The following is a 220,701-nucleotide window of genomic DNA, read 5'->3' on the forward strand; positions in this document are numbered from 1 at the left end:
TTCCCGCCCCGTCCCGTACATATATATACATATAATGTAGGAGCCAGTTATTGTAGGAACTAGGAAGTTATATTTTGATCTGGCAATTTTTTATAAAGTGGATGATATGAGGGATATTGTTTTGTGACTGGAAGATGTTAGTTAAGGTAAAATCATTAGAACTGAGATTGAGGGATTTGGGGAGATTTATTCTGTTTTTGTTTTTTTTTTTTGTTGCAAATTTAGGCCTATTACAAGGTATGAGACAATGTGCAACCGTATCATATGTAGGCCTACGACAGAAGTCACAGAGGCCATCAGGATGTTTTCCAATTTTATGTTGAAAGCTATAGAGGTTAATTAATACAAGATCCCAGTCTTAAGCTATGGATAATAATTGTTGCCACCTTGGGAGATTCCAGGACTGTATTCTAAGTAATGCAATAGGTTGGATAGTTTTAAGTTCTGAATTCTTAGTATCATTCCCGGTTGTTGCCAGTTGTATTTAAGATGATTGACAAGGTCATGTTTTACTTCAGTGTCAGTTAAAGGCAATTTGACATCGATGTTCTCTTTCTGGCTAGCTTTTTTGGCGATTTGATCCACTCTTTCATTTCCCTTAATCCCACAGAGACCAAGGATCCACTCAAATGTGACATGATTGGCTTGATTTTGAATACTGATTAATTTATGATGAATATCTCAAATGATTTTATTTGTAGGGACAGGCTGAGAAAAGAATTAAATGCTGCCAGAACCCGTACATTTATCAAAAATTAGTACCAAAACCCTAAGAAAGCAACACCAGCAAATAAAGGATGTCGGGACCGTAAGGCTTTTGATTTTTTTTCTCCTCAAGATCATGTTAAATGAGCTCGAAGCCACATTTGCTTTTAAATTTGCCCCCCCACACACAAAGCAGAATATACCACTGAAGAGTACCCTGTTTCCCACCAGAAACGTATAAAACAAAAAAATACTAACAAAAGAGAAAAGAAATTGGAGTCTGCAGCTATGCCATCCAGTCCCATTAACCCCCCCATGTTGAGAATGCTAGCTATGTCATGGGTGGGTCAGCAAGGCAATTAATGCCAGTCTAGGGTCGTGACAAAGGGGCCTGCCTAGTGTGATGGTGGATAGGAAATTGGATAATAGCACAAAGTGTGTAAGTGGTGAGGTGAAAAATTAGACTCTGGCTCTGTTTTCTTCAAAGTTTTTCCCCCAAGCCCAAAGTATATAATCGTACTGAACAAAATGTACAGGGCGACCTTTTCCATAATAAACTGGCAATCAGCACAACCATTACAGACTGACTTCAAGAATAACTGTTTCTACTTTTACATATCAAATATTTATTCAAAATAAACATGGAGGTTACCGTACATTTCAGTCTGTGCAGATTTGACTGGTTGACTTCCACATAATGGGCTAATGTAAGAGACTAAGTATGGATGAAATGTGCTCAAGTTCCATGCAATCAATCAAAATCCTTCCACCTGTAGCTCTTACATATAACCTGATTTACAGTGTGTTGCAGGTTTCCAAAAGTACTGGAGGATGACCAATGGGTTATGCCTGTACATTTGTTGAGGCGAAAAGTACATACTGTAAATCCTAGCTGTCATGGTTTCCTGGGAAATTTTGTATTAAGCACTTTATATATATATACTGCAAGTTGCAATAAAAAACACTGCTTTTTAATTTTCAAATTACATCATGCAGTACTTCTCTTTAACCTTTTTACATAAACAACTTTTTGCTATCACATAGAACTTAAAGAATACGTAATTACTACAAGCAATTGCGACCTGTTATTAGTTTCTCCAAGTGGAGGCAGGGCACGAAGCAAGTGTAGTGGCTGCAATGCCAACCCCTAACATACATTAAATTAATATTACCTGTCAGCAAAGTCAGCACCATCTAGTGTCACAGGGGTTCTATGATTGTTGTTTTCCTGACTATGCAGCTTCTGTTCACAATCTACCCCCCCCCCAAAAAAAACCAATTTAAGAAACATTTTCTAAGTACAGTGTGCCTGTATTGCATTTTCACATATTTTACAATCACACTGCAGGAGAAGGTATTATTGACCTTAACATGAAGAATATGGAGAATTGAGGGGAGTCAATTCATACTCTCAGGAAGATGAGACACAAACAAACGGAAGACGTGGCCACACTTTAAAAACTGATTCTGCATGTACATGTTTGTGTGTCTTTGTTTGTATGCATGCACTACATATACTTCTAACTGATGTCAACCAATTCCAATGATAGCTATAAGAATACCACTGGAAAAACTTACAAATTCAATAAGCCAGAAAATACTTCAGACATGTAGGTTACATGATAGTTACAGCTATAGACTTGTAAATCCTATATCAATAGTTCATCTAATGTCATATCGAAATGGAAAGACCCTGGAAACATAGAACACTAAACTTTAGCCAAATTAAATCAGTTCAGTTAACACCTTCAAAGGTTTCTTCTCTTACTTTATAATCAAAAAGTGTGCAAGTACAACCCACACAGGCTGGCACAATTCAGTCACTTGTGTACATCCTGTCCATGCCCACTTGGGCCTGTGAGTGACCAAAAGAGGGTCCTATTTTTCTCAGGCTGAAGGCCAAGGGAAATAGGACCCTCTTCTAGTCACTTACAGTCCATCAGGGTGCAAGGACTCGTACAAGCGACCTCACTGTGGGTCCATATGTGTATAATATTATGTGAAGAGTTACCGTAAGTATGCCTACCCCAAAATCTCACACAGCATAGCTGGTAACGAAAAGGCTACAAATATTGTATCCACTAACACTCTCTACTTACAATAAAACAACTTTTAAAAACATCAGTAATTAAAGCTTTCCCTCTACTTCAAAAGCTCAGAATTTGCGAATGAGATCGATTTCTTTTATTTGCTCTTTATTTTCTCCACAAACTGTAACCATGTCATGAGCACTCCAACTTCACATGCACTGGCAGGGGCTCTATGGGGCCGACGATCTGATCAAGTCCAACTTGATCAAGAAAGTTCCCTGGCTGGACTTCAGTGTGGACCTCGAGGCATCCAAAATGGTTCCCTGCTTGGTATTCAGTGTGGACCTTTGGGTGTCCCAGATGGTTCCCTGACTGACCTTCAGTGTGGACCTCCAACTGACGTAGTAAGTCTTGAACATGGGAAAATGAAATTTATATTTCAATATCACTCGAGTGAAAGCAGCAGAATGACATAAATGAATCCTCTAGGCCAAAAGCACAAACACAAGGACAGTCGAACATGCTTCATCAGAAATGCTGTTTTAAACTGATATGGTTTCAGCAACAAAAGGAGATTTCTTTGTACACGTAGATATGATATTTTATACAAACGTATACCATGATTTGTAAATTATTTAAATCGTTCTAGTAAAGTTCTGCACATCTGTAAGAGCTAAGGTACATGTACATTTTTTCAGTTGCTAAGGCAGAAATAAAGTGTAAATGGGTAAAAATAAACAATGAAGCAAAGGCTTTTATGTTTCCTTTGATAAAAGAAGAATTGAAATAATTTGGCAGAAAGTAATTGAAAACTTCCATACTCATTGTGAGAACAAATTCATTAGACGTTACCATGCTGTGAGGACTCCCTGGTGGTTTCTTCACAGGGCTCCAACCTCACAAGAACTGGTAGAGATTCTACTGGGTTGACACTCTGATCAAGTCCAACACGTCCAAGATGGTTCGTTGGTTGGTCTTCAGCGTCGACCTCCTTGTGTCCAAGATGCTTTCCTGGCTGGTCTTCTGTGTGGACTTCCAGGTATCTCAGATGGCTCCCTGGCTGATCTTCAGTTTTAACTTCCAGCTGATGCAGTAAGTCTTGTATAAGTGAAACAACAAAATTTTATTTTCAAACCGCTTCCTGCCGGGGAGCCCAGTTTCAGACAAAAGAGCTGGTCTGTGTAACAAAAGACTGTACTTGGAACAAAGGACCTCCTGCTAGGAAATGCCATCATTTTTTGACTTCCATTTTTCGAAGGTAATCCGGCACTGTTTTGAAACAGTAAACCACTGTTTTGGCAGGGTTCCCCTTAGTAGTCGCCCGCTAGCCAAATGCGAGTGAAAACAGTCACAGGCGAGTCAAAACACTTCCCGCAGTCGTCCCGCGGGCGAGTTAAACATTCCTTGTTTTTCTGATGTGATTAAAGAAAATAAAACAAAGTTTTGATTTCAAAGCTTAACCTTTTGTCTGTCATGAATGTAACTTTATTTTATTGGAATCAAATAAACCCAAACATCGCTTCTGATACGCACCTGGGATTACGTGTACATTGTACCTAGTGCCAATCATCAACGCATCAACAATAGTTTCTCCAGTAGTCAGTGACCTCTATACATGACCAATATAATTAACATACAATTCGTACTGCGAACCAGATACCAAAAACCGATACTGCGTCCATAGACTGGTGCAATCCGGTTCATAAGTGACTTCGTTGTACCACTGATCGCAAGCCCCTCATTGGACAATCATGCAGGGTGAGTGAGTAAGGAATGGGAACCAGTCTACCCACGAACTGCTATCAACCTACGTGATAGCGGTTGATAGAAACGCCTTGGTAGACCAACCTTCTTAAGTCAAAAACCTGCTTTAATTGTTATGTTTTTTTCCACACATTTCATGGGCTAGTAAAAATCTCTGTGAGCTAGTAAAAATCACAATTTACTAGTCCGGCCGGCTACTGTCAGAAAAAATAAGGGCAAGCCTTGGTTTTGGGCATAGTGTGCCGCGGATAAGCACCACGGACAAAAGTGCCTAAGCTGCTCGCTAATCCAGCCACGTACGAAAAGATGCTACTGGCATTAACTGGAACAAAGGAGATTATGCAACACCTCAAAATTCTGGGCTCTCTTTTACAGGGCTGCAGGCCTGGGCTGAATACTTGGGCGTCAATGAAGGTGGCTGACAGATTTAAGTCGCTAGCAGAGAGTCATTTATGTGGGTGTAAATGTTCGGTAAATGAACACATAAATTTTTGAAGAATTTTGAAAGGGAAAATCTTGAAAAGGTCCTGCAATCACATCCCACTCAAGAGAAATCCACCCGTTAGGTAGTGGTTAATATCACTTGAAGTGGATGAATTCCTTTCTGAACCCAGTACATAAGCAGCGAAATGACATGAATGAATCCTCTGGGCCAAAATATCACCAACTCTAGGATTCTCAAACAAGCCTTTTCATTTATTTGTTTTGTTTCCATAACCAACAGCGAAGAAATCGCCATTTACAGGTTAGGTATTAAAAATAAATATAAATACAAAAGACAATAACTAACCCTAATTGCGATAAAAAATAAAAATGTTCAATACTTACAGGTTTCATAAAAAAGTTAAAAATTAAAAGTGAAAAAATTAAAAAGTACAAATCGTAAACCATATGCTGAGGGAAAAAAAAAAGAGTCCGTCTTTTTCAGTAATGTATGCTGAATTTTTATTCTTACAGAAGCAACATAAAGCAAAAATACAAGTTAGGCATAAAAGTGAAACTTTTGAACCAAACACCACTGCAAAGAGTTTCGTTCACACAAAATTCACAAATTTGAGTTACCATGTTGTGAGGACTCCCTGTTAGCCTCTTCGCAGGTTTCCACCTTCACAAGCACCGGCACGGGATCTACAGGGTCGACAATCTGCTCACGTCCAACTTGTCCCAGATGGTTCACTGGCTGGTCTTTGTTGTGGACCTCCAGGTGACGCAGGAAAGCATGTACATGGGAAAATGATTCACTGCAAATGCTGCAGGAATACGTGTAGGTTTTCACTTTCTTGGACGAGGGCTTCTGCTTTTGTTGTGATTTGCTCCGCACTGGATCATGACTTTGTTCGGGGACAGCTTCAATCTTACAGGTTCCAATTGCTTTTCCTGCATGTTGAAGACTTTGGTGACGTTGAAAACTACTTCTATGTGCAAACGTTTTATGGCACATGCCGCACTGTGTGTAAGATTTGAGCAGAGAGTGGACCTTTAGGTGACGCTGTAGGTTCCCCTTCTGGGTGAAAGCCCTACCACAAGTGCCACACGTGAAGGGCTTCTCGTTAGCGTGGATCATCTGATGTCTGATGAAATTTGATTTTTGAGAGAAAGCCAAACTGCAAATTTCACAGACAAACGGCTTCTCTCCAGTGTGGGTGAGCAAGTGTTGCTGAAGGTTCCCTCTTTGTGTAAAGGCTCTGTCACAAATTTCACAGACGAATGGCTTCTTGGTTGTATGCACAAATTGATGAGCCCTCAGCTTGTCACGTGTGGTGAATCCCCTGTTACAAGTGTTGCAGCAAAAAAGTTTCTTTCTTGTATGCGTCCTGCAATGAACCTCCAGTTTACTAGGGTAAGAAAATTCCCGTTCACAAAATTCACACTTCAACTGATTTTTTCCAGGCCCGCCGCGACTGATTCCCCATTTTCTGTCGGCTTTGTCTGATTTTAACCCTTTACCTTGAGAACGCTGCTGCAGATGAGTTTTAAGGTTGTCATCTTGTTTGACAGTCTTGCTGCGGAGGTCACGGGTAAATGGCTTCTCTACAGTGTGGGTCAACCGATGATGTTTTAGGGTGCTGCTGGTGCGAAACATTTGGCCACAGATGTCACACACCTGTGGCTTCTTTTCCCGGTGGGAATTTTGATGCGCTCTAAGAAGACTGTTGTCGGCAAATGATCTGTTGCACAAGTTGCAGACAATGTGCTTCTCTTGGTGGCGCCGTTTTTGATGGACCACAAGATTACTCCTTTGGATAAAAGCTCTGCCACAACAATCACAGGCAAAGGGTCTCTCTCCTGTATGAGTTTTCTGGTGAGCTGTTAAGACGCTTTTCTGAGTGAAGGCTTTCTTACAAATATTGCAAGCAAAAGGCCTCTCTCCAGTGTGGATTCTTAGGTGTCTTTTGAGGAAATGCCCTGACTTGAAGCCTTTGCAGCAAATGCTGCAAACAAACGGCTTTGGAAAGTTCCAACTGAGCCCAGGGTGTTTCCTGCGACAGTGCAACTTGAGGCTTCTTTCCCTCAAGAACGATCTGTCACAAACCTCACACAAGAATCGTCCAGTATGGTGATACTGATGAGTTGTCAGGTGACCCCTCTGGGAGAAGGTCTTGCCACAAACTTCACACATGAAAAGCTTCTCTGTTTGCAGTTTATAAACGTTTCTTGATCTCAGTTGTTTACAAGGAAGGTTGCACACAGATTTCTTTTTCCTTGTGCGCACTTTCAGATGCTTGTCTCCATCAACTTCCTTGCAGGACATCTCACAAGTTTCACAAGGATGTGATTTTTCAGCAGTGGGTGCAAACTCAAAGTCTTTCTTGACTGGCAAGGGATTTTCACAAGTGAGATTACTTCTCAAAGACTGCTTAGTGGCAGACATGTCACAGACAGATGCCGTTACTGCTGCATGGACGTTAAGGTGTTCGTCTAAATCAACTTTCAGACGGAACATCATGCCACAAGTTTCACAAAGGAGTGATTCCTCCTCGACACACGGTACCTGGCACTGCTCAAACTCCTCCTTGACTGACCAGACATTTTCACAAATGAGATGACATCCTGATGATAGCTGATTATCGGAAATGTCACAAACAAATGCCGACTCTTCTGTATGGACATTTCGTTGTTGGTATAGATCAACTTGCGGATGAAACACCTGTCCTTGAGCTTCAGGAGGAAATGCCTCCTTAACACAAGGTGGCTGGCACTGCTCGAACTCCTCCTTGATTGGAAAGGCATTTCCCCAAATCACATGAGATGATGGACAGCCATCAGATACCACTAGCGATGACATGGTGTGCTGTATTTCTCTGCGACAAGTGATGACGACATGTCCCAGCAAAGTTCCTCTTCTTGTCACAGGACAGGATTTCTGATTGCAAGAGAGAGAAAGAAACCAAAAAGGTAGTAGCCATTTCACACTCTCAATCAATATTTATAAACAGTTTCAACAAGTATTCTACTTCTTGATTGGAATGCTGCCAACTCAAACAGATGTTTGATGTTGTTAACTGTGCACATACCAGCTACAAACTTGTGCAACTACACATGTTTGCCAAGTACAAATACCCAGCTTGTGCTTGATAGGCCTATGCAAGCTTTTATTTCTCTGTGCCTTACCCTCTGCCTGCAACGAGCCAGTCAAGGACAGGTTTGCCATCCGACCGACTCAGATTTCCCTAAACGTGCTTACTGGAATTTGACTTGTAAAAAGAATAGGTCTATCAGGTGCAGAAATGATCCCAGAAAGAGTTCCATATAGGCCTTAGGACAACACTAATTTTCCCTTAAAAATGTCATAACAACCGACAGAAAGTGATAACTTGTCATGAAAAGTGAAATTCAGCCGAAAAAATTCCGAAACACTTACTTTGAAAACACTTAGGTTTTTCAGGCAAGTCTCGTAGGTTTGTGCACAGGCCGGGATTTGCAAACTTTGGGACCCCCCTTGTTTTTAGTTACTTTTATTAAAAAAGGTCGGCCCAGAAAAAGTGTGTTTCTAAGGCAATGTCTCTTGATTGTGATGACCCTATTTGTGTTACATTTGGAAGATTAAATCAGGAGAAAAATGCGACTTTCTTACCTATGTCTGTCAACGTATAAATGTAAGATCAACTGGATACACATGCACATGGCCGATTGGGTGACCTTTGGCAATGTGTGGCTGTTCTTTCCAATACTCATTACTCTCTAATCTGCCTTTCCCATGTTTCCAACCAATCAGAGATCCACTTCTAAGCAGACTTTCCAGTAACCAATCAGTGACATTCTCCAAGCTGGGTTTACAATATCACTGTGGATACATGTGTGCACGGTCTGGCAGTTATTTTCAATACTCTCACTCCCCAATTGGCTCATCGCAACCAATCAGAGATTGGCTTTCTAATTAAACTTTTCTATTACCAAAGAGAATCTACCAAGCACGTTTTGACGTTGTCGCCATTTTTTAAAAAGTGGATGTGTCCGTGCACAGTCTGTGTCGATGTCATCATTTTTACCCCATAATTTCCCCCAAAAAATCAAATCCTGCCCTCTTTCTAGAAAATTAACCCTGGAGTTTGATGAAATATCATTGGCATCTGGTAAGCCTGACAACTTAGGCTTAAATCTAATTCTTCCTTGGGTCAGCGCGGACATCCAAGAGTTTCACAAAATTGTGGGGAGCAACCACAGCGCGCCGATGAAAACAACTGCAACGAGCGCGCACAGACATGTATATGTACTGATCAAAGAAATGACTGTGTAACCCGATCCTCGGACTAGCTGGTGTGTGCGTATGTTGCCATGGTCACTGTTTTTACGAGCACAATGCCATTTTGTAAGAATGCCGGATGACTGCGCTGCCCCCTATGGGCCATAGGAAGGTTTACAAATGCCCACGGGCTAGGGGCATCATAGACCCGTAAACAGGTCCAAACGCAGTCCTCTATCATATACATGTATGACCGAGAATTATATGTCAGGCCCTAACTCAGTAAGGCACTAAGCCTTTGGAACAGCAACAAGTGTTGTCCGAAATATGGAACTTTCCACAATCCCTCTTAAGTTTCAACTCATTACTATTAGGATTTTGTTTAACAAGCAGGTCTAGCTAGGCCTAAGAGCCTTGCATACGCATTTGTAGTATGTACAGGTACAGGTATGTGACATCTGCCGCTCTGCTTAAAAGTCAGAGCGGATTTCACAAACTGCATCCGAGTTCTATCTCGTGAAGGTCACGTACCCCGGCCCGACTCCCTGAAAACCCCTGGAAAAATGCTTTTGCAGCATGGTTGCAGCTCCATGGTTGCAGGCACGGAAACAACTTCAAAAAACGAGGCTGAGAAATTTGCAAGCTTTTCTCAAACACTTCAGTTCAGATCACATTCATTCCAGTTTGAAATAAACTTCAGAAATAAACTGATATTCAGTAGTATTACTTTTACCTACCTTTGAACAACAGTAAGGTGCCGACTTTATATTTACGTTGCTACTGAGCACTCGTTACCCGCGAGTGCTTGGATTCCTATATGGTACCCATTTCTTAGTTGGGCTTATTTACGCTTGGGTTGGTAACCTAACAAACTACGTCGTCTGCCATATCATTTTGCCAAACCTTAAAAAAGTACCGGGGCTGGGAAAAATTGACATAAAGCTGTTTTGTATTCCGAATAAAAACGAATAATATAAAACGAATAAGCATTAAGTATGGATAGGGTAGTGGCATGGTAATTGGTGACATGGCTCATTTTCCAAATAGGTAGATGTTGCATCCAAAAATACAAGGCTGCTGTGAAAGGGATTTTTCAGCATTTTTCTGTACTTTACTGAAAGGCATTACAGCACTTTTTCAAATTTTTCATCTAACTAATTTCTTGGTGCCAAACACACACAAAATAATTAAATCCAATCTCCGGATTGATTTTAAAAAGCAAGTTTTGCTTTTTTTTGTATAGTGGTGCATGTAAATGGATCAGCAGCATCAGAAGTCCTTGTCATAAAGTTTGTGAACTGGAAGAATGGGGACTTTCTTCCTGAAACAGGCACCAAGAAAAAAATCAATGTTAAATCAGTTTTGAAGGTGGGTGAAAAGCTGTCTCAAGAGATTATAGGGGCATGAAGTATTTAAAAAATTACCCAAAAAATGAGACACACAACTGAAAAAAAGCAGATTTCATACCTGACTTGCTTTTTTCTGGCAACCATTCTGTTTCCCCACCCCTTTTCTGTTGTTGGTTTTAATTATGCAGCATATTTTGACTGTTACTAAGCATCAGATGTATGTGGTAAACACCAAAAGGTTCAACAAAGAAAAAGGCCTTAAAAAATTACTGCCTCCTCTCCATGAAATAAAAATCCAATCAAAATGTTTCACTCAGCCCAAAAGGGTTTATTTGAGGAAAGTACCCAAATCAGTTGGTCAGATAAATTAAACAGAAAAAAATGTCAGATTGCATATAACCATTACGTTGAAAAAACAAACAAACAAAAGACTGGTCGTGGTTAACTTTAAAGACGGGTATAGAATATGCTCTTCTTATGTTTATGGTTCACCTACATTTAGACCCCTCACCTCTTGTCAATAGTGGTCCAATTAATGATAAGGCACCTTAGTTAAGGTAGATTTGGTTTCAGACCTACAGAGTACATTTAGTACAGATGGATAGTTTCGCTCGTTGCCCAGCGAACAAACAGGGTAATGGAAAGGGCTGATGGCTTTGCACTGTGATTGGCTACTACGTGCACGACTTCCAACTGCGAGGTTATCACTTCCTGTTGCCAAGCATTATTTGAAGTTGTTGGTTAGCCAATGGCAATGCCTTAGCACAGGTCAAAGTGTCGGCTTACATCATAAAATAATTACCCACATTGCCCTGCGTGTCGTTAGCTGTGACCCCACATGATGTATTTCCTTCACGAAAATATGTGCTAGGTAATCGGCCCTTCCCAGCGCCCTGTTCAGGCACTGGGCGATAAGCAAAATAGATCATATCTGAGACAAATGAATACAAAAACGTCTGCAAAAAATTGATTAAAAGTTCTCAAACCAGAGACAACATGGCATCACCAATGTTCATTTTCTTTCACTCTGTTTGATACAGTTCTATAGGACTTGTTTTGAACAGTCTTGCTTGAACAGGAAAGTCATTGCAATCATATGTACAAGATAATTACAATAACAACAACTGAGTACAAACATAAGGGTTTCTTCAAGTGAAGATAGGGGTGTCAAATAAGGATTTCCCCTAGAAGATTAAACATGTTGACCAACATGCAAAGATCAGAAAATTGCATTGGGCCTGGCTTGCCCATCTACTGTTTGTCATCGTTCAAAGGGATCGCGCAGTTACATTCATCTACAACCTGTTTCATGTAGTCCTCCAGCCACCTGATTTATACCAAACGCTGTTGTGATGACAATCGGTAAAAGAAGCATGATTTCACATAATGCACTCATATCATCCTGTGTCAGTGTCACTTCTCTTTTTTCCCTGCATAAGTTGAGACTTTTTACACACCTCCTGCATCAACCTGTTTCACATCTTATGGCTGTAAAATTTAATTGAACCCAAATTGTGGTTTATGTACGTGTGGTTTGCACTTTATTCCATCCTCGGAAGCCTATGGCACCTCATCCACACACTGGAAGAGTAGGTTTTTCTGGCAATGGATGCTGGCACTGAACTGAGTTGTTGAGAAGTTGGACTGCTTCATTTGCCATGTGAAAAAACAATAATAAACCTTATTACAGGCCTTCCCAAAGAATCTGCTGTGCTATAAATGTACGTTTTAAAAAGACAGTGTCATAGATATGAGTTACATCAGCTCAATTGTTACTAAAAGGCAAAGGTGTCATATCATTTACATTGTAATATACATGTATGCATGTGTTAAACTGCTCTTAAAAGTATCACCAGTGATAACTTTCCCTCTGATACAAACACTACATTTTGTTGACTTGTGAAAAGTATTCCCCAAAATGATTTTAATAATAAATGAAAGCTTCTCTTAAAACATGCACAAAAAAATTTAGCTGTAACAATTTCTCCACAAAAATCAATGAAAAATGTCAATTCTTACAACAAAAAGTCCAGGTGCAGTATAAAGTTTCTGCATGTTATAAAAAAAAAACCACTGAACAAAAGCTTAGTTATCAAAGCAAAGCAACATTTATCTACATGTATACATTAGAGAACAGTGAGAAATAAAACTTTGTAATTGATTGCACTGATTGATTCAATAATTGTTAAAACTGGTTGAAACTATCGTCCATCGGTACTTTTAGCTTTAAAAAGGAAAATCAGAGAACAACTCTGTAAAAAAGGAAATTTAAATTGGGAAACCTCTGTAACCAATTAACTGCAGATTCAATAAGCATGAGAAGTTTTAATCCATTCTCTGGGCAAGTTTTCCTCTTTTTTTTCAATATGGCAGATCCAACATGCCTCCAGAACATTGTTTTAGGCTATTCGGAACTTAACATTCAAACTTTTCTGAAATTCACTACACCGTAAATAAACGTAATTAGGTACTTACTTCAAGAGGTTCACAGCCAATATGTTTATACATGACTGTATTTGTAAGAAAGTTAATATGAAGCAAAGTGAAGCAAACCTGTCGGTCAAAAACTACTTCAATAAATCGAATGAAAATGACATTTAACCACTTCCTACTGGGAACTCCGAAATCAGAGATGTATGGTTTATATGCATGGCCGGGGTATCCGAACTCGGACAAAGGAAACAGGGCCCTGTGACAAAAGACCGTACTTTGAACAAAAGACCAGGCTGCTGGGCATTACCAACATTTTTCACTGGCAAAAGTGGTGATAATCCAGCCTTCTTTTGAAACCGTATACCAGGGTTTGGGGCATTGAGAGCGAGCGGATTACCACCGGGGACAAAAGTGCCCCACCACCGCAGCGATGAGCCACACAGCACCGCTGCATGCTAATCTGGCCCCTATTGAAAAGAGGTCAGCAGTGCACTGAGCCAGGTTCGTGAACAAAAGACAGTTATACAACACCGCACAATCTGGGCTCTGTTTACAAGGCTGCTGGCGTGGCTGAAATACTCGGGCATCAATGAAGGTCACCTGTCAACTTAGAGTAGTGCCTAAAGATTACTTTGTGTGGCTATAAACGACCGTTAAATGAAATGATGAATTTTTGAAGGATTTTGAAAATGGAAAAAATGAGTCATGCCGGCCCAGCATCATCAACATTGAAAAATGCCCCGGAATGAAGTGGTTAAAGTTTGTTGGGAAATAACTTGACACTTTTGTATATTGGGGGGTGGAGAAGAGAACTACAAGATGCTACATGGAAACAAATTCAAATATCCTTGATATACTGTGTTATCTCCAAGCTGGTCTCTTCCCAGGGCTCCAACTTCACAGGCACTGGAAGAGACCTTACAGCATCTCTATTCTGATCAAGTCCAACTTGTCCAAGATGGTTCACTGGCTGGTCTTCAGTGTGGACCTCCTGGTGACACAGCAACTCGTACGCTTGGGAAAACAAACAGTAATTTGGAATGGATTGAATCCTCACTGAACCTAGCACTCATCAGTAAAATGATATAAATAAATCCTCTGGGCCCAAATCCCAAAACACCAGGACTGTCAAACATGCTGCATCAGAAATACTGGCTCCAACTGGTTTGCATTCTGCAACAGATGGAGATTTCACTTGTAAAAATGACATTATAAGTACTGGACGTAAATTATAAGATCTGGATGTGCAAAATATGGTCTGGTAATTCTAAACACCCGAATATTGCACATGTACACTCTTTCTGTGGCAGAGGCAGAAGGAATACAAAAAAGAAAGAAAGGTTAGGAAAACCACGGAAACTCTTTTAGGCTTTATGTAGTTCATATAGAATTACAATAATTTGGCTGAAAACTTCCAGAACCTTTCATATTTACTATGAAAATAAATTCATGTAACATTACCATGCTGTGAGGACTCGCTGGTGGTTTCTTCACAGGGCTCCAACCTCACAAGAACTGGTAGAGATTGTACTGGGTTGACACTCTGATCAAGTCCAACTTGTCCAAGATGGTTCGTTGGTTGGTCTTCAGTGTGGACCTCCAGGTGACTAACTGAGATGAGTACGTGGAAAAGCAAGCATTTATATTTGAATAACACTCGAAGTGGATCGGATCCTTACAGAAGTGGTTTGGTACCTTCCACAACTCTGCATGAAAGCAGCCAAATGACGTAACTGATTCCCTCTAGGCAAAATCATCAACTATGAGACTGCTAAACATACTTCATCAAAAATGCTCGCTTCAACTGGCTTTGGCTCAGATATCAATTTCAGAATGCACATGTATTTACATCATGTATACGGAGTGGTGAAGTGCTGAATACTTGTAAAATGCGTGTATTTTCATTGCAGTGGCAAAATAAACTCAAAAGCATTAAGGCATTGAGATAAGCCTTTCAAATCAAACATCCCTGCAAATCCCTGCAATGAATTTGGATCAAGCAGATTTTAAAAAGTTTCTAAGAAAACAACGGTTACCATGTCGTGTGGCCTCAGTGTTGGTCTCTTCGTAAGGCTCCAACTTCACTAGCACTGGCAGGGATTCTACAGGGTCGACACTCTGACCAAGTCCAAATTGTCCAAGATGGTTCACAGGCTGATGTTCGTTGTGGAACTCCAGGTGACGCAGGAAGGCGTGTACATGGGAAAATGATTCACTGCAAGTGCTACAGGAATAGGTTTTGACTCCAATGGGGAAGTTGCCTTGATCATGATGATCACGTTCGTGATTCCTGAGATGGGCTTCTTCCGAAAAGGTAATGCTACAGATGCCGCAAACGAATTTCTCTTTTGCCGCATGGCGAAGCCGATGAGGTCTTAGTTTGTCAGAGCAAACAAACCTTTTGCCGCAAATATCGCAGGAAAACCGCTTCTTTCTTTTTTCTCTAGGGACAACTCTCTTGACCTTTTTCTGGCTCTTGCTAGGGGAGGGTACTTTCTGTCTGCGCGAGCTCAACTTAGCAGACTTTGCCACCTTTTTGATGCGATGCACCCTTTGGTGAGTCACTGATAGACTATCTTTACATTTACGTGTGTGAGTTTTACCGTAGGCGCTGCAAGTGAATGGTTTCCCCTGTGGCCTCACAACTTCTCCATTCTTCTCAGTGTGCTGAGCCCTGTAGTGAAAAAGAAGACTACATTTTCGATTGAAGGTTTTAGCACAAATGCCACATGCATAAGGTGGAAAGTGGACTTTTTTGAGGTGCTTCTGAATTTGGTGAGTTGACAGACTACCAATCTGCATGAAGGTTTTGCCGCAGACGCTGCAGGTCAATGGTTCCCCCTGTTGCCTCGCTACATCTCCGTTCCTCCCAGTGTGCTGAGCCCTGTGGTGACAACGAAGACTACATTTCCGCTTGAAGGATTCGGCACAAATGCCGCACGTGTAGGGCATGGGTGAAGAGTGGACACCATCATGTTGAGGACTGCACTTCATAAGCTCCGATGAACCTCTCCTGAGTGATGGTGCTTGGCTGCTACCACAGGAAGATTTGTCTTCACCGACGTGCACCTTCAAGTGCTTTTTGAGAACGCTCTTCTGCCTGAAGCCTTTGCGGCAAATGTCACACACATATGGTCTCTCCTTACTATGGACCAGCAGGTGGGCCTGAAGTTTTGCTTTTTGTGTGAAAGTTTTGTTACAAATTTTGCACCCAAATGGCTTGGTTTTGGCATGTACAAATTGGTGGGTTGCCAGCATTCCCTTTGTGGAGAACCCCTTGTCACAAATAGTGCACACAAATGGTCTCTCCCCCGTGTGGGACCGGCGGTGAACCTCCAGCTGGCTGCGGTAGCGAAACTCTCGTACACAAAAGTCACATTTGAGTTGCTCTGCAGTGGGCCTCTCTTGACAGACTTTCTTTGCTGTGCCTGTGGTATCCGATGCAACTTTTTCACCTATGGGATACTGCTGGTGGGCTTGAAGGTTGCCTGTTTGTTCGATTGCCTTAACGCAGAGGTCATAGGTAAGTGGTTTCTCTCCAGTGTGGACCAACAGATGCTTTTTAAGGTGCCCTTTTTGTGTGAAAGTTTTGTTACAAAATTCGCACCCAAATGGCTTGGTTTTGGCATGTACAAATTGGTGGGTTGCCAGCATTCCCTTTGTGGAGAACGCCTTGTCACAAATAATGCACACAAATGGTCTCTCCCCCGTGTGGGACCGGCGGTGAACCTCCAGCTGGCTGCGGTAGCGAAACTCTCGTACACAAAAGTCACATTTGAGTTGCTCTGCAGTGGGCCTCTCTTGACAGACTTTCTTTGCTGCGTCTGTGGTATTCAATGCAACTTCTTCACCCATGGGATGCTGCTGGTGGGCTTGAAGGTTGCCTGTTTGTTCATTTGCCTTGCCGCAGAGGTCATAGGTATGTGGTTTCTCTGCAGTGTGGACCAACAGATGCTTTTTAAGGTTCCCTTTTTGTGTGAAAGTTTTGTTACAAATTTTGCACCCGAACGGCTTGGTTTCAGCATGTAAAAATTGGTGGGTTGTCAGCATTCCCTTGGTAGAGAACCCCTTGTCGCAAATGCTGCACACAAACGGCCTCTCCCCTGTGTGGGACCGGCGGTGGATTTCCAGCTGGCTTCGGTAGCAAAACCCTCGCCCGCAAAAGTCACATTTGAGTTGCTCCAAAGACGGTTTCTCTTGACCGACTACCTTTGTTGCGCCTGCTCTCTCAGATGTGATTTTTTTACCTTTAGAGTGCCGAAGTAGATGGGATTTAAGATTGCCTTTTTGTCTGAAAGCCTTGCCACAGAGGTCACAGGCATACGGCTTCTCTCCAGTGTGGCCAAATCGATGATGTTTCATGGCTACACTAGTGAAGAACTTCCGGCCACAAAAATCACAGGCATAAGACTTCTCTCCTGTGTGGATTTTCTGGTGCCCTCTCAGAGAGCTGCCGTCTGCAAAGAGTTTGCCGCAAGTGCCACATGCTATGCGCTTCTCTTCATGCTGCCGCCTATGATGGACCTTGAGGGCGCTTCTTTCAAAAAATGCTTTGCCACAGACACCACAGTTGAAGAACTTCTCACCTCGGTGGATCTTAAGGTGTGCCGTTAGAGAGCCTTTTTGCTTGAAGGCTTTCTTGCAGATATCGCAAGAGAAAGGTCTCTCGCCGGTGTGGACTCTCTGGTGCACGTCTAGACAGGCCCTGGACAAGAAGCCCTTGCTGCAAATGCTACAGATAAAAGGCTTTTCCATGACATGTCTTCTGCAGTGAGCTCTGAGCCTGCTCTCTGTTGTGAAGGACATGGGGCAGAGCTCACAGCCAAACTGTTTCAGATTGCGCCCCGGGTGCTGCATCTGACGGTGCAGTGTGAGGCTGCTCTCCTGGAGGAACAATTTGTCGCAAATGTCGCAGGCAAAGTTTCCGGGGTGTTCATACTGGTGCATTGTCAGCTGGCCCCTCTGTGAGAAAGTCTTGCCGCAAATTTCACACATGAACAACTTCTCCCCACTATGGAACCTCAAGTGGGCTCTCAGTGTGCATTTCGAACTCAGTTTCTTGCCGCAGATGTCGCACATGAATGGCCTCACTCCTGCGTGGCACTTCAGGTGTCTGCGTAGATCGGCCATCAGACGAAACCTTTTGCCACATATTTCACACAGGCGTGATTTCTCATCAGTGCCTGTGACTTGGCATTGTTCAAATTTCTCTGCGTGTGGAAAAGCATCTTTACCAATAACATGAACTAAAGGGCAGTCAGCAAATGCCTCTAGCGATGACATAGTGGGCTACTTTTTACTACTGTCTGGTGGGTAACTTCACTGAAAGGCTCACAGTCCAATTGGACTTAAGATCAGCTGTCATCAGTAGCATCAGTAGTGGGCAGAGCAAGGTCTCACTCCTGGTCACTGGACAGGAATTCTAATCTAAAGATACACAGAAAATAGGCTTTGGTAGTCAAAAACTCCAGAAACTTTCTTTCAAGTTTCAAGCCTTTGCGTATAAGAGCACGAGATCTACGTACATGTATGGTGCATAACTATGCCTTCGCCTGATAAGATATGACACAAAGCAGTATAAATGTGTAAAGAGGGCAAGTGGATTATAGTCAGGTTAGCTTGGGGTTAATTTCACTGAGCGTCCAAGCTCGGCGAATTTGCTTAGCAAAGAACATTGTTGCCACAGAAATTGTTCTATGTACATTTCTTGTGACTGGCACTCGGCCTGCTTACAATGTAGGCAACTGGACCTGAGCAGCTCCATGCAACTGACTATTTCAGTACAGGTATTTTCCCATTGGTTGCATGCATTTTGGCTAACACTCTAACAAGAGGTGGCACAGCCAGGATTCTCACTGAAGGGGGCAAGTGGGGGAGATGGATGTTACAGTTGGGGAGGGGCGGGGGCTCAAGTCCCAGTATGTTCTTGATAATACCATTATTTTCTGTAACAGTTTCCAGTTGGGGGATTTTTTTGAGGCAGTATGCACCCCCAAAGCACACCCCCAGCAATGCCATTGTCCAACACTTGTTGGACAATGAAATTAAGAGAAAGCGTTCACTTTGAACACACAAAAAAACTATTTCAATTTTGATATCATCAGTCTTGTGTACAATGTAATTTTTGTTCCACTCCATTTTTTACAGTAAACAGACGTGTATCAAAACTGATTGAAAATAGTTTCACTCCAGTTGTCGCCTGCATGTTGATTCCCACATACTCTGCACATGCCGGCTGTGACCAATCAATTTGCACAATCGCTCCTGCACTGCACCATCAACCATTCTTACAGAAAATATCAGATTTTTCCAACTCCTTTTCAAAACAGCCTTCCCCAAAGGTGAACAAGATAGCGTATCGGATCAGAAACTTGTGGTTCTAGTTTGAGCCGAAATTTGTTTTGATGATCAGTAATATGGATCCTGGTGTAAATAAATTGGGAACACTGCACTTTTTTGGAAAAAAATATTTCCACAAGAATTGTCAACATCAAGTTAGTCAACTGTACAGGTAATTATTTATAATTACTAATGATATCTTTTTAAAAGACCTCCACAATTATATGTGAACATATTTCAAGTGAGGGCGCTCTTTGTGTCAGTACACACAGTTTACAATTCAGGGTAGAATTCGAATAGGCAACTCATATGGAAGTCTTTTCCTTACATGACAGCCTCTGTGATACACTCACACTTCAGTAGGCCTCGACTCCGGGAGAAAACTTCCTTAGCTTATCAAAAATAAAAGCCATAATACCTCACACGCTCAGCTCCTATTTAGTCAAATACATGACACATGCACAGACCATAATTTTCCCACCACATTTTGCAATTGCTCTTAGGAGTAGAGTGTCAGTACAGTGTTGTATGTTACCTCCTCAACTCCACCTTGGTCACAACGGAATCTTCAGCTTCAACAAATAAAGAAGTAGTTGGCTGGTGTACTTCTGCCAAAAGATGCTCTGTTTATGAAGATAAACAAGAAAGATTAAGCTATCAGCTAGGAACTGCAACTCAGTGTTGACAGTGATGAAGTCTCAAAGTTGGACACATAATATGCTAAGCTTGCACAATTTTAAAATACAAATCAAATCAGGCATCCATCATCACCTATCATCTTAGTAACAGTACAAGGTCTACATGTATATGGGCACGGAGCATCCAATAACACAAAACAAAGCACAGATTATACCATGGTTTGTGTCCTTCCTCCATGATTATACATCATAATGTACGTCCTTTCCCCCAAGGTTACATTGTAGCCCTTTATGGACAGCAATCAGCCATAACTTTACTGCTAATTGCTGATCCGACATAGGGCTACAGTACTGTACACAGGTACAGTAAACTTCAGGGAAAGAGTTCCATATGCGGACAACACTAATTTTCCCTTAAATGTTGTAACGACTGTCAGAATGTAATAACATAGCCTATGTCCTAAAAAGTAAAATTTAGCTAAAAAAATTCCGAACCATTTACTTAGAAAATTCATCCACAATACTCATCAATAGGCATGATAGGTCTAACGTTAGTTTTTTTTCAGTTTTAGTTTGCTTTTTTTTTTTTGTTACAAAAGATGTGAAAAAAACTGTATCAAATTTCTCAGAATGCCAAATTAAACTGCCTTGGGTACTTACGCATTTGCCATGGGTTTGCTAGCCACAACTATGACTGGAAGAGGCCTCGGGCGTTAAAATGAATACTAGACAGTGCCAGAGCAGGGACGTAAACACGTAGCCGCGTTTTTATCTAAGACGTTGTTTTCATTTACATGTACATGTACAGTGTACATATGTACACGACGCGTCGTGCACTGTTCATGTATACTGAGCTAGGTACTAGGTAGACAACAGCTGCTTGAAATTATACTTTTGAAAAGCGCCCTCTACACATACAGCAGCCGCTTCCGCCGAATACGCGTCGTAGTACATACAGTGAGTAGAGTTAGCGCGCCGTTTGCCAGCCGGCCGAACCATGCAGGAAAGAGTGGTGGCCCAACCCACCCAAGTACCATGATGTGTTTACAGTATATTATAGAGTGGCCCTAGTATGGGGATATTGACAGACTCCCACTTCAAAAAATCTGTAAAAATACAAATTGAAGCTCATTTCCTCATTTTTAATTTTTCTTTTCAGTTTTAGTGAGCTAACCAATGAATATTGAAGATCGAAGTGGCTACTGTTAGTGTTACTGCAATCCTGCACATTTATAGTTGTAAACTATCAGCTTTCCATTTCCACCTATCGTTTTGCTTGTGGGGTTCAAATAAATTAGCTGATTGTGGAGTGGAAGAAAAAAAACTGTGAAGGAGATAAAAATTGGGGCGGAACTACTTTTTTAAAATGAAATTAATAGGTTGAGAAAGCCAGTTTAATTGGGTTTGAGGAACAAAATACCAATGTCCAATGTAAATTTAGCAAGCAAAAGAGAGGGGAAAAACATTGTTTTCTACAAATTAACTTAATGTTAAGTTTTTACTTCATTCACTGTTTCTGCAATTTTTTTTCTCTAAAAATGACAGTCCAAGTTTTTCATCCCTGAAAATTACCCACTGCCTACCCTCCCCTCCCAGGAAAGTACCATTTCAAAAGTTTTAGCATTTTCAATTCTTTCAAAAAAGTTCTGTGTGATCTAACAGACTACCCAGCCTTGGATCTCGGGTGTATCTACTTGAATTCAGCCAGCACAAAATTCAGAAGCTCTGTCATAAAATATGCAACGGAACAGAGTCATTGTTCCACGCCATCCACCTACATCATCTTCAGGTATTTCCATGTTAGAAATCTTCCCTACTTCCCTCTTTTTCAGTCTTAAAAAACACATCGACCCAAAGTCAATGGAAATCATCGTCACATTTTATGTCAGAGAAGCATTTCAATTTGACAACTGGCAAGACCACAACTGGCAGTGATCATTTTAATCATAAAAGAATGGGCGGCACCGTATCAATTTAGAAATAAGTGAATTATAGAAACCCAGTAATTTCTACATCATGTACTCATAAAACGCAACATTCAAGGTCAATTTAAAGCTAACAATAGGTACATGTATACAATATAAAAAAATCTTGTTTTGGAAGTTATCTGCTAATTTTGGAATAAACCAATGAATAAATTGCTGAAAACATTCTCATTTCTACTGACTTTGTCCACCTCCACATAACTCTTGCATGTATGCAATTACTCCAGCAAAACAGCAGGTGGGATACGGAACTTTTCCACAACTGTGGCTGGGATTTTTTTTAATGAGCAATAAACTGGTACAGAGATTTATTCAGGGGTTGCAGGAAAAATGTTTAATGTTTTTGCAAAGAAAAGAAATCTCCAGTCCATTCCAACTGCCACTGTCACCAATAATTTTATTTGGTAACAGATGGAATGTTCCATTCCACTTGTTCCTTCTTGGAATGGAACATTCTTCTGTCACACATGAAATTACTCTCGCCACTAGAAGTGATGCACTCGTAAACATCCATAATTTGTATGCTACCAACACAAGACTGACGTTTAAGTTTATGTTTTAAACATTTTTCAGAACGTTTGGTATTTTTCATTTTCTCTCTTTCTTGTTAACCAGATTCTCATTTCACGGGAAAGATTGACAATAAGACAAATGAAATTCATTACACCTTCTAAACCACTTGAAATCTAAAGACGATGGAAGAAAGAAATACACCAAATATGTATGCTGACCTGAGATAAATTCTCTTGGTTACATTCCAAATGAACTCAGAGTTGAAGGTACGAGTCTGAGAGGCAAATTACCTTGGCTTTTGAACACTAACCCCCTTTGGGTTTTCTCAAGGTACCGGTATCCTGTTGAACTCGACAGTATCCAGTGACATGTGAAGCCTGCCGAGTCTGACAGAATCCAACAGCTAGCATAAAATGCCTTTCGATAACTGCTCACCTCACCTGTGTTTCCCTCATCATGGAGTATTTCATACTTAATGCCCCTTCCAATGGGCGACTTCTGAGATGCTTGGTGGTGGTAAAAACGTACATGTGTACTGGTACCCGGGAGGCAAGTGGCCAGTCTACTATTATTTAAAACATCATCTTGAGCGTGTACACAAGTAGTAGCCACCCTAACTGTGGGCGATTCACTATGGTGCCCCTCCAAGAGTTTGCAACGCATTGGCCAATCACAGCGCACAAAATGTGTCGACCCAATGCGTGTTTGGAAAGGGTGGACAGATTTTGCGCGTTGTGATTGGACAACAAGCTGCAAACTCTTGGAGGCACACTACTGTGAATTGCCCGTATTGCCTCAAAAGTCTCCCAAGTCCTCTGCATGCTGAAAAGTGTGGCATATTCCACATGTTTCACTTCCTGTAAAGTGAAAACCGGAGGTGCAAGCTAAAACAGCGATGAAACTGTCTAATTCCTTGTCAACTGATATCTATCACAGCATTCTCTTGGTCAATTTCACAAGCACTTAAGTATTCCACGGTAAAACGAAGTTTCATTGCACGTCAATGACATAGTTGGACCTTAGTGCATGTATTTTTTCCAACATTCTTCCTTAGTGGCCCTCATTCTGCAGCATGGAGCCTCTGATGCCTCTTCAGAGTACCTCCCTGAGAGAAAGCTTGTCCACACGTAGGGCAAACAAATGGTCTCTCTCCGGTGTGAGTCCTCTTATGACTTTGCAGGTTCCCCTTCTGGGCAAAGGTTCGCCTACAGACATCACAGGCGAATGGCTTTTCCACCGTATGGGTTGCCTGGTGGCTGATCAGAGTTTCTTCAAGGGCAAACGATTTGCTGCACACGTCACAGACAAACGGCTTCTCCTGGGTGTGGAGCCTCTCGTGAGAGCGCAGATTGCAACTGTGGGCAAAGGTCCTGCCGCACATTTGACAAGCAAACGGTTTCTCACCGGTGTGGGTGCGCTGGTGACTGTACAGCCCTCCTCTGTCAGCAAAAGCTTTGCCGCAGATGCCGCACAGGAATCGCTTCTCTCCAGTGTGGACCACCTGGTGCCTCTGCAAGCAGTGCTTGTCGGTAAAGGCTTTGCTGCAGACGTCGCAAATGAACGACTTGATCACTGGCCTGTGGACACTCTGGTGTCTGTCCAGCCCACCCTTTTGGGCAAAGCCCTTGCCGCACGTTTCACAAATAAATGGTTTCTGTCCAGTATGGACCCTCAAATGGCAACTCAGAGACGTTTTTGATGGGAAAGCTTTTCCACACAGATCACATGGCAAGGCTTTGGCACTTGTATGCATCGTCCTCCAAAGATTGAACTTAAATCTTTGTCAATTTGTCAAGAAAGTGTCTAAGATTTATCTTATGTGTGAGTGTTTCAGTTGTAAACTGGTGATGAAGAATTCAGCACGTCAGTAGGATGGAATCTCCAGAGTCAAACATGAAAGACTTGAGTCACCTTTCACATTAAACAGAGACTCTGTATTGGAAAAAGAGTATATAAATCAACATCACAATACACATGTACTTTTGTCTTATGAGATTTGAAGTCTTCCGTGGTGAAAGTGACAAGCAAAGCTAATAATTATAGTTCAACAATGCACATGGTCCAACCATCTGTTCCTTGATCCAACCAATGTAAAAATGAAGACTGATGTTGGGGCATTTGAAACTTTCAAATGGCTCTTGTAACATTTTAACAGAAAAATCAGAGTTGTCCGTATACCGAATTCTTTTCACCATGAGAAAGTGATAACATGTTCTAAAAAGTCAATTGGAATGAGTTCCATATACACTGTAGGCCTAAGGACAACACTAATTTTCCCTTGAAATGCTATAGGCCCCTAGCAGCCATCAGAAAGTGATAACATGCCCTAAAAAGTGAACTTAAGCCTTTGAAGAGAAAATTCCGAAGCGTTTACTTAGTCTTAGAACTTTGTCTTAGGTTTTTTGAGACACTAGGTTTGTGCACAGGGGCATCAAGTGTAGTACTGATGTACTGATGCATAGTTATTCCCAACCTGTTAGCCACCAGAAAGCAAAAACATATCCCGAAAAGTTCCATTTAAGAAGGAAGAAACCAAGTCGATTACTTAGAAAACACTGATTTTTTTTCAGACCAGTCCCGTAGGTTTGTGCACAGGGAGTCAAGTGGCATAAAATATTGAAGTGTTTACTTAGAAAATACTTGCAACAATTAGAACTGACTTAGTATTTTTCAGACCACAAAAAGAGTAAGTTAGACCACATGGTTAGACCATGGAGCCATTAATTTAATACATGTGGCTCCATGGTTACATTTATGTCCTGGTGGATATCTTTCCACACAACAAATTTACACCATTCATACTTACGTGTAAACCGCACAATTAGGTGATGTATTTTTGTAGCTCGACTGGTCAGAGGTTCAAGATCAATGTTAAAACATGACATGCGTGGTAGAACGCAGGCAATCGACATATTAAGTCATAACGACGGACATTACGGCCGTAGTAGAAGTTATCAACAACTTGAACGTTCGAGCATGGGACAGACCAGCAGCGCACTAATGCACTGTGCATACATATACATGTACATGTATATCTACATATTGTCAGGTCAACTCGCCCCCTGACCAACTCGCCCCTTACCGAGTTGACCTACGTACATAGTACATGTACATGTACAATCGAATCACGTAGCGCAGCGTGACAAGGCCTAGTGATTTTATGTCGTCAACCTTGTCCCTCGACATTCGACCTCTAGAGATTCAAAATGGATTGTTGTCATGCTGCTCTACGAGCACTCAATGCAGAGTCTAGTCGGGGTCGAAGTTAAAAAAGGCGAGGAAAAAATTAAATCACTGTCAACATGGACTTTTAAGGGGGTGGGGTTATCCATTTCCTGGGAGAGGGACATGGATTCACTGATAACCATTTACAGTCAAACCTCGTTAATAAGAGGTCCTTCGGACTTGGCAAATTACCTTGTTATAACAGTAACCTTATATTATCAGGAATGAAAATAATGAAAAAAGAAAGGATTGGGACCTACAATTTTTCTTGTTATAAGCAGAGTCTTGTTAACGAGGTTCGACTGTAGACGGTTTTCAAGTTTTCTCTTCAATGAGACTTCTTAGCAAGGGACACAAAGTAGGGGGTGTGCTAATGCGCAGCACTATACATGTACGTTCTTTGGCCTTATAGTCCTCAAATGTGCCACTAAATGTTAACAAATGCACTGATTGCAGTATATTTTTCTTTAAAAGGACGTCTGCAAGAGACGTCAGCAAGAGATGAAACAAGATGGAACGGGATTGGACAAGATGATGCAAGGGGAGCAAGTGATGAAACAAGATGGAACGGGATTAGACAAGATGATGCAAGGGGAGCAAGATGAAACAAGATGGAACGGGACTGGACAAGATGATGCAAGGGGAGCAAGAGATCAAACAAGATGAGGATGCACGTGGATTAAGTTGGTACAAGATGGAATGGGATTGGACAACAGGAAGTGAGGGGAGCAAGATGAAACAAGATGGAACAGGACTGGACAAGATGATGCAAGGGGAGCAAGAGATCAAACAAGATGAGGATGCACGTGGATTAAGTTGGTACAAGATGGAATGGGATTGGACAACAGGACGTGAGGGGAGCAAGATGAAACAAGATGGAATGGGATTGGACGAAATGATGCAAGGGGAGCAAGAGATGAAACAAGATGGAACAGGATTGGACAAGATGATGCAAGGGGAGCAAGATGAAACAAGATGGAATGGGATTGGACGAAATGATGCAAGGGGAGCAAGAGATGAAACAAGATGGAACAGGATTGTTAGACAAGATACCAGGACAATGAATGAGACAAGATAAGATGGATTGGGTGATGTGGCAATGTATGGGGAAAACTCTCAGGCCAAAACACAGCTCACATTGACAGTGATACAAATGATTATTTATTGTTTCAAAGTGTATGCACCTTATACATGGAGAAAAAGGTTAAACCTGTACAAGAGTATGGCATTAAATTCTGTACAGAAATCTAAATTGTGACTCCGTTATTATACACTGGTTTTGGTAAACACTGTGACCTACGCTTTGCATTCAGGCCAGCAGGTACAAAAATAGACAATTTAAATGCAATGATCTTAAATTTTAAATGCAAGTAAACTAATAATGCCATTTACCTGCTAGTAAAAATGAAGGATGAATATTTGACAATTATATCAGAAATCAGATCTAGAATCTTCAATGTCCACATTCCGTTCTCAGCACCAAAGATGGTGGCTCATAAATAAGAAAGACAGAACTGCTTACGCACATCCTTTTTGTCAAAAAAAAAAAAACCTGAATATTTAGACAGCTGTGAGTGTGAAATTTTACTTTCAGCAAAACTAGCATATATTCGCTTAACAATTACTTATGAAATCCCTAGTCTTTCAATAACACCTTATACTCTTGAAAAAGTTATTGTTTTAACTACCAGACTCATAAATGTTTGTATTCAAAATTTTGCACATTTTGTTATAAACATAAAACTCGCATGGCTGTTGGTAGCTGTATATTAAAACAGATGTAAGAAAAATACTGATTTTGCATCAATGCCATTATTAAAGCAGCAGGAAGTCTAAAAGTGAGAGAAAATACCAATATTTACAAACATATTTAAGAAAATCAAAGATAAAACCAATTTATTAAAAAAGATTGCATGTTGAATTAAAAAAGGACTTAGATTAATAATGTCAGCAGCTCTGAGTAATAACATTTTTTGCAAAGTGGAAGAACTTTTTCCATAACCAATATCCAAAACAATGCTCATCCCTTATGTTTGAATGTTAATTTCTGTGTATGGTGCAGTACATGTTTTCTAACTTTTATCAAAGGGTACAAGTTGGCATGGATGTGAAATCGAGAAGCAAAGTTGCTTTCAGGTTGTGCCGTCACAGGTTTTAGAACTTCAACTTCATATTTTTCTTTGGCCAGAGTTACAAAAAAACAAAAGAAAAATCAAGGTCACGACCTCAGAAAGAATCCTCTACTGTGTAAATTAATATGAATCCTCGACATTTTTTCACCAACATAATGTCATTTCTCATCAGGATGACAAACTGAGTGATACATCAAAACTCAGAGCTCAGTTTTGCTCTTTCTAGTGCAAACTAAAATGCAACTACCTCATTATATGGTTTCAAGACTCATTTGTGGCATCTGGCCATATATCTACTGGACTTAAAACATCTGTACAACAAAAGGCAAAATTACTCTGCACCATTAAGAAGCACATATATTTATTAATTTATTAAATGGAACAGTGACTGGAGTTCAGATGAACACAATGTACATGTAGTTCACATCACAGTCTGGTGGGTAAACAAAGAACATATTCGAATCTTGTCCAATAAAAATACCCCTAATCTTTCCACCACTCCAGTCACATGAAAACCACAGTCGATCCATAAACCCAGTCACAAAGTAACAGTAGGTGGAGAGCTGTATCAAAGCTTTTTTGAATGGCTTTTGGATCGAATTGGAAAGGGAGGGTTTGTGATATGAATGGCAAGGAGTAAATGTGACCATGGAGCTAGTAAACACAAGGAGTTAGATCGAAGTCCCCACAGACTGTAATCTGATTAACCGCTCTGGTCAGCGCCATAGACAAAGTGCTGTCACTGACTGCAGTGTTGATGACCCTAGACATTCTTTGGACAAAGTGATTGCCACCGCTGGGTAGCTGGTAACCCACAGACTCACTGTGTTTCGCTGCGGCATACTGGAGTAAGTAAATGGTGTAAAAGATACACAAAGAAGACGCGCAGTTCTCTACAGTAGTCCTAAAGAGTCAGCAAAAGATCCCTACAGATGCGCATGAAAATTCCGATTCCACGGTGGTTATTTGGTAAAAATCCGACGGTTATAAAGTCAGTTATGACGTTCAATGGCTCTGATGGAAGAGAACATATACTACAAATATGAACTGCGATATTTCTATAAACAGAAGGCTCAAGCATGCCGCAAGAATGCAAAGGAAAGCTGACAACGTGGCGAGGTTTCCTGCCCAAACAGTTGTGGACAATGACAGAAAGGACAACAAGTCTTCCCATGTTTTTGTGTCTTTTTTTTCATTTTCCTCTTGACTACCAACATTCTTTCAGTTTCCTTGAGTATTTTTGGAGAAATTGTTTTGTTAGTAATTCTATTTACAGTTAAGAGAGATGTTTTTTGGATGTAAAGATGTATCAGGCTTTCATTATCATTGGGATATCAAACAATCACTAAAATTATCGAAATTTAAGTCTCCGATGACTGTGGTTTCTGTCTCGATGGCGGGCATGTTGAATGTGCAGAAGTTTACGGACACACGTGTGCGGTACCCACAATCCTTTGCAAATTCAACTCCCAGCATTCCTTGTAGCCTGCAGGCGGCGTATAATTTGATTTGTCCTGGCAGTGCTGGCGGTGGCCATCACTGAACCTTTTTGATCTATGCTTACTCCTTGTGTTTAATAGCTCCATGATGTGATGGATGCAACTGCATCCCATCTCAGCTTTAAGTCACACACAAATTGTACCAGGTAATATTTCGGTGCATAGTTTACGTGCTTACCAATTCATGGAACTGGGCCATGCAGTAAAAAAAAAATGTACATATAGATGTCAACCAATAAGTCATAGGTGTGCTTGAGCCAAAAGAGCTGCGCGAATTTTAGGCAGTTCAGGTTTCATAGACTGCTGTGGATCAATTGACAAGTACCTGTTCTCCCATGGGAACACTCATTGTGATCTCACTGAAACCACATTTTCAAAGAAACCAAAAACATTTTAATAAAAATTACATCCTGCGCAATGCAATTAAACATTCAACTCGTTAACAAGACAGCTATCTGCACATCTTTAAGACAAGATAGCAATGAAATCAGACAAAATTAATACATGTAATGAAAACTGCTTCAGATTAATGTGAGAAGCAGTCACTGCGACGGCCCCACACCCAAATGAACTTCCCAAGAATTCTTAATCTTCAGGCACACATGCTGTTTGGCAAATTTAAAGCATGCTGTCATTTCATGAGGCATCCAACACGTGTACCTTTCGCTCAGAGTGGTACTTGCACGGGGACAGCTCCTAATCCCTCTTGCCAGACCCGTAAGTAAGCTGATCTGAATTAAGTATTCTGTAGACCCTACTCGGTCATAGGCCGCAACATTGATGCCCCAGTGCAAAGGAGAGCTGAAGCCTCACCATTTCATATTGATGCCATGAAAGCTGTACTGAGGAGCTGTGCACAAGCTAGTTTGAAGTTTTTGCTAAACACTGACAGGTCAAAGAGAGAAGCACACTGCGGTATCTTCAAAGGCCCTTAAACTTTTCCTAGGCTCCTGAATTTCAGAGCTACAGTACCTAGTGTACAATCTAACTCTGTAAGTATTCCATACCAAGAGAGGGTCAACTGCAGGAGAAACAAGGTATCATAGACAGAAGTTTTCATAGAAGCGTGCATATTCACAAATCACAGACATTACACATCCCTTTCCCGTATCTGATTGCAAGTGTCCAGCACTTCCTTGCTCTCAGACAAAACTGCATTAGTTCACCTCTTCCTCTCATTTTTGTGCATTTTCTGCACCAAGCATTTTTTTAAACAATCTTTCTCTTATTGAAGGTTTTTTGAGTTTCAAATGCTGTCCTTGTTTGGAAAATATCAACTGTGCCTGCAATATGAGCATACAGCATGCAGCACTGATGGCTCAGCCTGCCAGAAGCATGCAGAGCTTCATGAAGGAAAAACAAACACAGTGCACAATATCTACCAGCAATGTTTCCTGCCTATAACGCTGCTGTGTTAATGTTACTTACTTGGTTAGGAGTGACTGTCATGCACTGTGAATTCTCTGACTCCAAGTCATGAGGGACTAGTTATCTGGCATTATCATTCTGCTAGTGGGTGTTACTCTAGTCTCCTTAACCCTGACCATCCTCAATCCTTCAAAATCCCGTGGGTGGTTTTGGAGGACTGAGGCTGCACAGCAAAATTGCACTGCTGATTGCAAAGGATGCACTGTCTCAAGGTAGTGGGTTAGACCCTGTGTTGTGAATGTTCAGTCATGCATAAAGTCATGCCCACATTACGTGTGAAAGCTCCAATACTGCTCCAGGATGACATTCACACTAGCTCAACATAATGAGAGGAACTGCCGGAGGATTATGACGGATCGAGGCAGTGGGCACCCCTCCACACTGAGAACTTATTCAAGAAACATCAGAGGATTTTGGAGGACTGAGGCTGTATCCAATTTTTTTCCAAGTTGGAAGATTTGTAGGATTGAGGGTGAATCCTAGTCAAAAGGGCCTAGGCAGTTAGGGTTAAAGGATAAGATAACTGATAAGCTAGGGACAAATTTTCTCTGTAAGTGTTGAAGAAGTGTCTGGCAAGCATATGAATGAGGCCATTAGATTCAAGGTTAAAGTGGGACGTTTTGCTACAAGTTTTATGAATTTGATCACTCAACTTTTTGTTTTTACTGATAAGACCTTCGACATCTGTTGATTCCTCAAAAGAAAATACTGCTTAATTCAAGTCAAGGGATTTTAACTGCTTTTGGCTGTTTTGTTTTGGATGTCTTTTCAGTAGGAGACACACCTCTACAATATTTGCGATTCTTAAAAAATGCCTGATAAAACTAATTGTCAAAGAGGAAAGTTCTACATATCTCAAAATCTCAAACAGGAAGGTAAGGTTTGATGCTTGATGTTGAATCCACTGAAGATAACTTTCATTCCTATCCTAGAGTCTCTATTTGTTGGACAAATTGCCTGCAGACTCTCCCATATTTGATGTTTGAATCACAACGTTGGTCAAATCACTGAGAGTTATACACTTTTGTATAACCAGCTAATTCACAAAGTTGCCCACGTCACTCCCGAGCAAAGCAGTAGGATTGGCTGTGCTAGGACATGGCTATGCAGCGTGCTTATCTACAGGTCTACGGCAGCCACAAGGAGGCTGGTAGGACGGCCAACATAACCCTGATTATATATTCCCAGAGGTAACAAACTACATGTTCCATATCCGGCATTGATTCTCGGTGAAGAGAACAGAGCTTCCTCCAAAAACAATGAACAGGAAACATGAGTATTTTTTTTTAACTTGCAAAAAACAACTTACAAATGTCATTAGGAACCACAACTGCCAAGAGAACCCTGGGCTGGACTTAAAGTTGACGCATCAAAGCATCCACACAAATAAATCTGCTCACATTATGTGAAAGACTTACCTAAGTATCAATATTTTGTAATAACACATGGTTACCTTCATTTTCATGCATAGCACTTTACAAAAACAAACTTTTTTTGGAAGACTAACTCCAGAACAGTATGTGGTGAAGAAATTGTTTCTTCTGTTCTTTGTAAAGAGGAGAACATTTGATGACTGGAGCTATGCAGAACAGGGAAAAGTAGCCCTCGAGCAACACCTCAACTCACTGTACAAAATCAGTGCTCTCTTGATCTTGCAACTGCGTCAGCAGCTGCATCAAGTCGGCAAAGGACGGCCTTTTCTCTGGTTTCTGCAATCAGGCATTGGGAACGACAAAGTTAAACCAGTCAGCTTCTAAACTGTAAAGACCTTTTTTTTTGGAGAGAGACACAGGTAATGTTGAGGAAATTTAGACAGTCTGGGTTATCTTTTCTAAAACCTAACCTGGGTAGTGTGAACAAAGATGGAGGTGCATGAAAACTGACTAGAAACTCGTAAGGCAAGTGTTTAATGCCTCTCTGTCCAAACTGTGAAGAAAGTGACACCCACAGGTACCTGGTGACAAGACCAACCACCCACAGTATGTGTTACCTGTGAGTACCGATGTACATCGGCTCTAGGTGGGGATGAATGATTCGAAGCTCCATAGGAAAGCATACATGCAAATAAAGCGGGGCACCAGTACAGAGGTCTCTTAGGAATGTATCCAAAAAAGACAAAAGGCAGTTTTTGGAGGAGGGGGCGATTTTGTTTCAGCTTGCAAATTGTGCCTGTCATTTGAATCTTTCAGTTTGGCACCCTGACGCCATAATTTCAGGGTCCCTTTTGATCTAAACTGAGCAAGATTCTTTGAACAGCTTTCAACTCAGAAGTGACTCTGCAACACATTTTGTTGGGCTTTGTCACTGTGATGAGGCAGTGTAGTTACAGCCCGTTGGAATTGAGTACCCAAAGCTACCTCATGTGGACTAGACCACAGAGGTGACTTCATGCTTCAATATCATGAACTTCACTTTCTTTACATGAAGCTGTCCATGGCAGTTTCAAAGAAACTTAAAAAAAAAGCTTCGTTGAGTATTTGAATTTTGTTTTCAATAGCGACCATTTCAAATGATTCTGGAGCCTAACATAGGGTTAAAAGCAGACACAAAGCGGAGAGTTTAGAAACTACAAAAGCAGTCTGGTCCCCCTCCCATTAGAATTACTCCCTGTGAGCCTCGAGCTAGACAAAGAGAAGGCACAATTTTCACAGGCTCCTTTGGTAAGAACTGCACTTCACTGGGTCACAAATAACTATGAAATGCACACATTACGGATGCATTGCGACCAACAAAGTGAGAACTCCTGACCAACATGGCTCTTTCAGCCAATGAGGGGGTGATTCTGCTCTCTCAGATGATGTCACTTCCTCCAGACTGCCAAGTGCAGATCTGCAGCTTGGACTTCAAATTTTCGTGATGTGCATCGGCTGTGTCATATTCCAAAGATATTCGATCATTATGCATGCGTGTATAGAACATTTGCACCCTGCGCAAATGCACACCTGATGGTGTTGAATACGCGGTTGTAATTTTCCAGTGAATATGGCATCCAGTGAGAGAGATCTATCATAATGAGTTGCTGTTACTTACCTCATGCCAACAGTAGTACATGACGCTGTACATTGACGATGGGCACATTGCTGGCTGCTCCATGCGATACTGCTGTCTGGTGACTTGATCTACTACCTCAACGTTGTTCATCTGAGGGTAGGGAGTTTTGCCTCCGGAAAAGATTTCCCACAGCAAGATTCCTGGAACAAATAAAAAAAACAACAGGAATTAAAAAGTACCCATCTTACACCATAGCAAAGTCTATAAAACTCGGTCCAACGCAACAAAACTGTTGAGTGTCAAAAAAGAGGCCACACCTCACAGGAGCTCGCAGCATTCAGTCAAAATTCCTTCCCGTCTCAAATCATGTATACTAAAGTGAAAAGAAACAAAAATCACTAAATGTACAGAAAAGAAAATGCCTTTTGCGTTGCCAACACTTATCTATAGATCTAAAACACTGCGACGTCATACTTTGTCTACATGTACACTTTCATTACGAGGGCTCCATGGCTTGTGTCTGACAAAAGGATGCCAGGACACTTTATTTTTCCCCAATTTTCCACGACTTTCCAGGACAAATGTTTTCTAGGGTTGTTCATGTCTATCAGACCGTGGGAACGTTAAGTCCAGGTTTATGTATGTTTCCAATGAAGCACATACAATATGCATAAGCTGCATAAAGTTGCTCACCAAATAGTCCTCTACAGCAATGGCATATCCAGAAAATAGGAAACTGCCATTTAAAATGTTCTTTTTTTTAACCTCTCCATGTTTACCCCTCCCCCAACCTTGAAACTTGAAAACTAGATACACCACGATTCAAAAAGGGATGTCTTGAAACACAGTCATGAAAACTTAACAGCTAAGGTCGATCTACTTGCTATTTGTTGTTATTGATAAGCAACAACACACGAAAAACAGTATTGCTTTAAAACCTGTAGCATAAGGTCCAGAGTTCTCTGCTTAGTGGAAAATCTGTAGAAATCACGGAATTCGGGGTAGAATGCGGAAAACGCTGGTTTGTGGGGAAAAATAAAAATAAGAATAAAAACAAAAAAATGACAATAATCCCTTAGAATAAATACAAAAACAGCTTGTATTTGCCTGGGACAAGTAATTTCTTCTTTCGGGCAAGTATAAGTGTGTTTTGCTTACGTGAAAACGTTGCTATTTCCAGATTTGGGTTACCGTCCACTGACTTACACAACTTTACCTCCGCTGCTTAATCCAAACTCTCATTGACTTTGGCAAATCTAAATATGCCCACATGCAGCAGGAATAACAATCAGTCTCCGTGACTTACCATAGGCCCACACGTCTGACTTGCTACTGAACTTAGTGAAGTGTAGGACTTCTGGTGGTGCCCACTTGATAGGGAACTTGGTACCAGTGCTGGTGTACTCATCGTCCAAGACGTACCTTCAACAGGGAGGATGTGGCAAAAGGGTTAATCTTTTTTTTCCATTGTTCTAAGCATCTCCCTGGAAACTTTTTCAAACAGAAAGAAAAACACTCCTTACAAAAACATTTCAGTAACTGTCCATGTCAAATCTTGCATTTTCATTCCGCCATTTCCTGCTCCCTACTTTCACATTTAAAATACAGTTGACTCTCTTGGTAATACGACCTTGGGTAAGAAGAATTGTGCACATTCTTATGAGGGAAAAATGTGTAATACAAGCTCAGATGTTACAAGAGTTCAGTTAAGACGAGCATTTTTTGCGCAACGGCTGAGTGCAAATCTATTGTTATCTGCCTATTTAGCACAAGCTTTTTTTGAAGGCAACTTGTCAATCAGCCAGTTAATTCAATTTTGAAAGGTGCTTCCGTAATTTATGCTTATACAGTAGAATAGCGCTGCGGTTTTCCCTCACCGGATCAAGCCATTTGTGTCCGGTGCTGCAAGACAGACGAGCAATGGGCATTTGGGGTTCCTGTACCCAACACAGAAATTCTTTATGGCTTTTCCTGTAGCGCCTGAATACAAGCGAGTGCCGCCAAAAGTGCTAGGATATTTTGGACAGTGGTGAGCAAAAGAAATCGTTCTTTTGATTCCCCGCCCCCCAAAATTTCCCAAGACCAAAGTCCCCAGGAAACTAACAAAACTTGTGTTCCACAACCAAACACCCGACCCAAAAAACTGCCCACCCCCCTTCAAAAAATCGTCATCTGCTCCCCACCTTAACATGAAAATATCACCCCTTCCAATTTTGACATTTCTATAAATTCTCGAGTTGAGAAAATCATGACTAAACCATGGTTTTCAGTCCAAAAATGTTGAAGAAAATAACATCCACAAGTTTTGAAGAAAAAAGTGCATCCCTTGCTAATAATTTTTCACCAAACCCACACGCCTTTCCAAAGTAAAATCCGATATAATCACCCTCTGCTGTCCACATCCCCAACAGCTGGTTTCCTCCCAGTTTTATGCCCAACAAGCGCAGCTCTGGTGTTGGTTAATACCAACTGAAATGTTAATGTAATTACGTTAGATGCGGGGTCAGGGACGTGTGATACAGCATCGCTCTGAATCGACATGACTGGTGGAAATTATGTGCCCTCTGTTCTCACATTTTATAATCATTCTTTATTACAAGTCTTTATTCATTAAACTGCATCTCACTCTTATAAACAAACTTGTTAAAATCAAATTCGAATAACAAAATGTACATGCCTTTAAACAAAATGTTATGTATACTTGTACACATGTACGCTTTACCTAAGGTCGATTAATGATACATGTACATACGTTGAGCAGAAGGGTAGCTTTTACATAAGACGAGGTGCGGATAATACAAACTAATTTAGTACGTCCCAAGGCCCTCGTATTAACCAGAGTCGACTATAGCTCTATACAAAGAGGGACTTTCTCTACCAACATAAAAACCATCCTGTTACTACTTATGATAAACAACATTGGATTGTGCGTGGAAAATGATTCTGTCCTGGCCAGATATTTTTTGTGGGTAAGACGCCTCTCGAATGTTCTTCCCTTACCATGCATCCACTTTAATGTCAGACTATTTTGGGGGTTAAATGTTCATATTCGGTGCAGTCCTAGCAGTAAGAAAGCTCATTATCTACCTTGTAAGTCCGAAGTCTGCAACTTTCACTGTGTTTCTTTCTCCTACCAAGCAATTTCGTGCTGCCTGCAATGAAAACAATGGCAATTGCTGGGTTTATTACATCTACACGGAAGTCAGTATTCTGGACAAATGCTGAAAACTGTATTCTTTATACGCATGGCCAGGGTCTCCGAAATCGGACAGAGGGAACTGGGCCTTGTAACAAAAGACGGCCCTCATAACAAAAGACCAGGCTGCTGGGCATTACCAACATTTTTTCACTCTCAATCGTGGAGATAATCCAGCCTTGTTTTGAAACAGTATACAAAGGCTCGGGGCATTCAGTGGGAGCGGATTACCACCAGGGACAAAAGCACTCCATCAGTGCAGCGATGAGCCACACAGTACCGCTGCACGCTAATCTGGCCCGCTAATCTGGCCCCTATTGAAAAGAGGTCAGCAGAGCACTGTCCCAGGCTCGTGAACGAAAGAAAATTATATAAAACCGCACAATCTGGGCTCTTTTTACAAGGCACCAGGCCTGGCTGAAATACTCCACATCAATAGATGTTGTCTGTCAGATTAGAGTAGAAACCAGGCAGTCCTTTGTGTGGGTGTAAAGGTCCAGTAAATGAAGATGTGAATTGTTAAAGAATTTTTGAAAACAGAAAAAAAAGAAAATTATCCCATTCCAACATCATCAATGCCCCCTGCGCAAAGTGGTTAAAGCAACAGTTGAAACAACCAGACTTTAGATCTGGCTTTTTGGCTGCACATTTGTAAAGTCTCAAAGAGGACAAATGGTGATTTCTGAGGTAGTTTTTCTTACCAGGTCTCGGTGAATGAATTTCTTCCTTTCTAGATAGGCAAGGGCTGAACATATTTGTATGGCCATGTCCAAGAGGATATGGGGTTCATGGAGTAACTCCTGATGTCTCCGTATATGGAACAGCAGACAGCCTGCAAAAAAAGACACCGTTCAAAATGATGTAGGATGACTTAAATTTACCCCCCCAATGCTACTTTTTAAATGTACTTCTGATGCCAATTTAAAGTCACACAAAATTGATTTATTTTCAATTTCAAATGGGGGGGGGACGGAAGAGGGGGCGATGCCCTCTTGCAGCTTCCTTGTCCCTGAATTGAGTTAAAGCATCATTCATGCTTTAGTGAGAATGCAACCACAAAATGAAAATTTGATGACATAAAGCATTCCGCACAACATTTGCTAAGGTTGCAATGTCCCCAACTGTCATGAATTTGCGATGTACAAAATATGCAGTGAAACCACAAATTTGCACTGAAATTAATCTGATTTAGTGCCGAGTTCGAGCAGGTCCTTGAGAGGAGATCTGCCAATGATGACTCACCTTTTGACATGTACTCCGTTATGATACAGAGGGGATTCTTGCACACACCATACAGCTGCACTAGATTCTCATGCTGGAGTTGCCTATTGGGCAAAGCGGAAGAAATAGAATGACAAAATTTACCGGCACATGTAAAGATTGTTCATTTGTACAACAGCATCGCATTAGAAAAGACAAACTATAATGCAAATGTGACTCCATGGTGCACAAAATGAGATAACAATTTTACATGATTAGAGGAAAACACCTGCTTCTTGATTGTTTATCATTATTATTTCAATTTTATGAACATGTGCACATCGTTTTACACCTCCTTCTCATACACTTCAGTTGTCTACACAGTCGATGGAAATTTCCACATTGCAGATAATTGGACTTCAGGTTACTTACAGCAGTGAGGAAAGACTTTTGGATTTAACCCTGACCCACTGGTTAAGTAGAAATTACACCTTGTTAGATTTGGAACTGTTCTGGGTTTAACAAAACACACCACAGTGGGTTTAACTATTTGAATGAAAATCATTAGCATTACAACTGACGACGACACTGTAGCGGTGCCACATGCAAACTGAACAGTTGTCTTACGTCATGACTTTGGCCTCGTCGATGAAGTCTTCTTCGGACATGGCGTTCTCTCGCATGATCTTGACGGCCACAAAGCGGTTTTGCTTTTTGGTCTTGCCCAATTTAACCACACCAAACTGCCCGCTGCCAATCTCACGGAGAATGGTCAGATCCTTCCAGCTGACCTCCTGGGTGCCCGATCCCAGACCGGCCGTAGTTGGGGGAATGTGGCCCGGCGGGTTTCTAAGTCTGGTTACCAAACCTTTTAAAAAGAGTACAATATATCATTTAGACAGAGGCTGGACTGTTTATATTTCACGTTTACTAACAACAGGTGGCAATGGGTGTTTAGAAAACATCTGCAATACTGAGAACACACCATCTTCCAGTGTTTCTTTTCAACGGCACCTAATCCATACAGTTACTTAAGAGCATTTTCAAAACAAGTGGATTTGGCTCAGACTTTGGTTTCACAGGTTCCAGCCATTTTGAAGCAGCGTTTGAAACCACATGGTCAAGCTGTGACTGGAACCAGCAAATATGAAGTCTAGGCTGAATCCACTTGTTTCAAAAATGCTCGCTATATACAGTACATGTAGTATTTGAGTGTTACAAGCAAAGTAGTATGGTGAAAACCCTGGTGAATCCAAAAACCATTGCTGGCAGGACTACTGAACATGACGTGAGCACACATGGAGTGCGCTGTAACATTCGTGGAACGTGTGTGCCACGTGTTGCCTTAGGAATCTTCTCAGGTTGTAGTTTTCACTCTCTGTGTTTGTCAGCAGTTGACTGACATGAACATGTTTAGCACAAGACAGTTGTGCTACAGATCAAGCTTTCAGCAAGACATGGGATGGGTTCCCAAGAGTGCATGGGTTGTACGTGCCATATTTTCATGATCAGAAAAGTTCGAACTATTTTCTCAACAGTTGCTGGAACAAAAAATATTTTGAGCCCTTTGTTGCTGGGAGCTCACTAGGAACAGTCCAGCCCTACAGTTTCAGGATAAACGTAAAGCTAGATTTTGAAAGTGGGTTGACGCATCTACTCCTCAATTTGCAGGAATCAATCACCGTGAGGGAAAGAGGTGCAATAGAACCTTACTCACCCCCACTGTTGTGCTGGTGGTACTCAATGAGCTCGGGTATTGAGTTAAAGCAGTGCTTCTCAGAGACGTAGTACTGGTTTTCTGCGGTCTGTTTGATGTGATAGTGGCTGACAGAGTCATCACGTCCGTGCCTGAATGGACAAGGGAAGAGGCACCAATTGCACAGGAGTGTTTGTGGCGACCGAGTTGCAGGAAGTTAGAATTAAGGGTTTTGAAACTTGATCGCAATGTCACCTACAATATCTGTAGTTCAAAGGAGTTTACAAAAGGGAAATAATAAATACTACCAATAGCTTTTAATTCCAATTTTATTTTTTAAAAAGCTTGCCTTTGTTCATCCATTACAAATTACAGTGAAAATGGTAACAGTGTGACCAATTTCCACTTTTGTGTGGAATTGCCCTTAATCTTACAGATGCCACAATCAACTTTTTAAAATGACTTGAGAACAGCAGGTCGACTGTGTTTTTCTAGTTATTGCCCTAAAATGCTCATCTTGGATAACTTACTTCAATGTACACAGGGCATCAAGCACTCACCCTTGAGCTTAGAACAGAGATCAAGATTGTCGCCTTGAAACATCTCCTGACAGCTGGGATTGGGATTTTCACAGATTCCAGTCAGGCTCTCTTTTAGAGCCCGAAAGTAAAACAAGAGAACCAACCTTAAATGGGTCTATTTAAGGCCCGAAACTAGCTCAGTATTTTGAACAAAACAACCCGAAATCAGCCTTTTGCCTCAAAGACGGAATCCTTGCCTTTGATATGAAGCGACTGTGCACATGTACCAGGGTCATTCCATGGGGTTGGGGCACGATTTGTGACGGTGTCCTTGTTATATGTTCGTTGGCAACTTTTACCACCTGTCATGACTTGTACAGTACATCATTTACTCCGTAAAAATAACACACACCTCTGTGTTCAGCCTTGCAAGACGTATAACAATGTCAATTTGGAATCCACATGCAGGGAAATAGCTGTTCATTTTTATGGAACCCATGTAACGATTGACACTCTCACAAATTGTGCCCCAACCTCATGGAATGACCCACCGACGAAATACACAAAAGTGCACCTGTATTACCTTTACACCTTCATTACCACTAACCCCCATCCTGACAACCTTGCAGTGTCTGACAAGACTTACATCATGGCTTTGGTGAGGACAGAGAGCGTATACAGTCCCTTGGTGCTGGAGTTTCGAACCATGAAGCAGCCTTCCTTGCCTTCAGCCTTCAGCTCCTGCTCAGTGCGTTGTCGATTCCACTTACCGCTGTACCACCTGAGAACAAATAGTTCAGTGGAAAAAAAAACACCTCATTTTGGGTTTCTTTTCTGTTGAGTATTTTACATTTTGGTCCAGTCTGCCAGGTCTGCACAGAACTTTTGTACATCTCTAGAAAGCACCGATGTTTTTGCTCAGCAAACTTTGTTTCTACTAAGATACACAGTACGATGTCAACTGCACCAATCTGTCAATATTTAACTACTTGCAAAAGGCATTACTTTTGGCTGCAGAGTACGAGTGTGAAGAAAGACTTTCAGGAATCATCTGTACAATATTTGCAAGACGTGTATTCTTCACTGAAACTTTCTCTCCTGCAGCACTCAGAGGCCCTGAGTGATTGTTGCTACAGCAACAATGTACAAGACAAGGGCTTGCCAGACATTATACACGTACATGTATGAAAACACACATGCACGTGCACATACTTGTTGTTGGGCTGTGGGGACTACATGTACTGAAATGTATATATTATGGGGACAAAAATGTCATGGGAACAATAACGTGGTTTTGACTTTCTGAACAAAACCAAATTTATCCACTAAATACAGGAAAGGCCTACCACATGGAAACAAACCACTGAAGTGTGAGGCTTGTAAACACAACCACTGCAACAGACTTAGATTAAGCTTGACCATTTATACCATCAACTGCCCCTAGGAATATACAATGCCAGAACATGTGACAATGCCCTCCCATGCTACATAATTAATGATATTCAACACAGAATAAGATGTGATCTGACATATAAACCACTATACATTTGTAAGTAACAAAAAGTGTCAGTGATACTCACTCAAATTTTTCTAAGCCTGATGCGAATTTGCTCTTCTCCTCGACATAGTTGCTGGGAATATACCCCACATTTCTATCAATGAAACAAACATCGGCATAAATACAAACTTAAACAAAAACAGCAACAAAACAGAGCTACATAAAAATACTAGACTACAAATCCCACTGCAAGTAATAAGCAAGAATTTCTTCCGGCAAATACTTCACTCCTGGCAAACTGGCCAGAAATTGTGAATCTTCCCCTGTGCAGCAGGAAACACGCGACAATTTTTGTACTTGATCTTTGCCGAGGGTTGGGACTGTACGCAATCATCCGGTGTGCGGCTCTGTCCAACCAACAAATTGGAGTGCTAGCCTCCCTGGAAGAGGCTTGGATTTACATGTGTCTCTAACTTTAACGACCTTGAAAGTGTTACTTTTGTCCTCCATTCCAAAGGACAGTTTCCATTTGTCAACCAAACAAATGCTGAGATGAAAAGAAGAAAGAACAATGGAATGAACAGACCGGCTCAGGAAACACGTGACAGACTAAGAACATCTTACCCGTATTTGTTTCTGGCCTTCCACCAGTATTCCCTGCTGTTATCAATGATGGTGTATTCATCTCCTCGGACCAGTGGGATATCCACCTCCTCCATGGGCTCATAGTCAAACTTGGCAATGACGATCAAATCTTCTTTCTACATGTACAAGCAAGAATGTATGCAGTCACTTGCTGTCACAGCAATTTTGTACATCCCATCAAAAAATGGTTCGGTTCCCGCGACAGCTGTCGGAGACCAATGAAATACGTTTTACTTTTCCCGCTCTGTGATCACACTATGCGTAATATTCCTTGCCGGGTGTTTCACGGTGATTGCGAGACGCTCTGTCAGTTGCTAAGGTACTTATGTAATTTAATGGCCATGGGTTTTTGTTCAACATGTTGCTGTCATTGCTTGCTGGCGTTTGGTACATCTGTTTAGTTGTGCTGATTTACAAATTAAAGAGGTAGATACCTCGGCTAAGAGTGTTTCAGCAAAAAGTCAGAAAGATACTGAACGTCACTAAGGAACATTCAAGTTCAAAAGCGGAATTGTATGTGTGTGTTAAGTACTGAGATACCAGTACCAACTTTGCCTGAGATCCCCTGGAACAGCAGGTGGTGATCGCAACCAGAACGTGAGAAATCAGTCACGGTTCAATCGGGCCAAGATTTGTAAAGCACTGAAGATGACAAGGGTTTACTTTATTCAGTTAAGTATTACTTTCATGTCAGTGTTTGTTTAAAGGAAAAGAAACTCTGCCACTCTCCAAGCCTAAGCTTTAGGAACTTGTATTAAATTTTACTCAGAATTATCTGGGTAAGAGGTAATAACATTGTTGACTATAGTGATATCTAATTTCATTGTAAATACCTGTAAATACAGAGTAACATCGCAAGTTGTAAATATAGTATTAATATAAAAAAAAAGGAATTTAAGATTCTTGACTCCATTATTTCGTCAGCTAGTTTGGCTGAAAGAACCTGGGAGTCACCACTAAAGCTGATGAACGGTGACACTTGCCAGTGACATTGGAAGTTTCTTTCTGTATTTACAACAAGAAAACATTTGTACAAAGAGAAATGTCTTTGGTCAATGACAATTAAATCCTTTTTTGACCAGAAATGTTTCTCATGCTTCACAACCAGATCAACTACACATGCAGTTGATCTCTCTCTATATATATATATATCTCAGTATATGTGGGCGTCGGCTTGAATGTTACTTTCAATAGGTCCATTTCCGGTACTCTTGTTACTTGTGTTTTGGTTTGGTTTGATTTCATGAAAGTGAATTCACTTTGACGATGGCCATGCATACAGTGCATGTGTCACAACCTGCAGAAGATGACGGATAGTTCCACATTTAAAACTAAAATCAAATCAGTAAGTCTATCCCTCTGATTGATTAAATGCAGCCTGAGTTTTGTTGCCATGGCATATGCCTATTCTACAAAATTCCTTTTCAGCCCCCCCCCAAAAGGAGCTTGTCTCAGAATAAGCTCTGAGAATTACAGTGAGAGTACCAAGAGGACTGGCGGGAGAGCTGGCAATTCAATGAGACACAAAATTCAAATCATACATGTATCACCCTGGAACATTTTCAAAGGGTCCTTGGGACTTTACAAAGTACCTTGTTATAGCAGGTACCTTGCATTATCAATGACAGAATGTACCGATAAGCAAAAACTTGGGACCCACACGTACTTGTAAAAGGTCTCTTTTTTAGGATGTTGTGTCAAACAGTGCTCTCCTTATCAGAGTTGGACTGTGAATGTAACTGGGCCAATTACTTATTCCACATGTACAATATTATTATACTTGGGTGACGGAAAAGAGTGACTGAAAAGTTCACTGTCATCACATGGTGTGCATGTATTTGCAGTCCTTTTAACACCCTTTTTGTGAAAATCTTACGCAGTGCCCATTTTTCCAAGAAACGTCAGCCAAAGATCATTTCTCACTGCCGTGCTCACTGAAAGCAGGCTGGCACGCGTGTGGCCTTCAACTTCAAATGACCACATCAACAAAACCATATACACGTACACGTATTAAGGGTGGGATGCTTACACATTTAAACAAAGTTCTAAATCCGTTTACAGATTTTCCCAAAGGTTTAAATGGCACTACCTCTTTTAGAGATTTGACGTTTTAATTGATGCAGTCTGGTGTTCATTTTTACTGTAAATGATGCCTGCAAAATACAATCTGATTTTCAGAACACTCTACTGTTCAGTCATATCAAAGGAAAACCATGAATTCATTGACGGAAATTTGTGTCAACTATTTACATTGTATACAATTTGTTATGCTTAAAGTTTACCATGACAATGTGGTAAGGGTGGTATGTTTACTCGTTTAAACCTTTCAATGGTATGGGAAAGTTTTCTAAACGTGTTTCAAATTAAACGTAAATTCACACCCTTAACATGTACATGTATGTCACACTGAGTAGAAACCTTGACTTTGTACTGATAAGAGTGTCTTTACATTCATGCCAGGTTTTACACACAAAATAAATCAGCAAGGGTGAGCCAAGTTCTTTGGGGGTGCTCTCCCCTCCCCCCTGGAAATTCCACTGGAGGATGACATCATCATAATACACGTACACATATTTTTGATTTCCTGTCAGACACAACTTGCCACCCGTAGATGCCCTCGATTTTTTATACCAAATGTTACAATCAGGTAAATATGAAACTATGAATTATTGATTTTATTAATCTGAAACCCGCGCAATATTTTCAGTATCATTCCCAATATGAAGTTTTGATAATTCAATACACATGTGATTGAAAATTTCACATGTACATGTACATACAACAGAACAGGACACAGCCGTCCAACCAACTTAAAAATAACACAGCTTTCCTAGCATGGACTGAAAAGAGGAAGTGTACAAATCCGATCTTTTGACCTCTAAGGTATTCTCATTTCCTCCTGGATGTTGGAGTAGGAGACACAAACTTGTGTTTACATGTAAATACTAGCTTTGCCTAAATATCTGTGCCACCATTTCATGATGCGAAGAGCCTTCCACAAACTGTGGTCTAAGAATAATACCTGCATGTACTCGTTTGTTTTCGTGTCATTTCGTTTCGATTAACCCTAACTGCCAAGCATATTGTTTGGCTTACACTACTCAGTACCACAAAATACTAAGAAGTAGCCTGAGCCTGAAAAACCTAGCGCTACAGATTACTACTTCTGGCTAGGTTACTTCCATTGTTACTCGTACAGAAAACAATAAAGCCATGCATTCATAGTGCCACAGCACTGTATGGTACATTGTCTTTTCTATTGTATTTTACGGCTTCAGAGAACAATGCCCTCTTACAAGCGGCAGCACTGATTACTACATTTTACCACAAGTAGTAATTTGTAGTATTATGTAGGGTTAGGGTTAATTAATTTGACACCAGCCATGACCACCCAAAACAGTTAGGTCATTAGACTGGCACCAATATTTTGTTTACTATTCAATATCTTTCTGCATGTCTGCCATTTTAATGTCCATTGAGCGCAACACTTCCATATTGTCAAATCTAGTTCATACTTTTCTTACACGTCATGACTGCAGTGACCATACTGTCTGTTCTCAACATGCCCAAGCATGGAAACAATTCCACTGTTCCACTGTTACATTTGAAAGAAAGATTTGTTCAGGGGCTTCAAATCTACCATGCACCACTGATCTGACCCTGATCAAAATCGAAAGAGCTTAGTGTTCAAAGACTAGGAAACACTCTAGCAGCACATGGCCAGAGATCTTGCACAAATGCAAGGTATGTTGGATGAGCAGACCTTGGACGAGTGTGGTGGTGCACATGACAAACAGTGTTAAAGTTGTCTGAGACCAGCAAGCACCAGCGGTGGGGGGTAAAAATGGTGTAGCATAATGATTCTACAATGAAAAAAAATGACATCAACATTCCTGAGTTTACTCTGTCGAGAAACCAAGGAGAACTACAGAATGTGTGTGTATATACATGTACGTTGCTTGTGGACAATTTTGGCATTGGGTTTCAGTCATCATCTATTTTAAAAATTGCAAAATAAAAAACTTGTGGACTCATATTCTTCTTCATATTTCTTCTGGACTCAGAAGAAAAATAGGGTTGATTAGGTGACTGGAACCAGTGGTAGCATTTCTTAATACCAACTCCAACGATGCTAATTTTGCTCATATTGAATCTTATTCAGAAGAGCTAAGTCTAATTACAGTGGCACATATCAATATCTCCCTTGCAATATTCCTTTTGGGTTGATACCAATTAGTACCCATTTCTCCTGCAAGTCCAGTCCGGTATTCCAAAAATGGACATGTCGTCACGACTCATTAGCATCTAATGTATATTGATTTCTGTGATGCATTACCAAGCAGAGGAAATACTACAGTGCATGTGCTCTAGGCATGCATAGCACGCATAGCTGCGAACGACAGCACAAACTTCAAGAATGCTTTCATTCTTCAGCAACTCGAAGAATTTCAATCCCCGTTCTTTCGCAGAATTTCTGGTACATCCACCAATGACGCACAATTTCAGCATTATTATACATCATAAAAGAAAGGAGCACAAACTCTGAATGGAAAAGAAATAATGCAGCACAGTAGGCCCAGCCCACAGATCGATCCCCGGTACATGCACATGTTGTTCCATGTTTATGCACATGTACGTTTGTAGCGGAACCAGTCGTACCACAGATATCAGTTTCTGGAATTATATCGTACAAATTTCTTTTCTCAACAGCGTCGCCAGAGGTCAGATTGTGGAAATTTTTCATAAAACTGGAAGACACTGTTCACTAAACACAATAATAGTTAATTTAAAAACTGTTAAAACCGTTGTACATGTAGTTGGTCTTCCATATCTGGCCTTACCTTTGGAACCACAGGAGGTGGTCTGGGAAGCGGGAGGTGAGATCTGTTCAGCTGATGGGGCTGCGTCAAAGCTGGGGAGGTTTGCAAAGACATGGAAGTGGCAGGGTTGGGAAGGTGGTTGTGGGTCACAGCGTTGGTGCTGTGGTAGCCTCTCTGCTTGGCCCCCAGCTGGCCGTTGGCAGGGCCCTGTTGCCGGAGGGTGTGAGTGGGAAGACTGCTGCTGTTATTGGGAGCCTGCAACATGGTGGACAAATCAAATACTATTTGAGAACTCAGACCCAGCATCTTTTTAATCTACAGCAAGAATGTTCAGTGAAGGCTGAACCTATTGAGACAATCAAGGTCAACTTCTATGAGCATTTATATACATCCTAAAAATTCAAATATACACGTGCGCCAACACAACTTCAGCTTCAAGTTATCACATGCTAATTACAATGTCCAAAAAATTGTCAATTTCAACAGTTGAAACTTGACAAATCTTTTCACTTACCTATGACTTTTGTTTGCCCTAAAAAATAACAATATATCTTGAACAGTATTTCTTTTATAGTGTTTTGCAGGGTTGTGGCAATTATTTTAATATTTGGACATTTGATCGAATACTGCATATTTAAATATTTGTTTTTGAAATTAAATATTTGGAGGTGAAAATCATTGAAACATTAATGGAAAAATTAAATCGTATGGTTACAAAATTGCAAACTACAAGCATATTTCAAGGGTGTTACAATAAAGCTTAAAGTGCAACTGCAATCAATTTTTCTGAGACACAATTTTTCCAAGAACTCTATACTCTTTGCCAAAGTATGAAAACTTTTTTGCATTCCTCTGTGGTTAAACGCATTGAAAAGTGCACTTTTTAAATAACTTAAATTATCCATGCTTTCCAGGACAACTGAGGCAGCTGTTGCTGTGAAGTCATTGAAGGAAGTCATAGTTCAGTGCTTGGCTCTTTCTGTCAAAATTGTGAACCCAGAATATCTACATTTCAAAGAAAGGGATTGATGCTTGTTTATTGCTATGCCCACAATCAACAATGAATCAGCATAGCTGAGAAAATTTAGCCCAGCAAAATCTACAAAACTGCAGGACTTTTTTGTGTATGGCTTTGCTCCCTGAAATGACATTGCAGTTTTGCTCATGAATGTGAAAATGACAGCATAAACCAAAAACGCAGTACAACACCATTTAAATAGTGAAACAAAGGTTGAAAACAAGGTTAATATGGTCGATTCACAACAGTGTGCCTCCAACAGTTTGAAACGTGTTGGCGAATCACAATGCACGAAATCTGTTGACCCAATGTGCGTTTGGAAAGGGTCGCACATTTCGTGCACCGTGATTGGTCAATGCGTTGCAAACTCCTTAAAGGCACCTGTAATGCAAACATGTATGCCCAACAACAAAAATTAGTTTTCCCTAATTTTTTTTCTTTTATTAACACGGCCGTTTCACAATAGTGCACCACCAAGAGTTTGTGGTGCATTGGCCAATCACGGTGCGCGAAATCTGTCAACCAAATGCACATTTGGAAAGGGTTGAGAGATATCGGGCGTTATGATTGGCCAACACATTGCACACTCTTGGAGGCGCACTATTGTGAATCTCCCGTATTTACTGTATAAAAAATGAATATTTCATTTCTGGTTTTGTTGGGTACAAACTGAAAATTCACATTTTCACACTGACTACTTTGGTCCTAGAAACTGCATTTTTACAACACAGTAATCATCTGAGGTCTTCTATGTAACCTGTAATTTCATCTTCGTAATCTATACTTGGTATCCCAAAAGTACTGACAACACTGTTTTGAGCTGAATATGGACTGGCCTTTGAGATACATGAATAATAGTACTGATGAAAGAGAGCTGAGGTTTTAGATTGCTAATTAACGAAGTGAACAGGGCCCAATTTCATGGCGCTGCTGAACAGTCAGCAGAAAACTCGTGCTTACCATAGCAAAATATTTTAACTGTAAGCATTATTTCATGGTGGTACTTGGCATGGCTGTGCTTACAGTTGTGCACGCACAGAGATTTCCATAATTTCGCTGTTGCGTTAAGCAAATTTTTCCTCCAAGGTAAGAGTAGCTTTTGCTGTGCTGACTGCTTATGGTTTCCCAGAAATATGCCAAGACTCTGTTCATGTAAAATCGTGTGCTTAGCAGTCCTGTGAAATTGGGCCCGGACTGCAGCATTTGTAGAGCTTACTATTCTTGGTGTTGGGGGTTGTGCAACTGGTTGGACTCTGTGTTTGAAGGAATCCTTACAGCCTGGAGCTCCCATGTGTTTCTGCTCACAGCACGTCCACCACTTTGTGTTGTGGACGCCCGAGTGAAATCGGTTCTGCAAGGTTACATTATTTTTGCAAGCTGCGTGGGGGAGACCAAAAACATGACTTTCAATGGTACATTCTTGCAATCAAACTGCGAAGATGAATCGATCAAGACAGAGACAAATATGATGCTAGCTGACATAAGGGTAATGAACAGTCAATCTGACATGTTGAAGCTGCAAGAAAAACGAATTGAGAATGCATGTCTCAAGTCCGTTAACATGCTTGTTGATAGTCTTATGACATTTGACAAAAGTGACGATAATCGGACTAGTGTTGACAATATTGAGGACATCAGGGTCTTTGCATGATCCAACACAGACAAATCAGCTGGCACTCACTAGAGCTAAGGTATCTTGGACAATTTCACAAACTCTTTAGCAAATCTTAGGCAAAAGAAATCAAACGCACATGTCAACAATTTCATTCAATGATACCTATCCTTGTCAGGCTGTCAAGCAAGGCCAGAAATCAACAGGAAAAAACTGAGAGTATATCCAAAAAGAACATGTACCGAATGGGAAAATGTACAGTACATGTAAGTGGCTGATTTCAATTGAGAAGCAATTGCCTACATGTGCCTTACTGACAACTAAATGTAAATACCGGTATAACTTACCTATTTGTAAATCACTTAACCATTCTTTCTGCTCTTGTTTAGTCGACGCAAAGAAGTATAATGTGTAATCATCATAAGATATCTGTGACCAAATAAACCAAATAAAATTACGCATTGCATAAAATATCTTCACGAGAAAATTTTCTTCGGCTCTGTATCGGCATGTCTGCTTTGATGTACCAAGATTTGCTGAAACGTCTCTTTTCTTGCAAGCATGCATAAACCTGCTGCACTCTTCTTACCCGTTACCCATGAGTGTCTGAAAGATTACAACTACAGGAGGATTCAGGACGGTTAAATATCGTAATACGTTCCTGAGGTTTGGCTAACTCCTAAGGCGAATGCAAAAGAGAACAAAATTTGATCCATGAAACGTTTCCAGTGAATTTCCCATGAGTTGACTGCCTTAAACTTCTGCGAATTAGCAGAATTGATTATACACCACAATACTGCCGACATGTAGGTACAGTACATGTTCAGTATTTGCTTTCGCTGCAAATACATGTACATACATGCACAGTCTTAATGCATGTCTAGTACTGTATGACATTACGCTTGATTCACACATACAAACTACACCGTGTCCTGTGCTATTCACACACGTACAGTTTTCATGTAGATTAAAAGGAAAGGAAATCAAATCTGTTTTCATAAAGGAACATCCTGGACAAGCATACAAAATTGTATACACTGTATTGTAATCATGCTTTATTTGGCCAACAAGCACAACTTCCGATAGTACATGTACATGTTATTATTCCAGCCACGAGCATGTTTGACACAACAGTCTTTCTGTTGACAAGTGAAGGGACACTACACATGCTGAACGCATTGAAACAATACATAGCAGTCCTGGGCTGTGGAGCTTTAGAAAAAACCTTAATGAGATAGTTCACACATGATACACATGTGTACATGTACATGCCGCTGTTCTGCCTATGATGATGAAATGCACAATCCTGTATGACTTGAACAAGTCATCAACAGTTGTCAATACAGCCAATAGTGGTGTAAACATACATGTACGCGCACCGCGGGGTACTTGAACCTGGAGAGAGACTGTGTACATGTACTTTGTACAGTTACAGTATATGTACATTTACGTGCATGTTTGTATTCATTTCATCTCTTTTTCATTACGAAACAAGTAAATTTCAAGAACTGAAACTGAAATAGGATGACTGGCTGTTACAAAAACAAAAAAAAACAAATTTGGCATGCATGTACACTGTACATGAGGGTGAAGTTCACATGTGTGTATACAGTATGTACAAATATATGTCAATTACGATGGAAACGATAACCATCGGCACAAATCAAATTTAATTAAGGAAGTAAAGCGCCTTGCAGCCAGTTTTCAAACCAAACAGACTTGCATCCAAATGTGTTACATGTACATGTATCAGTACTTCAACTTCACAGCTCACAATTTTTTTAATTTCTGGTGAAAATTTCTCTTTGGAGAGGAAATGTACAAGTAAGGTACAATATGTGAACTCAATTTATGCAGAACTGTATCTTTTGTGGCTTTTGTGATCTTTTGTGACTTTGTTCCTCCATTCAATGAAGCTGCACAGGTTCAGGGTATGAACATGTATAGTACAGTACAAGTGTACTGTCCTAAAATAGCTAAAACTTCACAAAACCTACTGTTGGAGTTTGAGGGATTTGAGGGTAGTAAGGACTACATGTATATGTATGAGACCTGTCGATGGTGTGTGAACTACATGTACATGTACTCTTTAGAACAAGCGGACGACATGTACATACATAGCATTTGTGCACTGGCTTGCTCGCCCCTATTTACATTACACACCCAGTGTGGACACTCCTTTGTTTTTATGCAGTTAAGAAAACTTGGTGAAACTCCTCATTTTGCTTGAATCGGGAACATGTTTTTCAGCTGGATTTTTGTAAAAGGTTTCCTTGACTGTTCCTCTTCCTCTCACGACAGACGACCCTAACCCCCAAATGTCTCTAAACTTCTTTTTCAGAGAAGGGGAAATGTCCTGGGGACATGGGTAGGTCCACAGAACGTCTTCCATTTCTGCATCATGTAGACATCTTTTGTTCCCAAGTCCACACCAGGTATAAGGTAGCAACATATCGTGATATGTACAAACCAACAGGGCTTGAGATGAACACACCAGAACTTTGCATGCCATGTCCTTTTCACACAGTGCATTTGCTCATCACACTAGATACGCATATTTTTAGAGGATAATAAGGTTATTTGGGCCCAATTTCAAGGCGCTATTAACCGCAAGCAAAAAACTGGCGCTTACCGTAGCAGAAAATTCTGTGCCAAGGGCGAACGTATTTCACGGGTAAGCGAGGAATTTGGGCTTGGGTGCATGCGTATATCCTGTCACTAAAGGATTCTGTGCTTAAAAGGTTGGCACAGAATTTTCTGCTAGCATAGTTAGTATAGAATGGAGATTGTAAGCGGGCAATTCTGGGGTAAGCAGCGCCATGACATTAGGCCCTGTACTCATAACCTCTAGACAGCCAACATGTACATGTACCTGAATACCATTGGGCTTCTCCAGGGCAGAATCATCAACCTCCTCCACAACCTTGATATTACTGAAGTTTATGCGGCCCTTCTCTTTGCCTTGTTTCTGAAGAGGGTAACAACAAAGAGATACCAGTAATCTGTTAACTGCAAGAGAAAACAGCATCAGTTGCATAGCTGCATATTTATGTTCTAGCACCATGTACATTTAGAGGAACATCCATGTAGCAGGCTCCTCACAAATGTACAAATTTAAACAATAAAATTTAAGCTAACAGACCAAACAGTATTAGGGTAATTCCAGAAATTAGGGGCCCAAAAGGGTGACATTTTGGTGTAATTTTTGTTATTTGACATGGAAATATCACCGGAATTGAATTCAAACTATTACTATTTGGCAGGTCATTTGCATTAATTCGTCACTCTTGGAAATTAGAAAATGTGTTCTGAGCTTAGAAAATCATATGTCACATGTGACAGGGACAGGAAAAAAAATGGACCCCTAATTTCTGGAATTACCCACAACCAACACGTTCATTGAGATGGAAAATGATGAGAGCATTTTGCATCTTGTTGTAAACTTCAACATACGCACAGATAAGTGACACCATAGAATGTGCATGTACCGGTAAGCCATTCAGATGAGTGCCACCATAGAATGTGCATGTACCAGTAAGCCATTCAGATGAGTGCCACCATAGAATGTGCATGTACCGGTAAGCCATTCAGATGAGTGACACCATAGAATGTGAATGTACCGGTAAGCCATTCAGATGAGTGACACCATAGAATGTGCATGTACCAGTAAGCCATTCAGATGAGTGCCACCATAGAATGTGCATGTACCGGTAAGCCATTCAGATGAGTGCCACCATAGAATGTGCATGTACCGGTAAGCCATTCAGATGAGTGCCACCATAGAATGTGCATGTACCGGTAAGCCATTCAGATGAGTGACACCATAGAATGTGCATGTACCGGTAAGCCATTCAGATGAGTGCCACCATAGAATGTGCATGTACCGGTAAGCCATTCAGATGAGTGCCACCATAGAATGTGCATGTACCAGTAAGCCATTCAGATGAGTGCCACCATAGAATGTGCATGTACCGGTAAGCCATTCAGATGAGTGACACCATAGAATGTGAATGTACCGGTAAGCCATTCAGATGAGTGACACCATAGAATGTGCATGTACCGGTAAGCCATTCAGATGAGTGACACCATAGAATGTGCATGTACCGGTAAGCCATTCAGATGAGTGACACCATAGAATGTGCATGTACCGGTAAGCCATTCAGATGAGTGACACCATAGAATGTGCATGTACCGGTAAGCCATTCAGATGAGTGACACCATAGAATGTGCATGTACCGGTAAGCCATTCTGACACTACAAGGATGACGCATCCAAATTTCACACCCAAAACTGATGTTACATATACGTCATCACCAACGTACATGTACAAGCTGGTTAAGTCATCAACACCTGACATGGAAAAACATAATGTTAGGGGAGGCCCTCCTTCGGCAAATTTGTAAGGATAATTCTCCACTTGTGAAACATCACATTCATGACAATAACCAGTAACAACTTAAGAGAAGTTGGCAAATATGTAAAATGCATTTTAACTCACCTCTTTTGTTCCTTCATAGTAAGAAATGTCGTTTCTCGTCAAAATAAATACCCTCTGTCTGAAGTTGACGGGAGCCAGTTTCCGCTTGTTCTGCGATCGTTTCAGCATCTCCGATATGCGACATATCTCTTGTATTTCGTTGGCCATGTTAATTCATCCAATTGTCCAAAAAGGCACACAACTGTAGTGTGGGTCACAGTGGTCACTTCCGTTCCTCAGAATTGTGCCGAAGATTCAAGAGCACATGCGTGAAATTTTAATGCACGTGTAACACTGTAAGATGCTAAATGCATGTGCATTCAAAACACATGGGCACGTATACATGTGGTTCACCGACAAGTACCGGGCAGGCAATATCACCGTGTAACTTGACTTTCATCAATGTTGAAGAGTAATCATTCCATTGTCAATTTAAGCTGGGTTCACATGTGACGGTATCACCTTCTTTGCCACACAATGGCTGAGCACAATTTGTGACCGCCACATGTTACACCTACTGTGTACAGTGACACATTTGTGCAAGATGGATGACCATGAATACCGTTTCCCATACAGGAGGACAGAGTACATGTGGTTCAACCAGGAAATATCCTCTGAGATATAAACGTACGTATATTTAGCCAAGATCATGGAGAACAGCATACATGCTAATCAATTTCTCTGAAATATTTTTGTGCATAACAGGACAGCCGATGCAGCTTCAGGAAGACGATTGCTTGGATACCGTAGAATTCTAACCTGATTCAAGACATACGTAACTGTGCGAACATTTCCTGTACAGAGTGACCTGCAAATTCAATGACAAAACAATCACACAGTAATGCAAGAATAGTAGTATTAATACCAGACAGATATTGAATCGATCTTCAACTTCCACGTGTATATCGTGTAATTTTGTGACTTTTAATGGAATATGCCTCAACAATATTTGTCAAAACATAATCACTTTATGTAAACTGTAAAAAGATCACAAAGGAAATTCACAAGGAACCGTCCACAAAAGAAATTTTGACTGACACCATGCAATCAAAAGCCCAAAACCCTCGTGAAAAGTTGCAGGCTTCCTAGAAACAGCACACCTGTCTGTGCACTGGAGCATTTACCGTTACATGGTTAAATATATATTTTACTTCCTTTTAAGTTGAAATACTGCATGATGCTAATGTCCACATGTAAAGGCAGTGCATGTGCGCATTTGTACTTACATGAATATTTCAAATTCTATTTTATTTGCATTCATTTATCCTAATTTTCCAAAGAAGATTTTGGCTGATAAAACCAAAAAGTTGGACAGGGGTAGTCTGACCAAAATGAAGTTTCTGCTTTACTTTATTTTCGACTTGAAGTTGAGTTAAGGAGGAGATTTCACAGTTAACCCATCGGGAATGGTTCATATGTACAAGCAGGTTCTAATCTGAGCTCTCAACATCAGAATGTATCGTACATGTGCGGGAGCGTAAATTTGAGGATTTCAGCCACTTGCTCCTGCTAATTTCAAGTCCTGAAGTGTCATATGGGGGTCTCTCTGGTCACGTCTGAAGTCTCAAGTCACTGAGGTGCTGGTGCGTCCTCTTTTAAGTCAAGTTTCAGGCCCTTGTGCATATGGTCCGGTGGAGAATCCTTGGAATTATCTGAAATGAGTCTCAAGTCTCGTGGGCTGTCTCGAGTATTCAAGTTTTCAAGTTCTTTACATCATCTCGGATATATATGTAGATTAAAGAGGTAGGGAAAGGAAAACCTTGTTTCCTCAACTGTAACCTTTAAACAAGACGTGACAAGACGATCTTCCAAAATTAACATGAAAAAATGGAATACTTTTCGCATTTATGATCAAAAAAATGGGCTGCCATGAGTCCCTTTTTCACTGATTTCAGAAACATTCAATATGTATGAACCACTTTGCACCGGGTTCAATTAAAAAGGCCGTGCACAAATACGAGTGTTTTTCATGATTTTCCATTTTCAAAGGGCAACATCTATTGACGTACGTTCAGCCAGGCCTGCTGCCTTGTAAAGAGCGCCCAGATTGAGCAGTGTTGCATAATTTTCTTTTGTTCTCAAAACTAGGGCAATGGGGCCAGATTAGCGTGCAGCGGCATTGTGTTGTTCAGCACTGCAATGCTGGAGAGCTTTTGTCCGTGGTTGCAATCCTTCATTTTGAATTCCACAAATAGGGGTATAGTGTTTCAAACCAGAACGGCAAAGCCACCATGGCTCGCTGCTTCTTATGAATTTGAATTTCTTTCCAGCAATAGCAGCTTGTTAAGAGACATCCAAGTTATATAAATGAAGTCCACCCTGTTCTGTAATGCACTATTCTGTCATCAGGGTAATTAAATTCTGTCTTCCAAGGGACAGCCTACCCAGATCATGGAGGAAGGACGCAGAAGGAGTTACAACTATGGCACATCAAAGTGCTCAATGATTATCGCCGCCTGGTCTGACGAACAATAGTAAACATTCCAAAAATGCCTGATTACTGCCTGCAGCTTAGCCGGACAAGTGGGGCCAGTAACGTCCTAGCAATATTTGTGGATTTTTTTTGCAATTAATTGCAACTTGTTGCAGTGACCGGGAAATAGAAAGAAGATATCTAGCATTAGATTTTCTTTTGCCGTTGTGAATAGATTTTTTAAAAAGATTTCGATTCACTTTCCCATTATTCATGCAATATTTGTAATTTTATTTTGTCACTCCGAAACATCAGTTTTCAAAGTCTTTCTACGTCTGTCCTGTGGTGGTCAACGACATGTTGACCACCACAGGACACTTAAATTCACGAAAAACAAAATGCACCATTTCATCAAAAGGAGTGATCATGAAATCTCATAAAATAAGTTTTTGGGTAAATTCAGGAATAAAAATGATTCAAATAAAACACAAGATTTTATAAACAAGTTGGTTATCTATTCCAAAAATAAGTCCAGAAGAAAGCGTTTGATATGGGCAGTAACTGCACATGAACACCTGAACACTTACGGCACATGGCCTAATACAAGCAACTGCGCAAGCATTAAATTAGATGTTGTTGTCAGATCATACCAAGCACCAACGATGGCATGAATATTCAACTTTCTATACTGCAGTACACAACTTTTTAAGGATGCACATTACCAGCGAAAAATTGCAGCGATGATCATGGGGTACAAAAGGGGCTTATGGTTGTGAAACAGGTGGTGTGTAGCAAGCATTCGCTGCGCTCTGGCTATGGACGTACCGGGCATAACAGAAAGCGGTAATTGGCCAGATGTTGTAGCCCGGGCAGTTCAAACTCCTCAGTCCTTCCTCCATGCCCAGATGACCACGGCAAAGGACAAAAAATGTCCTATTTTATTTCCCTTTCATACAGATTATGCAATTATATCCCGAAAAGTAAATCAACAAAGACCACCAACAAGGGAGATAAGCATACAAAGGCTTCATAGTTCTTTACAGGAAAGAGGAATGACTAAAGAATGTGGGTCCAGTACAGTCAGACTAGACCTGGACGACTAGATATATAAGCAGTGCACTTGTGAGTTTGATGGATGGTGCATAATTAAAATTCCCCCAAAGTACAGTTTTCCATTTTGCATCCATCCCCAGCATCCTATCCTCTACAATTCTACCCCCCATCATCCCATATCTACCATGTCTACTTTGACTCCACCCCTAATCCCATCTATCTCCAATCCTACATCCACCTTATCTTTCTATCCATATCCTACTCAACCCCATCATCTGTCCATCTCCTTTGTCCATCTCCTTTGTCCACCTCCTTTGTCCCACATTATCATCTGATTCATATCCTACTCCACCTCCATCTCATCATCCCATTCATCTCCTACTCTGTCCCTCCCCATCATCCTATCCATCTCCTACTCTGTCCCCTCCCCATCATCCTATCCATCTCCTACTCTGTCCCTCCCCATCATCCTATCCATCTCCTACTCTGTCCCCTCCCCATCATCCTATCCATTTCCTACTCTGTCCCTCCCCATCATCCTATCCATCTCCTACTCTGTCCCCTCCCCATCATCCTATCCATCTCCTACTCTGTCCCTCCCCATCATCCTATCCATCTCCTACTCTATCCCCTCCCCATCATCCTATCCATCTCCTACTCTGTCCCTCCCCATCATCCTATCCATCTCCTACTCTGTCCCTCCCCATCATCCTATCCATCTCCTACTCTGTCCCTCCCCATCATCCTATCCATCTCCTACTCTGTCCCTCCCCATCATCCTATCCATCTCCTACTCTGTCCCCTCCCCATCATCCTATCCATCTCCTACTCTGTCCCTCCCCATCATCCTATCCATCTCCTACTCTGTCCCTCCCCATCATCCTCTCCACCTCCTACTCTGTCCCCTCCCCATCATCCTATCCATCTCCTACTCTGTCCCCTCCCCATCATCCTATCCATCTCCTACTCTGTCCCCTCCCCATCATCCTATCCATCTCCTACTCAACCCCCTCCCCATCATCCTATCCATCTCCTACTCTGTCCCCTCCCCATCATCCTATCCATCTCCTACTCTGTCCCTCCCCATCATCCTATCCATCTCCTACTCTGTCCCTCCCCATCATCCTATCCATCTCCTACTCTGTCCCCTCCCCATCATCCTATCCATCTCCTACTCTGTCCCTCCCCATCATCCTATCCATCTCCTACTCTGTCCCTCCCCATCATCCTATCCATCTCCTACTCTGTCCCTCCCCATCATCCTATCCATCTCCTACTCTGTCCCTCCCCATCATCCTATCCATCTCCTACTCTGTCCCTCCCCATCATCCTATCCATCTCCTACTCTGTCCCCTCCCCATCATCCTATCCATCTCCTACTCCGTCCCCTCCCCATCATTCCCTTCACTTCTTACTCTGGCTGTCCCATCATCCCACTAATCCAGCCCCAACCATTACGCCAACCTTATCCAGCATTTCATCCACTTTCTACAGACATGTACCTTGTCCCCATGATCCTCCTCCTACAGGTACCCCTGTAGTCCCTCCCCATCCCTTACATTTTTCCCATATACAGTAAACACATGTTTGTACAATGTACAGTACATATGTGTCTTAACACTGTCTACACATGTACATTACAGGAGTGCTCAGTACATATGTATACATGTACATGTATGTACTACAGGGTACATGTAAGTACACAATACACTAAAAACATTAACATTTAACTTTTATAACTTTTCATTAAATTCATAAACTATGCAAAGCATTGATGCCATATGAGACTATTTTTAAATACTGATGGAATTCCAAGAGGAAGCAAACAAGCACTCAATGGCACATTTTAACACCAATGTGGCTACAAGGAAAACCTTTAACATTTGACGACGGCCGGAGAGACGGACGGACAGAAGACGGAAATTGGTATTACATAGGCTCCCATTTGCTTCACAGCTTGCCAAAAAAGTACTGATTACCTCCGCTACTGACCACTGAAAAAATGGGACCATCCTAGCTGCTGCTGTGACCTGGAAACACACATTGGGCGAGACGCGCGACATGTGCTGCACCATGTGTGATGTTATCCCCCACCACCGAAAATGGTCAAGCCAAGACGCGGAACATGCACAGTCAATGGTGGGCTCAACGCATGCGGAGTCTGATAAACACGAACAGCATAAATGGAGCGACAGCCAACCGGTGGAAACGAGGAATTGGTTTTCAAAAATACTCAGTCTTGTGCTCTGAAACTTTTGTTATCCCCTGTTTAGGAGGTACAGATTAGCCTAAGCAGGTATGCTGACAGGGTAAAATTTGATATAATAGCTTTCTTATGGCTGTGCATCATTTCATAACAAAAATTTGATTCCAAAACCCCATAGCTTGATAGCATTACGACGCCATGTAAACCTTGTCTCCTCTAAGTCACATGGAGAATCACAGAGTTAGTGACTTAAAGTTCTGGAAGTAGGGCCTAATTGAGAAGGGTCAATACTCAATATGGTCACCAAAATGCTACGCCTGACTTAGTCTGAGCATGGAGTATTTATGCAGGCCAGGGCATCCTGGGTTCATGCCCAAATATACATGTAATGGTAGTCAGTGTGACAATGTCCAAATATTTTTTTAAAAGGCAATTTATAGGGTCCCAGTTACTCAGACCATGGAGGAAGGATTGATAAAGACATACCGGCATCACGTCACATCCTCAGTCATTGGCAGTATTCAGGTATTTACTATTTTAGGCCTTATTTTTATAAGTTATGACGTTTAGTTGTTTACTGACCGTAAATAACATTGGCATAGCATTTTACTTACATGTAAGTACTTTCTTGAATGAGTGAATACTGACACCCTCTCAAAGTGTAAACGGCGATGATCTGATGATTCTTCAATGATACAAAGATGTAAAAATCAGTATATAACACCCGTTTCTCGTACCTGTGTGCACACCATCGAGTTTAAGCCGTGTCGGAACTTAGGTTTTGGCTAGGCTAGGCTGCGGCTGACAACATACAACACGAGCGCGCCTGAGCTGAGTACGCGTCGAGTGGCTGCGAAGACTTCCCACAGACATGCGTGTCCCTTACGGCAAGCTGAAGCCGCAGCCGAGACACTATTTTTGTTACAAGGCTGCAACCTGTAGCGCTGACCATGTACCAGGAAGTGCAATAGAATACCCTTTATCTTCCACAAAATTTGTAAGTAAAAAAAATACAAGCGATCATTTCTACATGTACAGTTAGCAAATACCATGTTTGGATATTTTTAAATAAGTACTCAATCATTTATTATTCAATAAACTTTAAATAAACGAGATAAAGGTTTCATTTGAAGTTGTAATCGTGCACGAAGCCAATGGATATTTTTCTAGGAATTTAAATGGACCAACCGAGCATCTATGTACATGGTGCAGGGTGCACTCGCATGCGCACAGGGCATGAAGGATTCATTGCAACGAGTGAGGGCAGTGTTTAATTTTCCTATACCCTATGGGTGCAGTGTCCCAATTCAAGGAAAATTCTCCGCCGGGCCGAGGCGCAGAAAAAGTACCCCCCAGAGATTGTTTCAAAAAGAGGGGTCTGTTTGGGCCAGGAAATGGTGGAATTGTGTCAGTATGGCCCAGGATCATCTCTGTAGATTCAGGGGCACCCATCTGGGGGCAAAGCAGACAAAAATGGGATTGAAAATTAGTCAGAAGAGCCCCAGGAAGGTGAGGGATGTCATTTGAAAAATGGCCGCTGGGAGGGCTTGGCAACATTCACTTTTTGGGGGGTGAGTTTGTTTTGGGCGGATAATTAAAAAATTCATTGGTTAACCTACTAAAAATTGAAAATCAAATGAAATCTGAAGGACCAAACAGCACATTGATTTTTGTTTGAGAGGCCTCAGGGACTTCAGTTGCCTGCCATGGGGCTCCAAACTTGGTTGATTTTACACTATTTTCAATGGAGCTTGAATTAGTTCAGTGCACCCCTATGTTATTTATGTTGATATATGCGAGCGCGAGCATGCAATGATTCATGCACTGATATGATGCAGTCTTCATTTTGGTAAGTTGAGCACCAGAAAAAAGGAAACAAAATTATGAAAGTGTACCATGGAGGAATATAAGTCCTCTTAGTTGTCATTTGATCAGAAGTTTGTCCACAGTCGATGTTTTTGTGTGTTTTGTAAGTAATAGTTCAGATAAGCCCCCGGATGCGCGGATAACACTAGCATTGACTAGGCCAGGGAGTAGGGGCCCTGTGCACATAAAGTTAATTATTAAGCATCACAGTCTTAAGAATTGTCCAACTCATCACTAAAATTTTGTTTATGTTGGGCTCGATTACTCGATCATTGAGTGATCATAGTAATTAGGCCTAGTTGATCTTATTGCATGATTCTGCCACTGTTTTTGAAGATTGTTTCTAAAAAGGGAAACTAAAGTTGGAGATTTCACACAGGATTGACCAGTAGTACTGTTTGGCCTGAAGTGACTGGGTGATTGTGTAGATTGGCTGATCTTGTCCAACATCAATTTACATGTACATGGTTTGGGTCCTTTTTAATGTATTGGTGTTTATGTGTGGTGCAGTCAGTAGACCTGCACAATCACTTGATTTTTGCTTAAAAAATCGTATCACACAATCTGCCGACAATTCCACCATCAGCCAGTTGCCTTTTCTTTTTCTACTTTACAGTTAAAGAAGATTTTTTTTTAAAGGGGAGCAAAATTGGCACTTTTAAACAGGACTGACTGATAGCACAATGTCATATGCAGCCAGAAATGAGACAGCCAAATCCGCACGGTCTTCCTTGTAGCACCACTACACTGCTGCAGAACTGAGCATGCGCATTAACAAGCAGAAGTTCACAGGTACGCTGTGAAAGCACATATATCCGCGTACGTGTAAAACAGAACAGAACACCTGCGAAACTTTATTGCACGCTTTCCTCTGACATGTCTGACTCACGTGTAGCACTGTGTAGCAGCGGGTTTGTGCACAAGTCAATGGTGTAGCACTTTTTGGCTACATGCCGCGGCCCCTTCCTTTTTCATTTTCCCGTGTAGCACTGTGTAGCACCTGGTTTGTGCACAAGTCTATTGTGTAGCACCTTTTTGCTACACGCCGCAGCCCCTTACTTTTCGTGGGTCTTCGTCTAGCACTGTGTTGCATTAGTGTGCACTTGAAGGTCTGGTTCTTAGACCATCCGATCGGCTGTGCCTATATCCTGTTGCGTATCACCTGACTAAACATTCCGTGTAGTATGTAGCACTGCTACACACACAGGTTCTGTCTTCTTCGGTCTCATTTCTGGCTTGGTATAATTTCTGAAGTATTGTTACCTAAAACTGGTTACCTTTTAGCGATAATCAAGCCTCTCTTTCCTTGCAGAATTTGCATGCACAGCCTGATCAAGTGACTGCTATGAAATGGCGGAATCCCAAAATGTGAGCTCTCTGCCCCTGCCGCCAATGCAGTATGTGAACAATTACACCGATGAGAGGGTGAAAAATGGCACAGCACCCAAACCGCCTACACCAGTGAGTGAAAACTACAACATGTTTGGGGCTGTCTTTACCCCTGACGATGTCATTATCAGGTCCTTGGAGTCGCAGAATCTGCGACGCCTCCACCCCAAGGTCTTTGACCATAGAAAGGAGCTGAAGAAGATCAACCATTCCATCCTCTTCAACTTCCTGGATATGCTGGACGTGCTGGTGGTGGCGCCTGGCAGCAAGAAGCGGGAGGAGAAAATCGAGGACATCAAACTGCTATTCATACACATGCACCACCTCATCAACGAGTTCCGCCCCCACCAGGCCCGAGAGACACTGCGCGTCATGATGGAGGTGCAGAAGCGGCAGCGGCTGGAGGCGGCCGAACGCTTCCAGAAGCACCTAGAGAAGGTGACAGAGATCCTGCAGAGCTGCTTCGGGTCGCTGCCGGACAACATGGGGCACATCGACAGTAAGATTGCTGCGAGGATGGAGCCCCAGGCAGAAGAGGTCAGCAAAGCAACCGAGGGAGATTCTGCCGAGAAGCAGGATGAAGCAAATGGTCAAAAGGAGCTGGAGGTCTCCTTTTACCACAAGGACAAGCTGATGTGTAATCTCGTGGACTCAATATGAGTGGATATAAAACAAACTGGAGTAGGAATCAAGACTTGCGTACACAGTGTACACACATGTACTTTAGTGAAAGATGGTCTTTTCAGAACATGTTGACCATAGATAGCAACAGATCTGTTAAAACTATAAAAATAATACTCAGGCCTTTCACCTGAAGGAGCAACATTCATGTATAGATTTGTATTACATAAATTAGAAACCAGGATGACTCTAGTTGCCAAGTGCATTTTTATACAGTATTATGTACATACATGTACAGTACATGACTTAGAACCTGGACTGACCCTGCAACATTCCCTTCAGAAGTGAGTTATACATGTATATCAAATATGGAAAGCTGCCATTACTTCATAGCTACTACTAACCAAGCAAGGGCGGTGTATAGGTTTCCCAGTGGTCCTTTTCACTGATAAATTCAATATAATACACGCATGTGCATAAATAGCCATTGCAGCAAAAAGCATGAGCGGCCCATTGATACATGACAGGGGCACAGACATTGTGGTCATTGACTCTCAGATTCTGACAGTGCTTTTCACTTCTGTATTCAGGAAGCCCTGTAATATTGCCAGTGCTACAGCTTTCTTGTTTATAAGGGTTTTATGAGGCACAAAATAAAGAATAAAAAACTTTGCCCTTGTGCTTAGCCTACGATGTCAAAAGAAAGTATAAGGGCTCCATTCTAAATACCAGTGTGTACAATAAACAGCCTTGAGATTCAGGGTACCATGCACCACTATAGTTAGCATTTTGCACATGTGTACAGGGACCAGCGTTATTTCTAAACTGCAGCCTTGTCGCTGTCGGAGGCTTTAATTCCTGACCTACAAATCACTTGTAGGCATATGGTGTTCAAAAATAAAGAAAATACTTTCCCAAAAGTTAAATTTTGTAGTAGCAAGTTGTCGCTCTTTTACTTGGCTAACAACTTCAAAGTGAAAAACCGTCAGAGTGACACATGGATTTAAAGTTGGAATTTGAAAACCCACAATTCAGACTGTGCGAAATTAGTACATTGTACCCTGACATATCTCACATCTCTTCTTTGAGCTCATGCAGAAAGGAGACCTATGGACTTACTGATTTCTGTTGACCTTTTGCACTTGCACTTGATACTTTTAACTCTTAATTTTGTGCTCCATGAATCCCTCTTAGACAGAATGCAACAGTTCTAATGATTTTAGAGAGTTTTCTCTAATAGAAAAAACCATGAAACTATCTGCAGGACCTTCAAGAAAATGGCAGTAGAATTTCTACCCCAGTACATGTTTAATGGGCTACTCACACTATTTGCCACCATGGCCATACAGGTGCAGTGTATATGCACACACGTGCATAATCATGAATTTATTAATAAAAATTCTGGGAGTCCTGCACAATATTATGCATATGCATTTGTGCACATCATGTAGAACTTTCATGAATTCATAGTTTTATTGAACTGGCAAATAACAAATTTCATTTTCTCTTCACACTAAAGTGAAAGCATGCTTGACCTATTCATGTGTTATCTCTAAATGAAATTGCACTTGATTCATTTGATAGTCTTAACAAATTGAACAAAGCATGCTTGGGTCAAGTTTGGAGTCAAGTTCAAATCCACCTTTCATTCTCTATTTTGAGCCTGTTTGTATCCTGTTTCAGCTAACAAGCTGAATTTCTACAGCAAAATTGTGTTTGAAATGTAAGTGTATATGCCTCGGCATGCACATGTACCTGTCATTCCTGCAATCATGGAATTATTCATCATTTTTTAATCCCCTTGGCCCATTTGGTGAAAGACTGTCTGAACATTAAACAGCAAGTGGCATGTTCCCCCAATTTTTTCTCCGTGTTTGTATTGTTCTTTTGGTTTTCTCTAATTCTTGTTTCAGGAACTGTATGTGTAGGGGGAAGTCAGAGAGACACATGACAAAATGATTTGGGTCATTTGTTAAGAGGGATATTCGAACTGCATATGTCACATCTGCCTAATAACTGCACTTGTATGCTGATTCGCACAACTCGTTAATGAATAATTGGCATGAATTACTTGCCTCTGTAAAATAAAGTTGTTAAATAATGTTCCCTAACCCTGGCAAATTACACACAAAATCAACATTCTGCTTTCAGAAGATGGCCAAGTAATTGGGGTTTTAGTGTTTGGAACTATGAGGGACTCGTAACTTAGAACATATAGAATTATCTCCAACGTAATGTATAACATATATTTACGATCAACTTTCATCAACGACGCCCTTTAAAACTCCTTGGTTTTGTAAACATTGTGATACCCGTTAATTAAGACGAGTACCTGTACTCTAACACGTATACTCCACAAAATGCAGTTGGAGGAGGTCTGTCTATAGCTTTTTCAAGATGGCAGCCTCCATCGTTTCGAAACGTGTGCCACACTTTCGCAAGTTTAATCATCCACCCAAGGCCTGAAAATGATAGAGGACCTTCTCCCTCCGTCACCAAATTGGTACTGCAGTCAGGCTTGTGACTGTAGTTATGATGGATTGTTTGCATATGCCACAAGAAATTCGATCTTTCTGCTCGATGTTCGAAACAACTCGCCGAGTTACGCGGGATGCTTAACGGGGCATTCGGAGCGGGTGACAGCGGTAAAATTTGGCAGAGAGACCCACGACAGACACCTCTGTGCTACAGCGGGCGACGATGGTTGTGTAAAAGTATGGGATACACGAAATAAGGCTGTTTTAAATGACCATCGGTATCATAACGAGGTAGGTCTGACATGTCTGACATCACTATCAAAATAATTACTACTACTAGGCCTAGTATAGGCCCATGTTTATTGGTGAACGTCTTTGGACAGCACTATCGATTATGTACACAGCCTCATTTTTGTTTTTTTTGCTGGTTCGATTTTAGTGCTTGAGTGCGGCTGTGTTGGTATTTCCCCATGTCTAAAAATAACTGAAATTACATAGAACCCCCTATTCTATGACTTTTCTAGTATTTACATGAAATACATGAGGTTTTGATGATGTAGTTACAAGTTGGCCATTTTATTTTTTCCAGGAAATATTTCCGAAAAACCAGTTGAAATTGACTCCTCTCATCCGGGTCAAGTATCGCATCAGAAAACTTGTCAAAACCTTTGATGATTTTTTTAAAGATGACTTTACACATTTTCTTTTCTGTGATTGTTTGATAGTTTTATTATTTTTTAGTCATTTGTGAAATTTGACATGATTTTATCGATCTGCACATTGTTTTTTTTGGCCTGCAGGATGTGTTCGATCTCAGTTTTATGCCTACTTGTTACAATTTTTGGAATGAATTTCACTGCAATTATGGCAATGAAACTGTCGTTTTGCTTCTGCTTAAATTTAATGGATTTTTCCAAAGTGTATAGATGTGTTGGGAAAAAGAAGCCGTATGTTAATTGTTAGTCATGTGACCTGAATATCGCTTTCTGTTTGGCTTAGAGTCTGTCGTCAGCTCTTCCCAGCTGACTTGTTCTTTGATTTCCAATAGACGAGGATTTTAAGGGAATTATAAAGCCATAATATTTATTTCTTTATTTATTTTTGTAAAGATTTTAAATACTTAGGTTAATCTTTTCTTTTTTTGCTATTTCTATCATGCTGTTTAAAACCTTAAAGAATTTTTGTTTCCATTCTGTATATTCCTATTGCCTGTACAAGACACAATTATGGCCCCAGCTCATGTCTCTTTTTTGCTTTAACTTTCTTATTTTTTGTCAGAGGGGGGTTGCCTGTTCCCTCAAAGTATCCCCCAACACCAGGGATAACATTATTGCAAATCAAAGGTTTTGGAGAAAACTGAGCCAAAAAGAAATTCATGTAATGTGCAGGAACCCCTTTCATCTCAGAATGCAACCTTTTCGTTCATTTGAAATTATACAGACTTACATGTACAACACTGAAGGTTGGACCAAAATGGTCCGCAATGGTTAAGGTTTAGTGCAGACTGAAAAATACCAAGAAAAGATTCTGCCGCTGATACATGTTGATTACATGGTTTGGAATGTTCCTTGCCACATAACAGAAAAAAGGGGCTTTCATTGTTTATACTAAGCTTTGCCGTATTCACACTGCATTCTCAGTGTGGTCAGAGAGTTCCCCCAAAATTACAAACTTGCTTGGGTGGGATTCTAGTGCAGAATTAGTTATATTCTTACTGCTTGGTTTGTCAATCTCATTGTGATTTCTGACAGAATAAAGTGACAGCAGTCCAGTGGTGTGCCTCAACAGTGCCAAACAGTCAAGTCATTTCAGGAGATGAGAAGGGCACCCTCGTCTGGTGGAATCATGCCAGTGGCGGGGGTAAGGAATTCACCCCTGAAAAACGGCACATCTACTGTCTTGCGAGCTGCCCACACAATGGGGAATTTGTTGCCATTGGGTAAGGTTTGTTGAATGTGTTTGACGATAATCCTGATTCTTTTGAAAACAGTCTTCCACTTTGTCTTTAATTTGTTTCGACTTACATTTTTGATTGGAGAAGTGTTGCTTATACGTAACAGCACAGGGGGATGGAGGAATGCCTGATGAGCTGCTGAAGTTCAACTTCTTGTTTCTTTTGCTTGATTTTTTTGGGGGGGCCTGGGAAAGTCTTGTGATTTGGCAAGATACTTGTCCATCAGGTGTCATCGATATTATGACCAAAACAGTCGCCAAGTTTAAAGGGTCATCATTTTTTTCAATCTTATTGCAAAACTGAAAGTCATACTACGTTTAGTTTTCATGGTTATGGCCCCACAAACAGCTACAAAACAGGTCTGGTGCTGATCGTGGACATCAGCGGCAAAGGGCAAATACTTCAGAGATTGAGAGGTCATGATGAGGAGGTCCACTCTGTCTGCTGGTCCCCAGGACTTGGGGAGGACATCCCTCTTCGCAAACCCAAACAAGACGGAGACAAAGCCGAATGCCAAGTTGTCCCTACTGGCTCGCCTCCTGATGATTTTCCCATGGCGACTGCATCAGCCTTTCCATCGACACTGAGAGAGCGAGGTTGCCTGCTTGTCTCGGGGAGCCGGGATCGCACCCTCAAAGTCTGGAACACCACCCAGGGGAAGGCAGTGCTGACCCTGGCCCTGCCCCCACGGGGAGGCGTGCACCGCACAAGGGATCGGAGCGATGACGGAGGAAAGGCAAAGGTGTGGGTGGGTCTGTGCTGGCCATCTGACAAGCCCAGGGAATTTCTTTCAAGTTCTTACGGGTGAGCAACAATTGAAAAAAATGTGCACATTGCAAAAATGTCCGCAATAAATGTTTGTTTGGTCTGGGTTGGAATGCATGTACGTGTATGACATTATTAGTTGGTATTGGTGTGCTTTTTTGCCATGGTCTTTACCAGTTTGCATCGTCTGATATTTACACTGTCACATTTCTCTACTTCTTGAATGCTTTAGTTTAAAGAGGCTTCAAGGAGAAATATTGAGTCACTGATACATGTGATAGATCCCTGATTTTCTTTTGCTTCCAGAGGAGATCTTATTTTGTGGGACTTGTGCAAACCTGGAAAGCAGAAGTGGGAATACATTGGCATGGACAATCATAATACTGCATCTCACAATAGGATCATATTCAACATATCAAGCATTCCACACTGTCCTGATATGTTCATCACCACATCGATGGACAGACAGGTAAGGCAGTGGTTTATCTGCATAACTTGCAAGTGGTAAACACCACACAAACAACATGATCATTGTATTGTTTGTATCATTCAGTTTATCAGGTGTTGATCAGGTTTGACCGCTAACCAGTCAACTGGTGGTGGATATGTGAGTACCAGTCAAATGTTACCTCAAAATATTATGGTACTGGTGCTTTGCTTTAAGTTAGATTTGCAAGGCAAACAATATGATCAACCTAAGGTTGCCTGTAATAGCCCTGCCATTGTCAACTTCAGTGCATTCAGTGATTTTCTATTTAACTTGTGTTAACATAACCATGGTTCATGATCAAACTTGAGTGGTATTGCACCTCTCAAAATTTGAACTAAATCAGTTTTTTAAAACATTTTACGCAAGTTTTGACGTGTTTGTTTTTCAGATCATATGCTGGAACAGAAAGACACTCAAGATGGTTTGGTTAATCCCCACCCTAGGGGGATTCGTCTACACTCTGTCAGCTTGTTCTGTAGATCCAGGTTGCCTGGCACTGGGAGTGGGGGACAACATGATCAGGGTGTGGAACTCTTCGTCCCCAGGGAGGGGGAAGACTATCAGCATCCTGTGGCAGGGAATCAAATCAAAGGTCACAGCGGTAGGTTTGAATGTCCGTCTGAAACGTTACATGGTTTAGCCTTAGGACAGGTTCAGACTTGATGCAGAGGTAAACTCCATCCTAAAACTGACTTCACATAAGCACTGGCAGTGAAATTTGCATTCAACATTCCATTCAACACTAGCGAATTCACACCACTGGCCTTTAAACTCAAGATAACTTTCAACTACTTCAGCGCCATTTAAAATCTACATAGGAGATCTGGTGATAGCATGTCCTCTGAGTACTTATCTGCATTGCATTGGGAATCCTGGATGTTAGATCTACAGGTGCGGTAGACATATCTAGGGCACGGGACTGCAATTGTTGATGGAATTAATGACCACCTGAAGCTTTATAAATGAGGTCTGCGCTTTAACCTGTCCTTGAATTATATTAATGAGTGTGGGATGCAACAGAAACTTTGCCTAAATGCTTAAAATGTGATTTTTCAGACAGTCAAGAACACAACATTCTCGTCCCATGGTATGCTACATGTAGGGTAGGGTTACACAGTTCCAAATGGCTACTTGCCTGGATAGAATCAATTCTTGGATAGTGTATGGCTTCTTTGACTGTCGCGGCTGCATGTATGCGTGCCTTTGATGAGGTATCGCGAATGAGATGTAGCTGAAAAGTCAAGTTGCTAAAACCCTGTCAAAACCTTAGATGGATAATCATTTGAGGGCATGTGAAAATTCTGTATCTGTGTTGTCCCCCCTGTAGCTGTCTTGGCACCCAGAGAGAGATAATTGTCTGGCATACGGAACTGATGATGGCCGCGTAGGCATCTACAGTACCTTCACGCAGGGGTAGGCCGGTAGCACTTGTTAACTGTTTTTTTCACAGTTGGTTTTGACTGCACTACGTAAATTATGCCTGATGGCTGTTTCATGGACACTCACTCAGTACTTCATGCCACTGTGATGAACCAACATTTCTTTCTCCAAGGCAATGGCATTGTGGTTCCTATTATCCCTATCCACTGTGATGATGCTGCCACGATATGCAGAATTTCAGTCCTCTCAGTTTTGTTCTGAAGTTGTTTGCAGTCAGCAGACTTGACATTGTTATCCCTTCTTTTGCTTTGAGCAGACTGCTTTAGTTTAGAAATGGGAAATGGAAGACACCTGTAGGAAATAGGTCTTGTCAAGCATGGCACCCCTTTTAAATGCAGTGTAATCAAGAATCTTTTGTGTTGTCACTTACCCCCACTTTTTGTTTGAATTCCAGTAAAGGGCCTGCTCTGTCAAGCACGTTCCACAAGAAGACAGTTTACTCCCTGAGCTGGGGTCCACACTGTCTAGCCAAAGGTATACAAGATCTGTTTAGTGTAACTTTTGAATGCTTATATCATCATCGGTAGTAAACACGCTGATAAAAATAAATTGATCAGTTTGGTATATTGTGCATATAAATTCAAATATGGTTAGACAGTTTACCTCTTCTCATGTTCATTCTATACTAAATGTAGTTACTGGCATACAAGTTTGTGTCATATTTGAGTGTCATATTTGTTGAATGACTTTACAAAGCAGTCCTGTTTATGTCTGGATACTCGTTTTTATTCCAGAGGGAGTATCCGGCTATTGCCTGTACAGCTGTGGTGGTGATGGCATGATATATCAACATGACCCAACCAAACTCGGGGAGGATGCCACAAACTTCAACAGCCTCATTCGCTCAGCCAATCAAATTTCGGTATGTCATTGCTTCATTATTTGAACAGTACATATACAATTCATGAACAGCATATATATACACACAATGTAGGCCTTGTTCAGGTTGGTACTTTTGTCAGAAGAAAAATTAATGCTATTTATAACAATGTCCCAGATGAAAAGTCCCTGAAATACTTTCAGTTTTAGACTAAAAGAAGTACTACAAGGAATATTTCTTGTTCATCGTTAGATCTGTTTCTTTGTGGGTTTTAACAGAACTTTCATCATAATGGGTTTGAATCATTTTTTCCATTTCTTGGTGTAGTACATGCTTCCCTTACGTACTGACGTGTCTTGGAGAGATGATGGAAGAGCAGTTGCCATAGGAAATGAGGATGGGTGCGTATTATACACAAGTACACTTTATAACCTCATTTGACAATTCTATTGCATGTTGGTCTGTTTATTGCTGAGAGATAAAAAGGCCACAACAGATAGCGCATGGCTGAGCGCGGTTTTGATTCTTTTGATTTTTGATTTTTTTGAAACATGCTAGAACAGCTTCAAGTTTGATGGTCCTCTACATAGTTACTGCTTGAGATTATGCCACTAACTGAATGCCATGTAGACAATGTTGATAGTCTTATTAAATAATGACCTGGACGAATGATAAAGAAAAATATGTATCATTGTTCATAGTTTCCAAAGAAGATGTGTGGAACATTTAGCAGCCAAGGTGTTTTAAGGGTTTAGACTCACAATCCTTCATCTGTCAAAGGATTGAGAATTGTTCAGGTTAAGATACTGTAGTATTGTGCTTGAGCTGTTTGGGCTTTGTTAGGTTTTTATTTTTCGTCTTTTTTTTTGGCACATCATCAAATTAGGCTAAGAGACAAACAGGATATGAATATGTGTATCTCTGCGTCCATATTTCAGGTCTATTGAGATCGTGGCCTGCCCAAGTCTGTTGCTGCTGTGCACCATCCGAGTCCACCACAAGCTCATCAACTGCCTGGAGTGGTACCCAACCCACAGCCAGTCAGAAGCCAGCGTACAGGTTCCTAGCCAATCCGCAGGCATATTGGAAGATGGTTCGAGTGGCACTGGCCAATCAGGGAAGAGGTGGTGGCTGGCTTCTGGCTCCAATGAGCCACAAGTCCAGGTTCATGATCTGATATCTGTGCTAGGTAAAGGCGGAAAACAACAGGCCATGTCTGAAATGGGCACCCAGAGCTATGGCTATTTGTACTGTCAGCATGTTGCCCACCTGTTTGCATAGTGAGGAAACCTACATGTAGACCTGTCCCGTAGACACAAGATTTGGATTTGGCCAGGCACTACCCAATATTTTAGAAAAAGCCTTTCGTCTGCATTAAGACTTGTTGAGGGTTGTTTGAGGTTAGTGACAGTTAGTGACATTCCGTCAGTTTTTATGCTGATGAATTTGTCCGGAGATTAGGAGTCACTGGAATACGCTGTGTTCTTGAAGAAATTCCTGTATCATTGATGTGCACAGCAAATGGCTTACATAAATTCATTCCAATATAGGTGGAACACATTGACCAGTCACAGTGCTTGAATCTGTCGACCCAGTGCGTGTTTGGAAAGGGTCGAGAGATTTCGGGCGTTGTGATTGGCCAACGTGTTGTAAACTCTTGCAGGCGCACTATTATGAATTGCACATATGAACTTAATTTTGATTTGGAAAATAACAGCATGGTCATTTTCTTGGCTTTGCTGTTTTAGGAGAAATTGAACCAGTCCAACTGAAAACGCCTGTGACTGGATCATTCCGCACTCTGAATGGCCATACCCTAAGAATCACAGCATTATCATGGAGTCCACATGGTGATGGGCGCCTTGTGTCTGCTTCTTACGATGGTACAGCTCAGGTCAGTGCGTGCATGGAGTGCTGAAGTGTGACGTCATTTTGAACCAGGAAGTATAGTGCAAACGAATAGAGTACCCGTGCATGTTGGTTCTTGCCCTAATGCCCTTTATATCCATTATTGTACCTGCTGTGTATTCACTTCGGTACTCTATAACATGGAGACAAAGCATAAATGACCTCACATTTCACCATGAATTAAAGAGACTTGGTATTTCTACACCATAGGGAAGATTGCACGAAAGATTTCGTGTGGAAATGTCAACATGGATGCACAATTCCAAGTTGTTTTCTCTTAATATGTACATGCAGTTGCCAGGTTTATTTCATTTCTGAAAATAACCTGACCTCACTGCAGCAATTAATAATGAACCTCTACTTTGTGGCATCACTATAAAGGCAATCGGATCATTTGAATGGATGTTTACTGTAGAAAAAGTTTATTGTTCTGCTTTGCTCTGAATAACACAGAAGTGTAATTTCGGCTTCAGATAAGGTTATCGCAAGCTAGTTCATATATCAACTTTCCCTGAGTGAGTGCTCGTAACACAAACATTTTGAAACATGTAATAAATTGATTCTCTTTGCAAAACTCTGCAACTTTTCAGCGGAATCCGCCTTTCATATTTTTTCTTATTTAATCTCCCAATAAGGTGTGGGACACACTGAAAGGAGAGCCTATTGCCAATTTCCGCGGCCATCTTGGCCGTCTTTTCTCAGTCTCCTGGAGTATCCTAGATCCCGATGTCATCTTCTCGGGTGGTGAGGACTTTTGTCTGTTGAAATGGAGAGTGTCCCAAGTACAGCATACCAGACCACCTGCCCGTAAGTGCTCCATTTTTTTTATGACGAGTGTTTCTTTCTTGCCAATGATGAATGTTTACAATTGGATTCATCATCAGTTCTGAATGAGCTGTTTTGTCTTTTGGGCATTGTTTAAATCTTTCAAAATTATGTATGTTGATTGTATGCCTTAAAAATTTCTAAAAAAAATCAACTACTTTTCCAGACAGCATTTGACCTCACAAAGTATCTCAAACACACATTAGAAGCACTCTGGCCAGATGTGTCTCAGGTACACACAACTCATGTTAACTTCAGAAGAAATCTACCAACGATGAATGGTTGTCTGAGAGGTACCTACATTTTCTTTCTGGTTTTTTGGGTGGGGGATAGTAATTATGGTTTTGAATGTTATTTTTACAGACAAAAGAAACACAGCAGCATTTATGCAACGCAGTGGGAAGAGTAAATCAGCTTCATCTGGTAAGAGCAAAAAGAAAGCAAAATCAGCCAAAGACACGTGCAGCGTGGGCAGCTCATCTCCGGGTTCCTGCACCCCAGAACCAACATCAACTAAGGATGCTCCACCCATCCCCGAGGGACTTCCCCCTGATGGATCCCTTCTGGACCCACCAGTTGATGTGTCAGATCTGCAGCGACTTCTCGAGGAAAAGAGACTTGAGATGCAGAAACTGACTTTGACCGAGGCCTCAGAAGCAGAGGCAAGGCGTCAGCAGACTGAGAATGTGATGAGCAGTGAGCCTACATTTATTGAAGAGAAAGAAGTTACAGAGCTGAAACCTGGAGAGGTTGATGAAGCTGGAGAAAAAGGAAGGGGAGGAGATACAGAAGTGGGTGTGGAATCTGTAGCCCAGACCACAGAGGGCTCAGATGTCACATATAAGAAAGGTAAATTCAATGCAATGTTATTGTTAAGGTTTAATGCTGTCAAGCTCAGGTACACAAAGGCAGTTTCCTTTCAGCTGTCTGTTTTAGAGAGAGAGAGGAAACATCAATCCTTTTAACGCCAAACCCAAGGAGATTCTGTGAGACTCTATATTTCAATGTATTGGGTCAATCTGAAAATATTCTCACAAACAAGTACCTTTTTTCTGTTTAAAACAGTATGTATCATCAGTTCAGAGTTTTGTTGGAATATGCTTGCTTGAAGATGACATTTGACCATTCAAATGGTGTTTTACATAATATGCAGATGGTCGTCGGAAGAAGAAACACAAATCCCTCTTTCCTCTGAGTCGGAGTCAGGACAACAGAGGCAAGCTGTATCATCTAGAGGACTGTGTTACACTGGCACACCATAAATACGGTAAGAACTAACGGCTATAAGAAAGAAAAATTTGTCCTCATTACCATAATGTGCTAAATTTTTACTCATTTGGGCACACGTAATACTACACAGCCATGTCTATTCCGTTTCTTATTTCATTAGCATTTCATTTCATGTGAATAGACCTTAATGATAATGGCATCCTTTTTTTTACACGTGCGTTTTCTTGTCGGGGCCTGATGAATGGTGTTCCACGTCACAGCCACATAAAAGGCACATGGAAATAAAGCGTGGCATTAAATAGGTCTGTTGGAATTTTAATTTTGCTGTAGGTACAGATGATGCAGGGAGACCGTTTACTACAGCCCATCCAGCAGTGGGAGAACAGGTACACTCAACAGATCCCAGCGAGGCTGTATCATCTGCTAGACTCCATCCGGGTGTGGGAGATGCCGTCCATCTTGGCCTGTTTGCTGATAGGAGGGCAGCATTTGCAATGTTCAGAGAGGAAGGTTGGTACTTCAGAGAGGCTTGCTCTGACCTGTGAACCCTGTTCTCAGAACTAAGCTGCCTGCCGCTTTTGTTTTTGTTTTCACAAATTGTTCCATTGCGCTTTTGAACATAATCTGGGAAAAGCAAAGTCAACAGGCATGCTTAATTTGTGATTTCCCTTACATAACTGTGATGATTGTACAAAAATGCCAGAGTTAGATTAAGTACCACTTCAACTGTGATTTAGTTTCACTTTGGTAAGTTGTCGATAGCAAACCCACAGACCGATTAAAGTGTACCCATCTGTACTGATTACTTTTACCTTTTCCAAATTTCTTTTCAAGGTATTTACCACAGTGAAGCTGGTAACCGAGACCAAAGACAGTGTCTGGACATGTGGAAGGGGAATTTAGCTGGCACCCTAGCTCATGCAAGAGAATGCAATCAGCTCAACAGTTTTCTTGTTGCCATGGCACCGTTAGGTAAAAGAAAAACCAAAACATGGCATTAGTTTGAAATAAAGCGATGAGGAAAAGGATTGGCACTGATTGGACTGACTGTCTACACACATACCCATAGCAAACCTATTACAGTTCAGAACAACCCATCTGTAAATTGCAAAACAACAACGTGTTTGTGGTTATGTTGTTGTTTTTGTCATTTTTTCAAGGAAATCTAGTTAACTCATTTTGCACGAGCACACATTCCTGGAAAGCTTGTCTTGTTGATGACCACTCAGAGTTAGATTGACCTGTACCTTCATACAGCATACCAAAACACTTGACGTCAAACTGAATGTTGACCGCGGTTATTAAATGCTTTGCCTGTTACATACATACTATTTTCCTTTTGATGTACATGTTCAAGGTGGTTATGATGTTTGGCTGGAGACAGTTGAGGCCTATGCCCAGCAACTGGAGAGATGTGAGGACTACAGTCAGGCTGCTACCTACTACCTCGCCTGCCACAAGATACATAAAGCTATAGCAGTGCTGCTAGATAACAAACTCTTTAGGTAGGCACAGAGCTATCCCTAGAGAGAGTTGCAACATGAGCGTCTCAATTGTTGACGCTGAAATGGTAGTTTATGCATCAGGGCACATGAAGAATTAACGCACAATAGCTGCTTGCTGCACTGCGCATATAATGAACAGCCAGTTTGGTTCAAGTCTGAAGTTGACATTACTCTACATATGTACAGCTCTGGGTGGGCATTAACCCTGTCTCTCCTGGGCTCCTGAGCTGTGTAGAGTCCTCTTGCATCCTCCAAAACCGTTCCTTTGCAGGAAACCAGTGATGCATTCTGTGTTCACACATTTTCAAGGAACATCAAGCCTTGTGATAAGGAAACAGTGACTGAGGTCTACCTTCCTCAATCCTGCACTTGGATTGCACTTGGCACTTTATAGACAGTTAAGATCAAGGCAATGTACGGATCAAGCAGGGCTGTCAATAATTGGTCTCTCTTTGGTTAAATGAATGATTGGAGTGCTACATCATCACATGTATATTTCAATTGCCACAGAAATCTAGGGCCTAGAAATAACTCCAACAATGTCAGATTATGACTGCTAAAACCTATACTGCTGATAATCATCTGGGCCAGATTTGGCCATCAAAGTTCAATAATGACTTTATAGCACAAGTCGGCCAGCCAAGGACAGGCTGTCTATAGGAAGGCAAATAAGCACTCACAAACCACAACACTTAATCATGTTTTATAACAGTGTCTAAAGCTTTGAATTTGAAATCGTGAGTCTGTTGGATGTCATAATGATTTTTACAGAGAAGCTGTGGCATTAGCGTCTGTGAGGCTTTCCCCATTTGATCCTGCTTTCACTGAGGTATACAGAGCCTGGGCAAGTCACCTGGATGCTGAGGGCAGCTACGGCCAAGCTGCAAAGTGGTAAGAGCCAGGCCAACATCAGAATATAGAGAACTGACGTTGAGCAGTGCAATCATAGTTATAAACCTGCATCAGTGTAAACTGACCGATATCCTAACATGAAGAGACCAAGGAAAACCACAGTGATAGACTTGTCAACGAACATTTTGACTTACAGCAGTGTTAGACACTTGTTGCCTGCAATACTTAGTCATTTTCAGCATTGGTATCTATCAAGTTTTTGTCTTGAGAATAAAATCCCTTCTACGTAGCGCAGCACATTACATTGTTTGACTTTTGATTGTCTTTATGTCCATCTGTTTCCCTTTGAAGTTACCTGACAATCAACCAACCTACTGATGCAGTGATGTTGCTCGCCAGAAAGAGTGACATCCTGTCTCTCTCTGCCGCTTTGCGTGTGGCTTGTATCACTCACCTAGGTGACCTGACTATCGGTTTGATGGTCAGATACTTGCATGAGTGTCTCATGGCTGGTGATTGGCTAGAAGCACAAACGGTGTTAGCCAATCATAAAAGTGTTTTAGTAAGTGACCTATTTCTTTGCATTTAAGGTTCTGTATATTTAAGTATGCTCAGTTTATGTTAACCAAATAGGTTTGAGTTTGTGTAACAGTTGGATTTGGTAGAGTTGGAATGAGAAGAATTTGACCGTGATCCATGATTTTATAGATTACTGTCATTGTTAAAAAGTCTTAGTGGCATAAAGTACCTAAGTGTGATGTCATGTTGAACCAGGAAGTATAGTGCAAACGAATGGAGGAATGTACTCATGTTGGTTGACATGCTGGTTCTCTCACTAATGCCTTTTACACACATAATCATGCACATGATGTTTTCACTTTGGTACTACGTACTCTGATGTTTGGGCTGGTCAGGCTTGTCATGTCTTTGAACATGTTAGTAAACGTCACATATGAATTTTCTTGAGAGGTGGGTTTGCAATTGATCAACCATAAATTCCTTTCGTCGGTCTTGTGTACACAATAATACCTGTTAACGAGGTTATCTCAAGCTGTAGTTATTTGGTACTGCTCTTCCCAGGCAGGGAGCTTAATTGCGGCTCTGCACGAAGTCATCGTCACAACACTAACACATCAAAAGCTCATACTACGGGATCTGTTTGAGGAACCAAAGACCAATCCCTGGATTCAGGGGATGTTCCGAGATGAGACAAACAGTGAGTAAAGGCTCAACAGTTCAAGAGCATGGAGAGTGGATAACACGTGGCAAACGCGAATGGTGCTTTTAAAGAAGGTCAGAAGATTAGAAAAAAGATTGTAGGATTTTTAAGTTTCTTGGCATATGTGCTTAATTTGATTTTAGACATGGATGACTTGTCGGGATGGACTGTTCCTCTTTTTGAAGGAGCTACACCCCTTCTTGCTGCTGTGCAGCATTGGTTCCTACAATGCCACATGGACCAAACAGATAAAGACCTTGTCCAACGTCTATATGATGAAGTTGTCAGCATCCGACAACAGAATACTCAACATTTGCCAACAAAGCAGGTATCAAAAAACTCTAAACATCATTACTGTGAGAAAGAAAAGGGGGCCGGACATTGTAACTGTCATTATGTGCAGTGAGTAACCGTGTATGTTTTAGCTGTCAACTGAGTTTGAAACTAGCCCACAGGCAGCTATATTTTAAAAAATCGTTTTAGCACATCTTGGCTGTTTAGTGACGTATGCATTATCACATCAAAATAGCTTTTTGCATGTATGAAGATTTATTGTGATACACATGTAATACCTGTTCCGTTTTCATAACTGATAAAGTGATAAGTAGGCAAATATGGGCCATTCATAATAGTGCGCCTCCAAGAGTTTGCAATGCGTTTTCCAATCACAATACCCGAAATCTGTCGACTGTTTCTAACGCGTATTGGGTTGACAGATTTCGTGCATTATGATTGGCCAGTGCATTGCAAAGTCTTGGAGGCACACTATCGTGAAACCCAGCATTCCCTTTGAACAGTTACTACTGGTATTTAAAACTACTGTGAATTTCATACGCAGCTTCTTATCGAGTTGGCATTTGAGCTTACCCTGGGTCAGCTGTCACTCTTGATGGCAGGGGAGTCTGAGACGGTCCCTCATTGGTTGCAGGCCGTGGTCATGTGTCATGATGCAGGGGATGTGGACATGGCTAGAGGAGTGCTATCTCTTGTTCTACCTGAAGGTAAAGATCGGGCCTTTGCTTGTCCCAACTGCCCGTTAGTGTTGGGATACACCAATCTTTTTTGACAAAACTTTTTGTGAAGGAAGTGCGGTAGTTACTTGCTGCCCTGTATCTATGCATGTACATTAAACATGCCTTGCAGATATGAGAGTGTTGACCCTTGTTATTATTTAGATGAAGTCCTTCCAGTGAGGCTACAAGGAACTACATCCTGCAGCCTGGAGAAATTAACCCATCTCCGCTGTAAGGGCTGTGGAGACAAGCAAACGTCAGGCCCATTTACTATTCTTCCCTCTGGCATTTGAAACCTTAAACATTACTTCTATTTAGACTTAAAAATAACTGTTTTCTCACAAGACTTCTGTATCTTATTGGACAAGCCATGAGAGCAATTCACCAAGGTATTTTTGGGTAGCTTTACTGTAGATAATTACATATTGATTGTATAATAAGAAAGGAAAATAAAATGGATGTTAACCTTATTCTGAAGTTTTCCCTGTTGGGTACCTTTGTGATTGCATAGGCATTTATTCCATCATGAAACTACACAACAGTGCCGCTGTCACGAGTCTGTATGCATACTACCTCTTCACTGTTCTGTACTCCCTGTGGTGGGAGGTTGGCTGTGAGACAACACCCTCCAAGAATCCTGAACTGCTGGTGAGTAAAGCTGGTGTGCCACGAGATACTCAAAGAGGAATAGAGACAAACAGCGACACTGCCAACATAATTGCAAGAAGAACAGAAGCAACAGAATCACACTTGGAGGGTACAAGTGGCACAGTGTCACGAGTGATGGCGACTGAAAGAGCTTCAGAATTGGTGGAAAATCCTGGCCAACCTATTGCAGACTTCACTGGGAGTGTCAGTGAGACGCAAGCACAAATCACATTTGACCAGCATGATCTTTTTACGACATTGACTGATTGTACAAACCAAAGTGTGGAGTCATATGCAGCCAGTGCCAGCATTGTCACTGCTCCTTCATGTTCCAACATGTCAAAAGATGTCAACCAAGGGCATGATGCGACTCGCAGCCAGTTCGAAGAAAGGCTGGTTCCAAAACTAGAGACTATCTCCAAGGCTTTGTTGTCGGAGCCTCACGCAAAAGTGAGAAGCCTGAAGGGCAGCATAAGATGCATCCAGAAGGCGGTGGAGAAATTGGTGACCCAGCATGCCACAAAAGGGCAGGAACAGGTCCCTGTTGACCATGACCAGGAGGGCTCTATTGACAAAGATAGGGCTCCTGACAGACCAGACCATGAGGCTGTTGATTGTGGCTTTTATGCCTCCAGAGAGAATGAATCAGCCGTCCCGACTGTCAAAGATGGTGGTGCTTTTGAGCTGAAGGAACGTGCCACATCTCCAGATGTGTGTGCTTTAAGCCAAATTGTTTCTGAGAGCACTGGCAGATTAGTAAACTCATGCTTACCAGAGTCTCTAAACCCCCTTGAGGTGGGTACCAACATTGCATCATCTCGCCAGGACGACGGGACACCAGTTGAAGTGGATATAGCCACTGAAAAACAGTTTGATTCAAACTCTAACGCTGCTGCTAAAGAAACTCATTCAGAGGTAGACAAATATTTGGAAGTCTGTCTACCTAGTAGCTGGGAGGCAGTGATGGCAGATGTCAGGTATATTGATCCAGCATTGACGTATACTGACTTGCTCCACGAGCAAAGCAGGCTCATGCAGGAATTGGAACAACTTGGCAAAAGGGTAATTGTGTGATTCAATAACTATTTTATTGGTAGGCAGGACTGATTGGATGGATGATAAACATTTTTATGACACAGATGTGCAGTACATTTGCAATTGCTTGCTTCAACTGATCAAGTGCCTGTGTTTGCCCACTTCATTGGGTGCACTGTAGAGAGGTTAACAAATGCCATACTTCTGTGAGTTTTCTAATCTAATTCTCCTTTTCCTTGATGAATATGCATATCAGTGTCCATTCCCAGACTCAGTCGAGTCTGCCATGGTGCTGGTACATGTCTGCCGTGCCGCACGCCTCAAGAGGAATCTCTCAAAAGCAGATCAGCAGGAGCTGAAGACACTTGAGAAGGAAGCCATCACATGGGGACTGGAGCACAGTTGGCTGACCTTCCAAAGGAAACTGTTCATTAAGCATCTTGCAAATTTAGTTTTAGAACAACCCAACAGTGCTTTGTAAGGAGCCGGAAGTATAGATCTTTATCGTGATGCCGCCTTTTTTGTGTTGCTCCTGAATGCCAAATGACAAAAGTAGTACATCTTTACATACCTATAAAAGGAACCAAATAAGTTTTTCTTCCAGCTTCAGTTTGGTCACAATACTTTCAATAGTAGAAAAACAAGATGGCTGCTCCCTGATAAAGTTCTACAAGGCTAGTTGCCGTATCGATAACACATATGCAGAGTGTATGCAAGTATAGTGCCTGTCTTGCGTTGAACTGTGGGAATAACCCTGTCATGGATACGTTTTAGTTTTCCATTTAATCAGTCTACTGCCAACTCATTTAGGCTTATGCAGTGTATGCACAGATGATCGGGGAAGTTGAGCCCAACTGAATATTATTAGGTTGTTGGAAGTATTTCCAAGTGAAAATGTTTTCTTTACTGTTTAGGCTTCATCCGTGACTTATTTGCGATGTGAAACCGAGGCTTTAAGGGACCATAACCTACTGTAATGCTGTAGCTCAAACACTTAGTATCGGTTATTAATGTGTGGGGGGGACTGGGAGCTTGAATCTTGCAGTTCAAACCCTTCCGAGGACAAAATCTGCTCACAAAATCATGTCAAAGTACAAAGAAATATGTCTCTCAGTTACATAGCAGACTTACTTAGTGCAGGCTTAAATCGCAAATTTTTATGGAAACTGCTTTTGCGCATTGACCAAAAGGAAGGTAAACTTCATTTGGAAACACTGCACAAATCACCGTGACAAGAATATGACACTTCTTGGCCACTGGTATTTTTCAAGCAGGAACACATTCAAGAACTGCACAGGACACAAAGTAATATGATCCAGAATGTAGCATAAGGCTTCTTTATAAATGAACAACAGTGAATATGGCTTTCATACAAAATAGTATACCTTAAAACGGGGCCTGTTCTCTTTGGTTTCCATCAAACTCATTCTCCATTTCTAATTGTTTCAAAAGCGAATTTAATGTTTGGGCCTCAAGAAGAAAATTTACACCAGCACTGGGAAATAAACCCAGGGTTCAAAGAAGGCTTACGTGCCAACTTTTTAAAAATCATCGCATAAGGTCTTACTGATGTGGACCACAAGTCCTCCAAATGATTAACCCTAACAGTCCTCAATCCTTCACCTGTTGGAGGACTGAGGACTGTTAGGGTTAACCTCTTCCCCCCATTACTTCTTTCTGAAGTTTAAGGCTCGTTATGAAGCAAATCATAAGGTAATGTATTTATTTTTGAACTCCATTTTTTATTTTAACTTTGGAAGTTGCTCTACTAGATCATCCAGAACACTTCAACAATGACACATGAATGATCGCTGTATTGGAGAGCAAAAATTAGAGTAAATATTGGTTGAGCCTTTTGTAATTGTTTCTAGGGTAAGTTCAGATCACACACTTCTGGCTGCCTGAAAGGATATGAGCACAGTGTGCCAATATGACAAAAAAGGTGTTAACAAAAGCTGTGAAATACTTAATACTTTCTAGAAGGCTAGGCTTGATATAAAAATTATACAAAATGTTTCTGGAAACTTCACATCTGATATGTTTTTGAAAGAAAAACCAGTAAGTAAAAGTTATTCTTCAGAATAGAAAAATCAAGGTTACAGAAGTACAGAGACAAGTCAGACCCTTTATTAAAATTTAATGCTGGTTAATTTTGCATTAGTAACACATTAGTAGCATTTTTTCTGATAATGACCTGCACTATCCACACATATTCACATGTGCAGGAAGGTTTTACAGAGTTATGAGTTCAGGTTCTTTCACAGCTGAAGTTTAATTGCATTCTGAGTAACTTTGAGGCTTGATTTTCTGTTGCATAAAAACAAACACTTTCGGTGGATACTCTCAGGAAAGGGTATCGGGAGAAAGCAGTGAGTTGTCCACATTTATTGAGAAATCACCGTTGATTTTTTATACACATAGTTTTTTCCTGTTTTGTCTACTTTCTAATGGTTATTACATCCCCCTTTTGAATGTTACAATTTCACATTCAGTTTGCCTCTCCCTGTTGCAACTTTGCTTTTTTTAGCTGTTCATTATTCATTCACATGTCATTGGAAATAAAACATGCTTTGCGCCAGCTTGGGTATAGTGTTTTCTTCAAGTAACATTTTTTGCTTGTACATGTCAGTTACGTCTCACTCTCTTGAGCCATGTTGGAGGTTTTAAGACTGTTCAGAGTACAAGGGGAAAGGAAAACCACATATGTACATCGGTGAGATAAAAATAAAGCTTTTTATTGTTTATAACACTGGATAAACAAAGTCAACATTTGTTGGCATTAAAATCAATACTTGCTGACCCTGGCTCGGTAGTGGGTGATGTGTCAAGTTTTCTCAACCAAAATTTCATGGGCATTTTGGAGAAAGCAGACCTCCCCCAGGGAATTTGATGCCCACAAACCACTTCACAGGAAACTTTCCACACATCCATACTGCATACGAGCACTTGCTCATCAACGGCCACTACACGAGTCAGGGCACTGCTAGGATTGTCTCAGATTCAGCACACTCGGCGAAGGGTCAGTCCAACATTGTAACAACTCCAATTTACAATCTTGGAGTTAAATCCTGGTGGTACAGAGTACCTAAGTGAATACGTCAGCGCAAGGCATCAGTGCAAGAACCAGCATGCAAACCAACACGCGTACTCCATTCGTGTGCACAGCAATTCCTGGTTTAAAATGACATCACGCTTCGGAACTCTGTAAGAGCAGCAGGGTTACATCAACTACGCGCAGCCTGGGTAAGAATTAGTTTGAGAAAGAGAAGATATTGGAGCACTGAAAACCATTTCCAGTAATTTCAGGTTCACTTCTTACGTCAATCAAGTTTCTGTTCACTCAACTTAATCACACTGATAACCCAATTATCATCGACTACATACATATGAATCGGTTGGTACCCTGTTCTCATCCAATCGCTTACCCCCACAACATCGACTACAGAAGTCAGTACAATCTTTACCTGTTGCTTATGGACAGAAGCTTGGAGATCTCTCCAGGAATTGATGTCATAAGTACTGGTCAACGAACTACAGACGGACAACAACAAAAAAAAAGGGAAAAAAAATTAAATTTCAAGGTAGACTTAAAACCAAACAATACTTGTTCTTTTCTTACATGGTATTTTGTCAACAAATGGAATAATTTGCACCTTCAGTGCTCTCAGTTAGCACCCACAGAGAAATTCCGAGTACCAACCGATTCTGTTCTGGAGTTTCAAATTTTGATTATCTGATAAACATACTGACCTCTCCCCCTGAATATCCATCCGAGGACAGTCCTCAGTAGTCTCTTGTTTTACTACTTACTACATTTTGCCCTTACCCATGAAATAGAAACTAACTCGGCAAAATATACATAACCTAAATGAAAATCACAACTACTGTACACGAATATCTTCGTCTGTCCCTAACGGATGGATTTTCTATGAATTAAAGCACTCTCAGGACTATACACTTTCAGATGTCAACATCGTTACGCCTCAGCATGTCTAACAAATAACTCCTCATGACTCAACTCTATATGCATGTAAATGCGGCTTTAAGTGAAATGTGTTTTGTGCGAATAGATGAGCCCCATAAGGAGAAAGTTCTGGCCAAGCGACCACATAGACAGCCAAGTTGCCGTGATCAGGGATCAAAGTTTGGACCTCCTCCGGAGTAGTTGCCTGTAATCTCTGCCCCACTGAAGTCAAAGCCTGGGTTCTGTTATTAGTAAAAATGGTATTTTTACATTAAACGCGTGATATTTTTTTTTTTTCAGCTTTAACACCTGAATTTTCTCCAAAGTGCTGACCACACCTTTTTTTATTCAGATGTTAAAATATTGTATCTTTGGCTCATTTGCCATTAAAAATAACTGCATCATCACGAACGATAGATTTTGGACATGAAATAAAAAAATTGTGTGCTGGCCAAATGTTTAAAAAGTGCATTCACCAAAGCTTTGGTCATCGGTTCTTTTTAATTTTCTTTTTTTTAAACAATTTTTACTTGAAGGGCTGAGGAGAAGAGAGATGGGTTGGGAAGGCGCAGGGGGGAATTTGATGACATCTTAGTCCAACCATACCTCATGCTGAAATCTTTGCAAGGTGAGTTTCTTTTCCATCTTGTCGTAGGTGAAAGGGTCAGCCACGTACTGGTCCTTCAACAAGCTCCGCCAACAGTTCTCCGCTGACCGCTTGGACTTGGTGAGGACAATCTGGACCAGTTTGTTGTCTTCTTAACATTTAGAAAAAAAAGTTCAAAACAAGAGTTGTATGTATTTAGTGAAAGAATTTGGCCTGTACGTTTCATTACCACAGCAACTACAAATTTACATGCACTTCCTTAATCTTTATTATTGGTCTTCTTAACGGGTTCTGGCCCCTGTAGTTCTAAAAAGAGTTTTATTCTGAAGGGGAATCCCATTCCATTTACAATGACCAAGTTTCCTGTTCCTTTGAGATTAAAGCTTATGTTTTTAGGCTTACCAAGTGTCCAGGTGCATTCATCAGATATTACTGCTTCATAAAGTTCACCCTGAAGGGGAAGGAATTGAAAATAAGATCACAACAATGTTATCAGTTTCAGCACAACGTTGTCATCTTTGAAGTCAACCACACTCACAATGGTACTGCCCATTAGAAACAGAGGGCTCCTTCAAAGAGCTTTCTGATTGGGCTAAGGTTACCGGTAGAAAGTTCAGAGGTTATACTTAATATTAGGAAAGAGTATATCTCACAATCAGAGAAAATCAGGGGTTTTGGGAAGGGGGGAGTTCTCGTGAAGGCAAACCATCGCACCAAATACCTTTCACTCTGACAAGGTTGAGTAAAAATTCTCAGAAACCTTTACTAAAACACTGAGCACTAAAGACATGTACATAACACACCTTAAAGACATTTTTGCCCTTAACCGTGCAGCTCAGGTGCTTGGGGTCAAAGTTCACCGTCACCATCTTGCCCTTTGTTCCCTCTTGCACATTCACCTCTACAAACACCTCCTCCATGGTCTGATACCACTGACCCCAGGGGGTCTGGCAAGGGACAATTCCACTCTTCTCATCAAAATGTGCCATGGTAATGCACCATTTTCAGAAGTCTGGGGAAAATGCTCTGTTCAAGTGGTGCTGCCCTCTACCAGGCTCTAGCTGAAAACAGGAAAGCACTGCAGACTTTCTTTGAATATCTACATGTAAAACTGAAAAAGATATATTGTTAATATACAGTGTTGTCTGATTTCAAGCAATCCTATTTGGCCTAATTTTAGGCCATTAGGCTCTACTTATGCTGTGCTGATTCTTAGTGTCTGATGGTTTGAAATTTCTGAAAAAAGAAAAATTTGTTCTCTTAGGCCTACAAGTAAATGCTTCCGTTTTTTCTATGCTAAATTTCACTTTTTCAGACATTATCACTTTCTGATGCCTGTACAACATTTTAATGGAAAATTAGTGTTTTTTGCATATGGTACTCTTTCTGAAGCGTGCTCCCAAAGTGGCCACCCTGCCCTCTTTGGAAATACTGAAATGTAGTGTGTACACAACTCAAATGCCCCAGTAAATTTGATTTCAGTGGCTCCCACTGACTAGGCCTACGCTGTTTCAATAATGCGCTATCTAGTGTATTCAAGATCCTCAGCTCAACCTAACCTCTTGCTTACTGCCACTGGCAGAGCAAAGAAATCATGATGCACCTTAAATCTAAGTTCATCAGAATCACCTACATGGCATCAACAAGTCACGAAAAAATTGAAATTTTAACAATCAACAAACTGCTTCAGCTTGTTCGAAATTACGAATGTACACTTTCCCAAGTTCCACGGTACAAAGTGCACGCACGTACATGTACATACTATGTGCATACATGTACAGTTCTAGTTGTACACTGTACATCTCAAATACGTACGCATACGCATTCAGCGAGCGAGAGCGCGCTTGGCAATATCGCGGGCAAATTGCAATGCGCCCTCAAGTGTCCAAACTCTTTTTTTTTCAGCGTATTTCTGTATAAAGCTGATTGGTTAACAAAATGACCTATTGTGGCCAAAAATTTAATAGTAAACATTTTTAAAGATTTATTTTGCTTTGAACGAAATAACAAATTTAAGATCTGACAATTTTTTAGATCGTTTTGGATTATGTTTCATTATAACTAAATCCTCTCTAATATTTATACTCAATCAAATGATTAATTAAATATCCAATCAGGTCACATGTACCATTGAGCACTACACATGTTACAGTGCTTTATATGAGTGGCTTTCGCTAGCGCTCTAGCTGTCTAAAGGACTGCTGCCTGGAAGTTACTTTGTGGCGTGGAAGGTGAAGTTCGCACAAAATAAACCACAAAGATGTCAGAACAAGTACCAAAACAGTCAACGGTATGGATTAATAATTATGTAAATTTTATGCTGTTAATTGAGTGTTTCTCTTCTTTATTTTACTCGCGTGCACGACACGAAAACACATGGCAAAACATGAATGACAGGCCTACGTGACTGATGGAGCTTGAGATGTGACGAGTCACGACGTCTTCAGTAGAATGCTGAATTATTGCCAATACTGACGTTATTTTTGCTCACCTAATAAAATCTATGCTACAGTCAACTATTGAAAGGGTGACAAAAGAGAAATTGGTGGCTTAGGAACATTTCCAACGTCAGCATTTCAGACATTCGTTTTCGGACATGTCAGACTAGTCTCATACATGTAGCATTTGTGCACAGGGTGTCAAGTGGCGTCTGAATATGACTCTTTCCTTTTGAAACCATTTCTTCTGTTTTATTTTTGAAGTAATCTTCATGTAAGTTTGAATTCCATCGGACTCTGCAAAGCAAAGAAAAATGGACTTAAACTTATAGCAGAGATATAGGCCTATATTAAGATGTTTTGGGATGTTTTCATACATGTGTAATGCAGAGCAAACTGATTTTCAAACAAAAAACGAGTGTGGCTTTTTTACTGAAATGCTTAAATTTTAACATGCATATTTCTATAAATCTTTGTTGTGATTTGTGCCATGTATAAATTCATTAAATGCTGGCTTCACTAGAAATTTCAAAAATTTAGAAATTGGAAATTAAATAGAGTGTGAAAAAAGATTAATTTTAATCATAATTAAGAAAATGAAGTTCCAACCGAACAGCGTCCTCACTAATTTATGCATGTCCCCAACCATGCCCCAATAATGGCAGTATGACAGTGTCTTGAATTTTGGGTGTGATTGGCCAATCTGCATGATGAGGATCACATGTACATTGTATGCTCTGCATGATTGGTCAATTCTGCGTAAAATCTACAACTTCACTTGCCCTTTTTGAAATGTCTCTCACAATCGTGAATTAGAAAGAAAAAGTGATTGGCTGATGGTGGAATTGTCACGTCACGTAAAGATTGAGTGATTGGACACACGTTGACCTACTGCACCCAACATCAACATGGCCATTATGCCCATTAAAAGTTGACAATTCAGCCAGTGAAACATTGACAAGTTACCATATGACTACTTTTAGGCATTAGACCTGTGTTCTTTCCACACTTTGCACTTTAACTAGCCTTTCACTTGTTTATATGTGGACCTGGGATGTGTTGCCCATAAATTGGGCCCAGGCATTGGACTTCCTGCATCATCTGTCCATATCCTAAGCTTCACTGTGCCAGTGTGCTCTGTCAGGTGCGATTTGGGGATATTCTATTTCAGTAAGAGTTACATATACTGTACGGACATTACTGATTATCCCTTGCAGTAGTTTCTTAGCCATCAGAAAGTGATAAAATGTTCTAAAAAGTCAAATTAAGCAGGAAAAATAGTAACATGATTGAAGCAGTTATTCAGAAAACAAAACATTATCAGACCGATCTCTCAGGGTTTGCACACAGGGTATCAAATGATAATCGGATATGGAGCTGTTTGTTATATTTCAGTTTGGAGGGTTCTGGATATTCCCTGCCTGGGGCATTTACTTACTAAACGAACTAACTGAAATGACTTAAATGTAGAGATCTGTTTGTAAATTCGTCATTGGAATAGAAGATTTCGTAGCTATTACACGGAAATAATAATTGCATTCTCATTATTTTAATGGTCCTCAGATTTGCAAGTGTATTTGGGATATTGGCATAGTACTGCATTTGTGCAATGTGTTGGTAACATAAATGTGTGCTGAACATTCCGCGCAACTTCACACTTTATTGGCACACTAGCACAGAACAAGTGCATCAAGGACTTTGTAGTTCATTCAAAGGCTAGCTTGTCTTTGAAGTGAGTAACATTTCAGTGAACATGAAGTTGTGGGAGTGGCTGATCATGACTGGAAATCTAAGCGTAAATGTTTTGGGGCGATGACACAACTTTCAATAAAGTATGCTGTCCCCTCTGTTTAATTAAATTTTTTATGTTCTCATTTCTTTTTCCTTTTTTGTTTTGTTTTGCCTGCAGGATGTCAAAAGTGACAAAAATGACCAGATTCTCGTCAAAGTGAGAGGACAGGTAATGCTGATTTCACAAGTGATAATTGCCCAAAAAAATCAGTTGGTTAAAAGACTACCACTCATTTTTTATTGTGAAATCCTTTATATAATGCTAGCAAAGAAGTCTTCAAGTATACACAACCATTTCATGCACATGTATTGCATTTTTGGCATTTGAAATTACCTGAAGCAGTTTTTTTCTGCAAAGGTTCCTGTTGGGAATGCTAAAACTATCCTCCCTCCTCTGGTATGTTTATTAACAAGATCTAAACCTTCCAAAACTTGTAGTTAGTCTGTTTTTATAGTTGCTCATTCAAATACTGGCATAAAGCCCAGTGGTGTCTGTTATTTCTACTACTGCTTAGCAAACCGATCACAGGAGATGTAGATTTCATGACACTTTGGTTAGTAATCAGCATTTTTGCTGAGCAAACATTGTCTGTGCTTTACAGTGTGCTTGTTTTGCATTTCTTTGAGACTCACCCCTGGTGCGCAGTGTTGACAAATAGTAATGTAATGCAAAATATTCTAATGTTCTTTTCCTAACCCTAACCTTCCCCAACCACACAGAATTAAACAGTAGTAAAGTGTTTAATTCTGTGGGGATAGGTCTGGTAGGCCCATAACAGCTGGCTTTTGCATTGGGTTTGGCATACCTCAGAAAAACAAAGTCCAACAGCCTCTGTGCACAACGTCCCATACGGGTGTTTAGCTTTGTGTGAATGGGGAAGGTTAGGGCCTGCAACCCTTGGGGGGTCAGGGTTAAATGAAATCCAATTTTTATCAGTGTTTGTAAGCCGAACGTTTCACCGTACACAAGTTGTTAACCACTGAGTCAATGTCTCCAATCTCCATACCAGCAACTTCTACCTGTTGTTCATTCCAGGACAATTCTATCATACAGTTTAAAATCAAGAAGGGAACACCCTTCAGGAAGCTGATGTGTGCATACTGCGAAAAGCAGGTAGGTGGAATAGCAGTTGATGCATGTCGAACTTGTAAAAGTCCACGTCCGAAATGAGTGATGTGGTCGCCATGTGACCCTCTGTCCTAGTACTCTTGAAGTTCTTCATCCATACTTTTTCTCCTCCCTGGCAGAAGATGATTTTGAAGATTGGAACAACAACAGTACTGTTACCTATCATCTTCGAACAGATAATCTGCCACTGGCAGTTAATATGGCTATGAATGATTGGCTGCTCACATGAATCCCACTACTTCGAAGCCCACATTTCAAACAGACTGAAGAGAGTTTGTGCCCTGGTCGATGTCATACTGGATCCTGAAGAAATAAAAGCCAGCACTATCAAATTCCTTTGTCGTGCAGCGTTCCTCACTGATACAAAGTGGCACGGGACCAAGTTAAGTTTGTTATATAGTGGGTCATTTCCTGAGTTGGGTATGAAGATCTTGTTGACGTAGATACACATCTAAGTTGTTCATTTGTCTTGTCACTGTACAGGGAGTGCAACTGGACAACATGAGGTTTAGATTTGACGGCGTCGCCATCGGACAAAATGACACCCCACGTTCGGTAGGCTGCATTATACGATGTAAACAAATTATAACATGAGCAAGTCCGCAATATAATATTGCGCATGGCATGAACCGTGCATAGCGGGAGCCCTTGAAGACATTCATGGATTTCCATATTTTTTCTTTGTATTGTTGGGTATCCAGATGGAAAATACCGACAAGAATTTTTTCGTTTGTGATGAGTCGTTAATTAACGCTGCACCTTTGTGTGAGGATTAGTGCATGCCACGCACACAGTCTGTTTACCACGCAGCTGCTGGTTCAATGGGGCCTCCTGCTGGACAGAGCTCTGCAGACTGGGCATACATCTCATATCTTGGACAAGAAGGGGTTCTTGTCATGGACTGAACCGTAAACATAAATTGTTACACATTGACCCTTTCATTTGTAGATGATTTTGGTCTTCCTAGCTGTGTATTTAATGGGTAGTTCTTCTGAAGTAAATTTCGCACAAATTTCCAATGTGCAGACATCATTATCTGTCCCTGCTTATTGGACTAGTAAATTATTCTTAACCATCTGCACTCCCTGGGAAGTGTACAGCTTAGTGGAGTCATTTCTGGTGTGATAGGGGCTATTCAACACCAGTACCACTGGTACCCATTTGTACCCCTGGCTGGAAAGAGGTAACAAGGTATAAAGTGACTTGCCCTAGTAGTACGGTCATAGCATGTAACCAGAGGCTGGATTCGGAGTCACATACTTTAACTACTAGGCCACACGCCCCCACCACATCAACACTTCACTTAAGGAACAACCAGCTCTGAGTTGAAAGTTGAAAACTCCAGAGATGTTCAAACGAGCTTACGTTTGGTATGTCCGAGACTGCACTGCCGAGGCAGTTTGTCGTACAGTCCACTTTCTCTGTTTAACATTATGTTCCTGTTTGTTTCTTTGCATCCTTAGATTGAACTCGAGGATGATGACACAATAGAGGCGTACATGCCACAAACGGGCGGGCATTGGTTGAGACACTGAAACACGGAGATTCAACCTCCCCAACATCATGGAGCATCAACCTTCCAACACTCCCCCCGAGCCCCCTCCGGAACTACACCACCATCTCTGAATCAGGATGATATTTCAAGACGTTTCTCCAGTCACGCAGAATGTAGATATTGCATTCAGTAATCAGACTTCACGACATTCGCTACACCTCCACTTTTAAAAAGTCATGTGATGGCTTCTGCTGAGTAAAGTTTTTTTTTGTCGGGGGGGGGTCAAATTTGACCATGGAAAGTTTACCATGTAAAAATTATTAGGATTGGAATGTTTGCATCTACACCTGTTGCCATCGAGTTTTGCTCTGCAAGAGGCACTAGAGAACCAACAGTGTCCGTGTGTATTGGTACTTGGATTGAAGCCATCTTTTTTTTTCTCTCTTTTTTTTTTCTTTTCTTTTTTTTTTTTTAAATCACCGGCCCATTTTGTTTCTTGATGGCCTTTTAATAAAGACATATTTCGGGTTGAGGGAAGAACCGAGCTGCCATTCCCTGCCATTTAGACTTCTTTTGGCCCTATTGCGTATAGAAACTGCTTGATCAACCTTCGTCACTTTAAAAAGTGCGGTTCACAGTGATTGAAGAAAAATGGAAATGACCATAAAGGTACTGTTAATCCAGCATTTTTGTATTGCCAAATTAAAAAAAAATATAAATTTGAACATTGTGCTAGTTACACCCATGATTCCCAGATTCGAAGCATTTTGAAGGGATGGGTTTTAAAGTGTTTGTCAAAACTCAAGCCAACGGGAAATGAGAATCTCTTTTTTTGTAGTTCTTGTTAAGTTATTACTTGATACTTCTGTTGAGAAAGATTAAGTAACAGGAACATAGTTGTTCATTTGTTTATTTTGAATAATTGACACATTGTCTGCAATTTCTTTGGTCTTGGGCAGAATAATCATGCCACCTCCAGTTTGTCTGGGGTTTGAATTCATCAGGGCTTGTATTTGAAACAAGTGTTCAACAATTAAATTAAGTCTCTGACCAAAACTAAAGTTGGAGGTGGTACATTTCTAAAACTAATTGTGTGTACATGTGTATATAGGTATAATGTTGTTTCCCATAAGTACCTAATGCACACAAAACAAGATATTTGGCATGCTTTTCAGGACTACTGAGGGTGCACTGTTGGATGTGAAAGATCCACTGTTTGAAATCACCAAAATTTCTGAAAGCATTTGGAAAGCTTGCTTTTCAGGATTACTAAGGGCACGTTGTTGGGTGTGAAAGATCCACTGTTTGAAATCACCAAAAATTCTGAGAAATTGGTAAACCACATTAATTGCTCTTTGTTGATGACTTCTGGGTTGACCCAATCAAAGAGAAAGTACAAAGCTGTATATGGCTATCGCATTCCATTTGATATAGTGGAACTGGAATGCACTTAGACAGTGAGGCAACACTTGGCTCGACACCTGCCCAATTTAAATGCAGCGGTTCCCGTTTCAAAGTCTCTTTGTGGTATTATGAACAAGTGTTTCCTCTCGTTAGCATTGTGTCTGGAGGGAGCATGGTATTTATCGGCAGCGAATTCACAATAACGTGCACATGTAAATCATCACATTGACGGCCATTTACTCGTGTATTTTAAACGCTGCATGTTTCATGTTATGTAATTTAACTTTTCGGTAGTTTTAAATGTATGTACATATTGTAGGACTCAAGCTATGCTTCATTGCTGTGTATTAATCAGAGCATTTACAAACCTCGAAAGCAGACAAGTCAGATAACTCAGCTGATAAGCTAAGGCCGTACGTGAATTGGTCATTGTGGCTAAGGCTGAACTGTTTTTTCTTTCTATTGGAGCAGATTGATGAACAGCTTAAGCACTGATTTGTTCTGGCTCCTGAAGGTTTGACCATGGTTTGACAGATTAACTCATTTTGTATAACAAAATAATGAACCAGCCTGTTGTCTCTCGCGTAGTCTCCAGTGGGTTCATGGTCTTAGCCGTATGAAAGAAAAATGAAGTAAATAGAATCTTAGTCTGGCAGTGATGCATCTGCCAGATAATTCTTGTAGCATTAGACTTTGAACCTTGAACTTTTTGGCCTACTGCGGATCAACCATTGAATATCAGTTGTAGTAAACGATACCTAAAAGCACCTGCAAGACCCAGTCATCCATTTTCTGCGTATAGGAGTTGTAGGACTCTACAATTGAGTTTATGTTTAATCATGAATTGTGACACACCTGTCAATTATTGCTTTTCTTCTTTTTTTAGTGAAGATGGTCACTGATTTTTTTCAGCCCCCAGATACTAAGATAGTATTCATAGACACCGAATGTTTCAGCAAAAGATACACTTTTGAAAATGAAAAAAGCCAAAAAGGGTTTGAAACTATGACTAAGTGTTGTATCCAAATTCTTCAATGAATGTTGTTGCATCATTGAAATGTTAAATTGAAGGTGTGTTGTGATAATTGTAGCAGGTTTTTCCTTCCGTCAGTTTTAATTATGTTGGTTTCATTTTGTTCTCAGTCTTGTTTGTACTGTAAATTAGCTTTCATACATGCTTGCATTTTAGCAAATTGATCCGTAAAATGGTGCGGTCATACCAGACAAGCGTATCTACTAGATTTAATAGAAATATTGTTAAACAGATTGTTAGACGTCGTCATAGAATTTTTTTGTTTCAGTGTTTGTTCTCGTGTATGTTTGGTTGTCAGTTTGTAATAATAAACCAAGTCCTGACCCGCAGTTCAAAGGTAAAGGAAAGATTCTTTCTGAACTTGTGTCGGTGTACGAAGATTGTTTCTGTGAAAGTGGGAGTGGGAGATATGATTTCATACTACTTGGGTTGATTTTTGTTTCTCATGTTTAATTTTTTTTCAGCCAGAGAAGTCGAGTCATTGTTCATTTCAAGGTGATAAAAATAAAATCCTGTTATCATAAAAGTACCTTATTTTTCTGATGCACTTTTGATTTCAGTTTGCGTGCGGCCGTTGAACTTCGTCACATATTTATTTTGAAACGCAATAATTTTTGCACTGTGAAATTTAGTATTAGTATTTGAACAGCGTTGGGGGCGCTATAAAAGACGAGCGATGGAGATCGCATATCGATAGCAGATACTACACTACAAACTGACGAGAGACTGGCCAGAGTTGGGGCCCAAGTTATGGTAAAGTTGAAGGGTGTAAAGTTTTGTAGTATTTTTGGTGGTTGTGCACACTTTAATGTGTTAAAATAGGTTCATTTTTATCTTCAGATATAAATGAATAATTAATGTTTGTAGGTTGTGTGATCTCGTGTGACTGTCCCCGCCTTCCTATTCTTTTCACTCGTGTTAAGACATGATCTGACAAATGCGACTCCTGCTGTTATGCGTTAATATTGTTCACTGCTGCTCGTCCCGCCCGCCCACTTGCATCGTTGCTAACAGCGCGCGCACCTTCATTGACCTACATGTAGCCTGTGATAAATTATCTTAAATTGACTGAACTCGTTTTCCAAATGGGAAAGAATGTTGCTCCCTGTATGACGGCCATGTCTGTTATCAAGGCTTGGGGACCAAACAATCTTGACAATAATAACTCCCCCAAAGTAGTTCACCTAATACTAGTTATAGTTACATTTTGGCCCAATTTCGTGGCATTTCTTGCTGTTAAGCAATTTTCTTGCTAACCATACAATGGAACAAAGAAATTTGTTTAAAAGTAAGCTTATTTCACAGCAAATCACGATTTCTGTGCTTAGCACGAATATGTACGGGTGCGCTTAGAGATTTCCATTGTTGCATCACTAAGTTAAGCAAGTTTTTCCTCTGAGGTTATCATATTGTGCCTTTTGCCATGCTTACTGCTTACAGTCTCCGTGAAATATGCGGAGCCTCTTTTGGCATATAAGATCATGTGCTTAGATCTGTTACTCGTACCCAGCTTTCCGGTTCGTTAGTGTGACGTCACTTCAGTTCAAGCCACGCCCACTGCACATGCACTGCACATAGAATTACATGCATTGATCGCCATTTACATGGAACCATGGAACAGGAAGTTACATGTAACATGCAACTTCAGTGATCTCCAATGGAACCCTACAAATCGTGGTGCGTCCGCTGTCTGTCCAAACTATAGTTGGGGCAATCCTAACTATAGTGCTGCAGTTGGGCTGGCCCAACCATTGTTGGCCAATCTTCACAGAAAATTTCTCAACCTTCTCCAAGTTTACACCTGACATAATTTTCTAAAATATGGCACTTCATCTATAAAACTCATCTCTACAAGCACAAGTTGTGGATGTAAACAAAATTACTTTGGCACATGCCATGGAATATGCACACACTGGACAGCTGTTCTGTGGACGGACCCAACTAAAGTTGGGATAAATGCTGTAGTTGGGACATAACAGCTGCGCCTTGACAATGGGACCTCCAAAAGGCAACCATCAATAATACTAGGACCTGTTTGTTCACCCAGATCTGGACCACGATCATTGGTCCTAACACTGGTTTGCTCCGTCCATTAGGCGGGTTCTGGTGTCAGTGAACCAACGATGTATTACTGAGCGAGATTCAGTTTCATGTGAAACAAACAGGCCCCTAGTTAGTATTTGCCACGTAAGCTGGAATTGCATCTATCTGTTCTCTCATCCTGTCTTCAAAAGTTGTGCTTTTAAATGTGTTGACATTAACTTTTTTGTGATAAAAATTTGTTGTGGTCAAAGTTGTGATGTGATCAGGTAATCAGTAACTCAAGTAAAAATGTTTCCTCTGTCTTCTTTTCCCAAGTCATTGGGTTTTCCAGAAGTTCAGTTAGCTCCAGTCTGGCACATGGACAATGGACGAAGGACACAGAGTATCACTAGCCTTCCATGATTTGACTGAGATACCACAAAATGCAGTCTCCAAGTTTGCTACCAAAGCCGAAGTCCTGGATCTGAGCCACAATCAAATCAGGTACGGTAGCTAAAGTGTAAGGCGAGAACCGGAATTAAAAGCCATTACTGCGGTGGCACAACGCTCGCGGATACGTAGTAGGGTGTCGTGATGTACCGAATCCGCACGCGCGTCAAGCTGAAGAATGTCTGAACATTCGGTCCAATTCAAGGTTGTCACGTCAGTAGAACTCCACACCCAAAACACCGCAGGGTCACATGCATGCCGCCCCAGCACACAACACTGCCACAGAGTGCGCGCTCAGCAAGCTAGCACATGCACAATACCGAACTCATTGACCTTTCGGGTCCGACATTTCCGTCCGAAAGGGTGGATCAAGCGCGAGTGGGAACGTGACTTGCGGTTTCGTTGTGGTAAGATAACGATCACACCAGAATGCTGGATCAATTTTGGTGGCCCCTAAAAATTGGTGGCCCCTAAATTGAGTTCTGGAACCTTCAAGATTCAATTGGGACCTTGACAGGTTCTTATTGAGTGCATTTAGGAATCATTGAGCCAAGGCTATCCAGGTTGTAAGTGTGATGTCACTTGAGTTTAAACCACGCCCAGTGCACACGCAGTGCACATAGAGTTACATGCATTGATTGCCATTTACATGGAACCATGGAACTGGAAGTTAATGCGTAATTTCAGCTGTCATCCTATGGGAGCCTGCTAATCGTTGCACATCCGCCTTTGTGACGAAGCCACTTACGAACCGGATACTTTCCCTTTTTTTTGTTTCTTCTTTTTTTTTTCATGCCACAGCGACCTGCGTTGCCTCGAGTCTTTCAGCAAGGTTCACACTCTGATCCTAGACAACAACAATATTAAATCCCATGTGAAATTCCCTTCGCTGCCCAGCGTCACGACACTCTGGGTCAACCGGAATCGCATCTCCAACTTGACTGTGTTTGTGGAGACGGTGTCCAGGGCCTTCCCAGACCTGCGTTACCTGAGTATGATGAACAACCCCGCCGCGCCGAGTTTCTTCAACGGTGGCAGCTATGAGCAGTATGTGGATTACAGGTTAGCACTGTGCCGTGTTGCTCCTGTCATGACACACCAGTTGCTTGTCTTTTGTTCTGGTTGGCTCATGAAACACAGCCTCATGGAGTTCACTACTGTAGGTGAAATATGCATCAGCGTGAATTGGATGCAGGTCCCAAGACATCCTGTGCCAGTAATTCCATATGTATGCTTGTTAATAGCAAAACAGTGACTGGAAATGATAGTGAATAGAAGGGTGAGAAATTAGCTTTTGAAAAATTGATTATGAATATGTATGAGGTGATGTAACAGTTCTTGAGGGATGATTGTATAGACGGATTGCACTTCATGTTTTTTTATTGGTTCCTTGCCAAGGTAAAAGGAACCGTTACTGAGTACCAACTGGAAGGGGTCTATTGGCCCAAATGCTGGTGTGTAGACACCGTGCACAAATTACTCCTTGCTAGTGATGAAGACAGAGAGGACTGGCATTTGAATGCCGTGGGTATCATGTACCACAGACATACGCAGAGACAAGTGCGTGTGGCATGTTGGCCCACATGGGACATCATTTCTCCGAGTTCTTCCAGTTGCCGCAGTGAAGATACTGTACAAATGCATGTCTTTATCTCCCCCGAGTGAAAAACCTTTTGGCATTGTTAGCGAAATCCATCACTCTAAAAGTAACTGTTTCCATTTTGTGTTCTATTTGAGCGCTAGTGACAACATAAGGTCATTCAGAATGAGGGACGTAAACTTAAGTAACCTTTGCAGCCATAAGTAGATCGAGCCATAATGTCCTTAATCTGTAGGCATTATGTGATCAGTCAGCTGCCTAAGTTAACCATGCTGGACGACAAGGAGATTCCTCTCTCCGAGCGACAAGAAGGCGAGAAGATATACAAGCACCTGCTGACCAGAAAATCGTCCAAGAGCAAACGGGTACGTTATTTGCTTTATGAGACCTTCCATCAAACGTCAGGGGATGTCTAATTTTTATCTCAGAGAAAATTTAGAGACAGTCTGCACTCTGGTATGTTCTTGCCTTCTGTGAATGAGCGAAACGTTACTACTCTAGCAAGGTTTGTCTCTTTCCCCCTTTTTTTGGACAGAGATCTCCTAAGAAGAGTCGACAGGCATCCAGTAGCAGCAGTCGTCGGTCTGTGAAGGGCGACGTTGACCTGCCTTCCCTTGAACAACTCAGCAGCGGCAGCCCCACCAGGTGATGGGCACGTAGAGCATTCCATCTGAAATTCAGCAACTGTCGGCTGTGGCTCCGTCTGGAAGCACTGGCTAAAGCTAGGGTAAGCTAGCAAGTGTGTCAGTGGAAGTCATTGGCTAGGTTCCTATAGCCATTCCCATAGGCTTGTGCATAGCTGCCAGCCACAGCCACAACTTCCAGACACAGCCTGAGCTTAGCTCAAGCTTCTCGACTAAACCCGATGGCTCAGCACTTTAATGGAAGGCACATTTCTCTCTTAATTTCAGGGAATGTATGCAGAATTATTAAAGGCTGAGGGAATAGCACTAACATTTGTTCCAAACTGATTCCAAAAATATTTTCTGATCGTTAGGAACCATTTTATTAACTTATATGTATTTCTTTTTCTTTTAACCCCTTCACTGCCGGATTATTTTGACCACGACCGCATGGTGAATAGACTGTATGTGTGGTATGCACTAATGCTCACACAAAGGTGCTGTAGTAGCAGTCATCCGTAGCGAAGGGGTTAAAGGTTAAGAGTGTACAGACTTGGATCATTTTGGGATTATTGTGGTTAACTTAAATATTTAACAGGCATGCATTTTGGTTTCCAGGATCAGCTTATTTACTGGGTTTTTTTTTCCTTCTTACTCATGCCATTTACAAATTCAAAACTCAGTGAACGAAATCTTGCTCAGCATGCTATTTCCTCTGTTACCTTCAACATCCCAGTTGTGTGATAATATGGGTGAGTCACAATACAGTGAGACACCCAAGAGGTTGACACTCAGAGATGACAGCTGCACAGGGGAACTTGAAATGGTCTCGATGTCCTTTGCTCGTTAAGGTAGATTTGTGAATGCACTTTCAATATCAGTTATAATGAAGATTCTGGGCTTTTTGTGTACGTAGGCAGAAATAAATAAATAAAAACCTTTACATAGGCCTCTCTAATCCATAGGTAAATGTCATATTTTGTTGACTCTGCACCAGCCTGTTGATTGTGCATTGTGGTTAGTGTGAGACGCTGGCATTGTTAACCATCTGCACAATGAAGGGATGTGGTATTATTGTTATATTTGAAGGCCAAGAGAGCTAACGATATGCCATTATTTGACAAGAGAAATGCCAAATATATGAAGTATAAGTTTATTAAAATATAGAAAAATATGTACACATGCAGGTAAATATATTCTAAGCATTTTAAATTCTTTATAACTATAAGCTTGAACTTTTGCATTTGGAGTTCTGCCGCACGGTTGATACTGTGCGACTGCATTCCGTGGACAGATTTTATCATTACTTAAACATTCCTGATGCATTTAATGATCAGTGAAATATGTACATGCTGCCTCCCTATGTCTGCATGAAATATTTATATCTGTCTTATGAAAATTGTGCATGATGACTGAAGAAATAATATATCAGCTATTTTGAATTAAAAGAAAAGCATCACTCCAGTTTGCACAAGTTTCACCTGTCATTTATTTACATTCCAAATGTCTACTTCTTTCTCCGGCTAAGCAAAGAGCACATATTAAAGACGATTTCAACACAGAAAAAGTACAATGAAGTGAGTAAACACAAAATGTCAACAGTCTTGGGCTCCATCCGAATCTGTTGTCTAGAGCTAGGTCTAGGTCTTCCCTCCATTGGAAATGTGCAGAGATGCATAGACATTAGACCTAGCCATAGCTCTGGAAGTCCATTTCGGACACGGCCTTAATCCCTTTAATACCAAAAAGTCTGGTTACAATTTTGAATGAGAAATGTTCGAGGATTCTTTCTTTGTGTGTCAAGAAAGTACATTGTGCATGTAGTGCAACTCTGTGATCTCTAACATTTGTAGTCACTGTACATACACAGGACACTGTTAACGGACTATGTTTGGGTCTGTATATGCCTTACGGTGTGCCTGCACATATTGGTTGTACGGATTACTGCAACGGCAATGAGTGCGCTCTGAAACTCGACGCATGTGTTTTGGTAAGTCACAACACCCTGTCACTCAAAGAGGTATTCAACACGTGCAGTTTTCACGCATGAGCGTGGCACCACTGCAGTTATGACTTGGATTAATAGACTATACCTGTGGCATGTGTTCACAGAACTCATCAGAATAGGCACATCTCTCTTTGCCAGCCTAGTGGCAAGGTGCTGCACATACTGGCCAATCAACTTGCAGTATCCTGCTAAGTTAGAGACAATGTGCACAGTTGTTGTTCTTGACCTACACCTGCTGGCTCTGGTGTTTACGAAGGAAAACGAGGCACACTACAGCTAAGAAAAGCGGTTGAATTTGGTTACATTTTGTTCAGCTGTAAAGCAAGCTTCAAGATGTTGCTTCGTGTCAGCTTTATCCTATAAACATGAACCGCAGACTCAATTGTTTCATCTGCATTGTGTGTTGGACATTCGTTCCCAACAAAATGCAGAGATTTTAGGCCCATAAGTACTGGGTACCGCCCCTTTATGATACAATATAACAAAGTTGAGCTCATTATAGCTTTTTTTGCGTGTAAGGGCCGTAAAACCAGATCTTCACTTGGAACAGGAATGTTCAAACGCCTAAAGTAAAAAAGGATGAATTATAAAGATGTGATCCTGACAGATGTTTGTGTAAAAAAATAACATGCACAATGCTGAAAGAATCAGTTTCATTGTGAAAAACAAAACTTAAAAAACCATCTGCAAACAATTTCCAGGAACTTCGGTGTGGTGATGTGGTTCCCGTACAGGATGTGACTCTTAGCGAGTGTTCAGACATGTACTATAAGGGGCAGTCGTAGATATGGATGGCTTTGTCATCCGACACCGATACTATTTTTGATCCATTCCCGTTGTACTTGGCTTGCCAGACCTACAAAGCAACAGAGAGTGCCAAATTGAACTCTTATGGTGTGACTTAAAGCAGCATAGGGACACACAAAATCAAACTGAAAACCCAAGGTTATTCCATAAAAGCATAGGTTTTTTCCCCCATATTTTTTACAATGTGACGTCTTCATTTTTATAATAATTTATCTATAATTTATTATAACCTGCCATTCCGTCTTGAAAAGGCATTCCAAAACCTATAAAAAATGTTTTGAGTGGAGAAAAAGCCAAATTCTCCAGAGGTATTTGGAATACGCTTCTTTAATGAAAGACTGCTCAAAGGCAATTAATAAATAGTCGCCAAGAAATGTGCAACAGCCGAGAAAGAACAGATGTTTAAGCATCCAAGATCAGTCAAATAGAGTATTGCTTTGTGTGTTTGGACCTGATTCACATCACGAATGCAAGTGACTGCTAGGAAAAAGGGAAATGGATATTTCAAGATGTAAACGTATTGAGCCTCCGTCCAGGCATTTAGTATGAATGACTGGGTGCCCTTGTGGCATTCCTTACCTGGTCATAGTGGTCATAGAATGTAGCTACACACTGCCTTGCTCCTGCATCCCAAACTTTCACGGTGCTGTCAGAAGAGCTACAAAGGGAAAAACAAGATAGTCGCATCTTTTCTTTTTTTTAATTGAATAATTTTATTATGACAAACATAAAATCTTGACACACAATTACGCATTTGCCACGTTGCCTCGGAGCGGCACAGTTTCCATTGTCATCTTTTTCTTACCTGGAAACAAAGTGCGTGTTGTCGGGGCAGAAGTGGACGCTGACCACCCAGGAACTGTGACCGGAGAGTGTACCGGCTAGGTTGGCATGTTGTCTGTAGGCAGACAGTGGGACAAGAAAAAAACAAAAGAATTGTTTACTTGGTCTTTTAACAATAATGGTATAACTGCCCTAATGAAAATTGGACAAATGGATCAGTGAGGCTAGAGGCAGCTGACTTGAATTCTAGGATTTGATCCTCTTTTTCTCTCAATCTAAGGTAGTACATAGCTCCAAGACTGACAGACTGTGACAGGAAAGAAACCCTTCATTTTTCTCAGTTGAGGAAGTGCTTGGTTTCAGTACGGGGCGTAAAATGCATTTCAAGATCACTGAACTTTGTTACTTGTGTTCCTTTGATTTTCTAAATGAAACTGCTAATTGTGTTTTGAATGTCCACGTGTCCAAGAACAGACAGTCACTGTAATTCATTTCAGCAATAACCTCCCTTTCCTTCATGTGATGTACAATACTTACACGTCATAAACTTTAAGATGGCCGTCGTCCGATGCAGTGGCCAGAAGCTGTGAATCAGGGGAGAAGCACAGCGATCTGATAGGCATAGCATGGCCTACAAGCAAAAACAAAACACAGGATATTGATTGAAAACAGGGTGTCTAAAGAACATGCTACATTTTGTCATTGGAAATATGATTCAGAGGTCCACAGAATTTCACATAGCGATACTGACAGTTAACAGCTCACTGCCTTCCAGTGATATAGCAAACTTTTCTTCATCTCAAGATCTCTACATGTGCATTCCCCATGGTAAGATGTCAAGGATTCCAACTGTCTCAAGCCACAAGGCACGTAAGATGTCCGAGATGGTGTTTTCCCCCACACTTGTTGCACGCTTCAAAGTGTCAGGCAAAGTGAGTCTCGACACTTGCCTTCTAATGTGTGCAGTAGTTTGCTGGTCTGAAGATCAAACAGATTGACGATGCCGTCAATGGCCCCACTGGCTATGTACTTGCCGTCTGGGCTCTGTATAGTAGAAAAAGAAAAATCCAATTTTGCATTGGTAAAACTGTCATCATAAATGTATATAGTTGCACATTTGTCTGTTTTTGAACAGTGAATCAGCTGAGAGCTAGAAAAGAACAATATACAATATGACGTGGAACTTTGTAATTTCTGATAATATTCTGTGACTGTACTGAGGATCAGGAGATGAAGAGAAATCCACAAAACGACCAGCAGAGAGGTTGTAATAATGACTGAGATAAAATACTGTAAATTATCAGGGCTTTGAACAGCTAACAAAACATCAGCTCTCTCTCAAATACCCAGAGGGTTACAACAGCCAATGTAAGTATCAAAACTTGACAGCTTAAACTTCTAAAATACCAGAATGTATCAGGTCAATATCTCCAGAAATCACATCCACGTTATACATGCAATGAGAGGTGCAAACAGGGTTCAATTTTAGTTGTGTCAGATCGAAGTGGGGCAAGGCCTGCCAGAACATCATTTGGTGGCTAATGTGATTGGTATCACGTCAATCCTGGTGAAAAGATGACATAAAAATCCAGACGTACAAAGGCGATACTGAGGATGAATTTGCCCCTGGTGTCTAACGACGCTTCCTTCTTCCCGCTCTCCACACCAAACAGGTTGACCTTCCCTGTGTGGCTCCCTGTGGCCAGAAACCGGCCGTCTGGCGAGAACATGATGGTCCAGGCATCCTCCGGCCCCGCATCCAGGCTACGCATCTGCTTACCCACCTCCAGGTCCCACAGACGGATGTTGCTGTCCAAGGAGCTGGAAGCAGCAACTAGTCGAGGGTCAAAGGTCAAGGAAAATCAAAGTCTCCGCGAGGTTAATAATTCCTGACAATTACTTTCCTCCTGGTGAAATGAGAGGAACTTTTCACGAAGCTCGATTTACAAACCAAGAGAGCTACTGCAGCTTTACAAGATATATGGTAGAACTGCAGGCATATTCTTCAACTGTGCATATAAAATGACAGCTGCATTGAAGTTGCACTTATTTCTCCAATGAGACTGAAATAAAAAAAATAAGTACGGATAAAAGGAAAGTGCTGATGAAAGGAAAAGTTGGGATAAAGCACAAATCTGCCACAGAGCCCTTTGCAAATTTATATACTAAGCACAAAATTAGCAGAGTGAAGCAAAATTTTAGCAGAGCACACCAGTCACAAGAAATCAAGTTTAGGTTGGTAAACTCTTTCTTTGAAAACCAAATATTTTGCTGAGCATATTTCCAAGCTTAGGAGCTCGGTGAAACTGGCCCCGTTGGTGTCAGAGATCTTGACAAGTGGCATGGCTAGGTCAGACACATGTCTACATTCAAGGATACTTGTTCCTGTTGGATTGATGTCAACTGACACTAAGCCCAGCTGGTGGCCTTCCAGTGTCCATTTCAGCTTCAGGTCATCGTTAGTCCTGGACAGGAAATAAAGGACTTGTCATTAACGTGGCACAGAACGGACCAGGCCGTTGGCACATTATTTTGCACAATTTACCTGAAATAACATATCCACTGAAGTTTATCTTTAAGATAGAACTTCTTGTCTGGTTTTTCGTTTTACAACATGGAATTTCAGTCTTGGTTTTCTTCCCTTCCCTACTGTTCTGTTTCACTAGAAAATGATGCCTGGATGTTCCGTCTACTCAATTTTCTGAGCTCTTGAAATTCTTGTACAAAAGTGATGTAACAGAGAGGTTGATGCTCGAGGCGCAGGTGGGGGGTTGGTTAAGTCCTTACCAATGCCAAACCTTGACCAGGTCATCTACAGAGCCAGTCACGATATTCTCTGTGCCATCTTTGTCGCTTTTCACCCATGCACAGCTCCAGATGCTGTCCGAGTGGGCCTGCTCCTGCTTGAACAGTATGCTGTACTGTGGGAGGAATACGATTTGGTCATGCTTCGACATCAGCAAGGAAGAGATGTCTCCTCTGAACAAGAACCAGCTTTGCTCACATTAACAATGACCAAAAGCTGTCTTTATGATTGTTGAATCATTCTAGCATGTCTGGAGTTCTGGCTTTTTTACTTACAAAGCAGTCAGTAAAAAATGCCAAACAAAGAAAGTCTCCCTGTATTTTTCACAGCATTTCCACAGCTATTATCAAAAATCACTCTAGCAACAGGCCTGAGGTCTGATGTGTCTATCAATTTGTCCTCTTTTTTCATTGTTGATACAACATGGTTGTCATATTTGACCACCCCCCAAAAAAACCAAGCTCCTATTCCTCTGCTTCCAGAGGAGTATTGCAAAACTTGCATAGAAAGATTTTGTATTGCTACCCCTAACCCCTCCCCATCAAATCCACGCCCACAAAGTGGACAAATCCAATTTAAAAATGTGGGACAGCCACAGGCAAAACCATGGAAACACTTGGCCTTATCTGTAAAACCTCGCTTAGTTTTCTCCCTCAATTCAGTTAAAAAACGCTATTCACTACATACGAAGCGGCATAGCAATCAGTTTCAAAGCTTACCATTATCAAAATTTACATCGAATGTTGGCAACAACGCCAATTTAAGCCCGCTAAAATTAGCAATGCATTCTCTTCGAAGGTTTCCATCAAAGATAGTATAGCGCCGCGCGCGGCGATGGTTTCCATCAAAGATTGTTTAGCGGTGCGAAACAATCTTTGGTTTCCATCACCTAATTTACGATGGTAACCATACACGGTCGGTTACGAGACGTCAGAATACGCCAAGTACCAGTAACTTTAAGAGACCACGCTGCTGTTTGGACCTTTGGGTTCAAATCCTTTGGAGCATGATTATAGGACTCTCTTAATGTCACATTGGCTTTCCCCGAAAATCAAACAATTTAAAAGAATGAAAATAACGATAATAAATTTACTGTCTTCATCAATTTTCTTCCTGAAAGTGGTATAAATCATGTGCTTCTGCTGCATTTACCTGCATCACTTGAGGGCGCTGTTTGCGAAAACTAGACCCCGGCCCCAAGCGCAAAAAGCCTCCGACGCGTGATTACCAACACCGTACCTAGTCGAGTCTTGCATGTTGTGTGTCGTGTAGATTTGCTGAGATGTCGCTTGAAATAGAATCTGCGGAGTAAGTGTCTTTTCTGTGAATGTTGTCTACCGCTTCTGAGGTTTATATTTGAGAAAAGGGCAATGTAAATCTGTCCAGTTTATGTTTAAATAAAGTCATTGAGCGACAGCATACCGTACCACTGACCATGTAGACCGCTAGATCTGCCCCGGGCCATTCAAAACTACAGGGGTTTTTCGTCGGCGCCCGACTAAACTCAAAACTTGGGCAAATTTACACTGCTGAAGAATTCCAGTCATAAAATTCTGTGAAGCCATTTTTTGGTTGTAAAAAAAATCCTCTATTTTTACTTAATCTGGCCCATAGGCACAGCATATGCATAGCCTGGGCATTCAAAACAATCATGACAAAAGTTGAATGTGGTTGCAACATTTAAAAGAAGAAAAAGGCCTAGGCTAGCAGTACTGAAGAGCAAAAACGTGAACGTATTTTGGGAGTACATGTCAACGAATACAGGCAGTGAAAGTGCGTTTTCGCGTAATGCGTACTGAACGTGCTGCCATCCATCATTTCTCCCATTGTTTGACCATACTTTTCAAAATCCCGCTTATACGCACAGGACTGGCAGTCCATGCATTTACCAGACCTGCCAACCGTTCCAATTTAATTGGAATTGTCCTGATTTTTCAGTTTACAGGCTGTAAAAACTTGGAACGTTCCAATTTCCAGTAAAATAGAAAAAAATAATAAAAAACGTAAAGAGTCATGGCAAAAGAGGGCGCCATTGGCTTTTTTTTCATCGGTCGCCATTTTGTGTAGTGACAGCTTATCGACGCATTGCTCACATCTTACATGTGACTTTTGAATTCGCTGTTCCTCCGTGGTATACACAAGCACCCTTGTGTTTTTAGTGTCACTGAGTACAAGTGACAGAAACAACCTCATGAGGGCGCACTGCAAATTGTCTGTGAGGAAACCTAAATTTTTGATCAAGTTTTCCATTTATGTCAGTCACATTTTCAGGTTTTGTTGCTTGTTTCATTCCTGTTTCCAGCGTGATCCGCCTCATCCAGCAGTACCTCAAAGAGAACAACCTCCATCGCGCCCTGGCGACGCTCCAAGAGGAGTCCACAGTTTCACTGAACACGGTGGACAGCATCGACCAGTTTGTGTCGGACATCAACAATGGGCACTGGGACACGGTGCTGCAAGCCATCCAGTCCCTCAAGCTGGCCGACAAGATGCTGATCGACCTCTACGAACAGGTAGAGGGCATCGGGTGACCTAACCTAACAGTTTAGAACGCAAGATCGGTCGAGCCATTTTTGAGCCAAAGGCCATTCAAAGAATCTGATCTGTGTACATCAGTAGAAGCCCCCAACAGTTTTTATCTCCACCGGGCCCAGTTTCAACTACATGTAGATGCCAAACTGAGCGTTACATCAAAGTAAAAGGGCTCAGTTTTCTAATGCAAACCAAAGCAGCATTAGCTTAATATACTCAATCCATTCACAAGGGGGAACTTTTTTCTGGGGGACCCAAAAATTTGGAAGGGGCTTTTTACAGGCTTTTTGATGGAAGAGAAATGAAATATATTTAAAAAAATTGTCTTACTCTCATTTGTCTCAAAAACACATATTTTGTTTCTTTTTTGGGAGGGGGGATTCCCCCATCAGTCTCCCCTGTCAATAAGCCTTTGATTTCATGGGACTTGGCCTCACTTTACACTGGAAGCTGGATCCAAATTCACAAAAACTTAGTTGCCATGTAACCGGCTCGGCAGATCAGTTACTTTGGTCAGGCCGGAGTAAATAGCAAGAAGTTATTGGCGTGTCAAATTAAATGTTTGCATGAGCAAGCATAGGGGAAGTAACCGTACTGCACAGAGGCACTGATGATGAATACGAACTGGTGCAGCTCATGGGTCACAGCACTCATTTGAGTGACTTTATCCACCCATCAGATTGTCTTGGAGTTGATTGAGCTGAGAGAGCTAGGAGCAGCCCGCTCCCTCCTACGCCAGACAGACCCCATGATCATGCTGAAGCAGCAACAACCTGATCGCTACATGCATCTGGAGAATCTGCTGGCACGATCCTACTTTGATCCCCGCGAGGTACGTAACTTTTTGGAAGCAGGAAACATTTATTGGACACCCAACGTTTTGTAAGTAGCGTCAAAACATGTACGTCCCCTCTCATTTCAAGACGCTGCTTGGCAAAAGATACTAATTGCCCAACATTTTCGTTAAAATTTATCTTGGGACTCATAGCAAGCAGTGCATATCCAATGACATTTTTGCCAGTTACCTGATCTTGGCTGGTGTATAAACTTTCTCTCTAATGTTGAGCTGGCATCTGAAAATCGCCGCCAAATCTTTTCTCTTTCAAAGGTCACATGGTCATTTTGATACTTGTGACTAATGTCAGAATTGTGGAAGCGTCATTTCAGAAACACCTTAACTGTTGTGGCATCTCACCTTAGGTGCAGGTTACTGTCGGACACAGCATAAAACTCTCTTTGACCAACGGGGTGTTTACAACTTGCTAGGACCGCCACCCCAAGTTCAGAATGCCACTGTCGTAATGGCTTCTCCCGACAGCAGACCACTGCAGCTTTTATTGTCAAATGTCAGTGACTTACCGAATACCGTGTGAACTATTTGAACAAATATGTGTCCCCTCACATCCCTCCCCCTTCAACCCTCAGGCCTACCCAGACGGCAGCAGCAAGGAGCGGCGGCGGGCGGCCATCGCCCAGGCTCTGTCTGGCGAGGTCAGCGTGGTCCCGCCTTCCCGTCTCTTGGCCCTCCTGGGCCAGGCCCTCAAGTGGCAGCAGCACCAGGGGCTCCTCCCGCCGGGCGTGACCATCGATCTGTTCCGGGGGAAGGCAGCCGTGAGGGACGAGGAAGAGGAGAAGTACCCCACCCAGCTCAGCAAGACCATCAAGGTCAGTACAGCATGTTCACTCTAAAACTGTCACGAAGCCACCTGAGTACTTCTGGAGACCTGTCTTGGCAAAACTTGCAGGATTGAAGGGCCTAACCTCTATTGTTTGACATGGGATTTTCCTTGCCTCTTTCAAGTTTGATAATGTGGTGTTCATGTCTTGTACTGTGAAAACATTTGGAGGATTCAGGAAGGTTCCAGATAGAATTGTCAGGGGAGTTAGGATTAATGAAATGTCACTATACTTTCTTTCTTGACTGCCTGGTTTCCTTTGTCCCATGAGTGGAATTTTATGGAGGATAGGGTTCTGTTTACGTTGTACTTGCCTGAATTTCCCTTCGAAATATTCCTGGTAATACTCCTATTCACAATTAAAGACTCAGTGCACAAATGATGGCTGGCCGCTTTGAGAAGGTATTTGCATGAACATTTCTTTTCTACTTCTTCAAAAGCAAATTACATGCCTGCATTGTCCGTACGTCATCACTGCTGAAACCTCAAATATGGCTGTGATTATCAACTTACGTTACAGAAACTCTACAAGTGCGTTGTGCATGGAATCCCATTTGGAGATATTTTTTCTGGGCTCGGCACTCACTGTGTCCACCAAAAACAGGCAACGTTGTGCAACGTCATCATTGAGTTGTGACGGACAGGGAAGGTTTCGGGTTAAGATCCCCTGTCATTCTGTTTACCATTACACGTGGCTCGGTTTCTCTTTGACAGTTTGGGCAGAAGTCCCACGTTGAGTGTGCAGCCTTTTCCCCCGATGGTCAGTACCTCACGACCGGCAGCGTGGATGGCTTCATCGAAGTCTGGAACTTCACCACAGGCAAAATCCGTAAGGATCTCAAATACCAAGCACAGGTATGATATTACTCTAGATATATGTCATGTAGTATCTTATATCACGTTACAAGTTAGGGACACTGAGTGATTTCATTCCAGAATTTTGGTTACCAACTCCGCTCTGCAATTTGTGTAGCGAAAAATTTATTTTGCCTAGCAGTGCATTAGTTTTAGCAAATTTAAAATATATAATTGACGGCTGTGTTCGAGGCTTTTAGGCTGCACTGCTCTAAATTCACACTAAATTAATAAACACCCTTATTCATTTAAAATTGACATCACTGTGAGTTAGAACTGCTTTTGCGTGGAAATCAAAGCTTTTTAAACAGCAGGCTAAATTAATAAAAATACTATAATAAGAAACTGACAAGTTAATAACAGATACAAGTACTGAAACATTTCACTGATTATTTCTGGGTGATGACCCAGTTTGATAGTTCAAAAAGCAAGGTCATTCTAGAGCTTAGCACTCGTGCGAGTCCACATGGGGCTGCACTGAGAAGGCAGACCTCATTCATGCGTCCAAGTGTCCTGGGAGGCACTTTGATTTGGGCATGCACTGTTGGAATACAGTACTCGCTCATTCAGCATGGCTAGCCCCATGTTAAGGATAAAGTAAATTTGTAATGTACAAGTACACGGACGTTGTGAAAAAGTTCTAAGAATCGTCCCAGTCCTCAGTTTCCCTGTGTAAGCAAATGAAGTCTCTGATTACTGGTAATTGTGCATTGCCATAAACCAACAGTGTCAGTAAAATGAAAAAAAGAGTTTTATTTTTAACGTGAAACGATGTCCAAAACCTGCCAAAATTGTATGTACAATTTATGTGAAGGGTTACTGTAAGTTATACATGGATGGAGTCCCATTAGTTAGTTCTAGAAGAGCAAAATATTTTGAGATTACTAAGTGTTGATTCGTTCCAGATGTATCCGCCTTGAGCAGAAGCACCCCCTCGTCGGTTGAAAAGAGCCATGTTGGTGGGGAGTGTTCATTTTGCTAGCAGCAACACGACTGTAACGTGTGTATTTCATAGTTGTGTGTAAACAAGTGAAGTGCAGTTCTGACCAAAGGAGCCTGCGTTGCTAGAAAAATTGTGCCCTCTCTTGGTCCAGCCTGGTGCTCATAAGGTCTTGCTACCTGAAAGATATCCTTTCAGGAAAGCCAGACAGATCCACCATAAGTTTTAGTCTTTTCAATTTCTGAGTTTGTCAATGGTTCTGGTTTCTGTTTAACCGCCGCAAGACTCCCTTTTTGTGCATTTTAACAGGACAGCTTCATGTTGATGGATGACGCCGTGCTGTGCATGTGCTTCAGCCGAGACAGTGAAATGTTGGCAACAGGGGGCCAAGACGGAAAGATCAAGGTATGCTTGAAGTCTTAGTTTGGTCTGGCACAGTTTGTTTGAACTTGAAGACATACATGAAATCTTTAGAGGAGATTGCACTGGTGAGGTCCAACGGTCAACGTGCACGGCCCTACATTGCGCAGATTGACCTCATTTGGGGCACTGTTGTGGATCTGACAGCAATGCAACATGCACATCTCTTGTCACACACATGAACTCTATCCGCCTATTGCTTTTCATGAGAATATCTAACTGTGCCATGGATCATGCTAGTATAATGCTGTAAGTGGACAGGCGTGTAAGTTACGGGTTGCACAGTATGAAACAGACAAAAGTTGTCCAACCTTTCTGACAGCAACGCCTGTTTGAGAGACTTACATTATTCTGATTTTTTTCTTAACATTCAATATATGTTTTTAAGAATTATAAATCACTGCAGTAATTTTGTAAAGCTTACAATTTCATCATTTTTCCCTAATTTGCCAGTCCTACAGCTAGCAGGTTTTCCATTGGTTATTAGGAGAGACGGCGGATTTTATTTATAAATGTTGTTAAATGTCTGTGTTGGTTTTATAGCTCTGTGGTACCACTGAATGAAGTAGCCTTTCTGAGTATGTTTGGATTTCCTTCTGTGAAGGTATGGAAGATCACCACTGGCCAGTGCCTGAGGCGTTTTGAGATGGCGCACGGCAAAGGTGTCACCTCCGTCAAGTTCTCCAAGGATGGCAGTCAGGTGCTCAGTGCATCTTTCGACCAAACACTCAGGTGGGTGTCAGGGTTTCTGACCACCCTTGATAATTTTCCCCGGACTTTCTTGAAGCAAAGTTAACAGACGTTGCAATGTTAACTGAGCTGCGATGAGAATCAGTGTAATATCCAGATGTGACAGGTTCTAATCCCACTCCATTCAGTTTCTTTGTTCATCTTTATAACCACTAAGTAAGCACCTAATAATTCTTTTGCGAGTTAAATTTGAATAAAATCGGGTACACTGAGTTATCTGATTGCACACAAATATAACAATTTCAATTCCTCAGACTAAAGACACTGTTTCTATACCTCATGACTCGGGGCAAGCTTTTGCGTAGCGACCTCCATCTCTGGCATGGACTGGTTCCTTTGTGCCATTTGTGTCCTATCCACTGGTGTAACTAAGCAAAAGCTTGCCCCAAACAAGGTGTTGGAACAGTGTCTTTAGTAAGGAGATTTCAAATTGTTATGTTCACATGGATTTAAAGAACTTGGTGTACAGTAGAACGCCACTATAACGACGGGGTCCGTGCTAAATGTTCGGTACAGCAGTCGCTCGGTATAGCGAAATCTACTGCCAAACGTTTCGTTGCCATGTTTAATAGTGCCCTCTCTTGTTTTGTCTTGTCTAACTGAAGTGCACCCTCTTGTGATACTATGGTTCACTGTTTTCGTGATGTCTTGCCGTTGCATTCACAATAAGGTTTCTGAAAAGGTATCTGTTAATTATTTTTGTTTTTTATTAAATGTTAAGTTTCAAAATTGATTTCAAGTTTATCCTAAAAATCGTGAAGCTACCGCTCAGGATCGATCTCTAATGCATGCTGTGGCAAATCTCGGTGGCTTGTGTATCAGCGGCGCCCTCTTTAGACTAATGTTAGTGCAATGCCACAGTGCGCGTGCGGTTTTCTTCCGCACCCGATCACGTGGAGTCGGAAAACCAGTGTCCATTCAATACCGTTGGCAGATTAACCGTGTCACCCTGGTCGTTACTAGAAGACATCTTTGAACAAGTTTGGACCAATGTACACAGTTTCTCAATTAACCCTTCAACAACTAGTGGCTTTCCCTTCTAATCCTTGGGGAAATAATGGCCACTTGTCACTTTCCAGCATAAAAAAACTGACCGTTTTATCAAGTTGACGTTCAGGAATTTCAAACAGCAACTGCATAGTGTTCGATAGGTTTTGTGCACAAAATATTGGGAGCCAAGGATAATGTTCGGTACAGCCAAATGTTCAGTATAGCCGTGTTTCACTGTTCTAGATTTTATTCGAATTTAACTCGCCAGAAGCTTATTGGTTTTTCTATCTGGTTTATTTGATTCCATTGTAATATGAATTAATGCTTACAGTTGCGAGTTTTAAGGTTCTTCGTATAAAAACCTTTCAACGGGGATCGTTTTGGGCTTTAAAACAAGGATTCACTCTCTTGTGTTTTTTAAAACAATGTTTTATATTTCTCATTGGACAATATGCACATAATTACACGCCCCCAGTTTATTTTTAACTTTTTATTTTTAATTTCTTGTGTGTATTACATTAAGAAAGGTGTTCCTCCTGTTGAAACTAAGTGTGCCCCAAATCACAAAGTCCTTTAATGTATATACATGTAGACCCATTTTGCCCCTCTTTCAAAAATCGGTCATAGTGTTTTCTCTATATTTTATGACTGCTTGACTTGCCCTGTCTATATTTGATGGTCACTTTCCAATTTTGGATTTTCAGAATACACGGCCTGAAATCGGGCAAAACACTGAAAGAGTTCCGGGGTCATACTTCCTTTGTCAACGAAGCTGTGTTCACCCCTGACGGCCATATTATCATCAGTGCCTCATCTGATGGCACCGTCAAGGTAATACACATCATCCGCTCCAAGGAGGAATCAAGGCTCCTTTGGTGGGAACTCAGTGGTCAAACTTTCAGGTTGATGTGCATTTTGCGTGGGGTGCATTTGATATGCTCAACCAATTTATGCATGTACGCCGGGCTGGGTGTACGCACGAGTTCAGTCGAAGAACTACCCCCCGTCTGTCTCTCCTTTGACAGTGAGGGTGCACTTCAACTCAGAGTGGATAGGGTTACCATTTCATTTGTCTGGCCTGTTTACACAGTATGTCACTGTTCTGGTGTCCTTCTCGCTTTCAACCTGTAGAAAGTTGGATTTCATTTGTCGCCTTACACCGTTACATTCTGATGAAGTGATTCACGATTTTTTGTGTCAATATTCAGAGTATCCGGCGCTCCATTTTTTTAAAATACAATTCTCTTTTTTGCTAAAAAAATTGCTTTACATCTGTTGAGAATTTCACAGTGGGTATCGACTGAAAATAAAAAAAAACAAAGTCAAACACTTTTTTCCCAACACTGTGTTGACAGTGAACCGACTTTCTATGCGTTTCATTCCTTTGGTACTCAAACCAGAAGTTTTTACCTCCGATCCTCAATTCCAGTTCACCTGAGTAACTTACTTCCCCGTTTTTCAATTTAAAAAAGGGGCCTTTATTTGTACACAGGCATACAATGCATTCCTGTGTGTTGTGATTGTCAAACAACTTACTCCGAAATATGTGGGAAGTTATATACACATGTCAAGACAGAGCTCTGGCGTGTTGTGTCCGTGTGTAATAGGCTTTTGGAAAAAGGTATCTCATCTTGGCTTTTGGTCAAGCGATGGCAGCAGACACATTGTCCTGTGTGGTACAGCTAGCTGTGAGTCATCGTCTGCACAGGCTGTTAGCAATTTAGCTGCTATGTGGTGTGTGGCAATATGCAGAGACATGCGCATAAATTGATAGAAAGATTTCTTGAAGAGGAATTCTGGGTCGAAGATTTCTTTCAACTGTCATCAAGAATATAAATCTTAATTTTACTTGTGCCCCCCCTGCGGATGAATTAGATAATAAAGCAAAACCTTCTCTTTTTACATGCTCGCGAGCGCAGCCGTATTGTTTAAAATCCGGAATTTTTTTTACAAGCAGAATATACAATGTAATATAGCGGTCGTGTATCCAGACCACTGCTGTGGCATTATGCATTATTGTTGTGGCACGGAGTGGTACCAGCCTAAACATGTGCATTAGCTGATCGCTCACAGTGCACACTCACTTTTTCACGCGCTTACTGTGTCCAAAAAATACTATAAAACGTTGGAAAGGCCTTTGAAAAAAATCCTTCACAACGACGCTGTATTTTTTTCTGAAAGAAAAAAATGTCGGCACTGCGTCAGGTTTCAGCTTCTTCACTCCAGGTTTATAACTCAGGAGTTCCGCCTGCCAGTTTTCTTTGAAGCAGTCTCGCTCAAAGTGGTCTTCACAGACTATGAATGCCTTGCTCGGCGTGAACGATTTTAAGTCGAATTTGGCATGCCCAATGTTGTGAAGTCATTTCTTACAAATCTCTGGGCGTTTTTTGGATCTGGAATTACAAAAACCTCAGATCCTTTCCAGGGTGTGGCTTATTGGAGCATCAAAATGCCTGACAAATTATCATTTTTGCACTTTCCGGAAACCTTTTCCAGGCATCACGCATGCATGTGCAGAAGTCGAGTCACAATTGGTGGTTCTTTGATTTTAGGTATAATAGCAAGGGTGCAAGTCAGGGACCCAAGCTGTGTTCACTTGAGTGGACCGAGCAGGTGATTGTGTGAAGCGTGTGAGGGTGTAGACACTATGTCATAATACCCCAGATGTTGGACAACCTCGTGAAAACATGTGCGCACTATATAGAAAATATTCAAAGGAAGGTTATTTTACCCACATTAGATGTGCAAAGTAAAATTACAGCACAAAACGGCATTGTAAAACCTAAACATTTAACGTACTAATGGCAGGACTTGGGGTGGAGTTTCCCTTTGATGGATTTGTTAATCTTCTGGCAGACAAAATCACAGGTGCATAGCACAGCAAGAAATATAAACTGGTGTCGGTCACCGTATAACCACATTCAAAGGAAGCCTGAATTATTGCTCATACAGGAAGAGGCTTTCAAATTACAGCCTCGTAAACCACATGAACCCCAGACCGCAATACGTTTGGTGCACATAATAAAGATAAAGATCTAACTACAGGTCAGTCAGGCCTCCCAGCCATAGCCCTAATAGTCCCAGATCCTCCAATTTCAGTATGATTTTAAATGCAGCCTACGGGGTTAGGGTCAAAAGGTCAGTTGCATCTGGAGTTGGTGAGGTCTCAAACTGTACTTGTAGTGCTTGATTTATAAGCTTGTCATTTCTGGTCACAACAGTTGAAATATTTCTTTGCATACACCTGTAATGTCTGTTCTAGCTTTCAAACAATTTAAATGAGAAATCTACTCTTTTTTAAAGGATTTCCTATGTGCTCAGAGAATTTCTTGGTCAGTCTCTTGAGGCGAATAACAGTCAAAACTAATGTATCTTATCAAGGTCTGTACTTCAAGGTCAGTAACGGTTGTTCTTTAGCTTTTTCAATTTAACCAGTTGTAAAGTTATTTTCTTTGTGTCTTTGTTCTTGTCGGGCAGGTGTGGAACATAAAAACCACAGAATGCATGAGCACCTTCAAGTCTCTCGGAGGGAGTTCGGGCACAGACATAACCGTTAACAGTGTCATCCCTTACCCTAAAAACACAGAGCAGTTCATTGTGTGTAACCGCAGCAACACAGTGGTTATCATGAACATGCAGGGACAGGTAAATTTTCCAAAATCATTTATATTTTGAAGAATTCTTGTCACCAGATTCCTTTCAGAATGTATGTTTTTTTTCTCTTTGTCCTTGGTATTGAAAGCCGCTGTATAGCAAACATTAACCTTGTTGTTCAGATGCAGTGAGACATTCAAGTGATTTACCTGTTGTAAAACGTGCTGCATTTAAAGCATGCCACACTACAGGCTGTTAACACGAGAAATTGGTATTGAATGTTTAATCACTTTCTGCCGGGTGGAGATAGCGGCATGGAGGACACGCTGTCTGGAGCTTATTCTTTTTTTTCCGTTTTTCAAAATTCTTCAAAAATTCATATCTTCATTTACTGGACGCGTACACCCACACAAATGACTGTCTTGTGGCGAGTCTTATCTGACAGGCAACCTCAACTGATGTGTGAGTATTGCAGCCACACCTGCAGCCCCGTAAAGAGCCCCATTGTGCGGTGTTATGCGTATTGTGCGTAATTTCCTCTGTGTTGGCCCAGTGCGTTGCTGGACGGCTGTGTTGTCTGTACTATTGCGGCCAGGTTCCACCAGCCCCCGACGGTTTTTACCACTCATCGCTGTAGTGCTGGAGCACTTTTGTCCTCACCGATAATCCGCAGGCGCTGGCAGCGGCAAACAGTGGTACTATTTCAAAACAATGACGGACTACCTCCGCTACTGCCAGCACTCTGCGGACAGCAAATGAACCTTGATTGGCAAGTCCCAGCAGCTGACTGACAGCAAGTAAACTTTTTCCCCAAAAATGCTGAGCATTTCGGACACCCTGGTCATGCGTATACAGCCAAGGTCTCTGGTACCGGGCTCCCCGGCAGGAAGTGGTTAAAGAGCATATGGTCTTTTAAGGAATATTGATCTTTAGATTTAACAAGATCTTCGATTGATGTCACTAGTCATACTTTGTAGTCTGAGAAATTGCTTCGCAGTATCAGAGAGTTATAAGAAATCAAGGTATTAGTAGAAATAGCATTTGTTCCCTCACTGACTAAAACGTCCGAAACCATGTTCCAAAACTCAAACATTTAAAGCATTTCTGCTTGCAAATGCGAGCAGCACCCACTCTACGACCAGGAGACGTCAAGTTATGTCTTGATACAAGTTGATAAACACCCGAGGTTCAAGGTTATGGTCGGCGGTCATATTCGCCAGCTCAGCTTGAGGATGATGTGGGGGGGGGGAACCAACAGAACCCTGTGAGTGGGTACACCTGTGGCAATGACCCAGCTTGCTTGCCAACATCAATTAGGCAGCAGGAAATGCTGGCAACGATCTGAACGCCTACTGGCAGGTGGCCCGCATAGCAGCGCGGAGTGCCTGAAAACACCGGATAATGATACTAGCTTGCAGTATTTTGACCTACAAAAAAAAATTCTCCACTGAGCCTCCCACACAGAAACCCTGAGCAGAGGGAACAAATCATTGCTGGGTGCAAGCCTCAAGTCAGTTGTTAAAACAATCAGATAATAAAAAGTTTACATGTCTTTTTCCCACACAATCTTTTCTGAAATCATCGGCATGTTGTAAGATACAGTTGATGGACATATCAGGACTTGTTTTCTAACAGTTCTTTTTCTAATCATGAAGGCATTATTGGTGTTTTTAAGTTGAATGAAGGTCTGTTGCAAATACAGAAGCTAAAATAGAGGCTGGCAACTGTGTCACTTGATTTCTACATAGAAAAGAATGACAATGAATAACAATTAGCTTGTCCGTGTTGAGAAATTGGTGATTTATGCATTTCATATTGCTCAAAAAAGAATTGCTGACCTTACGTTGACGGCGTTTCTGAATACTCGCAACTACTGTTCCCTTTTTTTCCCCTCTTGTCAGATTGTGAGAAGTTTCAGCTCTGGTAAGCGTGAGGGTGGTGACTTTGTCTGCTGTTCCCTGTCACCCCGGGGGGAATGGATCTACTGTGTGGGTGAGGATCTGGTGTTGTACTGCTTCTCAACCACCACGGGCAAACTGGAGAGAACCCTGAACGTGAGTGTTATCCAGTCACATTGGATGCCGTCTTCCGTTATCACGTCTTGGGTCCATTTTGTGCCTGTTGCATGTTTGGGCCTGCATTAACCCTAACCGCAAGGCCCTTTTGCCTGGAAGACACCCCCAGTCCTTCAACATCCTCCAAAGGCACCAACCAACAAATTGCATACATCCTCAATCCTCCAAAATCCTCTGACATTTCTTGAATATACTTCTTGGAGGGGTGACCACTGCCTCAGTCCTTCCAAATCCTCCAGCAATTCCTGTCATTATGCAATTTTGCCGTACAGCCCTCAATCCTCCAAAATCTTCCAAAAGTGCCCAGAGGATTTTGAAGGATTGAGGATGTTTAGGTTAACTTAAATACATTAGCTTACAACAGAAACAAGACAGACTGAAAATTCAACCGTGGAGATGTGACTTTCAAAGTATCATGTTGACTGGAGCGTTGTTGGAATACTGGAACAGAAAATGCCCAATCTGTTGGAAAACAATCACTTGCGTTATTTGACATTTCTGATCCTCCATGGTTACTTTTGCAGCGCTTTACCAAATTTGAAAGGTTTTTCAGAAGTTGTTTGACACCTTCTGTATTGACACATACAGGGAATATGGTTCATCAGTTCTACAAACTTAAACAAGACTGACTGGTTTGTGACAGTTATCATAAACGCACAATACATGGCACGTACATGAAAATGGTTCTCCAATATCAGTGCATGTTTTTGCACGCTACACCCATTCATATCATTTTTCTCTTTCTGGAATTCCAGAATTTATATGTAATACTCAGCCATTATTCACATCAAGTTTTGAAACCAGCTGAGTTTGAACGTAGCGTTGTCCAGTTGAGCATATCAATCAGCTGGCATCTCGGGATGAAAGATATCCATTCACCAACCTCCTCCCAAACTAAGCAACTAAATGCCAGGTTGTAAATGTTTAACCTTCATTTGCTCTCTTGCCTGCTTAGGTACACGAAAAGGACGTCATTGGAATAGTGCATCACCCCCACCAAAACCTGCTGGCGACCTACAGTGAGGATGGACTGCTGAAACTATGGAAGCCTTGAGAGGACACTCACGGGCACAGCACAGATACAGGGAAAGGCACTGTAGTGGAGTCTGACAGAGTAGAGTTGAGTATTGTTGCTCATGAAGTGATATCCTCATCAACATTTGAAATGCATTTACAGAAAATTAAATAACTCACATTGACTTTACAGTGAAATGTGGCCGGTATGGTTCCTGCTGGTCCTTGGCTTTATTCAGGCATTTTTTTGTTTCGTCTTAATTTGGTATCACCTCTGATATCTATCCTTCAACTCTGTTGCCGAAAGCCTTGCAGTTTTGGATTGAAGCAGACAATGAATAATATAAGATATACTGGCGAGTCAGGGGGTGATGACGGAGGTTGCTGAGATTCAGGATTTCCAGAAAGGATACATTAGAGCTGAATATTTCCTTTGGTATTTTAGCGTCCAAGTTCTTAAAAGGTTGTGATCGAAAGTAAGGCCCAGACTCTTGAAGTAAGCGTATAGATCAGGCTGTCTGTAAAATGATACGAATTGCATTGCACATACTGCCATGCACCTGCATGGCTTATGTTGTCAATTTCCATCCAAGCTGTCGAACACCCCCTGTTGGCTCACAGTCAATCTTCTTACATGATTTCTAATGGGCCTGTGATGGACCCAGCTACAGCACTATTGCAGGGGTGAGATTTGTCAGAATTTCTCCCCTTTTAGGATTTTCCAGACAATCTCTTACTTTTAATTCTGGTAAATCCTTCGTTGACAATGATGTGGGCTTTTTTTAAATATGAAATATGATATAGAACACAAAGGGCGCCTATTTACAAATACATACCAAATGTCTACCATTTGAACCAACACTGATGTGGAAGGTCCTTAAAACCTTGTAACAAGAGCTGCGTAACAAGAAGCCCGTTTGCAAAGCAAAGTTTTTTAACCCGTCCCAGGACCGGCTGCGGTCTGTGGCATAAGTAATCTAGTATTAATACATATGACTTATCACACTGTAAACAAAATTCTGTTTTGTAGGAACATTTTCCAGATCTGTTTCGCTGATTATTAGAATATCCAAATTAGGATGACTACTGTAATGCTCTTCAGGTTGAAAATAAATTTGGTAACAATTCATATTCCTGGTGAAATCTTTTGTTGCATTTTTTTTTACATTTTAATGTCTTGGAAATATATGCACCGCTCACCTGACACAAAGACCTGTTTTATTGCTTTCAGCGAAGTCTATTTACATAAGTTAATTTAAAAAGTGTGGTTTTTAAACGACAGTTACATTATGTTCGAATATTGGTGTTAATTTTTTATTTTTTGAAGTTTTGTGTGAGATACCAGTGGCTTGGAAACGTTATCAGTGTAAAGATAATTGAAATGCAAAATACGGGAAGTGGACAAATTTAAGTAGCTGAAGATTAATTTTCCCAACTTTGTGGATCTAACCACAAGACGTGATTTTAAAGCTCTGTATTAAGAGGCAAAAATGTGGCACGCAAATGAAGTGATGTGGAGCACATCGACAGTCATTGATAGTCATCCAATACTGGTCTCTCCGGGGAGTGACGAACATCAAATGGCGGCCCGGTCGAGAGCTTGTCCCGGAAATTGCCCTAATCAGTCCCGGTGAGGTCGGTCAGATGCTACAGGAAGACACGCATTAGGCGCTCGTCCGGAAAACGCCCCAACACGGTCGACGTGATGCCGGGTGCGCGTGCAGGTTGGCATGGGACGATTCGGTAGGACTCGCCCGGCCCACTTGTGCGCTTGGCAAAGCGTGGCGGCTGGGAGTGTACGCCCTCGCGTTGACAAACCTTCTCACGTATGAGATTTTGATTGTGCACTTCCGAGGAGGAAATTTTCACTTTTGTGTAGGTGTTAAAGGAAGTGACAACTTCTCAAGAGTTTCATCTTGTTTTTATTAACTTGTACTCTTTATTCCGATTCCATGTATTTCTGTGTTTTCTTGATCCAGCCATACGCTCGCTGTGAAAACGATTTTCCCTTAGGAAAACTTTGCTAAACAAACTGGCATATTTAGTGCAAACCGTCATGTGGGTGATATACATAAATAAACTACTAAGGAGGTAGACGAGTACGGCGTTTTTGACCCATCAGTTAAACCAAAACTCGGCAAAGAATCCCAACGTAACACTCCTCTTCATGGTGACTTCAGAGTCAATGTTTGTCTAACGGGCGGCTGTCCGTCGGGCTTCAAACCTGCCAGCCACTTAACGGATATTGGTAATATCTACGTGCGGCGGATAGCCGGTCGCAGCAAACTGAACTTGAAATGAATCTGACAGATGTGATACCCCAGTGGGCCCTTGGAAACTTCTCTCGATCTTTATCGAAACACTGCAGCCGGTAATCGTGCAGGGTGTAAAAAGTATGTATCTGAACTGGGGAATTGAGAAAAAAGGCGCTCAGATATACTAGATTCATTTAACCGAAAGGAGCAGTGACCCAATACCCACCCCATCCTCCTGACGCCGTTTCGCTTGGGCAACATGTGGGTCGAGTCGTATGTTACCAACGTGACTAGACGTTTTTTCGAGTCGTCGGTATTTGTTGGTCGGTCTTTGGTTTGTCGGTTGATTGTTAAAATAATTGTTGGTTCATGTGTTAATGCGCGGAGCCCCTAAAAGGGACATATAATGAAAACAAAGTCATCGCAAAAAAATAATTGTACTTCTTCATTTTGTGGGCTCGAAAGCAATTCGTGCCCTCGAAATATAATTATCCGTAGGCCTACCCTAAAACTCCTTTTGTATGATCCAAATCGTGTTAAACATTCGGAATTGTGGGTTCTCAAAATCATTTTTCTTGCGTTCGAAATACTACTTTTAGCCTTTAATGCGGTGGCACAACGCTCGTGGACAGGTGGTACGCGCGTGTCACAGGGCTTTTCAACCAATAGGGTTCCGCAATTTGGAAAAAGCACGCGCGCGTCAAGCTGAAGATTGTGTGTGTGAGTGCGGTGCAAACCAAAGATTATATAGCGCCGCGTAGCGGCGCTAGATGGGTAATTCGACCATAAAGGTGTTATCACCATGGGCGCCTCTCGAGTGTGAACGTTAATGTGTACGTGTGTGCGTGTGCTTGTTGCGGCGCCTGCGCCTGCGCATTAAACGGCACTGCGCAGGCGTAGTCCAACCAGAATGGCGCCCATGTGATAACGTTTTACGCGTATTCATGGTGAAGTTCCCCATTTTGCGCCGCTACGCAGCGCTATACGATCTTTGGTGCAACCCGCAGTTATGGTGTCAGATCCGATTAGTCTGTTGTTGACAACAGGCTGACCTGCAGCTTGCTTTTACTTGGCTGCTTGATAACTTGCCCGTTAGCGGCGCCGGAGTTCAAGTTGGTTGGTAGGCGTAAGTCCGTGAAATCCTTCCTTGGAAATGAATAATTTCGTTGGAGTTTCGTCGGTATTAACACAGTGTTAACGATTGTGACTGAAGTTCAGCCCATTTGGGATAGGGGGCCTATGGGATTTTTTTCCGAAATTTGTCTCCACGTGGAAGATTTTTAGTAATTTCTTAAAATTGCACAGTATGGAGTGGGAATTAACTAAACTCTAAAAGCTATATGTGAGACATTTGGGTTAAAGTTCACAAAGTCAAATTGTCTGAAACACTCACTTCACACCTGACTTTTATTTCTCAGGCTGGCGTGAATTTTCCGGTCCGGAAACCTCGTCTGGTTTCTGCCGCAATCGCAATCGACGCTTCCGGTTGATAAAACTGTACATGTAATATCAAACAGCGCGGGAGTTTCCCATCGCTTGGGTGTTTCCCACACGCTTTGATCGGAACCAGGTTCACCTGAAGCTCGTTTGTTATTTTCTCCACATGCTAGGGAAAAAGCCTGGCGCGACTCAACTCCCAGATTATCGATTACCATGCAATTTTTGAAAAATTTATTTCACTGTTCTGGTGATCACCCAGACCGCCAAACCTTAAAAGTTAGGTTTCAAGACGTTCCGATCAGCCCCTTTTTGGTATCCTTGTTGTTCTATTGGTTTTGACACGCCAAGCCTGTCATAGATATTCTCCTTCCACAGAAGCATTGGACCGACGGTTGCTAAGAAACTGGAAATTTCAAAAAACGTGCCGCGGAAACGCTTAATTCCTTGATAAAAATAACCAGGAACAGCGGAATTTCTTGATCAAATGCATGTAGCTCGGAAACGCAGAATGCTGTGATAGTTGTGTTATTTTATCAAGGAATTCTGCGTTTCCCACATAATTTATCTCAGCGGCAAGGAAGATCAAGGCTTCTGTATTAACTTTGACATCAAATCCCCGAATAGTGTCCCCTGATACAAACACGAATCTGTGACAACGGTTGCAGGCGCTACCCATAGAGTTTTGCGTAATTAAGCCGCATCCGAGTCTCTTGTCTAGAGCTAGGTCTAGGTCTTTGCTCCCCCATTGGAAATGTGTGGAGACGCGCAGACAATAGCCCTAGCCGTAGCTCTGGAAGCCCGTTTCAGACACGGCCTTAGTCTCAAGCCGCGTTCAGTTGGCCGAAGCCTGCATCGACTGTTCCTACTTACAATAAGAATTATGGGACAGTAGCATTACCCTTTATGCGGTGCGACAAACGCTGGAGATGGTACTTGCACTTGTTTTTTTAAAAGTCTTACCTCACAGTTTCACACTGAATGGTTGAGCTCCGTTTTACATTAACCTGAGAGCATTTTATCGGCTCTTCCAGCCATAAGCCTACTGGGCCTAGTACGTGTAAACAAGACGATGGGCGTTTACCAACATCCTCTCGTCTAAAATGGTACATCCGGTTGACCGCGTGACCGTTCCGTCCCGCTTAAATACAAAATAGAATTTGACTCCTCAACGTATTTGAGTAAAGAACGCTTCATTACCAGCTGGATATTGTGTTCCTTTACAGACCTGCTGCATGCAGGGCTCACAGGATTTAAAGTGTTTAGGATCTTGTGTCGAATTTACAAGTAAAGGCGATTTGAAATGCAGTGGAAAATAGACATGAAAGGAACGTGTGGATGTAGGTAGGCTACTACTTCATGCATGGTGAAGTGAAGACTGGTGCCCAACCTGGGTTACGATTGTACGTAAAAATGTGCGCACAAAGAGTCATAGATTCATTAAAGCCATTTTGTAGTGTGCTTACAGCTTGGATATTTTGTTCTCTGCTGAAGGTTTGTGTTAAAAATTAACTTTTTCAAAGTGTGGTTTAGATTTATTTATGAAACGTACCACTGTATACTGCCAATGACTCAGTCAAAATTGATGACCTATTGGCGTACACTCTAAAAAAGAGAATCGTAAGTTTTTGCTGGGTACAGCAATTCTGCAATATTTGCTCGATATTGAGCATAATAATTTCCATTTTGACTCTTGCTTGTGTAATTTTGATACAAGCAAGGTTGCCATTTTTCACCCTAACGCATAAGTTCCCGAGGTTTAACCATGCATCAGCATCTGTGTATACTTGCTTTGTACTTAATTATTTGGCGGAATGTGCCACGAGGACTTGTCGTAGATGCTGTTGCCCACTCTTGTCACGTGACCACACCCTGTCATATGGGGCCGTGGGCTTCAGGTATTTAGTGAACAGTAGTGATGGCGTTGCATATTTTCTTCTGATCTCGCCGCCACCGAGGGTGAAATCAGGAATGCTCTGGGGACTGTGGACACGTAAGTTGGGACCGATCTACCTTCCTTTGCCAAAGGATGTGTGTGGGTGGGATATCCCTTACCTATAGTGCCCCACCCATGGTGACATATGATCATAGAAGACGTGAACTAACAATATTATGAATTTGCATTAGGGACAATATTTGTTTCATTTGAACGTTAATAGTTGGGCATTTACTTATACCTTCTCAAAGTTGAAATGTTGAAGAAATATATCCAATATTAATGACGCAGTTCTAAAATGCCATTTTGTTCACTGTTTTAATATTTTCCCCTAATATAGTCGACAATGATTTTTTTTTTACAGTGGCTCATGTTTTCCTCACTTCCAGCAGCGGAATTGTAGAGAATACATCTAGTTACACAAAGAGTGGGTCCCTTATGAAACCACTTCAAAAGAGTGAAAACTACGCTATCAAGAGTGAAATCACTCCCCAAGAAAGTAGACTTTCCACTCTTTGAAGGAGCCGTATAATGAAGTGACAACTCAAAAAAAAGGAGTTTTTTCTTATAATGCATGGCTCCTCTGGATTGGTTTCACTCTTTTCGGGACTGTTTTCTGATTGACAGTAAATTTTCACTCTTTCACCTTTGGAGGGTATGTTCATGGAAACTGTCAAAATGTGAATTTATGAGGACAGAATCTCGAAAACGAAAAAGTAAACAAAATACAGCACTTTCAGTGCACGGAACTTATTCAAAGGAAAAATATTGAAAAATATTCAAAGAGGGGTTTTTGGAGAGACAAAAAAGAGAGGGTAAATGAAAGTTCTTTAACACATGTAAAACGAAACTAATATGAGGAGTGTAAACTGGGGAATCGGGTCGGCGAAATAGCTCTTTCCCTGCCTTTTGCCTCTGCGGCCCGGGTTCGTTTACCGGCTCGGTCCGCATGTGGATTGGGATGTTAGTCCGATTCCCTGGGTTTTACCCAGAAATTTCTTCTCTGGAGTTTTCCTCCCACATCTAAAACTGAAACTGCTTCTTATTGTCTCCTCTCTACAGATGTGGGTGGATTGTGGGTCGTTTGGCAGCTGCCTGAGGCATCGTTGTATGCCGTTGGCTTGACTACGTTTAATGTCTTCATCGTACCGCGCATTTGAACATATCTATATGAAATCTGTGCTACGTTGTCCTTTATCGCAGACGGGGAAAGTAGCCACATATTGGACAGGGAACTGGAGTAAAAATCCTCATTATTTCTTTTCCCTCGTGCGCCTGAGAAAAATCCCAAATCTAATGGAAGCGTTCCACTTCCCGACATGCACGGATTACCCGGAGTGCAGATTTAAGAGAAGCCGAGATGACCCCTTCCCCATCCATGATTTCCCCCCACTTAACTCGCTCGGTTCCCATATTTATGTCTGCGGAAAGTGCCGTTCCAGAATGCTGACTTTGGTACAAGCTTAATGACTGAAAGTACTAGGATCATAGGTTAGATCAAGAAAGGCACGTCGGCCTCTCCCACCCGGTTTCTAAGATTTACTCCTGATTATGCCCGCATCCAGGGTACACTCAGTCATCAACGTTTTCTACAGCTTTGGTATACTTTCAGTTCATGCTGCATTTGTTCCGACTCTAACACCGTTGAACCCAGAGCGCTGGATGACTCTGCAAGACATGAAAATCTTTGCAGGAAATGCAAGTGATCGTCGAGAGCTGCTCATTTCTGGCATATTTATGGGCCGAGTTAGGCTCCTTTCCAAAACCGGCGCACCGTTTCGCGCGGGGGTTGCATTGGGAATGACGTGTTGGGTCCCGGTGACAGGCACGTTGACGTTTTGCAAGTCAGCGCGTGTGGCTAGAGTCTGAATGGAGCATACGCTGAGAAGCGATAGCGTGTGTACGTGTGTGGGTGGGAAGAGGATTTGTCCAATTTGGCAAAGAGGAGATGCCACAGTTGCCATGTAGGCGAAGCATCTCTTGTCTCCGCAGGCGTTTTGCAAAAGAGTTGGAAGAGGCATGTTGTTTTTTGCTCGGAAATAATTTAAGTAGGTATTGGGCCGAAGGAGGCGCTAAAGACTCCGTCGGTGACGTGTGTCTGCTAAAGAAAGCTGTTCTTGGAGATAACTGGAGTCATCAAAATAAATAGTATTGACAGGATATTGTAATCTGTGGTATACGAGCGGCTTATACAATTGGATATCCGTTAATTGCTCTAAAACAGTGTACTAATATGATAATTTTCTAAAGGTTTCCCTTGACTTTTAATAAATGCACATGGTTGATAAAAAGTAGACTGTCCACTGAAACTGTACTGTCTAAACGGGAAAGTCGGTGCTTATGTGAAAGTGCGAATTAATGAGCAAAAAAGTGGTGTGGGTCCAAACACCAGTTTTTATTTGTTGGTTGCTGTTGTCGTTGTTGCTACTGCTGCTGTCGTCGTCGTCGTCATTATTATTGTCAACGCTGATGTTTCCTGCTAATGGCAAAAAATGACCAGAATTAATTAGAGTGGCGTTTGTGCAAATCACAAAAGGAAGAACCACGGAGTATACCATTGGTTTTCAACAGTCAGGTTTTGTTGTAATCCCCTCCCTCCCAAATGGTGTTAATATGCAGCCAAGTTTTGTGTGTGAAGCCTACCCATCCTGGAGGGCCATGTTTCTCGGTGTGACGAAAGTCCCGGCTTGAAACATGAACATTCATGATAAACCACACGGATTGCCGCACCACGGCTTAATGAAAACCATGCCGACACCTTGGTTCGCCTGATGGACCGTAGTTTTGACCTTTCCAGACGACATCAGCAGTCTGTTGAACCTTTTGAGCCGACTTTTCCTCGGTGTTCGGGGACTGTCACTTATGAACATTGGGTGAGTGATTGCCGACATCTTGGGACAAGGTTACGGAAAATGCCGTGAGTTGACAATTTTTTTGCACATTAATGTAAGTTGTCGGACCAAGACCCCAGTATGCCAAGTCCCCAGGTTAGTCCTGAATAAGGCCACCCTCGGCAAACTGCAGCAGGCTGAGTTTTGTTCTTAACTGTCATTTTCGTGCCCTCCATCTTTTGTTGAGGTTCTGATCACTCATTCCGTCGCAAGGGTTATGTTACAATTGGGATCCAAGTTGGAGGAATTTGTGGTAATATGCTGCTTTAAATCATGTTCCACCTCTTTCATGCCGATAATCCAACTCCCTGGCAGTTTCACAACATCAAACCGCAAGTTGGTGCTGGTCACTCTCGTCAAAGAATCATTGCACTTGGTCACTACATCCTCCCGAGAAATCTGCACTGAGGTCTACCATTTGATTCAAGGCTTCCACGTTGTGGTCTGAATAATGACTTCAGCCTCGTGTCAGAGCCAAGACTTCAGGTTGCTCGTTTTCCACGGTCTTGAACTCCCCTCCCCCTTTTAGCTGCTTCCAAGTGAGTGCCAAGACTAATCAACTCCCACACACATCGAGTTGTGGTTTGGAAACCCTGCCGTAGATTTCCTTTCACATAATGTTCCTGTCTTTGAGAATTGCCCGAATGTCTGTTCATGCATGAAATACTTGGAAAACTTGAACCACCTGTCAGTACCGTAGATTGAGTTTAAGTACAAAGATTTGCAGTCGTAGGATCTGGTTTCATATAAGAAATGACATGAAACCCGCGTAAGCTGTTATAGCACAGTATTTTGTTTTCTTTCCTCACCCTCTTCAACATGGACGCCCTTGCACTGGAAGACAAGTTGTCATTCATTTGTCATCACTGAACTCTACCGACTTATTGTTGCTGAATTGTTCATTTAGTGGGACAAAAGTAGCCACGAAATCCATAATCACATGTAGAAATTGTGTTCAGTTTACAATAATCAACGTTATTTCGCTTCTGCCTAATTCACCCGATTATCGTTTTTTTGTTTTGATCCAATGATGAACTTTCGTGGGTTATAATTATGGTTGTTTCAATCTGAGTAATATTCAAATGGAATTGTTGATAGAAAACACATTGACGACTACGTACATGTATCATCAATCTATCAAAATGATTATGCCAAATACTCATCGCTGTTTTTCATCAAGTATGCATGGGAATTATCGTAGCCTCAACGACGGTCGAGACGTTTGTTTACATTATGTTGTCCGAAGCCAACAAAACCCTCGTTCGAATCCCTATAGCAACCGACAGCAACACCTTTTACCCATTCCTTCGTGACTAAGACTCTGCACTGCTCATGCCGCCTCACCAAGACTGACTCCGGCTACATCGGGCATAACAAGGCACTTCCTTCAATTGGGCGCGGTCGGAGTGGGAGCTTCCGTATATAAACACCGTAGCAACTGACTTGGCGTCACAGCACAGCCATTCAGTCCACGCGGAGCACCCGAGCCTGTGCGAGAACAGCTGCTCAGTACTCTTGAATGGTGGGTCGATTTGAACCGACGGGGTGTGTTTGCTGAACACGGAGTGCTCGTTGGGATAACGGCTTAACTGCAGTGGGAGTTGGTGCAGTCGGATAGTGATCTTTAATTTGGTGAGAACAATTACTTAGGCTTCATTGGTGAAGAAACGAGTGACAAATATGAGGGTGTGCATATTTTGTTTGAATACAGTCCGTAATATTTGGGTCATTTCATAATTGGAAACGTGTTATTCTGAGCTTGAAGAATGACTCCTCAAAATACATGTCGATTCAGGCTTATAACAGGCCCCCAACAGACAGCAATAATCCTGTGCTAAAGTGGAAGTCATACTTCAAATAAACAACAGACTAAGGGTTTTAGGCCTAGTTAAAATACACTCCGTAGTAGTTATTTACCTTCAATTCAATGCCAGTTTTCAGTATATACGTGGTGTATACCTGGACCTACCTCATTCTGCAAATCGTAACAGGAGCTAGGTTCAAGCTGTTATAGAGGCAACACTTGAAAAAAAGTCATTCGATCGATTGCTTACCGGGTATCAAATTAATGAAATGTGTTGGGGGCGAAGGTGAGATCCAAATGTGTCGTAGTTGTTCCGTCTAATTAACTTCCAGAAACGTACAATGGCTTTAAAATTCGCCTTTGTGTAGAATGTTCACACAACTATAAGAAAAAGCAAGGGCCACGTCCGGACGTGCACAGTTTGTTAATGAGGCGGGAACCAACGAATGACACGAGCGATTGTTAGAGGCCCACACACTTTGAAGACAATAAGAGGCGTCAGAGGAAATGTGCAATTTACAGGGGAAGTACCTTTAAATGAAAACGAGTTACCAGTACCAAACGGGGAAAGTGGCGACTCAAAACGTCTTCTAGGATATTTCGGTTAGAACAAGTGCTGTGAATGCGGCAATGGGATGTTACTCACTGACTTCATTACCACTAACGATACAGGTGCAAGTTATAATTTAAAGGAGCCTGCGTATTGAGTTTTTAATGTCGGTGCTTTTGATATATAAGCTTTGAAAACTGTGATTGTGCGACCTGCGAATGGAAGTTTGACCGTCCCTCATTCTTAGGATTCTTATCTGATGTGATTTGATTACAAATATCCTAAACAGACAATTGTACGGGAAACGAAATATTTCAATATTTCGGACTACTCAAAGTCTAACTGCTTTATACATTATTTCATGGAAATAGACCGATTGCGCCCACCAAGTCGCGCGACCTATCAAACATAGCTAAGTGTGTTGCAAAACGAAGCTTGTTTTCGATATAGTAGTCAGCACATCAGTGGTCATTGTATTTTACTGACTGCCACCCTTATTTTTGATAAATGATTCTGGTGACACACTTTGTTATGGGAGGACGCGGTGTTTGTTGATGTTTGGCGCAGCCGGTCAATTATAACTAGCTTTGTGTGGTTAGTAGCTTTTGATTGATATATGAAGTCTGACAGTGCTTCGAAGCAGGTCTCAGAGGATTTAGTCACTCGGTATGTAATGTGAAGCCCCCATAAATAAAAGGAAAGGAAGCAAGATGTTACTCTTTATTCTTCTCAACTATTTGCAGATGACACGCGCTATACTGTCATTGTCTCTTGTGTCTCTGTCACATGATTCACATCCTTATAAAAGCGGCCCTGCGTCTGTTTATGGCTAAATCTTGACCTTGTTTTGTTCCCTGTCATATCTTGAACCTGGAGGATCGAGCTCGGCACCTGAGTCATAGAAACCTGTTTCCTTCCTGCGAGTTAAAGTCAGAGATTGTTGCACGAATAAAATGAATCAGGGACGCGACAGCTGTATGGGGAGTTGGTCTGCAGGAAGTCAGTGCCGGGCCAAGGGTACGGCAGTCATGAATCAACGGCCCATTTCACGGCAGCAGTGGCCTGAACAAGCCCCAGTTCAGGGCCTCGAAGACGAAATTACCAGGAAAAATATAACAGCTCTAATGATTACGAAATAACAAAATCAAGCGAGCACAGCTAATGCAAATCAGAGTTGATCGAGGACTGTGCACAGTATACTTCAAATAGACCTTGTAAACTTTCCAGTGTGAGCTTTGAGTTAACTTTTATATTATCCACTGTTTAAGATGGCTGGAACATACTAAAACGTCGAGCCAGCACTCTTTGAAGAAGAAAGAATTAAATAGTGTGCCCTCATTAATTAGAATACTACCGTTTAGAGAGGGGGGGCACTTGCCTTACTGTCCAATATTTCTCTCTGAAAGTCGGTATGCCACAACATTGGCCAATACAGTACCGTGTTTCATAATTTCATATCACATAGTTCTTTTGCCCAGAGAATGATACCGGAAGTTAGAAATGGGTTCTTTACTATTACCTGACTTCCCACAAATCTGCATTTTAATTGCAGTTTATTGTGTGAGAAATCTGAGCCCGGCTCACCAGTCACCATGACGAAAGAAGAGGCTGTCACAGAGGAGGTTAAGACGGAGACCAAGACCGAGACAACCACAGACACACCGTGAGTGTAATAATACTGAGATGCGTGCTGTTAATGCGAGGACAAGAAAACTGGAGCACACCCTCTGGATGCCTTGATCCAGTGGGATTACAAAATAGGGTGGAGTGTCGGTTGGGGGAGGGGGCATAGTGTTTTCCCTAGATGGGGAATGTTAGGCACAGAGTGTGCGCGGGAGGTGGTAAACGAAATTGAAAAAAGACTTGGTTTGTTGGCCGCTCTGTGTTGGCGACAGCAACAACATATCGGGGGCTGTGTAACAGGGATAAATATACACCAGATCTAATATTCTCGATGATGCCGAGGGAACAGCGATTTCAACTCAACCGTACCCAACCCTCAGGTAACGTGATCTGAACAAATAAGCATTGCAAAGAATCTTGAAGGGGAATAATGCCTGCAGATAGTGATGACAATGGTTCCTAAAATTCAAAACAAAGTAGGCCTATCCCTATTTGAACCGGTCTGCACTTAGCAGAAGATCTGACAGCGTTTATTTTGACTACTAAAGTTCATCCCAGAATGTCTGGAAAAAAATGTAGACGTTTCTTCAGGGTCGTGTCAATCAGAGTTAAACTGCACATAAAACAGACGGGAACAAACACCGATGCCCCCCGTCCGGCCCAAAGATGTCGCGAAGAGATAACACGTCCGGCGTCCCATCAGAGACATTACATAGGCATTGGGGAGGGGTCAGCCGACGTGGTCGCAAGGGGAGGTTTGTGGTTTCCGGATTCAATCAGCAGAGGTGATTTTGGCCCCCTGGTCCGGATAAGGATCGGTGCCGGTTGGTGAGAGACCCCACTTTACTCCTGCAACCTTCTCTCGCATGACGTCATCAGCCCGATGCCAGACAGTACAAGCAGATGGAGAGTCATTTTGCTCAAGGGGGGTTATTCTCCAGTTTAATTCTTTTTTCAATGTAGGTCTGAGAGTTCAGAAACAAAACCAAACTCGCTGCGTTGCTGTTGCCGCACGTTGTTGCCGCTGTTTTTGTCACATTTGATTTTGCTGCTGTTTTTGTCGCTGTTGACATCATTACCGTAATCGCTGTCTTTTTATAAACTTTCAAAATGATTGAGAACAATTACTGAAAAATTATTTTTCAGTGCAAAAGAAGGTGCATCCCCCGAGGCATCCACAACTAAGCCAGCAGAGGGCGAGGCAGCGGGCACAAGCGATGGAGGCTCAGGCGGCGGCGAGGGAGGTGAGGCACCCAAGGAAGCACAAGAGTCTAAAGAGGCTGACTTCAAGTCGTCCAAGAAGCGGAAGTGGTTCTGGCGCAAGAGGGACGACCAGAGGGCAGCGGAGCAAGCAGCGGGGGCTCAGGAGGGGCCAAACAGTGGTACTGAAGGTGACTTTTTGTGTCAAATGGGTGTTTTGTGTCGGTTTGTCCATTTCAAGTTTATCTTGTCCCATTTCCTTATTGTTTGAACATGTCGTCTTCCGTGTTTTCTTGTTGAACATGTTTTGTTTCGTTTTGTTTTGTTTTGTTTTGTTTTGTATCTTTGCTTTCCGTTGGACATGACATCAGGTATGATCAGTTTTGGCTAACACTTTTGGGGATGCATTGGCTTCTTACCTTTTTTTTCAAATCGTATGTCATGAGGAATGAAGTCCACGTTTAATAGCTGTTCTTGATATAGAAAAACATTGAGTGCTTTCTGAAATTGAAAACATTTCAGTTACAATATCAAAACTTCTGACCTCAACCTACCAAGTAAGACTTGCTATCCTGTTCGTGTCGTCAAGAGACTCATTGTACCCTCAATGAAACCGAATTATGTGGTTTACTTTACCGAACTTCTTTTCCAGATGAGCCAAGATCTATTTGCAGTGCAAATTAAGACAAACTGGGCAAGATTCAAGAAATTGTATATTAGAGTCTATAACCAACCTTTTTTTATGCGAAATATAGACTAATATGTCTAGTGCCAACTGTATACATGATTGAACAGACAAAGAAGCGGTCGCGGAGAAAGAGCAGAGCGAGGCCGAGCTGGAGTCCGAAATCCTGAGGCAAGTGAAGGAGCTGGAGATCGAGAAGGAGAAACTCAAAGTGCGGATTGACGTCTACAAAAAGTATGACTCACTTAGGAGGGACGTCGGAGACATGAACCTCGAACTACAAGACTTCATCAACAAACACCGGAACAACCAGAGCAAGGCCGACTCAGAAGGTAAGAGCGCGGGTGCAGAAACGCCAAGCACTCTGGGGACAAGGGGCATCTCCATGGCACCCCCCGAATCTTTTAAAAAATTGTTCAAAGTGAATCCGCTTAGTTACTTCTGATGGCAGATGTACATTAAAGAAAGGAAAGCAAAAAAGACCAAAAAACTCCCGATATAGACTCCGTGAAAAAGTGAAACTCTCTGAAGCCAAATATGATGTTAACAAGACATTTACTTTGGAACGATAAATGTTTTCCCTCCAAATTTGTTCACGGTTGGATGAAGATTTATACATTTCTAGACAAATATGAATTTCACATTTTCTTAAATTTGCGCGTTTTTTGTTGCGAATGAATTTATTTGTTAAACTTGTTTTACAAACTCGATAGTCAGATTTTCCGTATATAATTTGGCTACATTTCCAGGTGAAAACCAAAACTGAAAAATAGAAATAATTGTACTATTTAAGTCGCTGTTTCATGACACGAGAGCCATCAACAACGTTACGAGACAAGTGATTAGTTTTTATTCTCACTACCAAAATGTTATGAATTGTGCATCCATGTTACTGTTTAAATTGGTGCCAACATCAACGTCAAATGTACAATATAGCATGAACAAAAGTTTGAGCTACTTATATGCACTCTTAATGTTGAATGAACATTAATGGCCAAACATGCAGCGTCATGCCGTGGCTATAAAAATCGATTCAGGTAATTCAGGCTAAACATGACCACGAATTGACTCAGGAGTGTGGGCAAATGATATATCGACCAAGGATGGGCGAAATAGATATTAAATTTCTTGTTTTGAAGAGTGTGGTAGATCGTTTCACTATCATCCGCCAATTTTGCCTTTTATTTCCCTTTTACAGGCAGTGGAGCAGCCAAACCCACCGCACAGTAACCACCCTTCAGCCACATCTCATCTCCCAAAAATGAAAACAACAAAATGAACTGTTGTCACTTGTACTAAGTACAATTCATTATGTAAATTTGAAAAGAAAAAAATCTGTAGAAAGCCTGCCTGATGCAGACCAGAAATAGCCAAGCCAGCATGTGTAAAACACACATCAAGCTTTCCTTCTCGTCGATATTCTACCCGGAACTGTTCAAAGTAACTTTTTTTGTATAATGGTTCGAGAACTACTTCCTTTCAATAGTTAGTGAAACAGTAGACATTGTAGGTTTTAGATGGTAGTCTTACATGTCATCGTACTTTGAAACGAAGAGGCGGAAGTGATTTGACTTTTGACCCGGGGGTGAAGAGGGTCACTGAGAAGCGATCGATGATATGATCGACAATCATGCGGGAAGTCGTCGCTTTGGAGGATCCGCTTTGTAGTAGGTGGCTTGATATCCATTCCCTTTTCTCCATCTCGTACAAAAGACTTTAGTTGTACCACTTGGGGGCGCTTCTAGGCCTGCGACTATTTTTAGCCTCGATATGACTCAATACTGTGGCATATAATATCCGCACCGTCCGATGAAGGCCCACGAGTTTACCCTCAAGACTCCTACGAAGCAGCTACACTTGGTAATGACTGAAATCCCGGATTTCCCTACCCCCTACAAAACGAAGTAGCTACCATTGTGGCACGAAAGTGGGTGACCAAGCACTCAAAAAATATAAGATTGATGAATCAGGCCCACTAAGGCGTCGATATACCATGCTTAGAAATTAAAACAACGCGCGCATGTGCAAAGATTAAAGGAAAAGCTGATGTCCTGTGAGAGGTTGATCACCAAGAAAAGAGAAACTTTTGCCAGTGTTTTTATTGTACTTGTGCGATTTTTTATTAACTCCATCGAAGATGTTTGAAAATGTGAAATTCATATGACGTAAGTCAAAAGACGTAGATAGATGTAGAGGGGAGAGAGACATGAAACAGTTATAAATAGTGCTGTAAATAGCTTAATTCATTCACTATAAGAACAAGAAGTTTATGAGACATGTTTATGCCACATAAAGAAAATAATTAACATTTCTGTTTGGTAGCCCGATGTCTTTATTAACATTTTTTTCACAACCTGAAAGATTTTTTTCTGAAATTGCATAGATACATTTTCCTGTCTCTTTGGTTGTATAATAGATGTAGGAATGATCATGTTACTTTTGCTTCCGCTTTCTTTAAAGTTCAGTAGATTTAGAGCAACGCAGATTAAAATTTTAATCTAAACAAACGTTAGCAAGTACATACATTAAAATTTCTACACTGAAAAAGATCTCTTGGTGCTGATTATCTTTTCACCAATAAAAAAGCAATTACATCATGAAATGTATAAATCTATCTTTATCTATTTTCCGCCATTAATGTAAAAATAACTTGCACGACTCCTTTATTCGGATATTTGTAATGCTTCTAAAATCTTTGTCCGCAAAATGCAGTCCTGACATAAATTGATTTCATAAAAATTGGATTGATTTTGCTGTCCTTTTCACTGATCAGTTGGCAGTTGTAAGGGTTGTTCAATAAATAATCGTTTCACTTTAATTTGGGACATTTCTGACTATTGGTATGTTCGGCTCTTATTTTATTTTGCTTCCATCTTATCAAATCTAAGGCTTAGAAAAGGTTACTGGTTCCCGCGGGAGCGTGCGTGGAAGGGGAAGAGGGGGGAAATTGGGGAATTAATTAAAATGTCCGTTTGTTCTGCATGTTCACCAATATGTAGTCTGTCAACAAATGCTGGACTTCCCGCTCATTCGCGCAAGATTTTAATTTCACCTTGGAATTCTCTGGCAAATAAGCCTACGAGTTTCCAAAGAAATGTATAGGCCGACAGTTTCCCTCTGACTTGGAAGGATTTCATCATAGAGGCCTAGGACTATGTCTCATTACAGTTTAGAATAAAAAGAAAACATTGATCAAAATTTTCACGAGAGAAAAAAGAACCTACAATGCAAGATTCGCATGAAACAATTACTTAGAGCAAACAATACTATCTTTATTTTTAATGAATGTCTCGGCACGAAAAATAATCTTCATGCCGATTTCTTGAACGAGGTTGAAAGTTGAGATTGAGGTTAAGGTTGAAAAACAAAATGGCGCCATCCTCGAAAGAGACGTGTCCACGACGATCTTCTCTCAGCCCAGCGTTTTTCCTTTCATTGCACTGAACCACCGACATATTCATGTATTTGTCGGAAAGTTGATAGTAAATAGATTGACAAAAACAGCTGGTAGCAAACTGAGGAGGGTCAAGATGAATTGAAAGCGAGACTATGTCGTTTATGTCGGACCCGTGTGGCTAGTGACCGCCGAGCCTACATCATGTACGAGAGAGATCTGCTTTAATTAATAAATTCACTGCGTTCGTGTGTTGACGTCTGCCAAGATAGACCCAATTCAACGGTGCAGAAAGACGCTATTTTATAAAAAGCTAGTTCTAAACATCATGAAACAAGTTGGCCCGCTGAACAGTTTGCTTAGAAGGCAAAATTAAAGGTGAGTTGTTTCAAATTCTAATTACAGTTACAACCAGGTTTAAGTGACGCGTAGTCGGCCTATGTACATGCATTATGATTCTGCTCATGGTAGGCTTACCCGAACAAATGAGATGCCTGACACCAGTGTCTAGCAACCCAGTGTCTAGGTACCCAGGCTGTTGCTTATGTTACTATTCGACTGGAGGGGCAAACATCTGTAAGGCAATAACCTGAATGAACTTGGGATCGTAATATGGATATTTGGTTTGCGCGCTAGATTCCTGTTCACTAATCTCGGGGAGTAACTCAGACAAGTAGGCAAGTGCATTTTGCCGTCTAAATGCATATCTTCATAGCCATGTACATTTATCAACGCCAGTTAAGCACGACCGAAGCCATGGTTTGTTAATCTAAATTTGACATTTGGCGACAATGCACGCTGGCAACTTGCAGCTGTAGCGAATGCTGCAAGTTGAAATTTCTCTTATTGAGAAATTCTATGTAAAAACCATTGCTCCATAGCAAGGTACAAGAAGTCCCCAAATCACAGTCCGCCACTGTTGGCGCCATGTGCCATGTTAGGGTATAACAACAATAAATGCAGGACTCTTGGGCAAAGAACTAATTAGATATCCAAATTTATATCTCTCCAATTGTGGAAGAGAAAACAGTTATATAAATCGGCCAAATGTATTTTTAAACTTTGGACCCATTTTCAGAAGGGGTGGAACAAAGTCACAAAGTCCAAACAGGTTAATTTAAATTAACAGGTTTACTTCTTTAAAAAAAAAACCACTCTAACCATGCATTTCATGGTTTGTTACTCTCGCGAACAGACACATATAATCTCTTTAGGCCATAGAAAGCTCTGTGGATGGCGCTACATTTGGAAAAATTTCACTTCCAATTCTTTTCCGTTTTCGTTGTTTCCTTTTTAAGTAACTGTTACAACGAGCAATGTGAAAATTTACACTCAATGTTTAATAATTAAAATTCTATTAAAGTTGTCGACGAGAAATTTTGAACTGGATTCTGGAGTATTAAACTAGGTTTCCGAAGAGAGCAATACGCTTGCCCACCTTTACCGCACACATTTAACGTCTCACCTTTTATTAGAGATTTGGAAATGTTGATGTTGGCTGATGGCGGAGTTATCGACAAATATAGTGCGGTGAGATCAAAATATCGCACCAAACATTGGTACAAGTGAAACTGATATTTAAACTTCTCATACATTAGTGAAGATCATAAACCCAAACTCAGTATATTCACAATATTTCTTTTTGGCAGTTAATCTCTGACTTAGCCACTTTAACGTTAACAATCAACCGTTAAATTTTTCGAAGCAGAGGACCCTTTTTTTTTTTTTTTAATATGTTCGGAATTAAAGTTAAATAGTTTGATTATAAGCAACCATCATTGTTTTAAGCAAGCAGAAATTTCACCTGCACATGGACAAGTCTTGCATACAGCGACGAGGTTGACATTGCAGACTCCCCCGATATTTTATTTTCAATTCAATTCAATATGACGTTTATGTCCATATTGGTGAAGATCAGGAAGAGTAAACAATAACAGTACAAATATATAAATCGAGAGGTAGTTACAGAGTAACAAAGACAAGATGTACGTAAGTAAAGGAAAACCCAATTTGGGGGCTTTTTCAGAAGTCGGGACGCTTGTATTGAAAATACCTGGACAAAACAAACTTTACAGAGAGACACACAAAAAGCAAGAAAACAAACAACAACAGCACTAAATTAGCGTACGGGGGAATACCTTATGACGGAAATAAAATTAATGGAAAATAACGATAACAAATTTGGTACTTATATTAACAATGACAAGAAGGAATTATGCGTGAAGTGTTCTAAAAGTGTATGCTGTGCGGGTGAAAGGAACGTAGCGATTGTTTAGAGACTGTTTGAGTGCTGTGCCCATGAGTATCGTGAAATGCTGAAAAGTAGGATGAAAGGTAGAAGGAAGAAGTTTGTTATAATGAACTTATACATGAAAATGCCGATGTGTAATTTGTTGATGTCAGAGTTAATGTGTGGAGTCTAGAAAAAAGAGGTGCAGTATGGTCCCGAGGGTGTGAAAGTGTGCAAATCCTAGTGGCTCGCTTCTGGAGTGTGATCAGAGGAAGCAGGTGATTGTAAGTAGAGGATGCCCAGATAAAATTGCAATAGTTCAGATAGGGAAGAGTTAGGGTATTATCAAGAAAAAACAGGGCAATTTTGTTATGTAAGTCGTGGTATCTTTGTAAGGCTTCTTTAGTTGTGTATAGAGCCATTACTGCTGTGGCACTAGGCTGGTACATGTATACAAGTGGTATGCACACGCGAACATTACACTACTCTTCGATTTATTGAAAAATTGTCACTTTTTGTCTTTTTAAAAATATATATGTTTATTGAAATCGGTGATTTTTTTTCTTCAAAAAGTCAGTTGCGTTAAATCGCGATTTAAATCGGTGATTTAAATCAAGGTGATTTTAAACAGACAACCCTGTTGGCAGTTGGCATCTCTGACTTAGCCACTTTAACGTTAACAATCAATTGTTAAGGTTTTCGAAGCTGAGGACCCTCATTTTTGGGGGGTTTGTTTAGAAAAGTATTGTCGGAATTAAAGTTAAATAAGAAGCAACCATCACTGTTTTAAGTAAGCAGAAATTTCACCTGCACATGGACAAGTCGTGCGTACAGCGACGAGGATGGCATTGCAGATTCCCCCATATTTTATGTTTGTCATGTAAGTCGTGGTATCTTTGTAAGGCTTCTTTAGTTAGAACCATTACTGCTGTGGCACCAGGATAGCATACAAGTGGTATACACACGCGAACTTTACACTCCTCTTCGATTTATTGGAAAATTGTCACTTTCCAAAATACGCGCGCTGCGTGGTGTTCGTTGCCATCAGAGTAAAGTTTCTGTGATACCAAACGCGGCTTGAAATCATTTCAAAATTGTCATGCGTACAATTTGGTCATTTTTTGCCTAATTTTACGATACCAGCCGTTCACAAGTTAACCAACAAAACATGTTAAAGTCTTTTGAACAAAAAGTTAAAACCAGAGACATACCGAAGGTGGTACAAGCTAGGATGTCATACAAGTTAAAGACACAAGGCTGCGATTTATGAGTAGAACACAGCGAACTACACATTTTCTTTTGCAAAGTTTATTAACTTTTACATAGCAGCCAGATCCTTAACTCAGTGTCAAAGTACTCACGTCGATAACCTCCTGATCACAATTCACATGGAATGTGTTTCAGATTTTGGTCTCACTGTCCTTCGTGTCATTTTCACGCTCGACCATTTGTTCGCACTCCGTGTCAGTACCAGAGAGAGCGCTGTACCCTGTCGCCACCCGGTCCTTGTCGAGTGCGGGGCCCCAGTCCGCCGTTGGCTTCATGGAGAGTCGTACCCGCTGAACAGAGGAGAACAAAACAGGTTTTATGTACGGTCGAATGTTATCCAACGTATCACAAACAGGTCCACTGATTTTCTTTCTCTTGTGTTCCTCATCTTCGCGCTCTTATTTCTTTTTGGATCGGTTCTGATGTTATCTGTTTTAAAATGCAGTTATTTAGATGGAGGCAACGACCTCATCAAGTGGATCTTTTTTTCTGATCTTGTGTAAATTGCGGATGACCCGTAAACCTCTCAGAATAGTTCATTTGTACGCATTTTGACCAGGAAAATAGTGCACCTGTTAACCATAACTCCACCCTCAATTACCCTGAATAATTATAATAATAGCGATCTGTAATATACGGAGAACAACAACCTTACCTCGAATACATTCCCTTGAAGACCGTGCATATAATAAATCGGGTAAACCAGTGCGGGCACCAGCGTTGATAGTGAGATAATCCAGCCGATGGCTTGTGCCCAGTCCGGATAGGGATTACCATCGCCGTATTTCAATGGCGTGTATAAGGCGATAGAGGCAATTGTTACACACTGTCGGGAAAAGAAACCAAAAGAACAGACAATTCAATATTTTGACGGCTTCTCGACACCCAGGTTGTCCTGGCTCTAGTGTATCGGGTAGATGCAGCTGGTAGGTACCCTTCCCTTTCCCTGTTTGATTTTTTTTGGTGCTATTTTATTTTGTTTAATGTGTAATTGTTTGCACGTAATAAGCAAAATGAGGTCTCAGCAGTACTGTATGTTTTTTCCTTCCTATTTTCGTCGCCCTTCCTTATCTTAAAGACACAAACTCGCTGGGTCTGTAAAGTCTGCTCAGCAGTAATAGATGGCGGAGGGCTCTTTGAAGCCACAGCGCTTGCAACCGCACATTATTCGCGCTCATGGGCGCTCAAATGACGAGTGACTATCTTTCGTTTGAATGCACACAATCCCATTGTGTTTCAGCACGGGTTTCTGGTGCACGGCGCAGCAGTGGTTTAGAAGACGTCTGCTTTACATGTATGTCTATGTATCCTCCTTTCACTCAAATTGGAGAATACTTGTGCGAGAAGCCGGCGTCCCTCACATATGAAAGCCATTTTAGAACTAATTTCAACTTACCAGCAGCACAACTGGAGCCACAATCCACCACGATATCTTCCAGTAAATGCTGAGTTTAAAACCAAGCATGGCCTGCATGTCAGCCAAAAACCTGTTCACTCCTGCGTAGGTGTAAAAGAGGAAGAACTACAGTCTGGTCTTGTTGCGAGCGTCATTTGAAAGAAGCAACTCTATGATTCAACTTGAATCGCTGATGGGTGGGAATCGTACATATTATATGAGAAAAAATATGGACCTATACGTTTTGTATTACGTGTATACGGGAAAAAAATGAAGAATGCAGAATATTTACCATTAGGTCCATTGATAGTTGTCAGATAACTCGATATTATGCAGACTCCAAAAAGACTAATATTAGCCATGTTTGATTCGATATTTCATTCTTTATTCGATATTTTGTTCTTTATCCCCAACCCCCTAATGTGTATTAAAAATCATATTGAAATCAGAGGATTCAGGATTGTTAGGGTTGTTAAGAACGAAATATCGAATCAACATGGCTAATTTGGGTCCTTTTGGAGTCTGCGTAATATTGAATTAAGCAAAGTATAAATTGAAGAATTCATTTTGATCACGAAAATATAAACAATACACCACGCACATCAGTAAACTCGGGTGTTTCTGCTTATGTTGCTGCATTATGTTAGCTTTAAGTTCATGTATTGTGTTCTAACAAGTTAAAAAAATTCGTAAGTTCTACTATAAATCTATTTGGCCTCTATGCACTAAAGCAGACAAGTACACACCGTAAATATGTGCGATGACTATCATCTCGGTGGTTGTCACGATGAGGAAATTGATATTTGCAACAAACGTGTTCAGCAACGTTACGATATGAACGCCACCCTAGAGAAAATAAGACACAGCAGTGTGACGACCGTGTTCAAGAATGGAAGAATCGCATGGCACCTAGCCCACTTCACTCTAAAACTGATTAAGCCGCCTTCTCACAAAGCTTGGTAATAGGTTCTTTAATTTAATGACATTCAGAATCCTATTGCGTTATTGCTTTGTTATTACCTCTAAACCTGCCCAAAAGTTATCAAGTATGTATAAACTCAAGTGTCCTATGGAATATGTTCATGATATCTTTCGGAGTGTGCCTCTAAAAGACTGACGAAGCTCCCATCCCCATCAACAAACAACTCCTGTTTCAAAATACGTTACCTGGGTGACCATGGGAAGTCCCATAAGGAAACTGACGATGCAAAGGCCTAAGGTTAGCCAGGTCTTATACTTCCGGAAATTCTTGATGTTTTTCTCCAGGTCGTCCACTAGTCCTGTGAGGACCGCTTCGAACAGCGTGAACTTCGCGGTGACAAATAAAAGCCAGCATTTCATTATTAAAGTGAATAATTCTTATAGGTTTGGCATATTTGCAGCTGTAGTAATTAATTCACGTTGCAGTGTATATATCTGAACAAACTTCTTAAAATGACCACTTTTATCTCTTCATAAAGAGCACAGAAAGTCTAATAATTTGAAGTGGAAGGGCTCAAGTTAGCTTTAAAAAGTATAAATGTATACAATGGATACTTGTAAATGTTTATAAAAACCCACCTCACTTCCAATGCCTAGCATGAACAGCATGGTGAAGAATAAGATTGACCAAAGAGGGGCAAGCGGCATGCGTGCAATAGCTTCCGGATAGACGATAAAGGCAAGACCTGGACCTTGGAAACAAGTGACAGGTAAGCAATATTAATTGGTATAGAACTAAAACTTTGCTTTCATATGGTTCCGTTAACTGCCGGGAGCATGAATGGATGGCACCAACGTTATTCCTTGTTGTGAACCTGAGAAAGTTCCCGGTTGATCCTTGATAATGATTTAATTGTCTACTTTGAAATAGAGTTTTGAGGAATGAATTTGACGCGTTTAATCATCGAAGTGCATACTTATGATAGCAGGTGTCATATAGTCATATTTTTCCCCATAAAATCTTCATAAATTATACCAAGAGCGATTCCTCAACACAAGAGATACATGGATTCGTGTACAAATAGTCGGAATGAGGGTATTTACCTGAGTCGACCACTTTGTCGACAGTGGTGCCAGTGTCCTGCGCCATGAAACCCAGCACAGAAAAGACCACAAACCCGCCGAAAATACTCGTGAGACAGTCAAGCCACGATACAATCACGGCATCTCTGGTAATGATCAAAAGAAGAAAAAGTAAGAGGTTAAGCCAGAAGAACACTGCATGTATATGTTTCTTCCCTTGTCCCCTCGTTATTGGTACGAGGAAACATTCCTGTTGATTACGATGGGGGCGATGTTCACTTACTTGAGCGTGTTGTGGTGAAACTTGTTATAGCTGGATAGTGTGTGCAAAGTGCCAAAAGAGCATCCAAGAGAAAAAAGTACCTGAACTGCCGCGTCTTGCCAAACCTGCAGAAATGGCACAATGCTAACATTTACGGTCACTTCAATTGAACAATTCTTTTCCTTTTTGAGGAGTGATTGTGTCGTTATTATCTCACTAAGACAGGATCGTTTCGCTTTGAGCTAGTTCGTAGAGGGTATATATCCTGTCTTACTCGAGATAACTTGTGTTATAAGTTCGTATGTGAATGGCTGCATTACGGTGTAAATTGTGACCATGAGAGCATGACTTCAAGAAGTCATTAAATCATTCAGATGTTCTGGCAGAGGATCTGTCGACAGGGCAATAGTTTCTTGTCCGGTGGATCAGTCGACTGGTCGCTGAGTCCGTCGGTGGGTGGACGTGTATCGGTGTGGGTCTGTTGGTTGGTAACTTATTCCGTCGGTCAGTCAATGGGTTGATTCAGTCGGTGGTTCAGTCAGTGGGTCGATCAGTTTGTCAGTAGATGGGTTAGATGATCGGTCGACCTAACGTTGCGTGTAGGTATTTCAGGCTCACTCACAGAAAGCCTTTATATTTGTTGTAATAGTGGAATTCATAATCAAAGCATTTGTTCTTAAGTGAGTCATAAAACGTACTGCGATAGAAGCATCTACCGAAGATCTGCTTATGGCATATTTCAGTGTTTACCTTTGGAAGTAGCAGCTTAGTTGGAATCGGCTTCATGTAGAAAATAATGCCATCCACAGCGCCCTCCAGCGTTATACCGCGGATAAACAAAGCAATGAGGACAAAGTATGGGAAAGTAGACGTCACGTACACCACCTGGGTATTGGTAATTCATATGAAACATCATTTAATCCAGAAAGTTAATATTCAACCGCAGTTCTATTTAAAAGTAGATTAAAACAACTAGATTAACAAAAAAACCCAGTTTGTTATAAAAAATAAAGCTTTATGAAACAATAACAAAATCCAAAGATATCAGTTCCCCGAGTAGCCGTCGAAAGCAATTTGTCGTACTTCGGACAGCTGTTCTTTCCCAAAGTAATTAGATTCATCCACATATAGAAGATTACATTGCAACTGGCTGCCGGACGTTGCATTTTTAAAGAGAGTTTTTTTTTTCGGTTGATCCAGCAACATGGCCAGTGACCTGCCAACATTCAGGACCAATTGGACCACATTTAGTAAAAAAAGGAGGCAAAACCGAACCTCATGGACAAAATGAAGGTTTGCCGTCGACTTTAATACTTCGAAACATCTAACCACTTACACGTTGATAACCCAGGACTTTCCGTGATTTATCGCAAAATATGGATTTAAAATATATTAATATTATAAAAAATATAAACTGAAACTAAATACGGGACATTTAGTAAGCCTCATAAAGTATTATGCATTTTACTCTATGCCACGTCTGGCGTACATTTGGACATAGCTTAAGGCAGTTCGGAGAGAGATTTGGGGAACTTTTTGCCCTGGGATCTTTTCTTAAAATAAAGTCTAAAATGAAACTAAAGTCTAAGCCGAATCCACTCGTTTCAAAAACGCTCCTAGTTTCCAACTCATCTATGTGTCACTGTCAAAATGTCAAGGTCCCGGTGTCCTGCTAGGCTGTGCAACACAAAATGGCTGCTGATAACCCGTGATGTAACTAACCTCTGTGGGCTTGGCAAAATTAACTAGACTTGGCTAGACCAATCACCCTCAACTGGTCAGCGTAGGCATTCCATTAAAGTCCAACCATGATTAACCCGAGTTCTGGATCAAATTATTCTGGCAGCACAACGTGATCCCCGACATGTTACATCTTGCAGCAGAAGTCAACACTTAGTGACTTCTTTTATCGTTTCAACACAGTGCAGTGGTCCAGTCCGTTGCAAGTCTGGTCACAAGCAAGTCCCATATCAATTCACTACACTGTAGTCCGGTTGAAAGAAACAGGGGATGATCCTAAAAAATGACCTTGGGCACGGTTCGCTTAAATACCATGTCTATTGACTTCAAGGGATGACTTGCAAATAGGCCCGTTCTGGACTCGACCATGACACTGTTTCACAATCTTCATGAAAGTTCTTTATTGACAACTCAATCAATACAGACAGTCTCTTTCCATTTTTATAACCTACCTTTCCGGATGATTGTATTCCTTTGGCTAAACTCAAGAAAACTAAGATCCATGCTAGCAATAGGCATAGAGTTAGTTCCCATTTGACTTCACCGAGGTAATGGATGCCGTCTGACACGTCAAGCATTCGATAGCTTTGGGAGTAACAAAAAATGGCAATCTGTCAGTCGTATGAAAGAGATTAAGCACAACAGTACAGCTGTATGGTCACTTAGAACTTGACCACTTTCTCTGAATATTTTTCGGCAGTCTGTGAAGCCGACGTATCTGAAAACTATAGGCCTAGGTTGTAGGTGATTTGGGGCGCCACTTTGTGCAGAACCATGTGCTAAGGAATCAAATACCGAGATGCATATGTGTGAAAACCCAAACAGTAGGTCCGATGCCACATCGGAATACCAGCGAACTCACTTGAAGTATTCTTCGCTCGGTCTCGTCCAGGAAACATTCATCGTGGATGTATTAAAGGAAGCGTAGTCGTACATTTCGTCGGAGCTGAAGGTGTTATTATCGACATAGGTGTCGTTGAAAGAGTCATTGCAGTCTTTGCACGCCTTGGTGACCCTGCAGGTCGGTGTGTTCCAGTCATTGTCGCACGTTTTCCAGGGGACTTCCTTCGTGAAGGAGGCAAAGAGGTAGAAGAGGGTGTAGGCGATGATGACATTGTAGTAGCAGGCGATGACGGCGGCAATCATCAGCATGCCGTATCCAAGACCTAAACGGAAAAAGTTTCAAGTTCATGCATAACAGAGCGTGGAACCAAGGCGCTCTTTCAAGAAGTCCTGTAAGAATTCAACTCTGTGTTTACGTTCAACAGATGAGGGACTCATCAACAAATCATACGAGTTTCACCAAAGGGAAGACTGAGTGTATTGTATAACGTTTTTGTAGGTTTTAGTCTTCTAGATCATCCAGGTCCACATATACTTCCGGGAATTTTTTTTCAGTAAAGAGCCCGTTAGCTTGGCAAACTGTAGATTTTCAGGGTTATGTGAGGATTTGTGCTATTTTTCAACAGTTATTGTAACATACATTTTATCCTACCGTTGCATATTTGTGTGAAATGAATAACCTTTGGCTGTCGGAGCGCACTTCCAAACACTAAGGCAACCAAGGCTTGAGAATTGCCCCATTGCCATCTCAAGAAAGAAGACTGGCATCCCAACCACGAGCATCATCAATACGTATGGCAGCAGAAAGGCACCTGCCGAGAAAAAGTGTTCACGAACCTGCGGAGTTAATTCATGTTGACGCGGTGTCATATCGGTGTCGTACCAAATGCCTAAGAGAGAACAATCCGTCACACCGAATGCCCGCAGAGGACTACCCAAACAGAGTAAACATAAATGTCGAAGGGTCACACAAACAATGCCTAGTGATCCCTTCCCGTATCGCATGCGTTCGACTTCGAACTCATTCTGCCATACATAATTCAAAATAATTATCTGTGATTATTAAAATTACCGAAAATGGGTCACTTGGGAGACATCCCCATAGGAACGTGCACAAACTTTACTGTCCCATAATTAAATATTCCCTAATCTGACCTGAACCAAACTTTGTATGTTTTCAGTTAGACAAATTAGACACTAATCTATCATCTCTCAAAATTTGGGCTATAGAATTCGGCCTCCTTCTGGTAGTTGGAGCATTAGGGAGACATTGAAATGTCTCCTTAATGACCGATGTCTCCCAAAGGTTGAAAAAATTACCACAAAATGTCTCCCAAGTGACCTATTTGGAAATATTTGTGTACTGCTAAGATAGATCAGTCTCAAAGGGAAGGTAAACATTGACAAGTAAGACAATTGGCTACACTTTTTAATTATCTATTTAATGTTTTAGTATACATTTCTTCAGAACTATCCATCAGTCGTGGATCCAGGATCTTTTGTTGGGGGTTGGGCGCTTTGGGAAATTTTGTTCGTATGAAGGGGTTACTACGTGTAGTCAAGGCTTCCATCAGGGAAACCTTAAGAACTAAACCTCAAAGAAGCCATCATCATCATACCAACTTGAGAATTTACTGTGGCTATTTTTTCTTTGTAAACCAACCTCCTCCGTTTTCAAAACACAAAAACGGAAAGCGCCAGATGTTGCCGAGCCCCACGGCATAGCTAACGCAGGAGAGGATGAAGTCCAGTTTGCCCGACCAGTTGCCCCTCTCCCCTGGCTCCTCGCTTAGGTCCCTGCCGTGTTTGCTCCCGTCGTCCGCCGGTTTCATCTTGTCCCAATCAGTCACATCATCCTCACGAAGCTTTTCCATCTTACCCGTACCAATTTAGGCCTTCTCTGACTGGTAAATGCGTACCAGGGATGAGAGTCGCAACGGTTACATGTGTGGAAACAAAAGCGCGCATGGTCAATTTGAAATCACCATCCATCCCCGCGCTTTTGCCAAGTCGTGCGCGTTACGCGATTCTTCTTTTTCTTAAAATAGAAACTTAAACAGATTTACACGTGTCAATTCTAAAGCCGCCAACTGAGCCCATGCGACAATAAATTCACGGAATCTCTATGCGGCTGAACCCTTACTATCTTTAACATGGCTGCCAGCACGTTGTCTGTGTTCTCGTGTATTGCATAGGTTGTTTGCGTTGGGAGCCCAAACTGTGTATTAAGGCAGACTCGTTAGTGTTGTTCATTAGACGTTTGTTCTTGGTGGGGTGGCAGTGTGAATCATGATCGGACAAATTAATGATTGGGATATTTCTGATGCATCAGACTATATAGTACAAGAGGCTGTAACACTGGTAATGTGGAACGGCTGGGATTCTAATCATTTACCGGCCATAGATTTATAATCTGCATGTATTGTGGGTATACGTCGTAGTACTCGACTTTATTGGCGTATCCCTGGATGGTTTCACAGGCTTACCTTAGGGCTCTACCTCAGAGTGAAGGAGAGAGCGCTGCAGGAACAAACAAAACAGAGCAAAAGGATAGAACAAAAACCACAAAACAGGTATTTCCAACCGTCCAGAGATGACACGGCGTTGCTAAAGTGGCCTCATTCATTCACCGTATGGAACAACCATCCACGCGTCACTCAAGGCACTCCATTTCATTTTTGGACTCTGTCCGGTCGACCTCTTAAACAGTGAAGCCGGTCGCCCAGCACCAGTGTTGTTGGTGCAGTTGGTCGGTTGAATTTTCAGTTAGGCGTAAGAATCGGACGTGAATTTTATAGAAGCAAGCGATCTGTTATGCAGCTCACATCAGCCCTCCTCCTGGACGCTGTAAGTGTAATACCTCACTGCCGAAAATCGAGATATAGTGCCAGGGACAATAAAACAACCACTGCTTTGTTGACCCCCAGAAGAAAGAAAGCAAAGCTACGATTTACGCATGTGTGCCATTGGCTGATAAATTATACATGCATCTGTAATCTTGTTTGCTAAAGATGATGGACGTATCAATAAATGCTGACCCTGTTGTTTCGTCTCACAGCGCATGGCGAATAAAAGATAATACCGAGGATATTTACAAATTGACTCGAGTATTGCAGGCTACATCTGGTATCGGCACATTAAGAATCGAGATGTATTGCATAGGGTTTTTTTTTACGTCCACTTTTTGTGTTGACAAATATTTCGCAGTGAACTCTTTAAATTTTGAACATACCGACACTGTATATCTGTTCTGTGGGATTTTTTTTCAAACATTTGTTTTTCTCGAGTCCAAGCGACGGAGCTTGAGAAAATGTTTGTCAGAACGAGGACTTGACCAATTTTCATTATTTTGCATCCAGCTTGTCGACCTCTCAGTACTGACGGACAGTTTGCTGGGTAATGACATTTACAAGTCAAGATGAAATTATTTTGTCGGCATTGAGCGGCACAAGGCTTTAATGTGTTGTTCTGAACAGTGAAATAACGACGGTTGTCTGAACATGCTGACGAATACCCCGATATTGCCATAAGAAAGCCTAATTAAAAAAATATTAAAAAAAACACACACACAAATTAACAACGCAACACACCAACAAACAATCAATACATTTTGCGTTGGCACATGGTAAAATAACAACCGTCGAGGAAATATAATCCTATCAACCTTTTCAAATGTTGCTTTATCTAAGGCTGTTCTGATAAAGTTGATATCAACGCTGCATGCTGTAACTACTTCCAGTTTGCAGAGCGCAGAGATGCACGTGTGGTTCTTGTTCGAAGTGCGCATAATCAATCGATGTCCGAAGTCCACCAACAGTACAGATTCCATGCCTCAAAACTCTGTATTATTCAGCCCTCGCCACCACTCCGGCACCACTCCGCCACCACTCGGCACCACTCCGCCACCACTCCGGCACCACTCCGGCACCACTCCGCCACCACTCCGGCACCACTCCGGCCATACCCCTATCAAAACACCTCTACCCTTGTGTAACTACCTCCATGACGATAACGCTGGAAAAAAGGTATTGCAGAACTCAATATTTTCTCGATGCAAGCCGTCAGCACCCCCCCCCCACACACACACATGGACACCAAGCTTCACTCAAGTCCCTCCTTGTTGACAACCCACCATTCTTGAAAGCTTGAAAATAAAAACCCATCAGGTTTTGGAATAATAACTTGTACATGGAGTATCCTATAACCCCAAGAAGCAAACCACTAGACCAGCTGAATGTGTCTGCACGTGCGTAGACTGGTACACAACGCACATTGCATCACTCCTGCATGCTGCTGCTGGAAGCTACCGGGTTCTTCCAACAGGGAGGGTAAAAGCGGGGCAAGAGTTCCGGGGGTGGGGTTACCTTCATAGCTACGTCACTACGCATATACCAACACATATACAGGGGGAGCAGGGGGCATGGCACTGGCCTACTCTAGGCTGCGACCTCCTAGGCTGCGACCTCTTTCTTTTAGTCACACCACTATATACTCAATACTAGGTGTGACGGTGCTGCAATGGGCCTCAAGCTGCACCAACAGAGAGCGCTATTTCCTTAGCAGTGAAGGCTCCTTTGGTAATAACTGCGCATCGCTGGTTCCCGAACGACAAGGAAATGCATTTCGTTGCAATCGTCTCTTTGCCAGTAAAATTAATACTCACATCCAACGTGGCTCTTTTCAACCGATGAGGGGGTGCTTCTGCTCGAAGCGGATACATAGACAGCATATCTAAATTGGTTTTGTTATAGGACTTTTTCATTTTGTCTCTGTTTTCCTAAGAATAAGCAGTCATTTGCAATGCTTTCGGGTGTTCTGAAGAAAAATAAACATCGGCATTCAAACATACGGAAAAATTTGGAATTCCGGACACATAATGAGTCTTCTATACCAGTAAATTTAATGAAACATACCAAACGCTGCTATTGGTGAAGAGTGGCTATTTTGGAAAATGGCCGCCGTGCTTCTCCTCACCACAATTTCAGGTGTCTCAATATCTAAATTCTTTAATTGTATATTGATCTAGATCTATGCCAAATGTGGTGCTTTTATGACAAAGTGGACAATTGGTTTCTTCTTTTAGACTACTCAGCTGCACTATGTACACATCTCCAGGCATAACATAATTAAAATAGGAAGAAAAAAATATATAATTGCAAAGATCCGTGAACCCCTCTTAAACTGGTTCACAACCTTAAAATGTGTCAAATAATGGAAATCATTTCTTGATCCTAAATAAACTAACTTACAAATGAACTAAATAATGAGTGTCTAAACTTCCACTTTCAGTATACTTTTCCACCAAGACACGACATCTGTCTTAAAGTTCACATCGAAAAGTTATTTTGCTTTAAATTCATTGGGATATTGATGGACCGGACCAACATTACCACTAAAGTCAAACCTAATAAAAAGAAATTAATTAACAGCACAAATAAGAAATAGGGCCTACTAGGAAAATGTTAACTTGTTCAGGCCTGAATATAATCTGCATGACCATAACTTAACGTCATCCCCCCCCCAAAAAAACCAAACATTGAATAGAACATAATGATTATATAGGAACAAACTGATGACGGCAATTAGGAACTTCAACTTTCGTCCTTTTTAATTGTCACCAAGGACACTACATACCCGTTTACATTATTTATTTATTTGTAATGCAGCGTACATTTTATTGAAACAGCTGCCAAAAAATTCAATTGTTACATTTCGAGAATTTATACTAATCAAATTGGTTTAGTGAACCTAAATTTCAGTTGGCGAAGAATGAAATGTGATCGTACAGTTGGGTCCCATCGCCTCTATAGACGATCGAACTATTCATTACCATGCTGTCTGGGCATATGCCTCATAGTAAGTTCCAACTTTATACTACACTATACTAGACACATTTAATGATAAATTCCTGCTTACATCGTAAAATTCAAACACGACAGGACGCTGCCCTTTCAAACTAAGGAATTCACTTCAATCCAAGGGCTACAAGAATACGAGCTTAATTGCAACTTTAAATCTCAGATCGAAACAGTTGCAAAATGTTCTTCGAGCAAAACTCGTTGAGTGACCCTGTAAACCAGCATGTAAATGCAGTAAAATACAATACATATAGCTATGTTAAATTTATTCTCTTATTTATATTGCATTGAAAGCTGTGTACTCAAAAACCCAACAAAAACTAGTTAATGCACATCATAACCGAAACGTCATGATGTAAACGAACGTAAAGCTACCTGAGCTCACATGTTGTCTTAAAAATCATTTTAAGGACAACAGACGTCAGTAATATATGACCAGATCCAAAAAATATGGATCCAAGGTTTCAAATGGAAGCTCATAATACTCTGAGGCTGAGTTCGGGCCGCTTGTTCTTGTATGTTCACGAACAGCTCGATTTGTTGTTCGTGGGCCGGCCGCTTGAACGCTGGGAACAAACAACCGGTTATGGCTGGTAGTTAGGGGAAAGTAACATTGCGGCGTCTATGTAAGTTCTTCGGGGGTTAATGTTCTAATAACTTGTCTGAATTCTTTTCTATTTGAAAAGGAACATTCATTGCTTTGTTATGGAAAATTACTAATGTTGATATTTGCCTAACTTTCCATTGTCTCCGGCTTTGAGAACAAGGAGCCCGTGTGTAGAACACGCCGCCCGAACTCGGTCGTAGGTTTCAAATTTCTAAAATTCACACCTGGTTTAGGGCGCCGGTGTATGCTTCGCTGGAGATCTTTTATGCGAATACTGCGAAGAAGGTAATTCCAACTGCTACCAAGACGAAAGCGTTTACCAAGACGACGCGGCGCCATTTCGGATCTTCTTCAATAGACGTCATTTTCGCTTCTAAGTGTTCCCTCTCCTCCGGGGTCATCTCCATGGAAGGTTGCTTGTTCGTGCTTCCCACACCGCAAAGCCAATACCAGGCTCGACGGGGAATGGAAATCTCAACCTCGATATTGTCATCTGAAAAAAATAGGTACATTTATGTATATTTACGAGAAAGTGAGCAGTTTTCTGGCAGGGGTGAGATCCTGTCATTGTCATCTTCAGATTATTTCAGAGCGCTTCGAACGGGAACAAGAGAGGGCGTGTTTTTGAATAGCAACGAAATGCCTTTGGTGGGAAATCACCTCGTACGCAAACAGGTTTATACGTCGCACCGAGTAGTGCAACCAAAATGAATGTTTGACTAATGGTTTGAGCCATATGATCATTGCGTGCACACCGTGCGCGTTGTCACTGGCTACAGTGTATCTTGATCACACAAACCACCCATTTGTTATCCGCTCCGAGCGGGAACAAAAGAGGGCGTGTTTTTAAATTGTCCATCCTTTGCTACAGACTCACCTCATAGGCGCGCCAATTTATGCGCGTTGTTCGCACACTAAGTATGCGCAGCGAATTTATTCTGGAATGTATGGTCTTCGCGTACACCCCGAACGCGCGCAAGAACCCAGTTGGAAGCTTTGCACCGGTCTGTCTTTCTGCCGCCGATGAGGGTGCACTTGAACCCGGGGCAAAGATGAAAACTGAAGAGCATGCATTGAACACCACATCCGGGATCAATGCTATATACACAGTCATGCTGTTGCAACCAAACCAGAAAACTGAGGTCGGGTATATAGTACCGTACCTTCAACCTTTGGGGACCCATTTTCCACCATTTCGTAATGTCCATTCACCCTGTCGCCCTGTTGGCATTCCTCCATAGGCTGGCGAACCTTGCTGCTATGGCGAGTCCACCAGGTCAGTCGGATCAACTGCGTGTATGCAGGCAAAACAAACGTCAAGTTTTAAACCTGTCCCGATAATGCCAAAACTAATATGATGCAGCGCTATAAAACCTTGTCAGATTTGACATGGTTCAGGATTAAATGAGCAACCAGTGGTATCCAAGTTGGACGAATGTGAATGTACTTGACAGTGTCCATTTCTGTAGTTTTTATAGAGCTCACGAGTGTTACTACTATGTTAGTCATATAATGGAAAATGTTGTATTTGCAAAGTATGTCTTTTGTGTTTTGTGTTAATGAGCGCTCGAACGCTTAAAGTACCTATGGCTTATCACAAAAGCCGATTTTTTTAATGCCTGAAATATCGTCAGGAAAGAATAAACCTGATGACGTATTTGCACCAAATCTTATTCTTAATCCATTTTTTTGGTGCAAACATTCTGCAAAAGGTGTTGTATTGCATGATTTTAGCTTGACTGTCACTGGTATCATTGTCAGCGTTAGGAATTTGGTCAAGTAACGAAAAAGACCGTGGGTCCAAAGTATTTGACATCTTATGTCCGATACTGCACAGGAATTCCACCGTGCAATGATCATTGGTACCAGTCGGTTACCTTTTCACGTGGGATGGGCTTAGTGAGAAGACTGACCACCACGGTCACCAGGAGGCTGACCATGAACAGCACGCAGGCGAAGTAAAGGTAGTGGAGGTTGCGCAGCACGCCTGGACGCTCGTCGGGTTCGGCGCACGACGGCAAACCATAGACGAAGTCCAGCACCAGACGGGTGACGCCGATCAGAAAGCCGACCACCAGTCCAAAGAAAGCTCCCTGAGAAAGGGAGAAAAGGAAAGAAAGGAGAAAGATTATTAGAACTTTCAAATCATCAAAGCAGTCACACACCCTGAGAAGCCCTTGCGCACATAGGGCGGTTAATTACACAAAGGAGGTGCAGTCGGTAGCCTAAAGGTTATACAACACCGCTGAAATCGTTGTTTTCCATTGGCTATCCACTCTCAACTCTATCGGACTGCATTGGAAATAGATGGTCATGGAACTGATTTGTAGTTTCGTGTTTCATTGGTCCTTACGGTGCACTCTGTGTATTTACTGGAGTTTAAAATGGTTTGAATTTTTGTGTAGACAAGCAGAACACCAAGGAAAATCATTCAGACCACTTGCAGCACGAAACTGTGTCTGAGACTGTACAAGTCTGTCCGTTGTTGTCTTACTGGTTCGTTGGTTCTCTCCCAGAACATTCCCGCGACGTAAATGGCGAACATCGGAGGCGAAAAGTACGACGTCATGGACTGAATGAAGACAAAGAGTTGTCCCGTGCCGTAGGCCTGAATGATCGGCAGCCACAAGATGCTGATACACGCTAGCACCAACGTCACGACCCTAAGGGAAGTATAGACAACCACAAAAAAGAGGGAAGATTAATTGATTTCATTTCATGGTGACACGGGAACATCTCTCATATATCAACGCCTTAGAAACGGCTTAGAACTTCTCAGGAATGGTGCACAATTTGACTTTCTTCATGAGGTTCCATTCTTCAGTGAAGAAGCAATAGAAAATGACAACAGAGAAAGACCTGAGAGCGGTACCTTCCAACAATGACCAGTTCCAATTCGCTTGGCTTGGGTCTGAACTGTTTCCAGAGGTCCATGGTAAAGACTGAGCTGGCGCTGTTGAAGACTGACGTCAGAGTGCTCATAAGAGCAGCCATCATGGCGGCCAGCATCAGGCCCTTTATGCCTGCATTCATTGCGATTAAAAAAGCGGCGGTTTAGAGCGGCACTAGGCTGCTCTTGAAGCGAACCCATCGTTTTAGGTAACAGAGAGGTCCAACAAGTGATAGTATCTTCAAGGTGTATCTCAGTGAAAACAAAAGGCCGTGCTAAATAATGGTCATTTGAGATAGAAAGATAGCGAAGGGGAAGTGGCAAGTTACATTCAGGAAAGACTTATGCAACGTACCCATTGGCATGAGGTAGAGAACCAGTCTAGGATAAGCAATGTCTGCACAGCCAGCGGGGTTATTGCAGACCTTTTTACATATTTCCGGTTCCTGGCATCCAACTTCATCTAAAAATTAAAAAAAGAAAAAAAAATCGTGACAGCAGGCAAGTCTTAAACGTAAATTATAAACACAGACTTCTGTTCTCTTGGAGTTTGGCAGTGTGTTCATCGTATAACACAACGGTCTTAGTTTCACGTCTACGTCAGTTTTTGATGTGAATTGATAGGGGATCTCAGCTTAGATTTTGCTTACTCAAGAATCTCAGGATCCTAGCGATCTCCCTCAAAGATATTTGAAATTGAATGTTTCAAGATCTTTGTTCTTTCATTGTGGAAAATGCAGTTGAGTTCTGCGTTTCCAGGGTTAATGGCGAGCATGCAGTTTCATACCTGGCCAGAGAGCTCGACTGATCATACCAGGGTATATCATCAAGAACATGGGTAGAATTTTGAAATAGCCTGCCAAGATACTGCCAGCCTTGGCATGCGTCACATTCCGGGCAGCCAAGGATCGCTGGACGAGAACCTTTTAAGACACAAAATAAAGTTAGACTGAGCAGTTGTGGAAACAAAAATGAGGAAACTATAAAGATCGTAAAAAAAGATAAATCGGGGTCTTGTGAAACGGTGCCTCGAACATTTGTCGAAAATGTCTGGCTATGTCCGATTATGAACAGAATGTCATCGACGAACCTGATTTGCGCAAAAGTACCAGGCTGACAACAGCAAGACGCCAAAGATGACTCCTGGCCAGGGCAAGCCGCTCGAAGACGCATCTTGGAAGATGTGGAATGCCTGCTCGGTCGGCACTCCGCAAGTGGAGTTGGATTCCCATTGAGTGGTGTTAGGCACCGCCATCAGAAACTCGGACTTCAGATTTTCCATCCCGCCGATCCGGACAAAAGCTAGTCGGAATTGATCATTGAAAATTTGAAATGGGGGAACTCGCTTCGTACTTGTTACACAAGTCATGTATCTTTTGACGTCCCTGCCGTGTTTTCGATACCTTAAAGGCTGAGTTCGGACGGCTTGTTCTCGTATGTTCACGAACAGCTCGATTTGTTATTCGCGGGTCGGCCGCTCGAACGCCGGGAACAAACAACCGGTTATCGCTGGTAGTTAGTGACAAGCAACATGCAACATGGCGGCGTCCATGTAGGCTACGCTATTCGAGAGTTAATGTTTGGATCGGTTGAATTCTTTTCTGTATAAACAGGAACATTCATTTCTGTGTTACGGAAAATAATTAACGGTAATTTTGCAAAACGTCCCATTGTCTATGGCTTTGAAGCTTTTCCGTGTTTTCCTGTAAAACCGTGACGGGGAGGTGGTTTGTGATCCTGTTTCAAGAACAGTGTTCATGAGTCGTGTTCCCGCCGTTCGAGCGCGAGAACAAGAAACCCGTGTCAAGAACAGGCCGCCCGAACTCGACCTAAGAGTGTGACGGATATAAAGAGGGCGCTATTATACAACACCAGCGGCAACCGCTACACTCTTCGAAAAGTTAAACACCAATGTCGGGAGTGTCTTGTTAAGAATGGTTGACGTGAAATGACATTGATTTTGGTTAATTTCGGTAACCTTTTTCCCAACTTTGAGGGATAATGTTTAAAACTGGTAGACCAAAGTTGGAATAGTATCGAGCGAAATTGGTTTAACAATTTCTGGTTTGATGACAGAAAAAAAATGAAACACTGTCTGCATCAACTGAAATGTACATTGAGTTAGGCTACAGATCAAACAAGATTTGTCTAAAAACTCAATGTAATTATAAACAAACATTCTCTGAGATATATGTACAGTGAAAGTTGTTTGTCTCTTGAAAACGTGTTTTCTGCAAAGCTATTTAGAAGATGTGCCCGTTAATCGCGACGAGTCACAGGTACATTAACAACAGAATGCTTTCGTCGCGATTCATTTCAATTGTCTGTTGCCTGACTTGAAACCTTAGTCCTTGTTTTAATTAACTTGTGGTGAACTTGGCTTTGCGGAGGACATGTGGGGGGGGGACTCGACTACAACCCTGACACGATCTCTCCGGATTTTTTTTTTGTTCAAAGAAACAAAGGTTGCCTGTCCACTCACCTATGATCATCAGGATGAACGCCCCACCGATCATGATGACTGCCTGCAAGGCGTCGGTGTAGATGACGGCGGTTAGTCCTCCGGCCATGGTGTAGACCGTGGTCAGGACGAGGAGGATGCCGATGCAGATGTAGATGTTCCAGCCCAGGGCTTGCTGGATGATGATGATACCCGCGTACATCTCGGACTTTCAATGAAAGGTAAGACGTTTTTTCCATTATAGAGAGTGGGGAGTATTTCTCGTCTTTACCTCGTTTACTGGTAATATAAAATTGATAACTGTATTCTCTTCTCATAAGAAAGGTATAACCTAGTTGAAATGGGAAGCATAATATTAAATTTGTTTAACGAAATTATCAGAAAAATTCAATACGAATTGATTTTTGTTGTCATATCTAATGAAACAAGTTCTCAACCTAACATTGAGTTCAGAGCCCCATTTATATGAATTTGTTTGAAAGAGTGAATTTGAAAGCAAAGTGACCTTTCTTCAGTAAAGCAGGCATTGCTTTAGAGCAACATTTCTTGAGTGAAGGATTCGTGCATACACGTCCTACAAAAGTGTATTCGTGGAGCCACCAGGAGTTGCATTTTTTTCTGTGAAAACTTGAAAAGCTAATCTGAACCACTTACCGAGATTCCAATGACGATAAACACCAGTGCAATGATGGCCAACCCCATGCGCAGGCGCTCGCCTCCAAACCGTGTCTTGAGATATCCAGGGACCGTAAACACCTTGTTGGGGAAGTACATGGGAGAAATTTCATGATGATGGTGGCGGGGGGGGGTTCAAAGAACATATTCTAGGGATTCTGAACTGTCCGTGAATCAACGGGTTAATAAGATGAATAAACCTAGAATCGTTTACCCAACTCTTTCAACAACTCGTACTTGTGATGACGGGTATATTAAATTGCAGTAAGACAGTCTCGTGGACAATTATTTCGAAAGTGAATGCGCTTTGTTTAACTCGGCTTGTTTTGCTAAGCACAGTTGAGCCGGGATTCATTTCATGGGAATGAAAGTGACCATGTCGAAACATCCATCTTCAGTATCTACTTGTTTGGCATATACTGAGCACGATCATATTTACCTTTATTCTCGTGTAACTGTCCATTTAGTCATGGGCGTAAATCCCGAGGCATGGGGTATATATCCCCCTATTTTTGAGGGGGTGGTGGGCTTACCCCCCTTTTGTGGTAAGCAAAAACTTAAAGCGGATTGGGAAGAATTTTTCGGACTTCCTAACAACCAATATACATTCAATGTCATTCAAAAAGGAAAAACAAAAGGCGAAAAGACCGTAAATATTCCATTCTAATTTAAAATTCTGTATGCATAGAATACATATTAAATAATGATACTGTCACGTGATGTCTTCCCCTTTTTCAAATTTCCATGGCCGCGCAAGTCATCCCCCCACCTTTGAATCCCCCCCCCAATTTCCGGCACAGTGTACGCCACCGTATTGAGTCATTTACAGTTAGGTCGGCGTTGACCTTACCACATTACTTACCCCAGAAGCAAAGTAGATGGGAATGAAGAAAAATCCCAGCAGGAGCAGAGAGAAGAGTCCCTGGAGATGAAAAAAGATGGCCAACGGAAATCAGTCTGTCATCATGTCAGAAATGCTTTTGACACTCAGTGAAAGTCCCCTATACTTATATGAGTCTTGTGGGCCAGTGTGAATCTTTTTTTTTAATGGGAGACTCTTTAAATGAAAATTAATGTTCTTCCTGTTTCGGGGGCCAGTGTGATTTTTTTTTTAATGGGAGACTCTTTATATGAAAATTAATGTTCTTCCTGTTTGTTATGTTTGCAAACTTTCTTAAAACACACACGGAGTGTGTCCGTTGTATACAACCACCCTGTGGATATTTGTTTCTCTGTTTCATTTGACCCAAATAACGAGGACATGCCGAATGCAGGAATGTGTGGACGGTGGAAGTTTTCACAGTTTGGAAACGGCATTTTGTACCTTAGATGAACAGGTAGAATTCCTTATGGGAGAGTTCTGTTGGCTCAAGTCTAGGCCTAATGGTAACTAAATTGGAACAGTTTGTTTTGACTAAGCATCTAGACATTTTGAATAAAACGTGTTGTTGTTGTTGTTGTTGTTGTATCTTGGACTTAAACATTTGAGACCATTCCTCATCGAGGGTTTTCATTGTTTCCGCACTTGGGAAAACAGACGCAGATCGCGTTTGCATTTCTTTTATTCACGATGAAAACAGAGTCCGGTTTATTGTTGAAACTGTCCAAGTGCTTATCGTAAGAGGATCTACGTATACACGTAGAAACTTAGAGATGGCAAAATGAAGATAAACTCAGTGGCACTCAGCGAGCGATTAGATTCCAGGGTCACACTCGGGTCAGTGAGTATATTGTTTCTCTGCAAATGCAGAACGCGGAAGTCAGTGAGCCCCAGGGACTGGACACGCAAGAAAAAGGCTTTTAAAAAGACACACGCAACATCTGATGGTAACGGCATTCCATGAGGCAGTCACTCTCACAAAAAGCTTAGTAAAAATTTATTATTTATTAATCAACAAGGATTTTCTCCTGAAAATCCCTTAAAAGATACATGATTAACCAAAAACAACAACAAATAAACACCCCCAAGAATATGTACAAATTTCTTAATGTGAACCTACATGGAATTCATAAGAGATAACCGCGTAACCCGAAGCTGACGCCGTCCCCGCAAGACCAATGAAGGAGATACTTCCTATGTTGCTAACGTACAGTGACAGCCCGACCTGAATATTAAAGAAAGGGAATGGCTGAATATTGAAAGAAGGAAGTGACTAAATATCGAAGGGAGGAAATGACACAATTTGGACATATTTTGAAATTTGAGGTCAAGGCCTCAGCTTACACAGTTCGGAGGATCCAACATCAAAAGCCAGCCCTGTCCACATTTTTTCCCCGGTTGTAAGATGCTTTGCATAAAACCCGTAATAAACCCCAAAATTCACTGTGAACATAAGTAACGATACATTTACTGTGTAAGTTACAGAAATCAAAAGCCAATACTTCCACAAAACATTATGTCCATGAATGCTTTTCAAAGCCTTTTCGGTTAGTATAATTATCAAATATTTGCATAAGGGCTCAGAAATAAGCACACATACCAGCCACCAGCTCATGTCCCTTCCCGCCAAGAAGTACCCGCTTGTTGTACCCCTGTTGGACCTATGGGAAGCCTGCAAACAAGAAAGGGATATCATAATGTTTATGGAGAAATATGACAAAGTGTGATGTGCATTCAGGTTTCGTGGTATGCCAGCACTCAGTTTAATTCTAACGGGTCTTCATCTGTATAGGCCTATCTGCACACTTCATTTTTGCGTTTTAAGTCCAAATTGGGCTTTACACAATTCCCGAATCACCCAGGGTTAAATTTGGGGGGGGGTGTGGTCTCTCTAGAGGGATGTTAATGCTTTTTGAAAATTTGAAAGTCTTCTCAAGCAAGTAAAAGTAACTTCTGAGGACGTCATTAGCTTCAAATCTCACTCATGCATTTTCTGAGTGAATGTCTTCCTATCTACCAATTTCAAACGATTACAGAAAATTTCGTCTCAGACATCAACTAAAAATGCATTTATTTTTTAAAATTTTTATTGTATTTATTCGTTGAAAACATTTTTCAGCCTCTGCTCATATATGTTTCACTGAACGATTTCAAACGGGTGCGGCGGTTACTTGACCAGACCCTCATAAACCATACAGGAAGCGTCCTTAGCAACTTGTCAATCCTCTGTTGAGCCTTCTTATTTTGAAGACTCCGTACGCACTAAATTCACAAAAGGTTTCACTGAAACCTTGCTCGAGATGGCTGAAACCGAATAAAACAAACACAGAATCGCGAAAACAAATGCTACATGAATGTGAAATTTAGCCACAAAGTGGTTGCTAAGGTAACAAAATGTTTCATTTTTGACTTATCTCTTGTCTTTCTGGTTTTTTAAACTCTAAATTTCACCATTTTAATAACGAGATACTGCACACGACAGACCAGATTATTTCGGTTTGAGTTTCATGCCGAGTTATTTTAGACACCGTGTTTGCACAGCACGATCTACGTATTTTACATGCGCAAAACCGAATACATGTACATTATAGTGGTGTTTATGTACAATGTACATGTACAGTGTACATGTGGATCACAATGTATAGTACATCCATGTAACGCACCGAGGCTATATACTGTGAATTTGTAGTTTCCTCGCATGTTATAATGGCAAATAGACCTCGGTTCCAATAATGAACTTCTTGTGAACTTAATATAATGCTACCTTCGTCTTTCATTCGCGAAGCACTGAATTAAGGGTAGGCCTTTAAGATTAATGCGAGAATTAACGTAATCGGTGCTGATTTTAGGTCGATTTGCAAACGCATCCTGTCGGGAAGAGCAAACAAATCTAACCGTCAAGAGATCGGAAATCTTCACACCTCTCTCCACCACAGCCCATTTTAGAAAATTGAAGAAAAACTTTGAAATCAATGTTTCAAGCCTTTAAAAACCGTACCAAAACATAAACAAACTAATGTTGACGAAAAAAAGCTTTTGAAAAAAAATCACTAGTTTTGCTCGGTAGGCCCCTATTTCTCGATTTTATTTTAACAAAATACGTTAGGAATGGACCTTATCACACCAAAAAAGTAAAAAAAAGGACGTAGGCCTACATTTCATGAAATGAAACCGCTGCTTGCGTGGCACAAATGCTCATGGCCCTCATTACGTATGCAAATGACCCTCAAATCGGACATGTGTAGTTCAAAATTTCCCCCTGAAATACACGTGCGCTGGAGGGCAATTGAGTCTTTCATGAAATTGTGAAACCCGATGACGTCATCATGACTTCCGAGTTATTAGCACCTCTTGGGATGAGTGGCGATAGATGTTCAAAGTTATAAGTTTATATCCGGGAAAAGCTGCAGAGAACAATTATTGTCCGATGAAAAGGCGGAAGACTCAAGAAGTAAAAATAGCTAAAGATAATGAAAGAAATCAAGATAAATTCGAAGAATTTCAATAGGTTACCGGCAGTGCCCGGTCAAATAAAAAATGTCAGTACTTAAAGTATTTAAGACACGGCGAGAGGCAGGTGAACATTTTTGTTCGACGAAGCCTGGCATCCATCAAATGTAAGCCGCCAACTATGAACGGCAAGCAGGCAATATAAGACAGATCTATGCACAGACAGGATATTTTTAAACTCTTCCATACGCACTGATGTCAACCACATCTTAATATCCCCAGCAGACCTCAGTTCTCCGGTTTCAGTATGGTTTTTATAAAACCATAGACGGCTGGGGTCAAAAACCATAGACGGCTGGGGTCAGTGAATTTTGAGGACGCCGCGGTATAAACGTAATATTAAATTCATCCTATACAATGTGCGTGTACATGTACAGTATGTATAAGTTATGGCGGGTCACTGTATACTTAGCGTGCGTATACATGTACGTGTACGGTATTTTACGGCCGGTCGAGTCCAATAAGGTCGGCCGTCATCAAAGTACACTCCCCCGAGGCTTAGCCAATCGAGATGGCTTATACCGTCCTCTGCCCAGTCCACGCCCTCGTGAAGTGTTTGTGCGTAAGTGCTCGGAGAACATGTGCGTGATAAAAAGCGTGTTTGCCGTTGCAACAGGATGCGTTAGCAAGGACCAGTTTCTTCGGGCCAAAGAGGATTTGTTTTTTTCGCTTGTATACTTACCCGAACATTGTGCGTTTTGGGAATTAAAAATTCAGCGTCACTGAATGAACATTATAAGTGACACACCCAAAGTATATCTTTCTCTAACGTCTTGCAAAAGAAGTCGTTATGGCTTGAGATTCACGTGAAGTGGGTTATGAGAGAAATGTTTAACATCGCTCGAAGTAAAGGTATCGAAGCGATCTGTAGTTGAATTATTTTTATACTTGAACCATAACACATTCTAATATACCAGCATAAGTATTCGGAAACACTCTTCTCCAAGAGCACACAGTGTTACAGTGTTTGCCTCTGTGCGCCAGTAGACCTTGCTTGCGTTGGCTATACTCACATGTGCGGCTCATGGGTGCTGAAATGAAGCGCCAGCCCTGGTCGGTTACTAAGCTTTCTCTTCAAAAATGTACATTTGTCACGATAGGCCTACTTTGGGGGGGGCACATTCTCTGGCAGTTTGTAGCAGTACTACGTGTTTTGTGTTTTGATAGTTTGTTTTATTATACACTTTGTGGAGTTATTTTTATGCTTTTGCGCTGACGGTTAGCCATAGTTTACCGGCCAGTGGTAGGCAAAAATAACGATTTTGCTTTAGACCGATAGCAGTTTGTTTGACTACACACAAACCAACCGTGCATAAATATAGTGCTTGACGATTGAAAATGGTTTCCTGTTGGCAGAGTTGTACCTCTGCTATCGAAGGATATATCTCGTTTAATAGAGGGTTGATTTCTAGCCTTTAGGCCTATAGTAACCTATTCACCGACAGAGCTCCGAAAGTAATTTACTGAGATGTTGGGGTATGTTCAAAATTTAAAGCTTGAAACAGCAGAGAATCGTCAACCACCGAATTGACTTTTCTAGAGCGACGCGAGAAGCTGTCTATAATTTATACGGTGACCGGCGCTTAAACGGCCAAAACAGTCACAACATCAAAGCACCAACAACAGCAGCAATCGCGGCAGCAACGACAGCCAGGTCGGCGGAGTGATTTCTGAGATTTTTTGAGGAAAAACTTACCCAAATGCCCAGCAAAAAGACGATCAGAAAGTGAAGGGCGATGATGATAAAATCGAGCGTGGTCAGTGCCGGCGTATCTCCGTCCGCCGCTGAACTCGAAGACTCGGTGGAACCCATCTTGCTAACCCAATGTAACGACTGTCGCAGTGTGTCTGACCAGCGCTAGTAAATACCGGGACCGCTCTGACGTACGGTGCCGCATTGTGTACAGTGTACACGTACACATGACCCCCGTTCATCCATGTTGGCATTTAACGGTACGTTTTAACGCTCTCGTGCTCTGACCCTAATCCTCCAGGTGAAGCCTACTGCGCAGGCTCCGTGCCGTATTTGCATTATGCTGGAAGGTGTCCAAAACATCACCTTGAATTCTTCGCCAGAATCGATAATATTATAATTTACTAAAGGGCATTTTTCAATGATTCTTCATAACCATGCATTGGAGTCTTCATAACCATACGTTACGTCCCTTTTTGATCGCTTCAGCACATTCATCCGTCAATATCGCAGGGGAAGAGCTCCGCGGTTTGCTGTAAAAACGCTGCGTAATGTTTCCCACTTGAATAAATTTGTGAATGGCCTGCACAGTGAATATGTGCGCGTGAAGTTGACCCGAAATGAAATAAATAACAAAGACCTTTCTTGAATATGGCCTTTTGTGGATGAGTGAGCATTCGAAACGGTGTCTTTTAGAAATTTACTTTCGGCGTGTTTAGTGTACAACTTTTTATTTTTCTGGTGTTCTGTCAACTCATGCGTTGTGTGAAATACTGTTTGTCGTATCCGTTCGTTTTATCCATGGTACCCTTGAGTGTACATCTATTGTTGCACCATTAGGCACAGCAGGTCAGGATTATCCATCCAGCCATAGCGAAAATACCCAGTTTGCTATAAATTTCGCATACACTTTTCAACGTGTTAACGTTTCCGAACATGAAGCCGGTACCAGTTGATGCGTAGCACAGCCTAGCATCGACATAAAATGCTTGCCGGCTTGAACCATAAAAGTGGTATTGGTGACTAGGAAAGAGTTGGGCCTAGACTTACTTCGACCCTGTTGGAATAAGCACCTTTCTTATTCATAGTTCATACACTCCAAGTCCCCAGCTATTTATACTTACCGGTTTGCTTGTAAGCTTAACACCGCTTCTATTTGATTTTCGTTTGTGACGGGAAAAGTAGGGATAATCTCGCTAGGTGCTCAGTGAAATAACATGCCAGGAAGGCTTAAGTATTAGCAGTTGGAAAAACTCCGACATCGGTTTGTTTTGGTTGGGTCGATTTGGATTTCATTTTTGGTTTAAATTGGTTTCCATCATAGAGTTTCTGGACAAAAACCGAATAAATGATGAACTAACACGCTGGTGTTAGATTGTGATGCCTATGGCTTCTTAGGTTAAAAAAGGAACTGTGTAATGAATGGTTGCTAATCTGATTTCGTTGGTTTAGGAGAATCGCAGCGCCCCAATTGACATCCTAAGTTACATGTAGTTATACGATTTCGTCCTTCTCATTCTGCAGGTATATCTAAGCTTACATCCTCCGCCGTGAGGCGTATGGTAAGAGAGGCAGGTTGATTTACTTGCTCTGCGATTTTCTCGACTTCAGAATGCGGGTCAGATTTTTGTGTGTGTCTGTATTTCCGGCCGCTGCCAGCCTGCCTGCCCGCAGATATTTCAGAGAGTGGCAAAAAGCTCGAGTCATCACGTTCCTTATAGCTAAGTCTACAAGGTCACCTTGAGGAAGTGAATTCAGTTCAATGAACTGTCACAACGGCTGTCTTGTTGGGGGGGGTGGCAACCACTGGTCTTCAAGTTTGTGCCTCCTCAGTCAGTCCCAAACCCTTGTGATTGACAAAACAGGTAGATCTGTTTATGTCTCAAAAATCAGCTAAGCGTTGAACGTTTTGCCCTCTGTTGTTTGATGTTGTCTTGCCCCAGTACATGGGTCTTTGCTGCATAGCACATGTACATGTCGTAGGAGAAACGATAGAGCAAGGACCTTGCTCTATGGAGAAAAATGTCGATTCTGGACCAGCTCTCACAATTTTTAACTTTTACAAAATCTCCTTGGTATCCGAGGTCAAAGATTAAACGAACAAACAAACAAAACCCAGAGCGTTTGACCCACTTTTGACGACCTGGGTAGCTAAACCCCAGCCGAATGTTGTAAAAGTTGAAAATTCTGAGCGCTGGTGAATCCCAAAAGACTGTGAATTGGTCCGTTGGGATAACATTTGGGTCTCTCGTTCTCGGTTGGCTATTTAAAAAATGGGTTGACCTCGCTGAAGGTCTCTGGCGACTCCATATTTTGCCCAATCCCCCAATTTACCGCCCTTCCAAATAAAAAAATTCACAAGTTCTCAAAGTCCAACTATACCCGTATTTTCTGCGCTCTCAATTTTGTTTACTCAAGCACACAGACTCAACGTCATTAAAATAGTTCAAGCTCCAGATTCGCTCTTTTAAGAAACATTTGTGTACACGACCTGGTACTGACGCATGACGCCCGGGAGCCAGTCAGGGCCTTTATATAACATGTTGTCGATAATGATTGCAGACCAGTAAATAAGCTGCTGTAGACCACATTCATAAATATTCGATTCCCAATTCACAAAATCAGGAAATTGTCTCACAAGTTTCTCAGGTGCTCAAGACAGTTTATTAAATTAAAGTTCTCTTCTTTATCTTTCATTTTCCTTTCAATCTCGACTCTTGAAGGATATTTCTCTCCACAGAAAATCAGTCGTGAGGCCAATCGCCATTTTGAAAGTTGATGCCTATATACACTCCATTGCAAAATAAACCGAATTGGAGGGCTTCATTTGGTCCGATACTTTCAGAAATACAAGCTGGCAGTCCTGCTGATAAATTCCACCCTAGTCCTTCTTAACAAATCGCCCTGTCCACGTGCTTCGAACTGCTCCACATAGTGATTCGGCACGCGCAGCCAACTTTGGACCTATTGACAGGCCTGCAACCGTTAAAATCAGCCTGAGAGCCAGCACGGTCGCTACCATTCCCTTTTTGCAGAGTACGCAACAGCCAAGACCAGGCAACTCACAGCTACATTTTCGTCTGATATGAGGTAATAAGCATCTATTCTAAAGTTGTTTTCCAGGGGTGGTTTTAATGTAAAAGCCTGCAAATATATATATTGTATTTCTCTTTATCCTTAGAACCAAGGCAGTGAAAATCTCCAGGCAGACCAGACCATCGATTTGCTCTATACTGAAGAGGGCTCGAACAGCGCCACCCAACGCTTCCAAGTGTATGTCGAAGTTTATCTGAACTAGAAAGATGTGTAAAAGAACGTAATGAGATATAACTTTAAACAATATGCAGCCAACTTTTGACAGTGGTTGGAAATTTCATTTCAAACATTTCAACAAGGTTAAACAGGGAGGTACTTTCACCAAATGTTAGTTCTTGCCTAAAATAAAAAAAAAATGGGAAGAAACATTAAGCGAATTTTATGAATTTGCATCAGATTATCCTCTGTTCAATACTTTGCTCCAGCTAACTGTTGACTTTTGTAGAAAAAAACTAACAAACAATTTTACCAGATGTTGGGGTTAATGGTCACGTCCGTTATGTTGTCGTAATCGTTGTGTGGACCAATGTACAGAGGGTGCATAATGAACAGGACAGCTGTCGATACCCCTCATGTGAATTTTCCACTTACGTATACGTTACCATGGCAGCGTGAACAGGTTGTGTACTTTCAGGACCTTGCATAATGAAGGAACACTCAAAAACACTCATTTTAATTTCTGTAACAGAGTCAAGGGCTTGCATAATTTAATCAAGGAACTAGAAGACACCAGAGTTGCTATAACTGCAATTAAAATTTGTTTAACAATTTAATTGTATGTATTAAAAACATGTTCTTCTTTCAATTAGTCGAAAGAATTACTCGGTGTTCGCATTACTCCTCCCGAACCACTCAGGGAATTAAAAGACTAAAGACCAAATGATGACCACTCTGTAATGACAGAAGGTTTTGTCACTTGTCGTGATTGTAAAGTTCAGTTTACCCCTAGTTCGATTTTAAATTGGAAAATATAGACAAAAGTACAAATAGTGTTTGGTAATGAAAAAAAGGAAGTGAAATACACGGAGAAGCTTTTAGCCAACCTCTAAATAACACTGCCAGGTTTACAGGCGGAAATGATGGGAAACAAATACAGGTATATCACCGAATTGAAGATGCGCCGGGGTTAGGTCAAACGCATAATGACGAAAGTGTGTTTTTACTACCGCGTGCCGGATCTAATGACACAGCGGAGAAGAAATGGGCCACGTTATACTAGCCACATGAACTGTGAAGTAACGACGGGAGCATTTTTACATTTTACAGCCTCTAGGCCTAATTATTATTACATCATTCCACAGGCATCTGAACTAATTGCAAACCTACGTCATATCAGTCAAGACAATTTAAAGGATGTCTTTAGCGTCGCCTGTTTTTAATGCACGGGAGGAACGGTGAGGGGCGCCTTACCAAGGGCGTAGCGACCGGTGTGTGTGTGGGGGGGATGCACCCTAGAAAATTAAACCCAGGCGGCAAAGAGATCTTCGGTCGCCAAATGAATCAAAGATTGGTACATAAACGATATACGTTGGCCGTCGGGATTTCCCCTGAAGCATAAAATGTAGCTTACGACGGATTTCCATTTTACACGACACGAAGCACACCCCCCCCACAGAAAATGCCTTCGCTGCGCCCCTGGGTGTTACATACCCAGAGGCTGAGGTTACAGACCTGTGCCCGGCAAAAACTACGACGTCCATGATTTCAGCGTTCCTCAATGGCACGCACGCGCAGGCTGTACCTGCCAAGTGATGCGAGTACCTGCACGGGCCTGGATCGAGTGGCCTGATCACGTTGTAAACGCTTGGTGAAAGGGACCTTATCCCCCAAACCAACTCTTTACCGACGAACGCATTACCAAAATTAACAGGTCGATTCGCGCTCACGTTTGTTGGGTGCGTAGGCCCTCCCCCCCCCCCAAAAAAAGACAACAGCGCTCTGGCATCGGGAACAGAGTTGGACGCAAAACACCAATTAGTCACAATCATGGAAAGTCTCAACTCAGAACCCGGTTTAGAAAAGACCATCGATCAGGTTCAAGACTCGCTGCAGTACGCAAAAACGCCTCTCAACTTTGTCATGAACGCGGTGATGTATCTTGTCACGTCGGTCATGGCCTTGACGGTGGAAGTGTATGACGGTTACAACGATAGCTTGCAGATTGCAACCGCAATTTAAGGGAAAGGTGGTATCAGCCGGCTTTGAACTCTCAGTAGCCACCGGCCCTCCCGTCATCCAAGCCTACCGACGACTTGGAGACATCAGAACCATCCACACCCGAACCTCTCCTCATCCCTATGAAGAATTAATGCGCCCACTCCGTTAGTCGTTCTGGAGTCTTTGGTCGAAGATTTTGGTCAGCAGCGTGGAGTCAGTGCATGCTTCCCCCATACAGGCAAGTGATAGGTCCTGTATCATCCACCTTGCCTCTCAAAGTCGCACGGGTCAGTCTTCCACGCCCATTCATCCACGAAGCTGTTTGTTAGTCAACCTGTCTCATTAAACCACATTTGCACAAGGTGTCACCCTCGGGCCTCACAAGTTCAAGGCTTGCCATTCCTGTTCTTTCCATTTTTGAATAAGTCGCCGGAGAGCAGAAACGGGCAATGAACTGCTGAGAATTATTTTGTTGGGAATAACGCACTCATTGCCAAGGCAAGGGGACCGGGGTGTGTTTTGGCGACACGAACCACGATTTTTTTTCAGCTTGGTTTAAGTGCTTTCGTAACTTGGTCAGCGACGTCATTGTTTCGACTGAACGAGAACCGAAAGTTTGAATTGGTTCATTACCGGTTTAAATTAGCAGAAAATAAGCAGACAATTTTGCCTCCCCACAAACTCGTAAATGTATCATGCACTTCAAAATTTGTTGTGACATGCAGCAAATCAAAGAGATACTTCCTTCTAGAACGTTGGCCCTACGTGAAAAAGAGAGCAGCACTTATGAGAAACATGGCGAATATCGAGTGAAAATGGTGTTCATTAACACTGTCGTCTGCTTCCTTTGTTCAATGCCTCTGTCAGAATGGTGTAACCGTTTCTGTTTCTTCGTTGTATGGTTTCTTGGTTATTGCTTCGACGTCACAAACACTTTTCTGGTTAGGGATGGGAAAAACACGCCCCAGGTTTCCTTTGTGTGACGTAACGCGCCAACTGTCGTCGAATAGCACGACAACATTGTCTGTGCGCACGCGCTCATTTGATAATGCCTCACAGTTGCTTGGTACCCTTATCTCTATGCTTGGTACCCTGATCTTTATGCTTGGTACAAAGAAGTAAATGTTTGAAATTTTTAAACTTCGCCAATCTCACAGACGCCCATTCAACCGAAACGTGATGGAAAGCTTGCTTGGGATGATTTGGCCATTCAGGAGGTCATCACCTTCTGCAGACTGGCGAGGCATGACAAACGTAGGCAAACAATCAGTACGGTACATGATAATAATAAACATAATAATAAATGTTGCCGTTGTTTCATATCTATGGTATATATACTGTTGAGTACAACTTCGAAATACCAAAAGTTGTTTCTTAATCTTCCATATCTTCAATAAGGCTGGAAGACGTAGTCCTAGACATCAAGAACGCGTATCTTCTGTAGGAGACTTGGAGAAATTGGCTGAACTGCAACATTACATCGTCACAGGAGATTTGAGCGCTTTCAAGAAAAGTCTGGGCCGACTATCGTCCAGTGCTGACGTTTTGTACCCCTCCCGGTGGGTCATCAGACCGACGTTGGCGCTCTTCAACGCACAAGGTAGGCATTCTCAGAGACTTCCAGCAAGTGTGTGTCTGATCCATGTGGCGGCCAGTCGTGGCCGTCACGACATGCTAGAAGCGCTGCTCTCGGCCGGTGCTTCGCCCAACGTCCTGGACTCCAACGGGGAGTCAGCCCTCCACCACGCTGCCACCAATCCAGGCACCTTCCGGGCCTTGCAGTTCCACTCCTACGCTGACCATTCACGGCTGGTTGCCAGGTGGACAAGCGGTAGCCATCGGTGTGTTGAGCTACTGTGCTCCGTGCCGGGAATTGACCTGAACATCCCCAGCCGTCTAGATAGGGCTACCCCTTTGCACAGGGCATGCGAGGCGGGCAGGCACGCGAGCGTCTCCGTTCTGCTGGCTCACGGCGCCGACCCGAACGTCCTGAATGCCTTCGGCGAAACCCCGGCGGCGATGGCTTTGATCGCCGGTCACGAGCACGTCTTCCGTTTGTTCTTAGAATTGGGCATAATTTTCGGGAGCCTGGATGCTATACCATACATACTCCACACGTCCGTTAACGCTTACACCGAGTCACCAAGTCAGGATAAATTCAACATCATCCAGGAGATTCTCCGGCACAATGGTGACCTGAATAAGCAAGACCAACTCGGCAACACCCCACTTCATTATGCTGCAGCGGGGTCCCTAGTGGACTATCACCTAATATCGACGCTCCTTGCTCGCGGTTCGGACGCAGACGTGAAGAACAAAATGGGAAGAACTCCCCTCGTGGAATTCTTTTTCTCGCACCAGATCCATACGAACAACACCAACATCAAATCGGTGGTTCTCCTCGCTTCCTACATGACCACCACGCCCGTCATCCCGGCCGGGCAGTGTGTTGCCGACAACGTGCACAGCGGGATGTGGTCCCCGCTGTACCGAAAGATCACGGAAATCATCCGAGTAATGTCCAGGAAGGCACCGTCCCTCCGCCACCTTTGCCGGCAGGCCCTGCGACGCGCTGTCCGGCCGCACCGGCTTGGAGATCCGGCTGTTGTGCATGGCCTTCCCTTGCCGAAAGCCTTGAGAGACGAAGTTGCGAGTCGTGTGGACCCAGAAAGCTACAGTGGGCACTTGGTGGATTACCTTTTAGAACAGAGAGAGTTCTCTCAGCTTGATTTCCTCAACAGTGTCTCCCGAGATATCAGGCAGTATGATTGAATTCATACGAGTTAATTGTCCCCACACCACGTCATGTCCGTAGATTGTCAAATGGACGTCGTTAGCTGAATATCACACAGCCAACTCTCATTATGGCAAAGTTAAAGGGGCAAGATTACTTATAACAAAACTTTGTTATAGAAGGAGTTGAAAACAAAGAAAACTTAGTAATTCAAGAAATTGGGATTCTCAGAATTGCTCTTTACATAAACAAAATTTTGTACAGTGAGTCGACTGTACTTCATATGAGTTGTTAATCGTTGAACTGCTCCAAAGCTGTCTAAATTTTGAGTACATGTTTATAAGAACGACAAGTGCATTCCTATTTGGTTATGTGCATTGAAAAGTTAATTACAATTATCTATGCTTTCCTAGTGACTGAGGGCGCTGTTGCTGTGTGTCACCCAGGGTCGCTTATTGTTATGCTCATAAACAGCAATAAATCAGCAAAGAAGAGAAATTTTAGCAAAATCATCAACAAAAAATGCGGGACATTTTATGTACAAACCAATGTAACATTAAGGCTTCTTATTGGGATGACCTCACACTCCCAGTTTTGTTCATGACCAGTTAGCCTAAAACCCAACTAACTATCGCCCCTGGAACCAAGACCCCTCCAGGGGCAGGACTCCCCCGCCAAGAATGGGTTACCCTAAACTGCCTTCGTTTGGGAGTTGGCCGCCGTTTCGCCACCAACAAGCATCGCTGGGGTCTCCGACCTTCTGCAGCTTGCCCCTGAGCAGACCCTAGATCACATCCTGCTCGGTTGTGTGGAACTCGGCCCACCTGGGGGTACCCCTGACCTTACCAACCCAATTCAAGCGACCGTGGCTTGGCTGAGGCAGCTAGTGTGTGACGTGGCGTAGCAGTGTGGGATCTCATACGCAAGAAGAAGAAGCCTAAAACCCTAAAAGGCAGTGAAATACCCTTTCAAAAGTTTAATAAAGTTAATCGAGACATATAGGTGCACTTGTAAGGTTTGTATTAAAACCAACCGATTGCAGCTACCCTCAAAATATAATTATATGAACTTTTAAAAATACTACTTTTTTATACGCAGATTTAATGAAAGAGCTCTTACGACTAGATTTTGTTATGTGGTGTTACGTTTATTTTCAATCTTGGTATTACCATTTTAGAGGGTAATTCGGGGTCTCTTTGGTTTTAACCCTGACCGTGAATTTCTTTTGTAAAAGAAAAATGTAAAAATCAGGTTGACAAATTGCGCCCTCAACGGTCATTCCCACGCCACTCGCATCACTTTTGAAGAGCGCCCTCGTTTGGTGAATATGAGAATCAACATAAACTTGCTCAGTCGTGGGGGCGTCACTTTATTCCTCATTATACCGTAGTGCATCACGAGTTAATTAAATACTCGGCAAGAAAGTAATTGAAATGTTCTTAATTGTGCAGGGTTTTGTTTTTAATGTGAAGACAGGATTAAAATACCCCATCTTGAATTTACTACTACAAACTATATTTCTGTATTGTGGACAGTACGCGCATTGGACTGTTGTGCAAATTGAATGACCGGTCGACTCTGCCCACAATCCACCGTGATTTCCGATGTATTGACTAAATTTTTCGCGTCTCGGTGTGCGAATATGTGTTAAAAATATGCGAAATGGAAACTCAAGTTGACCCAGAAGCCGAGGTGAAGAAACTTCAGAGTCTGGTAAAGAAACTGGAGAAGCAGAATGAACTCCTTCGCAGCAGAGCCGGTGGAATAGGCGGCGACAAAATCCAGACGACACCCCAGAACTCACGAGTCCGGAACAAAATGGCGATATCATCGTCACATTCCCTTGATTTGACAAACCACAGTAATGACAGAACCCCAAACAGTTTAGAAAACGGGACTACGGATAAGGACCGTGCCAATTACAGTCTTCTAGATGATAGTGTGCAGCTTTTGGACAGTGAAATTAGTGATATGATGAATGAGGAAGAAGACAGCTGGTGAGTGGAAAGTGTTGTCAAGTTTATGATGGGCGTATGTAAATCATCGTGGTTATTAGTAGGCCTAGGCCTATATGTGACTCGCAGCCCTACGACTTTTGTGGGTTCATAGTGCGATGGCTTTTTGAATACAGCCCAGTTATCAGGGTACATTTAGTAATTGACAAAATTCCACTTTCTCAATTAAATCCCCCCCCAAAAAAAAACCGTCAATGAAACTGATGCATATCTCTTTCAATATGATGACCTATGACCCACAGTATGGTTTTTAAGACCATTCCACTGACTTAAAAAAAAAAAAAAGGTTCGGTAGTCACCCGTATATGTATACTTGATGCCTGTCCATACCAAATGACTCGAAGTACTTCTCTGCTGTTGACCTGTTGGAGTTTGACAGATTCTGTCCAGTCACGTGCCTTGTATTAGACTCGATAAGCCAGCAGGTCAAACCCATAGTGATCAGTTAATATCTTGCAGGATAAAAAGGTTACTGTATATCCCTGCAGGTCACCGTTAATGTACAGGGGATACCTCAAAACTGTCACTCAGCCATACTAACTTCATTATCCCTAACAGTACCGGGCGTTGTCTGGCTTAGAGTACTCAGTCCTACAAAATACTATGTAACACTCTGAGCCTGGAAGACCTAGTGCTACAAATTACTACTTCTGGCTAGGTTTATTCCATTGTTACTTGTACAGAGAAACATGAAACCATGCATTCATAGTGCCACAGCATTGTATGGTACATTGTCTTCTCTATTGTATTTTCTGGCTTCAGAGAATAATAATGTCCTGTCCTCTTACAAGCGACAGGGCTGAGTACTACATTTTACTACTAAGTAGTACTTTGTAGCATTCGGAACTGATAGGGTTAAATAACTGGCAGTGACTTTCACTGTACGTAAGCTTCTCTTTTTCATCTTGAGCGGTGAATGAAACCTTTAAGTGCCTGTAAACTTGTTTGGGTGCTTGTGTGTTTAGAAAGCACCTTTGCAAGAGTTTGACTAATTGACCAAACTTTCTTTTGTTGTTTCTTGACATTGAGTACTTCATGTTTATGCAAATTTTAATGTTTATGTACACAAGCAATGCCATCTTCAGGCAAATTTTTAAGTCAAAGCTGTTTCAATACAAACATGTGTCACTGTGTCTTAAGACAAACAAGTATTTTAAAAAGGAAAGAGTGTAAAAGGCCCAAAAGGTGTCCCGTAAATGTACATGTACATTTATAGCCGGATTCCTCATACAAACTCTGGTTTGCTATGAATTTGTTCACAGCATATTTCAGTTGCCCTTGAAATTTCCGGCACTGCAAAATTAAAGCCTCCAGTTTGCATGAAATGACTGGATTGATTGAGTGACTTGTTTTTGGTAATGTCTGATCAGACAGGAGTTTGGAATTATATGCACCAGCAGAGAACCATATTACTCTGTAATAGTAAAAGCCAAAGGATCCGTTGGAGACGGCACCTCTCAAGAATTGAAACTGACAAGGTTTTGAAAATTTTGCCCAAATAACTGGTTTCTTTTCAAAAAGAGTGAATGATGTCCTAGCCTGTGAAGTGTCCTAGCCTGTGTGCAGTGTAGTCAAATGTGTCAGAAGAGCAGTGGTCAAGACTTTTACATTGTGTTGTGTGTATCAAATCCAAAATGCCCTTCCTGGAAAAGAAACACATCCTTTCTGTTTCCTTTTAATAATTAAAATCAAAGTCATCATTGCACAGCGTAAGCCCACCACTGAGTAAATTGGTATAAAGTACCACCTGCCAGGCACATGTAACATGATCATGGGAAATAGTACTTTAGTCACAGCAAGATATGTCTGGCAATGAATTATGAATATGATGTTGATCTAGGTCTTCACAGAATATTCATGTGACTTTGAGTAATTCACTGTCTGTGGCTATGTGCATGTACACAAGACATGAAGGTACATGTACATGTAAGTCTGCCATATGTGAGTGCGTCCATCACACATGTGACCATGGAACCACAGTGGAAGATGGGCAGTGAACTGTACAGTAAAAATACATGTACATGTATGTGAATGCATTATGTAAGGTATTCTACATTTGCAAAAATGTATGTGTACCAACATGTCACCTGAGTGTGAAATACAAAGTTCAGCTTCAAATGTGTTCTTGGAATTCTCAAAGGTGCAAAATATCCTGACTCATTCCACATTTCTGCACCCACTGTTAAAATTTTGAGATTCGAACCCTGTAGGCCAATCTCGTACGTATAGTCATTGGTACTACATCTGTAGTACTAAGCAGGATGTTATGGGTTCAACTCCCACCTGAGTAAGCTTTCAAACATTTTCATTGCGCGCTATCGTAGAGCACCAAGCCTACTTACCATTACATATGTACTTAGTGCTGAGAGATATTTCTGTACGAACACAGTGCTGGTGAAAAGCAAAACTTATGTATGGGTAATTCCGGAAATTAGGGGTCCACTTTTTTGTGTCCGTGTCACATCTGACACGATTTTGCAAGTTCAGATCACATTTTCTGATTTCCGAGAGTGATGAATTAATGCAAATTACCTGCCAAACAAGTACAGTAGTAATAGTTTGAAATCACTTCTCGTGATATTTCCATGTCAAATAGCAAAGGTCAGATGTGACAGGGACACAAAAATGTCGTACTTTTGGATACCTGATTTCTGCTAGAATTACCTGTATACTAATTTGGCTTGACATGATTACGGGCTGTGTGAAGACACCATAAAGATATTGCACATCTTTATACATACGATAATTAACAGGTGCAGTGTGTATGAAAATGTACAGATGGGGCATGAGTGTGTACATGAGAGCATCCGTGCATGCATTTGTTGTAATACAGTGCAAAAACTTGATCCTCCAAAATCCTTCGGGCGGTTTTGGAGGATGTTGAGGGATTGAGGCTGAATGGCAAAAAAAGTTCAGCTGATTTGGAAGGACGCATTTTGTCAATGTCTTGGGTTAGACTCCCCCATGCACATGTACATGTATAAATCATCCATACTGCTCCTAGATACCATTCGCACTGCCTTAACACAATGAGAGGAATTGCCAGAAGATTACGAAAGATTGAGGCAGTGGTCACCCCCTCAAAGGAACATTGTCAAGAAAGAAAAGGGGGAGTGTTCGAGGATTGAGTCTGTATCCAAGTTCTCCTTGGGGGCAGTTGGAGGTTTTTGAAGGACTGAGGATGCATGCAAGCCACAAGGGCCCGGGGAGTTAGGGTTGACGCAGACGTAATCTTCCAGATTCTTCCTGAGTTTAGCCTATTCCACCCAGAGTTGAAGAACATCACCGGCAAAGAAGAGACAGGCTAGTGGGAAGTATTTCAACGGGGTTTATGCACGAGGGGTGTACATGGAGACCTTCAACAGAAATAAGTCGCAAGTACTGTACTTGTACTCAGTGCATCCCATACTCAAAGTGCATAAACCTGCGCACACATGCATTGAGCTTCCACCAAATCACTGTCACGTCTGTGTAAAAACCATGCCCTCTCTCGTTCCTGCTCGGAGTGGATTCACTCCATCAGCAAGATGAATAAGCAGTTAATACTCTCCAATTGAGGGCCGTCAGTTGTACAGGTGAAGAGTGTTTTAAGGTGTACACGGACATGAAATTGGCCTACATAAACATGCTCGTGCACACCTGTGCGAAGTCAATTGAGTCCTTCACGCCCCAAACGCGAGCACTAGTTTGACGGGGGGGGAAGTACATGTAGTTCTCTGTCACAGAGTCTGTTCTTGATCAGGTGTGGCTTGTTGACATCAGTCGCAGCACCCAGGAGGATCAAGGGGCTCCTGAGTTGCTTCCTGTAGTAGGACCATGTCATTTCCTGTGGGCGCAACCCTTGGCCTGTAGCCTCAACTATAGATATATGCATCATGTACAGGTTTTGTAATTGAAGTATACATGAAGGTGCAATAATCGTTGCTTTCATACAAATGTTGGAGTACATGTACTTGTACATTACTTGGATGGACTTGGGTTACTAATCCTTCATTATGTAATGCATACAGATACTATGTACATGCATGTACATGTACATGTGCCTTTTTTCCCTCTCTTTCTCAAATAGGTATAGTCCTTGCATGATAAGGGAGTCAATGTGTGCTTGGTCATTCAATGGTATATTCCTGGAGCAAGTACATGTAGTTACAAAGAATCTCCTTATATGGACTTGGCACATGGGTGGCGTGTTCTGCGTGCCGCGGCGCGCACAGACTCTTGACCAATAGAAAGGGATTAAACTGTCTCGTATTCCAGGTGCCAGCACATTTTAACGCAGTGGGCGTTGTCAAATCACAGCGGGCATGATCAAATGTTTGTAAACGGTCGCATTGCACATTGTTGAATAGGGAAACTCTACGGTACTGTACATGAGTATTTATGAATGGGCATAAAAAATCATAAGGCAGTTTATGCCTTTGCTACTACGACTATTTTTGGCAGATTATGGACAGCTTTCACTAAAACTATCACAGAAGGCAAGTACATGTACATGTGTGTAGGCGCAATGGTACTTGCTCAGCATTTCAAGCTTGTACTGCTTACTGAACCCATTGTTGGACGTGTATGATCCTTAGCCATCTTCGAGACATTTTCATCCCTCTCGATCATACGCTTCAACAATTTTATTGTGACTGGCTCAAATGCTATCCTCATCCTCTTAACAAGCACTAATTCTGCTGCCTAGTTGTTCTTTACTTTGGAATTTACCAGCTCGCTATGAGTGATGGCTTAACAATGGTACGGACTGTACAACTTCGTCAACATCCGCTTGTCACCCCCTTCCTGAACAACACCCTACTGTTCCCTCTTACTCATTCCCCAGTAATCCTCACCTTACAACTTCACTTGTGGGTGCAGTCCACCAATGCGAGCCTCGTTGAAAACAGTGTAAAATCAGCATTTTTGGAGGCTCAGGAACATGCATGCCAACATCCCTCGGGTTTCTCAAACAGAAATTATCGTCTTGTCCTTCATCTTTCACTTTTCTTTTCAATTTTTTTGTGGGTTAACCAGTTATAATTTCAAGTATTTGTATAAAACAAAATCATCCCCTCAACAAAAAGGGGTAGTTCAAAAGTCTGCCTACAGGCATTATTCAAATGGCTTCCTCTACTTTCTCAGGCACATAGAACCATTTTTCAACCGTATTTTGTCGTCCGTTCTGCTCTCAGATGGAAACGCAAAGAACCAAGGGAGTTGATCCTGGCAAACATGTACACAATCTCACCATTTTGGGGCCCAACAATCTCCTTTTTCAAAAGAAACTTTGGGGGGTGCTTTTCATGTTCTTGAGTTGGGCAGAAGATGTCCACTTGAATAGACTGTATTCACGGGGAGGGGGGTCAAATTTCCGTCAGATCACCCCAAGGTAGTGCATTCATTTGAAAACGTTAAATTTAAAGGACCAGACTCTATCCTGTCATTTCATTCTGACCCCCCCCCCCTAAAAAATCATCTGGTACATGTACCATCCCAATAAGGGTTTCAAATGTATATATACATTCAGGAATACGACTGAAATTAGGTCTCCCATTTATACGGTCTATTTGTGGCTTCCCCTGGACCCCTTCACATTCATGAGCTGTATACATGTACATAGCTTGTGTTCTAAGTGCTTGTTGGAGCCAGAAAATAATGTGAAGGGTCACTCAAATCCTAAGGACTTGTTCCAAATTTCTGCGGGACATGCCCTTTAAAACTAGTTTTGTATAGAGACCTACATGCACTATGTAAACATGTGTTTGCCTATCAAACATGTACATGCACATGTATGTAGGTTCTGGTGTTTGCCAGGATTTCAAGGCTGGTCAGTCAAGTGCATTGTGATGTTGGCACTTTCAACAAAACCCCTCTTGCTGCCAGTCAAGCTGTGTAAATATTCCATCAGAATTAAGACTACTATGGGTCTGAATGAGATATGTACAGTGTACATGTACATGCACATCTCAGTGAAATCTCAGCCCATAATGTCCTTATGTGTATACATGTACATGTACTCTACATGGGGATGTACATGTACAGTAATTGCTGATGAATTTTTTCCACATTTAAGGATTTTGACGGGACGCTGAATTTTAGAGGTTAAATACTTTTTTAAATATTATACATGTACCAATAAGTGAAATGTTTGATTCACATACATTTGTAATTTAGCCGTGTGGAATTGGAATTTATACCATCAGGCTAATTCCCTATTAAAAGCCCTCAAAAATTGCCAGATTTTATTTCCGTCATTATTACATCCAGCCCTCTGGATTTTCTGGAATTTCTTTCAAACATGGCCAAAATCCCGCTCCAGATGCACTCATGTACATGTACACTGTAGGCAGTTTGGGTCATGTTTACATGTATCTCAAAACCTACATGTAGGAATGAGCCTCCTTAAAACTCAGCTTGTCATTGTTTTTTATTTACCAGGCAAAGGTGGGATTTTCAGAACCGTTCTAATAGGTCTTTAACACCCCCAAAGTCCATGTATAGATGGATGGTGTGTCATGTATGCGTGCAGTACACAAGTATCACTGCTGTGTAGGAATGTCTTTGACAATGTATCCATGTTCTTCATGGACACACATGTCATGAGTGACATTCTTCACAATGCAGGGTTCCATTCACATGCATGCGCAGTCTCTCGTCAGCATCAAGCCCACATTATCTGTCCCAGCATGCTTAGGATTCCAAGATCCTTTGAATTTTTCGGACCTACATGTACATGTAGTACACACACTGACAGGCACATGGAAACATTTTGTTTTTTTCGTGCAGTAACGTTTTCACAGGGATTGGGGAATAGGGTGTGGACTGTGTCACAGGGATGTCTGCATTAAAATGTGCTGCCACATCCTGGGTCATTACTGAACTACTGAACGCATGTCACTGACTTGTTTAAGTGTGAAGGATCTATTTATTTGAGCAAACTTGTGAGAATATACTGCACAATCAATTTGGCATTTCCGAAGACGTTAAGTACTTTTTTTCATGGCACATATTCATTGTCCGTATATTCTTTATTGTGGCACAATAGCATTTATGTGCATGTATTCCAGATAACACTTTGCTGGCATTTGCCGATTGATGTTCGGATCTGTAATTAGGCGTACATTGTACACACACCTTCTGGTAAATTTTCCCATAAGATTCTTGTCTGGGAGACTAATATTTTTGCTCTTTGAAAATGATTGGTAACCAAAAGATCTTTCTTTCCTCCAATAATAAAACTAACGAGTTGTCACTAAATAACAAGTGCACATACAGTTTAAATATTTTGTGTGTGTGTGTGTGTGTCTGTCTGTCTGTCGTCCTTGTCCAAAATCAATAAGGCAATGGTGGAACAATAAAGATGTTACTTTTAATTGCCTCTCAGAACTTGTGTGAATGCATGTACTGTACATGTACATGTGTGTGCTACAGTGCACTTTATGAGCACTTGTCATGTCAAGTACATGTACACACCGATACAGTGTGAACAGTCATTGAAATACTGCATACATTTTGCAGTGTCATCGTGGCCGTGGAAGTTCAATATTTTGCAGTGCGCATTTTTACACACAATTTATCTTAGCCGCTGCATTGTTGTTTTTTTTTGTAAATGTGCCAATATGGATGCAGTTGCAGAACTGTGTAATTTGTCCCTCTGTACATTGTTGATGGAACTAGAATAGTGTTCTAGCTGGGACCATTTTAGTGCCGGGTAAATTTTTGGATTACAAAGCCTAGTGAGCGCAGTTCTTAATGCTTTCTGATGCTTGAAATACGATCGAATTGGTACATTTAAATTTTCAGTAATATTTCAGTTCATTTTTTTGAAAATCCGTGCTGGATGGCAGGGCCAATTTCAACCCTGAGTGCCGGGCGGAAATTTGCAGTACCGGGTGGTGCCGCCCGGCGCCGCCCACCGCGGCTAGAACCCTGAACTGGAATGGGGACTTGTTGTTTATGATGAGGTACTGGCACATCTGCTCAACACATACATGTACATTGCTTCACCCTTATTATGTATGATTGATCATCACACCTGCCAACTTGAAACTATAGCACTAGTAAGTGCTTGTGCAAATTCCTATTAAATCTTGACCAACTACATCTGTATACTTATTGAATCAATACTTGACATCTAATGTACATGTATCAATTTTCATGTACATTGTACATGTACCCTGCATGTACATGTACACGCACACGTGCAAACAGTGCACCATTAAAACCTGCATACATGTACACATGTGCATATGAGTAACTCTAGAAATTAGAGTCCCTGTCACATCTGACATAGGATTTTGTAAGTTTGGAACACATTTTCTAATTTCCAAGAGTGTTGAATTAATGCAAATTACCTGCCAAACAATTACATGTAGTTTGAATTCAATTCTGGTGATATTTCCATGTTAAATAACAACCTTAGACTGTCGGATGTAACAGGGACACGAAAATGTCACACTTTTGGACCCGTAATTTTTTAACATTCAATTTGTGACTCCGTAGCAACATGCACTTGTGCATGAGTACATACGGTACATGTACATGATGCATTCTTAGTGTTTTTGTTCATTGTACATTTACATGTATATCTCAGCTGGTTTTCAATTGAACTTAATAAACTGTAGCAACAAGAGGCCAATGCAGCCTTGTGCACATGTAGATTATGTACATGTACTGTAGCCATGTACATGCACAGGTAGAAAGACATGTTGTAGAACTTCCTGCTCGAGATTGCAAAGTTGTCATGAACCTAATGGACTTCCTATGCACTCTGTGTGTGTGGTACCAGCACTCAGGAAATTTGATTGTCAGGAACCAGTGCATTAAAAACATGTAGGTGTTCATTGTACTTGTACATTGTAAGTGTAGTGGCTTTGCATTGTGTCTTGTAGCATCAGAAAGTCCTGCTTATTACTTTAATTATATAAATCTAACCAATGAATGGAATTTGTTTGAGAAAGAAATTGTAAATGTTTTTCATATTATGGATAAATGATACATGAGAATGCGTATTTTGTACCATTTGATCTCACATTGAGAGAAAGCTGCCAGCAGTGGCACAAGGCTGAATAACCTGTACACTCTTGCAACCTCCAAAATGATGTACATGTACGTGTAGGCCTAGTTAAACTGAGTTTGGTCGAGTGAAGAAACACCTGACATTTATGCAGGAACACCCCATGTAAATTCTTGTCCAGCGTGTAGACGGTCCATGGCTCATCGCTGAGTGTTGCTGCACAAAAACTGTCAGTGATGGTAGCATCATCATCTGCATGCACCCATGTGCATGACAGGCAAGCGATGCACAGGATTGCATGTATGAAAGTCAATCATTGGGCTCAAACATTGCTGGGTGTGTAATTGATTGATGAGTTCATTGTTCACTTGTTGGCAAGTCTAGTCCCGTGCCCTTATGGGGTACATGTGCTTTGAATTATAATTTCACACCCTTTAAATTAACAGTAAATGAAGCAAGAGGGTGAGCTGTGGAAAAGAGCATTTTATAAACATGTACATGTATACAGTGTACGTATTGCAACTACGAGTAGTAATAGTGTTATAACAGTATGCAGTCTGGTTATCTCCCGTGTTTTGTTTTCCATTCCCGTGGCTTTGTTGCACCTGCTGTTTTCAATATAATTGTTTTGAGTAATTCAAAAATTGCCATTATGAATTTTTTTCCCCTTTTGTCCAAGGTACTCGTATCGATACATGTACACGTATGCACGTGCATGTACCGTGTGTGTAAGGCAGGTCATGGTAGCCACGTACTTCCAAGGTGACGGTGAACTGGTTCTGTGGTATGTGTCATGGTCTATTTTTCTCATTTGTCACCTAGGTTATATGTCTCCCCTTTAAGAGTGCTCACACCCGAAGAGCGGTCTGTCAATGTCTACGACTGGATTCGGCAGGATCTGGATCACCCCAGCGATGAAATGGAATCAGCCAAGAGGTCGCTGCAAGCCAAACTGGATGAACTGGCAAGAGGTACCAAGAGTAGCCTGACGGGGAGGGATGGATGGGGGTTGGGAGGGGGGAAAGGCTTGGAGCAGGGAGGGGAAGGGCAGTCTCTACAACTGAGCTCCCCACCCCTGGCACCACTGTAAGAATGCCTCCAGAAATGCCATTGAAATGTGTTTTACCGAAAATCAAAGAACTTTTTCCAGAACATGTTGTACGTGCAGATATTTTAAATTTTTCATTTAATTTTTTTGTCACAATTTGTTAGAAAACTTCTTTTCCCATGTACTGGGGGGATGCAGATATTTCCTTTTTAAAAAAGGTGCTGAGAAACTTAAAACATAGGAAATTTGCCGTTTCATGATGCTGTTCAATAATTTGCCCTTTGGAACTTCATTTACTGAAGATGTAAATGTAGGCCTACAGTTAGTGGGGTTCAAGTCTGCGCTTACTCGTAGGTGTACATGCCGATAACGTCAGAGACATTAGCACTGACTGGAGGTCCGTTATTGCCTATCAGTATCCACCCAGAATCCTCACTCATCCTGGCCGCCTCATTTTTGTCTTGGCACTATTCCCGTGCTTTATGGGGCATCTGAGGCATCTGGCCTGTCTGGTATGTCTTCCCTGCACTTGACGTGCCAGCCCCAGCAGATTGAAAATAAACACTTATAGACCGGGGCCCCCCCAGATTATGCCAGTGATTTTCCCGGGAAAATGTTAGAGGGAGAACCGCAGCCTTGCGCCTGTCTTTTATAGGATGAAGGAATGACAACAGAGGTGTGGCCTGCCGCTCAACTTTAGACATACTGCCGGTTTACTTACATTGTATATAGACTCAGTCAGTGCAAGTTTTATTACTTGACTTGAGATTTCAAAGGTCAATTTAATTAATATTCTTACCCAGGATTGCTCTTACAAAAGGAATCAAATATGTCTTTAGCAAGATCCGCATTCTAATAGGGGAAGTGGATCATGTCATAGCATCTGTTATCTTATCCTACAAACATATTTTCCGTAACGAGCATCATCTGCATCACGTACAATGAGACATGTTTGTCGTGTTGATCACGTATATTTTCAACATTTCCAGTAATTGCAAGCTGCCCTTTGCCCTAGTTTTCCATGTATTTCTGCTGTGAACCTTCCTGAATTCTCTGAATCTCCACTGTGCACGAACTCTACGTTGCATCGTTTGCACTTGAACTTTCAAGGGACAACCATTGATAAGCAGCACCCGCAAACTCTTACAAACCTTAGGTTAGATTTTGACGGATCTTGGAAGGTATGGGTTAATTGTCAGATTTTAACATATTGTCCCTCTGTTTTTTTTTTTACCAACCAACAGCACAACGAAACAGCGTGGGAACCAATTCCCTGGTCATTAAACAGCCAGTGATGGTTGATGCATCGGTCGGAGTAGGTCAGTAACACGAGTACAAGGTTGCTTGGCATGAAAGAGTTGGTATTTTAACCCTAACAGCCCTAAATACTACAGGGTTCTTACTTAGTGGTAAAATGTCGTACTCAGTGCTGTTGCTTGTAAGAGGACATGACCTTATTGTTCTCTGAAGCCATAAAATACAATAGATTTGACAATGAACCATACAGTATAGTATGTACCATACTATGAATGCATGACTTTATTGTTCTCAGTACGAGTAACAGTGGTGGGTGCCCTAGCCAGAAGTAGTCATTTGTAGCGCTAGGTCCTTCAGGCTCAGACTACTACTTAGTACTGCAAGCCAAATTGTATGCAGAAGTGTTGGGGTTAACAGATGAAACTGGAATGATGCATCTTCTTGCCAGTCTCCGTTGTCAAGTCTGCAACAGCTACTGTGCATAACTTTGTTGCTGTCTGCTTTGCCACACCATCAGACTATTCACCTGTCATGCCTGTTGCGAATTGGGGTGATTCTTTTCTGTCTCTGTGCCTCATTGGCTCACATGGACACTACTGCCCTTATTTTCTGTTTCCCCTGATATATCAGGCCTCAAATTTCATTTTTTTTAGGGCACTGCCATTTGGCATTGGTGAACTGGCTGAAATAAAGGGCAGTAATGCCAAACGTGAGGGCATTAATGCCATCAGCGTACCAAAGTTAAGGGCATTAATGCCATCCCAATTTTTTTTATATCGCATGAAAATGTTTCCGGTCTAAGAAAATGTTGGATACGCACAGAGCGCGCCGTATTAGACCAAAAAACTGCTCGGACAAAATGTCATAACACAATCAATGTTGTTCTGCCATTACCATCTTTTGATCTGCCGTATTGTATAAAAGCTAGAGTTGTAACATGCAGTGTCAGGTGTCGAAATACACCTTTTTCCTGGTCCTACCAGAACCGCACGCGTAGCCGCATAGAGCAATCCTTGTTCGGAAGCGGGCCATGACAATTTTTTTGGTTTTTTGTGTTCTTGTTTGTTTTTTTTAGTTTGCCCATTGGGGCAGGCCGTGTCGAACATTTGCTTGTTTTCCAACCACCATGATTAAACTAAGGCCTACTGCATACATGCGTGGACACGCGTAGACAATAGACCTAGCCGTAGCTCTGAAAGCCCATTTCGGACACGGCCTCAGTCTAACAAGTTCTTTGTGCTCTTTCTCTCATGAACAGGCCGACTAGAATCCTCCCCATCACCCTCGCCGACCTCTGTCCATCCGGGGGCCAGCGCACCCACCCACTTCCCTTACCAGTCCTCGACCACGCCCAGGACCAAGGGAGAAGCGGAGAGACGGGAGAGGGAGAGGCGGATCAGTGGTGACAGGAAATCCAGCGAAGAGCTGGGCTACAGCAAGCTGGAGGATGTCACCGACGTGCAGATACTAGCCAAGATGCAGGAAGAAAGTGGGTTACAAAAGGGTTTTATCAGTATCCAACCTTCTCATTTGTCAAACCTTCCTGAATCTTATGTAGAATTTTCAATGAATTTTGACGGTCGGTGTTCAATTTACACGGATGTGCACGGAAAATGCAGCCCAATGCGGCTAATTTTTTTGTCACCACAAAAAAGGAATGACTTAATAGCCCGTGCCCGTTGGTCAAAAAAGTGGACCCTGTATGTCCCCTAACCCACAAGATTTACGCCCATGCTTAAAGGGGTGCATATGGCCTAGTCATTAAGGGTTGTGACTCCTGATCAGAGGGTCGTTGTTTAGCCCGTCCATTTTATTATGCTATGGAAAACTTGTATTTTGGGTCTAAAATGGTCAGACCCCATGCGATGAAACATTAAAAGAGGTGCTACAAATATCAAAGCATAAGAAACCTTATTTTATTTCAAAAGCCCAACACTTCAACATGACAAATCAGGCTTTACATTTTGGGGATTTCCAAGAATTGAACATCTTAAATAACACTTGTTTTGTTTGGTCATGGAGAAGTTGATAAGTTTTGTCCATTTTACAAAATTGTTGAGTTTCCGTTTTCAGGTTTGCGACAAGCCATGCATCAATCCCCCTCCAACTCCCCACGGAGGGCAACCACGGGCGTCTCGCCGGCCTCGTCCGAGAATACCCTTCACAAGCCAGCTTCGAGGACCAACAGCCACGGCAGCAATGCGGACAAGGACGAAGCCCACGAAGCCCATGTGGAGGCCAGTACCAAAACATCCACTGTGGTGCGGAGGAGGCCCTCGCTGGAGAGGATGAAGAAAGGCGAAGGTAGGACGATAGGGCATGCAGCAGTGAGTGATGGGCCGGTCTGAGTTACTTGGCTGTGACTTGATATTACACACAAATCTGTGGCATTGGCTTCAGATAATTTCCATAGAGCGATGTGTAATTTCAAGCCACAACCAAGTAATCTGGACATGACCATGTTTGACACACCTCGAAACTGATATTGTTCACTTTTGTCATAACTGAGTTCCAGGACACGGCGTGTTTCAACTGTTTCCTCTTGTATTCTCGTTCCATGAGTGTCAGGACCATACACACGTTGTACGATGCTTTGGGGACTTCTAAGTTCGTTGGGTCACAAGAAAGTTCCACCACAAAGTCTAAATTTTCCCCATCAAGGAAACTGTCCTCTCAATGTGGTGCCAGTCAGTCATATTTTTGTGTGTTGTATGGCCTTGAGAATTGTTTATCATACATTCACCCTGTCCTTTGGGATTTCAAACACGTGCATTCATTTCATTGGTTCCGACATGTAAAACGATTCAAATGCCATTTCGTTAATTGTCATCATCACGGTCAGTCATGGAGGGTCACCTTAACTTGCAGACGGATCAAATACACTTCCCCTCTGCTAGCTTTTCATGCATCAGTCTTTGGAAAAAACTGAATACAACCAGCATGGTTTGCTGCACCGTAGCTTTTGCCCCTCCCGTTCTGAGGAGTTACCATCCCAGTTAAACTCATGTCCCCTCCCCCCACTAAACCATTGATCTGCTGCTGAAATGCAGCTGCCAGGTTAGATGTGGCTTAAAGTGTCCCCCTTGAAGAGCTCATTTGTCAAAATCTAGTTTAGAACCTTAGTGTGATGACTCCATTTTTCATGTCCACGAATGGAAAAGCAGTCCAGTTCCCCCCTGCATATTGGACACCAACTTCAACCTCGCCAGTCATATTTACATCAGTTACTTGTACTTTTTTTTTTTGGCATTCGATTGGAACCATGTAAACCATTTTCCCACACAACTAAATGCCAGACTTATCTGTTACCCATCCTGGACCTGCCTGCCCCTTCCCCTCTTGCTACCCTTTCTCACCACCCCTTGCCCTCAACCCTGTCTGCCATACAGGGGATACTCGTAGATATAGTTACGGAGCAAAGATGACGCCCAATCATACTTCAGACAATGGGGACAGTATCACTATTGCCGAGTTGCAGAAACTCGCCCTGGGTAAGTGTGGGCGTCCGAGGGGTGTTGTGTCTTGTGACCTGCATGCATGGATGTGACCTCTGCACTTCTGGAGTGAAAGTCAAGCATCCCTCGGGATGTTGGGCTGACGTGACGATGTACAGATGGTTCAGCACAGGAACTCCAGCGTGACAGTAACAGCTTTAACAAACAGCATGGCAATTTTTTTGCTGAATAGTACATGAGCAGTACGTCCTTGAGTAAAAGAAATGTCATTCAGTCATCATATTTCCTTTAACCAGGGGTGGGATTTGTCAGGATTGTTCTCGATCTTAGGATTTTGTCACCATACTTTTCTGATTTCAGGATTTTTCAAACAGTCTCTCTTAAAATCTGGAAAATCCTGTTTTTACCAGTAAGGTGTTTGTGTAAAAGTTGACTTCAGGCAGACAGAAATATCGACCATAGACCCTACACTGCTGTGGGGCCCACAAAGCTCCAATCTCACCCCTGTTTACCTCATCAGCAAGCACCGTCTATTAAATATGCACCATATTCAACTCAATTCCAAACATTTGACCTTCATTGAATCAAGATGAATGTGCTGTTTTGAGTAATTTCATGCCGGACTTGCCAGATCTTATGTAAGTGCACAGAGCTCTGTATTCATGAAAAGTTTTGTTTTTATTCGGGTGACTTGAATCAAAGTCTTGTGATAATTGAGTTGTTGTGGGTCTGTGATTGTTGCAATTTCTATTGACTTCCGATTTTGTGTGCTGAATAATTGTGACTACTGTTTCTCCTTTGTTAAGCTTGGCTGTATTCTTTGTGTGGTTATGTCGATGTTTATAGGATAGAAGCAGTTTATAAAGCTTGTCATGAATCATGATGGTCCCTAACATTCGCTGACATTTCTATCACACAGAGAGGCAAGCAGTTCACAAAGGTAGCCTACCAAATCTCAATCGGACCTACACCAAGGAGACCAGCAGCCCCCCAAGTGCTGCTCCCCAACCGATGCCCAGCACCACGACCACCCCTACCAGCACCACCCCGGCCACCAACCACTCGGACCCCACTGAGACAAGACTGAAGCACCCCACTAGCCCCTCGCCCACCCGCTCCCTGCCAAGCCCGGGCAAGGCCAGCGGCCTGAAGCAGCCCTCGCCCAGCAAGATGCGCAATGCCTCTCCCCAGCGCAGCGGTATACCGGTCCGGTCCAGTGCCTCGGCTGAGCGGAGCGGCATCCCCAGGCCTCGCTCGGCCGTTCTCTCACCACGGTCGCAGATGCTTGTACCTGGAAATCGGAGGTAAGAAATCCAAACGGGTCTGCGATCGTTCAACAGCATTTTGAGTTGATTTAGTTTCTTGTTTACAAGTTATTCCAAAAATCAAATTTGCTTTAATGATCAGGGGAAGAGGTTTACAGTTAAGGGGTTTATTAAACCATTTTCAAACCAGACTGTGACCAAGTTTTCCCGAAAACATATGTTACTTCAAACATTACCATTATGGTAAGTGAAAGGTTGGCTTTCTAAACAGGGTTTCCAAACAAGAAGAAAATGAATTAGTTTTGATTTTTTATCTTACTTTTTTTTAAGGGGGTGGTGTGTACTTTGAAAAGCAACAATGTACAGTAACAGTATTTTTACTGTGACAGGCCTTTTCACCGATTACAGTAACACTGTATGATTGATTCTTTGGAAAAAATATTTTTGGTGATGAAATCAGCAAACAGAAAAAAAGCGTGATATCGCTGGCATGCTTCCATACAGTTGAGATAATGTCATGTGAAAGTTGTTTGCATGTTGCTGTGGTCACTGTTGTGGAGTTGCTGTGGCAAGTTAGACGGTACACGGCGTAATTAGGATTTTTTCAGAGCATTCTGTGTGCTGTGTATATGTCCCAGTAGCCTGCTTGTGACAGTATCTTTTTTTGAATGAGTTGCTCACAAGCATGTTCAAAGTGTACGTGTGCCTTTGTGTACCGAGAGCTGGGTAGTGCCCAACACGGCTTTGCCGGTGGGGACTTGATGTGATGCAGATTGCCCATGTGAAATGCTTAAACAGTCTTTTTAACGACTAGACGACAAGTGGTGAACCATTGCTCAGTTCATCTTAGACGACAAGCTTTTTTTACTCTGGATATTTTTCAGCCATTGCACATATTGTTTGTACACATTCCGTCAGAGTGGCTTCAAAGTGTAGACAACACGGTTCCAAACTTACTTTATAATCTGTATAACTCACCTCAAAGAAACAGTCTCTGTGCAAACAAATTCTTACGTTGTATTGCAGAAAATCTGAAGGTCTTATTTTTGAAAATTGTGCTGCGGAAGATCCACGGTGTTGTTGTAAATGTACAGTAGAGTAGAGCACGTCCTGCATGCGAAGCTGAATCTGCTGAATTGGTGCGAAGCATGCTTTATACATGTACAGTGTTGCTGTTGAACTATGACAGGAATTTTTTTCTTTGGCTTTTGTGTGTGTCATGTACATGTACTCAAAGGGTTCCTACATTTATACTCCGTCAAAATTTAAACCGATAACAAAGATATACATATATGTACCAGAAAATTATGTGTTACTACTTAAGAGCTTTAAACATTGTTTAGAGTAGCTTTCTTGTTATTTTTCAAACTATAATCCTTTTTTTTCAAAAATGACTTTTACAGTTAAAGATCATGTGTAAAAATCCATTTGCCATTAATAGATTCTTTTTTGTAGAAACACTGAAATAAAAAAAAAGAGGAAAGCAGAGATGTAAAACTATCTTGCAAGAATTGTTGGCAGATCAAATTGATATGAACCCGTCAAATTTGTTCTTGGTGAGGCTGCCTGGTAACATTCAGTTTTATGTGAGAATGCGTGTACAATGTACATGTCTGTGGAAATGTCCCTTGGGCCTGGTCACATTTGCACAAAGTACTTGTACAATGGTATGATTTATTGCTGTAAAGTTCAGATGAAGCACTGGCCCCTGAGTTCATGAAATTCGGAAAGCAAGAGGTGAAAACTGAGCCCGAAAATACAGATGTGTGAAGTAAGACAGTTAGAAAAAGGAAATCAACTCCATTTACTGATCTTATACCAGTATTTTAGAAATGGAGGAAAAAAACAAGCAGAGATAACTGGCATGTACAGTTGCATGAGCATGCCTTGCATCTGTTGGTCGTTTGTGAAAATATCTTTCTGCAACTGTCGCTAACAAAACCTGAGTGCAATGTGAGATAGCCATTCTCTTTCCAGAGGAGACAGTCCAGCAGTGAGGGATCCTAGAGAATCTCAGCAGTCAGAATGGTAACCCGTTGGCTGATAGATCGCCAGTGTGGGTAGCCAGGTGATTCTTACATGTCAGATCTTGATGTCTTTGTGCCGTGTCTGTGTATTTTTTTACTTTTATGTAAGCCTTGGACTATCCCAGTTGGAAGAAAACGCATTAAGGTTTGAGTAAAAGGCATATACATGTACATGTATGCTAAGGTTCTTCCCAAACAGCGTCAGTGAGCATACTACTTTGTGTGTTGTGAGACAGCTTTCGACCCCCCAAAATGCTAAAACTTGCTTTGATGGGGCTCAAGCCACATACCTTTGCTTTCTTGTCGGGTTAGCTGGCTGCTTTGAATCTCATATACCAGCAGATATCGCAGTCCGTGATAACACACAGCGGTTAAAATACATGTCAAGACGAGCTTGTGATGCAGATGTGTTTTTGCAGTGAATATTGAGCACCAAGGATCACATTTACACAGAGAATCAAAAAGATCTTATCTTACTTTAGCACTTTTATAAACCAAAGAGAGATCAACAAGAACGAACCTTCCTGACTGGGACAGCACAGAATTCTTGAGTCACAGTCAAGTAGTGCACATGTACAATCATTATAGGACTGAAAAATCAGTCTTCCCCACAGTCCTCAGACTCACAGCCTCACACAGACAGAAAGCAACAGAGCTGACCACTGAATCTGTGATGTTAATATACACTCACTGACACCCGCTGAGATTTGGTGTCAGAAGCGCGCTGTGTCAGGGACCATAGTTAACTGGAAGTGATACCCTGGATGAGCAGATACTCAGCAACTAACAAGCTCCTTGATACTAACAGAAACAAGTGCTTGCAGCCTGCAGTAAACTAACTTGTAACACAATCGGAGGATGCAAACTTGTTTGGTTCTTAAATCTGGAAAAACACAGGAAAAAAGACAATTTAGATGACTACGTCGAAGTGTCAGGGAGCAATCCTTTCAAAGATAGACATTGTATTTATCAAATCTTGCTTTTATTCCTCCCTGTATTTTACCATTTAAAGTGTATAGAAACGTACCCGACGAAGTGGCTAGTTTTAACATCTTCAGGATACTGTTGTGATTACAATGTAGTTGCTTCAGGAAGTAGACGTTTTCATCTGAAACATTTGCAGAGACATCGCAGAAATATAGACAGTATTACATATAGTGAGATTCATTTTATAATAAAGAAGTTTGTTTTATAGCTGTAACTAGCTTCATGTACGCAAATTAATAGTGATATAATATTTGTTTGCAATAGCGAAAACTACGCACGTAAAATTAAAACGAAAGCAGGGTCAATCAAAATTTTGAAATTAAAGCGACTGTCTTTCACTGAAGTAATTTATGTTTGAAATCTACAGGTAACTTACTTATGAATGCACTCCACAAAATGCCAGTTAGAAATCTTTCTTTAATTTCAATTGATTTTCATCCAGCATTGGGTAAAAAGCACACCACGGCCATACCTGTGTTCGGTTGTGTTTGCTACCAATAAATACAACTTTTGTTTAAAGTTTCCCAGTTTTCAATCGTGAGGAAATACGCAGACTCATTTGAGAAAGTCTACATGACATGACAACGTTGGCCAGTAGAGAGGTTATGCGTATGAATGGAGTACAGTTCTCATAGTAGAACCGTCATCACTTTTGTGTGGTCTTGTGACGTGCAAAACTCGCCACCGGCAGAAGCTACACAAGTACATGAATATACGATGACACATTCTGCTTGCCATTCGTCTGTGTGAAACGCACAATAAATATTCAATTATCAAACATTTCTGTGTCAATTTGCAGCCATGTGTGATGACACTGAAAAGCAATCAATTTCTGATATGGTACAAAAATGTGTCACTTGTCTGCGTATCAAGGCAGTGCACATGTAAGCTGGAGAATAAACCCTTCATCAGAGGCTTTCCTGTTGTAAATATACATTTGTAATGGTACCAAATATAAGGAAGTCAAACAACAAATTGGCAGGCAAAAACAGTAAACACGTGTGTCGGTTCATGAGTGTAACCTCTGCAGCTAGCTCCAATGCGTACAGAGTATATGTAACTTCATTGTATCTACTAACGCTTATGCCATTATTTTGTCACTTATATATTGATTGTCGTACAATAACCATCATACTTCTCCCAAACTTTACGTTTACACATTTATCTAATACCTCAAACTAACACCAAAACTTTTTTCTTTCCTTCGCTGCTGTCCTTGCCTATCTGGCTCTGTAGCTCATTAACAATGCCAAGGAGATCGACTAAGTCAAAGGATGACGCCTGGAAAGATGGCTGCTATTGAAGACGTCTAGATGATTTCTTGCAGTTCTTTCTTCCTTTGGTGTCGACAACAAAGTGATTCTTGATCTAACCCAGCAAGAGCAAAAATAAAGTTGGATCAGCTTATTTGTGATGTAATCTGTGATTTTCCCCTGATAGGGTGACAAAAAATGGTACATTGTAACGAAAAACGCCAGTTAAAAAAAATCAGGTGTTTGTATTGTTGGAGCCATGTAAAAATCTTTTTTTTTTCAGCTCATTTCTTTCACTGTGGAGATTAGTGAAAGATCTCAGTGTCAGCTTCTGTGCTGAATAGCAGACATAAACCTGAACATGCTGATCATGTCAGAGGGTTTGAGCAGGTTCCATCATTTGTGGTTTTGGAGGGATTATGTTTACAGTGGTAGTCAATTGAAACACCAGCCTCCCGCTGTAAACATAACCCTACCAAAATTTCCTGAATGGGGGGGGAAGTTTAATAAAACTGTCGGGGGAAAGTTAATCAACCTGTCGTCTAGACTAGAGTTTTTAAGGAGGAGCTGCTAAGGAGCTGCTAAGCAGACAAACTAAATGACTACCAAAAATATTTGCTTCACAGAACAGGTTCCCAACCTGAATGTATCGTCATTCTACTCACTTTTAACTTGATCTTCAGCTGATTTTGCCTTGCAGAAGTTTCTGCCAGGCAGCTCCAGGAATTTGGGCCCTGGTCTCTAACATAATGTTGCAGAAATCTTCTTACCTACTTCACATAGCATAGTTAAGCCTACTGCAGCTTGCTATAAATATACTGACCATAAGGTGTCTTAACTACTGACTTTTTGAGTTGACTCCCTATTTTATTTTTTTTTATTTGAGAATTCCTTCATTTTGAGCTAGCCATAGTTGCTTTAATGCAATAAAAAGTTCAAATTAACAATTTTTTTTCCAAGCATTTTCTTGCAGCATGGGAGTTCCACAAAAAAATTTCAAATTGTAGTGAAAGGGTCGGGTCAATTTAAAAAATAGACAAAAATAATATAGTGCCAACATAAATTTCCTTGCCAACCTTTCGGTAATCGTATTTAAGCTTTGAAGCAAGTAGGAAATAATATTTGTTCTCAGAAGTTCCTTTCCTTTTGTGTATTGCTGCTCATTTTTAAATATCTTAATCAGTACCAAAAAACATTTCAACTTGCAGTTCATTCTTTGGGTATAAAAAAAGCAACTTATTTGGTGTTTTTTTAATTGATATTGAAAAAGCTAGTTCTGTTTGCAGTAACTTGTTCAAACAAGCTACAGTATCAGGCTTTGCTTATTGCCATTGGATACGTCTTATCAGTCTTAATCCTGCAAGAATGACCAAGATAAACTTTAACGTCATAATTGCTAATGCTTAAAAACCACTAAACACTAACATTTTGATGCAAAGTGAAGAAAGGGTGTATTTTGGTCATAGAAGTTGGTTATCTCTCTCATTTCTAAGTACAGAATAGTGGAGGTAAATACCGTGCTGCTCAAATGATCTCTCTGTCTTTTAATATCAGTAAACATAAAGTCCATTCACAATCCATGTAGTATTTTGTTATTCCACTGACAGTCAAATATTCAAAAGACGAGGCTGACAAGTTCGCACGTTCCTAACGGCATAAAACTTACAGCAGAATTCATTCTTCAAGGCTCTGTTAACGGTCACCACTAAGGTGAGAAGGTCATGTTAAATACTGTATAAATTAAAAGAGTGTATAAATGCCGTATGGCTAAGTGTGTGAGACTGCAAATATGTAAAGACCACGGAATATGCTGTTCTCTTGAAGTGAGCCGTAGAATGTAATACTTGAAGTGTACATGTTAGCTTACAGTGACACTCAGACTAGAAGTAGGAACTTGTTAATACTAAGTGAACACCTGCAGAATTTCTGTATGCATTATCTGTTGAGCGAGTTCAGCATGATGGGCCACTGGATATAAAGCGTCAAAGTTGAAGTCTGTATTTTGGAGACAGGCAGTTTCAACTGCTGGGAACATTTTAACAGATTTTCCACAAAACTGTGTAATTTAAATTGTACTTCAAGGGCAAGTGAACTTCTTTTTTTGCACTTATGGGGTTTGTAAGAGATGTTGCTATCAACTTTTCATGGCTCCGAGCTACACGTTATCTGTGAGAAATGATTCACTACAGATTTGTTACAGAACCTTTGATACAGGATTGTAGTTGAGTCTACCACTTATCCGAGTCAGAGTGTCAGAGTCCTCACAATATGTTTCCATGCCTCAAAAATAGCATGAATAATGAATGGGCATGCATCAGGTACTCATAAGTCAGGTACTGGGTTTCATTTATGATCAGTAATTGCAGACATGAACAAAAAGAGAACTGATATTCTCATTTGTTTACAGTGCAGTAATAATTTTTCTTAATCTAGTATTGTACCCCAAACAATTTACCAAACACTTTTCAGGACATCAAGACTACATGAAAAGTAAGAAGAGTAACAATGTTATCTAAAGAAACGAGTACATTGTACAACGGAGCAGGTATGTATGTCATGTTTGTCGTTCAATAGGAAAGACATTGTCAGGTTGGAAATGATACAGAGCTACTGTTGCAGTTTTCCCTTTATTTGCATATTTTATGTTGAAAGGGTGCTGAGGATGCAAAACAGTTATTTTTTGGTGGACTCAAGGCCAGGTCCTTGAGTCTTTTTGCTCGAGTATGAGTCGAGAAAAAAAGAGGAGAAAATAAGTCTGAGTCCTTTGAAATACGTGTATGTACATGTACTTTGGTCCAACATGCGCAACACTACTTTGATATTAACTGTTGAAAAGTTGGACATTTAGATGTGTATATCACACCTGATTACATTTGATGGTTAAGTGCTGTGGTGACATGCACCTTAAGTCGGGTGCATTTTGTACAACAGTAATTCCTTTGGCAGACATATAGATTGAAATGGTAATAAGGAATTTATGCATACTATGACTGTGATTGTTGGACCTGCATCAATCCTTAACTTGTGGCACCAGGCAGGATAAAAAGTCTTAAGTCGCAAAACATTGAAATGTAAAAGTAGAGTCTGCATATTATTTGAGCGAGTGTTCAAACTTGAAATTGCCTTGGGATTGGGTTAGCTACAGCACAGATGAGATTCAGTACAAGTGACCTTTTCCAAACTGATTCAGGAGGTCTGTTGAGACAACACAGATTGTTAACTTATGCACACTGTTACTGCGAAAGCTCTTTAAAGGAAAAATCAACATAATCACTCAGAATTAAAATAAATTCTCTGGCACTCATGCAGTCAGTAAGGAGCAGCTATATTCACCCTTAAATATTAATCACCGAATCCAGAATTGCCTTGATCAAAACCTTTCCATAATGCAGATAATGTTTTCTTAATATCTGATTTGGTCAACTTTCTTCCTGACCACTAAAAGGAACCGGATTGTTCTCGTAGGTGTTTAGTTTCATCGTAATGGTGACAATCATTTGGAAACTGTAGAAAGTGTACAAAAAGAACATCTTTCTGTAATCTTTTTTTGCTGAAAAATGTCAGTTTCAAACAGGTGAATTTTTCAGTCCAGCCATCAGGAAGAGGTTACAACCTGTCAATCTCATTTTCCTTGTGAGAAGCTCACAGTCAGTGTTTCCAGCTATGCAAAAAGCTTCAACTATATAGATTCCAAGTCCGCTATTAAGTGATCATCTCTAGTTTGCCAAATCCTTCAAAAAATCACTGCTTTGGGTGTCTTATTAGTCCACCACAAGTCTCTCCAAAATATTGATGGATTTATAATTTGGTTCCCCCATTATGAATTCAAGAATTTGATTAAGTATGAAAGGGACGGATTTGTTCCAGCATTTTAATGATAGCGAGAATAAAATCAACTAGATAAGCGAAAGCATGTTGGTGTTTTAGTTTTAGTAGTTGTAAATTTATTTCTGCTGAACTCTATTTATCGTGCTTTTTCATATCATGACATTGTGTATAATTTATTATGTACAAAGATGTACAGAGTGTAATTTATACTTTCTGTGAGTTGAACAATGAGGAAAACTGTGAGTTTCCTTTTCACTTTATTCTCAGAATCAGAACAGTACCAGACTGTTTGCCCTTGTGGTTTAAGTTTGTTCCATTTTTTTAAGCAGATATAATTTGTGATGTGATTTTGGGGTTTGCTGTAATAAAAGGGTTTTGTTATTCTTACAGTGTCGTTTTCATTTTTACAAAACTGAATTTCTATTTTTATTTTGAAGATTGTTTTTAAAATTGCCGAGTTAGGAAAATAGGCCCATGCAGCAGTTTTTGTCAGAGACTTTATGCAATGGATCTTTTCATCCATGTTCATTTCAAGAATGTCATTGTACGCAATTCGATATTATTGGATTATGGTTTGCTTTGGGTCATGTGGCCCATTTCAAGCTTTGTGGAACTGGGTAGTTATGGTCTTCCCTCCTCTTGGTTATTTGATCTGTTTCTGCTGTCCGAATTTTTGTCTTTGAGGGATGTGCTTTTCTTTTTTGATTTGATAAAACAAGCATCCTTTAGCTTGGGAAAAAGTCTTGGCTTTTTTTCACAGACGAAAGTGTATTTGTTCAAAAAAAATGTACCATAACGTATTAAAGTAACATACAGGTCAGTAATTTTGTAATGGCTATCTGTCGCGAGTATTTACGTAAGGATACAACTGGCTAAAAATGACTTGTGATTGTTTGTTGCTGTGGAACATTTTGAAAACTAGGGTTTTTTATAAATATTGACGATTAATATGACCAAAGGAGTAAATTTGTTTGGGCGAGTATGGAGAAAGTAGTTGAAAGCGGGTCTGAATGGGGGATATGTACCCATGGATGAATGTTTATTATTATGATTGGAGCAAAAACAGGAACATATGGTGAAAACAGTACATTCATATCCAGTAGACTTGCACATTAATGACTCACAACATGATATGATCAGTGGTAAACAATATTGTTCAGTTGAGCTTAATCAGTCAGCTTAGTTACAGTCAATACAGACACATCATGCACCATTTTTCCTCAATAATGGGGCATTCTTGAATTGTTGGAGAAATTATTTTGCCTAATTTTGTTTGGAATTCTGGCATTGAGGCCTTTGAAATTTAAATGCCTGATTTAGCTTCTTTTCACCCAAAATGATATTTCATCGGACTATTTTGTAATCTACTTTAAAATTTAAATTCTTTTAATGAAAAAAATGTCTTCAGTGTGGAAGCGTATAGTCGCAAAAATGAATCATGCAAAATAGATGTGTACAATAATTGAATATGGGTACATCTTTTTTGTTCTGCATGTTTTGTTCGAAGTTAATATTGAAATAAAATCAAGTGAAAGACAGCAACGTTTCTGGTGACTCTGTGTTACTGTTTTGATGAGTTGGCTGTGGGGATCATGGGAAATACTTCAACATGTAAAGCTAAACATAGGTATTTTAATGTTAAATTTCAATTACAAACTTTCTGAATCTCTTTGGTTATTTTCCGATTATTTTTCTGCTCACACCCTATGCTTCTCGACATGTTTGTGCTTCTCCAAAAGTGAATTATCAAGAAGCCTTGTACTTCATGACATTATGGGGTTATTTAGTTCAGAAAAACTGATGAAACCCTTTCACGGCTTATGAATCGCCCTTCCCCAAGCCCACCCAAAACACGCTTGCTACCGAAAATGTTGAGCATTGGCATTCCATCAGCTCTGTTATTGCAAACATTGTAATTATTGTAAAATAATAATAAAGGCCCCGCCTTTTTTTCACAGCGCAATAAATACGTACCCAGGGCCGTTTTCCAATACTCAACTTCGTCTCCGTCTCAGGTTCGTCCCCGAAACCAATCCACGGTTGTGGGCCTGAAGCGTTTAAATCAAATTGGATTACTGTAAACTTTTGCTTTCTTGCATCTCATTTGATGTTTTGTGGCACTATTAGACTAATTAGTGCGCTTACAGCTTCAAAGTTAGGTAGTAAAAAAAAACAGTTGAAGCCTCAGATGGAGCCGATGTTGAGTATTGGAAAACGGCTATTACTCGCATAGTCTAGCGTCAGACTCGTTTGTAAATATGCTTGGAGTAGCATTTGATGTGTGCCTACGAAATAGTCTGTGACCGGGGGGGGGACTGGTTACCAATCTAAAAACTAAGTTTTCTCAGAGCCTAGCCATGGTCGGCGGGGTACCAGTTACTGAAAGTTGTTGGGCGGCGAATTTTCGAGGGGTTCGTCTGCCATGCGTGTCGTATTTTTGCGTGTTTTACTGCGCAATTAATACAGTCTTCTCGCTAATGAGATGAAGAACTGGTACATGGCCGACTGTAGATCAAAGAGGTAAATATTGTGTAACTTATAATGGACTTTATTCGTGGTTTTTCGCCCATAAAAATGCCTACTAGTAATTCCACCGATTGTAAAGTCAACTCGCCCCTTACCACTTGCCCCCTTGCTATTCTCAGATTCTTGACTTGACATCGCCACAAGGCATTATTATCCAGTTTGACTTTGCCAGTGTGCCAGTGCCGTGCAAGCGTGAAATTAGGGTTGTGCTATAATGTGTTTTCCTAGGGCTATCTTGAATCAAGATAATGTTGGTTGGTGAACAAGATCATTGGGGAGCTCATTCCAGTCTAAAATCGCTTTGTTGATATGCCTGTGTATGGCACTGCAAAGATGCATAGCATTGGTCATGTCTGCCTCTCTGTGGTCTTTCCACTGGAGTGATCATATAATATGGGATGTTGAGAGCAATTTCTTTATGAGTGGAACAATAAAAGGTGGTGAGTCTACTGTTTTCCTGCAATGTTGAACTTGAAGGGTTGGCCATTGGAGATTTTGCTGCATATATGTAACACTTGACATTCATTTGTAGTCACCTGTTACAAATCTTGCCGCTTGTCTCTGTACTTTCTCCCATTTATTAATGTGATTTGACTGATGGGGATCACAGACTGCAGCTGCATTTTCCATCTGAGGCCGAATTAAGGTTTATAGGTCACTTCTTTTACAGCTGGCTCAAATCTGGAAAGGTTCCATCTTACAAAACCAAGTGTTCTGTTAGCCTTGTTTACCAATTAATTGATGTGGAGAGACCAAGACAAACCTTTTGAAATTTCAACTCCAAGGTACCCATGATTGGATACAACAGACAGGTTAACATTCATCATTCGGTAAACATTATCAAAGTATTTCTTGCCTCTTGTCATGTGCAGAGTGTGACACTTTTGTGGGTTAAAAGACATCTGCCATTGGTGAGACCAAGTCACAAGACTATCCAGATCTTTCTGTAGTGTTTGCTGGTCACTGGGATGAACAATAGGCAGTTGTCAGCGAATAACTTGATTTTAGTGTCCTTACTAATGTTTTTACCGATGTCATTAGTGTAGAGCAGAAACATCAGCGGACCTAAATCAGTACCCTGAGGTACTCCTGATGTAAACTGGAGTAGGGTCTGATGCTTCTCCATCTACAACAACTTGTTGAGTTCTGTTAATTAACCACGTTCTGATCCAAGACAAAGTGTTAGCCCTAATCCCATAATGTTTTATTTTATGAAGTAATGTCTCATGAGCCACTGTGTCAAATACGTTGCTAAAGTCGAACACCTACACGTATATCTGAGCTTCAAGTTTTATTTTCATCTAAGTGCCGGAGAATTTCTTCAATAGTGTTGATAAGCTGTGTTTCGCTTGAATGATGTTTAAGGAACCCATGCTGATAGTGTTTCATGATATTATATTCTTCAGCATGCATCATGGTGTGGTAGAAGATGATATGTTCTAGTAGTTTTGCAGGCTACTGATGTGAGAGAAATTGGTCTGTAGTTACTTGGCAGTGATCGATTCCCCTTCTTGAACACTGGACAAACATTGGCCGAGAACCAGTCATGTAGCAAATTACCAGTCTGCAGTTATTGGTTGAAGATCATTGTCAAAATTGGTGCAAGCTCATAAGCACACTCTTTCATGATCCGGACTGGGATTTGATCTGGCCCACTTGACTTGTAGGGATTGAGGTTACATAGAAGCTTCAATACCCCGTATTATCGAGTTCAATATCTTCCATTCCGGGAAGCCATGGTGACTGCATTGCTGGGATTGATGATGTATCCTGACTATCCTCTCAGGTGAACAAACTACATGTACTATCTTGTGCATTCAAAGTCTCTGCTTTCTTCTGCTATCACAGGCGAGACCAGATGGAGTAATGAGAGGTGGGATTCCTGTATTGTCTTTTTTCTTTGCCGCAACAAAAGACCAAAAACGTTTTGGCGCTGCTCGAAGATTTTCTATATTAAGTATACCTCTGATGTATTTGTCTTGTGCCTTGTTAAGTTCCATCCAATGTTGTTTCGCAATGTACGAAACAATCTCCAATCTCCTGATTTATTGGTTCTTTTTGCTCTGTTGTAGATCCCCTTGCGTTTCCTCATTGGCCTTTTTATGTTACTGTTTCTTGATCCCGTGATATATCAGAGCTTTCATCGCTAAGAACCGAATATGAGTTTCTGCATCTAACTGGGCTTGATTGGAAGACGGTGGGAATTTCTTTCCGAAAGCCGACTCCAAGAATTCCATCTTCGCTTGGCCACGAAGGCCACCTGCCAAACCGCAAATTTTCAGTTTGTGGCCCTGCATGCTCTACACACTTTGAATTACATGGTGAAAAGGCTGATTGTTTGGTGGCATGCAGCTCTACTCACGCTTCCCGCCAGCTTGCCCCAGGACTTGGAGTTTGTGTACTTCGAGAACCCTCTATTTTTTTTTTTATTATTAATGTTACAAAAGTGGTTGATCCCCAAAAGAGTGAAACCTCAGGTCATGTCCTAGTCCTATGCCATACCAAAAGTATGCAATAGTGCAGAATCTCTTCTCACCCTTGACCCAGTGGTTTACTTTATTTCCAGTTAGACTGGTTCCTGTTCCCTACACAACACTTTGTACATGGTATTTCAAGCTTGGCTCCAAAAAGAAAGCAGCCAGGCGCATTGCTCGACATACGGGAGACATTGTTGCTTCCTTTTGCCCCATAAGTTCCCTCAAAAATCAAAACCTTGCCCCATTTCCATGAAATTAATCCAACAGTTATTCGGCATCAAGTCATTGTTATCTCCTCCAGTGATTCCAAAAGTTCAGAAGTAATTTTCTGTTCTGTTATATAGAACAAGGCCCCCAAATACAAACCGCTGACACTCTGCACCTGACCTTGACTCCACCACTGTATAAAGTTTGTGAGGAATTTTTGTCTTATTGCGTTATTACTTATGACCTCTGGCAAAGAAATCAAATGCCATTCTACACAGATTCAGACATTCATGCGAACTTAGTAACACCCATTTTTTGTTCAAACATCATAACAGGCTTCCAGCTATGCTTGTGTGTATGAGTTGTGGTGCAGTTCACATCGTGGTGCACTTACCAATAGAAGTGCCCTGCAGCACCAACATGTGATATATGTTATTTTATTTGGGACATAATGTTTTGTTTTTGGTTTGTCTAATTGCTACCTCAATTGTAAGTCATGCACAGGGCATGTTCATCCAATGATTTAGGACTGTCAATACAGGTGTAGCCTGGGGAAATGAACAAATGTGAGAGGGCACTGTTCATTTGGTTGATCATTTTCGGAAGTAGAAATTGTGATTGAAATTTGTCTCATTTTGTGTATGGTGTCAGGGGTCGAAATTAGCTTTTTTTTTCATGGTAGCCAGCAGGACCAGTACTTCAGAATTTTCACTGGTCCTGCTGAAAGTTTGGTGGTCCCATTCTAGAACTGCACACGCAGCTGCTGGAGCGATCCTTGTTAGGACGCAGGCCGCGACAAATTGTTTTGCATCAGTTTGCCTGATCGGGCAGGCCATGCTATAAATTTGTTTGCCCAAATAGGATCAACACTTGCCCAAGCTTTCTTGCAATCCACGATTATTATGGCTATTTAACTTAGGCCTACTGCGATACACACAGTCTTTTATTAGGCCCCAAAACAGTTGTGCTATGCCCCCAAAAATAGGATTGGTAGGTCGGAAATTTTTTTGTTTGGAGGACAGATTTTTGTGCTGATTGAATGGCATCAAAGGGGACAACAGCCTCCAAAATTATCTCAAACAGTGAGCACCAGTCTTAATCTATGTAAAAATTTCTACATTTGGCAATTCACAAGCAAATTATAGACAATTCACACAGTGCTACTCAGGCGATCGGGACGGCAAATTGGCCAACAATATCCGTGTATCGCGTGGTAAGCATGCCTGATGCATCCAGACCAGCAGGCTATAAACTGTAGCTATGAGCAGAACAACCTCAAATTAAACTCATGAATGCAGAAAATACGTACATAAATAAGAGACCAAGTTCTGTGAACTAACTTGCAGACAACCTCTTGCAACATTGATGTCTTTTCATCTGCAGCCTCAGGGTTGCATCTGTAACGTGTATGGCCGATGTAGAGAGGACATTTACAGTACATTTAGTACATGTACAGTGCAGACTGGTTCTGCTTCCCACATTTCCATCATGCATTCTTTTGCATGGGCACAGTACGGCAGGAACCACAGCAGCTTCGTTTATTGCATTGAGCTTTTTGCATGTGTTTTCACCACTGCGATAGCGAAATGTGAATGGAAACTTGTAAAAATAACATTTTTTTTTTAATTACAAATGTAAGTAGAGAGACATAAAAAAACAAGCATTTTAATGTGAGAAAAGGTTATTGAAAGATGTTTGTGAAGACAGAAAAGACATCAGATTTCAACTGGCCCACCGGACCACCAGTTTTATTAGATCAGCTGGTCTGCCGACTTTTCTATTGGCCTCAGGCCAGCGGACCATCGTTAATTTCGACCCCTGGTTGTAGCTGTTCAACATCAATTCCATATTCTGAATTGTGAAATCTCCATGCAGTCAGTAATTTGTTCATTGAAATAAGGCACAAAAGCAAAAACAACTTTCCTTCAAAATCAACTCATGTTTGTGTACAAAATCTCAATTCTTCTGCATGTACATGTAGTCTCTAAACACCTCTGCTTTAAATCAATTCAGTTGGTGACATTTGTTCAAAGAACCCTCATTCAGTGCCTAATATCTGGACATTACTTTTTTGGTTTTGGCACCAGATATTAAAGAGGGGGTCATGTGGCCAAGTGTTTAGGGTCTGTGGCTTCCAATCGTAGGGTTGGATTCTTATTCAGCCTAAGTTTCACAACACTTTGGCAGTCTGTGAACAGGCAAAAATCCAATCACACCTAAGATTAAGTATGCACAAGTTTTCTGGGCATGCTTCTTGGTAGTCTAACAAATCACAAAGCTACCTGGTACATGTACATACATGCCTTTGAAGTCTGTCGCTTAACCCTAACCATTCTGAATCCAAAAAGCATATGCATGATTTCAATGATCCCTAGGGGGTTCGGGTAATAACGTGAACAGTTTGGGTCTATTTTCATGCATGCTGCATTTAAATAATGGATAGTATCCATTCTGCATACTGTCCAATATGCCGACATTGTTGGCCAGCAGCCATCCTGTCTGATGTTGAACATTATCCTTCATATGTAATAAGCAGTGACCTGAGCTTTTTATATTAATTAAGGCAAGTTCTGTCATCACTGTCGATGACCACTACTGATTTGTAATGCCAAATGTACATCTTTTATGAGCTGATTGACTCAAAGCGTTGTTTCTGTTTTGTATTTCTTGAACTTACAGATTTCAGGATTTTAGCTGCGCTGCACAGCTGCAGTCAACTTGGTACCACTTCAGAGAGGAGAGAGTTCCTAATTGTGGCGAGATCGCTAAACAAGGACCATGCGTCTTCCACATGTACAGCCGCAGTAATATCGTTTCACATCTGTTGGAGGGTACTTTCACTGCTTGTTGGTCAACACTCAACGTCAACTACTGTACATGTACATCACAGTCCACATGACATGCATTGCACAAACAGGGGCTTGCCAAGACTTCAGCTACAAAGGACCCTGAGGTGGAACACAATTTCCGGCTTGCATGAACTGAGCTTGTGTGTTGTCACACAGTGTTACAGGATAAAAGCTGTCACATGTGTGCATGAGATGTGCGATTTCTGTCGTGGTGGATGGGATGACTTTTATGCATACGTGTACATGTGTCTCTTTGTAGGACATCACAAAACTCCACTGTGCATCAAGCATTTGCCCCCTCAAGCCATCCATCCTGCACAACACCAGTCTCTTTAGTTAGCAAAAGTTACTGGATGCAACTGCAGTCCGCATCAGTTATGCATCATCTGATTAACTCCTTGATTGAGGTTTGACCTGAGCAACATCTGCTTATCTCTGAGAAGTAACGACAAACAGATGTGTGCATGTACCTCCTTGACATCAGTGGAATCCACACCAGCTGTCTTATCAACCTGAGCAAAACCCCAATTGCAGGAAGACCATTTTGAAAGTCATAAGTCAAAGAACATTGCTGCAAGATTGCCCTGTCAGTTGTGCCTATCAACTGATCATCTTGCCATTATAAAATCGAAATTGTTGCTATCCAAAAATCCACCACAACTACTGAGTATCAACAGATTGACCCTTAGAGACTCTTTTGATATTTTGTACTCATTGTGCATCAGTTGATTAAGTCATTGAAAGTTTTAGGCAATCCACTATTCAGACTTCCTGTGTCACATGTGACTTGAACAGTTGCTGAAACTTGCAGGTACATACATGTGTATGCTGAACATGTGAAATACGGGTGCAGCATCTGACCTGATCAATTCCTTTGAAAGCCATTAGTCATTCACCAAGCATGACGTGAGACTTCCGCGTGCATGTGCTGTCAGCCCATCCACACCTGACTTGGTGGTGTCCATCCGTCCACCCTCCATCACTGATTATATTGAGCCTCGTGGGAGATGCTGTTTGCCTTGCAAAGCCATGCATACGCTACACCTGCAACTATTGAGGGATGCAGTGTCACTCCCGCGTGGATCCACCATGAAGTCATGTGTCAGCCTATCCACACCTGACTTGGTGGTGTCCATCCGTCCACTCTCCATCACTGATTATATTGAGCCTCGTGGGAGATGCTGTTTGCCTTGCAAAGCCATGCATACGCTACACCTGCAACTATTGAGGGATGCAGTGTCACTCCCGCGTGGATCCACCATGAAGTCATGTGTCAGCCTATCCACACCTGACTCATTGGTATCCATCCATCCACCTTCCTTCACTGATTTTTGGGCCTCATTGAAGTTGCCGCTTGCCCTGTAAAGTCATGAATGAACTACGTGTACACTTGCAACTGTACATGTACTGTGCCCTCCCCCCACTTGTGGATCCACCATGAACTCCTGTAACACCATTCATTGGACATCCTGTGGCTTTCCTTGAGATGAGATATCCAAGTGGTCTTGGGCTACAAGAGGTTGCTCAGAGTCATGTTGATGACAGCTCAGAAACAACGAACAATACAGTCTGATGGACCTTCAAATGAACTCGGAACTGTTTGATAAAACGTTTTGAATAATGGCAAGACAGAACCAGGCCTCACAACACACTATCAGTCAAACTTACAAGCTTGTTAATTTTCTTGGTGTCTGGCATTGATGAAAATTTCAACACTTTTTCTAAGGACACAAAAAAATTATCAAAGACCTATCTTCTTTGATATGCAACAACTAAGCCCATGAAGTGGTATTTGAAGACATTCTTCAGTTCTGCATGCTGTTCTGGAACACAGTTGTGTGATGAGTGAAACAGATACATATAAATGCCCATGCAACGGCAAAGTGAAAATCCAAGAGTATTTCTGTGAGGACTGGTGATGTTAATGCCAGCATGCTAAAGATGGTTGAGCAATGCCTGTTGGGTGCTGGGTACTGGAATGGATATGTACATGTATGTATGTAGTTCATGAGCAAAAAGTGCTTTCAGTATACTTACAGACGAGAAAAATCAGTTAAATTTGGTCATACCTGTATCCAAATCACAGTCAAATTTAATGGTTTAATTTGCATAGTCTGCATCCAGTATGCACAATCAGTTTATGTTCAGTGTTTTAAACAGTGCGATATTTCTGGTCTCAACACTGGACTCAGTGAAAGGCACAGTTTTTCCAAAATTTCCTCTGGACACAAATCCATGAACAGTTGAAGTACGTATAATTTCAAAACACAATTTTATACCAGTCTGGTACCCAGCATTCTAAGTGTAATCAGTACTGGCACATTATTTAAAAGTAATTCAAGATGCAAGGATGCTAGATCTTATGTAAAGTTGAACTGTTCCCTCAAAATACATTTAGGAAAATCTGATCATCACTTTGTGGCCGACTGCCATTGTTCCTGCAGAAACTGATCATGTTCTGGTGAAGTGTCAACTTGTTAATTGCTCTCAATGAACTCAAAATATATAGGGCAAATACATGTACATTGCAAACATTCAATATAAGATTTGGCTAAAAAGATATGCTATGTAAGTTAGAATGAGGCAAAATGTTCTTTGATAATTGCAGAATTGAAGAGTTTATCACACTGATATCAAATCCACATTACCCCTTTTAAAGCCACAGTTTGAATCTGAAGCTAAATGTAATGTTTTTAATCGATCAGTTAAGCAAAGTTCAAAAGCAAGTCCACATTACCACTTTCAAAACTTCTTTTGGAATCTGAATTAAGCTCTTTAAATCGGACCAAGTCTTTTTATAAGTTTACGCCAGTACTGATTATACATCTTAAAGCCCATTTTAACATCAATTTATCAATTGTCCTTAACCAACAGGCAAACTCAAATCTCTCGAAGCACCCTAGCGCATACAAGTCCCCCCTGGTGTGGGCTGCGTGTTCCCCGTCCACAGGCGCCGACAGGTTCCGGTGAGTTGCCCTGCTGCATAACTTGTGATCGGTTTGTTCAAAATGTGTTACAACTCTCAGATCATTAAATGCTGGGGTTGACAGCAACATGGTAAGGATCCTGTTAACTTTGACAATCAGTTTATCTTTCTACGAAGCAGATGTGTGTATTCCACACTCCAAGCATTGTGAATAAGGAACACTTCTTGCACTTACTGTGAAATTGCTTGCTTGGTATTTCAGAGGTTCCTGTACATTGTGGGTTTGATCTAACTGAATGGAGCATTTACAAGTGGTTACTTTTTGTTGGTTTGCTCTGATGCTTTTGAATGTTTGCGGATTTTAGGCAGTTTTCTCGGTCCCATTTGTGATTAACTTCCATTGTGTTAACTCTGAAACTTCCATGCCATTTGTTGTGTTGACATGTTCCACATTCAGCTTTTGTGAAGCATTTTATCTGATGAAAAAGGCCACCTCTGTGGACTGCCACTTTAAAAAGTCCTGTTAACAGTGATACACTGCATCTGATTATGTCATAAGCATTTTTTTTTCCAATTTTGAGACAGAAAAGTATCGCTACCGTGCACAAATCTTAACCGTTGATGGCACAAAAGAAATTATGGTCAATTTTACCTACAAATCCAATAAGTTCAATTCAAAGAGCTTTTCTCTGGTGTACCAACAGTGTCTTTAACTAATCCCAAAGTGAACTGATTCCTGAAACATTAAAAACAAAAAATTCAGATTCAGTTTCTGTAAACTGCAAATAGTTTCACTGAGAAAACCTGAGCCTAAAAACCTTTTCACTTGCTCAGTCTTTGCATCGTAAAACTTGCAGAAAATTCAAATGTGATCCATTCAGTGTATTTTGGGCTGATTAAGTACATGTAGCTAGCAATATCTGCAGGAGCCCATCCACGCAGCTAGAAATACATGTATCACAGGCATCAAGCAGCTGGGCAAAGCACAGGAGCCAAACTCTTAAAACTGCCCTTGAAAAGTCCTGGTGTGCCAAAGGGGAAGAAGCATGTTGCTGGATTGCTTGATGGATGATGTACCCGGGCCATTCACTCTGATGATGTGGGGAGGGGGGTGTACATTTGTTCCCCAATTTTTGTTGACTTTGGATTTTCAGAAAAAGGGGGAACTTTCAGAAATATTTAAAATGTAAATGTTAAGTCCTTCAACACCTTTTATCCTGCCACCTTGTGGCCTCTGGACAAAGTGAGGCATGTTGTATGATCAAAAAGAAAAACAATACGTTATTTCTGCATGTAACTAATTCAAAATGACCATGTGAAATTGGAACCTTAATGCCATGTGTCTGTGGCAGAGTTTCTCCAAAGACAGTGATTTCTGACTGTTCAATTCACTGTTTCCTTCAGTGCACGTTTTTTAAATCCCCCATTTTGTGGGTACAATAACTTTGTGCCTCCATCAGGAGAGCAGAAAAAATAAACACACTTCACAGGGATCCCATTGAAAATGGCCTTGAGAAATCAGGGAAATATAGTCAGAAAAATCAGGCAACAAGAAAGGGACAAATGCATTTCCCTTCTCCCTCAATGAGGAGTGAATGGCACTGGGGATGAAGTGGCAATCTACCTGTTGGTATCCTTCACAGAAACTGTGGCATCGGGCATGGGGGGCCAGTCCTGGCTACAAGGTCCATGGTAAGTTTAATTGAAGTTTGTAGAATTAATTCATGCACTGTGTAGACATCCTCATGTGTTGCTTGATAAACCCAAGGTACATCTCATGGCTAGGAGTGGTACACTGGCTGCATAGACAAACACAGTATTGCACAGATAGTCTTCAGTCTACGGCAATACCAGTACACTTGATCAAGGCATTGACAAGGCACGAAAATTGATGCTAAAAAGGAGGCGAGTAATAGCTTCGGTGGCCTGATGTAGACAGTTTTTTTGTTCCATTTTGACATTTTTCGACTGTCAGCTTAAGTGTGGCTGTTTCATGCATGACTGCATTAAATTTGTTTGGTCACAAGTAAAACTGACAAGTCAGTTGCAGTATCCAGTCCACATGATATTTTCCAAAGTGGCTCGTAAAAGCTGCTTTCATTTTCAAATATATAGAGGCTGTGCAGTCCAACTACTGCAGTCAGTGATGTCTGAAGCCAATTGTCTGAGCTTCATGTCAGAGACTCTGGGATTTTAAGAGTCCCATTCTTGGCTGGCAACGTAGAATTACAGCTGTCATGACCTTCCAAGAGATCATTTCATGGATACAGTCCTGCATTCACAGTGCCTGATTTTGCAATCTTGCATGGTCTTGTGCCAAATGGTTTCTCATTTGTGCTGCAAAGAATGCAGACCCTTCAAATGGTGCTCTTTCATAACGAGAGTGAAAACCTGACTCAAACAGCACAGGAACACCAAGCCTGGATGCACCTCAGCTGAGACCTTTTGAAATATAAAGTATCAAATCCAAACGTTTTTTGGCCTTTTTTGTAACTGATTTTTCCCCCCGGAACCACAGCCCTTGGCTAACTCTATCCAGTCAGATGGCCACTTCTGTATTCTCTTGCTTTGCAGTCTCTACACCTACCCTCCCTTGTCAAAATTCTGACCTGTACATTTGAATAGCCAGACACAGCCTTGTCAATGCCTTGATCAAGTTAAATGCTTCCCTTTTTGAAGTCCATCTTGAAGTGAGCAAACATGTACATTTTGCTTAACCCATTATAGCGACCCTACTGTGGCCCCCAAGTTTTGAATGCTTTGCAGCTTTGTAAATGATGTCATTATACATCCGTTGCTGCAGGGTCCCTCTCAATTGGTCCTGAGCCTGTAATCAAGGACAACCTGAATTTAATCTGTGGCTGTACTGTTTGTGTTCATTCCCTTGTGGTCCTTCAATCAGTGGGCCTTCTTGTACCCTTCAAACCTGTCATAGTTTGTACCATACCCATGACTGGGTGACAGCCTAGGAGTCATGTTCTAATGAACCGCAGTTACGGTAGAGAGCATATCTCATACTGTATGCTAAGTGGAGAATATTTTGTCCACAAACACCTTCAACAGGTGTTTCATAAATTTATCAATGAAGTAGTTCGAATTGACACCTTGTGGCAAAATATCTTGCTCACGAAGATAAAGACCCATCTTCATGTTTGTTGAAAATGTTTATAAACCTTGGCTGACAAATTTGTAGATTGATCCTGAGTCTGATCATCAGTCGTGTACATTTCAATGAAATTTGTCCTCAAAGTATCATCACTGACCACAAATTCAGTGTTTATTTTCACAAGGGAGATCTGTGTTGTTAGCCTTAGATTAATTGCAGCAATTGCTGTTTCCAGATTCCAATCTGTCCCATAGTCAGCAAATTTAAATGACATTGAACTGCGGGCACAGTAGAGGATCAAAATGATAATTGAAGAAATACGATTTTTGGTCTTGAAGTCTTTGACAAAGCACCAGTAGCCATTCAGATTTCCTAGTTGTTTGTATGCTAACTGCATATGCCATGTTCAGGAGTTAAAACACGCGCAGGGAAAGAAGTTTTTGACAAAGCACCAGTAGCTTTTCAGATTTCATAGTTGTGTGTATGCTAACTGCATATGCCATGTTCAGGAGTTAAAACACACGCAGGGAAAGAAGTTTTTGAAAAAGAACCAGTAGCTTTTCAGATTTCCTAGTTGAGTGTATGCTAACTGCATATGCCATGTTCAGGAGTTTAAACATGCACAGGGAAAGAAGTTTTTGAGAAAGAACCAGTAGCTTTTCAGATTTCCTAGTTGTGTGTATGCTAACTGCATATGCCATGTTCAGGAGTTAAAACACGCGCAGGGAAAGAAGTTTTTGACAAAGCACCAGTAGCTTTTCAGATTTCCTAGTTGTGTGTATGCTAACTGCATATGCCATGTTCAGGAGTTAAAACACGCGCAGGGAAAGAAGTTTTTGACAAAGCACCAGTAGCCATTCAGATTTCCTAGTTGTGTGTATGTTAACTGCATATGCCATGTTCAGGAGTTAAAACACGCGCAGGGAAAGAAGTTTTTGAGAAAGAACCAGTAGCTTTTCAGATTTCCTAGTTGTGTGTATGCTAACTGCATATGCCATGTTCAGGAGTTTAAACACATGCAGGGAAAGAAGTTTTTTGACACAAATGTGTCAGTATGAAGAAATCAATTTTGAAGAAGTCGTGATTAAACAGCAATTGCTCTTAGGGGAAAAAAGCCATTGTGCATAATCTATAACATTTGTTATGTTCTAGAAATTTCTAGTCCTGATTTCGAAGTACTGATATCATTGATGAAATGTGATCACACAGTAATTTAGCAACATTTGTTTGGTCGTGATGGTTTGAAGGGTATCAGAAATCTTTTAATTTAGGGCAAGATTTTGAATTTGCAGTCAGTTAGCTCTTTCATTTTCTACAGAGGATGGTTTGTTTTTCATAAATTAATCTTCCTGTAAAAAAGTACCTTTTTATGAATTGCGTTCATTGTCTGAAGTCAAATAACTTAAGCAGGCTCCAGAAAAATCTGCAATTGCCGACAACAGATACGCTTGGCTGTCAAAAAAAAAAAAAAATGACCAAAAAGTGAATATCACATCCGCTTGAGTATTCTTTCCTGCACACGGTCTTTGTGAGCAGTAATTCACTTACATATGACCATTTTGGGGAAAAAGAGTTTCAACAAGACTGTTAAATTCTCATTTGACTGCCGTTGAAAGAGAAACTTGTGAAAAAGACTCTTAAAACAATGTTTTTTCTTTCAAAAGGAGCAATTGAAAGTACATTGCGCCAAAGGGCTTTTGCCCAGAAGTCACTTTTCAAGTTAATGATCTACCATAAGTCATCCGTTCTCGTTAGTTTGCAAATGGTTCCACGCAAATCCCTGTGGAAGCCTTAAAGATACTGCCATTACTGTTGGCACATGCGCTGCAACTTGAAGGCATTCCTGGTAGAAAATGTGACTTTTGAAACGGCAAGATGTTAGTGCAACTTCTAAAATGCATCCAAACACCAGAAATGCTGACTCAGATTGAGTCATTTGAACAGCATCTTTCGTATTGGTATCTTGCTACAACTTCACATTTGGCATGACTCTGAGGCTCTGCCATGTAGCAGTGATCACTACAACAGGGCCACGTACAAGCGAGTTCAACATAGCAACATGACAGCTATTTTCAAACTGCTGTTTTGTTGGTCCTCTAGTGTTTTGGCAACACGGTCTTTGTGCTTAGAATCAAGTGTACCAAAATCAAGCTTAGTTGAAGCTGAATGGCGGAGTGATAGTTAAGTTGTACTTAACGACAATCAAGCAACCGTTGGCCATCATTAAGTTTTCATCACTTTTCCCTGGCTTACTGTGGCGGCAGTTGTGGATTTTTCTGGACCCTGTTTAGGTTAACATGTGAGCATGTGCAATATCTGTGATTATGTAGACCAGTGTACACCAAACTGCCATGAGATTGTAAGGGTTTATGAGAGCAATACATGTGGATGTAATTGTAATGTGCATGAATTAATGAAAACTTCAATTAAATTTAGCATGGAGTACAGGACAGGCTAACCCTGTGTCATCAGATGGCATAGTTTCTACAGATACCAACAGGCAGATTGCTACCACATCATCCATCAAGGCTCAGAGGAACATGGATATTCAAAAGGGTGCATCAGGGCTGTAACCTAAAATGGTTTGGACAAATCTTGCAAGGGATAAACCACTTTTTGCAGTGCAATCATATTGCAAACATGCACACATTTTTTTAAGCGAAAAAATGTCTGCCGTCATCTGCATATTTGGTATTGACAAATTTTTTTGAGTTTGGCATTTGTGCATAAACCAGACTACCCATCAGTCAGGGAGACTGAAAAAAAACAAAAACAACTTGTGCCTACCAGTAAGGCACAAGCTGGGAGCTTGCGGCATCTTGATAAACATTTCAGCAGCATTCTTTAAATCCAAAAGGGCTCTGGTCAGTTGAAAAAGAAACCGCTACATGTGCATAACACAGTTGCGAAAATGGAAGACATCAGTGAACGTTGTTTATTCCCTTGTGCAGTTTTGGGAAATTCCGAATACACTGTTAGGAGTTTTTCTGAAGGCTGTTCTTGCTGGGAAGATGAAAAGGTTTTTGTGGTGGCTCATTTTTTTAATCTTCTGACTGGTCATTGTACTTTTTAAAAAGAGAACGTTTTGAGTCCTGTATTCTGGAGCTTTGCTTTAAAAAGAATTCAATCAAGTAAATAGTATTACGTCTTGAGCTGCAGTTGTTTTGAATTTTTTTTTAAGACGAGATATAGTTTGATGCAGTTTATCACTGACTTAAGGAGACAAACTAACAATTCCTATTTGGCCTTGAATCTGTGGCTTATCAAAATGATACCACAAACGAGGTCACTCAGTTTAGTTTTGAAGGTATTAGTTACGTGCATTGGTAGAACCTAAACAGACTACCATCAACTAAGAATTAACTAAATGTCTTTCCTTTACGACTCCTGAAATTACTGCATTGTGATGGAACATTACAGTGCAACAAATGGCTGTATTTTAGGAGTTGCACTTTAAAAGTTTATCACAGTTTGAGGTCAACATTAAGCACCTTAAAGGTCTAGCAGACATCAAAAAGCATCTAAGAAAACCAGCAGAAGGTTACCATGTTGTGAAATGTTTCATTTCCTTTAGATCAAATCCTGCAATGTAACATGGAACATTCCGAGAATATCCAAGTGATGCAGTTGCACATAGGTGTGAGATTGTACCATTATTTGCAATCGTTTTGGAGTTGTAGAAATACATATACATCTACTACGTAGAAAGTAAACTAGTTGTTGGAGTTAATGCGATCCTTGTTATGTTGCAGTCAACTTGGGCATTTTTGATCAGGAGAGTTCGTATACATCAAGAACAACTGATTGCGAGTTAATGCAGTGGGCAACTCACTGGACCTGTTGGCGTCTGTGGGCGGGGAACACGTGGCCCACACCAGGGGGGACTTGTATGCGCTAGGGTGCTTTTTTTTTTGGCCGCTCAAGTTCAAGTTTTAGTTCAAGTTCATTGCCAAGTTCAAAGCTAATGTCAAGTTCAAGTTCAAATAAAATTTCTTTGAAAGAATTTTTTTTCTCCAAGAAAAGATTGAGGGCGCCCTTCCATCAAACTTGACTACACAAAAATACATCCAACAATTACACCCAGCACAAGATTGAGGGCGCTCTTTCTTTTTTTATTGCATCTGACGCACATTCCTTTCTCCAAGAGAAGATTGAGGGCGCCCTTCTATCAAACTTGACTACACAAAAATACATCCAACAATTACACCCAGCACCTAGATTGAGGGCGCTCTGTCATCCGACATATGTGAATAGATTGACAAGGATTTGGTTTGTTAACTTATGCATGCAGTGTGGTGGCAGTGTGCATTCACAGACTGGATATGAGCCCCCCACAACACAATACAAAACAAGCCTGCTGCCTACTTTACAGTTACTTCACGTTACACAAGTAATGGAAGAAGTGAAAACTGGGATGGTGTAGCAAATTTTCTCATTTAAATTAAATTGGCTCTTTTCCAGACA

General features: G+C 41.4%; 14 protein-coding genes and 2 long non-coding RNA genes across 40 annotated transcripts; 10 read left to right on the plus strand and 6 right to left on the minus strand.

Moving 5' to 3' along the window:
• Positions 1-1,307: 1,307 nt before the first annotated feature.
• Positions 1,308-25,705, minus strand: LOC110976200 (uncharacterized). The gene is made up of 5 exons (XM_087148871.1): positions 25,247-25,705; positions 23,504-24,372; positions 15,002-18,254; positions 14,427-14,576; positions 1,308-3,145 (listed from the first exon to the last, which is right to left on the minus strand). Exons 2-5 carry the CDS (start codon positions 24,191-24,193, stop codon positions 2,928-2,930), a joined length of 4,311 nt encoding a protein of 1,436 aa, XP_087004997.1. The 5' UTR covers positions 24,194-24,372; positions 25,247-25,705; the 3' UTR covers positions 1,308-2,927.
• Positions 25,706-26,803: 1,098 nt separating this feature from the next.
• Positions 26,804-60,944, minus strand: LOC110976111 (tyrosine-protein kinase TXK-like). 2 transcript variants are annotated; one of them, XM_087131227.1, is made up of 17 exons: positions 60,808-60,944; positions 54,420-55,206; positions 52,794-52,889; positions 50,269-50,350; positions 49,526-49,686; positions 47,313-47,546; positions 42,451-42,587; positions 41,909-41,980; positions 40,975-41,109; positions 39,829-39,959; positions 38,739-38,979; positions 38,154-38,236; positions 37,613-37,743; positions 36,803-36,867; positions 35,022-35,137; positions 33,755-33,915; positions 26,804-32,433 (listed from the first exon to the last, which is right to left on the minus strand). In XM_087131227.1, the coding sequence occupies exons 2-17, from the start codon at positions 54,564-54,566 to the stop codon at positions 32,347-32,349; spliced, it is 2,079 nt and encodes a 692-aa protein (XP_086987353.1). In that variant the 5' UTR covers positions 54,567-55,206; positions 60,808-60,944; the 3' UTR covers positions 26,804-32,346. The 2 variants fall into 2 exon arrangements, with proteins under 2 accessions (XP_086987353.1, XP_022084812.2); XM_022229120.2 differs by having other exon boundaries at positions 60,685-60,920.
• A 486-nt stretch (positions 60,945-61,430) lies between these two features.
• On the plus strand, positions 61,431-65,806 carry med7 (mediator complex subunit 7). Of its 3 annotated transcripts, none has more exons than XM_022229332.2 (2): positions 61,431-61,919; positions 63,249-65,806. In XM_022229332.2, exon 2 carries the CDS (start codon positions 63,287-63,289, stop codon positions 63,983-63,985), a length of 699 nt encoding a protein of 232 aa, XP_022085024.1. In that variant the 5' UTR covers positions 61,431-61,919; positions 63,249-63,286; the 3' UTR covers positions 63,986-65,806. The 3 variants fall into 3 exon arrangements, with proteins under 3 accessions (XP_022085024.1, XP_022085026.1, XP_022085025.1); XM_022229334.2 differs by having other exon boundaries at positions 61,904-62,039; XM_022229333.2 differs by lacking the exon at positions 61,431-61,919 and adding an exon at positions 62,089-62,728.
• Positions 65,807-66,325: 519 nt separating this feature from the next.
• On the plus strand, positions 66,326-84,733 carry LOC110976125 (gem-associated protein 5-like). Of its 3 annotated transcripts, none has more exons than XM_022229146.2 (24): positions 66,326-66,714; positions 68,175-68,362; positions 68,726-69,181; positions 69,449-69,611; positions 70,021-70,233; positions 70,960-71,045; positions 71,467-71,546; positions 71,807-71,934; positions 72,220-72,293; positions 72,831-73,081; positions 73,641-73,786; positions 74,436-74,607; positions 74,989-75,474; positions 75,779-75,892; positions 76,186-76,365; positions 76,690-76,827; positions 77,213-77,360; positions 78,132-78,251; positions 78,564-78,774; positions 79,293-79,428; positions 79,575-79,759; positions 80,270-80,432; positions 80,956-82,154; positions 82,384-84,733. In XM_022229146.2, the coding sequence occupies exons 1-24, from the start codon at positions 66,415-66,417 to the stop codon at positions 82,606-82,608; spliced, it is 5,562 nt and encodes a 1,853-aa protein (XP_022084838.2). In that variant the 5' UTR covers positions 66,326-66,414; the 3' UTR covers positions 82,609-84,733. The 3 variants fall into 3 exon arrangements, with proteins under 3 accessions (XP_022084838.2, XP_022084839.2, XP_086989452.1); XM_022229147.2 differs by having other exon boundaries at positions 76,192-76,365; XM_087133326.1 differs by lacking the exons at positions 80,956-82,154; positions 82,384-84,733 and adding an exon at positions 80,607-80,938.
• Positions 83,437-88,529, minus strand: nudcd2 (NudC domain containing 2). Of its 13 annotated transcripts, none has more exons than XR_015424411.1 (5): positions 87,502-88,505; positions 87,101-87,149; positions 86,698-86,849; positions 85,592-86,333; positions 83,437-85,366 (listed from the first exon to the last, which is right to left on the minus strand). XR_015424411.1 is itself a non-coding variant. In XM_022229153.2 (5 exons), the coding sequence occupies exons 2-5, from the start codon at positions 87,685-87,687 to the stop codon at positions 86,259-86,261; spliced, it is 462 nt and encodes a 153-aa protein (XP_022084845.2). In that variant the 5' UTR covers positions 87,688-87,809; positions 88,514-88,529; the 3' UTR covers positions 83,437-86,258. The 13 variants fall into 13 exon arrangements, 12 of the variants coding, with proteins under 12 accessions (XP_022084845.2, XP_022084846.2, XP_086989458.1 ...); XM_022229153.2 differs by adding an exon at positions 88,514-88,529 and having other exon boundaries at positions 83,437-86,333; positions 87,502-87,809; XM_022229154.2 differs by having other exon boundaries at positions 83,437-86,333; positions 87,502-87,809; positions 88,461-88,514.
• Positions 88,530-88,831: 302 nt separating this feature from the next.
• Positions 88,832-96,348, plus strand: LOC110976178 (small ubiquitin-related modifier 2-like). Its single transcript, XM_022229243.2, has 5 exons — positions 88,832-88,988; positions 91,046-91,096; positions 91,964-92,041; positions 92,540-92,611; positions 93,520-96,348. The coding sequence occupies exons 1-5, from the start codon at positions 88,959-88,961 to the stop codon at positions 93,589-93,591; spliced, it is 303 nt and encodes a 100-aa protein (XP_022084935.1). The 5' UTR covers positions 88,832-88,958; the 3' UTR covers positions 93,592-96,348.
• Positions 96,349-96,637: 289 nt separating this feature from the next.
• On the plus strand, positions 96,638-102,147 carry LOC110976170 (leucine-rich melanocyte differentiation-associated protein-like). 3 transcript variants are annotated; one of them, XM_087132647.1, is made up of 5 exons: positions 96,638-96,741; positions 98,347-98,514; positions 99,358-99,522; positions 100,296-100,425; positions 100,596-102,147. In XM_087132647.1, exons 2-5 carry the CDS (start codon positions 98,396-98,398, stop codon positions 100,707-100,709), a joined length of 528 nt encoding a protein of 175 aa, XP_086988773.1. In that variant the 5' UTR covers positions 96,638-96,741; positions 98,347-98,395; the 3' UTR covers positions 100,710-102,147. The 3 variants fall into 3 exon arrangements, with proteins under 3 accessions (XP_086988773.1, XP_022084922.2, XP_022084925.2); XM_022229230.2 differs by having other exon boundaries at positions 96,639-96,741; positions 99,262-99,522; XM_022229233.2 differs by lacking the exon at positions 96,638-96,741 and adding an exon at positions 96,773-97,121 and having other exon boundaries at positions 99,262-99,522.
• Position 102,148: 1 nt separating this feature from the next.
• Positions 102,149-107,966, minus strand: LOC110976169 (uncharacterized). The gene is made up of 9 exons (XM_022229229.2): positions 107,807-107,966; positions 107,069-107,202; positions 106,661-106,746; positions 105,880-106,115; positions 105,232-105,325; positions 104,819-104,912; positions 104,304-104,396; positions 104,078-104,156; positions 102,149-103,547 (listed from the first exon to the last, which is right to left on the minus strand). The coding sequence occupies exons 1-9, from the start codon at positions 107,807-107,809 to the stop codon at positions 103,458-103,460; spliced, it is 909 nt and encodes a 302-aa protein (XP_022084921.1). The 5' UTR covers positions 107,810-107,966; the 3' UTR covers positions 102,149-103,457.
• Positions 107,967-108,245: 279 nt separating this feature from the next.
• LOC110976194 (WD40 repeat-containing protein SMU1) lies at positions 108,246-123,062 on the plus strand. The gene is made up of 11 exons (XM_022229279.2): positions 108,246-108,395; positions 109,390-109,600; positions 110,299-110,451; positions 111,045-111,284; positions 112,010-112,150; positions 113,400-113,495; positions 114,115-114,242; positions 115,955-116,081; positions 118,728-118,895; positions 120,746-120,898; positions 121,875-123,062. The coding sequence occupies exons 1-11, from the start codon at positions 108,370-108,372 to the stop codon at positions 121,971-121,973; spliced, it is 1,542 nt and encodes a 513-aa protein (XP_022084971.1). The 5' UTR covers positions 108,246-108,369; the 3' UTR covers positions 121,974-123,062.
• An 8,827-nt stretch (positions 123,063-131,889) lies between these two features.
• LOC110976133 (uncharacterized) lies at positions 131,890-139,132 on the plus strand. Of its 2 annotated transcripts, none has more exons than XM_022229166.2 (5): positions 131,890-132,084; positions 134,359-134,469; positions 135,576-135,811; positions 136,425-136,646; positions 137,513-139,132. In XM_022229166.2, exons 2-5 carry the CDS (start codon positions 134,399-134,401, stop codon positions 137,542-137,544), a joined length of 561 nt encoding a protein of 186 aa, XP_022084858.1. In that variant the 5' UTR covers positions 131,890-132,084; positions 134,359-134,398; the 3' UTR covers positions 137,545-139,132. The 2 variants fall into 2 exon arrangements, with proteins under 2 accessions (XP_022084858.1, XP_022084857.1); XM_022229165.2 differs by having other exon boundaries at positions 131,892-132,084; positions 135,576-135,820.
• Positions 139,133-139,634: 502 nt separating this feature from the next.
• On the plus strand, positions 139,635-172,725 carry LOC147800023 (uncharacterized). Its single transcript, XR_015428292.1, has 4 exons — positions 139,635-140,086; positions 146,182-146,294; positions 161,273-161,489; positions 169,551-172,725. It is a non-coding gene; the product is annotated as an uncharacterized LOC147800023 (long non-coding RNA).
• On the minus strand, positions 141,530-152,380 carry LOC110976132 (sodium- and chloride-dependent glycine transporter 2-like). Of its 2 annotated transcripts, XM_022229164.2 has the most exons (14): positions 151,939-152,380; positions 151,116-151,356; positions 150,133-150,264; positions 149,472-149,775; positions 149,062-149,194; positions 147,620-147,754; positions 146,891-146,994; positions 146,629-146,753; positions 146,164-146,276; positions 145,771-145,911; positions 145,350-145,449; positions 144,604-144,704; positions 143,863-144,033; positions 141,530-143,497 (listed from the first exon to the last, which is right to left on the minus strand). In XM_022229164.2, the coding sequence occupies exons 2-14, from the start codon at positions 151,324-151,326 to the stop codon at positions 143,339-143,341; spliced, it is 1,929 nt and encodes a 642-aa protein (XP_022084856.2). In that variant the 5' UTR covers positions 151,327-151,356; positions 151,939-152,380; the 3' UTR covers positions 141,530-143,338. The 2 variants fall into 2 exon arrangements, with proteins under 2 accessions (XP_022084856.2, XP_087004908.1); XM_087148782.1 differs by lacking the exon at positions 151,939-152,380 and having other exon boundaries at positions 151,116-151,436.
• Positions 154,330-168,468, minus strand: LOC110976131 (sodium/glucose cotransporter 4-like). The gene is made up of 14 exons (XM_022229162.2): positions 168,030-168,468; positions 164,424-164,495; positions 163,944-164,048; positions 162,806-162,865; positions 161,923-162,024; positions 161,290-161,476; positions 159,898-160,109; positions 159,595-159,730; positions 159,163-159,270; positions 158,790-158,940; positions 158,412-158,580; positions 157,795-158,010; positions 157,081-157,207; positions 154,330-156,410 (listed from the first exon to the last, which is right to left on the minus strand). Exons 1-14 carry the CDS (start codon positions 168,144-168,146, stop codon positions 156,181-156,183), a joined length of 1,992 nt encoding a protein of 663 aa, XP_022084854.2. The 5' UTR covers positions 168,147-168,468; the 3' UTR covers positions 154,330-156,180.
• A 1,700-nt stretch (positions 172,726-174,425) lies between the features above and the next one.
• Positions 174,426-176,522, plus strand: LOC110976114 (ankyrin repeat domain-containing protein 61-like). Its single transcript, XM_087148813.1, has 2 exons — positions 174,426-174,553; positions 174,678-176,522. The coding sequence occupies exon 2, from the start codon at positions 174,951-174,953 to the stop codon at positions 176,049-176,051; it is 1,101 nt and encodes a 366-aa protein (XP_087004939.1). The 5' UTR covers positions 174,426-174,553; positions 174,678-174,950; the 3' UTR covers positions 176,052-176,522.
• A 108-nt stretch (positions 176,523-176,630) lies between these two features.
• Positions 176,631-203,688, plus strand: LOC110976113 (SLAIN motif-containing protein 2-like). Of its 4 annotated transcripts, XM_022229124.2 has the most exons (9): positions 176,631-178,010; positions 187,849-187,997; positions 189,319-189,393; positions 190,590-190,820; positions 191,405-191,635; positions 192,721-192,822; positions 193,706-194,090; positions 196,029-196,119; positions 198,302-203,688. In XM_022229124.2, the coding sequence occupies exons 1-8, from the start codon at positions 177,676-177,678 to the stop codon at positions 196,081-196,083; spliced, it is 1,563 nt and encodes a 520-aa protein (XP_022084816.1). In that variant the 5' UTR covers positions 176,631-177,675; the 3' UTR covers positions 196,084-196,119; positions 198,302-203,688. The 4 variants fall into 4 exon arrangements, with proteins under 4 accessions (XP_022084816.1, XP_022084815.1, XP_022084814.1 ...); XM_022229123.2 differs by having other exon boundaries at positions 196,029-203,688; XM_022229122.2 differs by lacking the exon at positions 196,029-196,119.
• A 784-nt stretch (positions 203,689-204,472) lies between these two features.
• Positions 204,473-220,214, plus strand: LOC110976249 (uncharacterized). Its single transcript, XR_015424398.1, has 2 exons — positions 204,473-204,666; positions 210,036-220,214. It is a non-coding gene; the product is annotated as an uncharacterized LOC110976249 (long non-coding RNA).
• The last annotated feature ends 487 nt before the right edge of the window (positions 220,215-220,701 follow it).

The sequence above is a fragment of the Acanthaster planci genome, linkage group LG02 (assembly GCF_054643075.1).
Source record: "Acanthaster planci isolate LZ-2023a linkage group LG02, COTS_SCS, whole genome shotgun sequence".
Lineage (NCBI taxonomy): Eukaryota > Metazoa > Echinodermata > Asteroidea > Valvatida > Acanthasteridae > Acanthaster > Acanthaster planci.

Bases quoted from the DNA above. Each gene is read 5' to 3' on its own strand.
- LOC110976200 (XM_087148871.1), bottom strand. From the start codon at position 24,193: ATGCATACAAGTGCCAAAGCCTTGCCATGTGATCTGTGTGGAAAAGCT. The intron at 18,255-23,503 runs TGAGGGCCACTA...AGTAAAAAGTAG, and splicing joins AGAGGCTCCATGCTGCAGAA to CCCACTATGTCATCGCTAGA. The intron at 14,577-15,001 runs GTAACCGTTGTT...TACTCATCTCAG, and splicing joins CACTGAGGCCACACGACATG to TTAGTCACCTGGAGGTCCAC.
- LOC110976111 (XM_087131227.1), bottom strand. From the start codon at position 54,566: ATGGCCAACGAAATACAAGAGATATGTCGCATATCGGAGATGCTGAAA. The intron at 41,110-41,908 runs GTGAGTATCACT...ATTTGTTCTCAG, and splicing joins TCAGGCTTAGAAAAATTTGA to GTGGTACAGCGGTAAGTGGA. The intron at 38,980-39,828 runs GTGAGTAAGGTT...TCTTTTTAAAAG, and splicing joins CCACCAGCACAACAGTGGGG to GTTTGGTAACCAGACTTAGA.
- med7 (XM_022229332.2), top strand. From the start codon at position 63,287: ATGGCGGAATCCCAAAATGTGAGCTCTCTGCCCCTGCCGCCAATGCAG.
- LOC110976125 (XM_022229146.2), top strand. From the start codon at position 66,415: ATGATAGAGGACCTTCTCCCTCCGTCACCAAATTGGTACTGCAGTCAG. The intron at 75,893-76,185 runs GTAAGAACTAAC...ATTTTGCTGTAG, and splicing joins ACTGGCACACCATAAATACG to GTACAGATGATGCAGGGAGA. The intron at 77,361-78,131 runs GTAGGCACAGAG...TGATTTTTACAG, and splicing joins CTAGATAACAAACTCTTTAG to AGAAGCTGTGGCATTAGCGT.
- nudcd2 (XM_022229153.2), bottom strand. From the start codon at position 87,687: ATGGCACATTTTGATGAGAAGAGTGGAATTGTCCCTTGCCAGACCCCC. The intron at 87,150-87,501 runs GTGTGTTATGTA...CTTCCCCTTCAG, and splicing joins AGGGCAAAAATGTCTTTAAG to GGTGAACTTTATGAAGCAGT. The intron at 86,850-87,100 runs GTAAGCCTAAAA...CTAAATGTTAAG, and splicing joins TGAATGCACCTGGACACTTG to AAGACAACAAACTGGTCCAG.
- LOC110976178 (XM_022229243.2), top strand. From the start codon at position 88,959: ATGTCAGAACAAGTACCAAAACAGTCAACG. The intron at 88,989-91,045 runs GTATGGATTAAT...TTTTGCCTGCAG, and splicing joins AAGTACCAAAACAGTCAACG to GATGTCAAAAGTGACAAAAA. The intron at 92,042-92,539 runs GTAGGTGGAATA...GTCACTGTACAG, and splicing joins GTGCATACTGCGAAAAGCAG to GGAGTGCAACTGGACAACAT.
- LOC110976170 (XM_022229230.2), top strand. From the start codon at position 98,396: ATGGACGAAGGACACAGAGTATCACTAGCCTTCCATGATTTGACTGAG. The intron at 99,523-100,295 runs GTTAGCACTGTG...CTTAATCTGTAG, and splicing joins GAGCAGTATGTGGATTACAG to GCATTATGTGATCAGTCAGC. The intron at 100,426-100,595 runs GTACGTTATTTG...TTTTTTGGACAG, and splicing joins AATCGTCCAAGAGCAAACGG to AGATCTCCTAAGAAGAGTCG.
- LOC110976169 (XM_022229229.2), bottom strand. The intron at 105,326-105,879 runs GTACGTCTGGAT...TCTACTATACAG, and splicing joins TCATCCTCAGTATCGCCTTT to AGCCCAGACGGCAAGTACAT. The intron at 104,913-105,231 runs GCAAGTGTCGAG...TTTTGCTTGTAG, and splicing joins ACTACTGCACACATTAGAAG to GCCATGCTATGCCTATCAGA.
- LOC110976194 (XM_022229279.2), top strand. From the start codon at position 108,370: ATGTCGCTTGAAATAGAATCTGCGGA. The intron at 110,452-111,044 runs GTACGTAACTTT...TTCAACCCTCAG, and splicing joins CCTACTTTGATCCCCGCGAG to GCCTACCCAGACGGCAGCAG. The intron at 113,496-114,114 runs GTATGCTTGAAG...CCTTCTGTGAAG, and splicing joins GCCAAGACGGAAAGATCAAG to GTATGGAAGATCACCACTGG.
- LOC110976133 (XM_022229165.2), top strand. From the start codon at position 134,399: ATGACGAAAGAAGAGGCTGTCACAGAGGAGGTTAAGACGGAGACCAAG. The intron at 135,821-136,424 runs GTGACTTTTTGT...ATGATTGAACAG, and splicing joins GCCAAACAGTGGTACTGAAG to ACAAAGAAGCGGTCGCGGAG. The intron at 136,647-137,512 runs GTAAGAGCGCGG...TCCCTTTTACAG, and splicing joins GAGCAAGGCCGACTCAGAAG to GCAGTGGAGCAGCCAAACCC.
- LOC110976132 (XM_022229164.2), bottom strand. From the start codon at position 151,326: ATGGAAAAGCTTCGTGAGGATGATGTGACTGATTGGGACAAGATGAAA. The intron at 149,195-149,471 runs GTGAGTTCGCTG...TTACTCCCAAAG, and splicing joins CCGAGCGAAGAATACTTCAA to CTATCGAATGCTTGACGTGT. The intron at 145,912-146,163 runs GTGGGTTTTTAT...GTCACCGCGAAG, and splicing joins TGCTAGGCATTGGAAGTGAG to TTCACGCTGTTCGAAGCGGT.
- LOC110976131 (XM_022229162.2), bottom strand. From the start codon at position 168,146: ATGGGTTCCACCGAGTCTTCGAGTTCAGCGGCGGACGGAGATACGCCG. The intron at 162,025-162,805 runs GTAAGTAATGTG...TTCCCCAACAAG, and splicing joins CCATCTACTTTGCTTCTGGG to GTGTTTACGGTCCCTGGATA. The intron at 158,581-158,789 runs GTACCGCTCTCA...TACTTCCCTTAG, and splicing joins GAACTGGTCATTGTTGGAAG to GGTCGTGACGTTGGTGCTAG.
- LOC110976114 (XM_087148813.1), top strand. From the start codon at position 174,951: ATGCTAGAAGCGCTGCTCTCGGCCGGTGCTTCGCCCAACGTCCTGGAC.
- LOC110976113 (XM_022229122.2), top strand. From the start codon at position 177,676: ATGGAAACTCAAGTTGACCCAGAAGCCGAGGTGAAGAAACTTCAGAGT. The intron at 190,821-191,404 runs GTGGGTTACAAA...TTCCGTTTTCAG, and splicing joins AGCCAAGATGCAGGAAGAAA to GTTTGCGACAAGCCATGCAT. The intron at 194,091-198,301 runs GTAAGAAATCCA...CTGGCTCTGTAG, and splicing joins CTTGTACCTGGAAATCGGAG to CTCATTAACAATGCCAAGGA.